This window comes from Lates calcarifer, linkage group LG13, assembly GCF_001640805.2.
Source record: "Lates calcarifer isolate ASB-BC8 linkage group LG13, TLL_Latcal_v3, whole genome shotgun sequence".
In the NCBI taxonomy this organism is placed as follows: Eukaryota; Metazoa; Chordata; class Actinopteri; family Centropomidae; genus Lates; species Lates calcarifer.
In genome coordinates, this window is record NC_066845.1 from 6,246,625 (window position 1) to 6,503,486 (window position 256,862).

Here is a 256,862-nt window from a genome sequence, read left to right on the forward strand (position 1 = left end):
ATTGCAGGTGAGAGGTAACGCAAAGTAAAAAAAAACAAAAAAAACATTAAATTATGCAGTCCTTTGCCTGCCGTGTTACCCAGTCACCACAAATCAAGACATCTACACGTTATCAGATTCAAAATGTTGAACTTAAGGATGTTTTGCTTTGTAAATGACTGCCATATTTACTGATGGTAGACACTGCAAATGATCTTAGAAGATGATGTTTTCTTTGCTCCTCAGCACCAAAAAGCAGCAGTGTAAATAGTTGTCCTAATTTTATGAAATCCTAGAACAGCTGAGCTTCTTTGCATATTCTTTCAAGTTATTTCAATGTGCCTCAGGAAATGACTGTAACCACTGTCAGCTACATGACTCCCGCTGCCACTATCTAGTTCAATACAGTTTGGGTTTTATTTGACTGAATCTGCAACAAGAAGAACTCTTTAACTCTCTGGCAGCGAGTAAGCCTATAATATTCTTTGACATGTCTGAGGTACTGATCAATTTCAATTTGCCATTCAGTAAATGATTATTCTTTTTCATTTCATTATAATGGAGTGGCTCGGAATTCCGATATATTTTCCCAACCTTGCCAGCTATTAACAGATACATGTAAAGATTTGTTGTAGAATAGACACAAACAGTTCAGCAGTTTTTTTTTTTTTGTGTTAACTTATTTTCCCTCTATGTGTGGGTTTTCTCTGGGTGCTCTAGCTGAAGTCTTGCATTTCTTTGGAGTTGCAAAGAGGTGAATACAAACTCTTAAATTGCTCCTGTGAGTGTAAGTCTGTGTGTTTATGTGTGAGCCAAGCAGCAGGCTAATGAAGTGTCCAGGGTGTTTTTCGCAGTGCATGCTGATGATAAGCAAGTACAGAAAGTGGATGAATGGTTACACACAACCATATAGATACAGTTAGATTTTAGAGGGGAACTAAAAAAGAGGGGTGGGGGGGAGTTAGAAGTTTATGTTTTCCTTGCAGCTTTACTCATGAGGTTGTTGACTGACACTTCAGTAAGAGAGACAGGTATAAATCGCTCTTACGACTGGGATATGGTGAAAGATAGAAAAGAGGGGTGAATAACTTAAGCCTGGACTGGTATAGAAAAGAAAGAGGAGTTGAATGAGGAGAAGACGAGTGGAAAATGTGCCCGCTGAGGTGTAAAATTAGCAATTACATTGGGTGTCATCAGTAATGACTATTTCAGTCCAGATATAGGGGGTTAATGTCCAACAGTGAGACTGTAATTCAGCCGTTACACCTGTGTTCAATCAGCCGGTCAGGGGAGGCTGTGATGGAGCACAACCCGGCTCAAAAATCACACCTATGCACCGATAAGCCAAGATGGCCGCCATCTGCTGGGAAAGCTTTCAGAGGCAATTTATTTTTTAAGACCCATATGCTGACCTTGGTTGTGAAAGAACAAATTTGTATGAAATCACATCACAGGTTTTATCCCTGTGTGTGTGTGTGTGTCTGGTGTGAGTGTGTGTGTGTGTGTGTGTGTGTGTGTGTGTGTGTGTCTGGTGTGAGTGTGTCTACATGTTGCAGAATTTTCCTTCACAGGAACAAGTGCAACAGCTGAGTCTGAGAATTTAATTGGGTAAAAAAACACAGAGGTCAGAGATGCAGTTTAAGTCGAACATGACAGGTGGAGAAACAGATTTACTTCAGCTTGGTTTCTAACATAGCAGGAACTTCAGGGATTCATGACTACCCAAACACAATCAAAATGTTTAATCAATCTTCAAACGTGAATGTAATTATAATTTTTCTTAACAAGTTTTCTGATGTGACTATACAAACATTGTGAAGAAATGATCACGCAGTGTTTTCTGGAAACTGACATCTTAATTTTCACATTTACACTAGCCACCTTCATGTCTGGCAAATCTGTCCACCAAAATGGTGCCGCTCATTTGGTTTGATTATTCTGCAGCTCTCATAAAAAATAACCATCTGTCCTTGGTTTCCAGAGGAAGCGCTTTTTAAAATCCCTACGCTTTCATTCATCACCATGATGTCACATCTATCACTGTGGTGACGGGAATACAAATGAGGTGGATGCGCACTCAGTGGCCCGCTGTAAATAATTTACTGTTTTGTTTTATTGGAAACAGAGACACAACATTATTTTCTGCTAGGACTCCCCTTGGCCAAGGTCTGCAGACACATTCATCCAGGATGCACCATATAGAGAAAGTTAAATCTCATTTTTATGTGTCTTTATTATGCATTATCACTCTAACCATTAAAGAGGCCTCTCTCATGGTCTGGACACACACTGGAGTGCTGTTAGTGAGATGACGTGATACATCACAGCTCCTCAAAGCCATATGGTGAAAGGCTGGATATATCATGATGCATTAGTTATGTTTATAGAAGCCAGATTTGGACATGTTCTGTTCTATCTTTTATTGCAATGATGAATTACATGTTATCTTTAAGACACAAAATACTGGCACATAAAAAACACATATATGGTTATGCACAGATGTATCTAGGCAAACACCCGGCTTCCACCCTCTCCATCACCCTTCGTCACCCTCCCTTGTCCCCCCTGCAGTATAAGTCATTTCTATTCAAGCTGAATTTCAAAAACATTCCTTGGCAGAGCATGCATCCAGCGATTTAAAGTGTAACTCTGAACGTTAATCCTAGTGCACCAGTTCACTGACAGTGCTGATTATAAAAGCTTTAATTGCTAGCTTTAATTACCCAAGCATCGCCACTGGAGTGACAGTTTTAGAACTCTCCACTTTCTGCACCTTTAAACTTGCCAGCCAGTCGTAATCCTGTTGGGAGGGTGACATAGTGGAATTGGCTGTAGCCATGCTCCACAGTTACTTTTCAATAGTGCACAAACCATCTAATCAAACCTTATGAACTAAAGCAAAACCCAGTCTATGAGACTGGCATTATAATCCCTTTAGGTACCACATTTTCTTGATTTCATACTCTTAAAAACTGCACCAATCAATACTCTTACATTGAAAGTGGGTCAGATGGCTAATTGTAACGTAAGAGGAGTCACTCATAGGCACAAACCATCAGAGAATTATTTCAATATTTCTTGTTCTGGTATTAGGCCGTGCATCTTTACTTTTTTGCTCAATCTCACAGCACCCCTTTTCCAGTCACAGAAGGCAGTTGTTATGAACAACCAAATATACCCTACCTTCACAGCACCAAATTGCAGACAAAATTAACTAATGGTGAACACTGGAACATTCAGCAGCTAAAAAGCTTTACATATCGGGAGTTGGAGGAGACCCAAAACAGAGTAAAGAGGAGTGTGTATTGGACTTACATTGGTTAACAGGCCAGAAACACAAGTTCAGATGAATGATAATATTTCCCCTATATAGGCAACTGCTTGCTAACACATGCCCCATAGTGAGTTCTTTAAGGTGAGAAAAGGGTGTTGTGCTGCCCCGAAGTGGCCTCAAAACCAATTAATGCAAGTTTAAGACAAAGGAGAAGACAGCTGACTCTCCACAAACCATATATATATATATAGTTATACAACCTGTGAATCCCAACACTGTTAACTTTAGCAAATACAAAACTTTAAAGCTTTGACTGCTAACTGCAAGCTCCAGAGACACTTCACACAATGAGGCATCAGTACCATCACCTCAGTGCTGTGCCTCCATTTCCTCTTGTTTCTTGGGCCCATTTGGCCAAGTGCCTCTGACATATCTCTTGTTCCCTCTCTTGCCCAAAGCAGCCACTATACCAGAACTATCCACCCGAAGAAAATCAATTTGTCTACCTCTGACGCGTGCTGCACATCCGTCACTTCAAGCCCTGGCTCGCTTGATCATTTACAGAGAAGGCTTCAACTGGCCTCAAGCGTGTGGAGGAAGTGGACCGTTGTCAGCGAGCTAAAGAGCAATTTAAGAAAAGATGACCAGAGCAGACCTCAGCTGACAGGCAACGCAAGTCGAACAGCAATCATAAATACACATAGTACATTTAAATACCAGTGAGTGTTTCTGTATGTTCAGAAAATACAACATAAGTTTGTGTGTATGAGCATAGTTGTATGAGACCTTGTAATATAAAACAAAACTCCAGTCACGTGTAAAATGGACTTAATTTTCTTCATTTCTCCATCATGTTGATCTGTGCAATTACACTCATTTGGCAGGGAGTGCTGCTGTGCAGTTTAATTCAAAAGGGTAATAATATAAAGCAATTAAAGCATGTCCTTCAGTACAATAACACTCACACTGCAGTTACACATCTTTTAAAAGTTGTGACTCTACGTCACAATTTTGAGTTTATGTCTAAAAGGTATTTATGTATTGAACTATTTAGGTACAGATACAGTGTTGCTATGAGTTCTCTCTGTTATAAAGATTATTTTTACTGGTACAACATGATAGTTCATTGTCTGCAATGTTTAACAAACTCTGAGAAGTGAGGTAGTGCAAAGTTGTGATACAGTTAAAATTAAAAATATATATATTTTAAATATATCTACATTTGAGAGTAATATAAGTAATATATTTATATTTATTTATTTCTCACAGAATTTGCAATTGAACCACAATTTCTTTTTTAATATGTTTTTTTTTTTTTTTTTTTTTTTTTCCCATTTGTAGGTTTGTTTGTCTTTTTAAATTATTTAGTTCCATCACTGAGACAGGAACACAGAAGCTCACAATTTTTGAAATGTTGTCAAGCCACTTGTCAAACACTCTTGCAGCTGTCATGAACAACATAAAGGAAAAGGTGAGAGCTCAAGTCAAGTGGGTAAAGCTGAATTTTATTTATGTAGCCCAATATTACAAAGCACAAATTTGCCTGAAGGGGCTTAACTCTTTATCGCTGTGACTTTTAGCACTGGTGTTACACTGGAGCAAATTTACCACCAGTTGCCTCTCCTTTTAATAACCTTGTGACATTTAGTGTAATTGCTTAATACCTTGGATCTGTAGCCATTACTTGAGACATGTTAATTAAAGTTAATTGCAAATAGAGAGGTCAATTTGAAGACATTCAACCCTTTAGACTGAAGTGACAGATAAATGTTCCTCTGGGTAATGATTATCATACACTTTTTTTTTCATTTGATACGGTTTCATGATTTATTAACTTGGAGTCTCTTTAAAATCTTTTTACTTATTGTACAACTGCGCCATCAGTCACTATTTACAATTTGTGCCCACACTGATCATATTCACCATAAACGTAAACACATTGTCATTTCAAAACAGCTTTTTATGAATGGCAATTTTTTTTGTGCAAAGTGCTGTATGTGTATTTCAACTCCTAATTAGCGCATGAACAAATCAGTGTTAATCAGTGCCTTTTTAAAATGCCACAATAAAACAATCATTATACATTTGGTTGCATAAAAATCTAATGTGAGATATTGTTTGTGTAGACAACAGGGAATAATAATTAATCATTCCTCAGATCTGATCAGATGTGATCACTGGTGCCAAAAATCCAACTACCGACCACAACTGCTAATTCTTACCACACCTGGACTCCTACCTGAATCACAGGAAGACCTGACAGGTACCCTTTTCTCTCCATTTTATAGGGTTTTAAAGAGAGCAGTGTGTAGTGTCTAATAGTGCTCATAATCCTGAGCTGCGGAGGATACATTTAAGGGGTGGATGGTGATGATTATAATGTGGCTGTTTATAGGCAGCATTATTACTGACTGACATGTGGAGAACGAACTCTTTGCCTGATGTCTCGCCCAGAAACCTCTTTATGACAATCTACAGCTATTGTTGTTAATGTTGATGAGAAGTGCGATGGGAGAAAAGTGAATCAGAGTCATGAGAAGATGTGATATGTACTCAACTTAATTTGAATGTGCTCAGGCCCTGCTTCGGTGAAACATCTTTTTGAGGGTGCGTTCTCCAATTGCTTTTGTCACTAGGTGAGTATTAATGATAACTGTAGAAGCTTTAAGGAGGGATGCTTGATACGAGTTGCGTCAGCTGCACACAGAAGCGGGGATCATCACATCAGTGTTGTAGTTGTGTGTGGTCTTGTGGATAATTCTGAGAAGGCATGCAGTATTATGGTTATAAAAACGCAGATAAAATCCTATTTGACAAATGGAGCAGAGCAGGCACAATGTGACATTGGCATCACCACAGTTAAGACATCGTCTCACAGCTTAAGCCATGCTCTAAATATGAAGTCTTAACTAAATCTCTCAGCTTATCTGATAGCAGACACTTCAGGGAAAGTGCTGTGGCTATGAGTTTTCATCCCCACTGTCACTGATTTGTTAGGGCCACCTTCACTGCTGACACTGAATCTCTCCTCTCCTCTCCTCTCCTCTCCTCTCCTCTCCTCACCTCTCCTCTCCTCCTCAGATTGCCCTCTCTCATTCCCTCCCTCCCTCCTCCCTCCTCCTTTTCCTTCTCTTCATCCATATTACCATGGTCTGCTGCTCCCCATCTCCTGTGGGGATTAGCAGGCTAAACACAGGGAGAGGCTCAGTAGCATATGGGAGACGGTTCCTGCTCGGATCGTAAATTCGCCCGTGATTGAGGGGAGTGACGCCAGGCCCCTACTGGGCAAGCAGGAGTTCCAAGGCACCATGCCGGGCAAAATGACCTCAAACTGACATTAAAGCAACCTTGAGTGGGACTTAGTGTGTCAGCGCTCTCGCTGGAACACGATGATAAGGCTCCAGATTAGCAGTTGAGACTGACACCATCTTTCGGCGATACAGGAGATTAAGGGTGAGGAGATGCAAGATGCACATGTGCTCATGCACGCATTCGCATGCATGGGTAAAGATGAAGATGTTTGGTCAGCAGCAGCAGCAGTATCAGTGACAGCACTGACAGCATCTATTTTCTTATGATTTACTCGGAGTTATAGTATATTCTATTTGTCATTGGCAGGCCATTAGGTCTAGGTGAAGAATGATGGTAGAATTTAAGAGAAAGATGGTTTAATCTCCCTAATGCAAAAACATCATTAAGGCCTTCCCTCAACATGTCACTTGAGGCCAGAAGTTGAACTTCATATTTCTCTCATTAACAGTACGCGGGAGATCATCAAAGATGAAAGTCTTGCTCTGCTGTTATAAAAAGCAAGAGGTATTAGAGGCATTTCATATTTTGCTCAAATAAATCTTTCTGCTCTCTGACTTGAATCATTAATTCTCAGCCTTGTAAGCCTTACTATGAAGTGATCTCTACTTTTGACCTCTTGTCATTGAGCACATGTCTACTAGCTGTGTGTAGTTACAGACTTTTACAATTTTTCAGATGCCAGAAGAGGTAACATGCTACAGGATCGAAGCAAAACAGATAGAAGTGCATAGAAAGTACAAAAAACTTTGCGAAGCAGAAATTTTCCATCGTCTTTTTTTCCCGCACTGACTTTCATCTCACGACCGCTTGTAATGGGCCCTCAACCCACCCCCCATCCCTCTACAGACGTCAAGATATCTAAAGACTTTTGCAAGATGTAAGTTTATGAAGGCAACAGCAGGACTAGCAGTCTATCATGTAATGCAACGCCAGGCACTGAACTAACAAAAAACTCATACAGCTAAGTCACAGTTGCGATAAATCTCATGTCCTCTGCTCTTTTCTCGTACCTCTCATACTGAATCAAATTCCTTTGCCCCCCTTGCTTTCTTTATGTTTCCCGGCCCAGTGGCTGTGAAACCAGCACACTATCAGTCCCCATACAGCTTTGACGGAGATGGGCCCAGACTTATCAGACTTCTGCCCTGTCAACAGAAAACCATAGATGTTTCATGTTCTGCATTAGAATAATACCAGAAGACTGTTAAAGGGAGCTCTGCGGCTTAATCAATAGTATAATTACACCTACGGAAAATATTATGTCATGCGTGGCGATGATTGGACTCTGGTGTATTGTAATCAGTGAAATTGGGGCTCGGTGATTCCTCTGGCTGAGGCTGTGGACGGGGGTACAGTTAATAACTTCAGATGAAATAAAGAGAAGGATGCAGATGATCTCATGTAACAGACATGATGTTTATATTTAGGCTGTGGGCCACAAGAACAATGGCACAGTTCACAAATCCTATCAAATGCATTAAGTTTATCTCATGATGCTTAATTTATGTCATTTTCGGAATACTTAGCATTCAATATCGCATATCTGCTCTGTTCTCCCTTTATCCAATTCTGGACTCAGCAGTCTCTCTCGTGCTTCCCCACTTGATTCAACTATCTGAGCTGCAGCTGTCTGAGTGAAGCTATTGTCTCAACACGTAACTGCTGACCAGATGCTTGCTGCTTTTATTTACTTTTAATGAAGATGAAACTGCGTCTCAGTAGAAGTGATGCAATAGGTACGAGGAACAGCTGAGAGCTGTCAGCAGCACCTCCGCGCCTGCTTTATGATGTGAGGACATTCCTGAGCAGATACAGCAGTGGTTAGTAAAACACACAGGGTGAACTACTGTGTTTTATTTACTTCTCTCTGGAGACCTAATTTGATTTAAAATTGAAGTCAATGACAATTTTTTTTTCTTGCATATAATGACTTGGGGCGGGTGGGTGGGATGGGGGGCTGGGTGAAAAAGAAAAGTTTCTGCTCAGCACCCCAGTACCAGCGTGTTTTGTGCAGCTTCTGTGTCAAGGCACATCAATAAACTACAGCACTCAATAAAGTGGTGCGCTGAATGGGAGCAAAAAACAAAGAGAGTATTCCTTAGGCAGAGTTGAAGGAAAATTTACAGGATTATGTATTCAAAAGAAACTTGTATTTCTGAAAGGTGGAAATAATTCTACATTCTGATCTAGGCACATTTCCTGTCAAACTGTGAGCTCAATTTGTTTTATTTTGACATTGCTTACAAGCAAGGCTACTGGGCAACAGTTACTGGTTCTCATTAAAGATTGTTCCTTTTCACGTTACATTTGTCTTGTGTTGCTGTAGCCAAGCTGAAAACATGCCCACTGGAGTTCTCATCACTCACATACTAGCTCTGGCAGGACTGGCAAGCAGCAGCTCCTTCAAGGGTACTCGACAACAAAACATTTTTATGCCATGTTTTCCTCTGCAAATACAAGAGAGCTCCTCTTCACCTGTCAACATGATTATTCAGTCCAGTGTTTCCTGCTGAATGCAGACCGGTGGTCTTACTTTCCCACATGGAGCTGTAGGAAGTCTCGAGATGCGGGGACAAAGGAGGCCTACAATCCTGCCTGGATTACCTCATGCCTTTGGTCCCTGAAGTGGCCAGTCAGTCTCTCTCTTCCCCGTCTTAAAAACACAAGCAAGGGGTTGGAGTAAGTAAGGAAGGAAAGAGGAGAAAGAATCCAAAAGAGAGGAAGAGCAGAGTGTCGAGTGGGTAAGAGCATAAAAGGTGCCGGTAAAGAAACAGACTGAATGTGTTAGCTGAAAAGAAGAGGAGAGCAAGAAGGTGGGGGGGGTCTGATGTTTAGCATTCATCTATGTTTGTATGATTAGGCCAAGTAGGGCAATTAGTCCAGATGGAGAATGGAGACTGGGTCTAAGCACAGGACTACTGATTCACACAAGAGTTTCCTCAGGGATACAGTTCACCTGGTGTGAATCTTCCATCCAGTGCCTCAGGGAAGCTGACCTCACACAGCACACACAGCATGCCAACCCAGACATATTTATGACAGGGTTCCCACCTACTGCCATCGCATATAAGCCTGTGGCAACTGACCCTGTCTGTTGTTTACCAGTGTGAGTCACCAGTCTGATTCTAGATTTGCTTCATCATTGTGTGGTGCAGTGCATTAAAATTCTTTTCAGCGGTAGATGACATTAGTCTCTCCTGAGGACACTTTTTTTTCACTTTGCTGCATTAAATTGGTTCCGTTATGGTAAATATCTTTCATCGCTGTAGAAAGTATACAGTTGTTTGTTAATGTAGCACTTTTGTTTTTCTGGCCACTTGAAGGCAGACTTCAACAAAAAGCTGAACAACACACACAACTGACATACAATACATACATGTATACAGCATGATGTTATGATTAATGTGTTAGCAAACAGACATGGAGCAAATTAACATTAATTCAAGGTAATGTGTCTGGTGACTTGACAAATATAAGTTCAACATCCACCCTCTTTCCAGCTCTGTTTTGGGCCACACTGGTTTATCAGGTCCGTAAACTGCTAAATGACTATGTTCACCAGCTAGTTGCTGGGCAGGTAGCGTGCAGTGAGTTTATCAGAACTCAATAATCAATAAAGTACTTTATTTATTCAACAGAACCAGGAGGTGGTTGTGGTGAATGGCAGACACACAAAGTGCACTACTGTCACACCAGAGACCAGGGTTAAGCATATATTGTTTGGTAATTGTGATGGAAAACAAACACATTATCTGTGAACTTTTTACTGACAAATTCAAGATTGACATATTTGTAACTCACCACATTTGTAAATCAACAGCATGTCCTTATTACATTAGTAGAAAACATAGTCTGTTGTTGCAAATGTGATGCAATTTTTCCTCACTGTGTGGCATTCAACAGGTAGTTTCAACCAATCAACCAAATTAGTCAAAAACATGTTTCAACTCTGCTGCTAATTTCTATAATGCTCTGCTGTGGTCAATTAGTACCTACAGCATTATCATCTTTCCATACTCACTGTAAAAATATTATCTACTGCTAAGCAACTACATAGTTGAGTGTTTGGAGTTAAATACAGTCAGACAGTCAATACAGTTAAACAGCACTAATTCATTTTATTCCAAGAAAAACAGCTCAAATTTGACTAAATGTTTCTGGACTAGGTTGATTTATGTCACAGCAGGTTGCTTCCACATACACATCTTGCATGGATTTACTTGGTGTTAACGCAGCTTTTAAAGAAAAGCCCTGATTTAATTAACATCTCACTTGAACAAGAGTTTGAACTTCAGAGTCTTCAGAGTAAAAGCCATTGTTCAGAATAACTGATGAAATCTACGCAGTGAAAATGCAAGCTGTGGCAACTATCACTTCAATATCTCAGAGTATCAAGCTGTCTCGGGGCATCAAGTGTTTCAAATCATAAATGAATTGGAAAAACAGCTAATATCTCACCGGACTGAGCCTCATTGATTTTACCCTGAGAGCATGAAAAAAAGAGAAAATCACTTTGCAAGCAGCATGAAGCCTGAGTCTCTTGGCTCATAACTTAACCTTGAGGTGTTGAATAATTTTTCTGTCATTTGATGTGAGCCTTACAGTAGCTGAGGACTGAAGACCACACATAAGCCTATTTGGTTGTATCCAGCAGGTGAGAGTAAAGTCACTTCTACTACTTCTGAGCTATAATTGAAATAGCATAGTATAAAAAGTAACAGCTGAAAAAAATAATAAAATCTAAAAAAGAGAGAGAAAAAATGCAAATCAAAATAATTACTGTTTTGCTTTGGTTCAAATTTTGAGACGGTCCATGTTTTACAATCAAACTCAGTAGTAAATACTCATTTTGTTTAGAAAATAGGAAAGAAATCATCACAATTATCAGCTTGTTTAGAGAGAATAGTGAAGGAAACCCCTCTATGGGGAAGAAAAAATGCTTCTGTCAGAGCTGATGGAATAGAGGCATTTTTTAAAAGGGAGTGGAACCTCAGTTTTATATAGATTTTCTGAGAACTAATATCCATTAAACCCCACCCTAAAAACACTCCACTGTTTTTACTGTATCTACTGCAAGTAAGAAAGGACATATCAGATTATGAGGAGAACCAAGGCTTCTCTCTTTCTTGGTATGCTAATAAGTTACTTGTGAAAAAGCCTGCTCTATTCAAGTTCGGTTTTGGCCCACACACTCTTATTTGCAGATACAGTATTACTTTTCCAGTTTATGTTGCTTTCCACTTCTACTCCATATTTTAAGGGATATTGTACTTTTTTCTTTTTTGTTTCACTCCATTAGTCTGATAGTTATATTACATTTCAGATAAAGATTTCCCATACAAAACTCTACATGAGACAATCCAAAAGTAGTTGAATTTGGCTTCGCCTCAACAGTACCTCAGACCTAGTAATTGCTCAAAAATAATTGTATAATATTCTACATAATGACTACTTTTACTTTTGTTAGTACATTTTGATGACGATAATTCATCACGTTTATTTAAGTAAAGTTCTGAATGCAAGACTTTTACTAGTAAAAGAGTATTTTACATAGTAATATTACAAATTTTACCTAAGTAAAGGATCTGAGCACTTCTTCCACACTGGTGTCAGTTCACTGGCTGAGGACACTTTGATTATAAAGATAAATTAGAATGTGCACAACAGCTCCATCAGACAGTACTCGCTATTGTTTGTATGATGAGCTGATACTGATACAGAGCACCTTCGACCTCAACTCATCCCCCTGTTATGCGGTAGAGTGCTTTATGCAGACTGTCCAATAATCCATGACACAACTGACCAGGCTGCAGGCATTTGTAGGAGGGTGCTGCCTACAAACTATATCGGATTATTATTTTTGCAAGCTTTTGCTAACGGATAATATTTCAGCTTCTGTTCCTCACATATTTCTTTATATTTCTGTGCATTCACCATCAGCATATGAGCATCTCAACACATTTCTTCACATATGTCACATCCATTATTTAATATATGCTTAAAGATGATTTTGAAAAAAAGAATGATTTGACCTTGGAAATGTATCAGTTTTCCATTGGTTACAAAACAGTATGTGTTGGCTGTGCTGCTGAAATGCATTTAATGAGGTGAATATATTCATTTAATGTTATTTATTCATCTCTTTATGCATGAATTAATGCAGTCATACATTCATTTATTATATAGCCCGGTCCAAACACTTTCTGTGCATATACATATACAACATGGTGAAGACCAGTTTTTGCTTATATTTGGATTATATATGACATGAAATGTAAATTTTGTTTATACTTCCATTCTGCATATATTTTAGTGCAGCTGCATATGTGTATAGATATTTTCATTCATACATTTTTGCTTTTGTTATATTTGGTTATATCCATATTTATCTCTACGGACACATGCATACTCTTCCCGGTCAGCCCCCAGTGCACGCATGTTACTCAGAAACTCACTGAACCTGGGTCCATCTTGGGTGACATCTGCCATCAGCAGTGCATGACTGTGGAGAAATCTGTTAAAATCTACAGGGCACTGTACTGAATGGTTCCCATTGATCTACATTTGCCTGACACTGTGACTGACAGAGCCAATCAGCCTATCACGGCCCTGGAGACGCACAGACACTCATTTACAGGTGAGATGGGGTGGGATGAGATTGATTGATTGACAGACTGTCACTGAGCCACTGGGGCATTACGAAACCATCTCTTCACAGCAGGGAGAGTAATATTATGTTGGTGTATGAGTGTGTACCAGTGTGTGCCTGTTGACGCTCTTGCACGAGTTTCTATGTATGGATGGTGTTTGCGAGTGCGGGTGGTCATCCTTATACAGATTACCCATCGCACCTTGAGTGTGGTGACAGGTAAAGAATCAGGCTGTCAGGTTGGCCCACCCCACATCTTCAAAGACTGGCAGAATTAAATAACCTATCAGGCAGAGACTCTGACAGGAGGCTGCCAGGCCAGAATCATATACACTCTACACATAGACATGGAGCTGTGAATGTGCACATTTCCACACCCCAAGGTGTTTCTCCCCTCTGCCTATGTATTTATACAGTCTCTTACTAAAACCAGTGCTCCTTGTGTTTAGGTCCCTCAATCTGCCTCCCTCCCCCTGCTCTCTCTCACTCTCTTTCTCTCTGTCTTTTCCCCTCCCTTTCCCTATCCTGTGGTTCAGTGTGGGATTCAGCAGTGCCATTACTCAAACATAGCCTGTCAGTACAGATAACAGTTGTTTGTTGTTTAACACTGTACAGAGTGAGCTGCATGGCAAGCCAAAATCTGGAAACATTTTGTTATCCTCACTATTTTTTGCATGATTTCACATTCAGCATTTTTACAAAACTGGTTCAAACTGGCTTAAAGCCGCAAACCTGGGGATTTTTTTTTTCTTCAAACATACAGCCATATCATATCTAAAAAATCATAATTAATAGAGGAGAAATGTCTTTTATGTAAAAATTGCATTGTCAGCATATTCAGAAATCCATCACAGACAAGAAAGGTTTCCTTGAGTTTTTTTTTTTTTTTTTTTTCCTGCCATTAACTACCTGTCTCAGTCTATATTTGTTATACGGTATCTGTATGCCTTGGAGCCCTGGATTTTAGTTCTGTTAAATTACCTTGTTATCCCAAGACATGTACTGCCCTCATGTGGCAAAGATATGTATATTCAGGCAGAAACAACAATACATTCTTCTTTGCAGAGATAACAGGGCAGATACATTTTTACTGCAGGACCCAAACACACAGTGAATCCATATTGTAAAAGACAGGTTGCAGAAATGTTTTCATTCAAAATGATTAAAAATCCTTTCAGATAAAATTTAGGGTTTTTTTTATGTCCTTACTGGATAATGGAGAATAGAGAGGAGGAACAACTTGCAACACAGGCCCCAAGCTGGCACCTTAACCCCTACACTAAGGCACCTCCAAGTGACATGTCAGATGGTACCATCAATGCCTAACATAATAAGTTTATGTATCTGATTCACAGTACCATGTGGTCTGTTAATTTTAAGTGGGGTTTTTTGTTTGTTTTGTTTTGTTTTTTCTTTGTGCTCTGTGTGTAATATAAGTCTTGTAAGTCCATGTCAGCTAGGCACAGAGAGCAAGTTTAGCCACTATAATCAATATTTTTTTCAATGGCCCACGTGACTATTTGTATGTGAAAGGGATCACTGGTGGTGACAAACTCAACCCAAGGTCCTCTGAGCTCTATAACGCCTTGTAGCATCTTTCAGCTAACTGCTGTGATTTTACAAACTACAGTTTTACTGTTTTCATTCACTTTCACTGCTCTCTCAGTATCATTATCGGCTGCGGCATGCATGCTGTTGCCAGTGAAAAAGCAACCTACCTGGCACCAACTGACAGACAGAAAAAGTCTGCAACTACCTGGCGAACACAGTGGGACATTTAGTGACTAAAGAGGCAGATATTTCTCTCAGGAACCGGTGATGATAAAAAATAATTAAATGGAGAATGAATACTGGGCTTCCATTAGTTTAATTTTGTTCCTTCTCTGAAGGATGTGTGATTACAGCCTCCAAACTGATTAAAAACAACAGTTATTGCAGATCTAAGATCTAAATAAAAGTATTAATTCAGTCAGTAGTAGTAGTACAAACAAACAAATAGTTGTTTCTTCAATAAGCAAAAAATATTCTCAAATATGGCAAAAAATACTGTGAATATTACAATAGTCTGACACTGACATACCCACATATAATGTCTGAAACTTCATCTTGTCACATTATAACTCTCAATTCCACATCACCTCTTACTGACAAATGTAAAAAAAAAAAAAAAAAAAGTACTCGCCTAAGTTAGATGCAGCATGTGTCTACATTGTCTCCAACATAAATATATCAACCTGACTTTTCACTGGTATCATTAAGTGTGTGATATGGATACTGTAACATGCACCACGGGAGCACAAACCATATTCTGTTGATGAAAAGTCTGGTGCTATGAACTGGTGTTTGTTTGCAGTGTCTCTTACTGGGTGGTCTGGTGCAGCATCAAGGTTTCGTGGGAGAGGAAGCATGTGGTATTATAGTTTCCTGTCTGTGGACTTGACAATATGCAAGTGTGTGTGTGTTATTGATGCACTGTTGACATGTTTCTGTGAGGGCAGTCACGCTCCAGTAAAACCTGTTCCTGCATCACACCTGTTGCTGACACTGGCAAAAAGATAATGCCCTCTCTATCCAGAAAAAGGCAGGGATTACAGTTGAATAAAAGATGACAGTTTTAGTGAATCTAACTGTTTACATACGTACCCTCACATAGCCCATCTTCCTTCCCCTCTTCCTCCTCTGTCATCGTCTTTCACTTTCTGCTACGTTTCTTTTTACAACCAAAAATGCTGAGCAGAAACCAGAGGACAACCTGGGACATAACATAATAGCTGTGAAAAGAGGAGAACAGGCCAATAACACCACAAAGACCATTAGCCAACACGTCCACCAACACATTCTGCCTGCACATATACTCTCACTCTCATGTTATTCCTCATGTCCAGGCATCTGCAGACTGGTCCTTGTGCGTTTAGCTAGATGATTTTGGAGCTTGAGCTGTTTTACCAAGTGCACTAGTCCCTGAATGAGCTTCCCGCCTTGGGTTTGGCAAACAACATTTCCTGCAACATCCCTGTGATAATAACTCCAGCACCAGGAGGTGATTTTTAACATAAAATAAATGGACAGTGACACAGATGAAGAAACAGACTGAAAGAGGAAAGTATGTAAGGATACTGCTCAGCCTCCCTAAATTATATCCTCTGTCACACGTAAACTTTGGAACAGATGCAAACTTAAAATCCTCAAACACAACAAATCTGTTTTAACAGACTGATTAGCAAAAACTGTTGCAACTTAACACCACTAGATGGCAGCAACATATCACCGTGCCATTGCTATTTCAGCGATGTGCAGCCACTTATATGTAAATGTTAACACTTCATTACAAGGCAGGTTAAGTTTGAGTCTATAGTCTACATTGTTCAGACATATGTATGCATTGTGATTTCAGTGTGTGAGTGGAGAAAATTACTTCAATCTCTGAGAATTAAAAAAAAAAGAATATTAATTTATTTAACAAAGCAAAAAGAGAGCTCTGCAATCTCGTTGCCCACTGCATAGATATCAATTAGCAGGATCCAAGTGGTCTACACACATTTTCACAGCCACCCATGGGCCAATAATAATTCCTCCTATTGCTTTTGGCAAGGTATTCTCTTCCAATAACAACCTTTGCTCTGTTCCCAGAATGTAAAGGGGAGGATTAGAAGGAAAAACAATAATTCAAACAGATTATATCTGGCCAGTTTACAGTTTGTTGTTTGTAGATGTGTGCTGCTCTTCCTTTTCAAAAAATAACACATTGCCTCACTTTACTTTTTTAGAGAGAACTGCTCCACAGTAAGAGAGGTTGTGGGTTGGAAGGAACTCATGCTGTTTTTAGCCATGCTGGGAACCAGTGCTCTAGGGATGACAATGTCAGCCTGTCAGTCCATCACTTTGATTGGGACTGAAATATCTCAGCAACTATTGGTTGGACTGTCATGATAGTATGTACATACTTTGATGGCCCCTAGATGACTTTTTCTCTAGTGCCATCATGAGGTTGACATTTGCAGTTTTGAGTGAAATGTCTTAACAACGACTGGATAGATTGCCATGGAATTTGGCACAAACATTCTCGTATCCTTCAGGTTAAACTGTAAAAACTCTTCCTCTAACATCACTGTCACATCAAAATTTCTTCCAATACTTTAATTTATGAACAAATAGCTCCAAAACTAAGGACACTCCCACCAGCCTCAGCTGTACTTGTGTGTACTGCTAATTAGCACAGCACACTAACATGCAAAACTAAAATGGTTAACATGGTAAAAAAAATTATATCTGCAAAACATCAGCATTGTCATTGTGCACATGCTTGCATGCTAAGGTTAGCATTTAGCTCAAAGCATCACTGTGCCATAGGAATGGCCCATGGATGTGTTATAGGAGCTGCTAGCATGGCTGTAGACATGTTATACTCAGAGAAAGAGATGGGTGATTTAGTCCAAAATGAAAGCATTTAGAATCAGAATAAATGAAATGTTGAAACACAATTTGTACTTAAGTTGTTTTCTGTTTTGAGCTTGCACGGTGATTACAAACACACTTTACAATCCAGTGGGACATGAATTATTCATTAATAACCCTGTAAGAGCTCTACTGACATATTATCATCTTCCTCCAGTGTAGTATATATGATCTTCCGGGAATGAGAATAGAAGAAATATCAGCTGAAATGTAGGAAGATGCTTGCAGTGGTGTCTGCTTGTGTGTGGGCAGCAGAGTTCTACAAAAGAATTTTTGGGAAATCACCACAAAACTTTCAATTTACTACTAGACAATTTACTATGCTCAAGTGTTTTCAATTACAGGACAATAACAGGAAGTGGGGGTACGAGAGCTATTGAGCTATACAACAAACTGAAAATGTCTTTGTCTGGCAAATATGTTGTCTATGTTATGTTGAAAACAAAACCAGTGAATTTCTCCCTGCCTGAGGAGTTTATCAGCAAAGCATCCATTTCCTGATAAAATCTGCACTCCTTTCCAATAATGCGAAGGGGAGGAGGGAGAGCAGGAAACATCAGCTGATGCAGAGGAAGATGCTCTGCTGTTCCACAATTGGTTGCTTGAAAGTCGGCAGCCTGCCATAAATCAACACTTAGTGTTTAGGAGGCTGGAGGATTCTGGGAAAGCGTGTGTCTATGTGAATGTGTGTGTGTGTGTGTGTGTGACAACATCAACCAGAAAAACAGCTTAAATAATCACTCCTGGTTTTGCTGTGGATATCATTACTAGAACTGCTTGCCGTACCCCATCACAACAAGATGCGTAATCATGCTTCCAGGAAGAAAGCAGAACAAAACGACTTCTGACTGTGGCTGGATGCCATTAGACCAATTTCCACCTAAATTAATTATTGCATTATTACAGTACACGGTTATTGAGACTTTTACAGTTCTAATAGATAGTTATTACATTCTAACAGGCTAACAGGCCTTGGTAGAGAACATGAAACAGTGAACTTGTGCTGGGCTCCATATTCCTTATAGAACTGAAGATGTGTTGGGATACTACAGCTGAATGCTTTTAGGTGTGTGCCTTTATGATCATTGGAGAACTATTCGACTTTGACCAGTAGAGGTCAGCACATGCTTGGTAATCAGATGAATACCCTGAGCTAAATTACTGCTCTCTGGAACATGACTGTGTTTTCACCTTTTTATTGGGGAAAAATTATATCACTAGGCTTTCTTATATCATGCTATACCAGTTAATGTTTCACCTGATCACAGCACAGCAGAAGGCTATGTTAGTGTCTTCTAGAAGTTTGCGGTGGTTTTCAAGCCTGGTTTAATGGGCTAATTATGGATCAGCGGCCTCTAATGGGTTTCCAATCTCAGCTTCTCCCATCAAGTGCTGTAAAACACTTTCCTGGGTAATATCAGCTGCACATTTCTCTGTAAATGTTTACCTGAAACTGATACAAATGATTCATGCCAGGTTCAAAACATGATCTATTACAGTATGTTCAAGGTGCTGTACTCACATTACATGACTGATAGCCTGTTGTGACATGTCTTGCATTAAAAACTGTGCAACCCATCACAGCAATACTCACACTGCTTCTCACTCTGCTTCGACCAAACTTTCCGCAGCACATGACAAGGTCAAGGGTGAAAACAAGACAAGAGAAATGTCTCGTCACATGTCGTCACCTGATTGTGAAGGACGAGTGAGAGAACACGGGGTGCTGTTACAGTGTGTGATCTGTAGTTGTATTCTTTAGAGCTGGATCAAATCAGCCTTATGGAGGGAAGGGGCTGAGGGAGGTCATGTGGTGTTGGTATGCAGCGGAAAGCCAAGTGTCGGCCAGCGCTGGAGCTGTGGCATGCTTTGCTGTGACATCACTGGCCTGCTGACTGCATTGCTGCTGAAGAGGCTCGCCTATGTTTGGACGTGCTGCCGACAAGAGCTGCCTCTGAAACCGAGTAAGGATGCAAAAAAACTGAACTCCAATCAGGGCAAACTGTTTGTTTCTGACCAATGCAAGTTATGTCTCCCCTGAGTAGAACATTAAACCCCCAATGGAGATGGGGGGTCCTATTATATAATAGCTCATGTAACCTATTAGTCTGTCTGGGGACGCTCAGTACAGTATCACCTCTCCTCTCTGAAGGACAACCTCTTACTGCACCCTTCTCTCCTATTTTACTACTTTACCTATCTTGTCTTCCTTGGTTTTATGCCAACAGACCAAAGTGAACTCTCATGCCTACCGCCCTCTCTGAACCTCTTCTTCTTAACCAAGGGCTGCCTGTAGCCTGCAGGTAAAAATGATCTGATACCTATTTTTCCCCCTTTTCATAAGACGCCAGTTGACCAAAGTTCTTCTGTTTTATTGTTGACTTTGCACATTTGGGAACAGGCCTCACCAGGAGACTAAAATCCAATCTAACCTTAAAAAGGTCATTGTGAGGCATTCTGCATTATGCTTACAACTGGAGCTCAATTATCCTCAGGATAGGACTCAAATAGTTCCCATGTCTTCTGTTTATCAAGTGATTACATTACATACATATTTCATAGAACCAGCAGCGACTTGGTAAATTGAGCAGATATAGGTCATGAGGCCTATAGCACGCACTCACGCACGAGTGTGAAACACCATAGATACCTTTTTATATATCTGAGTAGCACTGAGGGACAGAGGGGACGTGAGAGCTTATGCATTCATCCCGTTTCATCTGCTGTATGTAACACAGTCAGACACCTGTTTACAGTGTGTGCATGCAAACGAGGAATATGATGGGGAGACACGAGGAGACCGCAGAGAATTCAGCCTGACTGTAACAACAAACAGCAGTGTCAAGCTTCAGTCCACAAAGGTAGTCAGTGTATTGTCTAACTGTGCTGTATTGTGCATCAGAAGTACAACTCAGAACATTTCCCATCAAGTTTCCATCTCACTGAAAAATAAGTGTGAAGTCCAGCCCTGTCCTGGTTGCAAAATACATCTGCAATTAGGGGTGTTTTTCTCACAGTATTTTTACTTGGAATAGAGAATAGAGAAATGAATATTTAGATTTTGTCTTTCAATTATTAGTCAGTCCCTAGTGACCTTTTCATGCTTTACAGGAAAACATTACATTTTTGGCTTGCACACCTTTTCAATTTGGCCTTTTCATTGACACTGATGTCCCCTCAGGGTCCCATGAGGATAAAAGCTGTGCACCCTTTCACTGTGATGTGGTGCTCAAAAACCCCCATGTCATGTACCAAATACTTTCACCTCCCCCCACACAGAGAGTGGGAAGTGTTTACTGACTCAGAGTTGACATAGGTGGGTTTCATTTCTGTTTGCAGTTTACATGCATGCTTTTTGATCAGTAGTGAGAGGCACACACATGCACAGCATTTACAAACATGCTAAGCCCACATACAGTACATTCAGGCTCTGTGTTTTTCACATTCAGTGGTGCAAAGGAGGCACAGCGGGGGTCATTTAGAAGGTCTGTGAGAGAGATAGGGAGAGGTGAGCAGAGGCAGAGGGAGGAGAGGAGAGGAGGTAAAAAAAAAAAAAAGGAACAAAGAAAACGGTGCAGGACATTCTGACCCAGAGTGAAGAGAATGGAACACAAGGCTAGAGTAACACTGTGTGTCTGCTTTGGCCCTTGTGATGGTGCCCCATGCCAAGACTGTCAAAAGATCACAGGGACACAAATGGTTGCATACACACACCTATAAATCTTACTGAGCACACGCACACACACACACACACACACACTCACAGGGTTAATAATGTTCTCCAGAGAGAGCAGGAAAGTAGATCAATAGCTATTAGAAAGCACTGGGAGGTTGTATTTCTCTCTCTTCCCTCTAATGTGCGCTGGCCATGATTTGTTTCAGTAAAAGCACGCAGCCATTTCTTTTCATCTGCTCACTTGCTATTACGGTAACAACTAAATATTACAAGCAGCTAATTTCCTATTCCTCTGTGCCCAAGAGGCTATATTTGCTTCATATCCCTAAGTGATGACAAGAGAGTCTGCAGACTATATTTAGCCATTTTAACAGCGGAGAAATAATAACCGTAAACATGACAAATGTTTGAGCAAATTGCAACATTTTAGGAGAGTGTTTGCAGCAACAGAAGATGACACACATTGTAGATTTGAAAAAGTGCCACAGTTTCCTTGGACCACATTTGAGAAGTTGGTTTAACTGGGAAAGATACTGCTTGTCCCTCTGAGTCCACATGACTTTCTTTTATAACTGATTTACAGGGAGGGACTCTCAAAATAGCCACTTAGTGGAACAGGCCGTCTTGGTGAGGCATATGCCTGTAACACATGTTCAAAAAAGGACTTTATTAAGAAGCCTCATGTTGCTTCAACAAAAGGCATGGCAAATTGGATTTGGGGTAAGGGAACATTGTGATATTGCTTACTCTCAAGACGCAGCAGGTCTTGAATAATTCTGTCTGCAACTGACTTTTCTCTCTTTGGCCAGTCAGTTATTTATGATGTAGAACAGAGGCCTATTTAAAAGGTTACCAGATGAAACACAGCTGATTGCAGTGTAACTGTGAGACATGCCAGAAGTTTGTGTGGGTGTGCCTTAGGAGGAGTACAGAACATGCACCCCTGATTGACTGAGATGCTCTCTGGATTCGTTTTTTTTTTTTTTTTTTTTTTTTTGAGTTATAATTTACAAATGCAGTCACGCTTAATGCCCCAATACTTGCTGCATTGTGACAGTGCTGCAAAAATGAAAGGTATGTACTTCACAAAAAGGATAAACAGCCTCATTTGCAAGTATTGTCATGAATTAGTCACATTTTACAACATTATAGTAAATAATGAATGTAGATGAAATGCAGCGTAATTATGCAACAAGTCCTAAATACCGCAACCCCTTTTCTGTCTGTTTTGAATCAGTGCGCCTACCTATGATGCCATGTGTTTCTCTCCCTCTACGTAGACATACCCAAACTGTTTCCAAAAATCTGGGGATAAACTTCACACACTCTTTCCAGCTCATCCCACATACACTGTGAAATCCCCCCAATCAAACAGTCAGAACTTGTTTTACATATATTAGAAATCGTAGTGGCAAACTATAGTATTAATGGAGGAAAGACTGCTCGGTGGTTTGTACATTCACGTCACAGAGTTTGATGCTCTCCACATGTTAGTGTGGGTTTATCTGTTGTGCGCTGGTTTCCTCCCACATTCGGAAGAAAAGCTAATCAGCTGCATGAGAAGAAAAAAAGCATGAGAAGTAGCTGTAAAAATCATTGTTGTGCAAAGAAAAATGCTGCTTATCAGTGGCAAAACATCCATTTATTCGAACTGTGCGTTATGGAGTACCTTTAAATCTGAAAGAATTTCGAAACTAAACATACGTAAAAATACCACAATGCATACAGAAAATGGCTAAAACCACTCTTACAGTGAAGGAGACGGTTGTTCAACACTGCAATGCATAAATGAAACAGAGGAGCATATCGTGGCTGGGGAAAAGTGAAAGACAGCAGAAAGTGACATCTCTCTGTTCAGACTAAAAAAAAAAAACAGACAGAAAATACAGTTTTAAAATTGGCTCATAGTCATTGCAACATTCTCTGTTAGAACAAATGTATGTATGGAGCACTGGTTGGCAGAGAGTCTCAGTCTCGGTCTTCCTCCTATTAAAGAGCCACACACTGGACTGTCAGTGAGAGGTGAAAGTTCAATCAGTAGCAGGCAGCGAGGTCACTGGGTCAGAGGTAGGTCTCTGTATTGTAATTGTGCCGTCCCCTGGGCTGTGTAAGAGGGACTAGACAGCTGTCCTACCCCATTAAGATACACTAACCCTGCCCAGGCTAAGTGCAAATTGGACTTTTTTTCTGTTATAAATGGACCTGTAATGGCTGGAGCAGGAGTGTGTTGATGGTTAGATAAAACATAAATACTGAGCTCTCATGCAGTTTTAATAATGGTTTGCAGAAACATGTAAATATGAAGTTGTTCTGTTACATGCACACTCAATCTTGTATTTTTTTTATTCTGTCATGAGGTATCATGAACTAGTGTCTTGTGCACTGAGTGTGTTGAGGGGTGGTGCTCTGTATCTGGTGCAGCTGTTGTATCTCTCCAAGGGCAAGAGGAGGAGAAAGGGGGCAGACGAGAGGGTCTCTGCCCTGTACTGTCTATATGCCACTGCTGCTGCTGCTCTCTTTCTCTACCCACTACTCAGGTTTCACAGCCCACACGACTGAATCACACAGTCGCCCAGGAAACACACATGTGCGCACTTGCACACACACTCACTTTTTTTTCTTCTTTTTTTTTCTCATACCCCAAGGAATGATTCATGGTTACCCCCCCTCTCATTTCCCCCGGGGAGCAGTGACTCAGGGTGAGAGGAGAAAAAAAAACAAAACAAGAAAAGGACAGAACATAATACAGTGAAGTGAAAAGTGAATAGAACAGGGAGCGGAGTCGAGTGGTGTAATGATGAGCAGTTTGGCCTTCAGTGTTTTGAGGAGGCAGCAGGCGCTCTGTGCAACAGAACCTCTGCTGAACATGAGCTTCATGATGCACAATGCCGGTCTTAGTCACCACGGCAACTGTTCTATGGAGCTCAATAGAGAGACAGTCTCTGAAAGTGACATTCATCATTGTTTCAGCAAGTACACGTTTCATTCCCTTTATGTGCCTTACATTGTTACCTAGATGTAATATTGTGAGGAATCAATAATAAGATTTAAATATTTAAATAAGTATTTCTAGTAACTGCCTTATGCATTTTGATGTTTTATCCTGATTGCAGCAGTTTCATGTGCAATCTGAGATTTATGTTGAGGCTAAGAGTTAAAAGCCTTAAAACCTTGTATCAAGACGATAAAAAAGGAAAAAGAAATAAACTTCAAAATACCATCATTCAATTCAAAGACAGCTGCATGAGCCCTAAAACAAGCAATCTCAGTGTAAAATGCCATGAATCGATGTAAAAGCGTGCATCAAATGATGATTATCAACCAACATGGCTGATTCTGTGATTGTTCTTGCATTGTCTTTTGAAGGCTTAATGTCAAGAGCACATGGCAAGTGGCACGTCCTCAGTAGATTGGTAAACAGCGAAGAAAAAGCAGTAGCGGTGTTCCAGTCACTGTATCGCCTTTATACGCAGCTACGTGCAGAGATGCAGATCACACAAGAGAAGAAATGTAGCCCACAAATGATGCCATGGCTCTGTGGTTAGTTTTAGTATTCTTTATCAGAACTCCTGTTCATGGAAAACTGATTGATTTATCTTACTTAGCAGCTGTCCAATTTTTTTTAAATCTGACAACCAAATACCAAAGCATAGTGTCATAGAAAGGGCTGACCTTTTTCTCTCTCTCTTTTCTCAAGTTGCGCAAATTATCTTCACATCTCTGTCTATTCCTCTGTCTTTCCTACAAGTTACAGTAATCACTCCAGTCCTGCCCATTTATGATAGAAGCTTCTACAATTTCTGGCCCAAGTGGTCCTAATTGGTGCAGTTATGAGCTGTCAGTGTGACCTTTTTAGACAGAGAAACAGGGTGAGTCAGAGTGTGTAAAGTGCAGCATCTTAAAACATGGCCAGACCACATGGCGTAGAGTTTAGAGAGAGAGGGAGAGAACCTCACAGTGGTTAGGCGTATGACTCATGGCTCTTTCTCTTTGGGATGCTTTCAACCCTTGTCTGTGCGGGTGGTAGGTAGGTGTGTGCGTGTGGGATTGTCGGCATGCGTGGTAGCATGTGGTGAGCCTTTTGGTGTGAGGATCTGCGCCGTCTCATGTCATTTATTTTCACGCATAAACAAATTTGAAACGCAAATTTCAGTCTCAGATTAAATGCACAGAAGCGTTGAAGCATGTTTTATCACACTGCATTAACGACCGGCCCATGGAATTTTCCGAGTTTCTGATTTTAAGTGACATGTAGGATAGAAGTCCCTTTTTGAAAGAAATGAAAACTACCTCTGCTGTGGTGCCCATGATGTATTAATGTGAAGAGAATGCCGAGCAAAGTGGAGTTTCCTTCTGCGGAGGAATCCCCCCAGTGCAGTGACCTGGTTTCTGTCTTTCTCACACATCTCACTCAAACACACACACCCACACATACAGTACACTTACAGTGTCCCTGTGTAGACACACTGATGCATATAGATTACTCCTATTGTAATGATTGTTTTAAAGTGTATGTTTCTACTCTCTTTCTTCTGTTTATTTTTATGCAGCCTGGTACTACTGTTGCAGATGTAAAGGTGGCAATACATATGCTTCTCTTTCTGATCATGTTAAACCTGTCATGACAGTTAAACCTAGCCTCAAACCAGTATCTGTTACCAAGATCTCAATGACCTATTGGTCTCTACATAGTGGCAAAAAGGTCCAAAAAGACAGGTCATCATTGGCTTGACCCGTCTAACGGAGTATGATGATCTCTGACCTCTGACCTGTCTGCTTGCGCCAGTCGCAACCCCTTATTGACTCAGGCCCGACAATCAGCTTACGCTTAGTCACGTCAGCCGCGAAGAAGAAGTCAGAACTGGCCCTGGATCAGCATCTGCGACCACATTAGCCCCTTGCCCCTGCAGTCAGTGAGACTGACAGGGGAGGAGGAAGTGAGCGTGATGTCTGATGATTATCTGACTGACAGGAAACCCTTTTGTCTGTGGGGTTATCTAGCTGCCTGTAGAGGAGATGACGTGAGCGCCAGAGGACAGAAAGACCATTTCACTGGGACTGTGTACAACTGTTGCTAGCTTCCTGTAGGTGCAACCGCAACCAAATAAAGACTAATCCAACGTGACGTTCACTTCCAGGCTGACACAGGGTAATGATATCTTGTTGTTGTTGTGATTTGGTGTATGCAACTCAAGAAGGATCCCTGGAAAAGTGTTACCGCTGAAAAAAGTTGCACCTTTTCTCACCAAAAATTATGGTTGCCATTATCTCAAAGCGCACTGTACTGCCAAGGTGTACCTTAACTACTGCAGGTCAGACTGAAATTCCATTAACTCGAAGCAGCATGCATCATGAGACTGGATGCTGGGTCTGTGTGCCAGACATTCCCCTCATTCCTGCTCTCCCTGGCTCCCTGCCTCTTCCATCTTCCCCTCCAGAATACTTTCTCTTTTTTTTCCCCCTCTCCCCACAGTTTCATTTTCTCTCCAGTCCCCCCACACACACCCCACCCCCCACCCCACCCCCGGCCCGCTGGTTTTGTTGTTGTATGTAGCTGCTGGTTCCAGACATAAAATTTCACAGAAATTATGAGTAATGGGACCCCACAGTGTATACAGAAGCCACCATGGTGGTCTAGCACATGCTTCACTTCTCTGTATTCTCTGTTTACCTTTTACATCTGCAGCTGTCCATGTGAGCTGAGCTTAGTAAGCAAAAGATAGTGTAGGAGCTAAGATAAATAAAGAAGCCCCTTCAATCTGGATCTGTCGAGCATAGGACAACATTATATCATTAGCATTAGCAGCACGCAACTTATACATGTTATAGGTGAGATAAGATTTTATTATCGTGTCATGCATATAAATATGGCCTGCATGGGCTTAGAAGACGCAACAAATCCAGATCTGGAAAGCAGTACATACTTATTCAAAAATAGCAAAAAGTCCAAAATAGACTGCCATGAAAGGCACATGAACTGTAAACGTACACAACTAAATTAAACAACTATTTTGAACATGTGAAAATCAGGGTTTTGTTCAACCATTTCATGTAAAAATGACACTCTTAAATCATCGTACAATAGAGAATAAAAGCCACCTCATTCTCCAATTCTTCTGGATCACGCAACTCGCACAAGCTTATTTCCTCCTGTATATTTCAAAAACTCAAGCCTCGTTAGCTAGAGGCAGAATATTAATTCACCATTGTAAAACGAAGGATCTTTGACGTCTGAATAAGCATAAACACTTGTACACCTGCTTATGAATATACAGCTGACAAATGTCCAGAAATGGCAGGGATCAGAACCTCAAAGGAATGTTTCCAACATTTTGTGGAATCCATGCCACGAAAAGCAAAGTAAAGTGAGGCCTCTTCATGCTTGTAATAAAACATTAAGTGAGTGTATGATTCACTTTCATCTGTATAGTGTATGGATATCCCCTCTCCTCATAAACAATTCAACCGTGACTCAAAATGTGCATTCATTGTTATCTTTCAAGATCTAACACATCATGGTATCTGAGGCAAAGCTGTCAGGCAAAACATGACCTGATTTTTTATGCTGTTTTAAAGGGACTTCTCCCTGTACTAATATGAGTTCTCACACATATGGGACACACACTTGTTTGTTTGGTGGCTCTGCGCAGGTGTGTCTGGTGGTGGGGTTGTGGGCCTGTTTTTGATTTGCTGTTGTACACACACACACAACACATATTTACTAGACATGTTTTAAGTGGCGAGTGTGGTCTCTTGTGTTTTCATGCTGGACAATCAGGGCCTGCAGAGCCGGAGGGGCACCTATTGTGTGTGCGTGTGTTTGTGGGCGGGGGCGAGAGAGGTTTGTCTGGGTCTGCACATCTGGTGGTTTATCTACCATAATGTGGGATTCCAGCGTAGTCACCTTGCTCTGGGTTCTCACACGGACAGGTTGGGTGGCGCGCCGAGCCCTCTGGGTCTGTCCCTCCCCACGCGAGATCGCAGGTGGCCCCTGGTGTCAACCACAGACATCCAGCGCCCACATAGTCAGGTGCTAGACAACACAACCTCCTTTTGAGCAGCAGGGTGGGCTCATGTACGGAGATATCATACTTCAGTGAGAGAGACCTGGTTCAACCTTTCTTCCCAGAAGGCATCTGTCTTGTCCTGAAATGTACTTGAGAAAACACAGGATCCCTGCCAACATGAGAGATCTGCTCTGTTACTGACCCTCACCTGTGATCTTGATGAGATGTGCAAAGAGGGCTTTAACAGATCAATAAAACATCACATCATATCTAATCCCTTTCAATTTCACCCTCTTGTAATCTCTTTGTCACACACAGGCAAGTGAGGACACTGCCTCTGTCTTTGTCTGACACACGCGACCACAGCTTTTGGTGTCAGCTGCTCCTCTAAGCTAATGAAATGGAGTTTTAAGACTGCGAGAGGGGATCTGCCGACTTTAAAGAGACGCTCCTTTTTACCCATAATGCTGCGGCAGGTGGAAAGGCTCACTAATCCCATTAACACAAGTTCTTCATCTAATTATCCAAGACAGAAGGCGACAGTGGAATACAAAGAAACAAGGAACAAAAAATAGGGCCTTTGTAGAGAGGTACATACAGTCTCTGCTTTCAATCATAACATATTTAGATCTTTAAATAACAAGATGATAGCATCAATCAAGTGTAATTCACTCTATTCAGATATGGATGTATTGTTTGGAGCTCTGCTTCCTACAAGAGAAAGCCCTGGAAAGCACCTACTACAGCATGTAACATTCAGTCTTTTCTGCACAGTGCATATAACATTGTGGAGTCTTCTAGAGTGTGCAGACTTCAGCTGTAAACAAGGCTGGGTTGTGTAACGTTTCCCTCAGTCTATTAAAAAGGTTGCAGTAGGACATCACCCTGAGTGCACAAGCTCTTAAAATAAAGCTTTAGCTGTGCAGGACAGCTGAGGGCACTTTATCACTGCAGCTTAGGACCTGTTTTCTTCAGTCAGTCCGCCTTAAGAGCTGCATTCTGAATCTCCCACCGTTTTCCATGTCGTTTGCGTGTCTGTGGGCGCAGGAATTCAACATGAAACGATCCCCTTCCCGTGTTTTAGGGACTTCACATGTTTTCATCTGCAGCTGAGCTGTGTATGTCTGCCATGTGGTCACATGTCTGCATGCATGTCCATGTTTACTTCTCACAACTCAATTTAGAACAAAGAGACCTAATTCTAAGGTTTTCAGCATGTTTATTGGTGCACACAGTGTTTGCATCTGTGTGTGCCTGTGCTGTTTTTTTTTTTGTTTTTTTTTAATTGTCTGGTTCAATTTTTTAGGTACTGGACGGTGCACAGGTGTCTGGCGCATAGAGGCCTCCCGCTGTAACTGACAATATATGCTTCACACACACCCGCAAACAGACTGTTCGCAAGTATACACACACAGGCACACGGAGACATGCACACACCCTCAGACAGATGGTTAACACACACCCACTACCGAATTTCCATTCACACGCACATGCATCCCTTGCTCTGTCCCAGACAGTATGTTGAGCAGACAGAGTGAACTTACAGTATATGAATATTGTCACCACACACTAAAAGGATTTCATTGTGACAGGCAGGGGTGGCCAGCATCACAAATTGAAGGGTATTTTACCCAAAATTATAGTGTTTCCATGTTAGTCAATGCTTCAAAAATGAACATGTTTTTTTTTTTAAACCCCCACCCCCCCCCCAACTTTAAGTCTCTTCACTTTTGCAGTCGTCTCTCTGTCTGAATCAAACTGATCTCCACCCTGCTGGGACTCCTATAATGTGAGTCAAAGACAGACAAAAACACTCATAGGAGTATCTGGAAATGACACGGCCATCATGTCTGAACATTGTTGAAACACAAAACCATAACCTTTGAATGGGAAGAGATGCAGACAGACAGTCATACAGCTAAACAGGTGATAACTGCCACATCCCAAGCCTATTATTTAGCGAACTGCAGCCACTCAAGCTGACATTTACCCATACATTACAGGAGTTACTGCACCTGCAGTCATAACTTGCAGTTTCTATTACCATCTACAAATGAAAAGATGTTGTGCTCAAGTACATAGTTTAACAAGGCTAGTGGATCGGAATGACAATGGTAGTTCTAATTTGTGACATTAGCTGACCAAAATTTGACACAACATCTCATTCATGTCTTGCAGCATGACTCCTGCTGCATAACCACAATCACATGAGATTATTCCAAGACCAGCATGCAGTCGATTATGCCCTGAATGGTTTAGACAGCGCCTGATTTAGAAACACTGATAGCCAGAGATGGAAACTGCAACATGTGGTTCTCTAGAAATAGAAGGAATAGTCACTTTAAAAAGGAACTGGGGCTCCAAAAATAAACTTTTCCAGGTCTGGTCAGTATAAATCTCCCAAGGAAAGTACACAGAGAGATCTTAGGGGATATTTACTGTGCTGTCATCCACTTAAAGTAGCACATATTCCTTCTCTGGCTGCCCTACATTCATGCTGTCTTGGCTGCTTACTGCAGTACTGACAGCTGATCCGCAGAGTTCAGGTGAAAGGTAGCTCAGAAACAAAGGCAGAATCTAATCTTAACCTGTTGCTGAAAAAAGAACAGCAGGAGAGAGCTTGCTGCTAATAATAGCGTCACTGTGTACATGTACCTGTGTGACTGCATGTACCTGTGTGGGTGAGTGTGCTTTGAAACTAGTAAATCACCGCAATCAGAAAGGTGCATCTCTTTCCAGTGTGATTCCAGTGTAACCTTGCCATGAAGGAGTACGAAGCTGCTTGGCATTTTATCACTTTCAGAATTCTGTTTTTTACTCGTGTTTATGCTGGTAGCATGACATAATGGAGACTTCCTTGATTTTTTCACTAGTATTCACATTCAAATTTAACCCTGTACAGCACTCGTGCCCATGTAGCATGGCCCTTGCAACACTGTGTGATTTGCTGCACTCAGTTTATTTATTTATTTATTTTTTGGGTGTGAACTCAGCCTTTCAGTTCATGTTCAAATGTGTGCATGCTCCACAAACATTGGTTCAGCCTCATTAAATCAGCACTCAGACCTTATTGGCTCTGCACTTCAATTTCAGTTTTGATTTTCTCATTCCAAAAGTGAATCAAAGTGATTTTGAGTACATTCCCAAACTGAGAGTGTATTTTAGGTCCCTTCCACCAACAGAAAGCAACCCCATGCTTCATGGATTTATTGGTTTAAAGGACACATGACAGACGGCAAGTGCTTGTGTTGAGAAGGCCTGAATGTTCTTATGGCAAACTGAGTTTAACATGATGCTTGTTTCAAGTAATTGCTTCATGTTGAAGTACTGTTAAATAATTAAAAATGATGGCAAAGACTGCAGACTACTCTATCATGCTCAGTTAAAGAGACTGGAATTAGTTTTGTTTTGACCTCAATACCTCTAACCCTGGGGGATGACAGGCTATCAACAATATGTCCTGTAAACAACCTATTTATAAGTACATTGCAATTCTGCTATTAGGCCCTGGGCTGCTGTGAAATGTGAAGCTATACATTTCATACATTCATTGCTTTGTCACTTCCTCTCACTATTTCTATCTTTTTCTTCTCTTTCTGTCAGCCTCCATCATCTGCTCTCCCTCTCTCTCATATACATGTGTATTGTTCACCTCCAGTCAGGCGTATGAGATGGCTGTTTAGAGTGTCTCTGTTGTATCCTGCTGTTAATCCACTTCCCTCTGAAACACTTCCTTTTCCCTTCCTAGATATACTCACACACATATACACGCACAAAGTCCCGCTTAGCGCACAAAACATCCACCAAGGATCATACACACATACACGCCCACACGCTCACCCTCCAGACCGGAGCCACTTATTCAAACCTCCTACACATCCAAGCTTGAACGTGTTTGTGTGGAGGTGTATGTGCGTATGTGGAGGTGCTTTCATAATCAAGAAATCCTCCAACCTAAATGACCATACAGGTCAAAGGGCTGTCACTTTTTCAAAAAAAAAAAAAAAATCAAGGTCAAATGATTTTGGCCAAAGATGCAAATTCAAATGCAAGTCGTGGCCAGGGGCATTATGGTTTTAGGGTTGTCCATCCATCCCATTCTCATGAACACGATCTCAGCAGCACTTTTATGAAATATAGTACAAACATTTACTCAGACTTGAGGATGAACTGATTAGATTTTGGAGGTCAAAGGTCAAGATCACTGAGCCTTCACGAAACACATTTTTGGCCTTGGGAGCGTGATATCTCAGTGATGCCTTGACAAAGTTTCTTCAAATCTGGCACAAACGCTCACTTGGAATCAAAGATGAGGTGATTAGAATTTGGTGGTCAAAGATCAAGGTACTGTGACTACACAAAACCCGTTTTTGGCCATAACTCAAGAACTCACAGTCTAATGAACTGCAACTGGACTGTACCCATGAGGTGGTAATTCTAGTTTTTTTATTAGTTTAGTTTAGTGATAGGTCAATAAGGCAGCAATGGGTCAAGCTGATAGGATGATACGGCAAACTACATCAAACAGTCTCATGTGCTAGTAAATTTGGTTACATTTTGAGTATATACATTTTTCCCACGTTCGAATAAATGTTCAAATTTTCAATGATAATTCATTAACAAAGACACAACATTGATTATCAGGTTTCACACGGGAAATTGTCTTGACCCATCTGTCCACTCCAAACTCCTCCATACTTGTCTATGGTCACACTGCTATACTGTGTTACCTAACTTTCTCCTTTCTCCTCTTCTAATAATAAAACATAGCTATATAATATGCTGAGTGCACAGATGACATATGAGGTCATTTGGAGGATAATATCCTTAATTGATGCATTTGTGCGATATTTTCTCTCTCTCCTCCATCTTGTACAATAACTTTTCATCCATCTCTCATCAGACTCTTGATGACTAATTACTTTACATGTGTTTCAAGTATCTATTTCAAAAACTGCTCTCCCAGTTGTTTCGATCCATATTACCAAGTGTCACAGGATGACTCACTCATCTCTCGCTCTCTAATCTTGCACACTCCGGATGTGTACAAATGCAAGACATTGCTCTATTTTCTTATTCTAATCGATCTGCCTCTTCTGTCGCTCCGGTCTATTTTGGGTGACACACATGCACATCTTTGTATCCACGGATGTAGGTCAAATCGAGTGTTTCTATCAAACATAGACCCGTCTGAACGTCACCAGGTGAACCAGGTCACTAAAAGCAGTTATGTATTGGCCCAGATATCTTAACCTACATCTCCTCTTTTGTGTTAATGGAGGGAAAACTAAGAAAGGTGGAGAAACCCATCCTGTGAAGTCTGGGATGTCACAATGCTTTTGTCTTACTCTTTAGTGACCCTGAGGTGTCGTGGTCAAAACAATGCCTATAAGCATATTGGATGTCAGGATGGATGGGCAGGTGTGTTTTTCCACTCTCACTTTACTGCTCTTCAACTGTGCAGCCTTTCCACATTAATCAAACATCTTACAAAGAATAACTTCTCCTTCAGGTATACTGACATGCACATCACAGAACAATTCAACTATGCCACGAACAGTGTCTGTGGAACTGTCTTTCTCTTGCATGAATTACTTTTCAAAGAAAGTTATTAAAGCACTAGCTGGAGGTTAAATTTTTGAAAGAAGTTGCAATGTCATTCTACATACACAGCCTTTGCTTCCCCAGCAATTACCCCCCCCCCCAAAACTTTACTCTTAGTAATAAAATGTTCTTGGTCAATTAGCATGCTTAAAAGCAGCTTCAGTAGCAGGGTAGTCAAGACCAGAGAGAACAGCTCCTGTTTCAAGCCAGCTCTGATTCTACCATTTACAAAGCTCTGGCAAAGTAGAATACTGAGAATTCTATGCCTGCCCTATAATATAGAGACACTGTAATTAGAGAGAAGAGGGGCTTTTAGATGCTGAATTGTTTTTTGAGGTAGTTCAAAGGCAAGCCACTGCAGCTGCACTGAGCACTGGAGGCATGGGATATGAGCCTTCATGTGCAGTTGTTGTTTATTTATGTGATAGATTGTACTTGACTCTGTTGATTTTTGCAGTTGTGCATGATGGGCTGTGCCATATTTGGGACAATATGTCTAAACAGAAAAATAAAAGACTACATATTGTATTTTATTGCACTACTTTTTTTTAACTGTATGAGAACTGATGTTACAATGAAGATATTATACAAGCTAAAGAAAAATCCATTCAGAATATATCGTTTTATACACTGACATGTACAGTACAATACATGCTGAATCTGCAAAAGCAGCCCAGTTCAACGAATTTGACTGTAACGTGACCAAACTCAGCAAATTAAGTCTGGGTTTCCTGTTGACACCAATATTGTTCACCAAATTTTCTTAGCTGCAGCAAAAGTAATTTCATCCTTTCACAAAACTCTCAAGAAGCCTATTACATGAGTCATGCATTCCTTCATGTCTTCAGGCTCATTCCATTGGATACGCAGCATAGTACAAACATGTACCTGATGTAACAGCTAAAATACGCAAAGTGATTCTCTGATGTTGGAATGCGTGTTAATTATTAAAACATTAGATGTTTTCTGTTGAGGATATGGGGAACTATTCCAACTAATAGTCATATTCTTTAAAGAGTCTTTTATGTTAATACAAGCATGACTTACAGTGCAAATGCTGAGAGAAAGCTGCTCAGTTAAAGTGGTGTAAAAAAAAAAAAGGGAATCACATGGTTTTCATTTTTTGTTTTGCATACAAAAGATGCTGCAGAATTCGCCACATGAAAAGGATATGAGCTTTATTTTTACACCGTCTATAATTACACTGCATTGCTAAGGAGGTCATGCACAGACATGTGTATGTCTTTCCTGACCATCATGTTTATTGTCAGTGCACATGCAGAGGCAACATATGTGCAACAGTTGCTTCGCTACATGATTCAGATCTACAGGTTCTTTGCTCTTACCTTCTGAAAAAAAAAAGCTAGTGAGATGTGTCATTGTGAAAGTTCTGCTCCTCAAAGGGGAAAATCATGTTGCTACATGAGCAGTTTTGAAAATGCTCAGCTCTCAAACAGTAGTGTTTGCAAATTCAGGCTGATCAGCTGTTTCCTAATATAGATCAGCCGGTGCTGATTCTGAGCTCTGACATGTCAGATAACCACAGGGAGACAAGAGTGAAATAGCAATTACGGATAAACAGTGTGGTAACATGACATTTGTGTGGAGCAGCGGGGCTTGGCGTAGTAGAGAGTGAGGCTTACACAAGGCCCTTCTATTTCACAATATTAGTGAGTCGTGATACAAAATGAGACATAGACCGATATGACTCCTCATCAGAGCTATTTGCATGTGAGTAATATTCTTGCATAAAGCCCTGCAGCATTGTGACTTTCTTTCATGTGCAGTTACATTTGTAGGTTTTGCTTCGAAGTAGTTGGTTTGAATTCCTGAACTCGCAGTTAAAGTGTGGGTGGGGAATGTGAATCGATGTCTGTTAACCGCTAATGCTGTTGTGGTGCTCTTTAGCAAGGCACTCGTAACCCTGAGTTGGCACAATCGAAAGTCGCGGTAATAGAAAACAGTAATGTTTAACAGATCTGAGGGCAGTGAGTCCATAAAGGTGAAGCATGGTTATGTGTAAATAAAGGTTAAACACTTCAAATATGTAAATTCAGAAGAAAAAAAAGAGGCAAATGTTGTGAAGCTACAAAGATCAATGAGGGCCCAAAACTCCTCACACACATGTAAATGCATTTGATTAAGTGCAAAGTATTTAAAGTAGATAAGCACAAACGCCTTATTATTACGTTCATCTCTTGTCCTGGTTGATACAGATCACAGACGATGCCACATAAGTTTGTTATTGTAAGCATATATGCCTGTTGTCATTTGCCTTACAGCAATAATAACTTCAAGTTCTGAAGAACTGTTTTCTCATCTTGTACATCTTTGAGAGAAAAGTCTGAGTCATCTCCAACAAAGATGTGTTGTGTCTTGTTTTCCCTTTCTCAGATTAAAATAAAATGGAAAAACAAAGGGTGTTAAGTGGTAAAGGGCAGAAAACACCAGCTCACTGGATTCCCTGATTCCAAAAATACCCGCTATGAAGCTGCAAACAAGTCTGTGTACTTACTCACAGCCACTCTACCTCATTCATGACATCACTGGCCTTTTGCTAAAAACACAATAAAGACTTTGTGATTTGCTAAATCTATTTGTGGCACTGTGGCTAAAAAAAGAGCCAGGCGTTCTAAAAATAGAGCGAGTTAACCATAAACAATAGAGGGTGAGACTGCTGTTATTACAGAGCTCAGTCTCCCTCAGCATTGCTAAGATTACAGGAGTTAGGAGCACGGTGGGGGGTGGCGGGGTGGCTGAGAGGCATTATTGTTGCTGACGTGGTGCTCGCTGTCATAATGACTGTGCAGAAAAACTGGGAACTCTGAAACAATCTACACCTGACCTTTGTAGTTCAGCAGGAAATCCAGCTACAGCCGAGGTTCAAATTTGCTTTTGGAGGAGGTTCAACAAGGTGGGGGAAATCCTCCTAAATATAGTCAAGCAGGCAACAATACACAGAGACAGATTCAGCTTTCCCACACTTTAGCATTTTAACCTGATCTGAGTGAAAATCCAATTCCAAATACCTTACTATTAATAGACCCAGGGGATTTCAAATGGTGAAAAGTTTAAGAGTACGTGCTTGGTTATTAAAGATGCTGTATGTGTGTGTGTGTGTGAATTTCTTATCACTGCAGTGAACTATTGCTCCATGATGCTTTTCCCATTCTGCCTCACAACAAAACTCTCCCCTCCTCCTATTGGTCTTTCTTTCCTTTCTATTCCCCGATACCATCTCTCTGTCTCTCTCCTTCTCAACAGCAATGTGCACACTCAGCTGCTCCCCAACCCCACCTCTTTGTTTCCAGCTTAGGGCTATACTGCTTGTGATCTTTCTGGCCTTACACAAATATAATCTTTTGAAGAGGCACTAAATTAATACTTTTTAACAACTGCTCTGGATTAATCCTGTTCAATCCTGTATGTGTTTTTTGCTTTTTCTCCCCCCAACAATTCAAATCCTTGATTAATGGGTTCAAAGGAGCCAGCATATGGGTACTCAGATCAGAGTGTACTGTACACACACACACACAGTTGACAGACACACAAGCCAGGATTAAAATACAGAAGGTGGGACTGCCATTGTGGTAGCATTATTGCTCATTAAAGCATATTTCTGGAGGGATTTTAGGGTTAGAGTGTGTCCAGGGGGATTTCGAGGGTGACGCCCACAGAGTGATTAGTGGCCTCCAGATGTTCCAAACATTGTCTTTCTGACCACTGACAAAACAACTGTATAGCCTCTTTATGGAGAGAGTGCATATGTACGTATGGGCGTGTGGAGAGAGAACTGGCCTGGGACATTGTCTGAGAGAGTGAGCTCCCTATCATCCAGAGTGTGTGTGAGTTAAGGTCGTAAACAATCAAATCTAATCTACAATCAAATCTAACCATCTCACTTGTGACTTTAGAAATAAGTCCATGTGTTTTGAGCTGCGTGTCTCACTAAAAGAAAGGTTTAGTTCGATATGTCCGTTTGAAAGGAGGGAAATGCACAGAAAGTTGAACTCTTTGACATCTAAGGCAAAGTGTAAAGACGAGGCGAAGATCTAAAGAACAGTTGTCTTTAATGTTCTGCGACAGGTAGGCAATGGAGGAGTAGGAAGGGCAAGGTCTCTGGAAGAAGAAAGGGGAAATGAGGGATGGTGAGTAATTATAAGGAGCTTTAAGAAGTCACTGTAATAGTTCTACTGCTACAAGATACTGATCTCAGTTCATTTTACCAGTTCCACCCCTCTATGTTGTGCACCTTTAAATTTATTTGACTGCATTGTGTGGTGCTGCACAAACTGAGAGGAAGAAAGATAATAATTTGTCTGACAAGATGAGGCATTCAGACACACAGTGTTCAGTGTATTACAAAACACTTGGTGTATTTGAAATGGCCAGATCTGTCAGTGGTTACCTTCCTCTTAATAACACTTTATGACTGACTTTAAACAGAAAATTATTACAGTAGTGTGAGTTCACTGGGTTCTGTGCCAACAGTACTAAGTAGCTGAGACCACATCAAACACTTGTCCTCGCTTCTCTCTTTTTATCTCTCACTATCTCGTGTTTCTTCTCTCTCCTTTTCTTTTTCTTCCCTTTTTTTTTCTTTTGGTGTGTGCCATCCAGAATACCTGCGCTGCGTTTGCTTCTTTTCATCCCATTCTTTCCTTCTTTGCCTCCTTTAAAGTGTGTCACCACCCCCCACCCTCCCTCCTCCCAAACTTGTGCCTCCCATATGCCACAGTCATGTAGCCTAAGGGTGTGAACCTGCGTGCACTCCAAACACCGGGTGGAAGGAGAGAAAGAAAGAAAGAAAGGAAAAAAAAGAAGAGCGAGGCTAAACCGGGTGAGTTGTTTTGAAGAACAAAGGTTGTCATTAGCTGTTCTGTAACATACAGAGAAACTCAGCAGCTGTGCAGTAATAACTATTACAAAGCAAAGCTGAATTACAGTAAAACAGTGATATGTAGTAAAAACAAATTAACATCTCTATAGGCCATAAATCAACATATATGCTTATGTTACATTAACTTGTATGTTATACAGTATGGTGCAGTCACTATACAATATGAAAAGGGCTGTATACATAGCTAGTATATTTTGTGTCTATCCTTTAATCATAAAGAGTTGCAGGGGTCGATGGATTACATGTTCCTTGAAGTAACGTGTTCTATACAGGCAGTAAAACCAGGTCAGTGTGTCAAGCAGCATACCGGCCGTGTATTGCCTCCTTTGTGCCAAAGCCATCCAGGCTTGTGGCTGCACTCTAAAGGCCCCCCCCCCCTTTTTTCTTTCTTTCTTTTTTTTTTTTTTTTGAGCTGGTCGGCTGGTGACATCTCACGTCTCATTAACTCTCACCCAACAGGTGAGAGCACAGCTGCAAAAATCTGCATACATCTGTCACGGCAGAGTGGCCAGTCAGAAGCAGAGAGAGAGAGAAAGAGAAGGAGAGGGGAGTCATAAGTGACACAGCTGTCCTCATAAACGCATACGCGGATACATACAGGGGACAGATAAATGCTTGACACACTGCACATACAGCAGTGACCCTGTCGTCCATGTTTACATCCACAACTTAGCTCAGGGGTGCAGATTATGGTTGTAAATATGCTCTCTATTCCCTAGTTAGAAAAGGGTGCACACACACAAGCACGAATGCACACATTACAAAACAGAAAAAAAACAGAGGTTTCCACTCTCCTCACACCCAGCCACACACTGTTTCTGGAGTCCCCAGTGTTTAGGCTGATAAGTGAGGCCTAATCGTCCCACTTCCTCCTTCACCTTGATTGATGGTCCACTATCAGGCCCTGCAACTGACCACAGCTGAACGTGCAGGTCGTGGGTCAAAACAGGAGAGATAACCACCTGCTGGAGCAGTTTGGTGCCTCTGCATATATCACATGCTCTGTAATGGTGTGGGTGCAGCCGAGTGAGCACGTTGACATGGTTTGTGCGTTTTAGTTGTTGGGAAATTCAGAGAAGCTTGTCTTTGTTCTGGTGGTGGAAAACAAGCCAACAGATGTTTCGGTTCAGAATGACGACTAGTAACTGTTTCTAAACATTATGAGAACAAAGGCCAGCACTGACACGGGAGACAAGCTGAGCAAAGTTGTGTTACAGTCAGTGCTTTAGCCCCCTGTGGATAATCAAGAAAGACAACACAGTACACAGTCAGCCACTCCTTTAACAAGTTTGCAGAGTAATTACTGTCAGCCACGTATGATTTTCAGTTGGTTTTAGAGAGATCTACTGGATGTATTCATTAGGGATCACAGACACTTTACATCTGGGTTAATAACTACGTTTAGCTTCATTAACCACACCCATTCAGTCAGTATTACCGCATAAGTGACACCTTTCTAACAATGATCACAGGCACACCCGCCCAGATAAACACAGGAAGTGGGTGTAACCAAGAAAACGGAAGATTTAGAGAATAAAAGGCCATTTCCTGTAGGAACTCCTGGGGTGACAAAGAGGAGGATGGCTTCACATAATTAAATTGTCAAGTCTACTGCTCCTGCTAGCAGAAGATGAAACACATCTTTCTTATCTATGTCTGCTATTGTGTCTTTTAGGGGAATAAATAAATAACACTAAGGTCTTTTAAAGTGCTGCACCTCTGCACATTATACATTATGTCCAGGCCACAAGTCATTTACTGTGAAATACTGTGAGGATAGTAGGTAATTTAACATTGATTTGAAGGTGGTGACAGCACTCTCATTAGAAGTTCTAAATATCTTATGCAGTCTTGTCACTGATAAAGTATAGGCTTAAAATTCTGTTTTAGAATGAGAATTTCACAATAAGAGTTCAGCAACAGTAAATTAACATTAAATCAAATGTGTGAGCTTTTACTCCCACTACTTGTCGCTACTTGCTGTTTTTGGAGATGGTTTTTTTTTTTTTTTTTTTGCTTTAACACAATGTTAACTTCTTCTTCCACAGTTTCAAAGCCTCAACCGACCAAGTGATCAGACAACAGGCCAACCATTAGCATTGCCATGTGCTCTCACCAGGAGGGAATGCTGAAGGTGAGGATGAGTCAACTACCCACTCTGCTTCTTGTATAACAAGAATCTGTTCTGACAATGGAGAGCCATCCACATACATTCTCAAGGAGTCTTTTCTCTGTAAAGAGATTAATTGATTGTGTGAAGTATGACAAAGCCTACCTGCAAGAACTGCATGCTCCTGTAAAATCCCTATAATGATCACATTTTGTCCTTTTTCTCTTCATAAGAGACGACCACTGAGCAAAATTAAGGAAGCCTGAGTGACCTTTTCTCACTATCCACAATTAAACTCGCAGAAGTATGTCCATATGACCACATTCACTCAAGTTAATCCTCTAGGGTGTGTGTTAACAAAGATAATGAGCTACTTATCAGATGGTTAGTTCTGGGATTAATTGCGTGGTCAGTGTTATTCAAACACGACACCCCGAAGACACCCTGAGGGCTGGCTGTACAACTAACTCATCTGTAATGCAGAGCAAGCTGTTGTGGAGCTCATTACTGTGAGTGGGAGCAGAGGGATGGAGCACGCATGCACGCGCGCATACACACACACACACACACACACACACACAACCTGACAGACTACACACTGAGCCAGTAATACACAGAAATGTTCCAGTCTTCACAGTTAAGGAGATTTACTATAAAAGGGATTTTACTGCTATGACCAAAAACTTATTCGAACAAGAGACATGTAGCTGGAATTACTGTAAACTGTGACCCTGTGTAAGTGGTAAGTGCTGAAACTGCAGTCCAAGCCTCTTCTCCCCTGCATTATTAATAACTACACACACAGAGACACACACACAAACACACACCGACTACCAACAGTTTCTTTCCTCCCACTTTATCCAGTCTGTTACACAGCTGTCACTGTAGATAGCTGACAGGCATTTTCTTGAGAATATCCCTGTCTAAATGTGAATCTGAAAATCTGACCACATTAAATATGTTTCAAAGCCTTTGTGTGTTTATTATGCTCTGTTCAGTGTACAAGTTGCTCCTCTCTCTCCCTCCACAAGCTCTTTGATTATGGAGGAGTCTCCACAGGAATGTTATGCTAAACTCCACACTGCAGACGTCAGGCTTTTGGGGTTGAGGACACATACCACTGATTCCATTCATTTTACACTGCACACATGCCCAGAGAGAAGAGAGGAGGGAGGGAGAGAGAGAGAGAGAGAGGGCACTGAGGGAATTCCCATGGGGCCTTCTCTTCTGGTGCGCACTAAATGCTTACAGCAACAGCTGCAGACACAAGTGTGTGATGTTGGAAAAACCTGCAGTTGAACATCAAACCACTTTAAAAAAGCCCATTAGATCAGCATTTCAACAAGGTTGAACACACTCCCTCTGTACTTCAAATGAACCTGTGTTGGCTTTTTGTCATTTGCACTTTTGAAGATTTAAATTCAAACGTCTTGAAGGCTATGATCAGGCCTGCATCAGATACAGTAGCTGAATAGTACAGACATTTGGACTGCAGCACTGACAGCACAGATAATACCATGCCTTTGATAACTTCTATATTTGCTCTTGAAATTACAGTTTGTGTTGTACTTTGCAGTATGAATGAAAACCAAAGAGACAACCTCAGGCTAACTTGCCTGCAGTTTTGTGGTTGGTAGGCATCGTTAACCTTAAGCTACTGCGTGAGTTAATCTCCATACATTCGTTATCGCTTTCTCTTTGGTTCAGCAAGAGATTACAACTCAAAAAACAATGGGGCAGTTCAGCGGGTATTACAACCCAACCTCATTTCCACTCAAGACGACTTAAGACAAAAGAAGGGTTGAGGGATAAAACAACATCTCTCAAATGCAAAGACAGTGGTACTAATATGAGGTGATTCCTCGCTAAGCTGATTCTCCTAAATATTATCATGGTGTGTGGAGAAAAAAACCTGCCTTCAGAGACAAAAGGAAACAAAAGCAATCCTATTGTTCTGTCTCTGGATGTTTAATCTGTTGCTTCCATATGGTTATTTATATATGGCGGCACGCCCACAAAGGGTACGGATTGTAATCCCTCAGTGTCAGATTTGTAAAATGCTTAAATTCCTTCTGGTTTATATTACTACCATATTCCTGGTTAAAGGATGTAAAGAGAGATTGATTATGGTGAAAAGGGAGTGGGCGGGCAGGAAATTGGAGCAATAAGTAAGAAATGATGAGAAAGAGGAAAGAAGGAAAGGAAAAATAGCAGTTATGGCACATAAATTGAATAAATTGGGAAGGTGACAGATAACGGTGAAGAGAAGAAGGCAGACAATTGGTGTAACAACAGAAAAAAAGGGTTTAAATGTGTCTGAGGAGCCCTTTATAGAAACCTCAATGATGCATGAGTATGAGAGGGCAGCAGAGTTACTCTGAGTGCAGGGTAAACTGAGTTCACCTCCCTGCTTTTTGAGGACAAATTCAAATTGGGTGAAAGGGGTGATAAGGAAGACAAAGGAGGCAGAAAGCTCTTGTAATAAACAGAAAAAAGACAAACCTCCCAGTACAGGACTGACAGAAATTCAAAAACACTCTTGCAGTATCTGCTGAAAGCATTGAACATTTCGATTGTATGCTAAAATTAACACATACGAACACACACCTTTCTGACTTTTCCTGACTCTCTCCTACACGTAAACACACACACTGACACACACGCACACATAAATCCTCGGGGGGGGGGGGGGGGTCAGCCACTGGCACTTGCTGTGAAAAACATCCCAGGGGGATTTTAGAGATCACTGATCCTCTGAGATTGCGTATGTGTCAATATGTAAACATGTGTATCTGGATGCATTGCTCTGTTTTTGTTTTTGGGGGATGTACTGTATTCTAACATGTGGCCTTTGATGTGGTGCTTGTGTTGTTGACATCCACGTGGTTACACTGTGCCCTTTTGAGGGCTGAATTAATTAAAGGATTGTTTGACTATGCAGAGCAGCGCAGGAGGATTATGACAACATCCATTGTATTTAACCAAAAAAAAAAAGAAAAAAGAAAGAAAGAAAAAAACGACAATAATAACAATGTGTGATGTTTTCTCTATGTCGTCTGCCAACTGTACTCGGCATTGGGCTGTCAAAATATACTCACTGTTTTACGTTTAACCATTAAAAATTAAATAATCTCATGACAAAAAATATATAATCTTGGTGGCAATTGCCAACCAATCACAGAGTGACAACTTTATTAAACTCTGCATCTGTTTAACTGTGAATAATCTGAACTACTCTCCTACATTTAAACATCTAAACTGCTTAAGTCTGGCTTTAATAAGAGCAAATTAGACAGTAAGATACTACATAATCTGATGTCTCTCTGGTAAATATGAAGTTACCACCAGCAGTCAGTTAGCTTAGCTTAGCATTAAATGTGCAGCTTGCCACAGTCTGTCCAAAAGGTTGGTCTGTCCACTAGTACCACTAAAGATCACATAAAGTAAAATATTACATTTTGTTGAGATCATAAGTTTATTTATAGAACGTTCTGTCATAGTTTAAAGTTGCTATATGTAAGCTTTTGCTATCACTGCCTTGCCAACTTTAGCATTCACAGTAGTTACCAAGATCTTCTGCCAATGAAAGTAAAGGAATTAAGTTTGATGAATACATAACATTTCTTCTATACTGGTAAGCGGTTAATGCTAACATTAGCTATATAGCAATGGCAAAAAACTTACATAGAGCACCTTTAAGGTTTAGGTTTGTTTCAAGAAAAATACATAATCATACATTATAATCTTATCATACATTATATACTCCTAAATTATTTCTATGACCATGGATGTGTTAAGCACATAGTTTTTGCAGAATATTTTTGAAGTAAACATACTCTGCATACTCATTAGTGGGTGTGATTACAGACAGCCTGCGTGTTCTGATAAAAGCAGTAGGTGACAGAATCAGTGGCTGCATTCTGAGCTCACCTACAGTAATCTCCTCATGTGACCCAGATTGCACTGCCCTACATAGGCCTGTGGTCAGAGACACTGCTCTGCTGATCCTCCAGTCCAGACTTTGCTGGTACTACGCAGCACTGTGCACCAGGCATACAAAGACAGCCTTGTGCTGATGCAACAAAAGGCAACAGAGAACATCAAACACATCTGTAGAGGGATCACCCCCACTGAAGGCCAGAGGCAAATCCCGCTCTGTGTGCGTGCATGCTTGTGTATGTGTTTGTGCATGTCTGCTAATGATGCATCAGATTGTGTGTGACTTCATCGTGCACACTCTCCCCACTGTGCTGGACCCAGTGTCCCTGTGTGGGCCCCACAGAGGGGTTCGCTGTGTCCCCTGGATAATCAGCTGGTGGTGAAGGCCTTGATTAGCAGCTACCCAATTATGGCCCTCTCTACGTCAGAGATCAGATACTCTGGACCCAGAACTGTGCCGATTACAAGGTTGTTTGGAGGGAGGCCAGAGCAAGGAGTGGGCCTTGTTCACAGTTTGTAGGGGGTAAGAGTGACACCCCCCCCCCCAAGAATGAGAAATAATATCCCCCACACATACAGTTTGTTTGGTTTCAAGGTTCTCACAATCCTGCCAACCGACTACTCCTCTCTTCTTCCTCCTCATTCTGTTTTTCTTCTTTTTACTCTCCCTCCTCCTTTATACTTCTAAATCTCCACAGGAAACAAAAGGTCTCTTAAAGAAGGTTATATAAGGATAACGATGCTATATTTATAGAAGCAGCATAGTTTTGTGTCAGTCACTACATCAGCAGTGTTTGCAGTGTCTACATAGTTACCCTGATAATACTGTCATGTGGAACCACAAGACTAATTTGAACATATGAGAGTCATGTTATTCTGGTGGTGCTGGGTGGTGATAGTCACTGTGCTGAGAGGCTGAGCTGTCCTGTGGTACTCACTGTGTGGTTCAGTGGTATGACAGCAAGATGAGGCAGCATCTAGTGGGCAGTGGTCACAACAGAGAAGGGGAGGGTAGTGGGAGGTTTACGTGGGTGTGAAGTAGGAGTGGCAGTACAGGTAGAAGTAGTATATTATTTTTTGAATGTGTGTTTCAAGAGATGTGTTTTATAATGCTAAGATGTACCACAGAAGATAATGTATATAGCATGCAACAGTCCAGTAGTCTGTTGCTTGTTTTAGTTCTGGATTAAGTCTGAAAATGTTATCAGATGGTGACTTTACTACTCATCTTATTATCCACTTCCTGTTTACATACAGCTTTAGACATGGCTAAAGAAACACATATAGGTCATAAAAACATGGCGAGAAAAATGCATGTTTCAGAAATAGTGATCTCAGAAAATGAAAATACTTGGATTTTGAAGACATTATAATCAAGGGTCTTCTTAACGGCAATATAGTGTGATCTCTGTGGGCTATAGTGACTTTTAAAGAATACAGTTTATCAAATGATATTAAACAGTGATACAAGAGGTATATTTTCCTTTAACATCCCACAATGAAGCTAGGCTAAGCTAAAATTGCATCCACTAAACCTTCAAACTTCCCGAAGAGACGTAAACACATCCATGACCTTGTTTCATTCTGGTCAAGTAGGAAAAAAATAAAAACAAACTACCCTAACACAAGCTATTCTTTTATTATACACATTTGTTTCCCCCTGAAGCAGAATGACAGGAAATATCAAGAAGCAACACACAGCCTTTATTCATAGCCAAGTGTTCAAAAATAGACTCAGTATTTTCGGGTGCTGATGAGTCACTGGAATTTCACATGTACCGGTTACATTCAGTCCTGTTTGCTGCCTTTGGAGTTCTGTATTAACAAATGCCATTCCATTCATAGATCTGTCAGATTCACTCTATTTTTCTCTATTTTTACAGCTTCTGGTCAACTCCTCCTGTGACTGAAAAACAACAGGATTGTGTCATAAAAATGAACCCTGTGGCAGATTCATGTGGCCCCCGGTGCTTTTTCCCCTTTTGACCAACAGAAGCAGGTGTTTATGAATCAGGATTTTACTGGCAACAGACTAGCATCTACAAATGCACTTGAGGTTCCACAGCTGAACTCTGCATACATACATAACACCATGTAAGCCAAACCATGCATATTTTGGTGATTACTCCTATAAATATTGATATAAAATGTTTAACCAGGAATTGAATAACTCTCTGTGATCTGTATAATTTGTTCAACCCAATGGTGCTGCTATGCCAAAAAAAACCAAAAAGTTTGGAGAAAAACTGAAGTGCAGCCTGAACATAGTCAGGTCATGTGGTTACTGCTCATCTATCTGTGGTTTTTCTCTGCTTATGACAGGACGAGGACAATTGTTGGCCTGGATCTGTAGAACTGTTTGCTTGGAGACTGATCACTTTGCCCCACATTCTGCCTCCAAAGGAGAAAAAAGAAAAACACATTACACACTACCAAGCAAACAAACAAACCAACAAGGACAAAGAGCCTCGGTCAGAATGAAGTGTTCCCAATATGGAGCACACAGATCTTTTACAGCCTGTGTTGAAAGTTATATATTCTTGACTAACAATGTGTGGCACATTTTTTTGCTTGCCCTGTGATCATGGAAATGAAAAGTATGTTATTTCTGAATATTTGCAATTGCTAATATAGTAACACAAAAATAAACTGTATCAGTTACTGTGATCTAAAGAAAGGACCTAGTCAGATAGAGAAGCATCTGTTTCTTTATTGTCCATTTGTAAAGGCATAGCCTGTAATCTGTTTGTTCAAAAGCCCTAATGAGCCTGATCACCGTGCATTATTCTCTTGAAGCTGTGTCATTTTAGCAGTCAGATGGACCTTGATGCATAAATGTGAAGTATGACTGTTTCTCCAAGAACATTTATTGTGAACAAGGCAGGATTTTTAGGTAAAAGAACATTAGTTCAGAATCAGGATCAAAGGCATACATTGAAAATGTGTACATACAGTGTGCACAGTATGTACAGGGGTCATGGTTTGGCGATCGCTAAGATAAAAACAACAGCTCATTCTGTGAACAGCTGATGAAGATATTCATCAGCAGGGGATTTTTCTGCACATGTTGCAAGCAGGAGAGTCAGCAGCAGAAGCACTGGGATTTTTCTCAGGTCTAAGTCTGTAAGGCTCTTTTTCTAGAAGGTTTCTGATGTAGTAGCTGATCCCAAAATCTCTAGAATCAATGCTGGGTGATTATTGTTTATTGTAAATGATGACTACATCAGACTTAAAAACAAATAAGCACTTAACACATGCTCATGTAAACTCTACTTACGCCCCTTCTTTATTTTACACCCCTTTCCCCCCCCCAGTTGATGTGACAATGCTCACACCAGGGAAGTTGTTACGTGCAACAATGGAGCAGCGTTGCCCTGTGCAGATGCCATGTGACAGGTCAGATTTCCTTTCTGTGCCTCCATACGCGAGCATGCACAGACAGAAGCTGAGCACCCTGCCAAACAAACAGCATGATGTGTCCCCGTGTTCCCATAAAGTTACACAACCCCGGATCACACAGACGGTGCTCTGCAAACAGGCAACAGGGAAACGTGTGTCCCGTAGTAACGCTGTGGCCATGGGAGCTACGGCACTGCTGCATTTTATCCTAGCAGTTAGTTAATTGCATTCACCTGCCATTCCAGGTGTAAATCAGTTGGAGATTCACAGCAGCCTTCCTCTAACACTCACAAAGCAGGGATTATGGCATTTCAATGTGACAATGTGAAGGAAGGCATACATTACGTTATGCAAGGGTAAATGTACTCTTACATGACATGGAAGCATGTGGATGCATGTGCGCATCTTTCAGGAAAGGTGCTTCTACATTTATACTTTGTCTCCACAGACTCACATAAAAAGCCACCGCATAACCACATTCAAGTGCCACACTGGTTTCTGAGCACATCATCTGACTTGTGATTTTATTTCTTCAAATTGCAGTCACATGTGCAGCATCTCTTCTCCATCCTGACTGGAAAAATCTCAGCTTCTTGAACATTAAATGTCAACCCTGAATGTTTAAAGTGGGACTTATTTCTTGACTTACTTTTAAAATAAATAAAATGTTTAAATATATAAAAAAAAACATTATAAGTTTAATTTTACAATATAACTACTCAGTTCAATTCACTTTTTGCTGCAACAGCCTTAATTGGTCTGGCAAGACCTGTGGCTAACAGTTACTAATGATAACAAATTTTAGATATAGATACATATTGTTGTGTAAGTGACATTACTGAGCCATTTTGCCATCTTTATGACTCACCTCTAGTTATACTATTGCTACACCTCCTTTCAGCATGTCACAAAAGGAAACACACTGCCCCTTGCCAAGAGACATATTTGTTCTTTCCTGCTTGTGGTCTATTGATCTTTCATAAGAAGTAGACACCACATTTTGATTCTGTTTATGTGGGAAATACTTTCTGGCCTTAGAGGAATTTTAATTTTCTATGATGGTTAGGTTTGGTTAGGTTTTGGGACAAAAACTACTTGGTTAGATATAGGGAGACATCATGGTTTGAGTTGTATCCAGTGTTTTCAAGTCTCACTTTCAGGCACACTGCACAAAAATATAGCCAACACACTTTTTGTATCTGTATGTGCAAGTGCTTTGTAGATGCTACAGGGTCACATAGTAAAAGATCTCCCACTCTGCATATATCTTGCACATTACATCATCATCAGGAAGGATGAAGTCAACCTGTAGCTTTTCCTCTGCTTCTAAAATCCAAAAGGAACTTCTCTATAGATCTCCAGAGGTTGATTTTCACACAATACACAAGCCTACGTGTGTGGTTCAACAATATAAATGCTGTGTATCACTCTTTATCTAAGAGACTATCCTGAAGACAAGCATTCTCTCTTCCCTTGGCAATATACAACCCTAAGATAAATCTCAGAGAATAATATCCAATTCATAAGTGGAAACATGACATCATCTTCTTTTGGCAGTATCTGTAATCTCCCTGAAACAGGAGATACAGAGAGTACAGATAGGTCTTGCCACAGGAGATAGGTAGTACAGTACAGCAGTCAGAGACAACATCGCACATCTGACTCCTTACATAAACCCTCGCAGCTCGTCATCTCCCCATATGAATCAGCCATTATCTCATAAACAGCGCAATACTCTCAGACAAGAGTCTATTCTCCATGCATCTTAGAGCTGCCTTGTTGTTAAAGAAAAGGCCAGGCACTCACAGTCTGTACAGACTCTCAGTCTGTGAGGAGGGGAGATTAAGCAGTGTGTGTGTGTGTGTGTGTGTGTGTGTGTGTATTGTGTTCATATCAGATGAGAATGACTGCAGTACAGTGAAAGGCTCATGCTTGGTATGTCATTGACATTAGTAGGACAACTCACCTTCACTATAGCATTTGAAAAAACATAATCGACTGCCATGTCATCCGAAGTTTAACACAAAAGCTTCTGTAAACAATATGAAAGGTCAAAATACACACATTGCTAGACATAATGCTACACTGTGTGTCATACGGAGAAAAACAATATCAATATATTTGTATTTCTAATCTTAACATGATACTATATAGTACAAATATTACCAACAAGTATCATAACATTTCCTTCTCTCTAAAGAGCAAGTTATTGAGTTCATGGGGGTCAGATAATGCTCCTTCTGTCCCTGACAGTCAAACTGTCCTTTACTCACCAGGAGGCCTGTGGGGTGGAGGTGGGGGTGGGGGTGACTGGTGGTTAACAATTCCTGCTTTTTGCTGCAGATCTATCACCAACTGTACAAAACCCACCAGAAACCAGATCCTTTTTCAGGCAGCTGTCGCGTGCAGCTGGTAACCCGAGACAGGGCTCTCCAAGAGGCTTTTAATTCCACACATGTGGCACTACCTGTCCAGTGTGGATTTGAAGATTTTATGCGCGTGGGGCAGCTGCTGTGGCTCATAAGACTTGATAAGCGGGGGGGGGGGGGGGGCTGTAAAAGTGCCCCTCTTAGATCTTCAACTCAAATCTTCATATACTATAGCTATTCAACAGTCCGTTTCTGGTGATTAGCCACATGTGTCTGAACATGTCAGGGAAAGAGAGAACGAGTAAAGTGGAAATCTGTCACCCCAAGTGTGTCTGTGTTTATGAAACTTTACCACTGACTGCTGCCGCACAGTAGGTCCTCTAGAGACACTGCACAGAGGGCTTAGTGAGCTGATGGATGTGGGGGAGGAGGACAGAGAAGAGAGATAGCACCACACTGGGGATAACTAATACAGCACTGTTAAGAAAATATACTGTTTAGTGTGATTATTTGATTGCCTCTGGGATTAAACAGTATGTACAGACTTTATGTGCAGTGCATTTGATTTAAAGTAAAAGAAAGAAAAGTGAAGGAAAAGACTGGACTTGGCTCACCGCAATCTCCTGCTCTTTCACCTCCTTGAGGCGACAGACTCACTGCAGAGACGTTCTCGCACTTATGATTCAGAGGTGTATTCTGATGTTTCCTGGAAAGGCACACAGAAGATTTTGGTCTGAATAAACAGGACAGTTTGAAAGTGAGCAAAGTTACAAAGCATTTTTCACTCCCCCCGATTGGGTTACTGGGACCTTTGTCAGCAAAACAAGTCAGCAGTAAACAGCAGTGTAAAATTTTAAAAAAGAAAAACACTAACAACAACTTAGCTTACAAGGTTTTTATTTAACAAGAACATATTTTGTTTTGTTCTTCTACCACTGGAGAGGAGGGAGACGGCGAGTATTACTTGGAAAGCACATGACACTGAGTACTACTAAGAAAGTAACTGTATCCTCACTGGACTGCTGCTGGGCAGTGAGTTCGCCTCTGTTTACAGGAATGAGTATAATACTGCTGCACTGGAGAGTTTTTTCTCAGTAGCATTAACATTGAATTCACCTCCTCCTAACTCTTACCACCTCTACTTCCTCACTTTAATTATCCTGTGTGGGAGGCCATGCACAGTAGGCGAACTGTATCTGCTGGGGAGCATATAAAGTTTATATGAGGCGGTAGGGTTAGCTGCAGAGAGACTGCGTGAATATATGGAGTTACTGTGCAGTTTTGACTTCCGACCTCTTTTTCCTCAGCAGATTACTCACTCTGCAGCTGGTTGCAGGCTTCATTGTATGTACTCAGCTGGACTCAACTTCCCCTGTCCTCCTTTTCCCTCAGCCCAGTTTACGGCCTGGTCTGGCAGCCACTTCAAACAAGCGAGCCTTGCCAGTGAAGAGGTAAATGCAGGTGACTGAGGAAAAAGGAAGAGAGTGGGACGATTTGGGATGATTGATGCAGTTCTGTTTAACACAAGCTTGATTCTTAAATGGGCTCTCTGGCTGCCTTTGGTCATACAGCTGTGGTTACACTGCGTAGCCTTTGTTCAGAAGGTGCCGCACAACAGGTTCTGGGCTTTCTGGCCTCCTTTCAAAGTACAAAGTACCTATATTCAGGGTCTCTTGCCAGACCAGATTTGCCTCCCTCATCCTGACATTCCCTCCTTTTATATACCTCTAAATATAATAGAACTTAAAATCCCAGTTAAGGACAGTCCTTACATAACTAAAAAGGAACAGATTTATGACAAACGAGGGCAAATGTCTACCTTTTCCCCAGAGCTTTTCAACCACATCTCACTTTTGTCAAGAGTTTGCTCAGTTGTCATCATGTAACAAGTATAGAACCTCACTTGATAAAAGGTGCTTGTAAAATTTGGAGGTAATGGTTTTCATTGGCTTCCATCAGCCATCCACTATACCGATCCCTCTCTCACTTTTATTCTTCTCTCATTGTTATTTACTATGACAGCTGATATTTTTCAGACTCAGCATCTGTAATTCCCGGCTGTTTCACAACTTTACCTTTCATTTCTGCAGTAAAGACGCCAGGAGATGCTGTGAACTCGTTTCCACTCGTCATTAATTTATTTCCTCTGTCGCAGCAGAACATGTTACAGCAGCTTCACAAACTCCTGCAGGATAAACTGAACTCACCAAAGACTTTTAGGACTGATTTACTCTAAAAAAAAAACTCACTACACACGGAACGACAACATTTGCTAGCTTAGCAACATAATTAGGCTAAACGATCCACAACGCAACACTCTAAAATACCGCAGTTACACTAATACTCGCTCCATTCAAAAATAATATCGGTTGTAATAAATGGAAACGTAATTGTACCAGGGGAAAAATACATCCTTATATTATGGTCATTACGGTACATTTTCTTTTGCACCGCAGTATGTAGAATAGGGTAACTGCAAGAAAGATTTTATTTTTACATTTGAACTGGAATTTAGTTTACAATAAGGAAAACACTATAAGAAACTGGATTTTGTGGCAACAGTAGATTTGAGATAAGTGATTTTATTTTTGCAGTTTACACTAAGAAGAAATAAATAAAAATTCTAAGATCGTTAGTTTGTTTTCATTATTTCTTCATATATTCTTAGATGTATCGTGAGTATATTGAATTGTGAACCCTGTATTGAGTATTGTATCGAATTGTGAGTTGATTAAATCGTTACACCCCTAATATACTTTTCTGCATTACTGTGTGTTCCTCTGTGGAAACAAGGTTGTTTGATTTTATTTATTTATTTATTTATTTTTGGAGATACATGGTTTTCACAGGACAGCATCAAAATGGTGTAAACTAACATAAACGCAAAATATACATTCATGGCTCGTTTTCAGCCTCGTCTTATAGTTTTATACAGCCATACAACCATGCTCCTACTCTGTGAATTCATCATTTTGTGCTCGGCTGCAGCAGCTGGTACCCCCGTCTCTTCACAGAGCTGGCCAGTGGAGGAGAACAGGATGTAGGTAAGTTCTGCTCTGCTGAGAAAGGGGATGTCTGGCTCATATTAGATGGTGTTTGAGTTCAACATGTTTGCTGCTGACGATCACATCAAAGTGATTTTGCATTAGCCAGAGCAATAAAAATCCCACTTCAGTGAGTTGTCTGGTTTTAATGTGTTTATACTGGGACATTAAGTGTTTTAGGTTAAAGCTGATGTAGCACAGAAAAAAAAAATCATGAAATAATATGCGGTGCCTTCAACTCTGTGCTGTTCAAAGGAGGACCTTAATGTGTGATGATGTTCCACCAACAGTGCCTCAAGATTATTTTGCTTTGTGCAGTGGAGGGATATTTAGGGAGGTTAAGCTTATCTGCCCTTCTAATGTGATTAATCCTCCAGTAAATGTATCATTTGATAAAGGATTACTCTCTATCTCTTTGTTGTCTTTTCACTCAGAGAAGATCTTCCAAAGCTCAAATGTATCAACTAATCTATATCCAAAAGTGATTCAATGACAGAGCTGTGTTCAGACAAAAGCACTGTATGCTACCGGTTTGGACTTAGATGACACTAGATCACTAAAGTTATTTTAACTCACTCATCTCTTTAACAAAGACCAAAACTCCCTGACATATGATCAAAGGACTTGTTCATCTTAAGATCCTTTTTTCTCTCTGTCTTTCAGACTTCAAAGCCCTCAAACATCTTACACTCTTCTGCTTAACAAAAAAGAAAAAAAAGAAAAGAAAAAAAGGGGGCTTGCTGTGTGGCTGCTCCCAGCAGCAGGCAGGATGGTGAAAGCAGGCAACAAACATGAACGCAGCAGCTGGATTGTCAGCGCGCTCGCAGCCCTGTCTGCCTCTTTCCTGTCTGTCTTTCTTTCTCTTTCCCTTTCTCTCTCTTCTGCTGCTGCTCTCGCTGTGTTTTGTGAAGGTGACAGCGTGGTGACTCAGCTTGGACTTTCCAGCCTCTCCTCTGATCTCTCTGGAACTCACCTCACCGTGCCTTTCCTGGCATCTCCTGCAAACACACACACATACACATACACAGTCCTCAGCATTTAGTTCTTTCTCTCGCTTTTCTGTGAAAAACCAAATTTCACACAGGTGTTTAACATCTCACCTTCTCTCTTCTCTTCAGTACTAGACTTCTTCCCTGAAGCTGTGCCCCCCCCCCCCCCATTAGGATTAGGGTGCCTCCCGGGCAGCCTCGTGTCACAGAGGAGTGCAAGCCTGATCTTTCACCTTTTCTCTCCTGTGTCTCAGTTTCCGCCACAGGGCTCTGGATCTGGCGTGGACAGGTTGAGTGTACTGTTACCTGGGTGTGAGAGTGTGCCAATGCAGAGTCCAGTTTCACACCCTAACCTGAACCCTATCTGAGAAATACCGAGTGTTTCTTAGATATGGCAGAGAAACAACGCTCCATACCTGAGCTACAGTTGAATCCTCTAATGCAGTAACATGTACATGTGCACTATACTACACACATGCTAAAAACAAGTGCATGAGCAGAGTAAAGAAGCAGCATGGTTGTGCAGAATTATACTAAAATGTTAAAAAATATATATATTCTCATCTTCCCAGAGGACTTTCTACTTTTACATACTTTGAATGAATGTATAGTGTTTCATAAGCATTCATTTCACAACGAAGTGAATGAAATCTGTGTCCATGTGCTCAGCAAAGCAGTGCCTTTCCATGCACATGCAAGCATGCACATATTGATTGCACTTGTGTTTAAGATGGCATGTTAAACCAGCACTCAAAAGGTAGATGAAGCAGCTCTCATTATCAGTACTTTTTGAAATCATCATCTCAGGCTATTGACCTGCAGAGTTCAACACTAGCATTAGTCAGTGGGTAGAGCCACTGCCCACCTCATTCCTTATTTGCACAGTGCATATAAAATGTAACACTATATTGATTTTAACACAGGGTTCAGTATATGCACAGCTGGATATGCTGTTCAGTGTTTGCACCAAACATTCATACACCCATGAGACACACCCGCGCACACAGAAAACATGCACCTGTCTCTGCTGCAGCAATCTTACGGTAAAGAGTTTTATTACAGGACGTAATTGCTGCCTCAAGCCACTGTAAACTTGCTAGCGTGTCATCTTTGTGTTTGTGCTTATGCGTCTGTCTACTCCTCCTTTTGTGATGCCTGCAAGTTTTAAGAAAACAGCTGCACGGATTAAGAATATTTTCTTAAGTGCTGAACATGTACAGGTGCCAACTACAACTTGACGCTATCTGAGGGGGAAAATAAATAAAAGGTCTAAGGTTTTGTTGCAGGTGTTTCAGGATTAGTGGGAATTGTGTCATGGGTGCACACAAACACATAACATGAAGACACCCAATCATGGGTGGGTGATGAGGAGTGGGGAGGTTTGTGGGAGGATTAAATAAACAATCAAAAATTTTGTGTTAACGTGTGTGTTTTAGCAAGTCAGTCACCATGATGAAATTATCCATTTACTTCTCCAGTTAAAATGCAGTCTGTAAGTGGTAAATGGTAAATGGACTGGACTTATATAACACTTTTCTTGTCTTTTTGACCACTCAAAATGCTTTACACTACAGATCACATTCACCCCATTCACACACACATTCATACAGCACATGTTCTATACAATGTGCTTTTTAGCACATACACACACATTCACACACCGATGACACATTGGAGGCAGATTGGGATTCAGTATCTTGCCCAAGGTATACTGCGGCATGCGGAATGGAGGAGCCAGGAATCGAACTGACCTTCTGATTGGTGGGCGACTGTTCTACCTCCTGAGCCACAGCCGCTGCTAAAAACTTTTCATAAACTTCCACATGTGATGGAGAAAGAAATGTCTATTGTGTGTTCAAGTGCTCCCATAAGCCCATACGCACCTTTTTTAGCACTCATAACCTCATAGCCTCACATTTTGGAAAGTGCTTCTCAACCCATGAGGTCATGAATTACATCCTCAGAGTGTTCGACAGTTGAATCATGGTGATTAGATCAGCCAGTCAGCGCACAGCCATGTACACAAAGATATGATGGTGGATAGATGGCTGCTCAGATGGAGAGGTATACAGGAAAGACAGGTTCTCCCTCCGCAACTGCAATTACCTAGTCTGTTGCTGTAAATACATGGATGTAGTCTTAGTCAGCTCGCCCGGTTAAATCAAGGCTTGCAGGAGTTGCAGACATGTTTGGTCGGCAGTGAGGGGTTGGACAGGTAGATGCAGGTACGAGGTTAGATAGCAAGGTAGACAGATCTTTATCGGCCGTGCAGCAACATGTGTTGTTGTTAGTGCAAACAGTGAAGATAGGGAAGCAGAATGACAAAGATACTCCCAAAAGTATATTCTGTTTGTGTTTACGCACGTGCAAGAGTCCGCATCCATATGTGTATATTTACATACACAACAGCAGAAGTGTGTCCTTTATTTGGCATGAACAGGTGTGTGTGTGGGGTGGGGGGTGGATACATGTATACTGTTTGCAGTATTTTTTTTCCCTTCCCAATCTGTCACCTGAGTTAGATACCAGTCTACAAACTGCAGTAGAAACAGACAGTGGAGTGTGTGAGGAAAAGCAGACCAGGTGCCCAAGTTCCTTTGTGTTAAAGGTCATCAGCTGACATGGTCAATCAGCTGACACGGTTTCTTTCCGCTTGTTTATAATCATTCAGTGGTAAATAGGGGCAGCACTGGTGGCTGCAGTGGAATGCTTTTCATCATTACACTGATGGAAATGTGCTTATAGTGTAAACTACATTTACTACATTTCATTTAGTGGCTGATAATCAGGAGGACAATTTATTATGTTGGTGGTTGTCAACATTTTGGGTACATACTTGCAGCTGCCAGCAAAAGTGTGCATATGTGCAGTTCCATGGGATTATCAGAGGATACTAGCAAAGCAAAATACTTATCCTTTGTAACTATCCTTTTACGCAGTACACGAGAGCACATAACAAGTTCCAAATTTACTGTTGCCATAAAAATTTTCATCTCTAAAACATGTAGTATACTGAAACTGTTATTTTTCCTTCTAATGTTTTTTTATTATTTTTAATTATTTTTATGTGGGATACATTAAATTTGTCTTTGATTTGATCTTGTGCAGCCCCAGCACACACTCATTCTTACAAACTGTAACTTTTCATCCAAGCCCAGGTCCAGGACCGAACCTGTCACATCAAAAACATTTTTTTTCTCTTGTGGACTTCATTGCTTTTAAAGTCAACTTGATGCTTAAAACTGCAAATAAACACATTAGCACATGCTGTGTCCTGTTTACTTTCCAATTACCTGCTGAATAGTTTCCGATTATATCAGCCAAATACACACAAGTCCCCACGAAGCTTCCTAAAAGCTGAGGGTGGAATTAACCTCTGCTTACTAATGTGTTTTCGGAGGATTACCTGCAGTGGACGCAGCTGTTAACAAAATAATAAGAGCAGAGTTTCATCAAGATCCAAACTTTAGAAAACTGAAGTCAGTGGTAAACTGCTGACTGATGTAGATCTAGCTCAGCTAACATGTCTGTGTCTTGGATTTCAACCAAACGTTTGACGAATTATGATCACTTTGTATTCTGGTACATAATACACACAACATATGTCATACTACATAACAGTGATACATAAAATAATATTCACAGGATACAAGTCTTTAGGTGTAATCCCTAAAATAGCAGGATGACACAGAGAGAATGGATGAGTTTCCTGTCAGCTGATTTGTTCAGTGTGACTCTACTATCTGCTCAGACACCCCAGGCAGTTGCTGCTGTTAATATAACTTTGAACACATTCTCTGGCGTCCTCTGAATGAACCATTCGCAGGTGGTCATTATCCTGATCTCACTACCCCTGCAGGATCAAATGCCCTCATCTAACACATTTTCAAAAATTCAAAAAGGGGCATTGTTCTCTATTTGCTTTCCCTGGCAAAGTTATGTTTTCAGACAAACGACTTTTTTCGTTACGGCTAATAACAATGTGTGTGGTAAAGAAAGAGCAGACAATGGCTCCGTAATTGAATCAACCGTCACTCTAATTTCTGGGGCATCCCTCACCCTAATTAAGCGCTGCTCGTCGGTTGTCATGGGAGACAATGACAACCTGAATAGAGCTGTCACTCTGGATCAGACTGACGTGTTGCCTTGGCAACAAGGGTCAGTGAGTTTGCAGTGCATGTGGAGGATGTAAGATGGGAGGAGGAGGAGGAGGAGGGGGAGGACACAAGTGTGGAGGGTGTAAGGAGAAATCTAGATCCAAGAATCAACTGGGAGTCAGTCTAGCATTAGCATTTGATGAAAACAGTTAGAACAAAGCATGGAGACAAACACTGCGCAATTTTCTCTGAAGGTCAGTGTTGCATTAGGGGTCTCTCAAAAAGCTATTTGCAATGTGTCACACTAATTCTCAGGTTAGAACTCATCTCATTTATCCTTTTTCCATAATTTATCTCCATTACCTGGATTTCGCAAACATATGACTCAAGGCTTTTAACCTTCGGCTCTGTGTACTTTTCATGATGGTTCAAGGTAAAGGCTGGATCGCACCAGAATGGGGCTTTTGATTAACAGATTTGCATGCGTCTCCATAGCCCTCGCTGCTGTGTAAATATCATGTTGTTGTGGAGCTCTGAATGACTCCTCTGAGTCAACAAACTGTGGCTCTGTCCTGGAGATGCCATTGTGTTTCAATAAATCAACCTGGATGAAAACAGGGCTATAAACGGCTGTTTAGGTGGTGAAAATCTGTCTGCTTCCCTCCCACCTATCAGTCCACTCCGAATGCTCTCTTATTCTTTTTTCTTTTTTAATTTGCAGAGACATTTGGGTGAAGTGTGCCACTCTTTATGTCTTGGCAAAAATCCACACCCATCTATTTCAAAAGCTCTTTTCTTTCTCCCTCTGCACACACACACACACACACACTGCAGAAAAGTGGCCCCTCCATTCTTCATCACAGCCTTGTATTTTTGAAAGGGCCTGGCTCAGATATCCTATAGGCAGGAGTAACAGCTGTCGCTAAGCCACCATAGCTGGCCCCCACTCAGCGCCCAGTGGGGACCCAAAACTCTCCATGTCTGTCGCTGTCTCCATCCCACTGTCTAGCCCTTAAACTGGCTGTCACTGGCGGCTTTCGCTGTCTGTGTTTGTCTCTCTGTCTCCTCTTCTTTCACTGCTCCATCTTTCCCTCTAATTACATTGCATCCTATTTTTCAGTTTAGAAAAAAACATTCCTCCCTTCCTCCCTTTGTTTTTTTTTTTTTTTTTTTGGGGGGGGGGGTTACAAGAAATAGCAAAAAGAAAGGGAGAGGCTATGAAAAACCAAATGATACAGAGGGTGGGACAAAGGAGGGGAGAGGTCCTAGCCTCCATTCATTCAGTGTAAGTGCCACAGACTGGGCCACACTTCCACTTACTATACACACACACACACACACACTCCACCCCACCCCAGCCACCCTCTAATCTGCACTGTTCCACCCCGAGGGCCTGAGGCAGGGGCAGCTGCTACTGATGGAGCCAGAGAGCCAGCTGTCCTCACATACATACACACAACTCACCCACACACACACACACACACCCCAACTCATTCATTTGGGACAATGGAGTTAGGATAGGGGCGTGTGTGTGGCTCATGATTTTGGAGTGTGCCGTGGTCATGGGGGTGGGGGGGTGGGGGGGCCTTCACAGTCAGTAAAGTGGTTTTTATGTTCGCTTTGTGTCTCACCAACAGTTGGCAGCACGTGTGTCAATGACACGCCTCTCTGCTTTATTGTCCATGAAGTCGGAGGGGTTTGGGGTGACCTGAGAGGAACACACTGACACACTTATAGAAATATAAAGAGATGCATACACACAAACAAAGGAGCATGTGTTAATGGACAGTTGCAGAATACTGCAACTTTTTTCTAAAACGCAACCTGTCAGAAACAGAGACACGCTGTTTTGTTCTGCTTGTTTTTGCGATTTCATCATCTTACAACAGACCTGATCTGTTATTGGTTTTTCACAGCCCTTGAAAAAACATGGAAGGATTTGCTCTGTAAGACACCACTGTTGTGCATGTTTGGATTTTCCTGTGTATTAACAGATATAAAGTTAGGATTACAAAGTAAGGGCATTCAGACCTTGCATGTTTGACTATTAAGGAAAAGTTCTCAGCAGAGCTTCAAAAACAACACATCAATGGACTCAGTCTTCATGTTCTGATTGGTTTATCTCTATCTCTAACCGCTTCAGTTTCTGGCTCCCGTTGCCATTGGCTATCCCTCTTTCTTTATCCCTGATTGGCTCAGCTCCCTGATTGCATTCAGCCTCAGCCGTCCGATTGGTGGAGCATCAGCCTAGCAATTGCTGTGATTTGCCCTCGGTCATGTGCTCACCAGCCACAGTGTTTTCTTAATACTGCAGCTGCTTTGGCGACAGGGTGAAAGCGAGCATGTGTTTGTGTGGGGGCTGAGTGGGTGCGTGAGGTGGGTAAGGTGTGTAGTTAGCCACTAAAGAGCCATATGGCTGATGACACATACGCACCCGTTTGCGCTCATACATACGCACACCACACACACCTGACGGCTGTCTCACACCTGCTGTACTGTCTATGGTTGAGTAAGATCCAGATCAAAGGAAACAAGCCCTCGGGGACTTATGTGTGTGTGTGTGTGTGTGTGCGTGCATTTGCTGTGTGTTTGATTAGACATTCACTACTTGTGAATCTATGCCAAAAAAGAGAGACTGTATTTGAATGAGAGGTAACTCATGTCTGGCTTTGGCAGGATAGAGAACTGGGAGAGCCGGAGTAGTATGCTGCAGACTGCACACGCACACATATACATGCATACACACCAGTATGGCACACTTACTTTGACAGGGATAGGCAGAGGATGGCAGTACGGGAGGGAGGTGGTAAGAGGGAGTGAAACTGCAAGGTGAATTTTAAGTTGTGTGGTGGTATTGTTCATTTAAAGTGTGTTGGAGATGATGTGAAAGAAAGAAAGAAAGAAAGAAAAGGATCAGGGCTTATCATCATTGTAAATCAGGCAGTGGATTTTAGCATTATGACCTCATGAATAAGGCTGGAGATACCCTTTAATTTGCTGTAGGAATTAAAGTTCCCTTACACTCATATACAAACCCACCCACCAGCCTACACACAAATGCATACGTACGTAATCAAAGCGGGACGCTCAAAGGCTGTTTTCTTTCAGTTCGCCCACAAAGGCAACAAAGTCCATCTTTGTCAGTTTCCAAGTCAGACGTCAGTGAGAGTTTGCCTTGCTCTGGGGCTGTGGATAAAGCTTGCCCACACGAAGCCCTCCTTTACATCTGCATATTAGTGACCGCCCACACACACACAGACATACACTGTGCACAGTACACAATACTATACAAGAAATGATTATCTAATAAAGACAAACAGCAGATGGCATAACTTCCTAATTCCTCTTCCTTGCATACATACTGTATATGCAGGCATGCATGCAAGGGGCAGGCACACACTTTGATACACATAGACCTACACAAAGAGCCACACTCATTCATGCAAACTGCCAAACCTACACAGCCTCTTTGACCAAGTGAGATCTTTTGTCTGTGGTCTGCGACCTCGTCTGTGTGCACACATGCATGCCTGTGTTTGTTTGCATCAGAAACAGACCAGTTCAGTGACAGTGTACAGTAGTTGCTGGGTAGAGTTGAAGATTCTGCAGAGGATGTTGTGGTTGGCTAGCCCCTTTCTTTGTTTCATAAACTGCCTGTCTCGCACTCTGCTGTTAGACTGAGAGACAAAGAGGCTAATTTGGGTTCACACTCGACTTGAGGAAGAAGAGGTTTGTCTGACAAAAAAGACTAAATTTTCTTCCACTGTATTTGCCTCCTGTCAGCCCTCACTCATTCTTCTGAAGTGGCCTCAAGCAATATTGAATCCTTGGCTCCAGAGGGGCTGTTCGCAAACTCATTTCACCTCCCAGGTGGAGGTAGAAAGATATTTTTCTTATAAAGAGATCAATCAGGTATTACATTTGCCTGGATGAACTGTCTCTCATTTACTCCATCTGCGTTTTCTAGTGATTAGGCGAATGCGATTGCACTCACATTGTGGGTTGTCTGTAGTGGATTACTGATTAGATTCCCCTCTCCTGCCCTAAGGGCACATGCAGCTGAAGAGCCAGTCATGGAATTAAGACAGAGGGGAAAAGAGGATAAACAGAGATGACAAAGAAACCCTGTTTGAAGGAAATAAAAAAGTAAAACACACACTCACTTACAGATGTAGTGTATGCACGCATACACGCACTATTATGAAGCTACTGTTTACTTGCTGCAGCTGCATCCTGTGTGGCAGTTAACACATGGTTCCCCACTGTATATCGGTTCTCACACACACAACACACACACACACAACAAAAACACAGACCACACTTACAGTCTCTGCGATCCTTACACCTTTGCAAGTGTATCTAAAAAAGACATCAGTTATTATTTCAGAATTTGTATTATTATAAAAAATACCATCAGAAAACACAAGTGAAACCATGCATCCATGCACCATTGCCATCTTTGTTTTGATTCCACATATGGCTTGAACTTTGTTTGTGTTCTAGAGTGTGTGAGTTTACCATATTTTATAACCGGGCAGATAGCAGAGCCTCTGTGTTTTGTGTGTGTTCACAATGATAAAGTGAGTGTTAACTGGAAGACATCAAGACCCTGACGGTAAAGGAACCTATAACAGGTGCCAGAACCAGCAATCAGCTTCTGTCATAACAATAACAGCTGTATAAGGAAAACATGATCACACATGACCACATGTACACTTGTGACAGATGCTCATGCACAAACATGTACAGCCTGTATACAGCCCACAGGTCAAGAAATGAAAATGAAGATAATGTTTCTGACACAACAACAAAAAATAAGAGCAATCTTAAAGTGTGTTCAGCATTTACCACAAAATTAAAACAAAAACACACAGGAAGATGCACACACACACATACACTCTTCATAACCCTTCACTGGGAGATTAGACTGTTGATTTTTAATTGGCTTAGCAGCGTGCGTTTGTTTGATTCTAGTATTATTGCCCAGTGTGTCTTCTTCCTTGAGTGAGCTGATTAAAAAATCTCCCACTGTCAACACGCTGCCAGATAGATACTGCTGTTTGATTAATTCACACACACACAAACACACATGTCATAATCCCCACTCTCCCATTGGCCGCCGTGGGAGCCCTGTTTCCAAAGCAACATTGGAATGCCGGTTGTGTGGCACCGCCCCTTTCAGGAAGGAACTGCATGTAAACAAACCCGGCATGTGCAGCGTTGTGTGCTCCATCTGACTCTGGTAAACAGAGTGTGACTCTGTGTGTGCCTGCAGACTGAGGCTAACCTCTAGGATTACATGTTATTTTGTTACCTTCAAGGACTTTGCGTATTTGTCATGTGGACATGTTGTTTATGTGACTTCAGATCATGGAATCGTCACATCTGAGCCTAAATTTACATATAGAGAAAACAGTCAGGGAAAACTGTTTATAAAAAATGTGTGATACTCTGTATATTTACATCAAGGTGTGCTGCAAGTCAACAACAGTCCTACGTCAGGCAGGTGCAGGGGCATGGCGCACAACAGCAATATCAGTGACCTGTCCTCTGGCGTCAAATCTTTCCCCTCCCCTTGAATTTACAGGATGTCCAGGCTCTTGTGCTGCTGTGTGTGTTTACTTCTGTGGCCCTGATAGTGCAACATGGCCTTTCCTCTGCAGGCCACCAACTAAAAGGTAACCAAAGTTCAGGATATTTAGCACTCTGGGTGGTACAAAACAGTTCAGACATTTTACTAAAGTATGGCAACAGGGCCTGGACTGGATTAAGTCCTACTCTGTAAGTGAAAACAGAAGGGGGAGGAATAACAAGGTTATTAAAGAACATAACAGCAGATAAACACATTCACACAGTGATCAAAATACCCACACACTGAGACACCTATCCCATTGAGCAAGAACTCCAGTGAACCAATCAGATTTCTGTTACCAACAGCAACAGTTCATGTTTATGCCTGCTGCTAGCTAATCCTGCCATCTGATTGGCTGGTACCCGAGCCTTGGAGCACAGCCCCCTTCCCCCCATTCTCTCCTCTGCCTGCCCCCCCCCATCCCTACAGATTAAGTAACACCGGCAAAACAAAAAGAGCTTGTTTTTGTTTTTCATCAATGACCGTGCACCCACACAAACATAGGACTTATTGAGATATAAAGGTATCAGTTTTAAAATTGCACAGAGAAGAGGTGCACAGGCACAGGAGAGTGGGAGCAGAAGAGGCGGGATATATTGGACCACTGTTGCCATGCACATCCTCAGTGTGTTACTAGGTTAAGTATAGTATGTTGTGATGAAAAAAAAGGCAAGTGCAAGGAAGAGGGGCAATTGCATCACTCCCTTGAAAAGTCCTTGAAAAACATCTCTCTCCTTTTGTACCCTGTGCAAAATTCTAATTGCACTTTCAAATCATCCTCTGGGAGGATTTCACATTGAAATGCTGCACACACCGCTACAGCGTGCAAAACTTTTAAATGTTCTCTCATGCATGAAAGAGACTCCAATTTAAACTCCTCTCAGTGTTTGTTTTGTTTTTTTTTTGCCCTCAACTCCAGCCCTGTGTTATTGTAAAAATGAAATCATGCATGATCTATGTTTATCAGCTGTACTAAGTCTCATTGTTCCTCTTAGTAGAGGCAAAGTGTATGAACATGCAGCCAGCTGCTGTTTGTTTTGATCTGTCTGTGAGTGTTCAGAGGCTGTTGTTAGAGCACAGGCACCGTGAGATAAGATATGTTGCCAAGAACATGGTCAGTCAGTCCAGATCTAACATTATTATGCAACACCTCAGTGGTTCAAGGAGCATGTTTTTAGCTCCTGAGAAAACACACAGGCCCCCACGTGTGTACAGGAAAATGGAAAACTTCTTGTGGTCAATTTAACATTTAACCCTTTCAGCTGACTTATCACATGCTTTCCTTGTCAGATGTTTGCAGGTATTCATGTGTGTGCATGTGCACAGTTTGGGAGTATCCATAAACCCTACGGTTTCACTTTTACGCACACACAGATGCACACGCTCTTTAACAAAAAAAACTTGTTTGTGCATGAGCAGAAGGCTGCTGTGGTGAGCTGCTGCATCATTACTCCCCTCATAACCCTGACCTGTAATCGAGTGACGGCACACAAGCACAAGCAAACAAGGCCTTCGCCCCCCCAACCCCCCCGGTTGGGGAGGTCCTCCTCTACCCTTTCCTTTACTTCTCTATCTGCTCTCTCCCATTTCCTTCATCTTCTGTGGTCTCTCTCCTTCTCTCTCCTCCACTCTTTCTCCACCCTGTGTCCAGGCAAGCCGTGTCCCTGGCCACTCAACCTCTCTCTCTCGCTCTGTCTCTCTCCCTCTCTCTCGAGGTTTCTAATTAGCGTGTGCACTGAAAGCAGAGAGGCAGTCTGGCTGCTACACTGTTTACTCTGTGAGCTCTCTCTGTCCCTTCCTCTCTCTCTCTCTATCTTAGAAAAATGTCATGCTGCCTTGACACCTTTCCAATGTCTGTACCAAAGCACTGAACCTCCTAAAAGTAAGAACTTAGAGCTTATTACTTATTTCCTTTCTTATGTGTAACCACCTACCTCAATGCTTATCACCATTTTCCTATATTTGAAACTGCACATTTCTGTTTATTACAGAGACTTTTAATGCTGATTGCTGCACTTCATTTTTTTTAACCCTTCTGTACCATTTTTATATTATATTTTTATTTTTTATTTTTCTATTTTCATCACTCTTGTCTCTTTCTGTTGTAACATGTAAATTTCCCACAAGTGGGATAAATAAAGTCTGTCTTATCTTATCTTACTTTGTTTGCACATAATCCTGATCTTACTAAACATTTAATACTCAGTGGAAAGTCTCTCCCCATTTATCTCTTTGTTTCTGTGTGTGTATCTGGCACATGTGTGTATTGCTCTTGGATTAAACAATCCCCACAGATAGGAATGAGTGTTGCCATTTAAGCTACTACTTGGTTCAGCCTCAAATAGTCTTACACATCAGCCTGATGGAATTTGGAATTTGCACCATCCATGTAATGTGTCTTACGCTCTTTCTATCTGTCCTTGAATCAGCCCAGTCATCCTGTCCACCCTCTCCACCTGCATGTTGGGACAGAGCAGAAAGTCTATCATCAGATGAGCAAGTAGCTTGCAACTTCCCCACATTTTACTTGTATATCTGTATGTCTGTCTGTATCTGCGTGGACAGCAGCATTGGTTCATTTCTTCTCCTCCTCTTCTCCTCCTCCTCCTCCTCTTCCGGGCTGTGCTTCCATGGCCATGCCTCTCTGGCCCGCTGCTTTACTTGAGGATTGCAGGCTATGAGAGGGGATTCCTGGCATGGCTTCGAGTACATGTGCTTCTGGAAGGATAAGCTCAGCTATGTCAGTAATGTGTCAAACCCGCCGAGGTTACAGGCTGCTCCCCATATTTGGCGAATCACTTAGCATCGCCCCAGCCAGACTGGCAGCCACAGTGAACCAGAAAATATACATAGTATGCAGACACAGACAGGGGATGAGGGGAAAAGTGAGAGTGAGAAATAAAATGTATTTTTACATTAATTAAATACCATTTTATTTAGTGAATAATTGAAACAAATTTGGATGCCTTGTTTGAAGGAATTCTGCACCATATTTGGCATGTTTTCTGTTTTCATTCTCCGACCCCCCTCCTCCTTCTCTTTCTCCTCTCTTCTCTGCTGTGCTGGAACAGGTCAGGTGAGACTTACAGACTCTCAGGCTCAGTTGTCCTGAAATACCCTTTGCCTTTTACACTTATCTCATTGCAGCTTATGTAAAGAGGCAAGTCTAAAGCCCCAGCCGCATTTGATCAATGCATTTGGCATCATATCACTCCTTGTGGAGTCGGGTCGCATTCTTGATTCGTTCAAGAGAGTTACTTGTTTACTCATCTTAGAGTGTTTTGCATGTCTGTTGTGATGGTGCTCACTTCATGTGAAATTGCCATGAGGTGAGATCAAATTAGAAATCCAGCACTTGGATCATCTAAGTTTAGCTGTTGAGGTTTACATAAGGTCACTGCTGTCATGGCTCGTATAATATCTTTTATAAACCCCATGACCGGCGCTTTGCGATGAAAAGTCAGCGGGGGCACACACATAATCTCTTGTATGCTAATAATGTAGACATTGCACTCAGAAATCACACATTTCATCCAGTCAATCCATTCAGTTGCCACTGAACAAACACCCTGATGCAATCCCTGGGCAATTTTTGCAGACATACCAATTGAAAACAAACATCCAAATGACTATATCCTGCAAAAATAACAGACGGATTATCTTCCAAATGTGAAAAAAAAAACATTCTCTCTGCTCAGCTGATGTATTTAAGACAATTGCCTCATTGGTTTCGACTGAAGAACCAAGAGTAGTATTTCACATTAACAGCAGTTAAGTGTGCATCATGACCTCATCTGCAATGACCTGCTTTGTGTGTGTGTGTGTGTGTGTGTGTGTGTGTGTGGTGTGTGTGTCACTCTACCCCCCAAGGGGACAAAGTGGATCTCTAAAGTGTAGGTCAGGTGTGTGTGTGTATCTGTGTGAGCGTATGTTTGTAGTGGGTCAGCCTCCCCTTGGCTCACACACACACAGCTGTTTTACTCAGGTTGATTATAGGCTACGCAAAAAGACAACCACGATCATTACCTCTGAACTGAGAGGTTTGGATCATGTGATCTCATCGCCCACCCCCAGTGAGGTGCGGTCATCCCAGGTGCCCAGGTGTGTGAGTTTGTATGTGTGTGTGTGTGTGTGTGTGTGTGTGTGTGTGTACATGTGTACGCCTCAACATTTACAGCTACCTCAGCTTAACCGCAACCACAAAACTCAGAAACCACCCGTGTCAGGTCACACTGACAGGCAGATAGTGACTCTTAACAAACAGCAGCATCGGTGTGTGAATATGTTGTTGTGCTGGAATCACCCTGGCCACCACATCGATGAGAAATTCCCTGCACAGTAAATCTAAGAACTTCTGAAAGTTGTATATTGTGCTGGCTCACCACACAGCCTCTGAGGAGTGAACTCACTGTAAGTTGAGCAACAGCAGCAGCAGCAGAGGCAGCTAGGGTGCAGCTCATTTCTCCAGTGAGTGACACATACTTAGATTAGAGACACCCAACACCGTCCATCTATCTCTCTCCCTCTCTCTCTGTACTGCCTTCCAGAGCCAGCTGGGCCATGAGCTCATAGTACCAATCTGGCCACGCGAGAGGACGAGAGATCCTCGGAGCTGGGTGGGGTGAGAGGGGATACTGACTGCCAGCTCATCGTGTAATCTCATCCTGCTGTGGTTACTGTAAGTGAGATGGAGAAGGGAATGGGAAGAAGGGCCCACAGTTCCCCATGAAAGTAATGGCTCTGGGAAGGGCGGATCACTCTACCAAAGTCCCTCTGAAGCATTTAGCATTTACTGTTGAACCACAAGTCTGGGAATCTTTGGGTGTCCAGATATGGAAACACATACTGTAACATTTCGAGTTAAAATAGTCAAGCAGCATAAAAAAGGCTTACAGTATTAGCATTATCATCAGCATATGGGTCAGAAATTCTCAATTTTAAGTGTACACAAAAGGCTGTTACACTACCAGCTGGTCCTGACTTTATCCAGTTTGCATTACAACTGAAATCAAAGCCTGATTTTGAACTTTTATTTGTCTTTGGCAGTCTTTCTTCAAGGGTTGTTCATGCATGTCCAATAAGGAGGTTTAACTGTCTGGGAATCTTATTGAACTTTTTGAAAACAAACCTGAAAGCACTAGTGTGGAAGGAATGAAAATCGACTTTTCAGATTTAGTGCAAAAAGTACACACTATAAAAATCTGTCTCGGTACACCAAACAGTGGATGAGATTGCTCAATTGAAAAACAGTGGTCTGTAAGCCTCATTTTGAGACTATTTATTTCAATATCTAGCTAATTCTATATATAAATACAGCTTACACATCGTTAAAGGAATGGTTCAACATTTTGGGAAATAAACTTATTCACTTTCTCATCAGATGAGAAGATTGATACCACTCTCATATCTGCCAATTAAATATGAAGCTGGAGCCAATACCTGGCGTTTTGTCATCACTGAGGTTGCCAGCCAACTACTGCAGACTCCAGGAAGTCACTGTGCCCGGCCAAGAAACAGTTCGGCACATACAGTAACCCCTTGTAAAACCTTTGGTTTTTGTACAGATTAAAAAGAAACATAGCGCGTAAATAAGTGAACATCATAGGTGGAATTTATTACTTTTGGACAGCGACAGGTTACCTGTTCAGTCTTGATGCTAAGCTAAGCTAACTTCCTGCACTCCTTCATATTGATCGGAAAGATAAGAATGTGTTCCATCTAACTCTAAGCAAGAGAGTGAATAAGCATTTTTCACAGATTGTCAAACTTCTCCCAGAAGAATGTAAGCTATTAGCTGAACACCCAAATGTTTGTGTCTGTAGCTGCAGATCTATCAGGGATAAAATGAATATTTTGTTTGGGGTTATAGCCCGTGCGTTATCAGCGCTTCATATAGAAAGAAAAAGATAACAGTTAGGATTGCATTCTGGAGTGAGCAACTGCTTGATGTTTACCATTTTTCTGTGTCACAGTTGAAAACACTAATGTTTCTCAGTCGGAGCACATCTGTCTGGTCCCGCTCCCTCCCTTTCAGTCTATCGTAGCTCTAGATCTCTGGCTCAGACCTCGTGCAGACAGTCGGGCTGTCTCGACAGTCTGGACTGTTGCTTCAGGCTTTGGCACCACAGCCAACACAGGGAGAAGATGTTTGTTAACACCATATAAATATTGGCGGCAGTGGCAGAGCCAATGAGTCCTTTCCAATAGCCTGATTTTTTTTTTTCCTTCTTTTTTTGTTCTCTGCTGGCCCACATACACCTGTAGCCAAAAGGAACATAGCATAAAAAAATATTGTTTGCATATTGTTTTTAGTCTTGCATGTGGCTTGCATGAGCTGTTGCCACAGAAATTAGGGTTGAGATAGCAGATAATGTAAGCTTGGAGAAATAAGGTTTTGGGAGCACACAGAAGAATCTGATCTATTGCAAAGTCCATCAATGTAACTGTGATTCAAAGTAGGTCAAGGATTCAGTCAAAAATATACTTAGTACTTAATTGTAACTACCATAAACTTAGCCAACGCTACTTTGTTTACTCTGAACACATAATAAAACAGTTAGCATGTATATTCTTGTGAAAATGGGTCTTATCTGGGGCATTAAATATTGCTTTTTACCCAAAACAGGTCAAGATTAAACACTGCTATTGTTGCTGGTATTCTTTTTTTTTTTTTTTTTTTTTTTTTGTTATTCATAGCAGAACTGAAAAGACTGCCTGAAGAACGCTGACCTGCAAAGATGGAAATAACCGAATATTTTTGGATGCTTTTGCTAAATAAAAAATTCTCTTTTCAGTCATTTGTTGTTTACAATATGAAAATCTTAACTGCGACCTGATCTACCCTGTGAGTTGGCTGGGACTTTTGCAGGTGATTTTCACAAGATATTGTATTTCAGCTTCACTCACACACAGGCTTCGTGTTTAATCATAGAGTCCATAGTGCAACAGCAGGCTCAGTCATCACAAGCCACATCGGTCTCCACAGCTGTCTCACAAGAAAGTTTTATCCTAATCTAGATACAGTTTTGACAGTGCATGTAAGAAAATGACTAGTTTTTTCAGCTTTTATGGTAATTTACTTGAGTCTCTCATATGCCTACCAGTGCATAATTTAATGCCCGTGGAAAGTCCCTTTATTGCATCTCTACAACTTAGTTTTTTGTAATTCTGTTTAAGTAAAGCTTCCTCTGTTCTTAGAACACTGTCTCAGCAGAGAAGGACTGCCTCCTTTGCTTGTCTGTGCGGTTGTAAGCATGTATGCGTGCAAAAGTGTGCATACACGGGTGTGTGTATCTGTGTTCGTGCTTCGTGTGCACCTATGTGTTCATGCGTGCGCACATGCATGGTATGACCAGTGGCTGGCTGGAGGTGCTGCCAAGAAAAGCGAGATGAGTTCCTCTGAAGTCTCCTTTATCTTTGATGTGGGCCAACTTTTACTGTCAGCTTCAGCTCAGGGCAGACCACAACACTCACACACTTCCACTTACCTTCCACTGATGATCATTCTGACCCCCATTTCCCTTTGCAGCTCTGATTCTAGCCACTCTTTGTCAATGGTGTGATCACATGTGCCTGCACGTACACGTGTCTACAGGGATCCTGAATGCATAACTTTTCCCTGTGTGTGTTGCCTCAACGTTTGCACAAATTTTGCAAGCCATTGCAGGATTTCTTAAACTTGTACTTTCATGCATGAAAGCCTTCCCAACAGTGCACCTCTGATATGCCTCAGTGCTGGACAGTGGGGCAAAATTAGGTTATTAATACAATACAGCCTCACCTTTCCACTTGGATGCACAAAACTATAACTAAGCACACTACCCACTGACACACAGACCTCTCTAGCCCCAGCTGCCAATGCACAGAAAACAAAAGAAAGCTCTCTCCTGAACCCCCACCCCCACCCCTACTACCTACCCCCCAAAGCCTCGGCCTCGATTTTGGCTGCAGCAATTGTGCAAGCTGTCGCGTAAGGCAGCTGGTCTGTGAGCGGTAAAAGGTCAGTGCCTGGAAAGAGCACATGTCACAAGTATCATTATGTTGTAAATGTTCTAGTCTCTGTTTTTCTCCATTTAGCCTTTTTTTTAAGTCACCCAATCATTTGATCTTTACTTTACGTGTACCGCCCACGTTTTACTCTTTCCTTCTTCTCTAGTACTGTGTTGCTGATATCGTGCCACACTTCCTGATACTTCTATGTCTGTGCACCCTGCTGTAACTTCCCACACTCTGATGATGATGCTGCTGCTGCATCTTTTAGGCGAGTGCCAATGGTCTGTAAAGCTAAATACAAAAGGAAGAAATAACATTTCTGACAAGAGAGGATGAGTTTGATTCCAAATATTTATTCACAAAACATTAAAAATGAGTACAGTTCAAGTGAATATTGCATCATTTTCTCTGCATATTTTAAAGTAAAAACAATAGTCCATGAAAAAAATAAGTGTCACAGTTACAGACACAGCTGAAATCAGGATTTGCAAGCAAAGTCTCTGCTTATTCCAAGAACTTCCTGATAGCTGCACTGGCAAAGAAAAGTTAAGTCCATTCAGACATTTTTCTGATACCATCTTCAGGACCAGCATCTTCCTTGTTCCCCACTGATGAGAATCAGTGGAGCCTCCACACTTTCATAAGTCCCATTTCTTGCACAGTCTCTTTCATCTGTGACCTTCTCTGCTCACATTCCCAGTGCCTATTATCTAGGGCGGTCCACTGGGTCACCACTTAGCATCTTTTCCTGCAGGTCCAACATCCCTCTCAGTGTCCATCAGGCTTTTTTCTGTCCACTCTAACATGCACCTGACCTAGTCCACACTTGACCTCTCAACTTGAACCCCCTTTCCTCAGGGTAATCCAGAACCAACGTGCTGACCCAGAATGCACTGGAAGGTCGAGCTCTTGCAGGAGGAGGAAGGGGGTGGTGGGTGCGTGTGTGTGGGGAGTTGCAGCCCACTAGCCTCTTAATCCAGAAAAGTGAGGCGGAAAAGGCTTGACACCCCCAGCAGCTGAAGCTCAGCTCCATGACTTTTCTTTTCATCATCGTCTTCATCATCATCATGTGAAGCTTTATCAGTGGGATCAGCGCTCTGGGAGTGTGATGGTGGGCACCCAGTCGTACACGCTGCGGCTCTCCTCGCAGAACAGGCTCAGCTTGTCCAGAGCAGGGTCTTTCCATGGGTTTGCACTGGGGCTCTAAAATATATAAAAAAAAGAGCGACACGTTTAAAACCCAGAAATCTCAGACATGAGCTAATGCGGTACATGCTTGGCAGCGTGTGCTGCTAGAATTCAGACAGAGGAGAGTGATGCATGCATGATTCACCGGCTGCCTGACTGAGTGGGTGAACGTACCGTGACAAGTATGCAGTGCGCGTCCTTGGGCTCGCCGGTCTCGTTTGCACCCACGAGGTCGGCCAGGCGCTCGATGTCGTTGACGCGCACCACGTTGATGTCGTTGTCGAAGCAGAAAGCCTGGATGAGGGTAAAGTGGATCTGGAGGGCGATGTCACACTCGTACTCCTCGTCGGTGGCGAGGACGCAGAACGCCACGCTGTCTGGGTCACTGGAGACGAAAGCAAAGCTGATCAGAAAGTGTATTCTTCTACGCTTCGAGTTTTAAAACGGCAAAAAAAAAAAGAAATCGAACATTTTCACGAATTGCAATACTTACACATTCATGACTTTAGCAGATTCGTAAACTCCAACTGTCAGGTAGTCCTGCTTCTTGGCAGCGACCAGCAGCTCCTCCAGGGCTGCGCCTGCACTTTGCACCCTTGACAAAGAAAAGCACACATCATCAGAACACTGGGCACATTTTAAATCAGCAAACAGCAATAAAGCATTAACCCAACAGCTTAAATAACGTTGAATCCATGCGTGAAACATTTACCTATCTGCGTTTTCCATCGTGTTCTCTTGTCCGTGGATCTCTTCCAGAGTCATAGTTAATAATCCAAGTGTGATCGGGCTTTTGCAGTGAACCAGATAAAAGGTCTCTGTGTGTGCGTGTGTCTCTCCGTGTGTAGTCTCTTGCGTTATTCTGAGCTCGGAACAGGCTGTGGGTGGTTTTATAGCAGTACAGCGTTGTTTCTCGGCAAGGGGCGGTCTTTTACGCTCCTGCTTCTTACCATTGGCTCAGAGCGGCCCGGGGGGGGGAAGCAAAAGTCCCCGGGGCAGTTACGCGGAGCTTGTTGACAACCCCACGTGGGGGCAAGATTACAACCTTTCAAGAAATCCCCCCCCGCGTCTCCCTCAGCCCACCCACCCACCCACCACAGAATCGTCCTTGCCTTGTCAACATCCAACATCACCACAATGTACAAAAACTAAAAGTCCTGTTTACGGTGGACTTTCACAGTCGTTGCAATACTGACACAATAAAGCCTGAACGCACCATAGCTTCAGTTACCCTGAATATTATTGGGCAGATAACATTTTGGCATAGGCTGACATGTTTATGACCTAAATTTAAAGTTTAAACATATCCACCATGTGATATCCCAAACCTTTAAAGAATAAACTAAATATAATATGAGCATGCTCATTGCTTTCTTTTATTAAACTGAGGGTTGTGTGATGATTCCAGGTGGAAGTTAGGCCGTGGTTTTTCCCTTGTTTACCTCTTCATCACTGAATAACGAGGTATCCTGCCTTGTGTTTGTACATTATATAATTGTTATGCACCGAATGATGTTTTCATTTGAACGTTATAAAACCAGGGGGCATGGCACAACCATACACCCTACAGGTGACAATGTAACTGAATATACCGATCAGTCGGGGGGGGTAGCAGTGGGATCAGTAGGTGAAATGAATATTCCATGATAAACTCTGGAAGCATCTATTCAGGACTGGACTTCCCCGAGCTTGGGGAATTACTGGTGCGACATTTATAGCCCATCCGAACTTTCCCTGTAGTCTGGCCCAGCCTTGGCCTTGATAAACAGCTTTGTCAATGCGGTGCACCTGCACACGCGTGCATCCCTACCAACCTGTTACCCAACGTGCCGCCGTAGCTCTACGTGTTTACAGTCAGTCCCGGAAGTTACAGAGCTGTCTCGCGAGCGAGACCGGCAAACCTGTCCTGACCCCGATTAGTGCGAGATTTCTCGATGGCGTACGTGTTTCGTAGTGTGTTAGTGACCAAGAAAAAAAAAAAAAACAGCTTGTGGCCGGCACACGCCAATTTTTGTTCGTCCGTTGAAAAGGAAGCTTGTAATTGCCAGTCTGATCTTGACGCGTGTCGTTTCTCCGCGGGGGGGGGACAAGTAGGCGACTTTGTGTCACAACAATACTCACGTCCTCCACCTGCCCCCGGGTCCTTTTCATGGGGCCGGTTGAGTGTAAGTGTATGTGAGTGCGTGCGTACGACCCGCGTGCGCTTTACGCTCTTTATTACCCTTCTCCATTCAACGCCCTGAGGCAGATGCCCGACAGATGCGCGTGCCCCCCTCCCCTGAAAAGCGCCACGTGCCGCGGCCAGTAGCCTTTTCTGGCTAATTTATCTTATCAGTGCAGGAGTTTACATTCAACATCACTTGCTGTTGAGGTACATGCCCAAGGCGTTACATGTTTATGCATGTTGGCTGGTCTTGTCTGAACTTGAATATCATTTCTACTACAGAATAAACAAATGGTTTAGAATATGTGTGAGTAATTTTGACTTGGAAAACAAATTATAAAACCACAAAAGATATCAAAATCTGAACCGCAAGGAGAGATTACTACCACACTACGGGAGGCCTATGACAACAACATAGTTCTAATTACAAGAAAATTGCTCTCTTTTAAAGGTTGTTTTCTTCTGCTTAAATGATGAGTCAAACAGTGAACCACCTTTGATATTTGTCTGAATGCAAATGTTAACTGATTGACCTTTAACCCTATCTTACACCATCTACTGAACACCAGCTCTCCCTGCACAGAGCAAAAGCGCTCAGTGTCATAGACTAACACTGCCATCTGCTGGTCATTCAGAGAGTGACCTTTCCCCTACTGCACTGCTTGTCTCAACATGCTGAAAAAACTCGTGACTCATGATTCCACCCTCAGACTTGTGAGTCACCAACCTGTCCCTGTTTGCTGTTATTTCCCCACAGCTGAGGTTACTTCTACAGCTAGACAAATGTTGTTTGCAAGCCACGGGACAGGAATGTGAACGCGGAGAAAAACTGTACAGTTTGAGTTTACATAATAAGATATAATTAACTTTGATAAACCTGCCTTAGTCAGGAAATACCCAAATGTCCCTATGTTATCCATACAGATGAATTTACATTACATGTCACTACATGTAATTACATGTTATTTGCATTAAACAACAAAACAAGTGCACCCTGTGACATGCTAGTCAGATAAACAACATTACATAAACCAGAATCTTTTGGAATTTTGTGTTGTTTACACTTTTGGTTGCAGTAAGCAGTTTGGCTGAGAGGCTGGGGAAATCCCAGGCTGGCTGTGAATATCCAATTAACGATTAACTTGAAACAGTCTCTTTACAAGAACTGAAACTCCCAAAAGGTGGGACAAACAGTTCTAGATTGTTTTTACTGGTCAGCTCATGAGCACTAATTTGTCTGTGAAAATGTTTGGACGCTTTTCACTACTGAGCAAGGCATTTCTGGAGAAACACATAATGTAAGAACTGAAACGAGAATATTAGAAAAACTTATGTATAGGCATAAAGATAAATATCCACATTACTACAAGTATCTTTGTAATATGTATTTTCAGAGTATGTTTGCATGATGAACAATTTTCTCAAAAAAAGTAAAATCCATAAACACAGATGAGTGAAAAACACTGAGTCATTCTGATATATAAAAAGTTTATTATCATAGACGTCCAGACATGTTTTATACATAAAGAATTCAAATGTACAGAAAAGCTACAATCATTTAAGCATATTTACATTCCACTCTTGGACTATGTCAAATGTCAGTGCATTTGTTCAACTTGAGCAAGATTTAAACTCTTGATTATAACAAAAAGCAGTTCCAATACCATTTAGATTTCATTTATTACTGACAGTAACATAAGAAATACACAAAAAAATAACAAAAATGCCTCACTGACGAAACAGGTCATCACATTTTTGAGTATATTTTACTGCAACACGGTTTACTGAGCAAATATATCAAACCCCTTATTCTGTGCACACAGGTGCGAAGGTATTCCAGGTATGTTTATAAAGGTAAGAGCTGTCCTGTGAAATTGTAAAAGAGGAGAATTCACTGGTAGACTGGGGTCAGCTAAGTCAAGGTTTTTGTCTTACATTTCGTAGACATTTTTTCTTGGTTTACTGTACAACATAAAAACGAAGCATTCCAAAATTAAAACGGAGCATGGATACCCTTGTTACAAGGGAAATACTAAGAAACTTTACAAGTCTTCTAAATGGCCAAATGTCCTGCAATGGCTTAAGCATTATGGTGGTCAAACAACCACTTTGATCAAGCTTCATGAGAATTAAGCAGCCTGTCCTCTACTAAGCAATGGATGTCGCTGACTAGTTTGCAGTGCAAACTGTTGGAATACTTATCTTCACAATTATTTACTATGGGAGAGTCATCCATAAGCAGCGTATGGTAAGATCTGCTGGAGGTGATCCAACAGACTAGAGTCAAACAAAGCTGACCCTAGACTGTGGTGATAAATATTAATACCATCAAGTTTACGCCCTCTTGAAGTACGGTAATCTACTGCAGGTTCATGATATGATTTCCTGTGATGGTGCCAACAAGTTCACAAATTTTGGTCATCACTATCAACTTGTATAATAACACATACTACCTAAGTAGCATGTGCCCTCCAGCAATGCATGCATGCATATCATCGCTGTAATGTCTTATTTTTAAGGTAGTTTTTACTGCTGAAATATGGAAATCTCTCTCTGGGTCTTTTTCCCCACTGCTACAAAGAAATCAGAGCAAAGTGCAAATAAAGTAACAGTAGTACATCAGAAGGCTGTTAGAGGGGAAAAGTTGGGACGTAAAGACTGATCCTATATGTTGATAATTAGCTGTGTTTTCCCTTCTTCCTTTGAAAAGGGTCCCTCTGGTACCCAAAATATTGGGAATATGACTCCCTCTGCTGGTTAAATTAATAACCATCTCCCTACTACATCTCATCTGAGCGGTGCTGCTGTAATATGACAGATGGGGGATTCCGGTCTATCCAGTTATCCTTAGACCCTGTGACCTCATATGCCACAGCAGACGCCACCACAGCATCGATGGATCCTTCCTGCAAGGCTCCTACTCCACCGGCCGGCCCCGCCTTCATCTCTGCGGCCTGACCAGGACCGGGGAAGTCTGCTGACGAGTTGCTGTTGATGCCCGTTTCCGAATCAGGTTGCTCCACCCTCTGGTAGTCGGGGGTGTGGTTCTTCTGCTGACCTCCGGAGAAGCCAGCTTTCATGTTCTCCATCTCTGCTTGGACCACATAGCGAATCTCCTCCTCTCCAGGATCAGGGTAGGATATGGCATCTGTGCTTTCTGGTGGCACTGAGCGCAAGGTCCGAGAGATGACTGCAATAATGAAGGAAAAATCATGAGGCAACAAAGCCACACTGGTGAAGAAGATGTTCTTCAAATCTTGGTCACACGATAGACAAAACAGCACTACACTGGCAAACATATAGTGCAGGCTGCTAGTACACACTGAAAAAACATGCAGTCTTGATGAAGTCTTTTTTATTTTGAGGTAACTTACTGGAGGAGGGTGTGTAGAGTTCCTTCTGTTCTGCTTTGTTTCCACCAAATGGATTGACTGATGGGAAAATGATGAGACAGAAAGAGAGCAGGAACACCTGGAAGGCAAACCCAAGGAGAAAGTGAGGAAAAAATACTGCAGCATAACAAAGGACTTGGCACTACAAGAACAATAATGAATGAAGAATGAATATAGTCCACAAATTTACCATGACACAAGTGCTGGTTGTGCTGGCCTTCATAGTTGACATCTTCACAATAGCCTGGAGTTTCCTCAGTTGCTCTATCAAGGACCTGTAAGTACCAAGAATACACACTAATTGTAACAAATGTCAACAGATTCAGAGAGACTTCATAGATATGTATTATCAACATCTCGGAGCTCTTACATGTTCTGTTTCTGGAGCATTTGGACTTTCTTCTGTAATTCCAGGTTGTGTGCAGTGCAGATCGCAACCCTATGGTACAGAGACACTGATTCAGTATTCAGTATATTCATCCACACATACAGAGATAAACATTCATCAATCACAGCTAGCATAGTCCTAGCATAACTAGTTGCAGCACTATGTGTATTGTGCAAGTCAAGCATTTCTATTATCTGATGCAAAAGTAAGTTTAATCAACATTTGAGTCCATTAAATATGAAAAATACTTGCTAGTAGAGTTACATTAGCTGGACTTTGGCAATGATTCTTTAGGCCTGTTTTTAGCTACAGTGAATTCATCTGAATTCTGATCTTTTCTTTTTTAAAACCGGGGTTCCTATATAAAAGGAACCAGAGATGAAGCTTGAGGAACACTATCAAGATATTTCGAAACATGCCATCATATTAGTCTCATGTGATTAAAAAATGTACAAGGAATATTTCCCTGCAGTAAGTAACTGTACAGGTTAACATATAGAAAGCTCCGAGGAATAGCTTCCTCATCTCACCTGTTTTCCAACCCGTCAACATACACCTTCTTCTTCTTGCGGCTTTCCTGAGCTGACTGCTTGTTGCGGATCTTCCTCCTGACCCTCTTCAAGGTCCTTTCCTCTGCCTGTTACACAGAGAGGAGGAGGGCTTTCACCACAGACGACAAAGCGTATATAACAGCCTTGAACAGCTGCGCCACAGAAAAGCCAAAAATACAGAATATTCATTCAGCAAAAGCAGGGTTTGAGAGCAAAAAAATGAATAACTGTCATATCGAGATATAAGACAAAAATATTCACATGTGGCCAAACACTGCTCAGGATTATTGTACAACAGCTGAGTATCACAGAAATTCCTCTGTATCAGCAGAATGGGTCCTGATTATGTTCACTGATGTATTTACATTTAAATTGTTTTACAGATGCTTTAGTCCAGTCTAGCCTACAATACTGCTCAGTGCTCATGATTAAAACAACACAATCAGCTTAAGGAAATTTAATTACCTTTGTGAGAGGCATGTGTGTGGGAATGGTTACTCCCTCTTTCGCCAAAAGCCGCTTCTCCTCCTCAGTGAGCACAATCTCTTTAAACTGAAACTGAAGGAAGGAAAGACAATGTTTTACATGTTTTATATGGTTTCAGTAGTGCATAAAACTGGGTCAAGTTTGTGGCATGCATTACTAACCATCTTAAGCTTGATTTATATTTCTGCAATGAATCGACAACATAGCCGCAGACCCTATGCTGCGAACCACGCAGTAGCCTGGCGTGCACCTCCCTAAAAATATAACCTCATGTAATGGTGATGCAGACTGTGACGGCTGTGATTGGTCTGCTTGGTCAGCTTGTAGCCAGACGAGCACAGAAAACTCACCGTCCCATCTGCCTCACTGAATTCAGTGGTCATACACAATATCTCCTCTGATGTCTTCTTGCTTTACTGCCTTTTAGTAATTTCAGTTAAAGTAACTGTTGTTCAACATTTATTAGCTCCAACACCAACATGAAGCACAACACAACACAGTGGCATAGAAACCACCCGCTAGCGTTTTGACGGTGTAACTGCAGAACAACACAGACACCAGCATGTATAAATGCACGGAATGGTGCAGGCTCCGCGTCGATCCTACGCAGAAGTATAAACCAAGCTTTATAAATAATACATGTCAGACAATGCTGGTCTTTGGTCTGGCTAAAATAGTGAGGGAAACTGACCTCATCTGTGTTAGTGGGCTCAGCTGAATCCTGTGTTAAGTCCTCTATGGCCAAAGTGCAGGGCAGCTCACTGGTGATGTCCTCCTCCATATCCTCACTCACCAGGTCATCTGTCACAAGAAGAAAATAGATTTAAAATAATCAGCTTTATTAATCAGTAGTTAGATGTCCTGACTTGTTACTGCATCCCATACAACCTCTGTACTAATCCCAATTCCATCTTCTCTGAATGGATTTAAGCCAGTCAGGTGAAAGAAATTAAAAAAAAAAAAATAATAATAATAAGTCAACAGATTCCACATATTGAATAGTTCTTGGACTACACATACCCAGATCAATGAAAACATCAGTATCTGGCCTCTCTGCCCTCACACTCTGCAGGATATCCATGTCCCTCCCTCCACTCTGCAGCAGAGAGTAGCTGTGATCTGCCTGGACTGTTAAGGCCTCCAAGCTCTCTGTGTGCTGCTCTCCGGGGGCCACAGCAGGATCTGAGTGCACTGGACTGGGCTGGGAATAACCGGGGCTGGGCACAACATCACTATCACTGCCGTGGGGACTCGGGCATCCCAGAAGATTGTTGTTTCCAGTCCCAGTGCTGCTGTCATCAGAAATTCCGCTGTCACTGCCCAAGGGAGAGTGAGAGGGACAGAAAGCCTCCATGTTGTCCTCTCCCTCTAACAAGCTGGACAGAAAGTCTTCAGTGTCCATACCTGTCAGCATCTAGAAGACAAAAGACAGTGTTAAAATCTAAAACACACACAACAGGTAAGCCATCAGCTTGTTGTGCCTCTAGCTTCTCTGTGATTGTGTACTTTCTCCAGACTCTGGACAATATGACTTTCTTTTCTGTGAATGAAGTCTTACATCTTGTTCAGACAGCCAGGATTCGATGAGCCCATTCCCATCAGGAAAGAGGGGCTCAGTAGATCCATCCTCTCCATCGTGGAACAGCAACCCCAATAGGTCTGCTCCATCCATGTCTGGAAGGTCCTCAGCGACTGACATCTGCAGCAACACAGGAGCATACAGAACACAACATTTGCATTAAGTTTAATATTTCTTAACAATCGTTGAATAGACATTGTCTAGGATGTTCAGTATTGCAATTTTGTGACATAGCTTAAATTCAAAATAACTGGTCTTTTATTCATCTCATAGGTTGCATTACAGCTAAGCAGTGAAACTATTGGCTGATTAATCAATCAGTTGATTTTTATAAGAACATTTGTATGGCAAAAAAAAGTTTCTGTAAATGTACATAAATATCTTAGTACTTTGAATTGCTGACCTGACAAAACACTCAAAGACGTCAATTTGGACTCAAGATGTGATGAAATGTATATTTGGGTCAATTTGAAACAATTTCACAGTTCTGGCTGACTGAGATGAATACTAAATGCCCCTATGACCATCAGATGATTGCTTATCAGAAAACCTACCATGTATAAAAGTCCCAGTAGTCATAACCAAAACAATATAGCACATTTTGGATGGCAAGTCCAAGTATTGAGTCAAATGTTGTCATAGTAAAAATTCAAAATTTCATTTTTCAATATCAAATTGCTGTAGAATTTGTAAATATGTTACAGTGTAGAACAGGAGGGTGGTATGGTAAATGAACACATGGGCTGGTAAGCCACCCCCTACTGTCTGATCTCCTTTGGATGCTGCTGGGTAGTTTGCTTTGACCTTCATGTGGAAGCTGTAGGTGAATGTGATGATGCTATTTAGACTCTGAGGAGTTCAATGAACTCTGCAGCCACAATATTTAGGGAGGGATCTAAAGTATGACAGATTACACTTCCCCGTCAATGGCTTTATAACACGTATACTAAACTGCCATGTAAACTGCTTAATATTGCATCAGCGCCACGCTCCCATCATGACCTCATCTTATATTGAGCCCCGCCCCCACAAGTCTTTGTCACGAGATCTGAATACAATATCGAGTGTCAAAACAAATAAGACGTGTAACGTTTATTTAATTTCAGGAAACGACCGTTTCCATGCTGCATTTCCTGCCTGGGTAAAAAAAAAAAATGTAAATATGAATGTTGCTGGAACGCAGGGTGTCTAGATTGTCTTGCAAGATAAGACTATTGTCTTGCAGCATAGCTGTTTAAGACACAAACGAAATGACCTACTTCCAGTAGCAGCTAGCACAGGCACTGTGATCCATCTTTTGATTTTAATAGGCTGAAAGCAATGTAAATGCATTATTTACTCCACTGGCAGAAATGAGGAAATGTCTAAGGCTAACGTCGACGAGCCGGCTACTTAACGTTATCTCAATCCTGTAATGCTCTACATTTAAAGAGGGCGTGGTACCCTCGTGACATTAAACACGCTGAAAAACATTAAAAACCGTTACTGGAGACATTACATTTCTTACCGTTCGATGGCAGCAGACAAAATACCATTCGAGTGAGTGCGTCCGGAGGGTCTTGTTTCTATACTCAGCGATTCTTCACTGCTGCTACAGTCTACCGTCACAGCGTTTCCTCCTGAAACCACCTTCCAACAAGGCAAAAATTGCGTCAGCACGCAAGGGCGGAAATGACAACGTAAGCTTCTCGGAGGTTTCTGGGAAGTGTAGTACAAGGTTGTACAATGCACTGTACTCATGCTTGTGCTGCTTCCTCCATACACTTAAATACTTGCAGTAAAAGGCAAATTTAAATTCATATTATTATATTATTGGTAAAGTAATAAAAATACTTGTCATTATGATTTTTCTAATGTAAAAACAGCACAAAGGTATAAAATAATACAAAGAACTGGCGCTTGTAAAACAACAATGTACATATACATACACATAAACATTTTTCAAGGCCTCCAGTAATGGTCCCCAGGCCTGTGAGCATGAGGGAGAGGACACAACTAAAATGACTTCAGATAGGGGAACTAGACACCTGCAGAGTTAGTGCTGTAGTTCATATCTGCACAAACACAAAAGCATCATATACCTAAAACAGTCAAAAACAGTCAAAAACAGTTGTATTTAATTTTAAAATTTATTTTAATCAACACATTAGCATGAACATGGCATCGGATAACAAAAAAAAAAATAATTACTGAAACTCATACTGAAACCGTCTGAATCAAAATTAATTTTGCCACATGACCAACTAATAACTTCGGTGGTTGGTATGTTGGTATTCATAGTTATTGGCTTTTTTTCAGGCCACAGGGAAATAAAGTGAGGTCATTCAGGTCAACCAGTCTAATAGCAGGAACATCTCATAGAGACACATCACAAAATAATCTCTATTCATATCATCACAAACATTAAGGAGAATCATGAAACCAGTCTCTCTGATTTCATAACATTATAGAAAACTAAGGCATCGAAGAAAAGTGCAATTAAACATTAAAAACACCACATTTCATATACTGACTGCATGTTTCACCACTTTATTGCCTCAGCATAATGTTGTGGATTTCTAGCTCTTTTATGCTACATTGAGTTCTCATAGGGTTTATTGGTGTTACAGCACAAGTAGCCTAAGCATAGAATGGGAGTGGACTACAAATATCTGGCCTGCATGGCCCAAATCAAAGTTATGTATGCCATTTCCAAATCTCATCAGGATTACAGGTCCCTGTCCCTGTCAAAAAAGGAGACAATAATGATGCACTGGAAGCAACATTCTCACAGAGACTAATTTTACTTACTAGAAGATACTAAAGTAAGAAATCTCAGATTTCAGGAGCTGAGTGGGGTTATATACCATGATTTCAATTTATACTGCTGGACTGAAAAGCACTTTTTTATTTCTAATGAAATCCATGCAATCTCATCCAAAACTATAAATTCAATTAATTTCCAGAGTGACACAGAGCATTTTTTGTCACAGAATCACACAGAGTTTAGATGTGTGCCGTAAGCTACGGTACACTTTTAGTCGTTCCTTTTTACTCGTTGTAGATGTTCCGACTGTCTGTGTGACCACAGGCACGCTCTCAACAGCCCGTTTCTTGTGAGCACGGTGTAGCAGGATCCTATAGACCCCAGTGATGGAGCTCCTGCAGTCTTTCCCCTGGTTGTTGAGGATGTGTTCTGAGGTGATCCCTAGTGTCTCCAGTGCTGCCTTTACCTCCATCTCTTCTTCCCCAAGTTCAGACGGGTCGCTCTCTGCAAGGTAGGATGGGTCCAGTTTAAAGGGCTCCATTGCCCGTGGGAAGTCCACAGGGAGCAGCCACTCACAGCCCATCATCTGCTCCACTGTGCAGCGGTCAGACGGTATGGGTTGGAGGATTCCCCTGATCAGCCTCTGGCACGCCTCTGGCACCCAGGAGGGCAGGATGTAGGCCCCCTCCAGGATGCAGCGCTTCAGTTTGGCCACCTGTGTCTGCTCTGAACGGCATGGTGCCCGTCACCATGAAGAACAGCATCACACCCATTGCCCAGATGTCTACGAAGACGCCAACGTAATGCTCATCCCGAAAGAGCTCAGGTGCAGCGTAAGGTGGAGAGCCGCAGAACGTGTTGAGAGTCTCGTCACGGCGGCTCAGTGTGCTAAAGCCAAAGTCCCCCACCTTGACACAAGAGCTGCTGGTGTAGAAAACATTCTCTGCCTTCAGGTCACGGTGGATGATGTTGTTTTCGTGCTGTGGGAGAAAAATGAAAAAGTGAGTATTGTAAGTTATCAATATGGCATGTAAATGATAATCCATAAGACTTTGTTATTGACAGTTAGATTTCTGATGTTGTTTTCTATTATCTTACTTAAACATAGCACTTAAATATAAATGTATATGTCCTGACCATGTGTTTAACAGCAGAGAGGATCTGAGCGAAGACAATCTTGCTATCAGTGTCGGAAAGTTTCCCCTCTGTAGTAATTTTGGTGTAGAGCTCCCCTCCTCCTGCGTACTCCATCACCAAATGTAACCGTGACAACGTCTCCACCACCTAAAGGAGAAGAAGGAACGATTACTAAAAAGAACACTGGATGTTGTGATTACTGAGAAAGCCCCTTGGAATCAGATAAAAGTCATATAGAAATCAATATGAGCCGAACCTCATAGAGACGTATGATGTTGGGATGGTGTAGTTTCTCCATGCTTGAGATCTCTCTGGACAGCAACCTTTGGGTCTTCTGATCCAGCTTGGTTTTGTCCAGGATCTTTATGGCCACCTTGTCTGATGATGGAGCAGTCAATGATTAGTGACACATAAAACCTAATATCATACCTATATTTCTGCAGAGGAAGTGGATCACTCAAAACCATGCAGGGACATATTTTAAAGTGGAAGTGAAAAGAAAGGAAAAATCTCATTAAAATGACTTTGATGAATGAATGATGTACTGTAAAAGGTACGTAGCAAGAGGATAAAAAATGTGAGCCTGGTTCCACCTTGCAAACACAGAACTGGCCCTGAAGTGACCAGGGCTGATGCTCTGCTCTAGATAATTTGATGGAGGATTAGCTACCCTTAGAAACCAATTTTCTTGATTATGTTCTCCCCTGGGGTCAGTTCTCACTTTTATCCCCATCTTAAGAGGAAAAAAGCTTTTGTAAATGAAGGAAAATTGCCACAGTGCAGTGACTTAAGGTCTGAGCAGATATGGAAGGTCAAGAGGATGATTAAATATGACAGGGACTCAAAGTGCTGAATTATTGTAGCTACATTGTCCTGGAATCAAATTTAACTCACCACCTTTAAAAACCTGAGGAAAATATGGTCCAAAGTTCACAACGCACACAACTTGCAACTACAAAAGATCAAAATTCTTTACCTTCGTTGTATCAGATTCAACTGATATCTTGGCTGTATTCTCTTAAATGATTCATAGAGATAAATAAAATAGACCCCAGGTAACTAAATACAGAAAAGTTCTTAAGCTGCAAAATGGTGTTGAGATATCTAATTGTGCGTCAGTATGCATTATTCAGGCTGGTATTAGGCTCCCATTCAGCTGTGACATAGCTTTCAATAGGAGCATTTAAAATGCATCGCAGCTCATATTGTTTTTGCAGGACTAAATGATACCACTTACATGAGCACACAGACGCACACATAGCATAGCAGGCAAACAGTAAAGTGCACATTACCCTAAAAACATAGAAAACACACACACACACACAACACACACACATACACACAGCTACACACTCATTCCCTCCTCTCTCTCCTTAGGCTTTGATGAGGCATGCAGCAATTTTAGCCGTCGCTAAGGAAACTGGAGATCTCTAATCAATCCATCTGTTCAAGGGCAGCAGACAGTCTGTCTCTTTGTGGCTGAATCAGCCCCCTGGCCAAGCACACATCGCCTTGTTAGTGAGTTTCTACATAAGGACACACTTGTTAGTGCTGCAGCCCATTGACGGCAACAGCTCATCGGACCAAATTATCAGTTAAAGCTAATAAAAAGCCAGAGCACAGAGTGAATGGCAGCTGTACTTATGATTTTTTTTAGATGGATGTTTTTAAACTTCCCTTTAGCAATAACTATTAAGTCAAAAAGCCCTGACTTCTATCAATACCTAGTCAGTCAGTCATGTCAGTATGAGATCTGTGGTAAGCGTCGTAAGTGCAGTTGCATTTTGTGTCTTACCTTTGGTGAGGGCATGAATTCCTAGCTTGACATGGGAGAAATTTCCACAGCCGATCTCTCCTCGAATTTTGTAGAAGCCAATTCTTCTTCCCACTGTTAACTCACGGACGACCCTGTGACCAGATCACAAAAGATGTTACACTGAATCTTTTTTATGATATGCTAGAGTAGGGCCACCATAGAAGGAAATTTGGTGGAAAAGGGAAAGAGAAATACAACAAATTCATATTTAAAAGTAACTTAGAGCCACAAAGGACCCATGGAAGATGATGATTTCTGCTCTCTTGATCCCTACCTTTCATCTTGGCACATATCCAGGTTCAGCCTTTCCAGTGGAGTGAGGCGGCGGATGGTGGCTCCCTCATCGTCTGTGTTGATGTCGGAGCTGTCCTGGCGGCTCCAGCGGGCGTACCTTTGGCCACCGGTGACCGGAACCGTGCCTCCAATGGAACCACCGACAGAGTCTCCATTAGACTCCCCAGTCTCGGCCCTGGAAACTGAGCTGCTCCCAGCGGTGGCTGCTGCCCCCGACCCCCTAGAGCCTGCGGTCCCGGCCCCAGCCTCAGTCCCTTCCGGGCTGCTCTCAGAGGGGCAGACAGCAGTCATCCTGCAGGGGACACCCAGCCAGGGTGGAGTGGGCTTAGCTCATGGCTGGAAGTGGTGCAGGACTGGATGCATAAAAACAAAAATCCATAATTTTAGTAATATATTTAACTGCATTACAGCACATAAATAGAGAGTACACATAATCCACATGAGGTGAAGTGAAAATACAAAAGTTAAATAACAACACATGTATTATCCATTCATATGGGTTCTGTGGTGGCTTTAATGAAAAAATGTAATAAACTGTTAAACCATCATAGAGCTAGTGTAAAAGCTGATACAAAACAAACAAAAACTTTAACTTACCTTCAGATATGTGAGCCATTTGGAAGGTAAATCCTTTCAGTGTCTTTGCCCAAACCTCATAGCTGAGTCAGTGAATAAATGTTATTATGTGTGATGTGAGTTTTCTCGTATTTCAGCTAAAGTGGACAGAATCTCCAATCCCGCAGTCCCAAGCATATGCTGCAGCCGAAATTCCCAAATGTGCTGCAGATGCGACCTGCCCTCGCCACAAATGGAATATCAGGGGTAGCTTGTCATCTTGAGCTGAAAACAGCTCTTGTCGCATTTCAAGAATTTCCAGCAGCTGAGGATTTAGTTTTCCTTATTTGTGGCTGTCGAAGAAGAGGCAGTGAGGCCGGAGATCAGATAATGCGTTATTGGATTCACGCTCACGGTTGTCTCTGAAGAGGTCTGCGGAGCTTTAATGGGCTCTTTTGAGTCTCCAGGGTATAAATAGGCCACAGGTTGAGGAGGAGGGAAGAGTAGCTGGATGGGGGGTGGGGGTGGAAAGAGGTTGAACAGATGATAGTGTCAGGGTGCAACCATGGGGCATTTAGTGAGACAACCTAGAATGAAGACAAGAGAGATACAATAATAAATGTCACTTTTGTTCATTCTGATGTTCATAGAAGCCCTACCTTTCCTTTTCGATATTACTTTCTTTTACCTATATAGAGATTTGTCAGCACATTTATCATCTTGGCAATTTTGTAGGTGTTTTATGGGTCACACATCAGAGAAATGTGAAAGAGCTTGTATGCACATGTCAGCACAAGCGCGACTGTTCCGTACCTGCTCGAGTGTCCGTTAATGTGTATTGTAATCCTTACTTAATTTAGTGCTTGAGTCCTGCTCCAAGGACGATGCAGGCTGAGGTTGCCATGTGAGCCAGAATAAACAAATGAGCGAGATCCTCATCACTCTCTACCGCCAAGAGGATACTTACAATCCTGAAGTACTAGCATGACTTTCTCATTTCTAATGAAGAGTGATGACTGTGTGTGTTGTCTGTGGGTATATAAGTTTTGTAATTAGGTGATAACTGCATGCTGCTCTAAGAACAAAGCTCTAACAACGTCCCAGGAGAGGGAAAGGAAAAGGTGAATCTAAGGTGAAGGTGAACCCTGATTTGCAGAAATGTGTGTTTTCTATAGCGGCGATTCAAATCGAGCAAATAAAATAAATCAATTATGGTGTTCAATCACTGAAAATACCCTTTATCACCACCATATTTGGCAAAAGAAGAAATGCGACAACGTTTTGCAGAGGATTTTATGTTATTTCAAAATGGCATTGTAAATGGACCTAAATTAAGCCCAACTGAGTCCAACTTGAATTTGATGGTTTTGTCTTTATGAGCATTATCCCTGTGATCTGACAGAACTGGATTAGCTTGAACTACCTGAGCTTATATTAGATGTGGGGATTCTCCATTATCTCCAGGCTGTGGTGTTTAACAGAATAATAGTGTGCACACTTAATACTTTCTATCAGTGTAAGTCAATTGTTCTACATTCAACCTGACACTTTATCTTGGAAAGTACAGCAGTGAATGGTATATATACACACAGTATACTTAACCCAGACCACAGTCTATAGCGATAGCACTGGTAATATTCTATATTTCTGTTTTTATCAACAATCCCACAAAAACAACTAAAACCATCAGTATACTGATCATATCATTAAGTATGCCTGTGTAGCCAAAGCCTGATGTACAGGGCTTTGGATATAATTTAGAAAGGCAGGGGTGTGTGAGGCAGGGGTAGAAACGGTTAACTCTGCGTAACATGGTGTTTGGAAGATGTTCCCTCACCTGTCTCTACATCAAGATGAATTAATCTATGTTAAATCCTCGCTGGGAAATCAAAGCAATCCTCCTTTGTCAGGCCTGCAGTCTCCCAGCCTTCAAACACCTTCCTATCATCGCACCATGAATATCTAGGCATTGATCTCGGGCAGTCTAAAAGGACTTGCTAAGAGAGGAGAGGCCTCCACTTTACAGCACAAAGCGACAAGCCCTGAATACCAGCCTTTTATGTGTGTAAATAAAAAGACTAAAGGACAACTATGCATGAGATAACCATAATAAATAAGGAGAGGAGACCAAGAAGAGCTCTGGGACAGAATCACCATCAGGAAATTGTATTTTTCAATTGCAGATGAATATTTACTTAATAGTACTATTAAGTATTGATTAATATGTCTTGGAACATAGCCACTACATAAAAAACTAACTGGATTGACAGATAATTACATCAAGTGGAGAGTATCTCAGAGGGTTCTATAGATGAATATAGCTACCCAGATTGCTATGTGCTTTGCTTTCACTGGATAACAGATCTACCTGGTTGCTTGGTGATGGACACTGGCCGAGCTTATTTGTTTGTCTTTTTCCAGGCTGAGGATTAGGCATTAACTGGCACCGAGTGTCAAGAAACAGAGCACATGGTGTTGTGTTTAGTTTTACAGCGTCGCACTGAGCCCGAGAGTACCCATGTTAATTAAGTGCACGAGCAGACTGATGGATTTATACACACACTGACCAACACATACATAAATAAAGAGCTCAACAGTGTACCAGTGAGAGAACTAGAAACCTTACAAACATACAGCACCATTCTCATCGTGAATTCAAGCTGAAATCGAGCCATAAAGCACATATTATATGTCAGGAAAAATTACCAATACAATTTAATATTTATCTTTTTTTTCTCTGTTTAAAATGTTTGAAATGTTTAAAATATTTTAACTACCAAATTTTTCAAGATGATGAGCAAGTCTTTATTTATGGGATGTTATTAGTCGAATCTTGCAGTTAAAAGAGGGCTGTGTGGGAGCTTGTTGTTCTATTAAATCAACCATTATAAAACTTAAAGGATGCTCAGGAAAACTCAGTAACTTTAATGTTCACTACTGGGCTTAGGCCTCTGATTTTGATAAAGACAAATACAACCATGTTGCAAAAACAGTTGCTTTAAGCTGAAATAACATGTCTCAATAGCAGAACATCTGAAAGAACATCTAAACCCAAATATGCTGTTTTATATTTGTATTCTACCTTACAGTTGTTAATAATGAGAAAACATCACCTGGGTCTCTGGTAACTTGTGATGGGCATTTTTCCTTATTCTAACATTTCATGGATTTCAAATTCTGAATGGTTAATCATTAGTTAGGGCTACTATGGACAGAATCATTTCTCTTACTTATTAAAGAGTAAGCTTCATTCAGTCCACCCAACTTGGCTGTTTTATGCTCAATTTACTGACAGATGTAAAACTAAAAAACTCTATGAATATGCTGTTTGAGTCTGCAAACAGCCAGCCCTTCATCAGCAAACACAGTGAGCTGTGCCAAGTGTGGGTCCTTACTCACCAGACAGTCAATCATTTGTCTGAGAATCCCTAAAGGGAAGGAGGAGAGTTTGCCTGGTGCACTCTGCTGCTGATCACACTGCTAGCATCAACAGCCTCTTCACACACTCCAACAACGGAAAACACGAGGGCCCATCCACAGCAGCTGTGGATCGAGAATTAGTCACTCTTTCCTGAACGCCTGTCTGAGTCTTTAGTTAGACGAGGTAGGAGTGGAGAGGAGCTGCTTCTCACGTCGCCAGGTATTTGAAACGTCTATCTGCTGAAGAGTTCCCCCTCTCTGTTTTGTCTCTAAAAAGACCCTCTCTTCGCCTCCCATTAACTTAACGTCCATTTCCCTCAGTCCAGCCGGTGCCTGTATCCCATTCTCTCTTTTTCACTACCATTATGTGTTAGGGCACAAAGACAATACACGCACGCACATTCACACTCACACACACACACACACACACACACACACACACACACACACACACACACCCTTTCCTCAGACAGACACATGCACAAGCACACTTGTGTAAATACATACACATGAGGGTGCACACACAGACAGCTCTCTCTCTCTACACAAAGCTCCCCAGTGTGTTAATTGAGACGCACGGTTGACAAGAATAAAGAGCTCAACAGTGAAAGAGCTGCGACAATGAAGACTATGGGCCCTAGGAACAGAGAGACAGGCCTCTCTGGAATCTATGGGGAAAATATTTCACATTAAAAAAAAAAAAAAAAAAAAAAAAAAAAAAAACAGAGTATTCTCTAAATCCCTTCCCCCTGACACACACACACAGAGTCCAAACCAAAGCTGTGCAGGCCTCTATGGAAGCACTAAAACTAAAGCACTTGGAAGTAATTGAGACACAATACCTGGCTTTGGAAATAGTCTACTGAAACTGATGATAACTATATAAACTGGACACTAACACCCCATGACTAATTTTAAATATATTTTGCTTTACTTTTATTTTTTAATTTATTTTTACTTATTCATCAGTATTATTAGTCCTGCAGCTGCATAAAGAAAATGTACTACACACTATTATCCCCAAAGCCTGGCAATACACACACTACTGTATAGTTCCCAGTACATCTTAGAGAGCAACAGAGAGCTGTATGTGTCTCTGAGGCCTTAACAAAGTTACCATGACACTGTATGCAGGGAACACAATAACATAACAATGCAGCAGACACTGTAAAACCTGCATCTAATTGTTCAAATCTAAATCCACTGGGTCATTTATTACTTCCTGCTTTAAAGAGCTGTATGAGTTTGCATGTTATTCACTGACAGTGCTTCAAAGGGGGCTTGCATCAAAGAAAAAAAAAGGACATGGAGTACAATGTTTCATGTGCTCTGACTGATTGGCCATCAAAAGAATAAAAATCAAGAACAAATTTCATTCAGGCAGAAATAAACAGGCCCCAGAAAGGACTATTTTTGCTTCTAAAATATGGAAATATATTCAGCTTCCAATCCAGGTCTACACTGAGAGGAATGATTAGAGAAGATTTGATTACCATCGCAATGCAATACATTACAAGATCTCTGAATTTTGCGATTAGGTAATTCATCACATGGCTTCCTGTTATTTACCTCTTGGAGGAGGAAATAAAATGCATACATCATGTAGTTACACAATATGGGGCATCACTGTGGCTCGGTTGAGTAAGGTAATGTAGGGCAATTGTGCCATCCAAAACTGGCAGCTGAGTCATTCATGTCTCCCCTCTCTATTTGTTATCAGCAAACAGAGGAAGCATTAAACACAAATAAATCAGTCAGTGTGTATCACCACCATAAGCAGTTAAAGTTTCAAGCTGTTTACTTTCCCACTTTTATAGCCACAGGTAAGTTTTTGAGTAATATACACAACGTTCTTCTCTATCAAACACACTTGTAATCTGTGTCTATGTACATTGCTAAATTTGTGTTAATAAACTACTGTACTCAGAAAAAGATGGTGATAGCAGACTAACCCATCAGTCACATATGAGTTATTGTGGACACTGCATAAAGACAGATATAACCCCATCAGAGTGCAACAGGTGCCACAGAACCTGAGTCCGCCCATTCACGGCCTGGTGTCATCCAGCTTTGTCTGTTCAGCACAGGTAAAGAGGTTGAGCAGAGTCACTGTGTTATCCCCAAAGTTGATCTATCACACTGTGCGTGTGCGTGCGTCACGTGCGTGCGTGCGTAACTGCCAGGTGATGCACTGTGATCCTTTTCAGAAGTGATGTATATGATTTAGCGACTGTACGACCATTACAATATAGGACAGCAACGTAATAAAATACACCACGAGATTATGAGAGACTAAACTACACTATCTCATGTTATTTCAGTCCTTTAGAAATTAGCTCTACCACCTTCAGAGATTCACGAGGTATTGCCGGGTCGCCAAATAGGATATGTCTTCAGATTTCTGCAATGTGTTAGAATTTAGAAAGACGTTTTTTTGCAAAAACAAAACAGAAAGCTCATTTCGCGTAAATAAATCGTGAAGTGCATCAGTTGAGAGATTTGTCTATGAGCGTTCAATGACAGTCAACAGTTTACATCCCCTCGCAGGAGGCCATTCCCTGTGAGCCAGCGCATTTCCTACCATAATCCTATCAGCACCAAAACAAAAGCCCCCGGTTGTTTGTGAACCAGTCTTACTTGGACAACTGTCTTCATGGGCCTGCGGCGACATGCATTGTGGACCTCCTCGTTGTAACAACCATCCTCTCCCGGGTGCCCGGTGACATTGAAAGCTCACTGATTCTGCTGCAGCTGCTGCCGGGCTAAGTCTGTTGTGAAAGGAATCTGCTTGACTGGCAGGTGAATCGACGAATCAGCGGCGGCCCCGAAGAGCCCACCCGGGCCACCTCTTATCCAATGAGAAGCGAGAATGACAAGTTCCAGCCGCAGGATCAGCTGAGTTCAGAACCACAGGAGCTGTCCAGACCAGAAAGTGTAGGCGGCGGGACTCACCAGGTAACCTTATCCGTGTGTGTAGCACACACTGTTAGCACGCTATTAGCACGGTAGGGATTCAAGGTGAGGTCAAGGGACCACCGTGGGGTCTTAACAGGCTTCTAAGAAGTGCACATATAATTTGTTACCAGATTCTTAACAATTACAAGCTTCTGTGTACGAGGATAAATACTTAGCCTGCTGGCTAGCTGACAGAAAAGTATAGTTTGATAGATTTAGCTTTGTCCTTTTTCAGTGTGACAACATGACAAGCATGCAGCAACTTGTATGCATTTGCCATGGGCAGTGACATAGTTGGGAATATTCTACTGAGTTACTTTCATGTCACTACTAGCTTAATCTCACTCATCACTTTGTACAAAGTCAAGTCAAAACCATGCATTGGACTAATCCATGACAAAAATACTGTTATAAAATTTATTTTAATCACTGGGATTCCTCAACCAATTGAGCTGATCAACTACAATGAACTAATAGTTACTTTATTTCTCAGTTGAAATGCCATACCAGCATCTTTATTGTATTAGTTTGGGGAAGAAATGCTTTGTTTGTGAGCATTACACCATCTTCCTTGAAATCCTCCTTAATTCGACCTATATTAACTGACTTGCACTGACTTGAACACAATATTTACAATCAGTGACCTTATTAAGTTTAATGGGTGAACTATGGACATATGGAGCAACTTCTGCATTTATTTTGAGGTGACCAAATTCTCCACTGAGTTCACCAGCTAGTAGCTAACTTTGTTTGTGGCGTTTTGTGCTGGGCAGGTAGCATACGGAAGTTCTGAGACTGAGCTGAAAGACACTGAAAAATTCTGTAAAGCTAAAGAGAAATGCAGAGTTGGGTGATGACTCCCTCTGGGTTCATCACCATTAATAACCTTTTCTTTAAAACAACAACAATTGAAGAGAAAAAGCAAACAAATTCCAAAGGTATAAAGGAGACAACAGCATTTGTAAATGTATCTGTACCTCACTATGTTGATTTTAAGATAATCAAGATCTCAGTAGATCGACGCAAGACTTGTAGCCCATTCTGGAAACCAATTTTATTCCTTATCTGAGCTTTCCTACAAAAACACCATTAAGTCAATATGAAAATAAGCTTGAACAAAACTGTAGCATTAGCACTGAGGAACATCAGCACCATACAACAGCTGTTATATGAGCTGCAACAAAAACATTTCATTCATTGTCAAAATTGTCTTGGCAAGTGACCCAAATTAAACAAAATATAACTCTGAGGTAAAATAAGGACACAAAGAAAATAAAACAGATGAAGATGATGAAGATGGATTGATGAAGCACTGAAGTCATCAACGATATGGGATATGATGGCAAACAGCTTTAACATAAATACAGCATCATTAGCAGGAAGTTATAAATCTCTGTCCATAACTCAGAGTTCAAAGAGTGATGTTGGCGGGAACGGAGTCATTCAACGTGATGGCAGACAACAGGACATACTGAGGTGACATGCTGTATCCCACATGCAGTGTTCTGTATGGAAACTAAGATGTCAGCTACAGGATAGTGGAGCCGTTCAGGACTGAGAGAGTTTCCCACAGGTCATTTAAGACAGTCCTTTTCACATTCTCATACGACCACTGCTTGTTCCACTTCCTCAACGTTCACCATCTCCCCCTCCATCTCCACTTCCACCTGAGAGTTCACCACCTGCTGTCCGTCAACTTCAGTTGTGGTCACATGCACCACCTGGATCTGCACCCCAGCCTGCTTCAATCTCTCCATGTCCTCCTCGCACATCTCTGCGACCCCTCCGTCCTCCACCACTACAGTTGCGGTCTCCTCCATCTCCATAACGTCTACGGGCTCCACTGTGACGTGTTCGACCTGAATTCCGTCGTCCAACAGGACCGTTTCACCTCCCTCTATGCTCTGTGTTGCTATGGCGAGGGCGGCGGTGGCGGCAGCAGAGTCAGTGACTACCAGTTCCTCATTCGACTTGTTGTCCTCGATGGAATGGACGTCTTTGAGGTGCGCCTTTAGCTCTTTAGGGTGGGTGAACCACATGTCACACATGGTGCAGTGGTTGGGCTTGACTCCTGTGTGGCTCACAAGATGGTCTTTGAACTGGTCCCAGCTGTTGAACACACTGCTACAGACCTGAAGGAGGAGGCAGAAGAGAGAAAAGTAGGTCACGGTCATAGAAGAGAAGGGAGGATCATTAAGCATTCTTCCTTTTTGAGTAACATAGATTTACTAGAAGACAGACATGTCCCCAAAAAGATCAGACAATTATCATTTAAATTGTGGAGGCTACAAAACTTAAGAAGACAGTGACAATATCCTGAAGTCCAAGGTCATCTGTTGTCTTGTTTTGGCCAGACCAGTTGTTAAAACCCCAAAAATATTCAATATGGTATTGCAAGGCCAAATTCTCACAAATTGAAACCATCAATTAGTTTGCCTGAAAAATGACTTCAACAATGCATTAATGCTTGAAGTAGTTACTGATAATATTTTCATATATTGAATAATCGATTAATCCGCTAATTCTTTCAGCTCTATTCCAATCACTTGCTTACTTGTGCCCCCTGTGCTCTACATACAAAATAATACAGGAAACATTCATGGAAAGCTGTAACACAAGCTTTAATTTATTAATACCAAAATACAGGATTTGCCTGTGTGGCAAATCTGGCCTACAGTAGATCAAATGGTCTGATACCTACTATATATAGATATAAATTATATGACTTGCATTAGGATCACACACTTGACTGTGATATCCCCACTGTGGGGCAATTTTCAGAATAAAAAATGACATTAAATTAGATATGTGAATGAATGTGTTACAACAGTTTATAATGTGGCAAATGTTAAACTACATTTCCCAAGGTAAACCACCACAGTTTAAGAAACTGTATTCAATACATGAGTCTGCACACTAAAGGAGACCCATATCAGAATGTCTGAGAGTTATATCTCTCTGCATTAAGTGAATAAATACATATACATAAGGAGAAAAAATATTTAGGCAGTCTGGAAAATGGAGTGCTTGATGGCCCTGATACTGGACAAATTGTACCTGGCACTCATAGAGTTTCTTGCGTCCTTTCTTGGCTCCAGCCCCATTCTGACAAGCTGCCATATGGCACTTCAGAGTGCTGTTCCTTGCAAAACGCTCGTGACAATCTGGACACTCATAAGGTTTTTCACCTAAAGATGGACACAGAAAGACAAACACATATCTCTGCAGGTCAAATATGATAAATCATGGTTAAGTGCTTGGCTGTGTAGTTTTCACATGAAACAAATTGAGCTCAACCGGCTTTACATTTTTTATTCTCACCTGTGTGTTTCCGCAAGTGCTCCTTAAAGTGGCCGAAGTGGTCGAAGTGCTTCTTACAATATTCACAAACGTGCACTTTCTTTTGGGGCTTCTGGTTTCGAGAGAGCTCTTCTGCATCAAAATGAAACGTGCTGATGTGCTGCTTCAGGGCGCCCTCCCGCGTGTAGGCTTTACCGCAATGGTTGCATACATGCGGCTTTTCCAGTGAACCAAGGTGTGTTTTCAGGTGCTGTTTGAGGTGGTAGTACAACTTGAAGCTGCGGTCGCACTTGTTGCAGCGGAACATGTTGTCCACTTGGGAGATCTGGACCTCGACAACCTCAACGTTCTCCAGCACCTTGGAGGCAGTCACTGTCTCCTCCTGATACACAACCTCCTGCCAAGTACAAACACGGGAATAATAACCTAGAACTCCACCATTAGAACATGAAATTCAGCTTCTACTGACAAAATGACAATACCTCTTCTATTCCTTCCTTCTTGACCACATGTAGCGTAGGCTCCCCTTGCTGATATTTGCTGGTAATGTCAGCGAGAAGAGCTAAAGCAGAGTCATCTGACGCCGCCTGAGCATTCTTTGCTGCATCGACCACCTCCTCCAAGCCTGACTCCTCCACTTCGATGGCCCCCTCACCTATCACCTCAATCTCCACCTGGAGAACATTGAAAATATCCAGTTCTGACAATTAAATGTAAAGGTCACTTTTGTTCACTTCATGCATTAGATAGTTGTAACACCAAGAAAGAATGTCCAGCACTTTGCAAGGAATTATACCATTGTTAACATACTGACCTGTTCCCCTTCTACTGAGGGTAGGGTTTCTGTAATCACATTAGAAGTCTCTGCAATCTTCCTCTTTTTGCCTTTGTTTTTTGCCATCACTGATGCATTGTCATTTATTCTACAAGACAAAATGAGCTCTTGTTGAGAGGTAACAATGTTTATACTCAGGAGTCCTGAGACATACTCCTTTCCAGCTCATAAAACACTTCACCAGCACATTTGTAAATTCTGTCAATTAAACTCTGAGAGTGACACAATTTAGCTTCTTAGGCAGCGACAGGTGACAGGATAAGTGTATGTAAGTCTCACTTATTGTTGAGTGCCTTGATGGCTTCCTGCATCTGGAGGTATTCAGCAGCCTTCCAGACATCATAGGCCTCCTCTTCTCCAGCGACAGCCAACGTGGCTGTGTAAGTGAACTCCATCAGCTGGCGAAAGGCAGTGTTGCTCACTCCTGTCAGAATATGACAGAGCAGCAGCAATGAGTAAAAGCTGTTCTACATAACAAGGACAGGAAAATATATCTCTAGCTGCAAAAGGGGATGTGATGGTTCTTTAGGAAGTCGAAATTGTGGGGTAAGCAAGCAGAATCCAAAAGAGAAAGCAACTCAAGCCTTCAGACATGTTCTGAAAGTTGATATATCAGCCAATATGAGCTTATTGTGGATATATTGGTATCAGTGTATATGCTGACCAGTGAGTAACAAGAAGTTGGTTTGAGTTCATCCAGAAACAGAGTCACCATTACATAGTTTGTCCACCAGGAGGCACTAATGTGTATTTTTCAACTGCAAAATGTATGCATAGTATTCTTTAAAAAAAAAAACTGATTGAAATAGTTTATTTTTATGTTTAAGTTTAAATGTTGTCAGATTTTTTAAGAGCCCAAATATTGATATCAGTATCAGAACACAGAATACCTTCAATCTCAACCAGTGGCTCCTGGGTAAAATCCTGGAAGAACTTGTGGAAGAACTGGCTGCACGCGGCCAACACTGCTTTATGGGCTCTGAACTGGTGTCCTGCAAGAGACAGTAAACATGGAAATAAGAGGTGTTGCTTGGGTGTTTGACAAGGACATCATAAAGATGACCTACAATGTATGCCTCCTTACCGTCCACGATTAGCGTGATGTCTGTGAACTGGTCCAGTTGTCGTTGTTCATTAAGTTTGTCCATCATGACCTTGTAATGTGCTGGGTACTCACTACCCAACTCCACCTCTGCTTCGGCCGCCATTATTCACCTGATCCTTCTCTGCAGACAAAAGGAGAAAACAGTCATACAATTCTTTATTTCTTATTATAGAAAAGTAACCAAACTTTCATTTGAACAGTGGATAGCTTGATTAATCCCTTTTTAAATCATTTGATTATAAAACTATTCCAAAAAATAGTTGTGAAAATAACTGACAATAAAAATAACTGACTCAAGACAGTAAAAACATCTTATTTATGAACACAGTTGATCAAATTATAAGTTCAGACCTGCACACAACAGCACAATTGGCCCTCAGATGGACCAATATGCCAAAGTAAAAAGTAGACAACTGCTGCACTTCTATGCATATTCCCACCTTGTATTTGAACAATCCTACATCACATTTCCTAGTCTTACTGGCTCTGTTTTTTGCACCAACAGCAGGTAATGCTTTAAAAGTGGCTTCAGAATGATTATAGAGTCAAACATTTCAGTGAATTGAGCAGTTACAGAAGACCCTGAAGACGCAGCTAAGATATGCACTTACTGTTACTGCAACAGTGTTAAATGCAAACCAGCTTTCTGTGTGATGTCTGTGTCACAAATTAAAGGGACCGTTTGAACATCTGAAATTAGATAATTGCATCGCTGGATTTACAGTTTTGGAGCACAGCTGACAGAATAGCACCTGAGCAATGGAGGAAGACTATATTTAAAAGTTGAATTGGGTGCTAAATCAGAGGGTCAACGTGAAAAGGCTTTACAAGGCAACAACACTGCACAGAAGGAGGAAGTCAAGTGGAGGGCCCGTGAAAACCACACCATTAGTAAATTTGCCAGAAATTAAGTGTCGAGATAAGAAAATAACACCCTGCTAACCTGTAAGAGTAAACCTTTACGTGCCACTCGATGAGATGGGAACAAAATTCAGCCTATGAACCGACACATGGAGCTCATTTGGGCCAGTCTCTGCCAGTCCTGCTCTATGTTAGCTTAACTAGCAAACACACAATCCCGAAGAACAAAACAAGCCACTTCACCTTCCTGGTAATTGTATATCAACAAAGCCCGACTTACCAGGACTAGATATACCTATGTAATCGTGTCGATACTGGAGTATGAAGGTAATTAACATGGTATACCCCCAAGTGTTAAGTGTTACAGGTAACGGGCCTCCTAGCACGCTCGCCATTTCGCGTTTGACAATCAACATTACGTCATCAAACCGCGCATTAAAATACACTTTTCCCACACAGATTTCCTAATTAAATCAACCGAGGGTCAAAGTACGCGTTAAAAACCATCGGTATACATACCTCTAGTTTGGTTACGCTGCTTCAGAAAGTTGTTCTGCGATAATATTTCCCTCGACGCATGTACCGCTGTTCTACACTCGTCGCTCCAAAAAGGGCGGTCGTTCAACCCTCAGGCCTCGGATTCCCAGAAACCCTTGCAAAGTCAAGGACGCCGAGGAGCGTTGCTTAGTGACAGCTGCGAGTGACAGCTGTTTACATGTCGTAGTGGTCAACTGCTATGAGTAAGGTAAACTAACGCTTACCAAAAAGGCCTAAAAGTGTATTCAGATTTAATTTACATCATATTAGTATCCTCAACTATTTCCTTTATGGTACTAACAACAGTCCCCTCCCCACCAAGAAATACCAGAGAATTTGCATCATGTGCCAGGCTCTGTTAATGCATATATTCACTTAATGTATAATATTGTAGTCCACAGTTTAGACACCCATGTTACTGGTAAGTAATGGTGGAAGATGTATTGACAGATTATACAACAACCATATACAGTCTATGGTGATAACAGGCCCCTGGGCACAGACGATGTGTTTTTTTCCCCTTTTTGTGGTTGTTTTATGTTTCTTTCTTTATGTTTCGTGGTCAGTTGCAATTGTTTTGTTTCTCTTGGTGATCGTTTTTCATCTCCTAGTGATTGTTTTTGCATTTCAAGATGTCTTTATGTGGTCATTTTCCATCTCTTAATGATCGTTTTGAATCTCTTGTGATCATTTTGTATTAGTGGTCATGACCCTACCAAATAAATTAAAAGTCTAAAAAATATATATTCGTGTAGAAAAAAGGAAGGTAAAAAGAACAAATGATTGTGAAACACATGAATGAGAGCAAAGGTACTGGTTTTACTAAATTACAAGCAATGGGAAAAAAAAAACCCTCTGCAATCTGATCCAACTGTGTGCCTTTGTTACAGATTTTACAAATTACAAACATAGAGATAGCGTGGTTAAAATGAATGACTGCAGATGAGGCTAACTCTGGTACAATGCATCAAATCATGCATCACTGCATCATTTATGTTTAAAACCGTACATGGTCCCTAACAAATAAATAAAATGTAAAAAATATAGATGTGATTAAACAGTTTGATAGAATTTTAAAACTGTTGTTTAAGTTTGAGGCATAATCTTTGTCAGTGTTCAGTGCAGGTAGTTGAACCAAACCTACAAGAATGTCAACAACCCCAGATGTGAATCATTAAGTATTTTATACACTGATAAAGATTTATAAAGTATAGTACCATCTGTATTGCCTTTTAAGGTTAATGATTAAAGTTAGACTCGATATTATCAATTCAGATCTGACACACATTTTTATAGAGTTCATTCAGGTCACTGTGTCCTCATAAGGGACATATTCATTCGATAATGCCAGATCCTGTAAATGAGTAACACAGAGTTATAGAATAAACTAGTCTTGGCAGAACACGCTAAGTCATGTCATTCTCTGTCAAATCAGCTGACCGTAACACCAAAGTCATTGTATCTTACTGCACTGACCATGTGGTATTTACAGACGCTGATAACTTCATTTACTCTGTACACTGATGCATGTTTTCTACAGTGACTGCTATTTGTTTGTGCCCTGATATACCTTTAGTTTTAACCTAATTACTACTATAGGGATTATTTACAGTGCTTCCTCCATGTTGTTATGTACAATGTGCAATACTGCTTGTGCACAGTAGTCCCTCTTCTTCTCATTACATCCCCCAGAGAAAAACCATACCACCAAGTCATGCAGGAACACCTTCAACATAATGCAAGGCCTTCCAACAACACTACCAAATACAGACTAAAAATCACCATGGAGATGAACAAACACTCCTTGAAAAGAGGAAATGTTGTAAACTGCATATATGGTTATTGTAGGATTGTTGTTGTCTTATACTGGACAGGTGCTCTAGTTGTGTCAATCATCTGTACTGCTCATAGTTTCAGATAATCACATATTCATACTGGTATGTGTGTTAAAAGGAATTTTAATCTCTAGTTAAACCACAGTGTCACTGACAATTGCTTACCTAGTGGAAACTTTACTGGCCTTTGACCCAGGTAATTTGATAACTGTGCCCTCAGAACTTCATGGCCTATATCTACAGACAGACAACTTGTCTGTCTGTTTGGACTTTGAGGCTGTTAACAGCTCTCCGTGTACTTACTTTGTTAGATTATTGCCCTGTTACTCAGCAATAGACTCCTCACCTAAAACTTGGTAACAGGTTTTTATGAAGAATTAAAAGCACCCAAAGTTTTAAGTTAGTTAATGGATTTTAAAGGATATTTTTCTCATGAAGCTACAGTCTTTTCTGGTTCTTAATCCCTCCTAAATCTCTGCATTATGAAGTTCATCATGTCATTTTCCCCTTTTGCTTGTTTGAGCTAAATTCCTCTTTTAAAGTTATTTGTACTCCCCTGTTCAGTACTAAACATTACAAGATTAATATTTTCCTTCTTTTTCGGTCTGTGTAAATTCAACTGCAGAAATGTTTCTCAGGAATTGTGAATGAATCCAGCTGTGTGTCTAGCTGTGTTTGTGTGGATCTTGCATTAAACATGCTGGACACCATCCAGAGTCCCACCCTCTCTCTTTCACTTCCTCTCTCCCTGTGCTGAAAGTAAAAAACAGAGTTGCACAATGTTCTTCCATGTTCTTGGAGATTCATTATTGACCTCTATAATATACATTACACTATGTAAAAGTATTCAGTTTGCAGAGGCAAATGCATACATGCACCATCTCCAGGGCTATCAAGTCGTAACCAGCCATGATAAACATGCAAAGTTTTCTCCATGCTATTTCACTTGATGGACTTTGTCAAACAGCCAGTTGCTACCAAGCATTTTCCACTAAATATGCTGCAAACTTGAGAAATCTGTAGGCATCAGCATACAGCAGGAGTTGAACTTTGTCCTCCTCCCAGACAGAAAAACAACAGGCAGAGTATAAAAGGGGGGAGCAGTGGGGGAAGAGACTTGTTTTTGTTCAAGGAGTTGCAGCAACGAAGAACTGACTGAGCGGAGGGAAGGAAACTTTTTAACCAAAGGGTGAGTGACAGAATTGATTACATTTTATCCAGTAACTTAAAATGCAGTAAACACCCAGACAGAAAATCATACTTATTAGTTTTCCCTTTTACAGCTACAATAAATAAACAGATAAATATAAAGACGTATGGGTGTTTTCTAGTACAATATGTTTGAACTTGTCATGAATTAACAATTTCCTACATTGTTTAACATTTCTTCCTATAATGAGTAATGGGGAAATATGCTGCAGAAATTTTAAACTTTTTGCCTTCAGTAGTCAAGCACACTTCCTGTTGAACTGTGTGTTGTTTCTTAGTGCTTATTGTGTGTATCAGGGAGCCTAAGTTTATATAGAAAGAGCTTTAACACAGATTCAAGTAACTACTTTGTTTACTCTACTGCTTGCATAGTTTCCCGTATATAACTATGTCCAGTGCAGCCAGAACTTGTGTGAGAAGAGGAACAGTTTGGGAGGATACTAAGAATTATTTGGAAAATGTGAAACTGATAACCCTGCTCTGATCTTTTGTACCGTCCTATCACTTTTTTTTTGTTGTTGTTGTTGCTGAGTTTGACCAATCTGGTGTCTCTGTCTTTCTCCCCTTGCTGCCCCCCTTCCCCAACTATCTTCCTTCTCCCCACCACTGTCCCTCGTCTTCTCTGTGTTTACCAGATTGGGGCAGTGAGGAGGCACCAGAGGGATGTGGGCGTGCCTCAGCCTGCTCCTCACTCTCTGCCTGCTCCACAGGGGCGAGGCAGAGAGTGACGGGGGCGGGCCTCGCTGTCAGCTGCCGCCGGCCTGGAGTATAGGGGAGGAGGAGCCGATGAAGGGGGCGATGGGCCGGGTGACAGTGGTGGCGCTTTTCCAGGCCAGCTGACTGTTCTGCTTGGTGCAGGCTACCAGGTATAGGTGCCCAGATATCTGTCAGCCAGTGTTTACTTTGACCTCTTGTCCTGCACTTTAAGAAAAAGCATGACATTACATTGCACCCTTTGAGTCCTAAATATGTCGCAAAGCTGAGTTCACTGACACTAGGTAACTTTGATTGCTCCTCTCTGAGCAGATTGGACAGCCTGCGCCAGAAACTGGAAGGTCAGGGTTTGAAGGATGTGGTCTACATTGTTGTCAACCACCAGGGGGAGGAAGCACAGCGCCTGCACACTGTGCTGGCACAGAGAATGACAGAGAACATCACACTGTACAAACAGGACCCACAACAGCCTGATGTCTGGCAGACACTGAGCGGAGAGAAAGATGACTTTCTCATTTATGACAGGTTTGTCACCTGCAGTGGATAGCTCATTCATATTTCAGATGATTTTCTTTTTCCTCTTGATTTACTTTGACCATTATAGTTGTCCTTAACCCCACCGTGCATTTCTGTCCCTTCAGATGTGGCCGTCTCACCCACCACATTTCACTTCCATACTCCATCATTGGACAAGGTCATGTTGAGGGTGCGATCAGAGATACCTACTGCAAACGCATATGTGGGGACTGCACTCATGAGGTATAGACCACACATAACTGCATCAATATATATTCATTTAAACAGACATAAGTGCTCAGATTATGTGTTGGTAACACATTTAATCAAAGATAAGCTCATGCCTCTGTTCTTCCACAGAGCACTGAGAGCCCAGAGGAGTGCAAAGTGAAAGCAGATGCACAGCCTGACACAGATGTTAATCCAGCTGTAGAGGAGGATACTGCACGTGGTCACGGTCATCATCATGGGCATGGTCACCATCATGGGCGCCACCATGGTCAAAGGCATGGCCACCATGGGGATAATCATCCCCAGGGTTTTGGCCACGGGCAGGATCACAACCATGGTCATCACCACGGCCATCATGATGGCACTGGCCATGGCCATGACCATGGGCACAGTCAGCAAGGTCTCAGACCACAAGAGCATGGGCAAGGTGGTGGGCAACAACAGGCAGATTTAGGCCAGATGCAGCATGCAGTGCACACGCACCAGATGTCACATGAGGCCCATGGAGCCCATGTGAGGCCTTGAGTGCAAGAGAAGGCAAGGTGAAAGTCAAAGCACAGCTGACAGATGACAGCAGGCTCTGACAATGAAGCCTCTCCTAAGGTCAGCTGATGCTGACACTGACGCAGGCTGTTTGGTGAAGCAGGGAGCGAGGAGCCGGTCGGTCTCTGACACTGTGACGAGGCGTTGCCCGCCTCCTGACAGTGACACGGACTGATAGGCGATGCAGCTAATAATGTTAGGGAGACCTGACAGTGACGCTCGCATCCTGCTGACTGACAGCAGCCTCAGCCAGCCCAATGAGCCTGACCCCCAGGTGTTGCGAGCTGAGGATGAGAGCAGCTGTAAGCTGGCTCTGATATCAGCTTCATATTAACATCAGACAGCAACACCGGGGGCCGAGAGCTCTTTTTACCAACAAGTATTACCCTGGGAAAGGGTGGGGCAGTCCCTGACAGCATGGATGTGGGATAGATGAACAGGTGGAGTCACAACATCACTTTGATAAAAATATAGAATACGGTAGATGAACAAATCAACTAAAGCACAAATTGGTATCTTGCTACATTTGGCAACAGATATGCAAATCATTTTATTTGCCTTAAAATATATAAGCCGTGTCACCTTGTCTGTCAGTGGGTTGTTTTCATCCTTTCTTAGGAGTGTATGTGATTGTCATGTTCACAAATTTCCCCCTCCATTTTGCTCTCTCCATCCTTTATGAAACCAGGCGCAGAAACTACGCTCTAGTGGCGTCTGTTTGAAGTCCGGCAGGAGAGAGAGGAGAGGGTAGTCCAGGAACATGACAAGCACTTAAAATATTTCCAAAATGCAGAATGAGAGGATATCTAAGGAAACAGGAAAAAATGTGATGGAACCTGCAAATACTGCAAAAATTCATGATTAAGGAAGAATAAGGGAAGATGCTAGTACAGTCCATCAGATTCTATGAATTCAATAATTACCAGAAATCTCCAAAACCATTTTTGTTGGGGAAACCTGAAAACACTGGCCCATTACTGGGAAAAAAAAAAAAAAAAGGAAACCTAAAAAAGTTTATACCAGTGATGTGTTTGTCTGTACGGCATGCTATCAATCATTGTTCTTGAGCACATACAATGGCAATAACTGCCATGAATGACTTTTCATTTTGTTTTTGCTGATAATGCCCACAAGCTTAAACATACGGTGTATCTATTTTCCACTTCCAACATGCACATTTCAGATGTTGAGCTTTTTTTGTTTGTTTGTTTGCATTTACTAGATTTACATTTATGCAAGCTTGTTAAAAAAAAAAAAATACAAGGCTCTATTGTTGAGGAAAAGGCAGAGGGACAACGAGAGTGAAGCGATGAATGACTGTTGGAATACACTCTGTACTTAATGATGGTTTCTGTGGGAAGATAACAGTCACCCTGAAAACTTGATGCCTGCACAGAGAACTGTATTGTGTCGAGGTAATGAAACACATGGATAATGAGAGTTGAATAAAGATGGTTGAGTTGCTTTGTCAGTTTGTGTGTGTATTCCTCTCTTGACAGCGAATGTGGCATACCAACTTTAAAGTTGTTAACAAGAATTGTGGGGTCTGCCATGGATTGTAGGGAGAGTGAATTTGGCAACTATCCTGCACGTGCCTGAGAAGTTGGATGCATGTGACTTCAGCAAAGCAAAGGGATCATATTACCCTCAAGACCTGTCCATTTATGATTTTACAGAAGCCTGCAGCACACCAGCACAGTCCAATAACACACAGATAACACAGATGTGCGTAGATAAAACTGTTTTCCCTAAAATATTTTGAAGAGGATTTATGTAACGATGCACTGAAACTGTTTTGTCCATTTTTGTCAGCAGATGGCGATGAAGGCCTACCTAACAAACCACCGCCACACTCTTAACAGCTGTCTGTTGAATATAGTGATAGAGCTTGTCCTCCTCACGACCCCTTAGAGGCTTACTACATTCTTTGATAACCCCCCACCCAAATGAGCTTTAAACAGAGCACCTCTGTAGTTCAAATGATAAACTTAAGTGACTTATTTTACTCTGACTGTCGTATTTTCCAGAATCAAGCTTATTAGCTGTCTTTTCCCATATCTTCTGTCAAGCATGTGCAGACACATCCAGCGGTTCAGATCATTTAGCACTTTCGCACGCACATGAGCAACACATACTGTGCATCATATGAGAGTTCCAGCTTGAAATATTTGCAGGAGCACAGGGAATGAAAGTGAGCCGTTATTTTTTCACTGAAGTGGAAAGATTAAAAAAACTTTCCCTTTCAGTCAACTGTTCACATAATTTATTTTGGTTCCTCAACTATATAGCTGGCTTGACATGCATGCAGATATTGTAGACTAATGATACACCTGTCTGGTCATAGACTGTAAAATAATGTGAGACACAATAAGGAAATAGGTTTTATTCTATCTAAATATAAACTGTATGTTTGGTTTGTTGGTGTGGTATTTTTTGTTTTTATGTTTTTATTCGAAATCCTCTCCAGGACTTAAAATGTAACACCCTCTGCTTGGTGTAATGTATCTGAATTGCCTGCCTGAAAAGGTCAACAAGCAACCGGAGGTAATAAATGAGGCTGAGGTGGACTGCTTGTGTGGGCGTAATTGGGCTGAAGATCCAATACAGGGGAACAGTGACTTATGGGTAATTACCTGCAATGTCCTGAGACGAAGAGCTGTGAGTGGCTGTCTCTCTGATTCAATCAGCCCCACACAGAGCAGTGCAGTACACAGCCTCTGTCTTAATTGTCCGATATGCTTTCCCCCTGATGCACAACTGTTGCTGCAGCCGTTTCCTCTCCACTTAATCCAGCAGCGAGCGAGAAAGAGAGAGAGAGACTCACACACTTGTGAACTCATCCACACACACAAAGTGCTCCTGTGTTGCTCACAAACAAGCACACATTCACCCCACATGCATGCGTACAATTCCTATTTTCCTCTCTCTCAGACACACACACACACACACACACACACACACAAATCCATTTACATTCAAGCTCTTAGAGCACAGTCGGCTGTACATATTCTTCATTAACATCCTTTTCTGTCACTGAGTGTTGATCTGAGCTGACCTTTACTGTGCATTGTGTTGCGCGTGTACTTTTAATGACACAGCTGGCAGTGAGTTACGGAGGTCTTGTGGACAGAGTTTGGCCGCTTGCATTTTAAATTGATTCCATGATAGCATAAATTATAATCGGTAACATGATCTTAATAACCGGGTGAAATCTAATTTGTTTAATTTACTGCTGCACTTCCAACACTAACATAATATTATTCATTTAAAATAAGTAATGGGTCCAATTTTACGGTCTACAAATGGGACCCTTTGTAGAGACCCATGAAGATGCTCTGGAAAACGCTTTTACAATTTACAATACATTTTTAAGACAACTTTCAACAAAAACAACTCACAAGATGATTAAGTTGCAGTATATACATTTATTGTGTAACTTGCTGAGAGCTTATTGATCACACATACAACACCGGAGAGGCTCAACTGGTAAGAGAACAATATCAAATCATTAGAGATCAACACAGTTCTTGACCTTGAGTAAAACAGCAGCCAAAAGACAAGGACAGTGGTACGAGGGTCAGGAAGGGGACATGGAAATATAGAGCAAAGTCATATCAATTGATCAAGCCAATGCAAACAGATAAATTATGGTGTTGAGGTTTTCACACTGGAGACCGCAAAGCAGCAGTTTCCAATCCTGAAATGTAGAAAATTTCCAGTTTTGTGAGCCTGGATGGCTCACACAGCAGACAATAACAGAGCACACATTAGTCACGCTGCCCCATCCTTTGCAGTCAGATTAGGTAGTGGGGTGATGTGAGGGCTCTGAGCTGACAAATAAATAACACATGGACAGAAATATAGATTGGAGCCACTGAACCTACTGATAAAAAAAAAGAAAGAAAGAAATACAGAAAAACAAACAGGCTATATACGGTAATACTCAAGTCAAGAATTAAACTATTTCCCCAATAAGCTGAAAAATATCTGGCAGAATTCTCTTTTGTTTGATAGAGGGTAATGACCAGCACAAATTCCAGCACTCACAATTATTTCCAGGCATAACAGAGCGACAAAAGCCAGCCTTGAACTGACACAAAACTAAGAAGCTGGAGGTCAAAACACATCATTATAAAACAGTTCAGCCTCATCTACATGCACCTTAATAGTGAAATGCTGAAATCATGTAGCGGGAGACATGTAAGAGTGTCGAGTTACAGTAGAACTATTTCACTCTGCATATATTTCTTGATATAACTTCATAAAAGACTATCTATCTGCTCTATCTGTCCATAAATCTTATAGCAAATATTAAATACTCCATTACAGTACATCATCCTATCAATCTGGTAGTGTAAAATATGTCCTATAAACATAAACTCTGTAGAACAAAACTGAAGCTTATTGATATTGAAAGTTCCTCATTGTCTGATTATTGTGCTGAATAAAAAAAACATAATGCTGTTTTATAATAACAGGAAATTCATAGACTTTAGAGAGATACAAAATCTGAATACTGTTTTAAACATCAGATATATATATATATATGCGTACAAAGTGCTTGCTCTAAAGTGTCTGTAACATTTATAAGCTTGAAATAACAGTTGCAAACTTGTACACTACATTAAGAATGAGCGCATTGTGACCTGGCAAAAAAGAATTGCAGACACAACGTAGTAAACACCTGTACAAAAAAAACCCCCAAACAAACAGCACCTCCCGAATTCCTTTTCTTCGCTGCAACCTTTAAAAAAACACCTCCAGAGATTACTTTTTAAAACTTTTCCTCAATATCATCATTGCATCACATGTTCCAGTTTGCACACATTCACGATCACCACGGTACACCTGAAACAAAACAAACAAACAAACAAGCAAAAAAATAAAATAAAAATAAAAAAACCTTAACAGTGCTTTTTTCCATTATGTGATCTTCCTTCATATGCACAAAGAGCCTTCTGGGGTTCTTTGGATGGGTGTGAACACTGTGACTGTATAGCATCTTGTTTTGCAGCAAAATGGCAAAATTGTCCCATTGTTGCAACTGATAACTGGACCAATTCATACCAAATATAGTGAGATAAAGTGATCTCTCGAGTGACCCCTTCCCTCCACAGTAAGGCTGAATGCAGGGAAAATACATGTACCGAGCAGCAGTATGTTGTGATTAGTAACATTAATGACATAAAAATATATACTTGTAATTTTACAGCACTAGTAAATATATTAAGACATTTCTGCAACAGCATTGACTTGCTGGTATCATCAGCACTAGGCAGCAACAACAGAACACTGAGCTCTTTTCAAAAATAAGAGACATACAAAGAGAGAAATGGCACGTAGTGTATTTACCATATTCACATTTTTTTTTTAATTGTCATTTTATGGCTCTTGCTTTGTCTCTCTTCATTATGAGATTATCTAATACAAAAGACCTGGTCTATCTGAGTCACCAGCCTGCTTATGTCAAGGATGAATCCAAAACAACATAATTCAAAGGCAGAGTATGTTTCCTTTGCACTGTGAAGTATGTTTTGTTTATGATGAGATACGCTCATTTGGAGGCTGCCTTGTTGTTATATAATAACATTGCCTCTGACTCATTCATGGAGTTGCTGAGATAAAAATTCATTGTGTTTTATCAAGAAACCATGTATATCAGACAACCTCTATAAGCCTAAGCTTACATAGCTTATTGTATATTCTATGCTATGCTGCTGTGTTTGTCACAGGCATATTGTCAAAGTCTTCATGATAGAATTCATAGGATGAATTTACAAAAGGTCTCTTTTACCATCACAAAAAGCTAACATTGTCAGTGAACCAAGGACAAGCTTACACACTACAAGCTATTGTGACTAAATAACTGATAATGAAACGGATTCTGACTAAATAATGTCCTTAATTTGGTTATTTTCGTAAGAAAAGCATGGGGACAAAGTAACTCCATGTGTGCCTAATTACACACACACACTGCCTACTGTATCTGATTCAGGTTATTCCGGGGGGAAAAAGACATGCATCTGTTCATGTATTTGTCTCTCTATCAGGCCAGGGTTTGGAACTCTGCCCCGCTCACCCCAACAACATTTTTGGTTTGGAAACTGTGGTCAGTTTTAGGAGCATGATCGGAAATGCGCATATCGCGGTCGAATGGCCTCAGAACATGCAAAATTAAATCAGTCAATTAAGGAAAATGTTAATGATGTAATGTGTGTATGTGTGTGTGCGTGCAGGTTACTTTGTTTAGTTGTGAATCTATGCACAGAGAGGCTTTACACTGATTCACCTAAATAGCAGTACTTGCCTTTATATAGCAATGCATAAAATGCACAAATCCCAATTATGTAAGCACACCTTAGCACAGATATGGTAACACTATCATAGGCACAGGTCATTAACATGATGTACTTGGCGGATAATAACAATAAAATGTTAGCTAATTACATCTATTACATACTTTCACAGTCTTTCAACTTGCTCCAGTTGCTGTCCATGCAATAACAATGCAACACGAGAAGAATAAAACTCCCAAGTAGAAAGCTTGCTTGTTAAGGTTTCACTTAAAGTAAGAGGTTACGAGTGAGTGCTGGTTGAAAAGGTGAGACTTGGCTGCTTTTACAGGACGTAACGCAGTACCTATTTTCTCTGAACTGCTGGGTGTTCTCCTCTGATAAATAACTATAGCTATGTGCCCTTGAGCAAGGCACTTGGTGGTGCTCAGTGTACTACACCATTGTTTGTACTGAGCGGCTCCCAACTGTGACTCAATCTGAAAGAAGGAATCCTTTCTCTCACTACGGGAACGGCTGTTCAGTGTTGTAAGTGATGTATGTTCACAGTACAGTATGCTTGGCAAAATAAAATGAAAATAAATAAACTCAGTTTAAAAGAAAATTCCATGTTGGGGTTTGTATAATCAGTTTGTGATATTCTGAAATGTTGCAATTTCCCTTTAATTCAAAAGCTCTACTTCTATATCAGTAGGTGATTTCCAGGGATGCCTTTCAACATCCCCCAAGGAGAGAAAGCAGTGTAATAGAAATAGTACATGTTGGATGTTGATCATGGAGTTTGAGTTATTCATGTCTGTGTGTGTACATTCGTACTGCATGTTTTTTTTTTTGTTTGTTTGTTTGTTTTTTTGGGGGGGGCAAAATCCCTTGACATCATATAATCAGTTTGGCCACTTATTCATGAAAATATGAACAGCATACCATTAAACAAAATAAAACCAGGAATGCAAGGTAAAACTGCATAGCTGTGTTTTCAACTGTATTTTGGGGTGGATTTTTCCTTTATGTAATGCCTTTTTGTATAAAAATATATATATATGTACTGTATCTCTAGCATTGTACTAATAAGATGACATGATGAAATAGGAAATCCAAGAATATAAAATAAGCCACGATTGAGCGGCACAAGACCTCTGCCAGCAAGAGGTGCATCAACAACAGCGATGACTTCCTCGCGGTGAGGTGTGAAAAACATGACCAGAATGTGCTTGTCTTCTCCCAGTCGATCATACGCTGACACCTCTTGGTAAGATTAAGACTTCAACGATGCCATTGCTCTAAACGCAATCAGCCGGAGATGTAATGAGATCCAAGGAGGGTTAGCTGTGAGCTAATGCTTTTTGGGCTCATTACAGTCAGTTTCAGCCTCTTATTTGCGTGTGTGTGTCGTGTGCATGGATGTCAGCAAAACAGAGCAGAGTGTGCATTTGTTCTTTTTACTTTTGGCAGCCTCTGCATCAAATGAATTGATGTTGGCAGACGTTAAGAGAGAGTCGAGAATAACGACTTGGGGCTTCTCACGTTGCCCATCCACGCCCACAAGTTATTTGGTTTCCAGCAGGAATCAGGTAGAAACAGGCTTTTGTGACTGCAGGGGACTTCCTGGTCAATCAACGTCAACTTACACCCTAAAGGTCCAATGGCATTGTCATTTCATGGTGAGAGGTTCCCCAGCAGGTCTGGGGTGATGTACCCTACAGGCATGGCAGGTAGAGCCTTGAGGGGGTGTGGTGGTAGGCAGGGAGGGGGAGACTGGTGGGGAGGGGGGTTGAGGAGCAGACTGTGCTGACTGTCCACCTCCTGTACCACTGTGTAGTCCGAAACAGGAGCAAAGAGCTGGGACTGGGGAGAGTCAGGAAGAATGTAAGGTGACTGATTATCCTCCGCTGCAGCTGCGGGTTTGGTCTCCGCTGGCTGAGGGTGTTGTATGGTCTGGTACTCTGCACCAGGCATGGGGGAGATAGGGGGAGTGCTGATCTGCCGTGCAGTGCTCTCCGATGGTGTAGCCGCTTCCCTCCGGATCCACCACCAGCAGCTGGAACTGAGGCTCTTTCTGCTTCTTCCCCTCCGTCTCCTCGCTGCCTTCGCTCTCTTTTCCTTTCTTCTGCGTTTCCTCCTCCGTGGCTGAGGTGCTCTCCTGGATTCTGAGTTGCTGGCCGGGAGACAGCACCACGCCTCCGGAGGGCATGACGTTGCTGACCTGGGCATAGAAGTCTGTGTTGACCCAAGTCTGGGGCCCTGTGGTTTGGGTTTGGATGAGGGGCCTCTCGCCTCTCTCAGGGGTTGGAGCTCTTTCTACAATGAGTGAAGCTTCTCCGTCTTCAGGTTGGCCTGGCAGCAGGGTGGCCATCAGCATTACGGTGTCTTGCTCAGGCACATCATGGTCGTAACAGCTTGCCCTACCTGAGTCATCATCGGGGAAGCTGGGGTAAACAGAAAGGGGGGAAAAAAGGAGATGAAATTCATGTTTGCAAATCAGCCAGGTAGCATGAAAACACGGCCTTTAAACGAGAATCTGCACAGCACCTAACAGTGTTGGAGCACCCTATGTTCATGTGGTGGCTGGCGGGTTGGGGCAGGCCAAGGAGCCTCTGGGTGTCCGAGCCCTGGTTGTCCTCCTTCTCCCCAGTATCTGCGTCCTCAGCATCCACCTCGATGAACTCCACCCATGGCTCGTCTTGGTAGAAATCTGGTGCGTAAGCGGGCAGGCCACCCATACCTCCACCGCTCAGGATAAAATTTAGCTCATCCAGCTTCCCCTTCTACAAATTCATATAAACAGAAAGTGTGTGTGGTAATCAGGAAGCAGAAATCCATTTGATAATAAATTTGATAATACTTTCCTATTTTCTACACAGCAGTGTGATTTATGCACCTGTCTGTACAATTTTAAAAGTATCGGCTGAAAACAAAACATCCTTGGTGTGAAAAGGCAGCATTACAACAAAAACAATCTATCTGTATATTATTATTTTTTAATATTACATCATATATTTGTACTATTTGTCTGAGGTTCAGGGTCAGCTTGGATTGTAAAAAGCAAACACATTGCCTGCTAAATGCATCCCACATCATCTGGCAATAATACACCTACAACACAATGCTGAAACCACGACCCTCTTCACGTCTTATCATCCCCCCGCCTCCCCTAGCCAGTTGTCCTCCTGTCCTTGTTAACTTTAAAAAAATAAAATAAAAGCAAAAGTGTCTGTTTGCTTTCAAATTATATATGGACAATTGTGCTTTTATTTGATTGTTGACAGATGATAAATAAAGGGAGAGGGGACAGTGGGTGGTGTGATGATTACGTGGCCTCATGCGCCTCAGCCAGCTCAGCCACATGGACGCCCATGTGGAGCGTCTGCTTTTAATCAGAATTACAATGGAAATATAATCAAAAAAACAGTGGTTACACAACACTTTATACAATCACTTTACTGGGTAAACAAAGCACAATTCCATGTGTTGACTGCTGTGAGGTACTGATTGTTACAATGTGCATATGCAGACCAAAAGAACATAGTATTGGCCAACTGACTGCAATTTCCTGAGAGTAAAGAAATCTGATTACATTATATGAGCTGATATTTGTTTGTATTTGTGACATAAATACATAATGTAAATGCAATAAAAGTGGTTATTAAATGTAACCACTGTACCAAGTGGCACTGTTTTGATTTACATCAGACAAACAGCATCTTTGTCATAGTTAGTACTTCATTTCTTGTTACATATTAGCCTACATCTGGTTCACACCAATAACGATACATCTGTAACAAGCTAGCTAGGGTGGAACAAAAACACAGACATAAATGTACCTTTAACAGCTCTGGATCGATGCCTTTAATTTTGGGTGCAGGAACTGGTGGCAACAGAATCATCATGAATCTGTAGTGGCAGGGAGAAGACATGATGAAGATAATCTGCTCACAGTATTTGTCAGTATTTGGTGTGTGTGTGTGTGTGCATTGGCAGACAAGGCCACGCTGAGAGCTTCACTGCAAAATCTGCAGCTAATGTGGCAATACAGCTTGCCCTGTCGTCACCGCCATCATGCATCAGAGGTTGAAAGTGTTTTGGACACTTTTTTTGAGTGTGTATAACAGAGAGAGAGAGAGAGAGAGAGAGAGAGACGGAGGGAGAGAAACCATTCCTACCTGCGCTGCTGAGAGACGACAATCAGCATGATGAGTATGAGGATGCCCACGATCCCAAAAACAAGAATAAGTGTGAGTGGGAGAGTAGTCTCTGAAAAAAACAACATGAAACAGAACCCATCATCATTATTATCACAACTACAAAGTTCCAGGCTGTTTATAGTGACACACCCTGTTAATCTGACCTGAGCGAGGTGACAGGCCAGCCATATTTATTTATAACATCTGACCCAAAAGATTTACTGTTCCACTCTTGGCCCACCGTGGTTTTACCTCTGCTGGGAATCTCAGTAACTTGAATGAAGATGGAGTCGCTGAACTCTCCAAACTTAGTGAAGGCCTGCATCCTGCAGCGGATGTGTACTTCATACTCTTTTCCTATGTGCAGACCGTAGATTGTCTGCTGGGTGCGTGGCTGCATCTCCAGCTGAAGAAGAGAGAGAAAGAGCAAAAACACAGAAAGATTTCATTGTTTAAAAAAGTGTGCAGCTTTTGTGTGTACAGACAGAAACAGCTTCAACATCCACACTGAAGCTGACATAAGTTAAACAGGGTGTCAAGAGCTCTATGTTTATTTTTGGTACCTGTAACTGTGACCTTTCCAAAGGTGCAATTGTTGAGTCATTTCAGACACATAATACGGAGGACATGCTATTATAAAAGAGGGCTCTAAAACCGTATCCAAGGCTGCATTTGTCAGACTGGCCGGCCAGGCGGTAATGAATATGAGCCTGTACAAGGTCCCATGGCCTCTGACCTACAGATCCCTCCCTTCGCTTCCTTTGGAGGGGCTGTTTTTTCCCCAGAGGGCCTTGCTCTGGCTTCCACTGCCTTGCCAACAAAGCTACACAGCATTTTAGCCACGAGACTTCGGGGTGGGGGAAGGGGAGAGGAAACACGACACTGTGCCTCTATGACCTACCTACAATTTACTTTTTAAGAGGGTGCATGAGTGTTTGCATTTGTGTGGGCTCATGTGTGTTCACTGAGGCATTCTGTCAAGTTTTAAGGTGTGTGTTTACATGTGTCAGCACACGTAACTGTGTGTGTGTCCATAAAAGTGAGGGAGAAAGAGAGGGCAAGTAAAAGAGAGAACACTCACTGCTTCCCAGTTTGTGGCATTCCTCTCTCTGTACTGGATCTCGTACTCAACGCGCATCCAGCCCGCCCCGACGTCTGCAGAGGGCGGGGGCTCCCAGTTGACCATGACATCATAACTAAGCCCAGAGGGACTTATGTTCAGGAGGGTCCAGTTTAGAGACACTGGCGGGTCGGGACGTACTGCCAGGAAAGGGGCAAAAGTTCAGTTTGAAACAGAACAAAAACTCTTATAGAGCTATACATACCACAGAACATGGTAAATTCATTAATGGCTTTGAATGCATGTCGATGAACAAATAAATAATTACAGTGAAATACATTACCGTATTACATTACTGTTCTATAAGTAAACACATTTTAAAAATCTAAAAAAAAAAAAAAAAGTATTCAGTGGAGCTCATGTATACTGGGTTAGGGTTAGGTATATATATGTGCCATCTATTAACTTAGTTTTGCTAGTGTCCTCTGATAACTAGCATTTTGTAAAAATTAAACTGGTACTCACTGGTTTAAAACTAATAACCTAAAGAGTTCAGCGAAATGAACATGTTTACAAGTATACTTCACTCTTAGCCTTACTAGCTGTGGGGCTAAAATGAAAAGGCATCATTCTGGGAACCTACTGGAAATTGATATTTCTTGGGTACAAGTGGAAACTTTGACCTGATGATTGCGCAGGCAGGGAGGAAATTAAAAGCACAAGGACTACTCATCTGGGGACCATTAATATCAACGGCAAACTTCCTGGAGATGCAGCCAGCAGCTGATGAGACTGATGAGATATTTTTCTCTGGACACAAATTGCTGAACGAATGGACAGACCAAACAACCAACCATTCATGTCCATTTTACACTACATGCACAGTAGGTGCAGTGGTTAAGAAGACAACAACTGAACGTTATCTATAAAAACATGCAGATAATCAATTTGCACACATGAGAGGAGCTAATAAGCAAATCTTGCAGTGGAGGGATATCAGCAAACATATGACACTGCCATGTGATAATAAAACATCTATCAGTATCTTCTACAGTCCTGGTTAGATAAATAGCATCAGACATCAAAATATTTACCGTGTAAACACTGTGTATCTGACACTTGCTGTGATATTGACAAGCATGTGACATTTGCTGGTTTAGCTGATATGCAGCAGCAAGAATCATTTCCTGGAAGCCTTCTGAGCAGGTAAACTATCATACTAGACAAACACTTCACACTGTTAAGTCCTCCTCCTCTGCAGAATTCCCCAGATTTACTGGACATATTGATAATAAAAAATAAATCTGAATATGAGCACAAATGTTTGTTACTAACCAATATTTTCCACAGTGAAACAGTAGTCCTCATTGAAAAAGTTGACGTTGTCTTGGCTGCGGAGCTGCATGCAGTAGGGGACCCAAACGGACGTATGGTTTACATCGAAGAAGCACTCCCTATTTGAATGGATGTACTCCGGACACTCTTTCCATTCCCTGGACGCAGAGCTGAAGGAGGGAAACAGTGACAGAGGAATAGGAAGACGGGGCATAGGGAGAAATTATTGTCATCTGAAGGTTGTACTTAATGATAGTCGCATATGTGCACACAAATGCTACTTATGCAGCACCTCACTTGCACTTGAACACACTCACTCTTTCTTAAGGTAGAAGACTCTGAGAGCTCCAGGGGAGGACAAGTTGTGGAAGGTGCCTGGACTCCACCAACAGCGGAATGTCTCCTGGTCCCTCGATACGCACTCAGTGAAATGAGGCTCAATGGGAGCTGAAAGACAGTGACAGAAAGACAAAGAGAGGTACAGATTAGAGACAGAGAAAAAAAGAGCTAGGACTGCATTAGACTGATGAATTGCCTTTACTGACATCTATCAACCCTGTAGGGGTTTAGATTTATCAATACAAAGAATACTGATAAAACCTAACCTCCATAACCCTCACACTTCCTCAAACTATTGCTGCTGCTAATTTGACTCAAGCAACAATACATTTTTCACAGTGGATACAAGTAGGCTAGCTGCAATCCAATCTAAACCTCAAGGTAAGAGTGAGGGAACATGCCACAGTGCAAAATAATAACAGAACATAATTACAACCTCAGGTTTGCCACACATTCTTGAAGATTGTCAAAAATATGTTGTAGTTGTGAGACTCAAGACAGAGTGTAATACTCTCTTATTTATCCACAAGGGCCTGTTGTATGAATTCAAAATGCTTATGTAGGACACGACAAGGTGATATTTGAAGTATTGCACTGATACATGCCAGCAAGTGTGCCAGCATACCTTATTCTTTTCTTTTAAGCTACTTGCACACACACCTTACGCTGCATTAGCATCACATATTTTCAGTGATGGAGGTTAGAGCTACATGTAGCTGACAGCTGCCTTGAGAGAAAAACACACAGCCACTGATGAAAGCAGAGGAACGAGCAGCGCGAGTAACACTCTCTGCTGGCAGAGACTTACAGTCTGCGGTGAGTGACGCTGCATCGAATTTCAGTCACCGTACCTATATAACCTTTAGATCTAGCCACGCACATTTAATTTCATACCATTTGTCCTCTGCCCCCCCACCCCCACCCCCAAAAACGACCACCACTCCGCGGCCCTGACTCAGCCCTTTCTGCCTCTCCTTCGGCTCCCTGTCACTCCTCATGACCAATCCCCCTGCCACCTCCCTCTCCTGTCAGAGGCCAGTTTCTCATCCAGCTGAGAGTCCCAGGGTTGTGGTGCAGCCATAAATTAGCAACTGAAGGTGTTATTGATTTCTGCTCTACCCACTCCCCCACATAATTCATTGCATTCCTGTGCCGTTGTGCCTCCAGTGCCCCCCCCACCCTCCCTCCCCTTCATCTTCTGCATACTGTCGTGGTTCCCAGAGCTTTGCTATTTCAACTCGCCCTCCCTCCCCCATCCAACAAATTCCAGCTGCCACCATCAAAGAGCTTTCTGCAGACACTGCAAAGTAGAGCTTAGAACTACAGCAGGACAGGTTATGTAAAAAGTCAAATAATGCCTTGGACATTTTTTGGGTTAATATCTCATAATGCTTGAGAATCTCCAGCTCAGAAACATTTCAGACCACTCAATCAGACATTTTTTAATACATTAATTCCTTCCCGATACATGCATGCAATGTTACTCGTTCATTTTGCTGCATTTGCGACTTTAAACTGCTGCTCATATGTAATTATTAGCATTTTGTGTGAATGTCATCTCCCAGCTGTTGTTCTAGTCTGGGTGGAGAGAACTCGAAAGCACACAGGCAGTTTTGAAAGTGAACCTCCCTCTCCATAAAGAATGAGGATCTGCTGGCAAAGGTCAGGGGGTACAACCATTTTTTAAAAAGATGTCTGCATGTCTGAATGGCAAAGTATGTCAAAGGTAAAAGGTTTTGCAGCAACACCTGGAGAGCCTCACATTTTCACCTAATTCTCATTGTCTCTGTCTCTTATTTTTTTTGTCATACCTCTTCTCTTGTTCTTCATATATGACATCATGAGGCTTAATCCTATGCACATCAACACACCACACCCTCTCTTTCAAAAGATAAAAAGATACAAACTGTTCAAGTAATAGCTGGCTCACAAGCCAGGGGCAACGTCTTGACAGCTAAAGTAGATGTTGCCCTGCATAGGCTGGATTTTTTTTTTTTTTTTTTTTTGTAGTTTTTTGCTGATTTCTGTGCGTACTAATATATAACCATCACAGAGTTTCAGTGATGAGAAGCTAAATCATGCCTGTACCTGCCAGCTGTCATCAAATTATTAGCAGTTGAAAGCCTTCGGCTGGAAGGAAAAACCTACTTTTGTGTGTCTGTGTTTGGTACGTGAGCTCATCCTGGCTGTCCATACACATCTGCTGGTCCTTGTGGGCTGTGTGTACAGCTGAGACTGATAAACAGCTCTTAGCTTCATGTCCTGTCTTCATCAATCCATACAGAGGAGCTAGGAAACCACTTATCTACCTCGATGTCAGCTTTAGCCATTAAGGTTTAAAATCCACTAAAAAGTCTAAATAAAGCACTCTTCTACCCCCAGCCCTTGCGCCAGCTGGCAAACAGCGCTAAGAAGGTGTGACCACACTTTATCAGTTATTGTACTGTGAAACGCTGGCCTGTCATGAGGAGTGCAATGGGAAATGAGGCTATGACGCTATGAATTACCACCTTTTCCGGCTCATTTGCAGATTTAAGGTACTGTTGTGGTTAATAATGCTTCAGAGGAGACAGAGAACACGAGGGAAGAAGGAGGAAGAGAGAGAGACAGATAGATGGCAAGAGTCAGACAGAGTGAATGTGAGGACTATATAATGGAACACCAGCAAAACTGTAAGCCAAAGCAAAACTGAAATGCTGTAAAGAATAAAATATGTGTCATTACATTACAAACAAGTATGATATATTTCCCCCTGGAGAAAACAGTATGTTTGAAATTAAAACCAAGGCATAAAGCCAAATTAATCTTAAAAAGCTGTAGACACAAACACGCAAATGTGGTTTCTTATTGCAGCGTACTGTTGATATATATTGTAGTTCATCTGAAGCTGGCTCCTCCAAAGAAATTTCTCTGTGCTAAGTAACATTTTCTGGAGGTGATTCATTATCTGTCACAATTATCATTCAGTGCGGTGTCCCTCAGGGCTCAATTTTGGGTCCGTTTGTGCTCTCTCTATTCACTATTTTACCACTAGGAATAATTACTGTCAGGTCCAAAATTTTTTAACTGCCATGTAAATGACACTAAAATATACATATGTTTCACTAATATTTTGCAATGACACTGAGCTGAGCATGTTTGTAAATTTCCCCACTGTGGGACTAATAAAGGATTATTTTATATTATGTTGACAGAAATATTGGGCATTAAATGCTGGATGAGTCTTCATAAAAATAAAAAAAATTCCATTTTACACATTAATTGCAGCGCCATATGAGACCACATATTAAGAATCTAATGTTTGATGGTGGATTGAATTCTCACTGACAAGTCAGCTGTTCAAATCTTTTTTTTAATAAATATATAATTACGCCTAAAATTGGGCACTCCGTGCCCCCATCTGACATGGAGAAATTTCTTTGCACACTAACATCCACTCAGATTTGACAACTTCGTAATTTGTCAGACTTTCATTTTCCATTTACAATTAGTGCACAATGCTGCTGCCAAAGTGCTGTCTGGACATAGAGAAAAGATTTTCTATATGTATTTGGCTTTCCTAAGTTTAAAGCACTTTGGTATAAAGTGGTATAAAGTTAGCTTATTTTAAAAGCATTACATAAATAAACCTGATCATCTATTACTTACTGTTTGTAAACAGATTTTTGGGGTTTTTTTTTTTTTTTTCTAAATCTCTTGTGACCATAAAATAACCCAAAAAATACACACAGGTAGGCAGACCCATAGACAGAAGATATACAGACTCTGAGTGTCTCTTCATTGTGGTATTAGCACATAATTGATCTGATTGCCCTGCACTTGAAGAGAACACACGCACGGCTGCTGAATGGCAGAACCTGTTGTTCCTGGTCACTTCGCTCACATAGGTCGTATTCTGCTGTTAACTAACTCTGTAAACACAATTACACAACACTCAGAGACGAATTACTGGTGTGAGTCTCAATTTAACCCAAATAGGAAGAGTACAATGTAAAATGTAAGCTCTTTTTTTTTGGATAAAACATAAAGTGCTAATTTTACATCACCACAAAGATTGTGTATTTCTGTTATTTTTTTGTTGTTGTTTCAGTCACTTCACTTATGTTATGCCCTTAGACTAGTCAGGCACTGCTTCTGAACAATTGAGTAAACTTCAGATGTATTCAGTACTACTGTTCAGCACAGACTTCTGACTGCCACTGCACCACCCAAGCCAGATGATCCACATCACTTCCTGCACCACCATCAGTTTGTGTGTGTGTTAACCAGATGGAGAAATTGGCAGCGCACACTTGACAGTGTGCGAGTAAAAGCGCCTGTCAGTGTGTACATGCCAAGTTCTACATTACATCTCTGCACCACAGCCCTAACACACACATACACACACACACACACACACACACATACACGCATGCAGTTTTCTGCAACACACATTAGTAGAGGTGTTAATGCGTATGCAGCAGACAGTATCATTTGTCTTCCACAGGGAGCGTATCTGGGATAATGAGGAAAAGAAAGGAATGAGTAGACAAGATGAGAGAAAAGACAGGAAGAGGTGAGGGACAAAGTCAGGAATGAATTTATTTCATGAATTCTTCTATATTTCCTCTATATTTAAACATATGTATTTCATTTTCTGGAGGAAAAGAAAATGAAAAACATCAAAACAAGCTCAACAGTGGAGGTTAAATGTTGAGTCAGGAGTCTATGTGGCATTTGAGAGAGCCAGAAAGTGCAAGAAGTGGGCCAGAGGAGAGGGGGAGAAAGCTGAGAGACTGCAACAAGATACAAACAAGGGAATGTAAACAGGTGATATAAATAACAGCCAACATGCACACGCAGTTACACACGAGTGCACAGACGCACACAAATGCACATACACTGAGCTTCCACCTTCAGAACAAAAACCGGCAAAGAATATCAAAGTGCTATTGTCCAGTTCTATGAACATGTCCTGCCTTTCCTCCCAGTTACACAACAGGACCTATGGCTCTGCTTCCCTGCTGGAGTTTGGGACCACAGGATGACAAGTTCTCACTCCATCTGATCCTCATGATTCCCATCAGTTCCCATGGCTTTGAAGTCTAACAGACACAGTCTGGTGTGTTTAACATTGCAATGACCCAGTCAGCTTACTCTGGTCCCAGCGATTTATTAGCCTGAACTAATGATGTTAATCTCCTCTAATGCCATCACAGCCCACAGTATTGGCTTAGTTATGTCATATTATGTCCAAGTGAGAGTAAATATAGATGAGCAGGGGCATCTGGCTTATAGCATGGAGTCGGACTCTCCTCACCTTTCTCTCGGTCTCTTTTTTATTGTGGATTATTCCACTGCACTGCCATCCACTCTTCAGTTGGGTGCCAGACCTTTTCACGTGGGACTAAGCAACAAGTTAAATTCAGCCGCTGACTGTTTGGCCTCACAGTGAGGTGTAAGATACCCATTTCAGGTACAAGTCAAAATTGCTCCAAAATAGCGGTTTGTAACAACTGACACTCTAACTAAAAAGAAAACCAACACAACCCTTTACTTCTTACAAAATGTCAGCCTAAACTGAACCCCCATAGGCAGCTTAACTACTGGCATCATTTTACCTGTGAATATTTCCTAAGACTATTTATTAACTAAATTGACAGGGAACTGGTGGTGCTGGACACTGTTGGGCCTAGTAATTTATCTGTAACTGACAACTTCCTGGTCAATGGCTATGTCCCATTTTGCTTTGAACATGCTGCTATTCACCCTACGATCAAAAATCCTAACTTAGGTCTGTCTAATACTTGAGGTGATTGTTTAAACCATCATCTGCTTACTGCACTAATAACTGAGAAGATGTGTCAGCTCAGCAAGTGTCTGACGGTAAGTGATTAGAGTTGGGTGTCACAATGTTGGAAGAAAATCTGAGATGGGGAAAAATAATGTCAGTTGCTGCGTAGCCAACTTTAGCATGAACAGCTGTTAACTTGCCATAAGCTTTGGCCATTGTTGTGTTTACAGGACAAGAGGTTCAGAAGACACCGTCTGGGCAGCACTACTCCCTCAGCCTCTCATGTTGGACACTGGACACTACAGTGACTCACTAGGTGATGGGAGTCAGGACAGGGCTAGCTGGTTAGCATGCTAACTTCAGTAGAAGAGATAGAAATGAAAGCAAAACAAGAGTTAACACTGGTGTTGCTTTCCACTGCTGGAAACAGCTCTCGGCAAATAAAGGAATGAAGACTGATGCTGAACTTGTAATGTCTCTTACAGCCTGGAAATTAAAACAGTTGTTAATGCTAACACTGGCTATGTAGCGATAGCAAAAACTTACAGTATACATAGCACCTGTAAGAAAGTTCCACTTTCACTTTGGCTCCCTTTTAATTTCACTTATTTACTTACCTTTACTTTTTCTGTGGTGCTCCTCAGTCTGCCCTGCTGCCTCCTAAACCTTTCCATATAAATTCATCTTTGTTAAACTAAGGATATTTGTCCTACACACAAAGCACTGCTGTTGAATCTACTTCTTTGCAGTCATCCTTCATTACTGAGCATTTCTTCATCTATGTATTCTCCCTCCCACCATCTAACAGTGGGCATTTCTCTCTCCTGCTTTTTAAGTTTCCAACTTTATGTTTAACTTCAGACACCATATCCCACACAAGGCCCCAATTCCGCTGCTCGGAGCAAACACACCCACGGTTTGTCTTTGAAGCAGATGTAACTGTAGATTGTGTGTACAAGCCAGGCGGATCAAACCTCTGCATGGTTACCACTGGTTACCACCTCTGTGGCCAAGAACACAGCCTCACACAACAGGATCAATCTTTGGGCAGGAGGAGCAGGTCCTCCTGAGACACACAGGCAGACGTTCAGGGAAAGGCTGGGGGAAGGAAAAAGCATGTGTGTGTGTGTGTGTGTGTGTGTGTGTGTGTGTGTGTTTGTGAAAGTACAGATCAAGACAAACGACTACCACTGGCTATAATCACTCTGGTAAGCCTTTAAATATATAAGAGCATCTCCAAACGTCTACTCTTGGCTTGTTATGTGGCTCGCTTGACAACACATAAAAATGTGGCAGAAACAGTATAAGCCACAAAATTCCAGGAAGGCTCTTTTGAGTCCCTGAGTGGAACAACAAAATGGTTTTAAACAATCCCAAAAGCACAATATTGAGGGTTACTCAGTTACTCAACAAGACTCAAAGATTTCTGCAACATACTAGCTGAGTCTGAGCAGAAAGAGTGGTGGGTAAAAGTTCCCATATAGCCAGTTTTAAGAGTAAACCAAAATGGAGAAAACAGGTGTCAGGATCAGAGGTTGTGCAGTGGTAAACTTGAGAAAGGCGCAGGCTGTGTGTGTTTGCCTGTGTTATCAGTGGCTGCTTTGTGTTTACAGATGTTTTTAATGCTTGTTGAGGAAAACCAGGGCTACATTATGGCAGCAGCTCACTCACTCGCTCGCTTGAGGACCATTTTCACGTTTGAAGGAAGTGGACCAGTCAGAATGTTTGATGGTCTGAACTCAGCTGGTTATCAGCGGTGTGTCTGAGAGCTTATCAGAAAGGTAATGTAAACCCACAGAGATAAAGACATTCGCTACACTTTGTGAGCAAATACAAAGTCAAAAGGCAAGAGGGCAAAGACATAGAGCTCATTGGTTTTTACCAATTTACAGTAAAGTGCAGACACACCCATCTGTTGTATAGTAGCGCCTCAGATATACCGTAGCCCCTTAAAATGTAATCAGCTGTTTTGTGTGACTGTTATCAAATCATATTAATAATATAATTAGGATTTAATTGGCTGCCCCATTTTATACACATAACTGAGGGACCATGTTGAGTTTTCACCATCATCCCACGTCTGTTGTATTATACTGTCTCTCTTCTACCCAACACAAGCTGTTTTCTTACTGATACACGAGTAAAGAGCTGTTATAGTCAATAATTTCTGATCCCAATGCCAACATGGTATGATCACTTAATCCAAATGGGAGTGCTTACAGCATGTTCACACAGATATACTTCAGTCTGCGGTTTAACTGGTTGTTAAACAGAAAAAGAGAGAGGCTGATTCAGAAACAAAATCTATTAAACTAAAAAATGTGTGTGGCTACCAGCACTGGCAGCAAAATTATTTGCGCTTCTGTTGAGAGGCCAACATTTTCAACACCAAAAACACCAGAACAGATGGAACAATATGTTCAGAACACATGATAATTGAACCAATGTTCTTGAGCTTCTGTGCCATATTGGCCCACTGAGTTTATTTTCCCCAAAACTTGACTTCATCCAACTAATAGCCAGAGCTTTAACCTTATTATTGCCTGATCACTAGATTTTAGAAAGCTGCAGTGACTAAAACCACGAAAAGGAAAAATGAGCACCCTGGCGAAGTAGCAAACAATTTTTCCGACATAGATAATGGTTCTGCCATGGTTTTAATTTTAGTCTGCTCATTCATCCTTTCAAATTCATTCAGTCCAGTTGTTTGTGAATATACGCTGTCATTTCAGGCCCTGCATTTCCCTTACTCCCTGCCTGCCTACCAGAGGAATCACCTCACCTGCTCTTCCTCCTCACTCACCTGCTCACCTGTTCCCCATTCTCTCATTAGCTCCCTAGGATATATACTAGTTTCCACTTGTTCTCTGCCAGATAGTTTTGTGTCATGTGCCTTAGCTTTTCCAGTGCTCTTTGCTTGCCTGTGTTGGTCCCGATTGTGTTTGTGACCTTGCCTGTGTTCTTTTGGATTTTACCTTTGTTTGCCTGCTTTTATTGTATCCTTCTTCTTTTTTTTTTTATTTTTTTTTATTTTTAGACTTTTCTTTTATATCTGCCTCATGAGTAGTGCTCTTGGGTCCCTTTTCTAAGTGGCAGGTTCATTGTCCAGGACAGCATGAAAATATGGCAAAATTACTTCCTTTCTTCCTCACACCAGTTGATCACTCATCAGTTAAGCTGTGCACTGAAGTCTACATTCACATAATGATATGCACATTCTTTGTACAATCTGATCTTACAGGCCTATGGTCAAATCCCAGCACCAGCAAAACACTGCACATAATTAAATGCCAACTACATCAAATAATGTTTGACTTGCAAGACAAATTTAAAAAAAGAAGAAAAAAAAGTAATAAATGAATTCTCCAGAGCTGTTAACTGCACTATTAATAGCCTGAATGGCATTTAATGTGACAGCTTTTCCATAACCATATAAACTAAATGCCATTTATGCACTCTTTTTTCAAAGGGACCATCAGGACAGAAAGTTGGTGTGAATGCAAATGAGAGGTACGGAGAAATCAAAAGTGCTGAGCGCATGAACAGGTGGTACCCGGTATATCCACATGAACAGAGCCTCATTAAGAGCCCATATCCTCCAGCCAAATTCCCCCCAGTGTTTTACCAGGTAACATTCATGCTTTCCATTCTAGCAACAGGTGCTGCAGCAGCCAGACAGGGTGCCCAGAGATGATTTGGAGATCTCTCAGGTCTCTGTCTAACACTGGCTGGCTCACTTGTTAACGGCAATGAGCAGATGCACCTAAGAATACACTGGCGAGACAGCGACTTGCCAAAATGTACATTTAAGGATGACTTACAGCGTACTCTGTGTCAAATGTTTTCCATGCCATCAATTGCATGCAAATTTAACATTCCCTTAAATGGACCACAATGAACCTTGGTAATGTTGAAAGATAATCAAACAGAAAGAAAAAAGAATTGAACGAAAAGGAAAAAAGAATTAAAAAAAACATTATAAGAGCCTCTGATTAATCAACAAATATCACAACCATTCTATGTGTGATTTGTTTTCCAATCAGTGACCAGGTTTTAATAGAAAAGTTAGGAGACATGTTCTGACAAAGTCAACAACAGAATTGATCCCTTCTTGGGAGTTGCAGGATCTTGGCTGTGAGACGTTCTCTAAATCATGTGCTGTTCTAGCAGAGGTAAACTTTAGATAAACAAGATTTGTCTTGGCCAAAGGGCTGCACACTTTAACCCTATTCTAGCTGCAGTTGCTACAACCATAGAGCAAGAAGATGCCACTTCATCATCGTCATGATCTCAGGCCAATGTTATGATCAAGATCCTGCGCGTCAATCATGGAAATGTTGTGGTAAAACATGGTTGATTTTAAAATTCTTATTTTGAGAGGTTTAAAGTGTGGCCTGTTTTGTCAACCTCAGCATTCTTTCACCCAATTATTTCAAATGGTTCAGTGACAGCTGGATTAGCTGGCTGAACATCCCGCATGGTCCTGTCCCTGGACTTTGACACATAAGTCCCGACCATATATTTACCCTGGCTCTATTGATCACCAGCCTGTTTGACAAGCCAAACCAGGAAAGTGCGGTGTGTGCTCAACAGTCAACATTTCCACATGTATCTGAGCAAACACAGCATTCTGCAACTCATGTCTGACATAAGATATGATAACAAGTGTCAACAGCATGTTGCGCGCAAAACCTGAATCGCATTTGTTAATGTTTGATGAGGTGAATTTGAGAGATTGATTCTGTCTGAACGATGATTTGTCTGTCTATTTCTGCTTATTTGTCTTTAAATGAAGAAGCAAAAACACAACAGTAACCCACCTGATGATGTCATGTGGTCCCGGTCCAAGAGAAATGCAGAACCTGGAGTGGACAGCCAATCCAGGGACGAAATCAGGAGGAGGAGCAGGAGATTGGAGGAGGAGGAGGACGACGAGACAGCCATGATGCTGGAGGCAGAGACAGAGGGGAGAATGAGAGAGGGGCAGAGACACTGTGAATATAATTATCAGTTGGACGCCATGATGACATGCCCATGTGAAACACCTTCCTTCCCTCACTTCTCAGGCTCCCCCCCCCCCTCTCTCTTTTTCCCCTCCTTCTTTCTCTCTGCCCTCTGAGCACAAACTGTGGCTGACCATTTATTTTCAGCCAGTGCATGTGAAACCCAACACGAGACAGGGCCTAATTAATTATCATCCCAGGTTGCTGCAGCAGTTTCAAGTTGAATGTATGCAACATGTTTTTTTCGGTATATATAGCAATTTGAAACACAGCCAAAAAGTCACACTGAAACAGTCATACACATTTTTTGCCATTTGGGGGCAGCAGAAACAAGCTGTGAACACAAAAATGACACAATATCACCTTTACAGTTGGTATGGCAAAACTGTTGCTTATCTACACATCCAGGAGTCATATCAGTGTTCATTTGGAGTCACTGTGTGAATGTGAGGTTAATATTTTCCTTTAAGCTCTGTTTTTGGTCTCCACCAAGTCCCGAGGGAACTGAGGCTCTATAGCTGCTGAAATCCTCTATTATGTCATTATTCCATTAATAAGCTAGTTGCTTACTCTGTCCACCTGCGGTTTGGTGTTAGGCAGGTAGTGGGTTTATGAGAGCCTTTTCTCAGAAAACTGCTGCCTGCTGCAACCAGGAACAAGGTTGATGGTAGCAGTGAGAGTGAAACAAAACCTTAAAGTTGCAGGGAGTACAACCAAAATAGTGAGCTGAAATACGGTAAAATGCTCCATAGAGCTGAGGGCAGCTGCAGAGTCAGGTGATAATTGGGTGGGTTCATCAATACAGCAGCTTTAAGCTAATGAGTAGGAGTGGTAGGTATGGTTTTTGGTGGCCATCACGTGTCTCAGCAAGATACAGGATAATCTAGTAAGGCTTCTCAGCCAAAACTGTACCACAGACCAGCACAGTCCCATTTCCCCTGAGCCTTACTCCCCCTCTAAAAACTAGACTTGAATTTCCCAACAAAACCTTTAACACAGAAATGTGGTGACTGACTCTCTCATCCAGACCATCAACCTACAACTAGGGTAAGATTTTGTATTTTTTTTTCACAGTATACAGCCTGTGATCTAGAGAAACACTGACAAACTCTTCCTGGTCAATAAGCCAGTGTTAGCGGACAAGTTCTACCAGTAAAGTCCGACCTCTAAATATAGGCCAAACTTTCTGTCCGCACCCTTGGCTATTTACAGCTGTGTCTCCACAACTTCGCCGGGCAGCCCACAACCCCAAACGTGGAGGCTATGTTTCTAACGGAAACGCTGCCAGTATTTTCCCCAGTTCTGGTGTGGCCTGAGGTCAGAGGTTCTTAAAGCCATAAAACTACATTGTGCTATACAGCATATCAAATTCTCTTTAATTTTTCTTTATGGGCAAAAAAAAAAAAGTTAAGGCTCCTTTCCGAGAAATAGAAAGCCAAAAGATCATTTCACAGCATATTTACTTCTATAGCGTGACAATTATTGAGCTACATTGTAGCAACCTCAGGCACATTTCAAGATTAACACTCTTGGATAGAGCCTCGCAAGACTCAGTGGCAAGAAAATGCCTGGGCAAAGTTCATAAGTGTTCATATAACAGTATATATCAAACACTGGCACCTGATTACAGTAAGAATTCCAGCCATCCATTTACTCTGGTTTAGACTTACTGCAGATTTTTTTAAATCCACATTTAGTTCAAATACAGCAAAAACAAACAGACAACAGAAAACATTGCACCGAGCACATTAAGACAAAAAACTCGTGTTACTCGTAGTTTGTTAAAATTGGACTACTCGCAATGTAAATTTGTCAAAAAGAATGTTGACAGTGCAAAAACAAAGTTCAGTACTGCACTGACAAGTGTTCAGTTGTAAGTTTGAGTGTGTGTGTGTGTGTGTGAATTCCGAGTGTCCAGAGGCCATACAGTCCCAAGTTATACAATGCAAGAATTCATGGTAGAGAGCTGTCAAGCTGCAGGCTCATCTGGCCTGACTACAAAGCTCCATTTACAATCAATTATTGCTCATTTTCTGCATTTTCCCCAAGTTCCCATCTTCAGATCCCCTCTGTCTCCCTTCAGTTTTGACAATCTTTTATTCTAAAATCCTTATTTAAAACATCTCATTTGTCTCCCCTCATCAAAAGCTAAAGCACCATTATTATGATGAATGTAACAACCCTTTGATGAGCACTTTCAAACCAGTTTTCTTTATGGCTCTGGGACAGTTTAAGATCTTTGCTCATCTTTTTTTCCACATTGTCTCTTATTTCAGAGCCTTACATTCTTTAATCAGTTGAGGAACCAAAGTGCTATAAAAGAGGGCCAAGCAGCCCCTCCATTCCAACATGTGGCCTCATGTTAATCCTAACATTAGTCTCCCCCTCTCTCATGTGAAAGAGTCTGTGAAAGCCCTGGCAAAGCTGGCGCTTCATCTCTAACTCATGCACGTTTCTCCCCATTCCTCTCCTTCTATCGGCCAATCACAGGCTCTCAGACTCGCGGGAAGTGCTGTCTAAGCCAATCAGAAAAGAGGGAGGCTCAGCCCAGGCCTCCTGGGGTCCCTTGGTAAACATTTAAGGCCTCTGTGGTCAACCCTCCTTCCTCTACCTCTACTTCTGCCCTAAAATACACACATGCATGCATGCAACATGAGTGTGTCACACATACTAACACACACACACAGATGCACACCTTGCCTTGGCACCCCACTGCCAGTGCCATGCTTCTCTCATGTTTCCTCAAATCTCTATTAATCATCTGTGTTTGTTCAAAAAGGAGCTGACAAGGGAAGGAGGAGGAGGTTAAGACCAGATGGGGCGGTGGTGGAAGGGTGAAGCCAAAGAAAAAGAAAGGTTAGGGGGTAAGAGGTCACATCATCTCTGTGTTAGTCCCTTCTATAGCTGCAGAGGAGAAGTACGCGCACACACACGGAGTGATTTTGTAAGCCGAAGTTTAGTTCCACCAAAGAGAAAACAGAGATGGTGCACTGTATGCACTCCAATGTTACTGTCTTCACACTCTCTCTAGTGCACACAACTCATCACAGTATAGCTATTTACTATCCAACTTGTTCCTTTTTTTGGATATGCCTGGAGCCAGGGAGGTAAAAGCTCAAATTTGTGAGGAAAGGGGTGTAACCATTCAGAAACACAAACTTTTTTTTTCTTCTTTTCTTAAACTGGAGGGCAGGGTAATTGCAAGGGGGATGTGTATGATGGAATGTGGAGAGCATGTGATTTTTTTTTTTTAATCTGATTTATGAAGAAACAATAACTAAGCAAGTATGGCACCAATAATTGCAAGGCAATAAAAAGTCATATTTGCAAGCTTTATCTATGCAGAATGACAGCAAATTCATGGATAGATTTTTATTAGGGAAGAAAAGAAACAGGTATATATAGATATAACAGATATTTGGCCCCGCTATGTTTAATAATGCACTTTTGGGCGGCTTAACTTGTTCTATTTGCACACTAATTTGTCATTGGTTAGTCGGGCGCAACAAAAGTGTTTATCCATGAACAACAAACCAGGAGACACTTAACATACTCTGTTACCTGGATGTCTGGATATGGGAGTTCTCCTATTCGGAGTATAAATGAATATCACAGCTTTGTACTACTAGTACTACTACTAGTCTACTAGTTTTTTTTGTTTGTTTGTTTTTTTGAGTATTGCAGTCATTGCAGTTCATGTTTTCTTGCTGAGGCACTGCGTTTTTAAGATAAATGATCCAGGTTTGAATGCATTTATTGTACATTCACACGCAAAGGTAAAGCAATAGCCAGCCCTGCTAATGGTTTAAGGCTATTCCAGGAAGTGTAGCCACTACTAAGCTGCAAGGTAAGTATAAATATCGGAGATTAACATATATAGTGATTTACAAATGTCCCACCATGGCTATTGACTTAACATCCTGAAAAACCTGAACAGCAAAGTAGAAATTATTGTTTGAAGTGTGTGGGTGTTTACTTTTAGGTGCAAAGTAGACATGTAAATTCTACTCATTGACATGATTAAACAAATGTATACATCCATGCACAAACACAAAACCACACTGAAAAATGAGGTCACCCTTAAATGGGATTATGACCTCCATGCTGTGATGGACTCTCTTCTACACGGATAACCCTCAATGAGTTGTCGGCCTCAATCTGTGTGAGACACAGATGTGTGTGAAGCAGGTGCACACACACACATACACACACGCGGATGTTTGCCTGATAATTAACATAAGACTTAAGAGTTTGTCCTTCCTTTTGTCTTTCTTTGTCTCTGTCAACATTCCAGTGATATCGGACAGTCATGGTGGCCAACTGAGTGGAGTCAAGTGCTTGATCCAGATAAACTGACCAATGAAATGTGTCACTGTAGGAAAAAATGGACAAAGCTCCTCAGAGGGACTGAGACACTGACACAAAAAAACAGACTCTAACACAAGACATTTCAGTTAGGCTCAAGTAAAGGCTCCTATGCACTGTGTAGTTTTGGGATGTCCAAAATCAAAGTACACAACTGTGAGAAAAATGAAGTGAAATCTGTGGTCATCAAGTCAAAACGATAGTCCCACGTTGCACTGAGTGACACATCAACCACTGGCTGATTTAAAGCTTTGGCAACCAAAGACAGCCTGAGTCAGAAATCCCTGCAGCGTCAGATATTTAACTCTAAATTCTCACAATTCTGCTGCTACAAATCAGGTCTAGAATACACTGGCCAATGTAACACTAAGTGCACATGAAAATGCATGTGCTATAGCTAAAGCTTGCTTTGCGTTTTGCTGCCTTTTCAGATGGACGATGCAAGTTGATGACAACGGATTCACTCTCTCTCTCTTCATATACGTTTTTTATTTCCATCATAACACTAAGATTCCTCAGATCTGACACACCTACCTCAAAACAGATAACATTCAGTCTGACTCAAGACCAAGATTTTATGAGACTCATACAATAAGACCAGAAATAAACCTCCAACTTTGCTGCTAGTGCACTTTAAGGGCCACAAAATATAGAACCTGTACATGCTCACTCATAAGTAATTCCATTTACGACTGTAAGATTAAATGTACACATAAAATGTGGGTGCACTGCAAACAAAATGGATACTAAAGGCAAAAGTTAGTGGGGTGTTGTAGACACACAAAGCTGTAATATAATATTTTGAACCCAGTACCTTCACCTTTCCCAATAGACACACTGTTTCTTATACTGAGATATTCTTTTTATTCAGCTTCGCTTTGTTATGGTTCTATGGGTCCTCGAGGGAGTCTAGGGACCTCTGAGATAAAGCTGCAGCTATAAATCCATCACTTGATCTATGTCTTTAGTCTAACGGGGTTTCAGAAATATCATATGTTATAAAGACATACAAGACTACATTAGCCCCTCAGTGACTATAGGGGGTGTAGGGACTCCTTAAGACTTTGAGCACATTAAGTGTGAATGTAACACATCCCATTAGTGCTTTCCTGATTTTTCTCTCACCTTTCTTCCTTTCTTTAGGCCCTCTCTCTCATTCACTGCGGTCTATCTATCACTACAAATACCATAGTGCTCCAAGCTCAAAGTGCGTATCTCACTGGTGCTGATTGAAGACTAAAGATGAATTAAAGGAGGACGTGAATTTATTTGGTATGACCTTGTTAATTACTTTGGAACCAAACAGTGAATTACTAGCCAAACCTACTTAATAAAATCCCCAGCTATTCAGGGTCTGATAGCCTGGAACCAAAGGCAATCAACTATAATCATGGAATATAGCCCATATGAATAAAGCATGAGTTTGTGACGCCACAAGGCATCTTTAATGGGTGGAAAACCACAGATGGGGAGTAGGAACAAGCGCTTTGGGTAAAATGTGCAAACGTTAGCTAGCCAGCGGTGTAGCATTAAGCTCCAATGGGAAAACATGCACATATAATAATAAAAACAAAACAAAATACTAACAAAAACTTACCAAGAGGATTTAACATCCAGCCCCTGTGCTTTCTTACATCACCCAACTTTAAACTGCGTGCTCCTCTAATGGGTCTTGTCAGTTTGTGAAAAGTGTTATTGCCTCTGATAAGTACTAATCAAAACAGTCTGACCCAATGCACTCACAAAATGGCTACATAGGAAAGACTGAAACCACTGAAAAGTGATGTGCTTGGAGGCAGCCTGAGGCACTGTAGCACACTGATAACCATTTAGATGTCGTGCTCTGCCTGGTGGGCACACACCTATTCTTGCTAACAGTGTGAAAACTTTGATTTCTCTGAATTAAGGTTTTCTTTTCATTTGACAATATTACACAAAACTGGACTGAAATGTAAACAACTGTGTAATTGTGTTTTTTTTTAACTGTATTACTCCATCAACTTCCAAGCATCTGGCAACTAAAATAATTTCATGGAGCATCTTTAATCACTCTGCCTCAGCACAATGAGGCTATACTGTATGTCTGTAAGACAACCATTATGTATTATTTCACAAATATTGTGAAGGAAATGATTATATTTTAACATTATCGTTTCAAAATAATCATGTTTCTGAGTACACATACACGAAGTAGTCCAAGGTCCACTGTTGGGTCTCTCAATAGTTACACAAGAATCAAATAGATTTTCTGCCCTAGACTCATCCCTTCACCAGTAACCTCTTTCTTTAAAATAAACAAAATTTGAGTAAACATACCACGGGCTTCAACATGAGCCTGCATGTTAACCCAGACACTGGTGAGGAAGAGTCCATGTTGGCAGAGATGTTCAGACAAGAGGTGAGGCCCAAAGACTACAGCAGCCAGCTGCTCCTCACAGCCTTGTACTTGTGTTGGATGTATTTACATAGATTCATTGACCTGTGTTTAGAGCGTGTGTATATGTCTATGTGTGTGTGTGTATACAGAGAGGGTATACAAGCTGGTGCTGTATGCATTTTTAACTTGCGTGCACGTGTGTCTGTGTGTGCTCTCAGGCATTCAGATCTGGCTACTGGATGGCTCTAATGTCTCCTACTCTTATTTCATAAGAGAGAGTGGAAAACTCAGAGTCAGCACACTGGCATGAGAAGAGCCTCTGCTGGAAGCAGATCAGGACACACATCTGCAAACGCTGCCACAATCTGTGCGTGTGGGAGGCAAGACAGAGAGAAAGAGTGGGTGTGTGCGCCTGTGCACGTGTGTATGAAGAAAATCGAGAGAGTGTGTGTGTGTGTGTGTGTGTGTGTGTATTCTGAGGCAAGAACAAGAAAGGTAAAGAGTACAAGCAAGAGACTGAGTCCAGCAGAGACGGAGACAAGTGTGCACTGTACAAATCTGAAAATTGATCTTTGTGGAAAATGTGTGCTTTGCAGCAGTCTGCTCTCTGTGTGCGTACATGCAAGGCATGCAACAGTTTGTCTAAGATACTGAAACCAGTAACTGTGAGGTCAAATTTTACACTTTTCCATTTGTTAAAGTGGCTTGACATTGATTAAATAACTGGTTGTCAGTGGTTGCCATCATTTCAGAGATGATTACTTCAAACTAATCAGAACTGAAAGTCCAGGTGAACTTACCTGTATTTTAGTTTTTGATGATTTATTGTGTTTCAAACATTAAGTGCTTAAGGCTGCAGAGTTCAATCCTCTTTAAAAGAATCTAGAAAGTTCTCTATGAACCCACTTGTTCCTTTGTAGGTCTAAGTATAGATGTGCACCTCTAATTTGTTCTATATCCTGCAGTTTCTCCCTCTTTCGTCAGACGCGCACACACATATCCTGACAACTGTGCACATCACTGAAGACCAAATGCACATGGATGCGTGTAAAATCTAATGGTTTCCAGAGAGCTGTTGAGCTGTCAAAGGGTATAGAACATAACAGCTGTACTTAATGTTGTATGTGTGAGTGTAGCAAACACTGAGAGAGAAACTGATGGAACTAAAATCTCTTAAAAACTCTTCGCCTCATCTATTAAAACATCTCTTACTTCTGTTACCTGGTGGATGCTTTAATGGCTGCCATTATGCATGTCCCTCATCATGCTTTTTCTCAGCATTAATAGTTACTGAGCAAGCATTCCAACAACGATTCCCATTAAACATGGTTCAGCTATATTCAGGTGAATGTTATCAAAAGGTGCCATTTTAAAGACAAAGTGTTGCTGACGTGCACAATATCACACACAGCAAACAGTGAGAGAGACTGCTTATGGTTTTTAAATAGGCATCTAAACTAACGCCATCCAGTGGATGTAGTAAACAGGCAGTATTGCATAGCTGCATGATATGATTTAGATAAAAAGAATGTTCTGAGGCCATTACGGAGGAAGACTGTGCAGAAAGCAATGTTGCCAAGCTAATAAACAAATCACAACTGAATACACAAGACTCAACAGTGCAATAAAACCTTCTCCAAAGAAATTAATTATCCCAATACAAGGTGAAAAAAAACAATTTAAGTATACATGATTTTTACATAAAACCTGAATCACTAAAACTCTAGAAAGTCACAAAATGTAACCCATGAGGGTGAAGGGCCTTTAAAAAAAAAAAAAAAAATCCCTTTAGCAGCAGTGTTGAACAAGGCCCTCTATAGGGGCTAAGTTTACACATTGTATCTAATCACTGTGTGGTGTGCTTCCTAATTAAAACAGCAGAGCAGGAAAGGTGTTCTCCCGAAGTCAGTGCAACAGTCAGGCAATCACTGACAAGAGCAAAGACGCTGAGAGGAGAAGCTGAAATGAGAGAGCTTTGAAAATCACTAAGCAATTAGCAGAAATGCAACGCAGAGATGAAGGGGGAAAAAACACAAAACTCTAAAACTACTCTTGCAGCCAGAATCAGGTGGTAATCATTCTGACTAAAAGAGCTACGACTTTAGTTATGTGGCATGTAAACAATTAGTGAGACACTAAATTAATGTTGTTTAACATATTTTTACTCATTTGGTCATTTATTCAATATGAATCCTGACCATTAGCTGGCTCCAGTTCCTCCCAGTTTCATATCATCGCAGACTGAATTCCTCTGGGGTTATTGGACTGTTGATGAAACCAAATGAGCACTTCAAAGGAGTCATCATGAACTCATCATGGCAACTTCTGACTTTCACTTTTCCTTGTTTGTGATTTAACAGACCAAAATAGTTGAAAAACATATTGCTAATCACTAAAGAAAATCATCATGGTTGCACTCCTTATGCATCAACAGGCATATTATAGTCAGTGAAGCATCACAGGCCAAACTCAGTTCCATCTATGCATAAATTAATACATCAGGCTGTGCCAAGCAACAAGACAGAATAGTTTGGAATATTCTGGTTTCAGCTGGATACTTCATCATTTAAAAGCTTGGTCTCAACAAGATGATTCTGTTTCTCCCTCAGGATTTGATAATTATCACTATGTTGTTTAATCACCAAATAAAACTATCATTAAGGGGAGTGACACCTTACTAGGTAAATAGAAATGGACTACATCTGTCAATACCAACCACTGCTGTCACTTCATCCCATCCCCAGAGAGCCAAACTATTACTGTTACTATACTGCATCACCAAACTGCAGTGGGATTGAAACAACCTAAAGTTTTCTGTGATTTTATAGCGGGCTTTTAACAGCGTGCACTGTGTCAAGCAGCACGTTAGGCGTGCTAAAGTTTTGGATTGGTCAAAAGCATTTGACAGTGAGTAGCCTGATGCGGTTAAAAAAAAAGTCATTTCAAGCAAAGTTTCTCGAGTCGTACGTCAGCTTCCTAAAACTGAGTTTTTAGAGACGTGAACACAAAAAGATGCATTGCACGCTTTAAAAAATACACATACACGGACTTACTTATAACGAGGTCTCGAGCTGGAAAAACTGCAAAGACGCAGATCGACTTTTCAGAACTTGCTCATCTGATGGCCAAACGTGAACACCAACAGGCACGAAAAGTCCTGCTTCTTCACTGCAGCTCGCTCGGCCCGAGTTAAAATCGCTCCGGTAGTAAATTATTTTTGTTGGTTTTTTTTTTCTTCACATCACCCGAGTCATTGGATCGGGTTGTGCGCCGGTTTTCTACTGACGATTTCTGTCTTCTCTGCTGCTCAGTTCATCATCAAGCCCTACTTTTCGGTGGGCTTGCACACACTACGTCGCTGAGTGTGTGTGTGCGTGTGTGTGTGAGAGAGAGAGTGAGTGAGTTTCACATGGCGGTGAAGCGCCCTCATCCGCCAGCAATCCGCTCCACGATGAGCACAGAGAGACGATAACCAGGGAGAAACAGCCTCTGCCGGAGCCAAACTTCCAAAATAAAACCCCCCAGCTTGGTGCCACGCTTTCAGTTCAGTGTGCCACTAATAAACATTCTATTAGGCTTTTTCATCATATTAAAAATACCATACCCTATACTATAGTTTGTTTTGTTTTTTTAAATCTTGTTTAAACATATTCACATTTTAAACCTGTGACAGCATATTGAAATATTAGATGTTACAGGCGTACACACTGTGACAAAAATGCAGAAAAACAGTGTTGCTGTCTGAACTTGACTAGACGCCCTCAGGACTGTACCCTTGTAACGGGCCCATCAGTGGTTTGTTAAATCGCTTACTAGAGAGGACTACTTTTGAGCAATTGTGGTTAGTCGTTTACCGTATTTGGTACATAAATCATTTTCCATGTATTTTTATTTTTATTTTTCCAGTAAGGCCGCAGCTTTTATCTCTTGAATTGAGGTTAAACTTCAATCTAAGCAAACTAGTTCCCTAAAAACTGCGAACTTTCAACCTCGCATACTTATTTACTTCCATATGTGCAAAGTATATTTCAGAAACACTCTTCGAATGGCCAACACGTAGCCTGTTTCTGTATGTAAATGACATTCATTGAGAATTACAAGCAGCTTGTTGTGAATGGCCTTCGTCTGCCTGAAAAGTATATCCTTTGAGGGGCTCACGTGGAGGGTACCACTGGAGAAGTGACGCCACGAGAGGCTCGCCCACAATTTCAGCTGTCAATGGATATACCCCCCACCCACCCTGGAAAACAAGAGCACATCAATTAATATGGAGGGCCCGCCCCTACACGTGAGAAACACACACACACACACACACACACACACACACAAACCCCTGCACCTACAGCTGTTCCTGCTGGTTTGCTTTTTTTTTTTTTTTATCGACGCAGAAACCGTCATGTATGTATATGCCTGTCTGGACCTTGTTATTGTTTTTTGCTTGTCATGATTTATCTTCCAATCGATGATCATCACAAGGTGAACATCCATCAGTGATTTTGCAGGGCTGCATCCTGCTGTAACTTACCTCACTTAACAGTACAGTGAACACTCACACAGACGAAGTGAGATCATGTTTGCCTATGATAAAATTGCACACAAACAAGTTTAATGCAGCCTCCAAAATATCCCACTTGAAGGCATACAGTGAGTGGGCATGGTAGTAGTAGGAAATGAGAACAGGTTAGAAGCCCCTACAGTGTTCAGCATTGTCAGCTGTAAATAGAAGCAAAGACAGGGAGACAAACAGGCAGACTTATGCACTGACAGAGAGACAGAGGAGGGCTGGGTGTATGTATTTTCTTGGCTCAGTGCCCTTTTTCTTCCTGCCAATGCACTGATGCTGTGTTGACATTATTTGTGATGCTGGGGAGTGGGGGCTTGGGGGAGAAATGGAATTGGCTTGTCTGATACCAAGCGCAGCCGTCCTTGTATTTTTATATCCCTGTCCTCTTTTCGTTTACAAGCTCCACGAGTTATGGCTCGGCTTTTCGAAGTCATCTGGCCGCAGTGCACATAAAAATCCCAGATGAGACACCAGGGCTGCTCTCGTGTACAAATACTGTAATTTATAACTTGTAGCACACAGAAGAAAACTATGGCAGAAATATATTTAATGAAGTTTACAAGTGTTGTGTAGCGTCTTTCACTATACACAACAACTTCCTTTACCTTGCTTCATGTTTAAACAAAAGGTAAAGGCAAGCAATATCAGAGTCACTCTAATTTGTTTACCTTTCACTGGGCCTGAAGCCCTCTGTGACATCAATTACCAAAGAGAAACTTGCGATTAGCCAACAATTAGTATGTATTAAATGACCCCCTGAACATGTCCTTGCACTGGTCAGTTATGGGACAGAGAGCTCTGATTGGAGGAGAGTGGGGGCGTCCATTGAATTAGTTCCTTTGTTATGGAATATTCATTCCTGTGATTGTCCGCTCTGAGTGATCATGTGGACTTATGCTGTATTGAATGTGACAACAGAACAATACATCTGGCCTCACAGACTGATGCCACTGTGTTGGCCCGCTGCTGCCTCCAAGCTAACCCCTTCAGCTACGCCCTCAGTGGTTACAGTAACCATCAAAACTGTGCTCTTTGCTCTTTGTTTCACTTTTTTTTTAACCCACCGTTACAGCAGGTGTTTTCTTTGGAAATGTAAGCATGAATTGCTTTAGTTTGAGACAAATGATGCTTTATATTAAATGACACGGAGCAGTGCTCTCTAATTTCTTTCCAATCTCCAATTTACTGAAATTGTAAGTCTTTGAAATATGACAAATATCACAATATGACAAACATATATTTTCATCAGAATCAAGGCATTAGTTCTAAAATAACATTTTTTAGTGGTTGTTTCATAGGATTCTGTGGTTTTCAATTTCCAAGGCTCTTTAACTGACCGTAGTTGCTTTAGGCAATGTATGTCACAGCCATAAGTGTTTCTCTGCAGTATAGCATGCCATTCAGTAGCCATGTAAGATCTATTTGTGCTTGGCTGTGTATTTTTATTTTTCCACATAATGAAAGAGTGCCCTTTGTGTCATCCCCTCCAGGTCACCTGTAATGCATTTAGTATGGGTTCACATTGCAAGTGTGGCCATTCACAACTGTGTCAGCACCCTGCTGCCTATTGGATTAGGATAAGAGAGAGGAAATGGCTACAGGGGGAACACACACACACACACACACACACACACACACACACACGAACAAACAAACACAAGCACAAATAACAACGACAGCAAATATAAGGACATATCAGTGTGCTGCTGGTTCCATATCCTCTTTATTACAGAGCTGTTGAGAGGCTCAAAGTGATCCACAGATAATTCACTATTAACAGTTCTGAACCCTAATCCAGTATTACGAGTCCCCAACCCGCCACATATGTGACAGCAGGAGGTAGGTGAGATGGATGCAGTGAAGTAGGGAGGAAATTGAAGTGAACTGGCGAGATTGCATGGGATGAGTTAGATCCACAGAGTATCAGCATGAGAGCTCCACCATGTGCAAAACAACACAATTAAGAGGGACGCTTAGCCTAATCAGTGAATGCATCATGCAAATGATGTTTTTTTTTTTCAATGCCTACTTTAATCTTGGCTGTTATCACAGAATACAAATCAGGGACTTAACTCTAATGAAAGGAGGAGAGAGTGAAAAGAGTGGGATGGGACAAAGGTGATGAAGAGGGACAACAGGAGATGGAGAGGGTGATGGAGAAGGAAGAAGTCTGAGAAAGACAGCGAGACAGAGTTGGTGGCTGTGATTACTGTATTTGCCCCTTTGAGCAGGGTTTAGAGCCAAGTTCATTCTTTCAAGTCAAACATATATTGACACAGCAACAAATGTCCTTTGGATTAATAGTCCTTACTTTGTACTTTTTAATAAACTGACATGAATGCAGTTCAATGCATATTCCACACCACCGTGAACTACAACCTCAGGAATCACAGATATATTTTCAACAAAGACTTAATACAAACAAGCCAACAGTAGTCAGATTTATATTGTACTGTTGCTTTTAGTGTGTCCACCCCAACCTAGTTTTTATAGGTGCACACAAACTGTGTTTTCAATAATATGTACTCATCAGAAAGCATGTTTCTATTTAATTTCTTTGTAAATGTTTATAAAAAAAAGGGACACTTTTGCAACTATACTACCTGGCAAATATAGGGTCTCCAAGTTCAATATTTGACTTATTCTACAGATGCTGAAAAGCTGTACGTAAACCAACTTAAATAAGGTCACTACTGGCATAAAATGATATATTATACATGTCCAACAGCTAGAAAACTTAAGTTTCATTGAGCAGGGAAAAGCTCTGGGAATATACAGGAAATATCTCTACCAAAATATTCTCCATGTTACTTAAGTAAACAGACTGTCTGTGTAATATTGCTGATTATTTTTTTTCTATTGCCTCAGGCTGTATGAAGAACATTATAAACTGAACTTTATTCAAGTCTGTTCGCACACACAAGCACATCTCATTAAACCATGGCACTGACCCAAGCTTAAAGCACAGATGTGCAAACTAATATCTACTCATTTCATTATGAAATCTGGTAAAAATATACTTAGTATATACTTAGTATTTCCATAACACTGCAACCTAATGACTCAATACACATCTCACATGCATGGCATTCTTCAGCTGTCCTCATAATGTGGCAGATTTCTTGCATCTGTAAACTGTCTCGGGTCAGTAAACAGGGGGTTTCTTCCTCGTGACATCATATCCCAGAGGCCCCTTTTGATTGTGGAAGACAAGAGGCAGCTGGCGGTCTGGTACTCATTCACCCTTCCAAAACATGGCCCAGGAACCCCCACCCACTGAACCCAAGCCACCATTATGTGGAGATGTGTGCTAATGGTCCACAGTCTGTAGTCTAAATAAACAGACCTTGAAAATATCCTATCCCAGCAAGTTCCAGCAGTGGATCCAACACGTCCTGATTTCAGACCCACGGTAACTTCATTAATTCTGATGCGTGTTTATTTTCTTTAGCATACATTCACATAAAAGTGGTTTCATTCTCTTCTTCATTCATTGAGACTGTAACCACTTCACATGCTCATCCACATTGTCAGCGCCAGTCCTGTTCAGTGGTAGGTCCCTACCTCTTTCGGCTCTGTCAGGATCACAGAGTAATAACATAGGATTAAGCAATGTTATTCCCTGCATACCTGCCCTAGAAACAGGTTCCCATGGTTTATATGCCATTTTTTATGTGGTCCACCTTCATTGTTAGACAGTGTGTCAGCATGAGCATGCATGCACACATGCATACATTGGCATATAAACACACAATGTAGGTAAATAACTGTAGAGTGAGGGGCAAAGAGATACACATCCTGTTCATGTTGAGATGGAAAGTCAGTTTCTGTCTCTCGCTCACAGAAACACACACACCGACACACACCACAGCCCCCTCCATCATTTCCCTTAAAATTTCACTGGATAAAAAAAGAAAAAGAATCAATCTCCGCTTCACCAGTGTTCAGCTCAGCTTAATGCACCTAAATTGCACCAATCATGGTCCTATTCTAAATCTGTATGTCTATGAAAATGATTGTTGAGACTAAGGGACCTTTTGATGGAAGGGCCATGGATAGAACATACTTTCGCCAATGATTTGTGGTTACCTAGGGGACTAGAACAAAAGAGCATCAGTGAAGCACATTATCTTGTCATGTCTCACATGCTGTAAAAATGATCCTATTGCTGCTATTAGGGCAGGTGAATGCCGCCGCCAGAGACAGTGAATATGAAACAGGTGGTCATTTTCAGTGGACAAACACAACTTTAACACATTAAAAGAGTGATTTAAGTGTCACAAATTGTGCTGCAATTCAGTTTTAGACAATCAAGGCATGCAAAAATAGACATGAAGAGTGCTATTGAATGATTTCCAATCAATGTGAATCTAAAAGGACTAAGAATGAGTGTCTGAATGTGGGTTTGTGCTTGCAGAATAACATGTGCCTATGTTATTAAGAGACAGATTCTCAGGTCATTTTAGGACTGTGCATTTGAATTATTTGCAGTTGAAAGCTTTGAAAAAACACATAATGCCGTGGAAATCTGGACTCCTGCTGTGTTAATGGTAATGCTGTGTTATTTCTCACATTTCATGTCTCCGTTGTCATGGAACCCTTTCACTTGCCAGTCAAACAGTCCTGGCTTCTTAAAGAGAGGCAAGTTGTATCTTTTTACCGCATTACGTTTTGTGATTGGGCTTTGGTTGCAAGCTTAATATATAATCTAGCTTCAGTTTGCCTGGATTTCTTATTTGGTAAACATGTCAGAAAGCTACTGTACATGTCTTTCAAAGAAAAAAAAATCAAAGGCAGTTAGAGAGGTAGAACTTCACATAACCTAGCACTGATTCACACAGTCGCTAGCAGTGCACCCTGGTGGCCAGAATGGGATCTTCTTCCACACTTGCTGACATACAGATGTGAATTCAACTTTACATGCCAGTGCTGACCTCAGAGGAAAGGAACCACAGGGCAAAAGTGTGGCATATTAGTTAACTGAGTAGAGAGCAAATAGCTTCCACTGCTCACAAGGTTTTTAACTTGTGAATATGTGCATGAGATAAAAAGAAGACCAAAGAAAAGAAAAAACAGAGAGAATATGACTCATGTACTTAGAGTAGTTTTGTCATTGTAATTACCTAACAATAATTTTCTGGGTATTTAACAGACATTTCAGTTTGAAACCTATATGTAATATGTAATTCTGAAGACATTGTAAATAAAGTAATTGTGGCAACAAATAAACATAGAAACATTTTAAATCAGAAAAGTATTCTCCATTTATCAAAGTGCAACAGCTTTTAATTGCATAAACACAAAGTCTTTAAAATAAAGTAAATAAATTCCATTGCTTGTATATTACTCTGGCTCTAAAAGGCTCTAAAAGCCACATCTTCTTGCAGTAGTGTGAGTGCAAATCATTGATCAGAGGGCCGTGTTTTTTTTCTACAAGTTATATAAGCTGACTTTTTTGCAGGATGGCTGTTGGCACACACTCCAAACCATAAATAAATGAAGTCACAAGTAAAAGAACAACCAGTGTTCCTGGCAAAAAAACCCCGTTAATTCCACAAACAGAAACTGTTTTTAACACAAGTCATTTTTCAAGTACTGACATTATGACAGTTTAATAAAACTTGAAAAATGTCAAAGCAGCTCACCAATAATTGTGAAAGTGAGTTTTTACACAGTGGATGTTAGTGCTTTTCTCATTTATTTTCTAGTTCTAGAACCTGTTTAAATGTGTGATCTTGCTTGTCTGCACTGAACATACAGTGCTCTTACGTTACTGTTACCATACCTTCAAGTAAGGTATTTATTGCCCTGCTCCATAGAACTTAGTGTTCAGCACAACCAGTTTGTGGGGTTACTGTGAACCTCCCAGGTGTTTGTATAACTTTCTATCCTGCTATAATTCATATTCATATGGCTCCTTCTGTACGTAAGAACAGGGTCTCTGTCAGGTCTCCCAGACCATTAATAGTCAGCAATCCATCACTTCATCCAATTCATTCAATTTCATTGGCAGTGCTCCAGTCCTGAGACATTCAGTTATACATGTGGCAGACATTACTAAGGAAATACCATAGTGTGTCTTGGTGTTGGGATGATGCACCAACAAGGTCTGTAGTTTTAATTCATCTGGCAGCAGCTGGAGTTAAGGAATTAGCTACCATGGAGTTTGACTCCAGAGCACCTCAGCAACCAAGAAATGCCATCCAGAAGACCTGAGAGGGATTCTGCCACTGTATCCTGCACCTGATTATGAAAGAGAAAACACAAACACAGGTTAAAAACCTGCACAAATCCACATTGGATGATTATAAATGCAGTGGAAGACTTCAAGTTACCATCCAGGGGTTATCCAGTTGTGGTAGGCCGAGTCCCTTTGCCATGTCAACACAGGGAGTTCGACACCTGGTGGTGTTTCCGTGTGCACTATTTTGCTGCTTGGTGGTCCTAATCGCTTCAGGTTCTTCTCTGGAGATACATGAGAGCACCAGCAGAGGCCTGGATGTGGAACCCCCAGCAGAGCTCAGCACAGCCCGAATCTGAGACACCTCTGACCTTCCTCCATCTGTTTGAAACACATTTGCTAATGTAAATGTCCTACACTGGTCATTTAACAACCAACAAACATGATGTGACATGGTAGCGGCAGCAGAGCAGAAGCTGCAGGTACACATTGCATCTCATCTCACCTATCCCACGCTCTGCGTTGGCTACATAGATGAAACCGTCCACCACCTGGCACACCTGCTGGACCTGAGGAGCAGGGCTGTAGATTGGGTAACCTGAGTCATCTTCTCCTTCTAAGGTAAAAAGTTTATTACTGATGCTCTGCTGCTCCACTCTGGCTCTTTCCCTCTCTGCCCTGCAAACAGACAAAGTTTAAGGACTGTAAATATTCTCAGCAGGAAAAGATAATAAACAAATGCAACTTGTGATAATTTCAAATACAAGTGCTTACCTATTGGTTGAGTACAGAGTAAGGATATTAAATTTGTGTTGGTTGTTGAAAATGTAACTGATCCCTGAGCCGATACCTAGGATAAAAGAAGGTTGATTACAAAGGTTAGTTATATTCTTGGGGTATCTTGGTTGATAGCAACTAGTTAAATAAATCTATGGGCCAACACTGCCACCTAATGGTTGGCAAATAACCCTACTAAGCAAGATAATCAATAATTTTTCCCAATTTGTCTTTGTATGAAAAGCATTAATGCAATACTGGAATTACTTCAGCAATATAGTCTGGGAATGCAACTATCAGATGACAACCACTTTTATCTTATGAATAGCTGGCTTTTGAGAACAGGACCATGCACTCCACATCAAAGTTATCTCACCATTTATCTGTCTGTGTGGAGTGCCCGACACAGGAAGTACATCTGGGGCATGCATGAGCCTTGTGACTAAAGAGACATCCAGTTGCTCCATGCCAGGGCCAAACATGGCGTAACGTGGTTCAGATGAGGCCACCAAAGACTGAAGAAACAAAGTCACAACCTCATATGCTGGCCGTGATGGAAGCCACTGTTGTCTGCAGGATGGGCAGCCTTTAAGATATCTGTTGCGATGGAAAAAAAATAGCAGTCAAAAAACTTTCTGTCCAACCGTTACTGACCAGCTCTGATACAGGAAAACAGAAAAAAAATACCCACTCTGACATGTAGTCAAATTTCAAGTCCATCCCTTTGTCTTCACCCTCTTCTCTGTCATCCAGGCTCTCGTCCTCATTGATTAGCGGTGCCTCCAACAGCTCCAATTGGGGCATGGTCACGTGATCAATGGAGGGCCAGTATGGCATGTCCCTAAGCAGGAAATATCTCCACAGTAACGGATCTCTAACCATGGCCCTCCAGTAGCGACTGGTGGCTCCCAGGCAGCAGATATCAGCAGGAGACAGAAAGGTCATGATCAGGAACTGTAGGTCCACCTTCAGGAGGGAGGATATATAAATAACATTTGTCTCTATAGTTAAGGCCGTTAACGAGTGATTCCATATTCTGGATGCACACAAGAAGTTTCAGTTCAGATTTATTGCTTAGTCTGCACAATTAACAGAAAAATAAAGGATAACAAAACAGAAGAGTGTCATGGAGACAGGCAGGAGACAGTGGACATTCAACAACAGCAAATCTCACATTAATAGAAATATACACAAGAGGAAAAAAGCATTAAACATAAAAAGCATTATAATGCTACTCAAAGTGAAAATTTAAAAAGCTAACTGTGATTTGTGTAATAACAGAATCTGGTGTAAGTCACCAGATAAAGTGTAGAGGGAGGAAGTACCACGTATGGTCAAGTACAAAGTGTTCTTGAATACACTGATCTGATTGAAACAAAATGTGTTTCTTTTTACCATCTGATTGAATCACGTCTGGCAGTTTAACCCGTTTGTAATGTGAGAATCTTTTTTTGACATTTGTAAGGCGACATAAGAGAGTCGAACGGGTACAAACGTTTAATTTCTTCCTACAATGATGAATGTGATGTATACACGAAGTTTTTAAAAAATGACTTTTCATTTTTCAGTCTTTTTTTAGATAGTACAATAAAATATCCCCGCGAATGACTCGCGATTGCCTCACCGGTAAACTGTCCAGAAATCCCGGCCGTGGCTCTTCTTCTCCCGTGTCTTTAACAGGCGTCTTGTCAACTTTCCCACTGTTAGGGAAATATGTGTCTCTGAACCGCTTGAGGCTGCGGATCACCACAAACTCGCTTAGCTGCTGGATCTTTCCTGCCATGACGTCTGATGTGTGATAATAATGAAATAACCAGAAAAACACACTACAGTCAACCCAGGCAGAGACAACACAAGATGAGTGTAACGTTTTCCCTTCCCTGTCATACTTCCTCGTTGCTGGCTGAAGTGCGGCATTGTGGGTACTGTAGTTCTACAGTACCGTGACGCTGAGTTTGATTGAGCAAGCTACAAGTTTTGAGTTGAAATGCAAAATGAACGTGTTTTTCTTAAAACGCGCGTGTTTATTGTCAACGAGGACATAAAAAACAGAAAATGATTTTCGTCCAAACAACACAGATTCTCTACTAATAGTTATACTATCAAAGTTACTCAAGTGGCAGAAAAATGGAACTTGCAATAGATGGGAATACAAGTGGCGCATTACAAAGCTGGTATGAACAGATCTGAACATACTTCAGATGGTCATGAATACATCACTGTCAAACAGTTTTGGAACACCTTTCTTTGCCGCTTGTGTGTATATTTTATACACACATACATATTTAATGTATATGCAATTATAATATATTAAAAGCATAACAAAATGGCAACAAAACAATAAATAAAATGTTACTGTGCAATGTCTCATTTCCAGCTGGATTATCTTTAAACTTGTAACAATCTTAAAAAATGAAAAAGAAAAAAAAAGGTCAATTTTATTAATAACCTTTTTATATTAATATTAATGTTATTATAACACATTCTTAGAGCAAAACAAGTGCCCCAGTCAACAGTCTGTAATCAGGATGATAACTGCTTTTTCAGCAGGACAGGGCAAAAAATATTCAACAGCCTCTTCTGCAGCCCCTGCCAGTTTTACACCACCAATCTTATACTTTCTAACCTCTCATTTTCCTGCTTTGGCCTGGGCCGTTTGGCATTGGATGAGGTTGCCTGTAGACACTGATCCAAAGACTCCTTTCTTCACATACTCCTTGTGCCTCCCCTTAACCTTCCACAACTTAACACCCCCCTCAGATGGGTTCAATTTTTATTTGGGGTTGACACACATTTGAATACTGAACTTAGATCTGTGCCTGGGGGCAACTTCAACACAGGAGCAGCTTGGTTCACTGTAAAATACTAAGGATTTCCTTGGCATTCTCTGTGTTCCAGCCCTGGCCCTGCAGAGGGCCCTCGCAGGCAAGCACATATTTGTTGAGGATCTGAGTGCCAATGTCCCGAAACTGGAGGCGGTCTTCTTTCCGATCCATAGTGTCAGCACTACAGTCCTCATACTTGACTGCCCAGAAACACATTTCTCCGATGTACATCATCGTCAACAGGTGTGTGTCTGAGAAAATGCCTGGCCGAAAACATAAGGAGACAGTGAGTATGATCAAATGTGGATCAGTGCAACAGTTTTTGTTATTCAAAGTGATGACATTTTTACCCTCAGATAGGAAGCCTGCTGTGGCAGTGTCATGGAGCACCACCCCATCATTGAGCTTTACAGAGTTTCTGACCTGCAGCATCCGCATCAGGTAGCGCACACCTTCCTGAATACACTGGATTAAAATATCATTAGAGTCAGATGAGCCAACAGAAGATGACGCCAACAAGAAAACTTGGATTCTAAACTGCTGTTTTCATCACTCAAGAATCAGTCAAGCCTACATCTCTGTTAATGAATACAACTTGAATCTACGTAGATCATTCACAATTTGGTACCTTAAGGAATGTATCCTTGTTTTTCTTGATCCACTGTTTTCGCTGATGAAGGGTGTGGCAGTACATGTACAACAGAGCTCCACGTCTCCAATACAGGCATTCTAACAGCTCCAGGCCCAACACAGACTGCACCTATCACAGACCAAAGACATGAATAGTAGTATCACATGATGGCATGGAAGTCAATGTGTGCAAGTGTGTTTTTTGTGGAAACCATAAATCAAAGAGAAAATTAAGGTGGAAAATATAATCTTAGTGGAAATACTTCACAATCAACCACAAAAAGAAAATATAAAGACAGGGTCTGATACATTTTAATGGGGCCAATTGTGTTTATATCCCATTTATACCCTTCCATATCCATTTTCCTCAGACACTGAACAACATGTTGCTCTTGATTTCATGCAAAGCACTTTGTTTACTGCGTGGAGCAGTCAATAAAGTGAGATGAAAGTGAATGAGACACGGTCACATTGCCACACAAAATCATTTCGAGCCACACATACTATGCATACCTCTTGTGCTGGTGCTAGCCTCCCAGCTAAAACTTCTGGCTCTGTCAGGTCTTGCAGCAGCTGCTGGATTTTAAATGGTGAACAGTCCTCAGGAAACTCCTGGTCCACCAGTTTATTCTCTTCATAAAATGTGATATCTAGGATTACCTAAATGATGAAAAATAAATATATACCCACACCCAAGAATGAATACAATGTGCAAGAAAACTAAGAACCACTTTCAAAACTACAATAATCTGTTAGAGACATCAAAAACATCACTCTTCTCACTAACTTACTTAACTGTGTTCTTCATCAATAAGGTAGATAAAATCAGAGATGAAACTGGTGATATACCAGATCCAGATATCCTTACTAATATCAAATTAGGTCTTGTTGCTTTATTACTGGCAAACAGTAGTGTGTTAATATTAAAAACCTTACTGATCCTTTTCAGTCAGAGGGTTTAGACCACTTCACATCACCAAGACTGCCTTAACCCAAGTGGTTAACAATCTTTACCTAATCACTGACCCCATCACGCACTTGATTTTCCTTGAACTAAGCAACCCTTCAGACTTGGGTAGCCAATTAAGTAACTTGTTTCACAGCTTGGGCATAGATTTTCTCTGCTACATTGTGTAAGTCATGATATCAGTTTCTAAAACTGCCAAGCTTTTGCTGGCTCTGCTCTCTCAAATTTGTGGATACATTTTCATACAATCATCGTGACTGACTAGCTTTGTGTTTTTGACTCTTGGTCAAATGCTCCATGAAATGTCAAGATCACCTTGAGTGCAGGCAAACTGAAATGGGCAACAAAATAGTTTGAAAAAACGAGTCACATATCAAGAACTACTGAAAATCACTTGTAGCTTTAGACAGTTCGTGATGTTTTGTGTAATGAAGTACCTGAGTGTAATCCTGAAGCAACTTGGAAAGGTTGCTACTCTCGCCTCCTTGTCTGTAAAAGCTTTTCAACTTGTCTAGTATGGCAGACGCATTCTGTAAATAGTCATCATCTATGGAAGAACGATATGTTAACATGTTACAGACCTAAACTCATGAAAATATGTTTTCAACGTTACACATTTCAGGCTTCTGTAGTTCGGCGTTTTAAATTTACACACACTGCTTATGCAAAATAGTTCGCCTGACACTAAAATCGAAGTTTCACGTTGCAAAGCCAAAGGCAGTGTGACGATGCGACAATACAGTACACAATCGTGGTAAGAACTGTGGATCAACATTTTCAAGCGTCTGATTAAAATAACACAAAATATCAAATATAAAATTACAGTTCGAAGTAGGATAATGGCAATGTTACTTGGACAAATTACTCTCAACTCATTGCGCAGTATCATATCTCGGGGTCAGTTAAACGTTTGTCAACAATAATACATTTTAGCTAACGTTAGCGAACTCACGCTAGCAGTTAACTCGTAAATCCATATATTAAAAAATAATCGTGAGTCAGTGAGTACACATTATTAAAACGTTACTAAGTTACCATTTTACCACCTACTGATTAACTGTTAAGGTAAGTATCGTTTGCCAACATTTCATCAGACAACAGCTGTTGTTATGGTTGCAAGCTACGTTAGATAACGTTAGCCAGTCCGCTAGTTGGCTAACAAACTGAACAAGAATGTTAGCCGCGCATACGAGCTGCCAAGAATGGCCGCTAGACAAAGAAAAATAACAACATCTCAACGATACCTTGCTTTTCAGCTCTGAGACTAGAACACTTGATGTCTAACTCGAATATCCTTCTCTCCAACTCGAAACCCTGTCGCCTGTAGTCGTCGGCCATGACTAACACTATGCGTCACGTGAGCGAGGGATTACTCACGTGCTCGTAGATGTCATTTCTGTTACCAAGGCATCAGTGTGTGTGCACGCGCCTGAGAAAGATATAAAATTGGAGATGTGTCGTTAATCCGCGCTGTTGTTCATGGCATTACTTTTTTTTTACCGTCAAATTCTGAAATTACGTCAAGGTTTAAACATTTTAAAGTACGGCAAGTACTTCATGATATTGTAATGGTGGTGAAAGGGTTAAAGTTAAATTAGCTTGCCGAGCCTCTCTGTTTCCTCTTGCGCTAGTCCAGCCCACTTGACACACCAGCCAATGTCATCGTGGCGCCGACTTTTCTATGTGTGAGCTAACAAAGCTAGTAGCCACATTTTAAGAGAGTTCAGCCTACATCATCTGTCGTGCACCGGCTGGAGCTTTCACTCTGCTCCTCGGCTCATCCCCCCGTTTGTGTAGCTCCAAAAACATGGCGGCCCTCAAAGCTTTGTGCAGAGCGGAGAATTTATTCTTCAGAAACCTCTCAGGTCCCAGCAGAACCAAATTAAACCTCGCTAACCACCAATGGAGCAAGGTCGGTATTTAAACGGTAACGTAAATAAGATGCAGAAATAACCAGGCTGAAATGAGATTGTTGCAAGTGAGCAAAGATTAAAAGGTCATAATATTATGAAGCGTTTATTCTCGCTGTCGTAAAAAATGTCAGAAAGAAGTGAACATAGGTAGTTTACCAAACTTCACATATACATTTTGTTTAACTTAAGTTTACTTTTTGATGATATTGTGAGCTGACCTCAAGCTGTTTGCTTCTTAACCTCAAACTAGTCATATTCTGGAATATATTCGTCGACACATTTCGCTGCAATATTACCAACTGATGATAACTCCGAGTAATACATAATGTGAATTCAGTCATTTGACTGATCATTGCATGGATCAGTGAGCTTAAAACGCAAAGTGAACATCAAGCACTAACGTGCAGCAGAGTTAAAACGTCCAGTGTCAAGCATACGGTGTCAAGGTGTGCGTGAATGCTGCAGGTGAACTAACCACAAGTGCTTTGCTTAATTTATCTCTCAGAGCACAGTTTTCAAATTTTATTCAGTGTGATATCTGAGATGATGTACTAATAAGGGAATATCCTATAATAGCAAGAAAAGTTTTAATGGAGAGTAAAAATCCATAAGTGTTTCAAAATCTTACCACTGGTTTTCTGAAGTGTAGTATGCTGTATGATGAGTCATTAAATAAGTCAACTGCGTGATGTTGAAAGAAAGGGATGTTATGTACCAGTCATAGCTTTGTTAAACTCTGAACAAGCCAGAGATCAAATGCTGTTAATGGATGCACAAACAAAAGGAGCTTCCCACTGAACATCACACAGTATGTATTGTCAGAACTGACCTCAGTGACTTCAGGATGTTACCGCAGTTGGTATAATAACTTGAACCTTTAGACAAGTTGTAAACCATCTGGACTGCTGTCCGGAGCTGACCTTACATGAACTTATCGTGACTTGATGGCTCTTTTCTTGTAGTTCATACAGAACAAATATTCATTCATTTTGTTAAGTAGTGTACATGTTCATTAGGAGATAAAAAATGATCAATGAGGAGGTGGGTGGTGGAATTTCCTCCTACAATCTGACCAACAGTCTTCTAAACAGGTCACTATTTAAAAAGCAGCTAGAAATCGCAAATGTGCAATGTCAGATGTCAGTTTTACAGATTTACAATGCAACAGTACACACGGAGTAGTGTAATACAAAAGAGTTGGTATAATGGGTATTGGGAAGTCTCTCACAGTTCCAGTCCCTTGTGGAACATGTTGTGGAACTGTGTGGGAAATGATTGGTGGTAAAACATAAGAAAATGTCTTGCCAAATAGTTTGTTAAAACAGTCAGAGCATCATAGGTACAATTTTCATTGATCACTGTTGACACAGCAGATTTTAAATTTGAGTCCTCAGCTAACTCTGTTGGGTTGGGACTCTTGGCTGTGGGCTGCCCTAAATCTCCATTCCTTTTGTTGTAGGATTTGCTCTACAGATTTGCTTATCTTTCCCTTCCTCAACTGAATAAACTAGATTAAACTCTACTAGCTGCCCTCAGGCATCTGGTCATTTTATCTTCCTGCTAGCCACGTTTTAGGCATTAAACTGATATGCTTTTACTCAGAATCACTTTACAGAAAATTAATCAACACATTTTATAAGGTTTCATTCACCTCTTGTTCTGTTTTCTGCAGACCTGTGGCTGTTACTTTTCTACCTCCAGCCAGAGAAGTTCAACGGTTCTACTCTGATCCTACAGAGGCAGTAAAAGATATCCCAAATGGAGCTACCATTCTGGTGGGAGGTAAGATAAACAGACAACAGTAGGATGGTTACACACACACCTCATTGACATTGCTGGTAAATTAGCACAGTTTTAATGTGAGTTTCGTCAACTAGTGACTAGCGGCCGTTCAGCAAAGTATGTGGAATAACCACTTTATAGCAAAGTGAGTTTGAACTCTGTCCTGGCATGCTGGTTGATTACCATCCACACACAGAGCACACACAAATTCCACTGCTCTTATTTATAGTCAAGTTCAGAGTGACATTGTTAAACATTTTTCCACTGTGTCACACTTCTGTCTGAAGGGAAAGAACTGACAAGCAGAAATCAGCTTCACTCAGTGTAATAGTAGAAATGTTGACTGACACACAGGACTGGAATTACCTGGGGCTCGATCCAAGGTTTACCATGTTATTGGACTTTGGGTTTTCCTGTGTGATTTGTAATGGTTGGAGAGATCTTTTTATTTGCCATGTCTGTAATGTAGGTGAAAGTTCCTTTAATTAAATTGACCTTAAATTGAATGAACTGAATTCACCTTTTTTGCAATGATTCTTTGGTTGCTTCCATCCTTTTCATTTAGCATTACTTTATGTTTTTGTGTCCCAACTCAGGCTTTGGATTATGTGGTATCCCAGAGAATCTCATCAACAGTTTACTGAAGACCGGTGTTAAAGGTCTCACTGCAGTCAGCAACAATGCAGGGTAAGTGTGTATGTGCACGCATGCATGATTACCACACATACAGGTGCCTTAGGTTTTTCAAAACTAATTGTGTTCATTTATTTAAATCATTTTGGGTTTAGATTCATATCTGAATCTGGAGATCTTGGCAGTAAATCATTGTGTATCGTTTCTGCTTCACCACAAGGTGTGCATTAAAACAGGATTGTAGGGGCTGTTAAAAAGTGGATTCAGTGAGTGCAGCTCTCCCTTGCCTCTCCCTCTTCAGCTTGTCTTGATTTGGACTCGTGGTTGAGTCACTTCATCTCATTAACAGACCTGCTTTAAACTCATATAGGAGAGGTATTGTTGTTGACCTTGTCATTTTCAAACAGGCAGTGTTGACCTGGAGGGATGCCCAGATGTTAGCCTGTGATAAGTTATCAGAGTTGCAGGCACAAGTAAAAGGTGTGGTCAGTGGTCAGGTGATCGTGTGTGATGTGTGTCTTTGCTCTCAGTAGGATAGACTCCAAACATTTTTTTTTTGACATTTACCTTTTGGCAGACAGCAATCAGCTGCTGCTGACCTTAACGCTCTATTATGTATTCTGTCTTTTGATTGCAGACTTTGATTTGCAGTATCTCAAACTAAATTTGCAGCAAATTATTCTGCTAATCACTGGGTTCATGACTATGTTTGAGGAAAAATAAGTCTGATTGAAGATAACCTTTGAAAGAAAACTGTTTTGTTTTTAAAGGGATTGCAGTTGTCCTGGATAGTTTTCAGCAAATTGTTGACGTCTCTGTTTGTTTGAGTTTGACTTGTTTGACTTTTCAGTTGTTTCCTTCCGTAACTAAAAACCAGTTTACCTCAGTTGTTTACACAAGAAGACTGAAACTTGAGCCGCTGACTCAAATATAATCTTGCTACGACTGTGGTTGTAAATGCAACATTTTTAAATACAATTTGTATGTTTGTTACCGTCTTCCCAACCAAATTTAGTTTTACATGGAAAGCACTGGCATTGAAAAATATTTATCTGAAATATAGCAGTTGGTTGCACCGTCTGGATTTGTGCTTTTGTTTCTATTTTGAGAAAATGAGTCAGCTATAGTGATGTAAAAAAAAAATGGTTAATACTCACGTCCATTCTTAAATAAACTGGGATATAGATTGATTTTCACATGAAGAAATATTCTGAAATTTCTTTTTCATTGCTAGTTTTTAACATCTATCAGCATATTCACATGACTGTGTATGGATTGATATTACTACAGGGGGTTGAGTGTCAAACTTGTTGGTGGCTATTTTGAGTAACTTTTGGAAACTGAGGACTACTTTTTTTTTTTTTTACCCAGGCCAGTACTAGGGATCATGTACGGTGAGTGCACAATACAATACCTGTAGTAAAAGTGAAGGCTCAATAGGACAGTACTGCAGAATTGAGACCATTCAGTTTACCCCACAGACTGTTTAAACCAATTTTTCTGTGCCAGTGGTTGTTTTATCCTGAAAAACACTGACCTATGAAGTGGTGTTAGTGTGTTACTGTGCTTGACTGCTAGACTTTTTCAGTGGACCTTGATTTTTGGTGGATATTGATTCTTTGAACAGGTACTCAGACTGTTTGCTTGAGTCAGGCCATCCCTTTGAACAGTCATTGCTCCCTTAAATGTTTTCCCTCTGCAGATGATACTTGTTGGCAAAAACTGTAACCACTTTCAAAAAGTGGCCATATTGTCTCACTTGTATAGTTTCTGGGCATTTCTGAGCAAATTCCAACATAGTGAAACTTCCTATGCATGTTACAGTCTACGCGTTTATTTAGTGGGAACTATAGCATATTTCGTACCCTCATACATGCCTCCATTTCAGTTTCTTTGTGATTACTGCTTTGACTGTGGCTCATGGACAGAGACAGGGAAGCATCTGGCTTATATTGCAACAAGGGGAGGGGACATGAAAATTGAGAATTACATTGAGGTTAGCAGGAATGCCTTACGCATGACTGTTAAAATTCATTATTCTTGTTTTATAAAAGCTACCAGGCCTGTGTGCTGTACATCCACTGTTTTCTTGGCCACAGCTGAATCCTGTTTTAGTTCCCTCGCTCTGTAGGGAAGAGGGAAGGGGGCTGGAAGGTGAAAGAAGTAGTAGTTATGTAACGTTTCATTTTGGAGAGAAGTTTCCTAAAGCTGAAAGCCCCTTTTCCTCTGCTTGCTTCTTCTTGAATGCTTGAGGGGATTGTTAATCCTCCTCAGTTAAACCTGCCAAACAAGTAATCCTTTGTTGTGTCAGCAACTTCATTTTTCACTAACTGAAGTATGTGTTACTTGTATTATCTCAGAAATAAGGAATAATGCTGTCGTGATAATGGGGAGGGCATTCTTCTCTGAGCTCTTAATTATATAAACACAGTTACTTTCAACACACACAGCTGTACTCCAGTGAAGAAATATGGATTGTTAATGAATAAAATTTTGTGAATAGATGTATTTTCCTTAATGATCTCATCTGAGTCTGTACAAAAAGTCGGAGGGATGTGAATGTGATATTTTGCCACGCTGGGAATATTGAATGCTGGCACGAACAAAGGAAAGTAGTTCCATTTGTCACTGGAAATTGTATACACTGTTTGTACAATAGACATTGCTGACCTATTTTCGGTAGCAGTAAGAGGCAAATGGACTTTTGGTTTCAGAACTGCTACACAGTTGCAGGGTCATTTACACGAGTCATAGTTGAGAGGTGTAAAAAAACTGAGTGAATTTGAATGAAAATATCCTTTGACTAATGACTAACAGAAGGGGTAGGGATGTATTTCTATATCTTGTGAGTTATGTAACATTCTGGGAAACTTCTGGCTGTGGTGTCTCACAACTATTGAATGAGTGGAGGGAATCATTGCTGTTTTACTCAGTAGAACACTGACACAGTGGGCTCCTTATGCACTGTAATATGAGATGAGAGTGATTTGGCAGCTCACAAGAGGAGATTATTTAGCTGTGACAGAACCATCACCCCCTGTGGCTTTATATTTACTGTGTAATCAGCTGCTTCAGGCATTTTACACAAACAGAATAGATTTCATAGCAAAGGCAGTGACAGTTGTGTTCAAGATCACTGCTGGAACTTGCTCTGAGTGAGCATTTAGTATTTAGCTGGAAAAACTTTTTGATTCCACATTGAAGTGCACTGTAATCTGTCCAGTTGATTATCATTTTAATGTTTTGTTGGTCTTCACTTAGACACATATACTGATACACACTAGTTTCATGCACAAGATGTAAGAATGATTAACAGACTCCCTATGATGTGTTCTAACTCTAGAGTGGTGTGTGTGTAACAGGGTACTTATCACGGTCATCTGTTTTTGTTATTCTGAGTGCACATGGCCTAGATATCATGTCAGCTGACCTGAGATTAGTGTTAAGGACAAAACAGTAGTTTTGATTTTCAGCTTCTGAGGGCACAGAGAGCAGGGAGAACTCACTCTTTGAAAAGCTCAGCTTTCCTCTTGCCTCTGATTAGTGGGAGCAGAGACAGAACAACAATAGAGTTAGAATATTTTTGGACATTGAAATTGATCTGATTTAAGTACACTGTGTTGTAATCAGACAGGGTGGGAAATACTAGATGAGATGTTTGATAGCATTTTACATTCATATTGTTTCACAAGACAATAACCTGTTTTATACAGCTTTATGTGTTTTATAAAGTTTTATGAAGATTATACCATCATCGGTTAATGACTGACCAGCCACACAAAGTCAGTCCTCTCATAGCTGCTGGCCCATTTCATAAGTATTTCAACAACCCTAGTGACACAGTAACTTTTTTGACCACTGAAAGTTAGACAGGAGTACTCACAGTATGATTAGGAATGAGTTTTTCTCACTGTCACATCATGATGGTTTGTCCAGGTTTGATGGTCTAAATTTGTGATATCCTGTACTAACATGTGGAGTAGGTGATGATTTGAGACCAGTATGCCACAGTTGGTCACCCCCCTAATGACACATTATAGTGGTATTTCTTTTTTAATCTGTGCAGTTTACCCAAAGAGATGCTCACAACTGACTGTCTCATTGGCTACTCCAGGCTCTACAGCTGTGTTTGGTCTCATGAGCTTTCATTATGAATGCCGTCTCAATTGGTTTGGCCCAGTTACAACACTGAATAACCTCTTTGTGAATCATGGTAATCAAAGGAGCAGGGACAAGTGAGACTTGATACACAACACTAAATCACAACTGATGTAGTTAGGATTTGACACAGTATTTGCACCCTTTAAGACAGTTTGTAGTAACGGCACTTTTGGCAGCCTGGAGTTTATGTGTCAGTTTTGCACATCTGAAAACTACAATTTTCCCCTGCTCTGCTTTGCAAAGCTGCTCAAGCTCTGTCAAGCTGTACGAAGACAATGACAGTAAAGCAGAGCCTACACAATAAAACACAGACATTAAACCTGCAAAATCCATTCAGATGAGGCTTCTAAGTAAATGGTGTAAATTCTAGTATAAAGCCCCACTTCTCTGTAATAGTATTTATTCAGTATACTGTAACCTAATTGACCACCTTTAGAAGTCAGTAATGCTGTGTTTGTTTTCATCAGAGTGGACAACTTTGGCCTGGGTCTGCTGCTCCAGACTAAGCAGATCAAGAGGATGATCTCTTCATATGTTGGAGAGAATGCAGAGTTTGAGCGTCAGTATCTGGCTGGAGAGTTGGAAGTGGAACTGACGCCACAGGTTGGTCATACATTAATTTTCACAAACACTGAAATGATACCCACATTATGAAAGAAGTCTTGAATTGTTAAATTCCAACATACAAATGATCAGACTTTATATTGTGTATATATTACATACTTGACAGAAACAAAGGCATGCAGTTGACATTTATCTGTTGTACTCATCTCTTAATCTGTCACCTTGTGTGCCTGGGTTAAAATCTGTCCAAAGGGTACTCTTGCAGAGAGGATCAGAGCAGGGGGTGCTGGGATTCCAGCCTTCTTCACAGCCACAGGCCATGGCACACTGATCCAAGAGGGAGGCTCTCCTATCAAGTACAACAAAGATGGCAGCATTGCCATCGCCAGTGAGAAGAGAGAGGTGAGAGTGCTGTCTTCCCTGTTGTAGTTTTGCCATGGAGCCCATGAAGAAGCCAGTGCAAAGTTTCTTTTGGGATGACTGCAGAAATCTTTCCAGACTTGTGGCTGCTTTCCCTGCAAGTTTGTTTAATTGGTTGAGAGCTGTGGTCAGGCTTGGATGCGGTGCGTAAAATTGGCCTTGGATCCACCTCATAATTTTGGTCTGGAGTTTTACTTCCTAAGAGCTTGGCCATGGTTGGCTGTAGTTCTCGGCTGAAGTGAAAACCAACTTCTCTATACTGTGGAAGATGCGTAAAATGATGGGCTGAACAAATTACATTAATGACATTCTTGTATCAGTATCAGCTTTACATCATTAAGAATATACTTCAGGAGGAATGGCCACTGCAAAGAGGTCATGTTTGTAATGTGAATGTATTTACTGAGAGCACATTATAAAACATGCCTGGAGGAAGCTTGCATAGGACTGAATGTTGACAAAAGAAAATGGCAACTTGTTTGACTTGTTGTATGTAAGCATTATAGAAAGCCCAAAGTAACTGTATTTGATTAACAAACATCTAAGCCCAAAGTAACTGTATTTGCTTAACAAACACGTAACGTTCTTCATGTTTACAAAAATAACGGTTTTCACAGTAATATAGAAGGCTGATGTGCTACTATAAATGTTTATTGTGCTATTGATTCTCTTGTGTGAGATTAGTAATGGGTAATCGAGGTTTGGACTCAAGTTTTTGGGCCGAGTCCAAAAATGTAAACAGGTCACTGTGTTCACCCCTGACTGTATTCAGTGCCATTCACTCCTTGAACTGTGTTGTCATTCTGCACAGGTGAAGGAGTTCAATGGCAGGCACTACATCATGGAGAAGGCCATCACTGGAGACTTTGCATTGGTCAAGGCGTGGAAGGCTGACAAGGCTGGAAACATTGTTTTCAGGTAACTTTTGAACTTGCAATGCAAATAAGGGGTTGATCATGTTGCACTAGACAGGGATATATGTACCAATCACACATCATTGGAACAGACGTGTCATTATTTATTTTTTTAAAGGATTCAGCTTCTTCCTACCTCAGACTGTGTTAGACTCATGTTTATCGCCTTGGTTGTGTTTGCACAACAGTCAGCACCTCTTGCTGCTGTTGGTGCACAGGATTAGTAGATGCAGTAACGTTTTTCTCCACAAGAGAGCAGTATCCTCCAGTAAACAACAACCTTATACCAACTGTTGGATACACTGGATATCACAGCAAGAGTTTTTGAGCTCTCTTGGTTGAAATATTTCCTTTTAATATCCTTTCTTGCTCTTGTCTGTCAGGAAAACAGCCAGGAACTTCAATCAGCCCATGTGCAAGGCAGCCAAAACCACCATAGTTGAGGTATGCATTTCCAACAACACAATCGCACGTTTTTTAATGTCTGCCTGGAACATGTCTTTTCACACATATCTATCAGCAGAGTCACCATCTCAAATCCTAGGCTTCATGCATTATGTACACTTTCATTTTCGAGGAATTTAGCTATTTTGGTGCCCAAATAGCTGAAATAAATCTCGAGGCGAAAATATGAATAATATAAAGTCAACACCCAAACACAAAAACAGCACACATAAAAGCACACACACACACACACACACACACACATACACATATATATATATATATAAGTTAAAAAACATCATGAAACTAGAGTGAGTTTGTGTTTCAACAACTAAAATAATCCCACCAGCTACATCTACATATAACCTGTGAAAAAAGCTACACATCCTGTAGCCAGTAGAGCAACCAAACGTAACCATCATTTCAAATAGATTCTATCTAACCACCCTCAAAGAACACTATGCCCTGTTTTTTGTAGATGTGAGACAGAAAAGTGAGGTAGGCCTCATACAGGTGAAAGGCCGGGTGTTGTGGGCTGAAAAGATCACCTTGACTTGGGAATAGTTTATATTCCTCGGAATATAACTCTTAGACCTCAGATATTATTAAAAGACCCTGTAGTTTTAAGATCTTAACCTCCATCTGTGTGGCCAAAAAATGGAGTGAGCATGTCCTGCTGTCTCTGGGCTGTCTGTGTCATACCTAGTTTCATTCTGTCTGTCTGGTTACCCACCTATCTGGCATTTGACAGAGCAGAAATGAGATAGCTCATCTCTTCCCTCTGCGTGTTTGTTTGTGTGTGTGTGTGTGTGTGTGTGTGTGTGTGTGTGTGTGTGTGTGCGTGCGTGCGTGGTGCGTGTGTGCGCATGTCTCCATCTCCCTCTTCCTCTTCCTCTTCTACCCCTCCAACACACAAACAGCTTCACACCTCCCATATAGACACCGTTTGATTCAGAGAGTAGCAGGGAGAAAAACTGTGTGTGTGAAAACCATAAAACACAGGCGCTGTCTGAAAATAAATCGGTAGCAAAGGGTCTCTCATAAATCTAACAGAGTTCCGCAAAGCACATTTTCAATTATTCCATGGTGGCTGGACTTGAGATTTAGTCTCCTGTTGATTAGAAATGTCTGGGACCAAATGGGTAGAGTAAATTTTTCTCACTATAGGGCTGTTGTGGAGGTTTTATGGTCAATTGATCACTAAAATTTGGTTTATAGAGGTAAGTAGAACATGTATTAATGAGTTTTAAGACAACAGCATTCTTCACACGTCCCAACTGAAAGAGCCACTGAATTCAACCATTTGACATCAAGCCTGATCCTGTGTTGTGACCATGATATCAGTGATGGATATCAATGAATTATGGAGAACCATTGCTATGTATAACAGAAATTACCCAGTTTTTCTTCTACAAAGATAATGAAACTAATTACTCCGACAGCAGTGATGCAACTAAAAAATGTGTGTGTGTGTGTGACGTCTGCTGGAGTTGTGATGTAGACAGTAGTGACATGAATGATAATGCAGCTCTGCTCAGAAAGCTGCGTTATGAGATGCAAGCCTAATTGGTTGGATTTAATATTGAACTGTCTGCTTCAGCCTCTCTGCACCCAGAGTCATCTGCTTAGGGTGTTTTTGGGGAGTGGAAAGGATAAAACAATTGTTTAAAGGGTTTAGAGTCCCAGGCTCCTTTTGGACTGAAAAATAGAAGTGTTTTTTTTCCCCCAGGTGCATTTCTAAGATCGTTTTTGTGGCATTTCTACTGCCGTACAGTGGAGAGTGGCAGGAATAATAGGAAAGAGGGAGAGCAGAAATGATACAACAAGTTGAAAGCCATAGATCCTGCAATATCACAAGCTTCCAGGATGCACCTGACATACCTCAGTTAACAAGGTCTGAGAAAACTTATGAACACAAACAGCCTCTGCAAACTCTCATAGATTCAAAAATAATTGCCTGACTTAATTATTCAAACAAGGACACAGTATATTCACACTTTTTAATGGAGCGCCAGAGACAGGTGTGTAGCCTAAAGAAATTTTCTTATAAATGACCTATTTATGTGAAGAATTAATGTCACATCTCAATCAATTAACCTCACCCAAAACACATTCCATAACCTGACACAAATTAAATCAATTTGGGAAAGGAAAGCTCCACATTTGCATGTGAACTTAAATGAATCCATTTTCAATATAATTTGATGTTCCCTGCCAGCACTAAAACCAGACTGTGTCAAACAACTGTGTCAGTTTCAGCCTAGTCTTTGAAGATTTTGTATTTCACTGCTTTTTTCATATCATGTTCCAGTAACAAATCGTGCTTTCAGACACTTGTCATCCACATTTCAACTAAATGGTCCTATCCGGTGGGGCATTCATTGTAGATTGTGCTGCACTCTGACAAATGATATCAAACTGGATTTTAAGATGTCGAATACAAATTTAATACTTTTCAAAACTGTTCTTTTTCTTTTGTTTTTATTTTGTTATTCTTTTGTATTTTGAAAGTATGATGTGAAAATTTTAAAAGTGAGCTCTCTTCCTTATTGATACTCATCCGCTTCAAATTCCTTGTATGAAATAATAAGTAAACGTGGCTCCTAATGTAAAATAGATATCAAATTATGATAAAATAGTATTCAAAATGTGTAATAGGATTAACATTCAATAGATGTTTAAGTACTTGGAATACTTGGAATCCCATTATAACTGTCTGAATATGCCTTTTTTTATGGCAGTGCAGGTAAGATATGAACATTATCTTTGACAAGCCTTCTTATTGGTGATAATAAAGTGATATGCCTGCATTGCAGCACCCATTAAGAACCTTTTATCCCTGATGCTGAAGCAATTACTGTCTCTGAATGTGTCTCTGGGATTCAGTCCATGCTCTGTCATAAATCTGGTGATATGTTGTCAATATTGACCCTGTTGTCTTGGGTGCTGGTTAAGGCAGGGGAAGGAGACAAAACGACAAGGTCGGGTGTTTTTGAAGCTATTCATTTAACTTGCAGCTGAGCAGCAAGGTTTTTAGACGATCATGTCAAACAATAAACTGCTTGTCTACTTGACTAGATGTCTTCCACTGTAGCCTTTACTCAGCCAGGCTAAGCCTTGGAACAATTTCTTATCAAAGGGCAAAAAATGTCAGCACTGGGGAAAATTTAGCAAAATAAAGATGACTCACCTGTCACTTTCAGTCAAAGGGCAGCAACCTTAACAGCAGTTATAACTAGGACAAGACAACTAGGTTGATTAGATTCAATCCACATTAAATTAGTTTAAGCCCTGTGTTCAAAATATATCAGTTCTCAAATTAAGTCCCCTCGTCAGAGTCAAAGACACCCCTAAATCTCTTGGTCAGTATGTTTCCTGACATTGTTCCTATTAACTGATAGAATATCACCTCATCAAAGTGTATCAGAGTGAGTTACATAAATACTAGTAAGCCTTCTCTTGACACTTCACAAAAGCTGGTGCTGTTTAGCCTCTAGATTAACATTTTTTAGTCAACCCACTCCTCTCTACAGGTTGTCTGAAGTACCTGTACTTGAGCTCTTGACTTGCAGGGTGAGATGACAGTCTTTATTCTTTAAAAGGCATATTAAATTTAAATATTTACATACTTTACATCTTTAACTGTCAGTCATAAAAGAACTCCTTCACCTCATACTCAGTGAATGTGTGTGTGTAATGCATTAAATCTCTTAGGGGCTAGCAGACATCTAGATATGTAACCGAGTGAGTTCTCTCTTGTAAGACATTGATGGCAGTTCTGGGAAGTAAATTCAGATGATCTCCCAGTGGTCTATCAATATCACTGCAGTAGGTGCCAGCTGGCTCCCTTTCGTGCCAGAAACTCTACTCCACATCCACCATGTTAAAGATAAATGGATTAACATTATGTTAAATTCTACAATTTCATCACGGTGAGTCTCTCTTATACAGCGCCATTATTAACAGATTAAGCTCTGCAATAGCTATCACTACTGCTTCATTCCCTCAGGTCAGTGACCACTGACATATCATTGTAGTCCCTGTCCCAATTTTGATATAAAATAAATCTACTTAAAAAAAAGAATTTAAACTACAAGAGGCAGCAATTGTGTGAATACGAGATAACAGAAAAGCGCTTTGAAAATTACCAGATCATCACCAGCTCCTACCATGGTTGCTAGGCAACCAAACCCTGCTATTCAATTGTTGAATGTTCCACGGTATCCAGCTGGTCCAGTTATTCCCTTATCGCAGGTACAGTAAAAGGCCCCAGTGCATTGTGGGATACAATGCAACAGAGACTGAATAAAAGCAGTGGTTTCTGCTGTTGTTCGACCATCAGTCACAGTCAATGACTCAACTATATTCTGTTACTGTGGCAATGCAATGTAGTGGTGTGGGTGTTAGGGTTCACTACCAACCAGTCATGCATGAATTGAATTTGTACATGTGTTTCCTTCTTTTATCCAGGCTGGAGGTCTAATTGGATAGAAATGACCTCTGGCCCCAGGGGTTTGCCTTTCACTGTGCGTTCATGTTGAGACAAAAATAGTAGCGAGGGCTTAAACTATGCATTGTTTTGTGTTGTAGACATGATTATCATTGAAACAAAAAAGGTGTCCAATTTGACTAGGTGTGGGTAATGTTCTAAGTTTCTTTAATGTTTTGCATTGGAATGATTGGTATTTAGCCTGAACTGCTTAGTTCTGTGGTACAGTGTACAATGCTTTGTTTGCTCACTGCTGGAATTTCAGTTATTTATTGCAGCCAACATTTTCCAGGCCATTTTACAGCACTTAACATGCCTTGTTGAGTTTCCTTGCCTTGAATTAGCTTTTGTGTGCATGAGATGTGCAATGAATGTGCAATGAATGTCATAATGTCTGTATTTTGCACAATTTATGGGGAAGGATGTTGTGGCTACAGACGTGGTCTAGGTGATTCACTTTCCAGTGCTTATTTAGCTCATCACCATAGTGTTGCAAAAGTGATCTGTAGCTTTAATTTAATATGACTCATGCTATGTGTCAGAGGGTGACATGGCTTTGTATCCAAACTGACAAAAAATTATTGTTGTGTATACTGTAGTAATAATGTTTGTTTTTCATTGTCATTGTATCTCTACAATGGCATTGCACGCTACTGAGTCCTCATTTTTAGTACTATATATGTACTATAGTATGTCCAGCAACAAAGTTAACATCACTATTGTGTCACTTTTTTGACTTTCAGCCAAAACTCTCCAGAGTAAATGATGGTAATTGCAGGGCTGGCTTGGCTACAACCACAGCAAATTGCTGTAATATCAATGGACAGATGGATATAAAAGCCTTTGACTTCTTTTTTTCCCACAGAAAGTGTGTGTGTGCTCATTTGTATGCATGTGTGGGAAGAAATACATCACAATGACACTGATTTAGCATTAATATTGTACGTCCATTTAGCCAAGACTTTCTTGAGAAGTAAGACCATACATCAATTCATCAACTGGCAACCTTCATTGTGATGGAGGTCAGTAAAATTGATTTATTATAGCCTTGCGCTCATGAATGAACTCATGAAGTATATCTGGTAAGCCAATCAATGTGATTTGGTAAAGGCATATTTCTCATGTCTCAGAATTTACATTTTAGTTGCTTATTTTTAAAAATAAATCATTGTCTGAACATAAAATTCATATTGGCATCAGATTTAAGTGGTTGACTGAATGTAACTGCTGAGGTCAGGCCTTTTCTGCATTAATTCACTCATTTGAACATACAGTTTCATGTTGAGCTGAACAGAAAAACTGACTGTACTTTCAGGGATATTGATGATAGTTTTTTGCCCATCTGCAATACCAACAATTGTTGCTAAGGCGTTGCTCCAGTTTAAAATGTCTCCCTGAGCATTATACTGAGCATTCTGGTCATGACTAATATGAAATGGAACATTACATCACTTAGGCTGACACTGACTTGTCTAGGAGTTGGACAGGTTGGCATAGACTTAAATTCAAGTGCTGTGCTGACTGATACTGAAGCCGGTGACACACTCCAGGGCTACGGTTTAATAATCAGCTGTAGGTCACTGTGGGAACGGTTGAACAGAGAGACAGAAAAGCGGACAGAGTATGTAAATAAAGAGGGATGATGAAAGCGAGCAGAAGGGGACTACAGATTTGCTGAACATATGCACAAACTGGATGTTTGAAACGGCAAATTTGCATTTTATACGTTCTGACTATAAGTTCAAAGTTCCCTGACGACTGTCTATCATCTGAATCTGAAGCACATTGCACGAAAGCTTATGTGCTCTTTGAAATGTAAACATTACCATTTGAGCTGGGTGTGGAGTTGTCCATTCCAAATGCTTTGGAGTGCAGTATGTGTGATTTGGAAAAAAAAAAAGTATTTTTAGTTCCTGTAATGTTGTCAAGGTTTGCATTGGCTGGCTGTCTCCCATTTTCTGGATACCATAAAGGCTGTCATAGGCAAGGCAAGCTTCCACTGAGAGGAAACAGATTGCTCATGTTGTCAGTATTCTGGTTTAGAGGATAAAGCCGGAGCTGAGCCCCGAAAGTGGCAGCAGAGCGTGGCCAAGTGCCCACACACACACACGCACGCACGCACACACACTGGGAGGAAGATGGAGAGGCTATAAATACACAGGGTAATGAGAGTGTGGTGTCGCTGTCATCCTCATGCTCTGTCGCCTGTAGCCACGCCATCGCTTTCTCCTGGCTGTCGCATTTCAGTACGCACACAAACACGCCCATGTCCAGACAAAATAGAGACGTGATTGATTATAGGCTCAGGTAACTCCATAATTAAAGTATGAGTTATTCGGGCTTGTCTGTAACATTCCAGTTAATCAAGGTGTTACATTAATCTGGTTTAAAATTGAAAATTTAAACTTGAAATTGATGTGAATCCACATTCGTAGCTGGTGCAGTTTCATTAAGGTCATTTCGGTGAGTTAAGTAAACTTCTATGAATGTTTTTAACTCCATCCAGATAAAGTTTTTTTGCCAAACCAGCAGCTGAGCCTGAAGGTGGAAATGTGAGTCTGGTTAACACATTGATCCAAAAGAAAATATCCAAACAGCTATTCGCCAAATTTGCTGTGAAATTTGCTGTAGACATTCATGTTCCCTAGAAGATATAATTACTTTTAGCGCCACCATCAGGCCACATTTACACTTGCACACAAATTTGACAACCTTATAAAATGTCCAAAAAGGAAAGGGTCTATGAATTTTATGCCAACTCGCCCACTGAAGATTGATATTTTTTTGAGTACAAGATACTGATGCTAAATGACCCTTTGAATGATTTCAAAAGACTTTTTTTTTCTATGGCACCACCCTTAGGACAGACCAGTTGTACATTCATCATTGTTAGGACTCTCATAGTCTCAAGTATTAAAAAAAAAACAAACAATGTTCTCATTATTTCAGTCTAGTGCCTTTAGTAATTGAAGGTGTAATGAACATTGTGTGGCATGTAGAAGCCGTTCGCTTACTGATGCTTCGGTGGACCAGACAGAATTTTGCCATGCATAAAATCCAATGACACAAACACTTGCTATTTGTTTGTTAATTTGGTGATTGGAATTTAGCACAGCTGGTCAATAGGAGTGTAATCAGCTCAAATGAATACCTTTACTCAGAGGACACTGACTGAAACGGACGCTTTGATACTGAAAGGTTGCATGTGCATCTGAACCCCTCTCTAAAAATATGCTGGTGCTTTTCACGTATTGATCATAATGTCAATCATAGTGTGTTTGCAGTTTTATATTTTTGTAACACACCTGCTCATCACCAAAATGAATAGAAAACATGAACTCATTCCTTCCCTGTTTATTTCATGTAAGTTCCATGTACTTAAAAATGTGGTCAAATTGTAAATGTAGCATTATTCAAATTTATTTTGGCTGAGAATACATTAGTGATAAGCATGGCATATTTCCAGGATTGTTTTAATAACCGTTGTGGGAACAGTGTATCCTACACCGCTGTTGGTGGTTTATTCTAGGAATCTGGTAGCATTGTGTACCAATCAGTTTGAGATTAACAAGATTTGACAAAGCTCACAGCCTAAAAAAGCACACACTCTCAAAAAAACGCTTGTTGAGTCCCCAGAGGGCACTTTGATTCCCTCTATACTCCTGCCAGCTCACTTCATGCCTCGCTCTGCTCTCATTGATGTGAAAATCATTCCACAGATATGGGAATAGCAATGTGTATGTGTGTGTCTATGTGTTTGCTGGCTCCACACACCTGCTCATTTGTGTGTGTGTCTATGTGTTATTCTTGTGTGTTTTTATTTATTTATTTATTTTTTATCATTTTATTTTAAAGCTTTATCCTTCCTCGTCCTGTTGAACCTCCTGTCTGAACTACATCTGAGCACCGGGTGCAGCCGGGACACATCACCCAGATGAAAGGAACAGAGGCTTTTTTTATGTACACAGCACATTTAAATTGTATGAGCTTGTTATTGTGCTGTGACTTAGCTTTGGAAGGCTAATTGAAAATTGAGCTCAATACATGGTTTGTTTGCATGTGCGCGAGAGACCAAACGGACATGGAGAAAACCATCTATTAGGTGTTATTTCTTTTTTCCATTGTTGGCACTCTATTTAACACCTTTTGATTGAAGAGACAAAATTAGGGATTGATACCGTTAAATTCATTCATCTTAGGTCTTGAAATTCATGCCACTAAATATTTGTAGTGACTCCCTTGCCCCCAGTCTTCCCTATTTTATTATTGTTACTCTACTCTCTTATAATGTGATGAGTGCAGTCTTGCTTGATGAAGATATCTATGGAAATCATCATTCTCACAAAAGACAGATCAAGCCCCCAGAGAAAGATGTGGGTGGATGTGTGGGACTGCTGTATCAGTTCTCGTGCGCTGCCGATCTCATCCCGCGTGGCCTCTTTTTTTTTTTTTTTTTTTTTTTTTTGTTTTAAACTGTGGGGCGTCAGAGATTTACCATAAGAGAGAACCAGAAAAGCAGTCTAAAATCACTTTATGGTCCTGAGTGGCCCCAGCTCACCACAGACCAAAGCCTGGGTATCCATGACAACACTAAGATGGGATCCACTCTTCGCCATTGACTCCTCTCAGTCAGCGCTGAGTGCTGAGGGAGGAAGTGGAGATAAGGAGAGATTCAATTCAATTTGCTCTGAACGGCTGCTTGCCCCTCATGTAAATGGAATAAGTAGGTTACACTCAGAGCTACACAGGAGTGAAGCACAGAAATGTAGAAGGGAGGGCGTGAATTATGTTGTCATGGTTAAGCCCCCTTTTGGTCCCCAGAGATGTGATGATAACTCTGGTGCTTGGTTGCTCTCTCTTATTTTACTCCTTTTTAATTTTATGTCATCTCAAGTGCTTCCCCCCCTGAATCTTCAGGAAGAATGAAACTGCGCCTCCCTCCTCTTAGAGTCTCTTCTCTCTTACAAAGGAAAATCTGTTCTCTCCACTTGCTGTTGATCCCTTCCCAGTTGAGTACATATTGTATTATGTTGCCATATTGAATTTGAGAGTAATTAAAGCGTTATGAGGGTATATGTAGAGTGTCCAGTGTTACAGCAGCTCCACTGACATTGGCAGAATAAGATGAGCTGAAATGTAAACCTGGAAGAGTCCTGAGGCAGAGCTTGTGGAATAGTCCTATAAATAAAAATATATAGCTGCATGTTGTTTTCCACATAGGGGAGAAAAAAAGTTTGTTTTGACCTCTCTATTTGGTTTGACCAAAGTCCTCCCAACACCAAAAACAATCTCCTCCACACAACCCTACTCTCCATCTCCTTTGATCCAAGGATCAAGCTATGTCCCCTGGGCTTGGAGTGTCAGATGATCCTCTTCTGTTTTCAGTCAGCCAGGCTGGCTTTGGGTACACAGGCAGCTTTCGCCGGACTCAGTGGAGTCGCCAAAAGAATAAATGCAACACCTTCTCCCACAAATATTTACCCTTTCTTCGCTGTGAAAGACATGACCGTGGCAGAATTTTTAAACCTGTGAAATCATATTTGAAGAAGAAATATCTGCTTTTGCATCACCATTGCTGTTGTTTGCAACTCAGTTTAGGATTTGATATTGAACAGAGTAAAAAAGTCTGTTGTAGTCCTTTTTTAAAGAATCAGGACCACCAAATAACCTAAAATGCAAGGTAATCCCTCAAGATTATACTGCAGAATAGTAAAAAAAAAAAAAAAAAATTCTGCTATTTATCAGTTAATCTGTTAAATTTCATAGCTGGGTAGGCAGAGGTTATCTCCTGGTCATGTAATTACATCAGAGCATAGTTTCCTTATCTGAACTTCAATTTCAAGGGTCGGAAGACATTTTACTGGCAAAGGTGGAGTTCATCACTCTATGTCTCCATGTAGGTGGAGGAGGTGGTGGATGTTGGGACCTTTGCTGAAGAGGACATCCACATACCCAGCATCTACGTCCACAGGGTCGTGCAGGGAGCCAGCTACGAGAAAAGGATTGAGGTACAAAACAAGGCCTCTTAGGGCTTTCATGAGTGGAGAGATTACACATAAAAGGCTTGAAACAGCATGTTGCATCCATTCTCTCCATAGTTTCTGGATTATGTCGCTATGTGGGTGACACATCTATTGAAAATCATGTTCCATTAACCAGTTTGTTGAATTATAAAAAAATGATGGATGATTAATCCTCTAACAATTAGGTGCAGAGTTAAATTCTTTCTGACTAAGCCATTGTAGCAGGCATGAGCATTTCCATCACTGTTAAGAAACACATATTCGCTCTCATCCATATGTGTTCTTGCACTCAGCCTGAAATAGCCTCTCAATATGCTGTCTCCCTTTTTCCTCATATATCTCTGCATGGTTCCAGAAACGCACAGTAAGGAAAAGCCAAGAACAGAAGCCCAAACCAAAGAAGGACTCGGATATTGTTCGGGAGAGGATCATTCGCAGGGCTGCTCTGGAGTTTGAGGATGGGATGTATGGTATCCTTTGAAAAGAATACAAGCAGGGAGCAGATCACCAAATCATGTAACTTTGAGCTCCAGGTGCGTCGCCTTAATTACCACATGTAAAGGCAAAACACAGAAGAAACGAAAGCTGTGCTTTGGCTTCTTTTACAGCATAATGAATAATTGTTGCCTCTGCACTGGTTGATTGCACCAGCAAATCATACACATACTTTTCTACTGTGATAGCATTTGTCCTTCCTCATGAAAGCAGCTGTAGTTAATCTGTAATTAACCACTCATTGATTTTTTTTCTTTGAATAATTCACATTTATCATTCAACATGACATTTTTGGTCTCTACTATAGGACTATAAAGCTCAGTGGGTTTGTGCATTGTCTACACAACAGATGTTTTAGATTGTTCACACAATATGACATCATGATTAATGGGACAGAGGTGGTTAAGCTGTACAGTGTATTCATGTGATTTTTCATTGCATGATTACAAAAGGAATAGTAGTGTCTTTAACAAAAACTAATCAGCTAACCTTGGTATTGGTATCCCCATGTTGGCTAGCAACTTTATAAAACCAGACATCACTGTACACCTTCAAAGTGAAAATGGAATTTTGGGACTGGTAAGAACTTTTATTCCCTCTCAGTTTTTGGTGCTTTGAATCTCAACTAAACAAGCTAACGAGCAGAATATTTTCTGTCCTTTGTGTAGTTTTAGGCAGCAGTAAACATTTTTAAACTGAATTGTGCTCTGAGCATGTAGCAAGATGAATAGCCATTCATTTGAACAGTATCATTGCTGGTTGGGTCCCTCATTCGAAATGTACTGAGTTTGTTATGTAACAGATTGTGGCAGTTTGACACTTTCTCTTCCATTTTTCTTTCTCACGACCATTATTTGCTGGCTGAGCCTTCAACAAAGGCTGCTTCTGCTGCTATGGAATGGCTTTCCAATCAGTTGTGTTGACAGGAGAATGTTAGTGCCCATGCTAATGCCTTATTTGCCAAAGTTTCTTTTAATTATGAGTGCCACTTATACAGATATAGTGCTCTCTCCTCTCCTCCTCTCCTCTCCTCTCCTCTCCTCTCCTCTCCTTTCCTCTTCTCTCATCTCCTCTCCAAAAGGATTGCTCCCTTTGTTGGACACAGAGAAAATCAATGTCTCATCTAATCAGAGAAATGTGATTGTGTCTCCCCCTTGAAAGATCATGGCCAGTCAGGCTGAGTGACATGTGTGAGTGTATGTGTGGCTGCCCGCCCGTGTGCACATTCAAGTTTATCGTCATTTCTCTCTGTCTAGGGCCCATACCCCACTGAGGATGCAGTGGATGCAGACCTGATTAATGCTGGTGAGAGTTACCCTAATAAATACCTCCCAATGATAAATCTGTGTATATACAGTATATATAAAAGATCAAAAGCTGTGGAAACATTGGTCAAACTAAATTATGGATGGAAGTTTTTTATTCTGTATTCCTACATTCTACACACACACTTAGGTGAATGTTTAATACAGTGATCATTTAACATTTTATTCAGATTCACATTCACAGTGATATTTACATAGTGCTGATCCTTTTCTTATCAGAACTTAATGAATATACACACTTTTCCATTCATCTATGTCTGACTTTTTTCATTATTTCATTATTGTGTTGTGTATGTGTAAACTGAGTTGCTTTTAGATATGTGTGTTGTTGACACAGTTTCCTGCTGTGATAAATGAATCCTAATATTCTGTTTTGCCAAAAAATAAAAAATAAAAAACATGTCAACTTTCTGTTCCATAGGAAAGGAGACTGTTACAGTGCTCCCTGGGGCTGCCTACTTCTCCAGTGATGAGTCATTTGCCATGATTCGAGGGTAAAGCCATTAGCTTTGAAAACTTATGTGCTGACTGAAAGTTAGATATGCCTGACATTTACATGGATTTACATGAGGACAGCCTATTAATACTTAAAATAATTACCATGAGTCACTTCAGCAAGCTTCTTGGTGCAGCTTATTTAAAAAAACAGAACAGTAAACACATTTTCATCATTTTCTCTCAATTCAATAGTTTATCACCTGCACTGAATACCAGCTGTAACCATTAGGCAGGATTTGACCACAGGACATCCACGATTTGTGACAATGGATATTAATAAATAGCTACAGTCACCAATGCAACTAGACAGCAGCCTTGCCAATACTCCCAAGGTCCCTGGTTCTTATTGATTCGCCAGCTGTCTGAGATTGCCCACCCGCACTCCCTGCAGCATCAGTTCTGTTTGTCCACCCAGTGGAAATCCAATACTCCTCATAAATAGCACTGGCCAGTGACACTGGCGGGGACCAAACGGAACCACACTGACACTGTGTATGTGTGTGTGTGCGTGTGTGTAACATAACATATAGTGGATTGTGTGAGGCATGTTACCTCAAATACCACAGCAGCTGCTTCTTGTACTGGGATTACATTGAGCTTTGTAATCACAAAATGTTATCACTTCTTCATCTGTGTGTGAGTGTGTGTGTCTGTGTGTGGCCTCACACCTGTGTTACCTCATGCAATTGGGAAACAATGACAAATTAACTGACTAAATCAGATTTTACTTTAGGCAGCTGTGTCATAGATACTGGACTTAAATTTATGCAATTGAAAGCATCCTAATTATGTCCACTACCTGCTCTGGAGGCATTGTTGTGGACAAATTAATAGAGAAATGAAATAACCACCATGCCTACAGAAACAGACTTAGATTTATTCCAATGAAGTACATCTACTGTGTATGTAACAGGCATTTAATTTGGCAGCTAGAGGAGATCTGAAGACCTCCACACCAACCAGAGAGTAGATAAGCAAGATACAAATCTTCAGCAATAAGATACAGATGTGAAAATAAAACATAGTTACTAGCCTTTCACTTATGACAAGTACTGCTGTCTAGAAAGCTGTAGAGATGTGAGGATGGTTATAATTGTGAAGACATTTGTTTCTTGTGATAATCTGTCCTATCATCAAGTACTAGATATTGTCAAGCATTTGTATGATGTGTCTTGTCACAAAACAATAGGGTGAATGTGGCAACATTGATTTTGACGACCGGACTTCTGAGTTCATAAGTTCAACTGGTTCTGAAGTTGACAGCTGTCTTCTTCTGTTGTGTCATTCTCTTCAGGGGTCACATCAACCTGACAATGCTGGGAGCCATGCAGGTGTCAAAACACGGAGACCTAGCCAACTGGATGATCCCTGTAAGTTTGGTTTTGATGCCACACATGTATTGCCATGTTCCAACTTCATGCTTTCTGCCCCGTCTGCTGGGGGTCAACACAGCATCAGTGCAATAGGTATGCTCCAAATGCTGCTTTTTGAAGCTTACAGTAGTCTTTTCTTTTAGGTTTCTGCCACAAAGGTGCTCATGCTCCAGTAATATAAAACTTCTGGTGCTATTCTGTTGGATTTTATGATACTTTACTTGTCTACATGTTGTGTCCCTTTATTTGAATAGTTCTACATTTTCTGGTCATGCTTTATCTTTCTGATTTAATATCAGTTAAAAATTGTCAATTGTCAAAATAGCTCTACCCTGCATGCCTCTAAATCATGATTAATGCACCTTACCAGGTTTCCTTACACTAGCTGGTTAAATTCTAAGTTCAAAAGCTCATTGATCATTAATTATGGTTGTAATTGTAGAATGTTATTTATCTTTAGACAGTTTAGACTTAATTATAATCTCTCTCTTATTTTCTGCATGGCGGCCTTCAGGATTTCTGAAAAAAGTAGATGTCTTGAAACAAAGGTGTGGCCTTGGTCGTCTTTGTTCAAGAGCACAAGGATATGCTCATTAGGGGATCAAGGGGAAGGGGGTGTTTCTGAGTGCTTACACTATAATGGGTGGCAGACATTATTGCTAGATGTTTCATCAGGTCAATTGGTCTTAAGACCACAGTGGCCACGGTCCTCCTCAGTGATTACTAAGGTCAAGAACCCATTAAAAGGCTGCTCACAACGTGGGAGGGCTCGACCAGAATGCCCCCCGGCACGCAGCTGTTTTCTGCTCGACTGAAGTGTTCATGCAAGGTTGTTTCAGCCAGTGCGTCATTTTATAGACGCATGTCTTCTCAGCAGCCAAGCAGATGCTGCCACAGAGTGCTGAAGATGTTAACATATAGAGACCTTGAGAATAAAACATTACAATAATAATGTAACAATATATATAGTATATATATACACATGTAAGGCAGCTTTGTGCACAATAGTAATGTTGTTGATGGTGATCTTAAAATTTTGCAGCATAATTTATTTTCTCTTTACCTCTCCAGTTGTACTTGTTTGTCCATCGTAATTACTAATTAACTGGCGCTTGATTAAGTAATGTTATGCAGATATTGAAGGCCTACAGTGAAGCTCAGAGGAAGGGAGTTTATCTTGTTTGACCATTCTACTGTTGGACAGTTTGAACAGCAAAATAATGCAGCAGCAGATACCTTTGTCCTCACCTACGCTTCAATCTTCATTATCCCCTCTTTTGAAAGGATGGATGAAGAGAATTACATTTCCCACCTTCTGTTATAATGAAAATTATTCACTATCTAAAGATGGGTACATAGCGTGAAATTGGAAATGTTTTACGTAGGAGTCGGGGGTTGCAGTACTCTCAGCGTGATTATGTTGATTTTGAACGCTTTTAATATGCAAAATGCCGCTGATCATTTTCCAGTTGAGGGCTTTGAAATGCTTTTACATCTCCACTCAGCCTGAAACATCTGGAAAAACAATAGATGGAGAGAAAGGGGTAATAGAATAAAGGATAGCATTTTGGATTTGGTGTGCTTTTTTATCATTTAGCTGCTGGAGCTTTATCAACCTGTCCTAAATGTAGCAGTCCTGCACCCAGTAGTTCACAGACGCTGATGTTTCTTATCATATGTGCCTCCTCACAGATTTCTGACAGCCAGCAACATACTGTTTTCAAAATGAGAGCCGTGTTTGACTTTTATTGACTTGGATTTTGGCTTCCTGAGTGGTGCTACTTTAGTTTACACTTGCTCCTTCAGATATGAGAGGAATAAACAGATTGGATATTGTAATTGAAGAAATGCCTAAGTTGACCAAAGCAATAAAAATGTGACTGGTCAACTCAAATACAGCTGTGTATTTCGCAAAACAGAATTAAGTTTGCTAGTCATTGACTTTAAACAGAGAAAACAAGTGCAACATCAGAAATATATTCCAAACCCCTTGGGGCTTGTATAACTGCAGCTTAAGTGCTGCAATAGCTCAAGCTACTGACTATTAAAATGCAGTTACTAGCTCAAGTGCTCATGATAGGGCCTAATGGCAGCTTTAATGAAGGAGCTGCTCAAGAGCATGGTGGTTTTTCTTAGAACTTCACTCGCTTTCCTGCTGTATCATAAACAGATTTACCTGGACATGGTTGCCAGCTTATCATCAGTTCAGGTATTTATAACAGCACAAACCTCATGTCTTTTGTTTTATATGCAATGTGAGCTGAACTGACCATTTTTGACAGCTTCGGTTAAAAAATAAAATACAGAAACTCTGCAATATGACAAATTTATGTGAGGATATGCGAGATTAACCTTTGCTCATTATTGCCACATAGTACAAGCTTCTACAACGCACATTCTCCAGGGTTTCCCGTGTCTGGTTAGAATTTCAAGCTCAATGGAAATTAAGGCTCATTGATTCTTGGGAGAGAAAACAATGCTTGTAATTTCTTGTGGTAGATTACACTGCATTCACCAGTTATACACTGTACACAGTTATGCTTTCCAGTTACTTTGAACACGTTGCCCATTGTCTTCCTGTCAGTCCTGCCTCACCCTCTGATTCTTGTCATTAGTTGTCTGGGTAACGAAGGCTTGTGGCAGTTCGTCGCTATGTTATTAAATAGAGAACCATTTGTATCAGACAGCGGAGATTGTCAGAGAATTTGAGGGGGAGAGAAAGGAAGCCAGTTGGTAAGTGGGAACTCTTGGATTGTGAAGGGGGTCATTTTCTGTGGTGTTTCTGCCACTGACTGGAAAGTGAACACTTGCACAACAAATGAGGAAATTGTATTCTGTTGTCATGGCAACACAAAAAAATGCGAGCAACCCCAAAGCCTAGTAAGAGAAATACAGCGCTAGTCAAAGTATGCTTTTCTCGTGCATTAGTGCCACAGCAGCAGATTTTGGAACATCAATCCCACTATATGTCTTAGAAACAGTTAGCTTCTGAAAAAAGGCTATAGAATTTTTTGTTTTCTTAATGTTCCTTCTTGGAGCAGAGGACTTACACACTTTAAAATTGAGTGGTTGCCTTGAAAAAGGCAGCTATCAGCGATTAGCCCATTATCCTGGACAGACAGTAAACATGTTGCATGTGCAGTACAGTAAACCACAGTGTAAAATAAATTTTACTGCTGTTGTATTGCCATCCCATACTTGCTCTTATAAAATGTCTAGGAAAAGCCTTAGCTGTGTGCCATTGGTGTCTCTCAGAAAACCTTTTTGGTTGAGTGGGACTGACTGTGTCATTGTGTCTGCTCTCACATGTTATGATAGGTGTCATCTCAGCCGAGCGTCAACTTAAGAAGTCTTGTGTTATCTGGGTTCTGCACCACTGATACTGCCTCCTGCAGTCCCCCACATTATCTCTCACTTTTAAAGCCATTATAGAAATGGATGTTGTATGACTTATGTCCTCTCTAACGCCTATTTAATTAGCATATGTGTAGGCTACTGTATATCTGCCTGTGGCAAGGATTAATTTCAAAGACACAGTTCAATAAGCCAGTAAAAAAGTAAAATGGATGTTTTGAGGAAAAAGGCAACATCTGTGGGAACTAGCGCAAGAAGATTTTCTCATTTCTAGCCTTAATGTGAAGCATTAAAATACACAACTACAAAATTAACATAGAAGCGCCTTTGAATTTTCATACTGTGACACTTTAATAGAATTAGTTATGAAAAAATACAACAGTTCCTCTTTAACAGTATGTATGAATGTGTCCGTATCAGTGTATTTGAGCAGTTAAACAATAGTTCAGTAGTTTAAAGGAGAGATGTCTCACAGCGTATTTTCATGTTTTTATGTGTTTCTGCTAATGAAATGTGTCTAGATCACACTTTGAAGTGTCCTAGTGCCCCCATGGTACTACGATGACAGCAGCCAAAATGGACACAATAATAGCGCTGAGGAAATTAAAAACCTGTGGGGCTTCAGTCAGACCAGCGAGGTTAATATCATCAAAGCTGTGTTAATTAAATGACTAAATTACACCGCTCTTGTTGGCAACTTAGGCGCAGGATATTTCTTTTTGTGGATATTGTACTGTGGATATTCACATTGGAGAGTCTCCATGAAACAGTCAATGTGGCGAAATAGAAAATTCTAAATCTCAAATGCCTCAAATATTAAGAAGCAAGTCATCAAGAAAGACGCCTAGCAACCAAACCCAGATAGACAAAACATGTCTAACAGATGGCCAGCCAAAAGTTAAGGCTTGATTGGATTTAATAAAATCACTTAGTGAGCAGGATGGAATAGGTTATTAGCTTATTCCATCATACCATTTCATAAATTCGTTCTTCTTCACACACATACAGATCATGATAAGTGTGAGTTTTTGCTGCATGGAGCAGCTTAGATCAAAGTGGGCTCAGATAACCACATTTACAAAGCTGTAAATCACAGGCAAGCAAATTCCAATCCTCCCAGCAATATAGGTCACCGACAGTAATACTCCGAGCAGCAGAGCCTATACCTGTCTGAAAGACCTCACAGTAAAGTTATTTTATTATAGTGTCTCCAATACAGCAAGGTCATGTGCATAAGTCATACATTTGACTGTGTGTGCTGCTGTCACTGCAGTGCAACACAGGCATTGTAGCTGCATCCTTTCATTTCAGAGTAACTTTCATTAAAAAATTGACAGCCTCTAACAGTTCCAGTCACTTGATGCATTTTCTGTTGCCAGAAGTGCACAGCCAGAAGTGTTTTGTAATTTCCTTTACATGTTTATTATAGTATTGTCTCTTTTATTGATCAGAACCAGACTAGTGATTTAACACGGACATTTTCAGCTCTCAAAAACCGATCCCCCCCTTTGATTAACACCAGATTTGTTGCTAGGTGGAGCACATTAGCAGGTGTCTGGCTCAGGCACAGTTGTAAATCCAGACTTGCTACTATCAGGTCAGACAGTATTATTCCCCTAGGGCCTGTGAAAACACACCACCTTAGCCCTCTGACTGTCAGAAAGTGCATTAACATTGATCATATGAAAAAGGACACAGTCTCCTTTTTGAGTATCATCTTAAGAGTCACTATGTGTCAATAAAAACAATGAAGGAAAAAAAGGTGGAGAGATCGTGTTAATGAAGGTTAATAACATAGATTTTATAGGAGCTGATATAGTAGGCTACTTTCAACTGGTGTTCTGTAAGATCATACAGTGAAGTATATGAAATTAAATGCAGCCTCTCCCTTATTCTCAGCCTAGGATTTTCCCCACTTCCTCTACCCCACCTCCCCTCTCCCATACCTCCTTCCGCTCTCTGTTGATATCTTCTCCACCCAGCTGGCCTCCCCGGAGGCAGACAGTATCCTTATGATGCACCACACTTGGCATATATATCCTCTGGTTATCGAGCAGAAAGCAAAGCAGGCTCTTCACATGATTGATGAGCAAATGGGATTTTAATTCAGTTATTCAGCCGTCACCCTGTGGCCATATCTGCATGTCAGCCTTCCTTATTTGGAAACTGTCTTTATTGGGAACAATGAGGAACTTGAAGACAATTTTTCACTCGGCTGGCAGTTCTGTTGCGGTGATAATCTTTCAGATTGCTTGTTTTTCAGATTGATTTAGATTTTTTATTTTTTTTTCAAGTACTTTCTTTGGCTCCCCTTTGAAGAAAAGATTAATCTATCTCACTCACTGAATTGTAACTAGACAAGGTTTTAGTGCACTGGGTATCTACATGGGCGATTTGAGACTTTTTTTTTGTGGCGGGGGGGGTCACCTTTATTTTGATAGGACAGTGGAGATGAGACAGGAAACAGGGAGAGAGAGCAGGGGAATGACATGCAGTAAAGGTCCGGCTGAACCGGGAGTCCATCCGGGGAACAGCTGCTTAGGGCACTTAAGCCCATGTGGTACGCGCCCCAACAATTCAGGTACGGGGGCGCCCCTGATTTGAGACATTTTAAAGCCCTTAGTTTGATCTTTTAAGAGGTTAAGTGGAAAAAAGGTGAACAGTGGCTATTGTATTAAAGGGAAGCCTCCTGAGGTTTGCCTCTTTGCAGATGTTTTGGCACCTGGTCTCTACTCTATAATGGGCTACAATCATATATTTTTTAAAAACTTTTTTAATGTTTGCACCCAGCTATGTTCTTTAAAGTTAAATGAAAATGGACAGAGCGCCCCATCACAGCATCAGGATCACTCTTTAAATGTTACTAAATTCCCTGGAATACTAAATACTGAAGTGCTGCTGCTTTTTTAGTGAGTCCTTCAATACCTTTGACCATTAAATACACACTCAGAATGCTGCTTCTCAAATTGTACCAAGAACTGTGAGTTTTGAGCACATTACTCCTACACAACTGCAAAAAGCACATTGTCACACTCACCTCCAGCAGTATCTGTCTGCTCAGATAGCTTTGGTTTAATTTGCTCAGGATTTGAGATATCTGTCTGACATTTCTGCCAGGGCCCTGATACAAAGAAAGTGAATGTAATTTAGTTTGTGGTGCTCACAGCATAGAAACGGTTACATGCAACAGGAACATGTCTTGCCAGACACAGCCTCCCTGCTCCTCTGTATAATGCACAGAACACACTGCCAGCAGTTTTCATTGGATCTACTTTTTTATTAAACTACATTCTACCAGAGAAATGGTCTCTATTAAAAGTTGTATTGAGTTTTGCAATGCTGTGGATCATTATAATGGACACTGGGTATCTTCAACTTGCCTCTCATTTGTAAGTATGTGATTTAATTTGAAACCTGCATTTAGATATTATGTTGAATATTATAGTTACCCAGAGGAGCAATGATGACAACCTACTAAAAGAGAAAAAAAGCAGTTTCTTTTAAGATACTCTGCATTTTCTAGATTGGACATTACTAATGCATTTTCTAATGTTTAATTGACAAACCTTTGCAGTGTTGTCACTCCTGTTCTCTGTCTCGGTGTGTGAAGTCTCTGCAGGGTCTTATGAGAGCAGGGATAAAATTAGACTTTACTGAGCACAAAGCATTAGAAGATATCCTTGCATTGAAGATGCAGAGCAGCAGAGCAGCTTTGTAAACTTTTATGTACTTTTGAGGGAGGGGGGAGTTGTTTTGGGGAGAGATACCTACTTCAATAGGTACAGTAGAGGGAAAAAAGGTATTACTGTCATTTTTTCCCACTCTTCTAAGTAAATGCTTTTGTTTACTTTTATTTTGTATGGTTTTGTTGTATTTGTTATACATTGAAATTTATGGTCATTTTTAAGGTTGTAGTAATTGGTGGTTTTTGATTGTATTATGTTCTCATCATCCTCATTTAGTCCACCCTTAAATAAAAATGTAACTGGAACATCAATCTGTTTCTGTCTTCCTTTCCTAGGGTAAGATGGTGAAGGGAATGGGAGGAGCCATGGATTTGGTGGCTAGCGCTGGAACCAAGGTGGTTGTCACCATGGAGCACTCAGCTAAGGTGTGTATATATGTAAGAGTGTGTGTGTTTGTGTGTGAGAGAGAATGTGCTTTTGCCACGGCTGTTCTAAGCAACATTGCGTTTACAAATTACCTCAGAAGACTCTCTCTGTCTCAGGAATCCAGGTCAAATTAATTTGCCAATTTCCTTTTCCCGTGGTAGTACCTTCACCAGCATACCATGTATCTATTTCCACGATAATGAGTGTGAATGTTATGACTGATTAAGGGTAATTCTGTTAATGGATTGCTTAATGCCTCTTTACCAGAGAGCACCAGCTCATCCTGATGGGGTTCTGCACACAAACTATCTCCTGTTCATTTTGTCTTTGGCTAATTTAAATACAAGTCTAGAATTAGGCTCAGTGTTTCAGGAGCAGCTGATTAGTTAGACTGGTGCCCCAGCAAGGGATGAATAACCCCACAGGGCTTCTGACAATAGCTGTAGGCAAAGCAACTGAATTGGTTTACTTTTAGAAAGTCCTGACCGATATGATGCAAGGGCAATGTAACATTCAGCATTCACAGAAGCATGCTGTTTTTTGCTAATGGGAGCCTGTCTGGCGCCCAGCTATAGTCCAGATGGTGCAGCAGGTGAGCATAAATTTACTGCCCTAAAGCCTGTTTTCATTCATGATGGGGAATGGGGGGTTGATGTATGATGTGTGCTTCTCAGGCAGCGTTGGAAGCATTTGGATGTGTGCTTTTTTTTTTCTTAAAGATGACTGGCGGGGAAAACTGAGATAAACACTTAAATGGAATATGTGCTGTATATCCTTTGGGGATAGGATGAGTGTTTTTAACATCTGCATCCCTGTATATATTTAAGTTTAAGCTGCATCCCTGAAAGTATTAACAAACTGTTTGACGTGACTGACGAGCTTAACTGGGTAACTGACCACTAGTTTAGCCTTACCTTTAACCAGCTACCCTTTTCTTTCAGGGAGGAAAACACAAAATATTGGACAAATGCAGTCTGCCTTTGACAGGGAAACAGTGTGTGGATCGGATCATCACAGAAAAGGTGGGTTCATTTGTTTATTTTATATATATATTATACATGCAGATATGTCTTCATTAGCATAAACCTGAACAGAAGATGGATGGATGCATTCATGAATGAATGGATAAGCCATTAGTCATAAACTTGGGTTCCTTACTCACGGTCGCTGCATAGACAGCACCAATGAGTAAGCAATGTCTGAGCAGGACTCTCGGCCTGTAAAAGACCTGGATGCTGCTGTCATGAAGGAATTTTTTGCAAGTTGTTTATTTAACATTATTCCAACAAAAACATTTGCTGAAGATGTATTAGCATAGAAGTGGATACCTGTAACTGAAGTTAAGCCAATTTCAAACAAGATTTTCACTTAAATGTGAAAGATGTAAATGGTTGGGCCTATGCTGTATGCATAGGCCCAACCATTTACAGGCTGTTTTTTAATCATGCAGTAATTGCAAATAAATTTGATAAAGCCACTGTAATACCATGCTTAATTTTGGAAATACACTCTCATTAATCTGTTGTTCAGTTCAGTTCTTTCCCTGGTGATCATGTTAATCACTTGTAGCTAATCCTTGTGATAGATTGACCTAACTTTCTGCTTTAATATTAATTTATTATTTGTCCTATTCGAGGTCTCACTCGTTCATTTTGCAAACTATTACAATTTCCCTCCTTGCAGTCAGGAGTGATTGAATGAAAGCAAAATTGAATAAGTTAACTTTGGCAGTCAGTGGGTTTGCATTCCTATTTTGTCACTGCCAGTCAGTCCCCTGAATATGTGAGCAACAAGCGAGGCGCACAGAGACAATGAGTCCAGTGACACACAAGTCACACACATTGTATCTTTATCTTTCAATTACATCTCCCTCACATGCGCACACATACAAAAACAAGCACACACATGCAACTGATAGATTGGTATGATGCGACAGAGTGACACGGGTAGATGGAAATTACATTTATTCAATTAACACTAATTCAATCTGTTGATTTCTGTGAGGAGGCTGGTTATTGATTTTGTGTGTGTATATATATATATATATATATATATATATATATATATATATATATATATATATATATATATATGGACTCAGATATGGAATCTGAGTGGGCCAACTTCAGAGCCTGCTCAATGTTCTGCACAAAAGGCCATCTGGAGGTCTTTTGTTTTGTTATGATGCCTTGCTTTTATACACTTATAAACACTTCATCTTGCTATAGAAATAAAATTTATCATAACTAATTTAGGCTGGGTTAGCCCCTTATGCAGCAGAGGTTTTGGAAGGCCAGAGGGACTTCAGTTTTGGTGGGTGAAGCAAAAAAAGGTTTTGTTTGTGTGGAATAGTGATTTTTGGCTGTATGAGTAAGATTGACTGGACTTGATTTGGGTGTGGGTGGAGTCTGAAGAGGCCATGGAGAAAGATTTTTGGTTGGCTATAAGAGATTCTGGCAAGCTGTCAGATCACTCAGGGGAGGGGAGGACGATGAAAGAAAAGCTTGAAGGGACTCCTGAACACAAATGACATGTCCTCTGCGGAGGAGGTGGAAAACTCAAGGAAAGGGAGGCCTTGCTTATCACTATGGTGGAGGTTACTGTGGTAGTGTTAAAGCTCCACAGCACAGGGGGGCTCTTGATATGGTTTGGCAGTTTTGCAAGTTGGGGACAATGCCTATGGTCTGGCAGGTGGCATTGTCAATACTCATTTTAAAAAAGTTAGACCATGGAGTATACTCTGGGAAATCTTACTGCTCAGCTTCCCTCTGAAAGCTTATGGAGCTTAGCCTGATGTAAAAGCTCCATCTTCTCTGTTTTGAATTTCATCAGCCCCTCACAGTTTAAGTTTAGGAAATGGAGCAAGGAGGAAAAAGGAAGTCTAAATGCTGATTGGTAGGTGAGAAAGGGGAAAAAAGTGCAAAGAGAGTTTCAGGTAGCCTGTAGAGCTTGGTGCTGATGTAGTTTTTGTGTCCTCGTGTACTCTGGTCAATTCCCTGTTACCCTCTGATGGTTATTGCCTTTGGAACTCGCTCATTGAAAACATGACCTGTCAGGGGCAAAGTCAGACACAGTGAGAGACAAAGTGTGTCCATGGCTTTTTTCCCCTCCCCCCCCCCATGTCTGTTCTTTTCTGCTCGGCTAGCTTTTGTTGTGATTGCGCAACATTTCTCAGCGAGCAGATTTCTGTCAACATTTATAAAGGTTAAAGCTCTTTCTACTGCCCTGCTAGCACTGGTACTACCTCCTCCTCTTCACCTTCCTCATTTCATCTCCTGCTGCTTTCTCTCCCTCCCTATCCATTAGTACTCTTTTCTTATCACATCCCCAGCCTTCTTACTTTCTTTTTAATGACTTCAATTCTTGCATGTCATCATTCATGACCTTGTATTTCTCTGTTCCTTCCATTTTTTTAAACATATATCTTCTTATTTTTTTATACTTTATTTCTCCTTCCTGCTCTCTTCATTTCTTACCTCCTCATCCCTCCTCTTCTACTTTATTTTTCTGATACCATGTCTGCTGTGCTGTGAATAAATTTGAAAATATATTTTGCTCTCCATTTGGCCTGTCTGTCCCTAGATGTAAGCATTCTGAAAACACTTCCTTTGACAGTGTCAGTCTCTCTTTGTAGTTTGGACAGGGGAAACTGAGCTTTTCAAAAAATACTGACGTGTGAGTGTCAGCTTGTCAGCCTCTCAGATATTGCCAAAGTACTTCTACTTGGCGGCAATGTTAAGAAGCCAACTTTTTGTCACCTCCAGCTCTCACGGTGGTTGCTTGTTTAAAAAAAAAAAACAATACACCCAACTGCACAATAAAGGTGTTATTGTTGATGTGTTTTTTTTTCTATTTCTGTTGTCAAACAGCACAAGTATAAAACAGTGATTTGATTGAGGGTGCTGTTACTGTTAGCTTGGTTAGCTGGTAGCTTGCAAGACCATCAATCAAATTATGATGATTATTGTCAACAGACAACAGAAATTGAAAGCTAGGTCAATGGCAACACCCATATCACATGTTCAGCTTTATTGAAAGACAAAATAAGAATCATGGATCAAGAAAACAGAATGAAAACCAAGTCAAAACTCTTGTCTATTCATCCCCACTCATTACCAAATAATGGTAGTGTTATTTTGTTGCTATTAAACACATGCAGCAAACATTAAGAGACATGAAAATGAAAAGTGAAAACTTATTCACATCATTGTGTCATTTTGAGACGAGGTGAAAAAAACAGACTACTGTGTATGTGGTTTCAGTCCATACTGCATTTGCTCAACTGATTTTTGCTCATCACAAGCACCTGTTCAGAATTTCCTCAGGCCTCCTTTCTTGACACTTCTTCCCTCTTTGTACTGTATCAGAGTGAAGGTTGCCATGCCAAAACTAGGACACAAGGCAAGCCAAAATATATATTTTTAAAAACAAATTCTGTTTTTAAGGCTTGTTTACTACAAGACCCACACATACTGCACAAGGAACACAATGTTGCTCAAATGTTGTGCCCTTGAGACAATTTAAGAACCCTCTAGACACCAAACTACATTAAACGCACCTATTACTCTCAGAAACCTCTCAGTGATAAGTTGGAACTGTAGAATTCATTCCTTTTTTATTTTTTAAATACATTCAGTGGCAGCAGTTAGGGATGTAGAAGACCACAAAAACAGCTCTGGCAGTGGCACACAAAATTTACATTTCACCTCATTTTGGTCAGCAATTGTGTTCTGAATTATTATACTATTGACAAAAGCTGTTCATTGTCATCATCTAGAGGGATGGCCAGTATTGTTATCACTGCTCGTATTGTGTGTGAGTGCCTTTATGCTGTGAACACAAGCAAGTGTATGACTTGGTTCACAGCATTATATTTGCAAAATATTTGGAATGGAATTAAATTTGGCCTTTACTCTTTCTCAGTTCAAAAAGCAAGGTTAAACATGAACAAAAAAGCACAGGCCTCATAAATTGCCTTTAAACTTTAAACATCACAAAATTAGCCCATTTCATTACAGGAAATTATTTCTCATTTCCAGTATAATACAGTTTTCCTATGACGGGTTATTGGATTCCTTGAGGTATAATTTAACTAGTGGCACAAGTGAAAGTAGAACAACAGGCTGCTCTGCTAACGTCTTTCTCCATGACAACAATGAAGAGAAAACCTGAGATTGTCGGTAAACACCGATCAATAAAAGTAACCATTTACAAGTCTACAAGGGCCCCCTGCAGACATTTTACTGCTTCCACTGTGAGGATATTACCAGGATACATGCAGCTATTTGTAATGTCACAGGGTGAGGTGGTGAGATGCAAACAGAAGATGTGGTCACCAATTAGTACAACAACTTGAAACTGGCCTGAACAACTGTCTGGCAATGTTTCAGCCATTGTTTCTGTGCTGGATAGAAAACCAATTATGGCACAATGTCTAAAGTCAAGTGTAACCCTTTTATTCAGCACATAATGGTCACATTAATTAAATACAGCAGCCTAATTTGGGGGCTTTTTGTTCTGTATTACACAACAGTGTAAGAATTTAGTTGTGGGCTGTGAGAAAATGACTGTTGTGTTGATCACTAGAGAAAACTCTGTAGTAGTGAAATGAGAGACTACAAACCTGGTGGCAAACAATGCCTTTAATAAGCCTAATAATGGTCACTCTAAATTTATTCTACACTGGTTGCTATCTTTACATGATTAAAATCTCTGCTCCAGTTTGTTTCCAGAATGAGAGCAGAAACTGGGGCCTTCTAAACCTGCCAAAAAAAAAAAAATCTTTTCCCTCCACACAGACACATCGACAGATTTCCGACTTAGACAGTATATTCTCACAAATACAGCATCCTCCTTGGCTTGCAATGGCCGGAAGGGATAGTAATTCAAGTGCTGCCCTAAATAGTGTAGCTGTGATTTGAGACCCAGGGTGGTAGGGAACCTGTTGCCTTAGGCAGTGTCTCTGCTGCTTCTCTATTATGGCTGGACCATTTTATACAACATGTTTCCATTTCTCCTCTCTTATCCACAGTCCTCCTGTTTACATGCTTGTTTGCTTTCAGCATTGTCATTGAAATGATGTATGGTGTGTGTGTGTTTTATTTTATTTTTTATTAGTATTATTTTATCATATATGCAGTAAGTAAATCACATCACTTCTACAGCCCCTGGTGCTTGAGTTGCTGCCTTGACATAAGTCCATAAAGCGAAGCATCCAAGTATTTATCTCCTCAACAGTTATGTAGGTAATCATTTCCAGTTCCAAGAATAAGAAAGTAAAAAGTAATTGCCCATGTCATTCACAGATGAAGCAGAACAACTCTTGAATTATTCAGTCGTCATAATGGGCCCAGAAAAGTGCTACCTGTGGCATTTTCTGTAATAAAAAAATGCCAATGACAGCAATTATTATTCCAGGAGCCAAATTGATTTTTTTTATGGTCCTACTGTGACTTATTGTCTGAGCACATCTCAAAATCAAGTCGTTGTAATTTCTGTAATGTACTGACAGTAAACTGGATAAGCTTGTATGCGTGTATTTGTTTGAGGGGAAAATGTTGATTTTTAGTCCCATCTTTGTAAAGTGTTATGTTGGCTGAAAGATGGAGGCTCATTGTTGTTACATGACATTCAGCCAGACTTCTCACCAGACAGCACGTGGGGTAGACTGGCAGCTTCTTAATGACTAACTTGCATCAATCTGGTTAATGATGGTGACATTGAATATTGTGAAGAAAGGTGACTCAACAGTTCCACAACAAAAAGGCTGCTTTGCACATGGAGACAGTTTGTTTTTCAATAGTAAAGTGTGGATATTAGAAACTAGGTCAGTTGATAGGTAATTGCTTTAACATTTACCTACCCAGACCATTTTATGTCAAGGACTTGCATGCATTTTAAAACTGAGTTTGTCAAACTTGAGCTCACATTGACTTGACACGGTACCTGCCATCCCTGTGCACTGTTGTTGCGCCTATATCCAGCACCACTGGCACATTTTGACAAATCGTTAAATTTTCCTTTATCACTTGTGACACGTGTCACAATTACGTAGAGATGCATGTCAGTGTCTGTGTTATCCATAGACCCTTGTTGCCTGTGACATTCCATCTGTCTTGCTATATTGGAGTGAGATATCTGCCTCCTGCTCCATCACTGTGTGTGAGGTTCTAATGAGCTGAAAGTCCTGACAGGCTTTGCCTGGATGTGACTGTGGCTTGGCCTGTCAGTCCCTGCTAAGCGAAGCCACAGGACCCAGCTTGGCTGAGTGTGCCTCGCCTGTCTTTAAAAAGCTTTATATATATATATATATATATATATATATATATATATATATATATATGTATGTATAATCTCCAGGGGCCCCATTTATGAATTATGCAGGCTCAGTTTTGTAAGCTCATCTGTAAGCTTGGAGTCAGCTTTATCATTTTTTGCTTGCGCATATGTGAATATAAAGTGCAACTCTTCGTCATTATCATGCACAAGTCCCTGGTTGTAGAGAGGTGTGATCGCAAATAAAGAGAATGGCAAATTAACCACAGAAACTCACTGCTGTTTTTGACCATGCCAGCATAATTGATAAATGACTGTCCTCTATTGTAGCTGAAGAGGTACCTCATCTCTCCCCAGTGTCCCTGCAGGACAACATCCAGTGTTTTTAGTTGAGTTTGCTGTAAATTTGTGTATTTTTGCTCTGAAATTAACATCTTTAAAATGGTTGTAGGAATTTTATTTTGAGAACAGATTATTTTTGGAATTCAGTTCTTGGACAATTTTAAAATCGACAATGACATCCCTTGTTAAGCATCTTTAATGCCAGCAATGTCTCCAACTAGTTCATCCTTCTTCACTGGGCACCTGCACTCTCTCAGAGCCAGCATGGTTTATGGGGCAGGGCCTCATGAATCTCTCCTTGAATCATTCTGTATTAATGTTGAACCTTTACATTTCAGTTCCATTATTTCTATTTTAATTGATTTTCTTTTATGTTTGAAGTGTTAAAAATAGCGTAACAATTAAAATGTAATTGCTCACTACTTTGTAGTGGTCCAGCCTCAGAGAGTTGAGGACCACTCTCAGAGCCCTTTCATGGATGTGTCACCAGTAATTGTAGCTATTTTGTCATCTATGGATGACACTGAAGTGGAACTCTGCCCCCTGCTTGTTGTGCTGATGGTTTTTTGGGGGGGCAGTCGTCCTCTGTTTTAGGTCACCTTGATAATTGAGGCTCCTGCATCCTTGTCTGTGACCCCGCTGACCCACACATCATAAGGCTCATACCCATCTATTAAGAAAATAATAATTGTCATCGTGTTATCATCCCCACTCTCGCCCTTTTTTTCCCTTTCCTCCCTCCTCCTCTCTCTTCCCTCTTTCTTTCTTTCTACCAGGCTGTGTTTGATGTGGATAAGACAAAAGGCCTGACTCTGATAGAAATATGGGAGGGGCTCACCCCTGAGGATATCAAGGCATGCACTGGCACAGATTTTGAGGTGGGTAACTCAACAGTTTGGGTACCAGGAACATATTTCAATCTCTAACTTGAGGAATCTAACCAGGGCTTTTCTCCCCCTGTCCCATTTGGTGTCTTCTAGGTGTCTCCTAACCTGAAGGCCATGCAGCAAATCTAGAGGAGCTTGCAAAGGGTCTAAGATGTGTTTTTGGTTTGTGTCACGTCATTTCTCTGCAGCCAGAGTGGTCAAATGAGCTTATGAAAAACAAATTCTTTGGTTCTGTTTCCTGGTAATCAGCATGCAAATATCAAAAGGATTTAGTCCTCACTATTATTATCTGAATGGGACACAAGGGAGCCAACATGCGTGGTTCTTTTGTGTGATCTGACAAATGACTAGGGAACATTACGTTGTTGCCTACTACACCACTAAGTTATTAATTTTTACTGTTTGTGCAGCTATCACCAAATAAGCCATCTGATATTCTAATGAAAACCGGGATTATTCTTTATATGTTCTCTAAGAAAAATACTGTTTACTACTACTGTGAACAAAAATTCAACAGTAACTCAATATATACTTCAACTCTTGAATCATATTTACTCTAAGATCAATACTGTTACCATGTTAGCTGGCAAAGCTGAGATGTAATGAGTTTAGAAAATAAATGTGTGCTGTAGGTCAGGTGATTTCTCACTCAGCAGAAGGGAGTATGTATGTAGTTGTTTAAACTTGTGCTGCACCAGGTTAAAAAAAAAAAAAAAAAAATATATATAATAATAAATATATATATATATATATATATATATATGCATCCACTGTAAGATATCTTTTCTCATTTGGAAATGAAACGGTATTGTATCATAATGAGGTGTGATAATCACTTCACAGCAGCAAACTGTATGTCAACCTGTATTTTTTTTTTTTTTTCTCTCAGTGTCATATACAGTATTTCAGTTGTTGTTGACTTTGTGGGCATGTCATACATTTCAACCAGAACACATGAAGCCTTAACATTTTTTACTCAGACTTCTGCTGACCCCCTGCCTTTGTCTATAAAATAAAATACGACCCTGTGTGCTGAGTGGAACACATTGGATTTTATTGTTTATTTGGTCTAAATCTAATGATTTCTGGATGAAAAATGATCTTAAAACCAACAATAGCAGGCTTGTGTGTTCAAATCACTCAGCTCATCAAATCACACAATAATTGAAAGCAAATGACTGTGTTGAGAGTGATGGCTTCTGACACTCTACAGGTTAGAGCTTTCTATAAATGGACGGTGGGCTTACATTGACATTCTTGATGTGATTTCTCCACTTGAGTAGAGAGGCGCTGCCATTACATGAGGGCCGTTACATAAGTGGAGAATTCAGCCAATGGGCTTTTGGGTTCAAGAAGATCAACTAGGTTGGATCATCAAGCAGAAAAATGGAAGAATGTGACAGGGGGCTGTTGCCACCAGCTGTTGATGTTAATCCAGCACATCTCTTTCTGAGTCAAACAGGAGTGGTACCCTACAAGCCTAAATTTTGCAGCCTACTTCTTGCAATGGTACTGGAGTGCACTGAAAAAGGAATTTGACAGGCTTTAACGGGGACAAATGGGTTTGAACATGAGCAGCGCCTGAACTTACTTTTTAGTTATTAGAAATGACAACAAGGGTAAAGAGGTCAGACAGATGTAGCACCACCGAATCTAACAGCATGAGCTGATAAACTCAGGTTTGGGGTGAGCTATGGTGAAAGCTAGTGTTAGGAATAGTTCAACTCATATACGAGACCTTTAGCATGCCTAGACACATGACCATTTGTGAGTTACCAAAATCCAAATATGGAAGCCAGTATTTCTCTGTAAATATTCCTCACTTCAATTTTTATTAGATGATACATAGGAAGTCTGTCTGATTCCTGTGTTCCTTTATCTTTCACTGTCTGCAGGGCTTTCTGCTTTGATTCAAGTTACAGTCCTAATCATTTATGGATGTTGCATCCAACAAGGAAAAGGTGCAATCGATGATATACCATAGTGAAATTCAGTCTACATCTGGGCAAAGCCTACCAATTGACAGTCTTATTGATGTATTTGGGGACAAAGTAGTAAAAGTGATCTCTGGTTATGCAGTGTGGTAATGTCAGTATTGATTGTGTTTGTCCACAGTGGCTTAATATGATCAACCCTTCCTCACATGTCACTTCTCCTCAAACAATCTTGATTGCAGCAACACAACCAAGTGGGAAATTGACAAAAATCAAAGCACAGTCACCTATAGTTTGTCTTCACTGGAAACAGGCTTGAAACTGTTCCTCTGGAAAAACTAAAAAGATCTGCGTACTGTTCAGCCAAACATCACGATGCATACCTCCAAAACACGCAGCTTTTGATATAATCACCGTTCATATACCGTTGTGACCTAGATTTTAAATGAATCACGTAAAGGGTGGCCTGCCAGCTGGTTATCACCACAGTGAATATGTCAGTCATTCATCGTCGCTGCCATTAATTGCAGAGACAATGAATCACTCATAATGCTCCCAGTCATTCAAGTGCATGACCTGAAACGTGCTCCTAGGTCCATTTGGAATTAGATATTAACCTCAGCATTCACAGACAGCCCGTTTAAGCCAGCACTCTATTTTTTTTCTACAAATTCACAGAATATTCGGTCCTCAGTGAATGCATTACTTCCCATTATGAAATTAGCTCAGTGGACCTTTGACATGTGCTTTCATTCGACTATATTGTTCCACAAATAGCGCTCAACAAGCAGCAGCCGTGTGGTGGATGTCCTGACCACCATGTACCCTGTATGAGAATAAGCATGAATTTCTGGTAGTCTAACCTCATTATGTGTAATAAGGCTGGGAGCTAGAATTATCAATGAGCCTATTGGTTTTATTCTTGTCAATTTAGGTAACTGTAAAACTCGCACACGCCCTCGTTACAGTGTCATTATTGCATATAATTGGAAATCAACCACCGAATGTTGCCATATTTGGATCCGTCCAGCCACATTTTCATAATTGTGTTATACCCGCCGATGTGTGTTGCTTGGGGGGTGTGGACTGGCTTTCGGTCACATTGGTGTGTATGTGAGAGAGACAGAGGCAGGGAGAGAGAGGGAGCGCGCGTGTGTGTGTGTGCGTGTGTGTGTGTGGAGAGAGAGAGAGAGAGAGAGAGAGAGAGAGAGAGAGAGAGAGAGAGAGAGAGCACTCCAGGTTGGCGCAGGCACCGGTCCGGGAGAAAGGAGCGTTGTGCACGGCGGCAGCATGGCTTCGTCTCACGGGAGAAGCGACCTGCGGTTCGCAGACTGGATGGCAAGTTTACCGCAGAGCATGCACACCATCCCGCTCACCAACCTGGCGATTCCCGGTAGGTGTTTCTCCTCGCACTGCCCCTGTGTTACCGGGTGAGGAGGACGTCCATCCCCTTTTTAACCGCGTGCGCTGCATGTGACTATCACAGTATCTGAGATAATACGCTGAGTTTAAGTATTTCACTGCCTTGCAAACTTTGATGTTTTACTCTGATGCCAGTGCAAATCCTAGAGCCTGAAATGTACCGTTACTTTCATTGTAGCCCGTTAGAACAAAGGGTAAGACCTGTTGCGCAGCGTGAGAAGTGTCATGTATTTTGAATAGTTCGGCTTCCGCGTGTTGTGGTCCGCTGTCTGGAGCTTATGATTAACACCCAGATGATTTACAGCTTCTCAGCCTAATAATCCTAAACGATGAGATTACCAGAGGTTGAAAGAAAGAAAGACAGAAAGAAAAAAAGAAAGAAAGAAAGAAAAGGGGATAAAGAAAGAGTCGTCAGAGCCTCTGCAAAGATTCAGAATAGGTTATACAGATGAATCACGCTGCTGTGTTTTGTGGAAGACTTTTGGTGTATGTACTGGGGTGGTGGCCACAGAGGACAAGAGACAGAGAGTGGGATGGGTTCGGTCTTTGCGCGCAGATGATCGCAGCCTTTCCGATAGAAAATGAGTTGGTGGACCTTTAGCCAATCAGTGCGCAAGTCTCCTTAAACTCCATTCAATTTGGAAACGCTGGTTGTAAAGCCCCCACCACCACCACCACTGATCTGACTGATGGAATGGCTTATTAGCAGCCAGTTAATTCCATATCTGCTGCCTAGTGATTATCACACCTCCACACAAAGCGCTTTCATTCTTCATTTGCTTGCATTTCTAATCGTTTGTGCTTCACCCTCTCTTTTTCTCTCTTTCTTTGTCTCAGTCTCTCCACCTCTCTCTTTGCGCTTGAACTATATAGATGCCTGCTGTGTTTATGGTTGGCATGTGCAATCATGACATTTCAGATGCAGATGGCTTGGTCCTGAGTGTCCAGTGAGGCGTGGCAGAGTACCAACACTGACCACAGCTCATGATAGATTTAATCAAATATCGACTGAAATACAGAAGCAGCATGGCCTGCATTACCTCATGCTTGTAATTTTGCTGAATCACGTGACACGTGCTGTGTTAAACCACTGTACATCCATGCCAAAGCAGCATGAGAACATGTCTCTGTCCCATTTAATTAGGTATCATTACTTCTTATTGGCCCTAAGGCCTGCAGCTCAGCTGCTCTCAGTCTATCCTCCAATTGGATACAGATTTTGTAAACATCCTCTGATTCTTTGGACTTTCTTGTGTGTGGTGTGTGTGTGTGTGGTGCGCGCATATTTGGCATGATGTTCGTGACCATAAATTCCATAATCCACAGGATTTTATGAGAGCTCATTTAGCAACAACCATGTGTTCTTATTGGTGTGTTCTGTATGTCTGATTTCTTTCAAAAGTGTGTCTCATATCACATCCTTTTTGTCTCATCTTAGAACACAGCATTATAAGCCTTTGTTCAAGCAGGCGTAAAACTGGGACAGACACGAAACAAAAGAGATAGCCCAACTGTTTCATTTCCTCCTCTTAGTTGGAGTAATATTATATGTCGGATGTTAAATTCCTGCTTCACAATCCTCATCATCCAACTACTGCTCCACGTAACTCACTGATGCTATTTATTTTTCATAAAAAGAAAAATTTTACCTGACACAGCCTGAATGATCCAGGCCAAAGTGTTTAGGCTATTTGGAGTACCCTACAGCATGTGGGTTGATGTGATAGCATGGTACTCTGCTCTTGCCAAAAAAGCTAAACAGTCTCCACTGTGTCTGTGTTGCCAGCACTGCACAGCTGTACTCATTAGTATACATAATCATCTGTGTGATTGCCAATGAGTTTATTTCAAGGTTTCATGGTGACAGAGGAGACTTAATTAGTAACCGATTTTTAGGATGTTTTCGCAACATCTATCTGAATGTTTTTATGTAATTGTTATATGAGTCAGTGCATCCAAATGATTTGTGTAGGACAGGAGAGTACTGTATATGGCAATACGTAACACATGAGAGATTGTCAAGGTAGATGCAGCAGCTGCTGTATGACAGAGATTATGCACATACCATATGTGCTGTTGCTGTTACCTTTGACTTCGATCTACCTGACCAATTTGTATGTGAAAACAGCTCTAAAGCTAGAGCTATTTTAGTTCTTAAGCTATCTTGGTCAGGGTGATTAAATGCTTTTGGTAGTTTGATTGTTTGTGCAACCAGTGTAGGCAATTAAAAAAGATTAATTTTCAAAGGACTGACTCACAAAGGTTAAGAGGTTATTAAGGGATATTACCTTACTCCGTTATGTCGACTGAGGTGGTGGTAGTAAGGGTGAAGTACCAGCTAATATAAGCAAAGTTAACTACCTCCATACAGCATGAACATAACATACCAATGACCTTATTTATAGGGAGATATTGAAAATTGTTTTGCATTACATTGTCTTCAAAAGTCGAATGAAGATATTAAAAGAGCAAATGCTGACCAAAGTGCTTTTACAGAGAAGTTAAAAACATAGAGAGATGAATCAGAAATTAATGAACACTTAGTAAAATCGTAAAAATGCCAAGGTAGGAGGAGGAGATAATGCAGTGCTTTAAAAACAAATATAAGAATCTTTAAGTCAGTTCATTTTTTAATAGGTAGTCAGTCAAGAAAGACGAGTATCTGGGTGTAGAGACCCTTGATGTTGCATTTTGGACAAGCTGCAGGTGAGATGAGGCAGACTGACTGACTCCTTCACATAGAGAATGTAACAGTAAACAGTATTTTAATTTCCAAAGTGGAAAATGTTCCTACTTAGGAAACAGTTGGAACTTGTGGGGTCAAAGGTCAAGACTTACTATCTATTTCTGTTAAGCTAAAGACAGTTTTAAGCCATTTTATTGTCTGAAATCTCCAAGACAATGAAGAGGACTATGTACATGTATAGCTGCATATGCTCAGTGTAACCATAATAAGAAATATTACAATTCTTAAAAATAGATCCCACTGGAAACATACTTCATGAGAATAAAATGGGCTCTAAAGCGGAACCCTGTGGTACACCGCAGAGAGACAGAAGAAGAGGAGAAGAAAACATTATCAATCCTGTGCTTAACTGATCATTCTTAAGACGCAAACCACTGCAAAGCCTGATCCTGAATTCAAAGGACATAGCTGAGATAATCAAAAAGAAAAGATTTATTGATTTTGACAAATGTAGCAGAGGGGTCCAGCAGAATCAAAATGGCATCATTTGCATGAGTCCAAGACACCAATAAATAATTTGTCACCCTGAGGAGAGTTGACTCAGATCTGTTGTGAAATATGACTGAAATTTCTCCAGTAAAAGGAGCAGAGCTGTGAACGGACATCTTTTTCAGGAGTCATATATAAAAACTTAGGTGAGGTTATTGAGTACCATCAGATTTAAGTATTTTTTTCAGATTGAACATCACTATTGACCAGTGAGTTGTCACAGAGATTTAGAGTTGTTTATTATGCTGTGACTCATGACGCAGCACAGCAGCCAAGCACATTGTGATTTAATTATATAATATGTAAAAATAATACATTTTTTCATGAGCATAATCCTGTCAGTAGTCTGCTAGTCAGAGCCACGTTGTTTATGAGATAACGTGCTTGCTTAGACATGACTCAGCATGTGTTGGCTGACCTATCAAGTCTGCAAGCCAGTTGACCTGTGCCAGTTCTTCTCTATAGCTGACTGGGGTGACAAGGGTGACGGGGTGAACAGGAGAGGAAAGGCAGAGGGAGTGGCAGCTGATTAGATGGAGAGAAGGAGGGAAAGAGAGGAGTGGTTACCATTTTCCTTTTCCCCAAGCTGTTCAGTGGGGGACATGGTGGGCTGTTTTTCTGTGACTATTGTTAGATCTGCTAGGTGAGGGCTGGAGACTCGCTGCCTGGCTGCGCATTCGTCTGACTGAGGTGGTCAGCAAAGGTGTGCTTCCAGAGATACTGTGAATCTGTTTCTCTGTGGTGCGGACACCATGAAACAAGCTTTACTGGGGGGAAGGGAATGACTGTCAGAATTTCACTGCCATAATAATTACATTGGATTTTCAATATTTTTGGAGTATGCATTGACTGGCATGAACATGAATCTCTGTCTGCCTGTAAATTTAAATGTCTAAATGTTTATGTTATTAAAATAACTCAACTATACTCCAGTAAATATTTAACAGGTCAATATTTACATTCACTCTCTGAAAAAGTGGTTTAGGTGATAGAATAATCTACAGCTTTTCTTTCTGGCTTTTTAAAGCTATTTGAATAGATTTTTGTCCACTAGAGGGCAGAAGAACTCCAAAACAAGCTAACAGACATACAGTCGTGAGATATTATTTCCCTTATAAATGTATTATTTCCATTTATATTTTCACATTACATGTAGTGATTTGTTTCATTGATCAACACATCTTTAAAACCAGTTGTTGATAACATTGATTTAAAAAAAATGAATATACAAGAATATACAATATCAGAAAAATGTAATACGTATTTCAAAATTAGGCATCTAGTTAAAATGAATTAATGTGCTGTGAGGGCAAATTACATTTACCTTGAGTTCATTTGAAGCAGACGAAACTAGTGGATGATATAAGCGACTTTACTTCAGATACTACAGTGCCCACATAAAACCAAAGCATCAGATTTGCATGAGAGGGCTCAAGGGAGCCATACTTAGCCTCTGATGGCTGACTAACAGCTCAAAGCTTTGCCAGAGGTAAGAAATGAATAGCACACCTTCAGCCAGGGCGGAAAGGGTGAAGGCAATCATATTAAATTAAGATGGCCTCGCAGCCAGTAAAAACAAATCCATTGCAGAAGAGGCATCTTCAGTCTTGCCTCCTCCTGTGGGGAGGAGGAAAAAGGCCGGCCCAGGACTTTTAGCTGTAAATCTGTCCATCAGTCCCTCGACTAGATCACTCGGCTGCCACTTAAGCCCATGAACAAGGAGGATGAATGGTATCAGATGCCAGGATAAACACTGGCAGTGCAGTGAGATGTTTGAGAAGCAGGAAATCAGCCAGTTAAGAGCCACTGAAAAACAGAGGAAGTAAAATTCAAAACAAACAAGGGAGGAGAAAATAGATTGAGAGAGGGAGGAAAAAGAAAACACTTGTAGAGAAATGAAGCAAATGGGTGGTAAAGAGGTGGCAATAGCACAGCTATTTTCTGTAAATGGATATGCCCCCATGAGTCATGACTGCCACCAGTGTCTGTTAAGCTCAGCTTTAGTTTGACCAAATAGATTGTGTTTGACAAAGTCAAACAAGCTTCATCAGAAATGCATGTGCTTAAGCAAGCAGCGAAGCAGGCGAACAAAGCAAGACCGTAGAAAACTGAACAGGAGTCTGAAGAATACCAGAAAGTAGATGGAAAGAGCAGCACTTGAAGAATTACTGTAAAATCTCAGAAAGATTCATGCAGGGAATGTGTAGAGAAGAGAGGATGGGGAGTCATGGTGGTACTCATATCTATCTTTCAGTATCATTTAGCTCATCTCCACCCTGTTACTTTCCATTTCCTTCTCATTTTCTCCTCTCCTCTGCTCTCGTCTCCTCTCCTTTCTTCAGCATCCTGAAATAGATCTTGAAAGAGTGCGTGGTGAGCAGTAATGATTTGTCATGAAAAAGGGCATAAACCACCAGCAGTCTTTTCTGAATGGTCTGCTCTCATTCAGACAGAATGACTCAGTTAACACAGGTCAATTCTCTAAGGTAACAGTCATCACCCAACACCACCACCACCGTCATCATCATCATCATCATCATCATCATCATCATCATCATCAATAAGAGAATTGCTGTGTAATCTCTGTCTCAGCTTGATTCAGGCTTTATCTGTCTCTTCTCTGTGTGCTATTCTCTCTCTCTTTCCACTTTCTTCACATCCTCTTTACTCAGGCAGGACCTCATCTTCTTCGTATCCAAATCTGACATGCGATTACGTAGTCAGTAAATACACCTCATAACTGTAGTAAGTATTTTGATACCGCATTTTTGTCTAATTTCTAGTGGATGAACATAAACATACTACACAGTTCCTGTAGACAAGAGAAATGGAAACGTCTTGATTCTGAGTTGCATTTATTTGTTCACATTTGTATGAGCATCTGAAATTCTTTTTTCTGCTCAGAATTCAAAATGAATGCATTGCCCTTGAGACAGTGTACAGCATAAAGGTGGAGCAAATTATTTCATAACATAAACAGTAATTAATCATGTTCAAAGTTCAGGTACAAACGCTTGGTTGTGTTGAATTGCAGCTTCCACAGCTTTCTGTGCAGCTTCTTACTGATGTTCTGCACACTTGGCAAAATGTTTGGACCCTTTGGGCTGATAATGTCTCAGTTTTTCCTCTGAGATTGTCTCTCTCTGCAGCATAGCATAATGCACAGGCTTTTTGTCATGCATATTTAAGGAAGTGCTCGTTAGTAACGCACAAACAAGCTTTATTAGTTTGCCTTAGGTATTCAGCTTTCGTTGAAACCTGATAGGATATGGTTGGTTGTGTGTCCTAGGGGACTGGTGAATTTAATTTATATGAACTGCACAACTTTCCCAAACATATAAATATCTCAGGAACATCTCAATGAATTGTACTGATAAGTCCTTAGCTGTTACAGGTGTATATGTTGAGCTTAAACAATTAGCCACTTATCAATTAGTCAAATAACTGGTTATTTTGATAATGGAGTAGTTGTGTAAGTAATATTTCAAACAAAAAAGCCATACATTACATAGATCCAGCCTCTCATATGTAAAGCTTTGTTAATTTTCTTGGCCTTCTTCAATATTAAATTGAATATCTTTAGATTTTAGACTGTTAGTCAGACTTAACAAGCAAATCAAAGACATCACGTTGAGCTTGATGAGATTGCGATTAGGTGTTTTTCACAATTTTCTGGCTTCTATAGCTCCGCAGATTAATCGCCTGGTAGATTAGTGGGTGATGGAAGTGATTGTGTGATAATTATGATGTTTTGTTGTACAACTGTCAGAGCCAGAGTGAAATCATTGTCTGCAACAACAGCAGAGCCAGCTGTTGCGACTATTTAAGGTCATACTCTGTTTCGCTGTGACCCTGCTGGTGTAGCTCGGCCTGTGGTGATGCTGTTTGCTGCCCTGCCCCGGGATTCAGCTGTCTACCCTGCTTATGGTCATTCTCTGGGCCGACTGCAAAGACCCTGGCACTGGAGTATAGATGGCTGAAGGTCAATTCGGGACCGTGCGTCGGTGTGTCAGTGGAGGAGGGGTGCATGTTTGTCTGCGTGAAAGAGAGAGGGAGCATGATGAAGAGACAAAAAGAGCACGAGAAATTGATTGCAGTGATGAGAGCAGGAGGTGGATACCAGAATTACTGTCAGACTAATTTGCATAACGTGAGCACACACACACACACATACACACACACACAAAACTCTTTTGTCAATCTGAAACAGGCATGGAAGGACACACAACCTTCAGACCTCACAATGATCTGTTACAAAGAAATGTCAGCAAGGAATGTATTATATTGACAGGCTTTAACAGTCAGTCCAGTGTTATTGCCATTAATGGACCAGTGTTTTTTTGTTTGAATACAGTTCTTATAATAAGATAAACTGCAAGGAATGTTTTTTTTTTAATGGTCAGTTAACCTAAATCACAATGAAGCATATTACTTACTTACTCGATAGTGGTATCTATCCATTCTCGTGGCTTCTGTTTCATCTGCTGACATTTTGAGATAATCTGATATTTCTGCTGCCATTCCGAAAACAATGGTGGTGAATGGAAATGTGCTCGTGATGCTTGTGGCAGCATATATCTTTCCAGAAGCAGTTACAGTCGCTCACTATAACCCACAGAACAGCTTCCATCTGGGCTACTTTTGCAAGAAGAAAAAAGATGTATGCATTTCATTCACGGATGATGACAAGCACCACAGTTGATGTGCTAGCAATTTGATGGCAGGTCACGGCGAGTGCATCTGAATTCAAGTAGCAGTTCAGCCACCTTATCGGTTAGTCTATCCAATTCTGCTTTTGAAGCTAGGTGTTCTTTATATGTGTCAGGAGAGGGTGAAATAACTGTCATCTAGCTTGGAAATCTGTTGAGTCAAAGCCAGGAGATTTTTCTTTTTCTTTTTCTTTGTCTTTAGTCTTTCTCTGTCAAAAACTATGCAAGATATTATCTGACCTCTGGAAATGCCTTGAAAAATGTTCTCATTAAATTGCTAATGAGAAATTTAGGATCCTATTCATACTTGGCAAAAAAGGTTGATCTAAAATAAAATTAGCAAAAGCTTATTAGAAAGTGATCAGCAGGAATTGAATTTCGATTTGGCTGTGTTTTGTTGAGATCCATAAAAATAACATCCATCATAACAGGAGCATAGTTAGATTTAGCAGCTGAGATATATAAATACGATGAAGGAATGATCCTATTATCTGAAATAAAATACTCTGCCCATGAGGAAGTGTGAAGGACCTGTGAAAAATAGAAATGTGCCTTTCTGAGGGGGGTTAGAAAATCTCCAGGGGTTTAAAATTGCAAACTGAGTCACTGTAAGACTAATTTAGCACATTGCGAAAGCATATTCACAGAGGGGTTCACACTTATATCAGGTTTAACCAAAAGTGAAAGTCTCCACCTAAAACTGGAGCCCACAAGGACATATTGTTTCATGGAGTGTGGAACCGGCTTTCTAATGAAACTGATGTTATTGTAGTTGGGAGCATATAATGTATTGGAGCCGCAACTATTATTCAGCGATTTATTAGGTGATTTATTTGTAACTATTCTGATAATCAGTTCATTGTGGACAGTAATTTTTCCAACAAAAATGTCACTGGAAGGTTCCAGCTTCTCAAATGGGAAAATCTGCTGCTTTTCCTTCTCTAACATTATTATAAACATGATATTTTAGACCATTCGGACTGAATTGGGCTGTGATGCTCTAGAAAATGTTATAAATGGCATTCAAGGGCATTTCAGATGTTTTTCAGACCCACAGATGAATCGATAATGAAAAAAATCATTACTTGCCGCCCCATGCTGTATGTTCACCCAAAGTATACACTTGAATACTTGCTGAATAATCTGACATTGACAGTTCCATATAGTTCCTGTACTTTGAGGTCACAAATAACACTAGAACAGAGTGAGTCGGTTTGTGAAGGAATATAACTACACCTCTTGACAAGTCTCAACACAAGGCCCAACTTCTTGTTTTCCCAAGCTTTCAACTCCCTCTCATTCCCTTCCTCAGCTGTTCCATACTTAGGCCATTTGATAACAACTAAAATATCTCCATGACAACTAAGAAACTTAATCTACTGATGAATCTGTATGTGGACCATACTGTGCCAAAAAGCACAGACAAACAGTAACTGAAGGTAGAAACCACCAAGTAACAACTGCATTTGAGGATCCACTATAAAAATACACTGTCAGCTTTATAAGACAAATATAAAATAACAAGCGCAGCGCTGTCTCTGGGATTTGTGTTCAGCCTGAGAAATGTGATGGATGAAAAATATCAGAGTATGTGTGCACAGACCTGCTTCTTTTCAAGTTGCCAGAGTTCACGACTTACGACCACAGCTGCTGTTATACATAGTCAGTGTTGTTGCCATGGCACCGGGCTGTTTCCAGCACTGACCCCCTACTCTTACAACTGTGCCCCCCCACCCCTACACAGAAATAAAACATGCAGCATTCAATACTAGACTCATATTCATACTCATATTCAATACTAGACTCATGTTTGTGTCCTCTCCAGGTTCCCATGATTCCTTCAGTTTCTACATCGACGAGGCGTCTCCAGTGGGGCCCGAGCAGCCGGAGACGGTGCAGAACTTTGTTTCTGTTTTTGGCACGGTGGCCAAGAAGTTAATGAGGAAGTGGTTAGCTACACAGACTATGAACTTCACCAGCCAACTGGAGGCTGGGATCCGCTTCTTTGACCTGCGCATCTCTACCAAGCCCCGTGACCCCGACAATGAGCTGTACTTCGCCCACGGGCTCTTCAGTGCCACGGTCAGCACAGAGCACAGAGTTTTGATGGTTTTTGATGTGGTGAATATTTAGCAGTGCTTGTGGTTGCTAAGTGATGTTTGTACATTTCTGCGTATGTGGCAGCATATTTATGTGTGAGCGCAGACTGAGAGCTTAATCATACAAGGTCCTTCAGAGGTTTTAAGTACAACACAGTTATTCGTGCACCCATATGTCATATCATTATGTCATTAAAGAAGTTATAGTAATACCTGTGATGTTCACATTTGTATATTTTCTTTTTTTTTTTTAGGTCAGAGAAGGTCTAGAGCAGATCAGTAGTTTTCTGTCGGCTCACGCCAGAGAGGTTGTGTTCCTGGACTTCAACCACTTCTACGGTGTGCAGAACCTGCACCATGAAAAACTGGTGGCCATGTTAAAAGAGGTGTTTGGAGACAAACTCTGCCCAGTTGTCTTCGCTCAGGAGGTACAGTCAACGTTAAATACATTTAGCACCTAACAGGGAGTAGGATTAAAAGCAATTAAATGTCCGAGAAGCTGAAGTCAGGTGCATCTTTCACCATTACAACTGATTGAGAAGGGGCACAACTCAGACACATTGTGTGTGTGTGTGTATGTGTATGTGTGTGTGTGTTCAAAAGATCTTTGCTAATTATTGTTTTCTCAGCCCTGCACAACAGCGATCTCTGTGTTTTGATCACTTAAGATGCAGAATGATGGTTATCACATCCATAATCATAGTTCATTTTTTCACTCAGAGTATGCCCTCTTGCACAGAAGTCGAATTGAAAAGTTCAAAACTGTCTGTATTGCTGTCTTTCTCCGGCTTATCTGGTTGTGTGTGTGTGTGTGTGTGTGAGTGTGTGCGAAGAAACTGGAAGAAGGAATACCAATCAGCCTTAAAATTCATCAGCCCTTCACCAACTCCCACACCAGCATCCTCACTCTAAGATCATAGTGTCCTGTCAGGTGCCACCGCTGAGTGAGGATGAAGTGCAGAGAAGAGGACAAGTCCAGTGGTGACTAGTGGATTCTGGGAAAATAATGAACTTCTTCTCAGTGCTGTAGGGGCATGTGGGTTGTGTTTAATTTTAGAGAAGACAAATGACTAGTATTCTTTACTCCACAGGTATTATATTCCCTCCCCTCTCTCTCCTTCCTTCCATTCATTTGTCTAAGGGTACATCTACTCAACTATTTGCTTGTCACCCCTTTACCTCACAGCTGCTGTCCTATGCAGTGTTAATCCATTGCATTACTCTTGTCCAGCAGTTGTTTGATTTATTTTAAGGGATAATATACAACTATGAGGCCATAAAAACAGAACAGAAATAATCTCATGAGGGAGATTTGAGCTTGCTACTTTGTTATTGTTGCTAGCGAAAGAAATTTAGCTACAATCTTCTACCACCAAAAATATTTCAGGTGATGATGTAACCATAGAAATATGTGTTGCTCACATACATACCATACACTGCAGCAGAACTGCAACTATAACAATGTATATAGCTGTTAACCTAAAAGCAAAATTTATTTTTTAATGCATCAAAACAGAAACGTGCACACAGAAATACACATAACTGTTGTATTAATATAATTTTTTAAATATAATTTCTGGTAGTTAGTCTTGAGCCTTTGTAATTCTGTGAAATCTTTCCTACCTGAAATAGCTTAAAAAGTACAAATTGAGATTCGTTTTTTTGTACTCTTTCAATTCTTTTTACTTCTCTTGATCAGAAAAACACCATCATCAGAGTTTGTTTATGTGACAAAGCTGTCTGTCCTCACAAATAACATACTTGACAATTTCAGTCAAGTCAGAGCTGGGTACTGCTCAGTCAGAGCTGGGTACTGACATGCTTCATAATCAGTGAGACGCACTGTATCAGGCAATTATTTCTATTTGCTTCCTTTCAAATGAACATAAAGCTTTCCAAGTAACCACCAGGTACATCTCAGCTACCTGTTTAGAATGTTTTCTGTCACTCAGTGCCGAAGGGGCTAGTTTATATTTATTATTCAACACTCATCACCCTTTTTTTTTTTTTGGTCACCTCCCACCACTCCCCATGACCTCCTGCTCCCACTGAACACACTTCTCCCTCCATCCACCAGGTGACTCTGCAGTATCTGTGGGAGAAGGAGTATCAGGTGCTGGTCTTCTACCACCACCCCATGGCCCTGGAGGTGCCCTTCCTGTGGCCAGGCCAGATGATGCCCTCTCCCTGGGCCAACACCACCGACCCAGAGAAGCTGGTTCAGTTTCTCCAGGCGTCTGTCACTGACCGCAGGTCAGCTGCTACTTTTATTTCATTGTGGTTGCTCAATATCCACCATACATGGCATTAAAATGGGACAAAATTTGATGAGATTTTGTTAGTGATGGTTTTTATGGCATCAAGCAATGGTTTATGTATCATTACCTTTGTTATATGTTTTAGAAAGTCCACAGTGATGGGTCTTTCTATCATGATTTTGATTTACTTACCACCATTTGCTTATCACTACATCAAAGAGGGTGGGAATTTTAAAAAGATTAAATGCACAAATTACGACCATCTTTTGTCTCAGTGACACATGGTAAAAATTTTCCTCACACCAAAGGCTAATTGGTAAACCATACTATAATACTCTGTGACGGTACATTCACACATCTAAAGGAAATTGTTGACAGTAATGGGAAAGAGTTTCATCAAAATGGACATAAATTTGCATGTGAAATGTTGTGAAATGTTGTGTGAGTTTTTCTGACAGAGAAAGTGTTTTTGTTTTGTTGAGGGCACTTAAAGCAATTAATTCTGAAGTAAAGCAAAGTTTATTTATATATGTAGCACCTCTCCGTAGCAGTTGTCACACAGTGCTTTACATAAATATAGAAAATTTAAAAATAATATCAAGAATAAAACACAATTCTAAAAGCTTGATGCATCTCTTGCAGGAGGAAGGGGACGTTCTTTGTCTCCCAGGTGGTTCTGACGCCAAAGGCCAGCACTGTGATGAAGGGCGTGGCTAGCGGATTAAGAGAGACAATCACAGAAAGGTGTGTACACCTGTTTCTGTGTGTGTCTGCGTGTGACAGAGAGGCAGAAAGAAGAGGCAAAGTGTTTAATGTTCACGTTGGATAAGAGGCAGGATTGGCACCAATTGCAGCGCACAGTATTCAACATACAGACGCTGTGGGATCAAAATTATAGCAACCCCTCAGGCACCAGAGGCCACAGGAACGACATGATTTACCCATAACAACTCACAACAAAAAATCATGGGTCATGTCCACACACACACACTCACAGACATAAACAGTTGTGTGAGTCATCATGGCATTTTATAACTAAATCCAAAGGCATGTTGGTTTCTACAGGTATCCCCAGGCATTTGACACTGACCTCATTCAAGTTTTTTCTCTCTTTTTTTTTTTGAACAGCTGCCACAAACCCGAGGCAGTGCTTTTCATCTTTCTCCTCCCTCTTTCTGTATCTCCCCTTCCCAGTTATATTGGAGGATTTTTTTTTTCTGATGACCCTTAGCTTTGTCTGTATTTCACTCCCTCTTAATGTCACCGGTTTGTTAAAAGCCTCAGCAGCAAAACCATCAATTTTTCCAGCATGAATTATTCATTTGATAACTCCACTATCAGCCATCCTCACCAGGCGTTTGGTTACTTTGATGTAGGCATCCGCCAATATTTCTATCCATTCATTTTTTGCCACGCAGACTGCCGGTGTAGGACCAGAAAGGACGAGAAAAGCAAGGGTGAGGAAGGAGACGACTCGTAGAAATTTGTCATGCAGAAAACCTGGGCGAGGCGTATGTGGGAGTGATACCCTCCCCTGGTGCTCGACTCACAAACATGTCCGGCAAGTGTTCGGAGTGTCATCCTCGCAGCTGGTGTCTGGCTCGCAGACATCCCATGCTGCGTCACAGAGATCTTTCATCACAGCGTGCCCCCCCTCCCCATGTATTAAACCGACCAACCGTGAATCATCCCTTCTTCTGCCCTGCTCTTTATCTTTTGTGACTTCATTGTCCCCTTTTCCCCCACTAACATGTGTCTGCGTGTGTGTGTGTGTGTGTGTGTGTGTTTGTGTGTGTGTTTGTGTGTTTCCATGCATCCTCTCAGGGCTTTGCCTGGCATGATGCAGTGGATCAGGTCGCAGAGACCCGGGGAGAGCGGAATCAACATCATCACAGCCGACTTTGTGGAACTCGGAGAATTCATCAGTGCCGTCATCACCCTCAACTATCACCTGGACGAAGATGACGATGACGCCACCTGAGAGCCTGCGGGGCGGGGTGGGGGTGTCAGAGAGCAAAGTCACCAGTGGCTGGGTCTGTGCTCTCACTCTTTTCTCTTTGGCATTTATTTCAGGAGGGAGCTGCACTGCTCCTTTCACTTTATTTAGGGCTATAGTGAATTGAGAGATCAAACGGAAAAGGGGGCTGAGGGAAGACAAGCTGAGATTGGTAGAAACAACACTGATGTTTGGTTTGAGCAAAGAGATGAGATTTTGTTTGTTTCCTATTTTTAGGGATCAAAATGTTTGGTTTTTTTATTTCAAGAGAGATGTTAATTTTCTTTACTTCCTGTGCTGTAAAAAATAACTGCTTTTTTCACTGATTTAATGCACTGTTTCTAGGCTTACTACTTCATCAAGGGTAGATTCCTCAGAGCATATCAACATTCTGCTAAATGTATTGGTACATCATTCTTGATATTCTAGTGACAGTGACAGTTTTTCTTTCTGAGGTTGTTTTAAATGAGTCTGTGTATCTGAAACCACTCAAATTATAGGCCAGTGTAAGTAGCTAGCAGTTGTTTGTCTTGTTTTGGAAAATGTGTCTGAGAGAAATTTTTTTTCTCTCTCTCCATCCCTGGTCACGTCTCTGCGGTTGTTTCTTAAAACACCTCCAGCAGCTTGAATACTGAGTGTGTTTAAAGAGCATTATTACAAGGTGTTTACTCTGTACACAGACAAGAAATGAACAATTTTCCATTCCCAGCAGTGATCTCTCATGGGGTTCTCTCCCAGTAATAGTCTCCAATGAAGTCACATTGCAGCCTAAACATTGACCAGACACCATTGATCAGCCATTGATTCACCTCTTTATTTGAAACCATCGAGAGATAGATATAGAGAGCAGCTTGCCTACCCAAGAAAAAAGCACCAGTCATGTTACATGTACTTAATCTTTTGAGAATCTTGATTAAACAAACACTTTCACATTGTCAGTGTGCTTAAAATTTCAAGACCAGTATTGGCTGCCACTGCAAGGTACAGAGTTATTGAAAAAAAGCATTTTTATCAAGGACAGCTAGAAATGCAATCAGTATTACCAGTCATTTCTAATGGGTAGGCATCCAGTGTGACAAATGTGTTGGATTATGTGGTGGGTGCTGAGTCGTGATAGCCAAGTATAAAAATACAGTACATCTGGATATAAGAGTGTATCCACTGTCTGTGGTTCCTCTGCTGAATGCTTGCCCCCCCATATGTGCATCTATGGTTACTGCTGTAGTGCAGTATATATGAGTCATCACGAGATGTATCATCAGTGTTGTATCTTTCATAATAACAAGTGATAAAGTTGTTTGATGCTCACTCTGAGACCCATTTTATTTCAAGTTAGAAAAGGTTAAACATCATAATTAAGAGTCAGGGGGTCTCAATGTAACGCAGGTGATTTCACACTAGGAAAATAGTACAGTAAATGTTTAGTTAAGGTCTAGGTGTAACTCTTTGGTGTCTACTTTATTAGGTGTTATATGTTTCTGAATGTTTCTGAATCCCTGAAATTCTGCTATATCAATACTGGTGCAATACATTTAGTACTTAGTTTCTTTTATGTATGTTTAATGCATTTCATTCTTTACCCTGCAGTGTCTCACTTAAAATGGAAAGGTACGTTGACATGACACCCAGAAAGGCAATGGAAATATTTTTATTGCAAGGGTTTACACATTATGCATGAAAAAAAATCACATAGTAGTCAAACATCCACACACCTTATGATCAGTGTGGCATTTTCTGCAGAGAATGTATTCTGTAAGGACATTGTTGTCTAGTTTGGTAATGTAAAGCCAAAAACAGGAAACTCAACTCTTTGGATTTGTGAATGTATGTGTCTTGTGAGTAACTGTGCCATTTCTAAAAGTCTCATGTGATCGAGTGACTGAGTATCAGCTAGAAAGTCATGTTTGTATCGTATGCTTAAATGTGAAAATGATTTCAAGTTTTAGAGTTCAAGCAGTACTTCTTTGACTTCAGTGTGGTTTCATGTTAAACTGTTTTATATCGTGGAGAGTTTGTACATACTGTAATTGCAAATAGTATACTGCCGATAAATTGTAAATTATTATAATTATTGCGAAGAGTCATTGACAAGAATTTCTTAACTTACTGCTTCTTGTTTTTCATATTTATTTGGTACTTCACTTTTGTGCATGAACCAAAAACTTCTACATATACTTTACAAGGGTTCATGAGGTTTGTGCATAACTTTGGTTATTTTATGCATATTGTTCTTTAGAGCATGGGTGCATCTCAGCTGGAAATGTTTTTACCCTTTAAAACAAATCTCCAGATTAATTTATTTTTTAAATGTTGCTCTGCTACTACCCCATACAGATTAAGGATGAACCCACACAAATGAGCGGACTTGAAAAGGCTCGCAAATTGTGGTGTAAGGACATTTGTGTCTTCCCTGGTCCAAAACTGTTGTCATTGCCTTTATGTTCTGGTGTGAAAAGAGTCCCTTGCTGTTGTAAAACTCAAAAACCTTCGTTCCAATGAAAAGTGACTCTGTTCTAAGTGGAAAATGGCCGATCAAATAAAGCTTCTATGCCTACTGAGTGATCATTTCCTGACCAGTTTCTGGCGTCTCGAGTGGTGATTGGTTGCTTGTTTGGATATTTGCTTGACTGAAAAAAACCCATCATTATTAAAGCCACTGTAATAAAACTGTAATTTAATTCAATCAGCAAATGGTAGCACTCTAAATCTAAATCTAAAGTAGATTTGCAGCTTTTAAGCTAACATACCAGTATTTTATTCCCTATCTGTGCAGCGGAGCATCCTAAAATCATCCAGTTTCCAGGGTGATGAGGATGGAGGTGGGTGGGCAGCGGCACCCAAGGTGACCTTGCTGAGACTGTGTTCTGTAATTCAGCATCTGCCATTCTGCAGCCAGGTGTTGCTCATGGTGAAGAAACAAAGATAACTCTGACGCTCTGTGGTGGACTGTGTGTGTGTGTGTGTGTGTGTGTGTGTGTGTGTCTTACTGCAGCTTTGAGGGCTTTAGTTGTAAAAGAAAGAAAGAAAGAAAAATATGCATTTTGTTGGGTTGTTCTGACCCTCTGTCATGTAACTCGTGATGTAAGCATTTTTAATACACTGATGTAAGCATATGTGATGTAAGCATTTTTAATACAATGAATCAAATTATCATGTACTCATGTATTAATGTTGTATTAATGTATTAATGCACTTATTAACACAGGTTAACCGACTGAGCCAACTCTGTTTTCAGGAACATTGCTCAATACAAGAGCAGTGTTATGGTGATAACCACAGCTAGACTAGACGCGATGGCATTTAAGTGCTTTCATTGCAGATTTCAATAGTTGAGGTAAGGAAAAGACACAACACATTTACTTTCTTTGTGTAGATTCTTTTTGGCTTGATGTGAGGATTATTCAAATGTTCTTGTCCTGTGGTTGTTATTTGGTTTCTGTATATTAATGGACTGTTAATGGACTAAAGGGCCGCAGGTCATTAATGGTGTTTTACGGGGGAAAGTGAAAGAAAAGGCATTAACATATGTCCTTGTGTTTTAATGACAGTCTTTTCGCCAAAGAAATGAGAAAATGCAAATACATTTATGTACTGTGTTCTTAAGAGTGTCTGCATGTTTGTGTCTGTCTGTCTTTTTTCTGCTGCGCACACACATATGCGCGCTTGAGCAAACACAAACATGAGGGGGAGGTAGAGGTGTAGGTGGTAGAGATGGATGATGGCATTCAGACAGTTTAAAGAGGGGCAGCAGAAAGATGCACAGTTTCATAAAAGTTTGGAGTGTGAGGAGGAGGGAGAGTCATTTCACCAGCCACTGCTGGTTAGGGTACATGACATAGGGTGGCAAATTGTCTGCCAATAGAAGGTACAATATAACAATCTTACACATTACAGTGAGAGAGACATAAAAAGCAACTTTAAAATTTGCCAAAAAGAACTGGCATTGTTATCCCTGATAAAAATTAAACAAAATAAGGCTGGGATACACAATTAACTATTAAAATCCAACAAATATGGAGTCATTATAGGGGACCGAGGCAAGAATGTTGGAATTGTAATGATCCTTACAGTCATTTAGACATGAAAGCAGCAAATGGTCAAAAGGAGGTACAATGCAACACACATAGGAAGGAGACAGAGAGAGAGAGAGTAGAGTTTAGGTTGTAATGGTGTAATTCTGTCTGAAAGGGTCATTGGTCAGAACAAACCACTTTTGGTTTATGGCCTTGTTCATCACACATCATCACTACTTTGTGTTGCCTCTTAACCTATAGTTTTACATAGAAACTTAGCACTGTTTTTTTCCATGGACATAATGAGACCAAAATGTAACACAACAATTTTCTAAAGAGTAATTAATTTTGGTCTACATGTCAGCTGATTTCCAACTCTTTTGGCATGTGACCCTTTATGTGCTACCCACCAAAATCCATATATCTTCAAAATGTTAACTTATCATGAAATAAGAAAACAAACAGCCTAGTTCTAATGTTTGTGACATTATGTTTTTCAGTTAATCCTTTGGTTTGCAAGTTAGCTTTACCTATGACGTCCATTAGATTTAGATTTGTTTATTCAGCTTTATAAAGGAACATGTAATCTTTCCGTCCTGCCAAACAAACAAATCAGTTAAATATGGAGCTACATACAGGTTTAACCATTAGGCTATCAAGACACCTATATCACTATGATAAAATATTAACAAACTTGTTGAGATGTAGTATACAATTTACTCTGGAGGAGAGTAAGCACATAAGCTGTGTGTTCACTGACTAAGTCACTCTGTCTGAGCCTCACAGACTGTCGTTCTCTGGCAGACCAAACTTCCAGGGCAGATGGCGGTCAAAGATGGCCCTCTGAACATCATGAGACCCACAGAAGCGACACTAATGGAGGGCACGGTCTGGTGGCCTATTGTCTGAGCCAACTGTTATTTCTGCCTGAGATACTGGGACTTGGCTTGATGTTGTACAGTAGCTGAGTCATTTAACACTGGGTGGTCATTTCTGAATACAAATACATGAAATCACTGTTGTAGTCATTATCTTATAAAAGTCTATTATACACAAGTATGAATAACTTTATTCATACATAACTAAGTTTCTAAACGTGAACATGTGAGGCAGATGTTGGACACGAGGGTTGTGCAATATGTTGCCATTGTTACTAGGGTGTACGGGTGTATAACAAACTGTTGTATATATTAAGTCATTTACTACATGATGACCTGATGTATGATTTTATCTTTTTGATGAGGTGCTGGACAGAGTTCAGAACAAATGTTCATGTGGGGACATCAATGTATAACACAACCTTCAAAAGTAATGAAAATGTAAAATAAAAAGTAAATAAAGAGTTCTACCCAAAATAGTATAAAAGAAACCAAATTTTTATTAAAATCCATTCATGTGTAAACATGTGTGAAAGATCATTCTTGGCATTCTTAGCTGGGAAGAGTAAGTTGACAAAATACTCTGTAAGTATCACATTCATAATGAATTAGATGACCGTTCAGTTCAGAACAAGACAGTGATTTCAAATGTCTACAAATGATTTTTCATGAAATTTTAAAGAAAGCCACTAAAATTGAAATTGTTATGATTCATTCTTTCTTTCGTGTCTGTACTTAAGAAAAGACATTTTAATGGATTATCCAAACATTGATTGTGTTAAAAGGAAGTTAAAGGAATTAATCGCAGTAGTTTAAAAGTCGACGTTTCATCTCTGTATCCCTCCGCGCTCTCGTATTCTCTGTGTGTATGTGTGTGTGTCCGTGTAGCTTCACAGGCTGCCGTTGTGGGCTTGCATGTGTTGTCATTGGCCGTGTCATGTGTTGTGATTGGATATGAGGACCACAGGGGGGCGGAGAAAGGAAGTTAGGAAACAGATTAAAAGCAATGTTTGAAACGTCTTCTCGGTTTGTCAGTACTGTGAGAAAACCTAATCACCGAAGAAGTCTGGATGCCAAAACAAGCTTTAAAGTAGCTTTTTTTTGGTCGAACACAGAGTGAGACTAGGCGCTAAACACACCTGCGGCGCGAAGGTAAGGCTAAGGAGCAAACTAGCTAGCGGCTAGCGTTAGCATTAGCCTTCTCTTTTAATGACCTTAATTCCACTTTCAGTCGTTTTTTTTCGCGTGGGTAAGAGTGTGTTTGTGTTTCCATGACTGAGGCGTTCCTGACATGAGTTGTGGACCCTTAATGTGGACGGGTGAAAACACAAAGAGCTGCTTGATTGTCTGTTTAAATCGCTGTTGTAGTAGTTTATAGTCACTTTACCGACATTTTGCATCTCTTTGTAATTTTGTGTTTAATCTTGGTCATTTTAATTCAGTTTGTGTCGGTCTATCATGTTGGTGGCATCGTTTTGTGTCTGCTTGTGGTCGTATTGTATTGTGGCTGTACCTGGCTGCTTTACACAGCAAATTTCAGGTGACGCCACGGCCACGCCCTTCGACGAAAACTCAAGATTTTCATAACTTTTAATCACAAGTCGATATGATTAAATCGCTGGGAGGAGTTTGTTCAAATACAGTGTTCCCAAATGGCGAGAAAATAGCAAAATTTGTGTAGTAAAGTCAAAATGGCTGACTTCCTGTTGGTTTGAGGTCATGACATCAGAGGCGTGTGCTATGAAGGGAATTTAACCTACTCTGATTTAACTCGGGTTTATCAAGAAGAGTCGGGGTTGACCCTGGCTGCCTCGATCTGTGTTAAATTGACGTTAATTCTGTCGGTTTACGAGGAATTTAAAGAGACTCTAACGACACAATGTAAACCCGCGGCTTTCAACAAAGCAAGGGAGACTTATCACATGTTCTCTGGGTTCTTAATCTGTAATATGAGATGTAGGGACACGGAAAATATGTGATGATTTTTCGGATACTTGGATTACAGACAACACCAGTGGGTCACGTCTGAAAATGAGCTGTTACTCACTGTTAATGATGTTCTGCCTGGAACACTCAGGCTGTATATGTATCAATGTAATGCTGTTATGTTCAGTATTAACTTCATGTTAACAGCATTTCAGCCTCAGTGGAAATCTGAACCTGGATGAAGTAAAAACATTCTATAAAGTGGTACACATTAATATTTCCCATCATTAATACTGCATATTTCGGTATGTAGTCTACAATTACAACAGCCTGTCGCATTATATTGTCTTTCAGGACAATAATGCCCCCCCCCAAAGGATTATTGAAATCTAGAATATGCAACACTAATGATGCTAAATTCTGCTGCTTAGACTTAGACTTAGACTTGACTGACAACAACTGCTTGCAAACAGGAATTAAAAAAAGGATAAAAAAAAAAAACTAAAAACAGTGCACAGTAAACTCTTAATAGGATAAATACTAAACAGTAAATTCTTAGCTAAATGTACAAAGTATAGACAGAATAAAATAAGGATAGAATGAGATAAATATGGAGAACTGTAGGCCTGTGGTTAATTAGATTATTGCACTGTGGCGGTGGATATGGTTATTGCACACAAAAGAAGAGTGTCCAGGTCTGTGTGTGAGTGACTGAGTTATTGTGTTAAAAGAGCTGCTTGTCAGTTTGATTGTACATGATCATAAATTCTTAATCTCATGTATGTGTAGACATATTAGACTACACTGTACAATACAATATCACTTATATGAATAAAATATTTGAGTGAGTTGTTCATAAGTTTGTTAATTTTAACTAATTTTTAACTCAGAGGGTGATTTTAACAGTATTGTTACAGTGTGTAACAACCTGCTAAGACCCTTGTAAATTTGGTCGTTATTCATTAAATGAAAACAACACAAAACAAAGAAATTTTAAATTTGTACATTAACAAAGTAATTTTAAATATGTATTAATAAGAAGAAGGTTGAAATTTGAAATAATGATTCTGTATGTGACCATCTGTGGTGGAAGAAATACTCAGACTTTTTAATGAAGAATAATAAACAATGCAAGTTAAAAGCCTCCATTCAAAAATGTACTGATAGTGTTTATTATAGTTGTGCAGTTCACAGTAACATACATGATTGCTTCAGTGAATAGTTGATAGACACAAAATTAATAATCATTTTACTTTTACCCAAATATTTGTTGTTGTTGGTTCTTCAGGAGGTTCTACAGTCAACTGTTCATTTTCTGACACAGCCCTCTAATGTTTGTTAAATGCTCTGGTTCAGCTGTAATGTTGAATATTTATCTGTGTTTTCATGGTTAAACTGCTGATGAGGACTAGGTAGTAGTGTATTGATAATTTTCCTTTGTATGTTTCTCTTTGATTTCCTCCAGGTGTCACCACTTCGTCCACGACATGGTCCATGATCGCTGAGGATGAGGGATACATCGCCCATGACTTGCAGAGACATGTGCAAAAGTCAGTAGCAACAGAGTTCCCAGATTTGACGGCATAGTCCGCATTCAGAGAGACATTGTTCGCAATCACAGAGAGTCTTCGTACAATGAAGAAGTTCTTTGAGACCAGGACTGAGGCCTCCAGGTAATTCACAAACAGCTTTACATAAACTCTCCAACACGGAGCACTGACATTAAATTGTTTATGTTTTGTATTCAGTATAATTGTTGTTAAGTGTGTTAATTTTACATGTTGGTCAAAGGGTGATTTTAACAATATAATGTGTAACAACCAGTTCAACACTTATTTACTTAAAAATTGTCACATAAGCTGCTGCTAAGATCTCAGTAAATTTGGTTTTTATTTGCTAAACAAAAACAACACAAAACTAAGACATTTTAAATATGTGATAATAAGGAGAATGTTGAAATTTGAAAAAATGATTCTGTATGTGACCATCTGTGGTGGAAGAAATACTTAGACTTTTTAAGAATAATAATAAACAGCACAAGTTAAAATCCTGCATTCAAAAATGTACATATCTGATAGTGTTTATTATTATTGTGCAATTCACAGTAACATACATGATTGCTTCAGTAGTTAGTTGATAGACAAAAATTAATAATCATTTTACCCCAATATGTGTTGTTGGTTCTTCAGGAGGTGATGACAGTCAACTGCTCATTTTCTGACATAGCTGTCTAGATGTTTGTTAAATACTCTGGTTCAGCTGTAATGTTGAATATTTTTTGTGTTTTCATGGTTAAACTTTTGACGAGGAATAGGTAGTGTATTTTTTTTTTTTTTTTAAATGTCACCGTGTAGTGTCATTTTTCTATGTATGTTTCTCTTTGATTTCCCTCCAAGGTGTCACCACTTCATCCATGATCACAGAGAGTCTGTACAATGAAGAAGTTCTTTGAGACCAGGACTGAGGCCTCCAGGTAATTCACAAACAGCTTTGCATAAACTGTCCAACACGGAGCATTGACATTAAATTGTTAATGTTCAGTATTCTGTATATCAGAAAGTGCAATAATAGAAATAATCTGCATTATAAAAACAATGTAAAAGTAATTAGCAATATCAGAAGTAAGATGTAATAGTCAAAGTAATCTGTTACTAGATGTAGTTTGCAACTGTAAAAGTAATCTGTAATATTAAAGCAATGCAGAAGTCACAGTAATCCAAAACAGAGGTAAAAATGTCATGTTATAGTAAGACATCATAGTATAATATGTGGTCGGAAACGTCAAACGCCACAGTACGGTAAAGCATTTAAAATGTCTCGGTATAGTAAGGCATAAAAATGTCAAACAAAATGTCATAGTGTAGTAAGGTTTCAAAAGCGTTCAAAAAATGTGATAGAATTGTAAGGCATCAAAAATATTTTGTTAAATGTTCTGTTTCAGCTGTGATGGTTAAACTGTTGATGAGGAATAGGTAGTACTGCATTGATAATTTTTTTCTGTTTCTCTTTGATTTCCTCCAGGTTTCTCCACTTTGTCCACAACATCATCCACATTGCAGAGACGTTGTCCATGATCACAGAGTGTCTTCGTACAATGAAGAAGTTCTTTAAGACCAGGACAGAGGCCTCAAGGTAATTCACAAACAGCTCCACATTAACTGTCCAACACAGAGCACTGACATTAAATTGTTTATGTTCACTATTCAGTCGATAAGAAAAGTGTAAAAATAATCTGCACAAAAAAAAGAGAGTAATCTGTATTAATAGAAGTAATGTAAAAGCAATTAGCAATATCAGAAGTAAGATGCAGTAGTCAAAGTTATCTGTTACTAGATATAGTTTGCAACAGTAAGAGTTAAATGTAAATTTAGAAGTAATATGTAATAACACAAGTAGTATGTAATGGTAAAAGTAATCTAAAATATAAAAGCAATGCAGAAGTAAAAATGTCACATTATAGTAAGCCATCAAAAATGTCAAAAAAACGCCACAGTATAGTAAGACTAAAAGCTATCACTCAAACGCTAACCTCTGGCTAAAAATATTCACTTTCATACAATATTAAACAGACTGGCAAAGTATTCAGTGTTCAGAAGTATTTATTTGAGGAAGAGTAAGATAATCCTTTATTAGTCCTACAGCAGGGAAATTCAGTGTTGCAGCAGCAAAAATCTAAAAAGGCATGATATAAACAAGTCAAGATATAAAACCACATAATATATAACAATAAATTTAACAGTATAAACAGGACCATGTACACAGTAATAGATGTCACAGTATAATATGATGTCAAAATGTCACAAAATGTTTAAAACCGTAAAAAAAGGTCACAGTATAGTAGGATGTCAAGAACTGTCAAAAAATGTCACAAAATAGTCAGGCATCACAAAATGTCAAACTGTAAAAAAAAATGTCACAGTATAGTAAGGTGTCAAAAACTAATATTTAAAAAAATATTGTGATTTACCAATCAGTTTCTGTGATTAATTAATGATTAATCCGTGTTCTTGTCTCTGCAGAAGGAGAAGACGACAGCAGCTGAAGACCTTAAGTGGATGAAAGAAAACAAAAGCTGTTAATTAGATACAAGACTTTCACCATCTAACTGCTGTAAACAGTGTTTCTTCGTGTTCAAGAGAAACACTTTTTCTTCTCCTTTTTCTCTACCATCTATAATGTAGTCATCGGCACATTTTCCAAAGACTAATGTCTTTATAAACACCTGTGAGAACATTCAGCTGCTACCACAATCAGTTAAATGATCACAATGATGCTTAGTAGACATGTTCATCTTTGGAAAATGTACTCATAATTACATTAACTGTAAGCCTAACAAGTGTTTCCTTGTGGTCAAATGTCTATTATTTTATTATCTTTGCTGTGACTTGTTAAATGTCTGGAATAAAATGATTAAATGTGTCTCTAAACTTTGGAGTTGCATTTCTCTATTTTGTAACTGATGTTATACAAATCATTTTATTGCATTTTATTTTAAGAAAAAATTCAATGATTCTCATATTTTTAAACATTTTGAATATATATTTTTTAAGGTTTTATACTTAACTTTTAAAAGGTTTTACGCTCAATGTTCAGACATATAGTTTTTAGGATTTTTATTTAATATTCAAAAAGTTTCATACTCATGTTTTACGTTTAAATATATTATTTAAAGGCTTTATGCTTGTTTTTTTTTTAACCTATTGGTTAAGTTTTTGTACTTAACTTTTTATGATTTAATACTTATTGTTTAGACATTTTTTAAAGGTTCTAAATTTATTTTGTACAGGTTTCATAGTTATTCTAAAGGTTTTAGATACTCAAAGTCTGTGTAAAGCAGTAATACTAATGCTTCTGAGTTAGTCACACCAAAACACACTGTGGGCATGTCCACTGAAGGCGCTGAAACCACGCCCACTCGGTGCAGCACAGTGACAGTTAGCATCCTGCTAGAACCCTGTTAGCATCCTATTGAGTACTTGTTTTTGTTGATCAAATGGTCTGTCTTCAAGGACTCAAGAAACAAGTTGCATTGTTTATGCAGTCATATTACTGTTGTTTATTAAAACAAAGTATAATGATGTTACACTGATAATAAACTCACTTGTGATAACTAGTGTGTTATTATGGCAACAAGTGTGTTACTGCCTCACTCTAACCAGTATTTTCTAATATAAATAATGTTTTTATAGACAAATCCCTGAATTTGTTTTACACAGGCTTTAAAGGTTGGACATTTAAAAAGGTTTTAACCTTATTTATCAAACCTATTTTATGAGGTTATTTAAATGTTTTAGTCTTATTTTTAGACCTATTCCTTTAGGGTTTGAAATGTATTTTCAGCGATTTCATACTTACTTTTTAGAACTATTTATTTTAGGTTTTAAATGTATTTGTAATGGTTTTATATTTATTTTTTAGACAAATTTTTTGAAGGTTGGTTTTTTACTTAATTTTTAAACATATTAAAAGGGTTTCTATTCTAGTCTACAGTTTTATATTTTTATCGTTTTCCATATTTTTGCAGCTACATTGTTGAAAAATACTAATTAAAACTAAAGTTACAGCAGCTTTAATTTGTTGCTATTTGTTCCAGACAAAGTGTCAAACTGCAGCTGTAGTAATGACAGAGTCAGACTGAAAAGAATAAACTAACACTGACCTTCTGGAAATGTCTCCACATCTCTCTCTTCTCCCTGTGATTTAATGGTCGAAGTTTGAATCCTGTGGAGAAAAACACAACAAACATTAATATAAACATGTGGCTTTTGACACATCAAAATAAAAGCTAGTGTCTCTGGGTATTGAACTTCAAACTGTCAAAGATAGAGACATAAAAGACACTAAATCTACAAAGAAACCAGAGTGTGGACTAAGTGGTTTGGGACTAATCAGAACTAGTTCAAAAGTTAAATTAGTGTTATACACAAAGACAGAACAAGGTGCTCTGACTGGAGAACTGACTCCACCAGCTCCTGATATTTACACAACAGGAGTGATTGTCTTTTTTTCTCTAAAGTCAGTTAAAATTTGAACTACATTTAGTTGATAGAAGCATGATGCTGAGAGAGCTGATGTTTAAATTCTTCATTTTCTTTGAACTGCACATTCATGAACTATATAAATAAACTTTAATAATGAGTTATGTCTTTTTGTGTCATATCAAAAAATACTGAAAATATATAATTTAATGTCAGTGCTCTGTGTTGGACAGTTTATGTAAACCTGTTTGTGAATTACCTGGAGGCCTCAGTCCTGGTTTCAACTTCAGAACTTCTTGTACGAAGACTCTTTGCAGTCGTGGATGAAGTGGTGACACCTGGAGAAAATAAAAAGAGAAATATACAAAGGAAAATGATCAATACACTATGACCTATTCCTCATCAACAGTTTAACCACAAAACAAACATAAATATTCAATATTATAGCTGAACCATAACATTTCCCAACATAACATTAGAGGAGTGTCTCAGAAAATGGGCTGTTTACTGTCACATATGACAAGAAAAAGTATCACATCTTTAGGAATCAGTAACAATAAATATTTGGGAAAAATTAACTAAAATGATTATCTTGAATCTTAAATTTCTATATTAATTGTCCGTCAACTAATCACTGGAGACCTCTCTCCAGGTGAACTGTATAATAAAAACTTTCACTTAAGGACATTTTTGAAAGCAGGATTTTAACTTGTGATATTTTTAAATTACAATTCAGTCCACAGGTAGAAAATTAACTCTATTTTGAGATTTTAAAAATCATAACTAGTGGTATTTTCTGACAATTTATAGACACCACAAACAAATTTCTAATCAATAATATTCAAACAGGGGATCAATAGATAGCTATGGACAGATTACTACCACAAAGCTGCAAAGACACACACAAACTGATAGGATGCTTAACTGCCACACTGAAACACAAAATGGCTACAAAGAAACGTAAAACGGCCAGGAACAGACACAAAACTAGAACGATACAATACAATGCAAAACAACCAAAAAGAGCCAGCTAGCGACGCAAAACGATACAATACCACCACCAGTAAACACAAAATGATCACATCGACATGATAATCTGTCAAAAACTGACTTAAAATGACCAAGATGGAGCACAAACACACGGTAACCCACGCAAATAAAAACGCCAAAAAGGAAAAAAAGCCAGACCAAGACTAGATAAAGATAAAGATAAGGCTAATGCTAACGCACGCCATTAATGCTAATGCCATCACCAAGGTGTAAAACAGCCAGGTAGAGACGCACAATGATATAAAATGACCACAGATAGCCACAAACCAATGACAACGACATGGTAAACCACAATCAGTGATAAAATGACCAGGATGGAACACAAAATAACAAAGAGTTAGTTTTAGCAAACACACCTCCTGGTTTCGACATTTTCTGACAATGCCAGCAAACTTTTGACCTCCTTTCTCTGCCTCGCTAAGCTCCTCCCAGAAAATGTCATGACCAATGACGAGACGCGTTGCGACCAATGACGACATACGTCAGCTAACATTGGCAGAAAAACGCTGATTGGCCGGTCGAATCTGGTCCGCCTAGCAACCGCCTCTGATTGGTCTTAAAATACATCACCGTAAAGACGAATATCAGAGTATTTCTGATACATCGTTTCAATCAGACATTTCTCTCTCCGTCTTTACGGTGATGTAATATCAGAAATATTCTGATATTTATGACATTTCAATCAAACATGTTACATTTATATATAGCACTGATGTATAAGTGTAGTGTGTCTTTTATGGATTTGAGAGATATATGTTTTGCAGAATCTGCTGTGTTAACGTGGAACATGAACAGGGCAGATACAAAAGTGTGTAATCCAAACAAATAGCCTCAAATATACAAATTTAGCACAAACATTCACTTTAACGCAAGGATGAACTGATTTGATTTTAGTGGTGGACTGTCAAAAGTCAAGGTTATAGTTTTTGGGGTTTTTTTTTTGCCATTTTTTATTTATAAATTCACATGTAAATTAACTACAACTAGACTGGTTGTAATTCAAATTATTATTTTCACTAGTCATTTTCTGCAAATAAATGCTCTACATGACAACATTTTATGATGTATTAAGATGGTTACATTGAGGAAGCTTCATTTATCAGGGGGCTGAGATTATGGGCATGTATTTTTTTGAGCTTGTGTATCTCAGTTTTCCTCAAATTTTGTGCCTCTGTTATTGCTTCAGCAGATTGAGTCAAAAGTATTATTATCTCCAAAATGTAATTGCCACTACAGTAAAAGCAACCTTTTCTGACTTTTGCAACAAATTTTAAATTGAGCTGAATATCAAGTTGACAGCTTAAATTTTCAGGTGGGACAAAATTGTCTCATGCTTATTTGTAGAAATGATAAGCAGCAGGAATAATGCTCACTAACACAACTGCGCCTGCCCTATGGCTGCTAAAATACATTTCGTCTGAAAGCTGAAACTCAGCTGTATTCCATTTTGAACTGCCAGTATATGATGGATATGCATAGTATGGCCACCTGTCTATGACAGCAGATACATGTCTATAATTAAACAGAGAAGTGAATTCCACATAAAAATATGGGAATGCTTCCTCATTAAATTGAGAGGATCTCAAGTTTGGCTGCATGAGATGCAGATATACATGTGGAGAAATGATGAAGATCAACATTGTAATTGATCTAACCTGGATTCAGGCTCAACCTTTGGCAGTGCCCCTCTGAATCCTTTGCCATAAACTAAGATGCTTTGTTGCAGTTTTTCTCAAAGGCATTACACAAGCTTATTCTAATCAAGTATTCAGATGTATTTGCTCTGCTCTAAATCACATTTCAGCCATGGAAGCAGAAATGGTTCTCAAATCTCTATTGCCCTCCAGTGTTTGTTAGACTAAATCACAGCTCAGGTAAATAATTATACAATACTAATGCCAATTTTAATTTTGTGTCTCCTTCAAAGCTGTTACAAGTAATCCTCTGCTTTAGATCTCTCACTGATCAAGTCTATTTTACTCTTCAACTGTAATTTATACAAAGTAAAGTCTTAATAGTGTTAAATATCAAGCGTCATTGAAAATGATGATATTGATATCTGAGCTAATTGTACCGAGCCAATAAATGTGGCACAAAAGTATTATCTGCTAAGATGATGTTGACTTCTTAAGTATTGTCATTATTTTAATGTGTAATGTGAGATTAGGGGAACAAATAACAGTTGAACATGTCTGTATAACATTTGACCAGTTCTATACGAAACATGAAATTTCCTTCGCCTTGTTGCAGATTGTACCCCTGTTATTAGTTGCACTGGTGTTTTTCCTGCTATAACAGGTGAAATGTCAGTGGTAAGAAAGTTCTGTTATCTCAATAATAAATGTACAGTCAGAACAAGTATAATAGAGGACTATGTTATTGGAGTAGACTCTCACTCCTAAAGGAATCCTGACTTTCAGTTTCAGAATGATCCTCGGGAGGGTCTTTTTACGTGGGAGTTGCCACAAAAACATGTTCTTTTCATTTCCCTTAACCAAAGACATTTACACCCTAAGGAGAATAAGACATAAATAACTGTGATACTGCATCAAAGCCTGTTCAAGACTCTTCTGCTCTTCACTCACCATGAAGGCAAGTAAATATTATACTCAGTTACCGGGAAATGAATTTTGCAAAACATTTGATAATGCAGATTTCTGTATCTGAGATCTGACTTCAGTGCAAGCAAATTTTTACATTTACCTTGTGTGTCAGTTATATCTGTAGTTATATCATCTTTACTGGTAACCCAGTCCTCTCTTCTTTTCCTCTCCCTTTTTTTCCTTTTCACTTCTGCAGAAGATTACACAACCCTGTTTAACAGTCTTGCCATGGCTGCTATTCCTGTTCACTCCCAAAGGGTAAATCTGTTTTTGTTTTACCGTTTCACATTAAAAGCATCACATTGTAAATAACATATATATATATACAATGTTTATTTAGTTCCATTGAATTATTCAGTTTAAATTTCATTTTCAAGGTTTTGTAACCAGAGAGTTAATTGCCAGTGGGGGCCCTATGGTGACTGGTCAGAATGTGACGGCTGCACCAAATTACAGGTTAGGAAGACTAAACATTTTTAGCAGACTTAATCTGGTTTGAAATGAAACCAACTGTATCACTGATTAGTGCACCTCCCTGTTGAGGCAATGATTAGCACAACTTAAAACAAAAGTAACACTTTATAACATGATGATTAAATGCACAACCTACCAGCAAAATTAAATTAATTAAGGTATCTCAGATTTTGATTTGATTTGTTGTTAGTATTTTTTTTTTTTTTTTTTTTTTCATATTTCTTTCTTACATTGTGGTGTCTTATAGACAAGAAGCCGAACCATGGCTGTCTATGCACAGTTTGGAGGTAGCCCCTGTGATGGAGGGCGGACTGAGACCAGGTCCTGTGAAACCACAAAAGGCTGCCCTCTTGAGGACGGATGTGGAGACAGGTTTCGCTGTCGATCAGGTTAGAAATAAAGCTCTGCTCACACCCAACCATGTAGAACTAAATAACAGTCACTGACTGTCTCTTGACCCTCAGGGAAGTGTATTAGCCAGTCCCTGGTGTGTAATGGAGATCAAGATTGTGAGGAAGATGGACATGATGAGCGTGACTGTGGCATTCAAAAATACATTGAATGTCTAAACTCCGCACCTCCACCTAACATTGAACTCCTTGGACAAGGGTAAGGGACAAATCTTGATATAGCTCCATTTCCGTGTGTGTACCTGTACAAGCACACACAAGCAGGTACCATATACTGAGCACTGGGATATTTTTATTGCCTCTGTAGGTTTGATGTGGCGTCAGGGAAGTGGAGGGCCAGTGTCATCAACACAAAGAGTTTTGGAGGTCAGTGTCGCACCATCTACAGCGGCGTCCACATGGCTCCATATCGACTGCCCCTCAGCACTATCCAGTACAGCTTTCTGGTTGGTCACTCTGGAAACTCAGACAATTGCAATTTGTATTTATGCTTCTGTTGTCTCTTTAGCTGCTAGATGTTCCGCTACACCAGTTAGTCACCAACTATATCTGTCAGCCTTTTGGCTTTTTCAGCACTCCTCTGCCAAAAAACCTGCCTGATAAAATTGGAAGTGAGGTTGATGAGAATGGTGAGGCTGAACCAAAACCCCAACATTGAGCTGAGAGATTCCTTGTTTGTTTTACTCTACTCAACTAACCACTATGCAACTGTATAACAATGCTACATCTACCTTAGCTACTTTGAGAGAAGAGTAATCAGTCTCACAGCCACATGAGATCACTTGTGAGGAAAGTGTTAACATATGTTGTTTAAAGTGTTTGACCAAACAACCAATGCTGTCATTTTCCTAGTGCGAGTGCTGGAATACTTGTAGTACACTAAATACAAAAACCTACAGTTGTCATTAAGACATTACTCTGCAGCACCACTAGTGGTCAATAGCGGTATTTGTTTTTAAATTTCATTTACATTTGCTGATATACACATAAAGCTGTCTGTTTTGTTCACTCAGCTTGGCATTTTACATTTCTCAATAATGAAATGAATTATTGAATTATATGAAATATCAAACACCTTCCTTCTCAGGTCAAAGCTCAGAATGATTTCAGTGATGAGATATTCACCAGTAAATGGCACTACGCAAAGGACATTGTCAAGAGACAGAGTGTGACCGGAACAACAACAGGATATAACAACTACGACTTACGTGAAACATATGACAAGACTCAGGTTTGTAGGAACCTGATATTCTCTTAAACATCAAGCCTGAGTGACAAAGCATCTTATTTACTTTCTGATTTTTTTTTTCACTCCTCACAGACCCAGAGGCTTTTGGTTTTAAAGAATGACATAGAGGTAGCTCAGTTCCAGAGTAACTCCCCTCAGTATCTCCCAATATCTGAGGAGTTTTGGAAGGCAATGGCCAAACTCCCATCTGTCTACGACTACTCCGCCTACAGAAAGGTTTTGGAGACATTTGGAACACACTATCTGTCTGAGGGAAGCCTCGGAGGCCTCCTCAAAGTCGTCGCCACGATTGATGAGGAAACTGAGAGATGGATGAGTGAGAATTCTTAAATCATCACCAGCTTAATAATAACAATAAGTGCTAAACAATAAATCATTCTGTCAGTCTGATATATTTAGGAATGAAAAGGCATCAGATTCTTATCTTTTTTAATATGCAACAACACTTTTTTCACAGTCACTGTAGATACTGCAGTTGTTTGCAACTATATCATTTATAAATAATTAGTAGCAGTAGTTTTCTAATGCTAACTCAATCATCAGGTTTATCAAAACTGCTACTCCATACATAAAACACTGCCTCAATCCTGCTGTTCACTTCTGGCACTAACTTTTGTTTTACCTTTGGTTTTGCCTTGTTTTCAAGGAACTGAAAGCTCCCAGTTTAATGAATGTGTAAGGACTGAACGTTGGATTCTTATATTCTCCATCACCTCCGAGGATTGCAGGAGTGATCATTCTAGTAACACAGGCAACAGAGGTACAATTTGATTTTAATTCTATAAACATACTAGAGCTTGCAGAAGCACTTGGAATTTCTGTATTGTTGTCCTTGATCACCTCTGCAAACTTTTTAAAAATAGGTAGTACCAGGGACAATGTAATGAACAAAGTGTATGTGGATGGAGGAGGCCCCCAGTTTATTGCAGCTCTGCAGTCCATGCAGTTTGATAATCCCGAGAGGAACTGGGAAATGTACTCAAACTGGGCTGATTCTATCACATCATTTCCAAAGGTCATAAAACAAAAGGTAAGGGGAAGTAAAAGAAGCTCTATGAACTTTAAAAGCTTGAACTCAATGTTGGATTTACTTTGTATGGATTTTAGAGTGTCAAATTATCAAACAATACAACCTTCCATCCGTCTCTAGTTTGACTCTCTTACCCTAATTCTTGTTTTGGCAGCTGCGGCCGCTGTCGGAGCTGGTGAAGGAGGTTCAGTGTGCTGGGGTAAAGAAGCTCTACCTTCGCAGAGCCATAGAGCAGTATCTTGCTGAGAGTGACCCCTGCCACTGCCGGCCCTGCAGCAACAATGGCTTGGCTGTCATGGATGGAAATGAATGCAAATGCATCTGTAAGCCTGGCACATCAGGTCTGGCCTGTGAGCAGGGAACTGAAGCGGAGGGTCAGCAGGGTGGGTATTTCATTTCAGACTAGTTCTTTACAACTGCAGCCAGAGAGGGTGGTTTGATATGTGTAAAGGAATAATATGATATTTTGGGAAATTATTTGCATTCTGGCTGCTGTGGACATGTTTGTTTATTTTTTTCTGAGCATGTAAATGATAAATTGTCTTAATGAAGTCCCCTTAAGTCACTTGTGTGGGTGGTGGTGTATGCTCTTATAGTGGCATATGATGTTTTGCTTTTAACAGGCTAAATACAGTACCGTACAAGAAGTAAGTGAGTCACTGTTTGCTGAATAATATCAGTTGGACTGTGATATGATCCTTGCTTACTTACCCTCATTTATTTCTTCAATCTAAGGTGTGATTCATGGTGGTTGGTCCTGCTGGTCTGCTTGGTCATCTTGCTCTGGGGGTCGAAGGTCACGAAGTCGTTCCTGCTCTAATCCCTCTCCTCAGAATGGAGGACAGTCCTGTGTCGGAGAACCCGCTGAGACGTCTGACTGTGAAGACCAGGAGCTGCGATACTTAAAGTCAGAGCGAGTTGAAGTTTTATTACGCAGCATGAATTTTGTAACATCAGTGTAACAGGCACCACCAGTTGTTGCATTGAACTTTCAAAAGGACGTTTCATGCTGATTTTTGTCAATATGCTGTTATACAACATCCTATTTTTAACTATTTTTCCTCAGGACCATGGAGCCTCAGTGCTTTGACCAAACTCTCCCACCAAGTCAGAAGTGTGGAACCCCGCCTGTTCTAATCAATGGTTACATCCTGGTAAAGATGAAGCCATACTTGAATTAACTGTACATTGTGGAACAAACTTTTATTATTTTGATAATGACACTAATTGAAACTTTTCCGGTATTGGCTCAGTATTACCCAAAAGGCCACAGCACAGTGCAGTGTTACTCATCATGTAATTTACTGTCTTTACATCAGTCAGACTAATTTACCAAAGAATACACACCCAGATTTTAATACAAGGAGATTATGTAATTTGATAAACCTAATAATATAGTCGCTAAAGCAAAAATGAGACGCAACATGGATAAACAGGGACCAGTGTGGGAGATGTTTTCTGTATGTGTCCAATAAATCATAGATATTTACACTGAGAGGTTTTAAAGAGTATTTCATAGGGTATATCAAAGGGTATCTTAATTTCTGTCCCTTTTTGAGTGTTTTTAAACATATTCACCTTTTTTTAACAACGTGTTCCACAGAACCCTAAAGACATTTACCTTGTGGGTAGCAGGGTCCAGTACACCTGCACCGAAGGTTTCTATCTCGTTGGTCAGTCCAATCCTAGAATGCACTGCTGATCAAACCTGGTCTGCAAGCCCTGGACTGTGCACAGGTGAGTACCCATAACCGAAGTTTAACACTCACCACAGTGAATTACGGTGCTGCTTTGTGAAACTCCACACTTTCTTCCAGTCCTGACATGCAAGATTGAGTCCCTCGCTGATGATGTCATAGCCTCTCCTTTAAAGCAGGCCTATGGCATAGGGGAGATGGTCACCTTGTCCTGTCCAGAGGGCAGACGGCTACTAGGAGAAGCAACAAGTATATGTGACCCCAGTCTGAATTTTTCACCAAACCCAGCAGACGTTAAATGCAGCCCAGGTAAATTTTTACTCCAAGGTGCATACAACAGAGTATGCTGTGTAACAAGATTGTTGCATGCATGAATATTTAGTTAGCAAAGTGATTGCTTTCTATATACTCCACAGTCAGTATACCACAACCACGCTCTGCTTCAGCGGTCCAATGTAAACTGTGGCAGAAGTCTTCAAGAGGGAAATGTGTCTGCAAAATGCCTTTTGAGTGCAGGTGTGTTTATTAACCTTCAAGATGGTCATGTGAATTTTTTGGCACATTGAACTGATTTAACAGATTTTCTTCGTTGATAAAGATAATGATGTTTTTGCCATTAGTTCTTCTTTGGAGTTGTGTGCCACTAGTTCTGCAAGGAGTAGAAAATCAGTCCTTCTGAGCGTGTGCAAAATGCACGCACTGCAGTGTGTGGGGAAGAAATATGTGCTAGCAGAGGACAGCACCTGCCGGTGGCCACAGCGCAACACAACAGACTGCACCAGCTGTCACATGTGGGAGACCTGCGAAGGTAGGGGCAATGCAAGGTTACAAACAATTAATGTACAGTATTGTGATCATTCATCTCCCTTATCTTCGCATCATTCTTACAGATCAAACCAAAGAGTGCCGCTGCAAGGACTCTGCGGATTGCTTGACCCCAGGATTAAATGTGTGCGTCCGTGTTGGAGAGGATCCAACTGCAGCGGCTCAGACCATGAGTGAGTGTGAGGCAGGACTACGGCGATGTAAAGGAGAAAAGGTGTCAGTTGTCAACATCCTGCCCTGCACTTCCTGAGGATGCAGGAGGAGGGCTGACCTTATCATCACTTATAGGTTATACATTCCTCATATTTTTTGACCAAATGAATATTGTTTCAAATATCACCACTTAACACACTCTAAAGGCACATTTTTATGCATGTATAAAACAAAATAAAACTGTATTAACAACAAATAAATAGTGACGAACCAGTCATTGTTGTACTTTTTGTCTAATCCAGTACTGACAACTGATTTGCCCAAAAAACATAATTATGGATGTAAATTGTAACGAGAAATTGGTATGCCTTTTCAAACAGTGTATTGTAAAGTACCTTAATTTCTAAAAATGTTATATACAGTTTGAGTTTCATACACGAAACTAGGTCTCGGTTTTGAGGAAAATAGTTTTGTAAATGTCCCTCGAGACAACGTTTGAAAATATGTGTTCTGGTCTGAGATGGTCTATTTCAAAAGATGTCCTCTGCTTACGAAACCAGACAGCACTCAGCCTGCCAAGCAAACCCTTGCTGACAGTCTATTCCTGCCTCTGGCTCGATGCCCTCTCATCGGTGTGAGCGCATGTGTGCGTATGTGTGTTTGAACCTGCCTTCGAAACTGTGTGAAGACACCAGCCACTTAATGTCTCCCCATGGCACCAAAATGCATTGGCAGCAGATGTGCGTCCCTCAGTTACACCATGTGGTAAACAAAGGCTGGTGGGTGAGAGGAAGGTGTTAGAAATAATGTTTAAGCAGCTCGTCCACACAAACTGACTTGCAGAAATGTTTTGTCTGAGGGAAAGAATATGCAGGCATGTACAGGCAGGCTATCACTCCCAGTGTGTCCTACGTCTCATTAATTCCAAGATATCCAAAAATAAATATACAGATGGGTATACATTACATCATAGTCTCTGGAACTCTATGGAGGGGATTAACACCACTTTCTGTGTTTTGATGATGGTGGCATAAAGTTGACCCAAAATCTTCCATGGGTGCTCAGTTGGGTTGAGACCTGAGGACTGAGAAGGCCATAGCATATTGTATGGTCATTTTTCCTACTCATCAAACTTGTGACTTGTATGGACGGGCCTGCGTCCATCTGTAGTCCTGTTAAACCTTTACCGTAAGAAAGTGGGCGATGGAGGATGAATCTGTAGGGGTTACCCTGACTGTATTATATTGTAGAAATTACTGATATTTTTTCTTAACTCTTGCACAGTTTTGTATCTACAATAGCTATATAAAAGTTGGGTGCATACTAATATAGGTTTGACATACATAACTCTAATTATATCCTGTACTCTGGTCCCAGGCAAAAGTTTTTAATTCAGCTAACCTGCATGTCTCAATTAAAATAAATAGAGTACATTTACAGTCTGAGGGATGATGAAAGAAACCGTGTCAGCCACTGATCACTGCATGCAGAGGAAACTTTGAGATTTTGTCCTTTACTAAAAAATGTACTTCATTCCAGCAGCAAAAGCAGGCGACCAGCAGGATCCTGTCTGAGGTCTGGTGGTACAATCTGTCTCCCTCTGTCTCTTTTTCAGTCCATCTCTCCAACCCCTCTGTAAATATAAACAAAAACTGCTTGTTATTGACTTACTAAAAGATTATCTGCCCCCCCACCCCCAGCATCTTTGTCTATATTTGTCCCCCTCCCGGATAGAAATGTTATCTTTACAAACAGGCTACAACAGTGGGACAATCTGTCTCACACTAGGAAAAAAAAAACCCACATCAAAATAGCATGAATGTTATTACATATTACTGATCACTTCATTTTGCATTCAGACAAAATGTATTTGACAAGCTTAACTTTTGATGGTTTGTCTCCACCCAGTGGACACTTCAGGAGCTTGCAAATAAGAAAATCAAAGAGGTACATCAATTGGTTTCAATAACAAAAGTTTTATTAACAATGTAAAATGACCTATATCAGCTTTGACTACTGTACCTTCATCGTGCCCTAAACATTGATCACTATCATAAATAAGCAAGATCCATGCTGCCTGCCCCCTGTCTGCACTGATTGCCTCAGACAGAGGGAGACCCTCCCTGCTCATACCAGCCAACAGATTCTTTGCTAACCAACTCCAACTTTGAAAATAATTCAGAGAGCTTTGCGTAAAGAGTATGTGTATATACAAGTCTAATGTCTCAATTTATAGATAGATATTGTGTGCAAAGAAGTTTTCTTTTTGAGTATTGTATCATATATTCCATTTTGAAGCTGGAAAGTTAAAAGTTGGGTACAGGTTCTTGGTTTATGGAAGACTAAATTAAGTACATTAAGAAGAAAAAACAGCAAGAAACAGAAAACAGAGACTGTAATACACAACAAACTTACTGTGCACAAACCTGTCATCTCAGCTCAGACAGATGAAGGTATAACTTTGTCTTTGCAAGTGCCATCCTCAAATCTTCAAATGGCATCCATTCATAAGTTATCACATTATTTCTGACAAGAACAGACAATTATATTCCCTTTTTTTAAAACATGAATCCTAAATTCATTCACTCAGGTTTGTGGAAGTGACTGAACACTGACATTATTTCAAATGACCTCTCATTCTCTTTTACATTGGACAGGCAGATATCTGACTTCATTTACCAAAAGAAGGGAAAAATCTGTTGCAAAATATCTTAAAATATATGTTCATGACTTTTGTTTTCATTACATTGCAGTTACAATTCTTCTTTGTATTACAAAATAAAATTATAAAATGGGCAGCCTTTAAAAAAAAGAGAAAGAGACAATTTATTGGAAAATGGCAGTAATAGATTGGTGGGAGACACAAGTGGTGAAGGACAGTGGGTAATGGTGTCTTTGTTGCCGCCTCCTACCCACGAAGGTGGGGCCCTTAGCTGGTTACTAGGCAACAGAGCCCAAAGAATCGCCTCTTCCTCTGTCGGACCAGTGGGTAGGGAGTCAGGTTCAGCAAACTGCTGTCATCTGGGCACAAGAACACAGGGACACCACTGCCAAGTCAGACATTTTTGCTAGTCTTAGCTATGAAAGTCCCTGTCCAAAAGACTCTTTTATGAATCCTGACTATAAATGATTTTGAAAGTGTCACTGCTCTATGGGGTTGGTGTGTGTGTGTGTGTGTGTGTATAAGAGGGGTGAAGGTAAAGAGAGTATTCAACTTCCATCTTACCTTGGTTCTTTAATGGTAAAGGCATTGTCTCCCTGAGTTTACTGAGAAGGTTCTTCATCTCCCTCATATCTCTGCAATGACGAAAATAAGGGCTTTTATGTAGTGTACCTTTAACACCTAACGTGGTACATTTTCACACACACATGCACACACAGTACAAACATACATACAGACACATACACTCAGGCCCACAACTTGAAAACAGAAAATACTCACTTGCTTTTAAAGAAAGCATTAGCTGTTAATGATGCAAAATGAATGTTATAATGCAAAAAGTTCATGCATCTGTGATCTTTTTAATCCTGCAAAGTGTCATCATTATTGTGGCAAAAGTTGAAAAAAAGAAAATACTCATTTACTTTGCATTATGTTTCACGCACACACACAACACTCACTCACATACAGAAGGACACAACACACACACACACACACACACACACACACACACATTTGTTCACCTACTTTTCTATGTTTTCTATGTCAGTTGCCACCAGCCAGCAGAGCTGAGGACAGTCAGTGGGGGAGGAAGACGTGTCCTCCAGAATGGGGATGTCTGAGCTCTCCTCAGTCTTACTGTCGACTCCGGGAGGGCCACAGGAATCCTTACCTGAGGCACACAGAGAGCAGCTAATCTTAAACATGTGTCGCCACTAAATCCATCAACACATAAAGAAAACGCATCAGATCACATGGTTACTATAAACTTTAACGAATAGGTACAAAAGTACTGGTTTACATTTACTCACATGTATTCAGGTTTTCTGATCAGGCTGCTCATAGTACCATTCATTTCAGGGAAACAAAGCATAGTATAGACATGCATATACACACACCTACACACACACACACAAGCTTTAATTGCAGTGAGATTAGTTTGTGTATTAACCTTTCCTGTGGAGCTGCAGGGAGCCCAGCAAGCAGACAGATTTGAGCATCTCAGTGATGTACATCTCCAGACAGCACTGCAGCTGGATGAAGAGCCTACAGATCTCAGGGTGGATCTCCCCATCCTCTGGCCTGAAATGGCATACACAGTGAGGTTACTGGTTAGCTGGAACTTGATGAACTCTGGATGCAATGACCAACTTCATGGATACAAACTAAAATGACAAAATTTGGGAAAAGTTTGGCTTGTTTGTTACAGGGAGAGTGGAAAATTCATAGAGAGACTCTTTGTATCTCTGTGTACAGTTAAATGGCAGTGGACTGATGAGTTTAGCCTCATTTAGCTCAGTTACTTAAAGTGTAAGTGCTAGCCTTTATCCTAAAATTGGCAGCAGCACCACTCAAACGACTTTGCCTAATATTCAGCTTATACCTTCCAAACTGCATACAGTGAAATAAAAAAGGCAAGAAGCTGTCCTAAACTGGGTAACTACGAAAAAAGTAAAATAGTAAACAACAGTATAGTAAACAATAAAGTAAAACAAACAAACAAACAAACAATCAAACAAACAAACAAACAAACAAAAAAAACAGTAACACAGATTGACCCCATTATAAGATAATTATTTGATTAACTGATGAGTTGTCTTGTTTGGAAAAATTATTGTAGTTTGACTTGCCAAAGTGTGACTGAGTGCAGTATGTGGAATATGATGACATATGTGTAAAAATACAACTTTTGTAGAACATTTGCAATTTTCAGCATACACATCTTCTGTGTCACAGCATCAACAGCCAAGCACAAATGTAACTATTATGCTTTTATTTTGAAATATCTTAACTTTCAACAAATGGGAAGAATAGCCTTGGTAACACTGATGGTTTTGACTGCTTGTGTTCACATTAATATGGTAAATAAGATAAGCTGCTGACGAGTGAATAAGAGTGATCTGCTTCATTAAACTCATCTCTGTTGCTTTATATCAAGAGCAGACAAGGTCAACTCACTCACTCACTGCATTTCTCTTGATTATGTTATTGTGTGAGCAGTGCATCCATATTTTTAGTTTGTTTAACTGTCTGAGAATATATTTTAAAATGCACTGAATAAGTTCAAACATAAACACTGCATCTGAGTATTTTTTTTTATTTACCCAGAGCTGGCTTTTATGAGACACCACAGTAGCTTTACAACCATATAAATCTGGTGTTCTAGGGGAAATTACAGCAGGTGATATTCAGTGGGTGTGATATCACATGGGAAAGTGACAGCGATGAAAGGTGTGAAACTTGCACCTGGTACAAATATTTCTCACATCAAATCATGCTGTTGCATCTCCCTCTTCCAACAGTGAGCTTCTCCTTACCATCCTTGTTTTGTCACAATGCTGCCTTCTTCCAGCACTGTTGCTAAAGCACAGCTGTCATCAATGCTATCCTTGCTTATCAGCTTTCCTCTAGCACATTGGAGAGGCCCCGCATCACTCAAACCATTCAGACACACTGGCTTTATTTGATTAAAGGGGAATGATCTGTGCTGTCTAATTCAAGCTCTGTGTCTCTAGTAGTGGAGGGGCAGACTGGCCTGTGAAGCTTTTAGAGAAGGAGGTTTGGAGTATGTGCTGGTGATTGATTATGATAATGATGTTGATGCTGATATCAGTGGGAACTTAGCATTCTCTCTAAAGCTGCTGCACCCTCTCTATTACTATACCTGCACCAGCAGCAGCAGCAGCAGGAGGAAATTCAAATGCAGGACCATAACGGATAGTACTCGCTGACTTGAAAAGACAGGTATAACTGTATCTACCTAGTATAACTGTATAATTATGAGCCATATATTGGAAAAAGAATAGTGCAGAGCATAAAGGTTCTGCACAGTAAACTGCACCATCTCACCTTAAATAAGACATTATTAAAGCCTTGTTATAAAAAGCAATCGAGATGCCTGTGCTCAATGGATGTTGTATGATTCATGCCTCTGCATGACAGGAAGTGTGTCACGCACATGCAGTTCAAAGTCTCCATACATTAAATGGAAAGATTTTGCCATGCATGTAACAGACAGTGAAGGAAATACATTCTTAAAATCAATGTAAGATATAGCAAGTGGATTAATTATTGAACCAGGAAATAGGTTAGGGAGCAGAGCAAAGTGCAGCCTAGTACATTTTAAACTCATATTTATAAAAACTTATAAGTGGGAGAGCATTAATATGATTTCACAGGTCTCCAGAAAATTTGTTTATATATGTCATTCATGAGGTGGAATATGGACTATAGCTAGAGTAAACCTGAGGCTGTTATTGTTCCAACAGTGCCTGGCTGAGCTTTGGCAAGCAGCTAGCACTGCAGACATCCTCCAAATCTCCCTCACACCACTGGCTTCAGTGTCTGTCCCATTGTTATTTAAGTAAATTTGAGGGTGCCAAGTCAGCTGGCATCTTAGCCTCACCGAGGACCTTCAAATCCCAGGCCTTGCTTTGCCCTTCTTCCACTGGCACAAATGTGGAGGAGATGTTGTACTCAATAGAGAGTGCAGGCCAAGTCAACAGGCATGTTAGGCTTCCACCGCTGCTGTTTTCCCTATACCTATAACCAAAATGTATCATAAACAAACCACTTGTGATGTATTTCGGCATGAAAACGTACTCAGATTGAGCCAAACTGTGAAATGACTTCAAATCGAATCACTCAGCGCTGACTGTTTCATTATGGAATATTTTGCTACTGAAGGAAGAAAAACTCAAGAGCAACAGAGCAACTCTCACAGTACATTAAAATCCAGAAGTCAGTGGCTCCACATTATTGACACTATTATCTCGGATATTCATCCTGTGATGCATTCCACTTTCATTCCACTTTATGCATTAACGTTTTAGGGCCAACTAATGGGAAGTGGTCAGTTGCAGCATGTTGTTGCGATTACTTCTTGGTAAAGCTGCCCCCCATTTCTAGCGGTTTTTAAAAGCTGATCTCATGTTCATGTTCATTTCTCTTGTTTTCCCAACCACTAATGGAACAGACACTTGGGTGACTTCTTTGAAGTGTAGAGGAGAAGGCTTAAGTTTACATGTGCCTAAAAATTGGGACGCTTATGCAAATTAAGAGATGTACTTTGGTTTAAAAAAAAAAAAAAAAAAAAAGCTGCTTTACAACTTCAGGCGCAGCAGTGTGTTGTAGCAGGCGCCCCAGTTGGTGCAGTTTCCGCTTTCTCCAGCACCACGGATAGCTCTTTTGTTTTTTGTTTTGCGATGGCAGTCATTCTCAGCACCGTGGACAGCGTCTGTGCCAACTCACCCCGATATCAAGGAGAGACTGTGGTGTGCCGCTCTCGCCATTTCGCAGCCTTTAGTTCGGGTCTTCAGCATTTCGGCCCGTAAAGAAGGACAGTCCACAGTGATTTCGCCAATGGAGATGACCAGTTCACGGTACAGAGCCACAAGTGTGTTGAATTCTTGGACGATCTGTGTTACAATGAGATGATAAAAAATCACACACAAAACTAAGTTATTGACCAGATAAGCAACATACAAACATAACATTCAACTTCTGCTTTCTGGTCACTGCAGTAGAATAGCATTTATCCTTTAACCTGCATATTGACTTGTCAACATGAAAACGTGTGAGCCAGGAAGGAAATGCTGAACAGCACTATATCCTGCCATACTATTGTTCCCCCACCCCCCAACACACACACACACACACACACACACACACTGGGGACAAATAATTTGCTAGTGCAAGTGCATAGTGGTATGCTTCAGTAGAAGTAGTATTTTCAAAAAAAAAAAAATTGCAACCTTGCACACATGCGGTCACAAAAGCCCACTGATGCCTGACAGAAACACGTGATCAAGCATTTCCATTAAACAGCCCGCAAAGTCAAGAGAGTGCAACGGTGAATCCATTGATTCTTTGATTTAAATCATTCATGCCAACTTTGCTCGTTTGCACGGGCTCAGATATTGAGGCTGGGGCGCCAATTATTTCGCTCATTTTGTGTGCAACTCCTGCACAGCATTCTGCTGCACTCCCGTGTACGAGCAGCGAGTCTCCATGACGTTTACTGATGTATGAAAAGGAGGTGAAGCAGGCTATACATACGATCGTTCCTGCCAGCATCTGTCAAAACACAGGACATCTGTGCCACGATCACGAAATGTTGAAATCAGCCCCCCCCCCCCCAAAAAAAAAAACCACCACCAGCAGCTTTCCACACTCCAAATGCAAATCACACAGTAAGTCTGCCGAGAAGATCTGTTTGGCTTCACTGCCGACAAAGCAATGCAAATGCATACAGCTATTTTTAGGCTCCCAGACCGGGTTACAGTCTTTTTTTTCTTTCTTTTGCAGCTATTAACAGCTGTCGCCTGTGCATCCTGCATCCACGGGATAGCCGAACGTCCTAGAACAAAGAAAGCTTGGGATAATAACACAGCACTCTTTATCAGAGGCACCATGCAGGCATTGACGTGTCGCAAACCTACCATTCTGCAGTCGGCCACGGCGCGCTGGGCTTTGCGGGTACTTTCGGTGCTCTCCCTCCTCTGTGGGTCTCGGTAAGGAGGCTTGCCGATCTGGAAGATGTTCCCGGCGGATCTGGGGCGGTTTTTGCGCCCATTCGATGCAGAACTCATGCATACACATCCACTAATAAAACAGCCCTAGCACAGAACGGTTTTTGTCTTATTTCCTCCTTTCCCCCCCCCCTCCTCCTTTCAAAAACTCCACCACTTTCTCTCTTTCTGCCTCACCACCCCGCAACCCTTTACTCCTCACCTTATTCTCTCCTCCGTTTACGCTCAATTCACCTTCGCCAACTACCGGCTGGGTCGAACCTCGATTATTGTTAAAGCTCTAGCCTTTCTCTCGCGCGTTCCTCCCCTCTTGTGCGGGAGAGGGAGCGAAAATGTATTTATTTATTTATTTATTTATTGCCCCCCCCCCCCCCAGACGAGCCTCAGAGCGCAGGAAAAGTAACCGGATGATCGCCCGCGACTCCTCTCCGCATTGCCTCGACTGCGACGGGGCGCAAGTCACCTTCACTCCAGCAGCACACGGTGCACAGTGAAGACCTCACACCCAACCCCGGAGTCCAGCTAGCTGAGATGTCTCCTCTGACGCACCGATGTCGGAAGAAGACGATCGCATTCACGGATATTCTCCAAATGCAACCATTTTTTATGATTGCGCGTTTCCATTAAGCACAAATAAGATAACGATCTTTTCCCCCCTCTCTCTCTTTCTCTCTCCCTCTCAGCTGCTGCACAACCTCCTCACAGAGACGAAATAACGCTGCTGCCGATGTCCCCTCTGACGATTTCACAGCGTACACAGTCAGACACTTTAAGCCTTCAGCGTCGGAGAAAAGCTGAGCGTTCGGAAAAACGAACAAAAATCCCCCCCCCCAAAAAAACTTAAACCCGGTATCGCTGTCCCAAATTGCGGCTCCCAGTTTCTGTGTCTCTGACTGTTCCCAGCTTGTGGCGGGCCTATATCTCCTAACCTTGGAAGAGGCAGTAGAAGACGAGCAGTTGCTACAGGCCTGACGTGGCTCTGTGGCTGGAAACACTGCGCACCCAAAGGACGGGAATACTAATAGGGCCCATCAAGTCAGACCCCCGCCCTGAGCTGTAGCCTATATGAGGCCCCTAAACGTCTGAAACAAAGTGGCTACTGAGCACTTTGCCTCCACCCAGTAAAGAAGTACAATAAAATCAACTCATTATTACAGCAGCTAAAGACTTAAAGTGCGTCAGTTTAAACTTCAATATTGATCACTACTGTTGCACTAAGAAACTGACCCAGTTATGCGCATTTGCTATGCATAAGTATATATAGGCTCATTTTATTTGGTCTTAAAGTGTGTTTTATAGTGTATTTTTTCTAGGCTATGCAACAATATTAACATGATATTGTTAGTACTTGGGTTAGTTAGTTTACTTTATCAAGAGTTCACAGTGACCTAAAGATATTGTAGGAGGAGTGTTTTTATAGGCCTGGGAACATGATGCTTCAAAATCCTATGTTTCTTGGTAACTGCACTAACTCCTTTTTCCTTGCTAAGGATAACCTTATACTTGCAAAAAATGCATTTTATATCCTATATATGTCATGAAAAATATAATTGGTGGGCAAATACATAAACAAAAAAAGTATTAACTGGACTTATAAGCTGCTTTCATGCACAAACACACACCAATAGAGCGCCAAAAAAAGAAAATATACACAGTATGCAGCAGTATACAAATAAGTTAGCAATAAATGTGCCAGTAAAAGTTTACCCAAGAAACTCCTTCAACATTTTTTTTCCTTGGGTGGGGGTGGGGAACTGTAAATGCGCCTGAATCCACTGGAAGCTTTCAGTGGCGACTATTTGCCCCTCCTTGCTTTTCACAACCACAGAGAGGAAAGTATGTGGTACATATTCTGAATAAATTAGGAGTCCATTTCAATGTATGGTGAGTGCGCTTTCTAAACCAGCATTACTTTTTAATTGTGAAGGAAAAGGAGGATTTTAAAAATCCATCTATGTATGTGTTTGAGACATACACCTGCAGCAGCATTCACACAGAGACACACAAAGCAGAGTGACAGAGTGGCAGAGGAAAGTGGGAGACTTACAGAGTAATTTTGTGTCTGTTTAAATGTCACAGATCCTGCAGTGATCGTGTGTTTGATTTGGGGTGTTGATCTCTCAGGAGGAGATGGCACTGTAGCCTGTCCCCTTGTTTCTCAGCAAGCCAGTCCATTCTTCTTAAATGGGTTATGCTCTATTAATAAACACATTAAAATTTGGCCAAGAGTTAATCAGTTTTAAATATTACTGCCTTACTGAGTTACCAGCCAAAAGTCTTTCTTCATGTCCTCCCCAAACTCTTCCCGCTGGGACCTTGGACATCTCATCATGGAAACTCCAGCAAAGGACAGAGTCAGGTCCTTATCTAGGAGTAACCAGAGCCTGTGCTTTCCATAGAGGAAGCCCAAATATATACATCTTGGACTGCTTTATGTCCTGCACAACCACAGGGGTGACACTTTTCATAGGGAGAGGTCATTCTGTGCAATACATCAGACCACTTCACCTAACTTGTCAGCTCACATGGCTCTACACACACAGCAACACACCTTATGCCATATCTGAATATAGGAAACAAATATAAATAGAAAATAAAAATATAAACAATAACTGATCATGATATTTCTTTATTGATTTGCAAATGATTTGATAATTTCTACTTAAAACAAATTATTTAAAAATTCACTGGGTTCATTATATCAGTAAATAATTAATATTTCACAAATGTGTGTAAATGTGAAAATTATTAGCTCCTCATTAATGAATGATTTAGATTTATCAGCAAATTAGTGATTTACTGTTCACAAGTGTGTGATTATTTTTATTTATTTCATTTGTAATACGTTTATCATAATCATTATCATCTCATGGGTTAAAAATTACAGAAACTTTACTGGTATTGTAAAGTTATACCTACATGTGCACTGAGAGCACATAGAGATTCAAAGCCCACCTCATACTTCACACTGATGCAAATGGAAAATGAAAGTGAAGCCCTTCGGAAAAGCACTAATAAAAGAATATTTGGTATCTATGGCTTAAAATTTGAAATGTCTCAAGTCATTTGTTTGGCTATAACAAATGGTCTCACTTAAAATTTACAAATTTTATTTTAAAGCCACGTCTACATACCTGTATGTATGTGTTCCTGTGTAAACTTTATTTGCTATAAAATACAGTGACTTAGTAAAACCAAATATGTATTCCCTCCAGGGGAACACAACACAAAATTAACTCTCACTGAAAAAAGACATACTGCATTGTATAAATTCAAGTGCCAACTAAAAAGGTTTTAGTAGCAAGGCTATGGTGTATGGTGGTAAACTGGGACACAGAGGCTCATTAAACCATAAGCAATTGGTGTAAACTCATACCAGTGCATGTAATGTGAAAATTCACCCAAAAAGTGATGCTCACTCGTGTAATTTCATAGGTGTTTTTTTGTTTTGTTTTGTGTTTTTTTGTTTTATTGTGGTTTGGTTATTGTGATTTTTAAATTAAACTATGATTTGCATTGTATTTCTATAATGGCAATATTCAGTATCTGTGGTACTACTGTTTTATGTTCTGGGTTTGGGGCCAAAAATATAAACAAGTACTATAGAAATCTTCAAAATCTCTGCTTAATTACCAAAGAGTTGTTTATGCTTGTGTTTTTGCACATCTCAACATGAGTTAACATTTTGGGTTAGTAAGTGTACACCTGAAGAAAAGTAAACTAGAATTTTCCATTCAAAGTGTTACTCCATAAAATGTCTAGTAATTAATATCATTGAGGATAATCTGACTTGGAGTAGTTCAGGCAGCTCCTAATCAAAATCAATCAAAATGCTAAGCATTGAAAGACTGTAATGCGATTATGTTGAAAGTAAAACACCACAATTTTGAAGCTGTATTAACTCCCATCCATAGAGGCACAGGACATGTTGTGCAACCCACATTACATGTGCATCGTGTGGAGACAGGGAACAGAGAACATTGGATTCCCAAACATCTCCCTACATCACTCCCCCATTTCAATCATTTATTAATGAGAGACTACAAGCTGGCACACTGTTGTTTTCCCTCCACCACACCATCCAACCTGCTTGAAATTCACGCATAGTCTCCTCATTTAACTCTACAGCTCAGTTTCCCTCTTTCCCCTATATATTTAGTATGTACTTGCCTGACCTCTGCTTCATCTTAAATTCCTTACTTAACCTTCATCTTTGAGTGTCTTCAACTTTTCCTTTCACTGCGTTTCCAGGACTGTCAAAAAGAAGGGAAGAAGAGGTAGCAAAGGAAGCAGAATATGAAGAAGCCGATAACCCAGTTGACTGAGTAGATATAGATGATGACCATGTCCATGTCAAAGCGCCAGCCTCGGGAGTCATCCTCAAAATCCATTGCATCCAGACGGTAGCCTCCTCCATGGGGGAACTGGCGTCTTGCAATGGGACTGGACTGCCTCTGGAAGCCTGGTTTGGGTGACAAATGAGGCATCTCATCTGGTGGTTTTCAGTAAAATATTTCAGCAGGAGTTTTCTCCTCGCTTGAATTCATGTACATTACAGTAGAGTCTGATGTTGAGTTTTCACAGTGAAAAAAGTATCAAAATGTGAAACAACATACTGTGAATGCCATAAAAGAAACTATTACAACTTAAAGGTGTTAGGTGTAAGTTTTCTCTGTCGTCGAAAATGGTTCCTTGCTGAGAGCGGGTGCTGGTGATGGTCGCTTGCCAAGATCTTCAACCATTATCGCATTTACAATACAAAAGGTTAGAATATGCCCTGTGAGCAGTGTTATTTCCTCAGGCAATCTGGATGCTACAGTGAGTCGCTATCAGAAAGTGACGAAACCAGCCTACTGGGGCTAGCTGGTTAGCATGCTAACTTCAATAGAAGAAAAGAAGTGACATAACTAGAAATAAGACTTTTCTGTTGCTTTCCATCACTGGAGACAGCTCTTGACAAGTAAAGGAACTTGTGATATTTCTTCTAGACTGTTAAGTAAACATCTACTATTGCAAATGTAGCCATAGCAAAAACAAATAGCTCCTCCAAGTATAATAGACTGAGCCATTTCTTGCTGAAAGTCATAATTGTTGCCACAGAGTATTTGGAGTGTTTGATACTTAAACATCTTGGATCTTATATCATTTTAGATAGTAGCACAGTATAGTAGTTATACATAGGTATGACACCAATTTTGGGGAACAGTAGATCACTGCTTAACCAAGCAACTGCCAAATCTGGTCATTTGATCCTGAGAGTTTCCATGTATAGGGAATCAAAAACTTGCCTCCAAAGATACGGAAGAGTTTTCTGCAGCTTGGGAGAGGCCACTTTGCACAACTCGCTTTCTGAAAATTCTGTTTCCGGGAAAGGTATTCCTTTGGGAAGAATGTTCTTGCTGTTTGGTTGAGCTCTGTAAGAAAGACAAAGAGACAAACTTAATATTATCAAAAGCGAACATCTTCTTCACACCTCCACTTCTTGATAGCCTGGATAGATAATGTTTGATTTATTCAGAATTATTCAAAAAAATCAGCAGATGCAGCATCACTAGAATCCCTCATTTTCTCCTTGTTCTGTTGTCAGTGTGACCTTGGCTTTGGCAATCAACACAAGAATCTAATCTACAATCCTTGTCACCTAATCACTAACAAGAGTCCTTTAGTGCATCTGCAGTCCTCATAACCATGGCCACTCTGCCTTTTTATGTCCACAGCAGTGTCCCTGCCGCTCACTTTCTCCTACATACGTCTAGAAGTAGGCCAACGTGAATCACAGAACTTCATTACTTATTCATGGATTTGTCCAAATCAGACCACGTCCTATGTAATCAGTGTGCAGTGATCATGAGGTTACATAAAATATTTACATCAGTGTACTGCATATAAGTGCAAAAACTCATTATTACAGTGCATTGTGTAGCATTGTTGTGTAAAGGCATTAGATACAAAATTAGGGTTTCACTTTTCACTGGTTAAAAGAAAAAAATGTTCTTATCATATGGCAATGCATTTTCCAGCCAAAAGGAATAGTACTTCTATCAGTACTTCTATCAGAAAGCACTAAATAAAAGTGTTCAGATTGTGTTTGATTCTGTCCTCTCGGTCTGGGTGACTCATCTGGTCAGAGCTGAACTAAAGGTCTACTCTGCTCCCTATGGGACATCTGCAGCTGGGCCCTCTGAACATTCTGCAGCTTAGATGTCATCTGTGTAACAACCAACAAACATAAGAATACACATGTATTCTGAAAATATGCATGTAATTCTGTGTTTTTATAATCATTACATTTATATGAATGTCCTGTTACTGATACTGGCAGATTTTAAACTGTTTTCATCTATGTGTGTATAACCTAGGAGCTAATTATTTCAAATCACGTGTTTAGTACAGTAAGTGCTTTTTGCCCATTAGCTCACCCTTCTGGAAGAAGACATGTGTGATGATTGTTCTGCAGAGGGGGCAGGGCGTGTTGGTGGGGCTGTTCTTAGCCAGCGTCCTCAGACAGGGTTCACAGAAGATGTGGTTGCAAGGGTGGCACATGTAAGGGCTGAAGTACACATCCAAGCACACGGCGCAGATGTAACCTTCTCTGTCCCCGGCACTCACGTCCTCATCATCATCGCTGCTGCTGCTGGATGGGTTTCCTGTTGAACTCTATGGGGTGGGGGTGGGGATGGGGGTGGGGCAGAGGAAGAAAAGACACTTTTAAACAATTAGGCATCAAATGGGTTGCTGAAGGTTGATAGGTACACAATATAGGCACCCATGTATGGGTACAAATATCTTCTTGTGTGACTGCAGACCTTCTGCTTGTGCAGATAAATATTTATGTGCAATCATTCAAACATGCATGTGTTCACATACAAGCAGATGTAATGTTGATATAATGTTGTTTTTTTGGATGAAATTCAAGTTGGATTAGGAATTCAAGGTCATGACCGCATATAGTGAGCTTCTCAGACAGATAGATTAGACACAGAGTATCTTGCTTTGCATCGAGTGACCCTTAACATAGGAGGTTTTAAGCATATATTATAATTACAAGATGTCATTGCACAGCTGCATAATATATGTGAAAATGTCTACTTTCATGGTCCTCTCGAGATTCCATCTAAAAAAAACCTTCCTCTTCAATACACTTAATTTGATCAGTGTAAATGTCTTTGACACCCACCTGTACCACATAATAATATGTGTGAGGACACGAGGGTGTCAGGTGTTAGTTCCGCAGAGTGAAATGTCTAGCTACCTACATATTCTCACATCTTACAGTACAGCACAAACGCAGAGGAAGCAATCTGACCCTGAAGTTGGCCTTAATTCAAACTCTATTAACTTTGCAGAAAACAGCTGTAGTGTATCTCAGTATATTGTTGTTCTTGAACAATCTATCTAGGTTTTCCATAAGGTTTTCCACAGTATGAGTCATTCATACACAATTCTGTAAGATAAAAAACATTTGTTAAGCTGCAGATGGCCATTCCTTTGTTATTTTAACCTAGCTAGCATGCTTTTATTTCATACAGTACAAAACATCTGCAACCCCCACTGCTCATATCCCTCTCTTCTCCTCAGCAGTCAACTTCCCCCCCTCCTGAGTGCCTTAACACCTAAATCCACTCAGCTTCCTATTTCCAAATCCCAACTATAACTCATATGAGAGGATATACCAAAAACGGTTTCGAGAACAGTATCTGGGGTCCCTCAAGTCCCCCACCTCATCCTCAGACCTGTGTCGGCAGACCCCTGGGGGAACGGTGTCTGAAGCTCCAGTCTTGAGAAAGGCCTGGGGGTACATCCAGAGTAATTACCACTTTCTCACCCAGGGGGAGCTCCAGGGACTTCCCTGTCACACCAGCCCTGCCTCCCAAGGTGTGTCATTAACACAGGAGAGAACGCAGGGCGCACTGTAATCCCAAGTAATCATGGGCACTGAGGCGCTCCCCTGGCAACATGTACTGTAACATGGCAGCTTTGTCTTGGTTACAATGATAAATGAGTTCATAAATAAATAAATACACCTATTCTATATCAGAGAGAAGTACATGTTCAAACCAATAAATAAATAAAAAATCTTTATGTCGGTAGGTGACGTAAACTTCCAGTTCACCATTGTAACTAAATGTTGCATGATTTGATCAAGAGCTACTGCACCACTAACTTCAAAATAAAAGTTTGTGTACATGAAACTACTTAACAACTAACTGCAACTAAAACCACATTTCAGCTTCTGTACAACAGAAATTAGAGCAGCTGGATAAAGTATCTGAACAATGCCAAGACTAATTGCCTTTCCATCACACTGGATGAAACCACTTCCTGTGGGAAATGGGATGACAATAACACCCGTTCTGACCTTTGGCCTGCTGTATACTGTATGCAAAAAGTCCCAGGAGACATTGCACTCAGAAATAGAGTTACATGAGATTCTAGAGTCTAAAACTACCTTTTCCACAAACCAAGCAGGCAAAGTCACGTGGATGCCGTAATGTTAGGGGACAATTAAGGAGGGGAGCTAAATAAAACATTGTACTTGTCAAAACAAATTGTGAAATACATATCCAAAATCTAAACCAGGCTCTGTGACCAGAGGGATGAGGGATCAAGTCCATGAAAATCTGAAGAAATATGAGAAGGTGAATGAGGAAAAACTGTTGTTGAACTGCAAGCAACACTCCCAAGTGGTGCAGTGTTGCTCAGTGGCTGATAGCAGAAGTGCTGTGATTGTCCTGGGCTGCTCTCAAGTGGGAACGAATGTAACTGTGCATAGCTGGGTAGAGCTGAGAAAAGACAGTGCATATTCAGTAAGCCTTGATAATGATAAATGAGCAAGCGAGCTCATTCAGTTTCCCCTGAATAAATCAAAGTTTACGGGGATAGGTAATTGGAAAAATACTATACCTATTCACTTTTTATCTAAGAGTTAGGTGAGAGGATCAATTCCACTGCCACTAGCCAAGCTAGCACACAAACAAAAAATGGCACCAACCACATATCCAGCTGATGTAGATCTATCATCTATGGCGTGTGATCCAGTTAGCATAGCGAGAGAGACTAAAATAAGAAACTTGCGTTTCTTACATTTGGCCCTTGACCCATTCAGACTTGTGATAATTATGGGGCAAGTGGGGAAAGATTTAAAAACGCTTCACTCTCTCCCACAGAAATAATCCACCACATAATAATAGACACAATTATATCTGCTAGAGCCAGATAGTACAAGTATTGTGTATCTACATCACGGCTGAACATTAACACACAAACTCCAATGAGCGAGAGGAAGAGGAATAACTTAACTAAAAACAATATGATCACCAGGGGGACACAGAATTAGAAAATGGATATTCTCTGTTTCAAAGCAGCTAATTCTATTCAGCTTTCAGTAATACAGCAGTTAGAATAATTTCAGTCCACCAACGTGACTGCAGATCTGCAGCAGCCAATCAAAACTGAATCTGCTCTTTTGTCTGCTTGGTTTTGAAGGGCTCTCCGCCCAAGCCTCATCATGCAACTAATTCAGATGTAACCCCACTTTAAACCGCACAGACAATGGCTATTGAGATGAGCTGGGTGCTGATAGGGCTGTCGAGAGTCAGAGTCTAGATGAAATGAACACACACAGACTCACACAAATACACATGTAGCCACACGCAGCCATATAAAATGCTATAAATAAATACTGTAAAAAGCAGCGCAACGCAGCAATATTTAAATCAGATTTTTCTGTCTATTGCATTGTATCACACACACACAGAGACACACACACACACCAAGCTTCCCCTTCCTTTTCTGCATTAGCCTTCCATCTTAAAATGTAAATAGACCTTTAAGTGGATCAGTTAGGTAATTTAAGGCTGAAGTGCCCGACTATCAAATCTCACGGAATCACTTTTGCAGAGTTTGCTATATCCACCTGCTCCCTAAAAGTCATGATATTACCATGTCTTTTTTTTTCTTACTCAGTGTGAACTATGCCACTAATGCAATCTGAGAAAGAAAGTCTGCACATGAGAAGGGGAAAAGTTAGATTTTAGTTAATGATCATTCATCAGCAAATAATTATCCCTGTATCTCCCAGTTTTTCAGTGGCCACCAAACAAATCTAATTGTGTAAATAGTAGAACAGTGACTTCAGTGCCACTGTCGTGTTGGAGGCACTGAAGTTAATTGTGTCATTTACCTGTCTGCTCTCCTGCAGTTGACTCTGTCTCCACCTCTCCCTTCTCCTCTGCCTCCTCCTCAGACACTTAATCCTGTTCTTCTCTCTTTTACTCATCCTCCTCTCCCCGAAAGGAACACAAGCCAGCACCACTGCCGGGGTCACGGTTTGACCCGTCACCTCTGTCACGCCGCCGCCTTCTTCGTCACCATCTTCCACGTCCTCCTCCTCCTCTTCTTCTTCCTCTTCCTCCTCCTCCCCCTCCCCGTCCTCCTCCTCCTGCTCCTCTTCCTCTCCTAACTCTGAGCTGGTGAGAGATGGGTTGTGTGTCTGACAAGTATGATGGCTTCGTGATGACCGTCCAGTTGCGGCCCCTGTTCTCACCTCCACCCAGAATGGATCCGGCTCTCTTGATGAGCTAAACGGGTGGCGGTGCAGGTCTCCTGTGGCCGTCCTGGGTGATAGTCTCTGAGGTGACAGAGGCGTAGGATCTGGACTGGATGGGAGGCTGAGGGAGAGAAGAAGACATCGGCCTCGTTGCTGGCCGAGGGGACTGGGCATTCAAATTGGCGGTGGTGGTCGGGAAGCAGCCAGTGCTGTGAGGTCTAGGACACGTGTGTCCTCTCTGCAAGTTATTTGATCCCTCTCCAACTTCAAAAGCACTGTTTAACTGGCTGTCAGAGTTACTGCTGGACAAACTTTCAGTGCTTCCTCTCCCCTGTCTGTCCTGGGCTCCATCTCCACATGTCTCAGTTCTTTTCTGCCTTTGTTTTCCTCTTTCCCTCCCTCCTATATGATCAACATTTTGTCTTTCCTCATCCCTTTCTTGGTTTCCCCCCTCTCTCCATCTTCCTCTGTTGTCCTCGCTGCAGGTCTTTCTCTGAGCTTTCCTCCCTGGTGCGGAAGGTCTCACCAGCTGCTCCACGCTGCTCGACCTTCCCTCTCCGGCTGGATCTGTGCTCCTCAGCCTGGGTCTCGCTGCCTTTAAGCTTGGGGTGTACGTCTCATTGTTGCAGTTTTCTTCACTGGACATCCTCGCTTCCGCGACCTCCAACTCTGCTTGAGCCATTTACACCAGAGGCTCCCACATGGGAGCTCATGACGGCGCTTTTCGAGCCCCTCAGTCACCAGTGGAGCGTATCCGATGCAGCTTCAACCAGCTAACCTGGTCTTTCCCCTGCCATCCTTCCTTCAGTCTCCCCACTTCTTCTTCTGGATACAGTGTTTTTTTTAGGAGTTAGGGGGACTGTTCCAGTGCAGAGGAGGTGGGCAGTGCAGCCATCTGGCCTGGCCTATCCTGCCCCTGTTAGCCCCCTGGGACATTCCACACTGTTGACAAAGACAAAGTCCCTCTGGTGAGCCCCATTACAATAGGTGCACTGTTCACGGCCTCACTATTGTCCTGTGTGACCTATAGAAAACACATTGCTATGCAACCACTGAACACACAAAAATAAGGTGAAAAAGCCAGAGCCACCTTTTTTTTCCTCACGTCCACTAACATGGTGTCAGCTTTTTTCACTCTCCAGTTGATAAGCAGATCACAGAGTGAGTGGTTCTGGTTGGTTATGTGTGTGTATGTAGTTGTCACAGAAAATATAATGCCCCAGTCTTTTCCTTTATTTGATGTCTGACTCTTATTTCTTCTGGTGGATCATTGTCATAGACTTTCAGTGTACTTGCACTTAAGAAATTTCAAAACCCAGAGAGAATCCAGACATATTTGATGAAAAACATCAGCATATATTGTTCAGGGGTGCTTTTTTCTGACAGGCTCCTTTATTGTTTCTAAATAGAGAATCTGAAGGCTGAAAAACATGAGATTCTTTATCAGAAGAAAAAAGAACAGTAGGGGAAAGAAGTGTCACATCCAAGATTATGAAGGGATATTTTCTGTTCGGATCGATTTAGGTAGTGTTAACATGGGATTTGATAAATTCTGTGATTTATGTGGGAGGCTGAAGTGTTTAAAGGCATCACTGTAACTATGGAGTGATGTTGAGTTTATATAATATAGATGCCTACTAGTCTGATTACTGTAGTGTCTAATTGTGTCAATGGAGAATGGCAAGGATGGGTACTAGCCTTATTTACACAGCCACTACGTACACATACCTAAAGAATGTTCACAGTGAATTACATAATAACCCATTCTAAGGCATCATTTCTCATTTGCATACAGCTCCTCAGATCCTCTGATAAGCCTCACTGGTTGGCTCTAATCCCAGTTTGAGGACTAAAGTCTATGCCTTTGGCTCTAGGGCCTTTAAGATTTGGAATATTTGAGGAGATCAGGCTGCTAAATCACCCCTGAGAATCCATTTCTGCAGTGTGGCTTTTAAGTAATCTTCTCTTACGCATTTTTGATACAGTTTATACATTTTTCTAGTCATATTGTCATTTTACCATCGCAACTTCTCTTTCATTATCACTTTTTTAAGTATTACAGAGTAGGAATGGCGTGGACGGTGTTATTATTAATATTATTAACATTAAATATAATTCTGTTATTATTATTGCTTGTTGTATTGTAAGGCATTGCCTTACAGTATTAATGTTTTTCTCTGGTTGTGTTATGCAGTCCTGTGTCATATTCCTACAAAAAGTGGTGTGAAGTCTTATAATCACTATAGGGACCTAACAGCAAATTTTCCTAGAGGACTTGTGACTTGCCATATAGTTAGATCCAGGTCCAACTTAGTTGGACGAGCAGGAAAAAAAAAATTGACATTGTAGTTCAATGGTTAATTTCTCTGTTTTCCAGTTAAGTTAAAGGTTTTGCATCTTAGTTTTTAATTTTATTTTAAAATCTCTAGTTTAAATTTCACTTTGAATATCACACCCTTTTAAATCCATTTGTGATATCAATAGCCTGTATCCCTTTTCTCTTTCCATTTTCTTTTAAACATTTAGTTATGGCCTAATTTTCCCTTTTAACACACACTCTGTGCTCAACCCCACCACACCCCCACCACACACACACACACACACCCTCCAAAGATGCGCGCCCATTTCTCCTCACTAGCTGCTATTATTCCAGCTGTGACTCACTGCTGACATTATTAGTTGGCTCAAACATCACCGAACACCAGGCAAAAGCAATTATTGTTTTCCAGGGAGGCCCCCCATTCTCTTTCATTCACTCTCTCTCTCTCTCTCTCTCTCTCTCTCACACACACACACACACACACACACACACACACACACACACACACAGAGTTTGCTTTTCATCTCTTCTAGCATCTCACCATTTCCCTCGGCGGCCCAACCCCTCCCGGTTTCCTCATCCTTCCTACAGTATCTTATTTAAGCCTAAACTGAAAAGTACTCGGGGGAGGGAAAAAAAAAAAAGTCCACATTATTTGGTGTAGTATCCGCTGTGGACAGCAGATGGCAGCAGCTCTCCTCTCTGCGCTGCTGCGGCGCTGTCCCTGGTCCTGAAACTACCTCTCGCTCTCAACGGACTGGACATAAGTGAACTACCTTTCTCTCCATCTCAGTACAAAATACAACGTTGCGCACCTAAACATTCTGTCTTTACTCCTTTCATAGTTCCTGTTTGCGCTCGTTTACCTGATGAAAAACGCCTGTTTCAAATGAAGTTGGATTAAA

The 256,862-nt window shown here is 40.6% G+C and overlaps 13 protein-coding genes and 1 long non-coding RNA gene across 16 annotated transcripts; 5 read left to right on the forward strand and 9 right to left on the reverse strand.

Annotated features, from left to right (window-relative positions):
- Positions 1–19,296: 19,296 nt before the first annotated feature.
- On the forward strand, positions 19,297–48,882 carry LOC127143216 (uncharacterized). 2 transcript variants are annotated; one of them, XR_007814476.1, is made up of 4 exons: positions 19,297–19,633; positions 40,905–40,990; positions 46,789–46,999; positions 47,228–48,882. It is a non-coding gene; the product is annotated as an uncharacterized LOC127143216 (long non-coding RNA). The 2 variants fall into 2 exon arrangements; XR_007814477.1 differs by lacking the exon at positions 19,297–19,633 and adding an exon at positions 38,654–38,796.
- Positions 48,883–72,760: 23,878 nt separating this feature from the next.
- gadd45ga (growth arrest and DNA-damage-inducible, gamma a) lies at positions 72,761–74,494 on the reverse strand. Its single transcript, XM_018675057.1, has 4 exons — positions 74,328–74,494; positions 74,109–74,210; positions 73,790–74,000; positions 72,761–73,630 (listed from the first exon to the last, which is right to left on the reverse strand). The coding sequence occupies exons 1-4, from the start codon at positions 74,378–74,380 to the stop codon at positions 73,517–73,519; spliced, it is 480 nt and encodes a 159-aa protein (XP_018530573.1). The 5' UTR covers positions 74,381–74,494; the 3' UTR covers positions 72,761–73,516.
- A 2,753-nt stretch (positions 74,495–77,247) lies between these two features.
- On the reverse strand, positions 77,248–83,851 carry creb3l3l (cAMP responsive element binding protein 3-like 3 like). The gene is made up of 10 exons (XM_018675069.2): positions 83,683–83,851; positions 82,155–82,295; positions 81,617–82,010; positions 81,288–81,397; positions 80,576–80,668; positions 80,090–80,196; positions 79,542–79,610; positions 79,362–79,446; positions 79,154–79,250; positions 77,248–78,969 (listed from the first exon to the last, which is right to left on the reverse strand). The coding sequence occupies exons 2-10, from the start codon at positions 82,293–82,295 to the stop codon at positions 78,560–78,562; spliced, it is 1,506 nt and encodes a 501-aa protein (XP_018530585.1). The 5' UTR covers positions 83,683–83,851; the 3' UTR covers positions 77,248–78,559.
- A 685-nt stretch (positions 83,852–84,536) lies between these two features.
- nim1ka (NIM1 serine/threonine protein kinase a) lies at positions 84,537–95,249 on the reverse strand. Its single transcript, XM_051074899.1, is given in 8 exon segments — positions 84,537–85,636; positions 85,638–85,901; positions 86,059–86,205; positions 86,315–86,436; positions 87,854–87,966; positions 88,149–88,521; positions 88,766–89,310; positions 94,781–95,249. Coding segments are annotated over 6 exon segments (1,452 nt in total). The 5' UTR covers positions 88,460–88,521; positions 88,766–89,310; positions 94,781–95,249; the 3' UTR covers positions 84,537–85,141.
- An 878-nt stretch (positions 95,250–96,127) lies between these two features.
- Positions 96,128–101,831, reverse strand: znf131 (zinc finger protein 131). 2 transcript variants are annotated; one of them, XM_018675094.2, is made up of 9 exons: positions 101,719–101,831; positions 100,318–100,459; positions 100,124–100,225; positions 99,513–99,657; positions 99,213–99,321; positions 98,881–99,072; positions 98,420–98,795; positions 98,156–98,286; positions 96,128–97,230 (listed from the first exon to the last, which is right to left on the reverse strand). In XM_018675094.2, exons 2-9 carry the CDS (start codon positions 100,439–100,441, stop codon positions 96,700–96,702), a joined length of 1,710 nt encoding a protein of 569 aa, XP_018530610.1. In that variant the 5' UTR covers positions 100,442–100,459; positions 101,719–101,831; the 3' UTR covers positions 96,128–96,699. The 2 variants fall into 2 exon arrangements, with proteins under 2 accessions (XP_018530610.1, XP_018530618.1); XM_018675102.2 differs by lacking the exon at positions 101,719–101,831 and adding an exon at positions 101,480–101,625.
- A 2,763-nt stretch (positions 101,832–104,594) lies between these two features.
- Positions 104,595–108,255, forward strand: selenop (selenoprotein P). The gene is made up of 5 exons (XM_018675114.2): positions 104,595–104,760; positions 105,416–105,646; positions 105,807–106,019; positions 106,136–106,253; positions 106,371–108,255. Exons 2-5 carry the CDS (start codon positions 105,444–105,446, stop codon positions 107,070–107,072), a joined length of 1,236 nt encoding a protein of 411 aa, XP_018530630.1. The 5' UTR covers positions 104,595–104,760; positions 105,416–105,443; the 3' UTR covers positions 107,073–108,255.
- Positions 108,256–110,189: 1,934 nt separating this feature from the next.
- Positions 110,190–140,950, reverse strand: ghra (growth hormone receptor a). Its single transcript, XM_018675127.2, is given in 11 exon segments — positions 110,190–115,067; positions 115,069–115,503; positions 115,607–115,842; positions 116,899–116,968; positions 117,238–117,328; positions 117,511–117,664; positions 118,340–118,518; positions 119,654–119,823; positions 119,971–120,100; positions 130,586–130,713; positions 140,564–140,950. Coding segments are annotated over 10 exon segments (1,923 nt in total). The 5' UTR covers positions 130,710–130,713; positions 140,564–140,950; the 3' UTR covers positions 110,190–114,733.
- A 6,197-nt stretch (positions 140,951–147,147) lies between these two features.
- fbxo4 (F-box protein 4) lies at positions 147,148–150,957 on the reverse strand. The gene is made up of 7 exons (XM_018675152.2): positions 150,657–150,957; positions 149,724–149,998; positions 149,409–149,629; positions 149,030–149,105; positions 148,761–148,933; positions 148,410–148,636; positions 147,148–148,317 (listed from the first exon to the last, which is right to left on the reverse strand). Exons 1-7 carry the CDS (start codon positions 150,813–150,815, stop codon positions 148,225–148,227), a joined length of 1,224 nt encoding a protein of 407 aa, XP_018530668.1. The 5' UTR covers positions 150,816–150,957; the 3' UTR covers positions 147,148–148,224.
- A 78-nt stretch (positions 150,958–151,035) lies between these two features.
- rimoc1 (rab7a interacting mon1-ccz1 complex subunit 1) lies at positions 151,036–154,846 on the reverse strand. The gene is made up of 6 exons (XM_018675164.2): positions 154,699–154,846; positions 153,892–154,001; positions 153,001–153,147; positions 152,486–152,617; positions 152,208–152,322; positions 151,036–152,120 (listed from the first exon to the last, which is right to left on the reverse strand). The coding sequence occupies exons 1-6, from the start codon at positions 154,790–154,792 to the stop codon at positions 151,885–151,887; spliced, it is 834 nt and encodes a 277-aa protein (XP_018530680.1). The 5' UTR covers positions 154,793–154,846; the 3' UTR covers positions 151,036–151,884.
- A 273-nt stretch (positions 154,847–155,119) lies between these two features.
- Positions 155,120–195,504, forward strand: oxct1a (3-oxoacid CoA transferase 1a). The gene is given in 18 exon segments (XM_018675139.2): positions 155,120–155,366; positions 157,040–157,081; positions 157,083–157,149; positions 157,746–157,836; positions 162,411–162,546; positions 162,760–162,909; positions 163,739–163,845; positions 164,225–164,285; positions 174,675–174,782; positions 175,153–175,267; positions 175,777–175,871; positions 176,549–176,597; positions 177,039–177,111; positions 178,410–178,485; positions 185,864–185,953; positions 186,896–186,976; positions 194,348–194,449; positions 194,552–195,504. Coding segments are annotated over 18 exon segments (1,584 nt in total). The 5' UTR covers positions 155,120–155,261; the 3' UTR covers positions 194,588–195,504.
- Positions 195,505–197,469: 1,965 nt separating this feature from the next.
- plcxd3 (phosphatidylinositol-specific phospholipase C, X domain containing 3) lies at positions 197,470–214,670 on the forward strand. The gene is made up of 6 exons (XM_018675177.2): positions 197,470–197,785; positions 207,584–207,840; positions 208,112–208,285; positions 209,935–210,110; positions 210,758–210,859; positions 211,940–214,670. Exons 1-6 carry the CDS (start codon positions 197,683–197,685, stop codon positions 212,094–212,096), a joined length of 969 nt encoding a protein of 322 aa, XP_018530693.1. The 5' UTR covers positions 197,470–197,682; the 3' UTR covers positions 212,097–214,670.
- Positions 214,671–228,412: 13,742 nt separating this feature from the next.
- c7a (complement component 7a) lies at positions 228,413–234,672 on the forward strand. Its single transcript, XM_018675188.1, is given in 19 exon segments — positions 228,413–228,548; positions 228,756–228,817; positions 228,937–229,015; positions 229,281–229,422; positions 229,498–229,642; positions 229,751–229,889; positions 230,531–230,674; positions 230,765–231,008; positions 231,339–231,452; positions 231,556–231,722; positions 231,877–232,105; positions 232,458–232,629; positions 232,789–232,876; positions 233,326–233,403; positions 233,405–233,459; positions 233,540–233,728; positions 233,836–233,935; positions 234,040–234,227; positions 234,310–234,672. Coding segments are annotated over 19 exon segments (2,526 nt in total). The 5' UTR covers positions 228,413–228,542; the 3' UTR covers positions 234,495–234,672.
- Positions 234,673–236,353: 1,681 nt separating this feature from the next.
- rgs7bpa (regulator of G protein signaling 7 binding protein a) lies at positions 236,354–244,196 on the reverse strand. The gene is made up of 6 exons (XM_018675201.2): positions 242,999–244,196; positions 241,809–241,975; positions 238,510–238,640; positions 238,086–238,230; positions 237,624–237,694; positions 236,354–237,418 (listed from the first exon to the last, which is right to left on the reverse strand). The coding sequence occupies exons 1-6, from the start codon at positions 243,146–243,148 to the stop codon at positions 237,327–237,329; spliced, it is 756 nt and encodes a 251-aa protein (XP_018530717.1). The 5' UTR covers positions 243,149–244,196; the 3' UTR covers positions 236,354–237,326.
- Positions 244,197–245,780: 1,584 nt separating this feature from the next.
- Positions 245,781–253,827, reverse strand: rnf180a (ring finger protein 180a). Its single transcript, XM_018675226.2, has 4 exons — positions 253,272–253,827; positions 249,508–249,745; positions 248,377–248,502; positions 245,781–247,550 (listed from the first exon to the last, which is right to left on the reverse strand). The coding sequence occupies exons 1-4, from the start codon at positions 253,809–253,811 to the stop codon at positions 247,345–247,347; spliced, it is 1,110 nt and encodes a 369-aa protein (XP_018530742.1). The 5' UTR covers positions 253,812–253,827; the 3' UTR covers positions 245,781–247,344.
- Positions 253,828–256,862: the final 3,035 nt, after the last annotated feature.

Bases quoted from the DNA above. Each gene is read 5' to 3' on its own strand.
- fbxo4 (XM_018675152.2), bottom strand. From the start codon at position 150,815: ATGGCAGGAAAGATCCAGCAGCTAAGCGAGTTTGTGGTGATCCGCAGC. The intron at 149,630-149,723 runs GTGGGTATTTTT...CCATCGCAACAG, and splicing joins AAATTTGACTACATGTCAGA to ATATCTTAAAGGCTGCCCAT. The intron at 148,934-149,029 runs GTAAGCACTTGT...GTCTGTTTGCAG, and splicing joins ACTCTGTACTCAACCAATAG to GGCAGAGAGGGAAAGAGCCA.
- creb3l3l (XM_018675069.2), bottom strand. From the start codon at position 82,295: ATGTCAGTCGCTGAGGACCTTCCAGACATGGATGGAGCAGACCTATTG. The intron at 80,197-80,575 runs GTAATTAAATTT...TCTGTGTAACAG, and splicing joins CACACATGCCTCTCACAAAG to GCAGAGGAAAGGACCTTGAA. The intron at 79,447-79,541 runs GTAAGAGCTCCG...TGGTACTTACAG, and splicing joins ATGCTCCAGAAACAGAACAT to GTCCTTGATAGAGCAACTGA.
- plcxd3 (XM_018675177.2), top strand. From the start codon at position 197,683: ATGGCTTCGTCTCACGGGAGAAGCGACCTGCGGTTCGCAGACTGGATG. The intron at 197,786-207,583 runs GTAGGTGTTTCT...TGTCCTCTCCAG, and splicing joins CACCAACCTGGCGATTCCCG to GTTCCCATGATTCCTTCAGT. The intron at 208,286-209,934 runs GTACAGTCAACG...TCCATCCACCAG, and splicing joins CAGTTGTCTTCGCTCAGGAG to GTGACTCTGCAGTATCTGTG.
- rimoc1 (XM_018675164.2), bottom strand. From the start codon at position 154,792: ATGGCCGACGACTACAGGCGACAGGGTTTCGAGTTGGAGAGAAGGATA. The intron at 154,002-154,698 runs GTATCGTTGAGA...GTTCTTCCATAG, and splicing joins TCTCAGAGCTGAAAAGCAAG to ATGATGACTATTTACAGAAT. The intron at 153,148-153,891 runs GTACTTCATTAC...TTCATCATTTAG, and splicing joins TGCTTCAGGATTACACTCAG to GTAATCCTAGATATCACATT.
- gadd45ga (XM_018675057.1), bottom strand. From the start codon at position 74,380: ATGACTCTGGAAGAGATCCACGGACAAGAGAACACGATGGAAAACGCA. The intron at 74,211-74,327 runs GTAAATGTTTCA...TTCTTTGTCAAG, and splicing joins ACGATGGAAAACGCAGATAG to GGTGCAAAGTGCAGGCGCAG. The intron at 74,001-74,108 runs GTAAGTATTGCA...TTTCGTCTCCAG, and splicing joins TCTGCTAAAGTCATGAATGT to TGACCCAGACAGCGTGGCGT.
- znf131 (XM_018675094.2), bottom strand. From the start codon at position 100,441: ATGGCGGCCGAAGCAGAGGTGGAGTTGGGTAGTGAGTACCCAGCACAT. The intron at 100,226-100,317 runs GTAAGGAGGCAT...TGTCTCTTGCAG, and splicing joins CATCACGCTAATCGTGGACG to GACACCAGTTCAGAGCCCAT. The intron at 99,322-99,512 runs GTGAGACTTACA...TTTGTCTTGTAG, and splicing joins ATCAAGGCACTCAACAATAA to AATAAATGACAATGCATCAG.
- rnf180a (XM_018675226.2), bottom strand. From the start codon at position 253,811: ATGCCCAGTCCCCTCGGCCAGCAACGAGGCCGATGTCTTCTTCTCTCC. The intron at 249,746-253,271 runs GTAAATGACACA...CCCACCCCATAG, and splicing joins AACTGCAGGAGAGCAGACAG to AGTTCAACAGGAAACCCATC. The intron at 248,503-249,507 runs GTGAGCTAATGG...TCTTTCTTACAG, and splicing joins ACATGTCTTCTTCCAGAAGG to AGCTCAACCAAACAGCAAGA.
- rgs7bpa (XM_018675201.2), bottom strand. From the start codon at position 243,148: ATGAGTTCTGCATCGAATGGGCGCAAAAACCGCCCCAGATCCGCCGGG. The intron at 237,695-238,085 runs GTAGGTGAACAA...TCGTCATTGCAG, and splicing joins GACATAGAAAACATAGAAAA to AGATATGAGGGAGATGAAGA. The intron at 237,419-237,623 runs GTAAGATGGAAG...TCTTGTGCCCAG, and splicing joins TTTACCATTAAAGAACCAAG to ATGACAGCAGTTTGCTGAAC.